General features: G+C 40.8%; 3 protein-coding genes, 2 long non-coding RNA genes and 1 other non-coding gene across 21 annotated transcripts; 1 reads left to right on the forward strand and 5 right to left on the reverse strand.

The window, feature by feature from the left end:
• Positions 1 to 3,791: 3,791 nt before the first annotated feature.
• Positions 3,792 to 70,887, reverse strand: ARNTL2 (aryl hydrocarbon receptor nuclear translocator like 2). Of its 3 annotated transcripts, XM_036299367.1 has the most exons (16): positions 70,605 to 70,887; positions 50,621 to 50,771; positions 47,127 to 47,177; positions 43,250 to 43,407; positions 38,318 to 38,397; positions 36,857 to 36,949; positions 35,948 to 36,062; positions 35,021 to 35,164; positions 21,065 to 21,302; positions 20,521 to 20,627; positions 20,215 to 20,365; positions 18,423 to 18,481; positions 17,615 to 17,711; positions 10,452 to 10,530; positions 8,281 to 8,389; positions 3,792 to 6,812 (listed from the first exon to the last, which is right to left on the reverse strand). In XM_036299367.1, the coding sequence occupies exons 1-16, from the start codon at positions 70,834 to 70,836 to the stop codon at positions 6,676 to 6,678; spliced, it is 2,001 nt and encodes a 666-aa protein (XP_036155260.1). In that variant the 5' UTR covers positions 70,837 to 70,887; the 3' UTR covers positions 3,792 to 6,675. The 3 variants fall into 3 exon arrangements, 2 of the variants coding, with proteins under 2 accessions (XP_036155260.1, XP_036155259.1); XM_036299366.1 differs by lacking the exon at positions 47,127 to 47,177 and having other exon boundaries at positions 70,605 to 70,886; XR_004966058.1 differs by lacking the exons at positions 10,452 to 10,530; positions 47,127 to 47,177 and having other exon boundaries at positions 6,676 to 6,812; positions 70,605 to 70,886.
• Positions 70,888 to 76,559: 5,672 nt separating this feature from the next.
• Positions 76,560 to 144,063, reverse strand: STK38L (serine/threonine kinase 38 like). 12 transcript variants are annotated; one of them, XM_036302078.1, is made up of 17 exons: positions 143,964 to 144,063; positions 138,575 to 138,650; positions 122,249 to 122,357; positions 102,721 to 102,865; positions 100,066 to 100,167; positions 98,382 to 98,433; positions 95,313 to 95,435; positions 95,013 to 95,096; positions 92,455 to 92,578; positions 90,555 to 90,709; positions 90,160 to 90,262; positions 89,915 to 89,976; positions 84,974 to 85,091; positions 84,411 to 84,534; positions 81,280 to 81,375; positions 80,325 to 80,416; positions 76,560 to 80,219 (listed from the first exon to the last, which is right to left on the reverse strand). In XM_036302078.1, exons 4-17 carry the CDS (start codon positions 102,852 to 102,854, stop codon positions 80,092 to 80,094), a joined length of 1,497 nt encoding a protein of 498 aa, XP_036157971.1. In that variant the 5' UTR covers positions 102,855 to 102,865; positions 122,249 to 122,357; positions 138,575 to 138,650; positions 143,964 to 144,063; the 3' UTR covers positions 76,560 to 80,091. The 12 variants fall into 12 exon arrangements, with proteins under 12 accessions (XP_036157971.1, XP_036157974.1, XP_036157977.1 ...); XM_036302081.1 differs by lacking the exon at positions 143,964 to 144,063 and adding an exon at positions 140,997 to 141,069; XM_036302084.1 differs by lacking the exon at positions 122,249 to 122,357 and having other exon boundaries at positions 100,090 to 100,164.
• On the forward strand, positions 143,900 to 172,789 carry LOC118652138. Its single transcript, XR_004966441.1, has 3 exons — positions 143,900 to 144,249; positions 151,257 to 151,370; positions 172,720 to 172,789. It is a non-coding gene; the product is annotated as an uncharacterized LOC118652138 (long non-coding RNA).
• LOC118652137 lies at positions 147,989 to 171,622 on the reverse strand. Its single transcript, XR_004966440.1, has 3 exons — positions 171,154 to 171,622; positions 163,595 to 163,757; positions 147,989 to 148,110 (listed from the first exon to the last, which is right to left on the reverse strand). It is a non-coding gene; the product is annotated as an uncharacterized LOC118652137 (long non-coding RNA).
• A 46,403-nt stretch (positions 172,790 to 219,192) lies between the features above and the next one.
• On the reverse strand, positions 219,193 to 236,410 carry MED21 (mediator complex subunit 21). 3 transcript variants are annotated; one of them, XM_036302090.1, is made up of 4 exons: positions 236,328 to 236,410; positions 233,110 to 233,224; positions 232,205 to 232,305; positions 219,193 to 219,792 (listed from the first exon to the last, which is right to left on the reverse strand). In XM_036302090.1, exons 1-4 carry the CDS (start codon positions 236,367 to 236,369, stop codon positions 219,541 to 219,543), a joined length of 510 nt encoding a protein of 169 aa, XP_036157983.1. In that variant the 5' UTR covers positions 236,370 to 236,410; the 3' UTR covers positions 219,193 to 219,540. The 3 variants fall into 3 exon arrangements, with proteins under 3 accessions (XP_036157983.1, XP_036157984.1, XP_036157985.1); XM_036302091.1 differs by lacking the exon at positions 219,193 to 219,792 and adding an exon at positions 230,483 to 230,949; XM_036302092.1 differs by lacking the exon at positions 219,193 to 219,792 and adding an exon at positions 230,483 to 230,949 and having other exon boundaries at positions 232,205 to 232,318; positions 236,328 to 236,350.
• On the reverse strand, positions 220,962 to 221,068 carry LOC118652190. Its single transcript, XR_004966460.1, has one exon. It is a non-coding gene; the product is annotated as a U6 spliceosomal RNA (small nuclear RNA).
• Positions 236,411 to 247,156: the final 10,746 nt, after the last annotated feature.

Raw genomic sequence — 247,156 nt, forward strand, 5'->3', positions numbered from 1 at the left:
TTTAAGCCACCCACCATGGCCCAGTACCAGCCACCTCTACATACACACAGCCACCTACAGAGGCTGCCTCCGCCTGTATCTGCCTCATGGTGTGGGATGTCTCTTCCCTCCCTAGAGCAAAGATGGCCTCTTGTTTGGCTTTGAGGCAGCCTCTGTTCCTTTAAAATGCCTTCTATTTATGTACGCTTGGATTGTTTTCATAGCTAGGGAATGTCTATATTATCTTCTCCTTAAACGGCCACAAATATTAGTCAACTTCCTAGCTAGCTAAACGCTTATCCTGTTATTTTTTTGCCTTTTATTGGTTATTTATAGACCAATTATGTAAAGCTAGTGACAAGAGACTGGACCTTTTTTAGTTGTTTTGTTTTCCTGAAAATGCTAGCAAATTTTCTTTTTGTTCTAAAAAGACTGAGACCACTTCTGCAGTCTCTCTTGCTAGAGAGGGCAGGTTATTTATGATTGCCCCTTAGATGTTACATTTAGAAAACAAGTCTGTATTCCTCCCAAACATGCGGAAGTCCCATTGTTACCAAGATGACACAGAATGAGAAGACTCACCATGTTTGGGTGAGAGGCCAAATTAACAGCAGACGAAAACCAGAACAATAGTCTCCCACCTTAGCGTGTATCAGAATCACCTGGGGGACTTGGTAAACTTCAGACTGCTGGGCCCACCCCAGTGTCTCTAAATCAGTAGACCCTGGGTGAGGCCCAAGGATTAGCATTTCTGACAAGCTCCTGTAAGTGATGTTATGTTTCCTGGGATCACATATGGAGAACCACTGTGCACTTGAACATTTATTTTTTTTATTGTTTAAAGTATTACACATAGTAGTACATATATCTCCTTTTTTTTCCCCATTGACCTTCCCCCAGCCTTCCCTACCCCCTGTCGCATGCCCTCATCCCACTCCCCAGTGTCTTGTGTCCATTGGTTGTGCTTATATGCATGCATACAAGTCCTTCGGTTGATCTCTTTCCCCCCTTCCCCAACACTCCCCAGCCTTCCCACCGTAATTTGACAGTCTTGTACATTTATTTTGACGAGTTCTGTTTCCAGGTTAGGTTATATTTAAGAAATTGGCTCTGTATGTTTCCACACTATATAGTATGTTACTCTGTTAGAGAAAAGCTGGATTTAGTTCTTCTAACAGGTATTCCTGTGAACACACATCTTAGAAGGAAAAACATCAAGCCAGACGCTGTTTTGCAACCTTGCATGTTCCCAGCAACTGCTGCTTTGATTTTTAATGACTTGATTTATTACCTATGATCTGCTGAAAAGGACCCACTTAATAAATGCTCACCAAAACTGTATCTACATAAACACATTAAAATCTAGAGTTAAAATAACAGTCAAGCTCTATGTGGTGAGCCTGAGTGGCCATGTTCCCCATTTGTATAAGGTACTATTAGATATCCTTTAACAATGGCATCATCCTTTTTGTTTACTCATTCATTCATTTTTAATCATTTTGGTTTACCATAATCACAGAAAATAGGACAGTGTTGTAGAATTTCCTTTCTCCTCACACTCTTGAAATTTTCACTCCTAGTTTGAAGCTGTGGTAATAATAGTCTTAAAACATTCTTGTTTTCTAACTATTAAAATGTAAACAATTCATGGAGACCAAATTCCAAAATAAAGTAACATTTTTCAGAGACCTATAAATCAAATGCCAGAAACACATAGCTAGACAGGATTTAAGACAACTTTTTACTGACTCTCTCTACGCATACTTACCTCAAGCAATGGAGAGTCCTTCAAGGTGACTACTGACTAGTCAGCCATGGACAAAATACGGCCCGCGGGCCGGATCCGGCCCGTTTGAAATGAATAAAACTATTGAAAAAAAAGACCGTACCCTTTTATGTAATGATGTTTACTTTGAATTTATATTAGTTCACACAAACGCTCCATCCATGCTTTTGTTCCGGCCCTCCGGTCCAGTTTAAGAACCCATTGTGGCCCTCGAGTCAAAAAGTTTGCCCACCCCTGGACTAGATATTACACAGAAAAGGTGCCCACAGTTAAAAACGTGTGATATAACTTGCTACTCCTCTCCACCTCCACATGAAACAATCAAAAACAAAAAGACTAGAGACTCACATACCTAAGCCCACAACCTTAGGAAATCATCAACTATGATGCACTGCAAGTTTCCATCACCATGCCTTCCTCTGGCTCTAGGCTGTCAGGGAGTTGGCTATTTTTCACATGATTTCCCTTTCGAGGATGCCTTTAAATCCAGGTGTGGGCATGTGACCAAAGCCTGGCCAATCTGTACTTTCTAGCCTGCTGACCACAAGACGGTCCACGTGACCCAAGTTAACCCAGAGGCCCAATCAGTGCACATCTTTGTGAATTACTAGGAAACAAAAAAGCTCTTTGCACTGAGACTGCCAGGTATAAGAGCAATTATGTGCTGGGAGCTTCTGAATGTCATTATGGGGAAGAAGGTCCACCAAAGGATAAAACCAGTTTAAGGGAAAGCAAAGCTGAGATGGAAAGAGGAAGAGGCAGGGAGGGAGAAGGAGATAGAGAGACAGCACTGGTTACACTGGACTGAGATGTGAGCAGAAAGGAAGTTGACTGGGGAAGCCACTGATATTTTAGAGTTGTTTAGCAGTTAGCATAGCCTGATGAACACACCCACAATTGTATATATAGTGTACCTCTCTGCCCAGTGGTTTGAGAACAATGGAGTCTGTTTCCACTGTATAAAGGCAGTTAAGAAACTTGAATATATCAAATAAAAAACTCCAAACTAGTAATTATTATAAAATATAGTTTAATGTCACTCTTTTCATTATTGACTACAAAATTTTAAAAATACCAATATACAGAGAAGCACGAGTGAACTGGAAAAAAGCTAAAAACGGTATAAAAGACAAACGTAAGCTCAAGAATGTATGAGCAGTAACACACATACCATACACTCTCACATGAGTTCAGAAAGCATATTCTAGGTTGGATGCGTTTTCTTTCTAAGGCCAGCGTTTTACCAGGGCCACATCTGGAAAGCTCCCTGAACCAGAGTCCTTATATTATGTGGGAAGAATCTTCTCTAAACAAGCATTTCTCATGAAATAACTCATACCAGAGAGGCAGACGTATTCTAGACACAAAAGACATAAATGCCTCTCCTAAGCCCCTTGGTACTTGGAAAAATTAACCTAATGAAAACAAAGCACTCTAGAAATGGAAAAGTGACACCTAGTGGCCGCTTAGCAGTTTTTCTTTATGGCTTCTGATTTTCCTAGCTGTCAGCCTTGCTCGGCCCATGAGACAGACCCTGCTTGGCATATCTGAATCTCCAGTTCTAGAGCCCAACAATGACCTGCTTGAGTGGCTCAGACCTCTTTAGAGCGGGATCTGACATGGCACCACCAAAGATGGTCCAGCAACTAGATAGTGGCTCTTTCATTTCCCTGTGCCCCTGACTCTACAGAGATTCCTCAGAGAACACGACTCATAAATACAGCCTTTCCCCAAGGTAACGCTGTAATTAAATACTTTAATCCCATTTACTCACCAAAAGTCTGGTCTGTACTGTTCTGTTTGCCTTCTGATTTCTCAATGGATTTCCAAATTTAGTTACTACCATACAGTGTCAACATATATCTCAAGTTTTTATTTGATTTGATTTCAGGCTATCATCCTGTAATGAAATATCTGATCAAATTTTCAAGTTTACCAGTTTTTAAAAAGTTTTAAATTTGATACATGGATAGAGATTCAGTTATTTATACTAAATCAAGGATATATACGCAATTGTTTTTTTTTAAAACCACAGCATTTAGAGGTAAATAATCATATTCATGGTATAACCTTTGGTCTATTTCAATAATATTCACTTAATAAAATGTTATAGAGCAGAGCCATCCAATAGAAATATAATGTGTGGCACATGTGAAATTTAAAATTTTCTAATAGCCACATTAGAAAAGTCAAAAGTAAAAATTTAATGTTTTATTAAATTCAGTATATCCAAAATATGATTTGAACATGGAATCCATATAAAATTGTTAATATATTTTATATTTCTTTTTATGCTGTTTGAAGTATGCTATGAAATTTACATTTACAGCCCATCTCAATTGAAATCTACATTTAAAGTGCTCAGGAGCCACATGTAGCTGGTGCCTATCACACGGGACCACACAGTTCTAAGTCTGACCCTAATGCTCAAGTCCTAAGGATCAGAATCTCAGAATCAGAACTGGAAGTAAACTCGGAGATCAAATCTCTTGTCACAAACGAGGAAACTGAGGTACAGAGGGTTTAAATGGCTTACTTGCAGTCACATAGCTAAATTTAGGCTGAGTGGGCTCTTCTGACTCTAGGCACTCCCCCCCTCACTACTTCACTGTAGGTAATTCTTAGGAGGGGGACACACACACACACACACACACACACAATACATTGCTTTCATCCAATGTATAGAGATTTTCAACCAAGATTCAAGAAATTGGTAGGAGACAAAGAAATATTGAGTAAGACATATAAACATCTGCCACTCGTAATAGCAATCAAATGCAAACAGAATGGGTTTTGAAAAAAAACCCACTAAACTTGAGAGAGCTATATAGTATCATACATGTGGGTTGGATTCTGGGTCCAGGGCAAGAAGATCTACAGGAAAACATCAGAGTGGGTTATTAAAGGATCAAAGCATCCAACTGGCTATCTGCCAACTGGTCTATGGAATAAGTCCTCTAGAAACTCTGCCTCTCAGATCCTTGCATCATGGTTTGTCCCATCTGCTTTTGAGGCCATCCAGCCACAATGACCTATCCTGCAACCTCTGGCTTAGGCCAACTCTGCAGGCCAAGGCTAACCTGCCTGAGTTCAGATGGCTAAAGTGTTAAGTTTGTAAGGCAAGTCCATCTGCACAACTTAAGAGAACAGATGTAATCGTTCATGCTTCCTCAGACTTAACAAATCGTGCTTGGGCTGCTTCAAACCAATCTCCCCCCATCTCATAGGGTTTCTTGGGCTTATTCTAAACCTGGCTGTCTCAAGTCCAGGAGTGGTGCCAACCCTTTGACACGTCTGGAGCATTGGGTCAGGTCAAGAGGATAACGTACCAATACGCCCTTGTCCACAGAGCCACTGCAGTCATCGCGCTTGAAGGGAACATCTGCTTTTGGTTAATGCCTGTCGGTATGTTTGCCATTGGCACACCTGACAAAAGTTCAATCTAGTACTCACAGCGAAAGAAATGGGCCAGATCAAAATGATGCTTTGTTATGGTGAGAGGCGCAGAGCAGCCAGCTGGAAAGGGTTAGAACCATCTAGAGAAAGAAAACTGGACTTGAACCCCACACCTGAGCCTCAGGGTTTCCCCACCAGGTTCCCAGCCTATCTTACTTTCATGTGTGGGGCACAAGGGACAATATATGGGAACTTACTTGGTAAACTAGAAAGAGCTCTTAAAATGTAAGGTGATAGAGAAATGTGATCTTCAAAATGGTAGATGTACCTATAGTGCTTTAAATATTCTTAATTCTTGCACTCGATTTGAGCCACCTCTGGATTAATGCTCTCCAAATTTTTAATTATAGCTAGAAAATTGGTTTTTAAATTCTTTCTCATTGCCTCATAGTTTTCAGGTAATTACCATGTATATAACTGCCTTCGGTTACATGCAATAGTAACTCTAACTGCTTAATAATCTTTAAGGCCACGACTAGTTCTTGGGATCAGTTAATTAATCATTTAACCAGTGAGCCCACTGCTTTCCCAAGTATGTAAAAAGAAACTGGTTTATACACAGCACACATTAAAAAATACATAAATTTAATTGTGTTTACACAAAACATTTAATCTGCCTGGGCCTGTTCCTTCCTCTAAGATAATCAGTTACTACATACCATTTCAACATAGAAAACCTGTTCTATCTGTATATCTTGAGTGGTTACATTAAGATTAAATATGCAAAAATTAATCACCAACATCTGGGGCCCAGAATCTTTCCTGTTCTGTAAGCAAAGTTGAAAGTGTCTCAACTTTTCTTTTTCTGAGTTTTAAATAAAAATCATCTCATTTAACATCCACCTCAAAGTGCTCAACTGGGCATTAATATCCTGGCTCTGTGCTTGTCCAAGTCTACAAACACTAAACATAGTAGTCACTGTGATCATGACTATCAATTGCATTGTCCCTTTAAATGTTCAAGTACTCAGTTTTCTTAAAAAATACATAAGCCCTGTCCTCAATTAAGGAAATATACAAGAAATGGAAATGTTCCAAATTATACAAATCTACTATTATAAGTCAATTAAATGAATCTAAGACACCCCCCCCATGCCAACATATTAAATTCTCAAACTCAAAAAAACTGCATCAAAAAAATAAAAACAAAACCAAAGCAAGATGTATGTGATACTCTTAGTCAGAAATATTTTAGCAAAAAATAGCAGCTAGTGGGTTTAAAACCAGTTGGCTGAGTAAAGGCGTCTGTAGGAAATTCCGAGCAGTTCTATTTGAAGAAAAACATCACATTTCCCCAGACACCTGTGAAATAGGTGCAAATATATAAAAATTGGTAGAACCTTCATAAGAATAAAGAATAAAAAGAGTATCGATACAGTACAGAAGAACATACAGTTTTTTCGTAAAGGAAATGCTGTAGAACATTTCCCATTTTTGGAGTTAAAAGTCAAATGCTAAAGGGTCCAGGGGATGTCGCTGAAGTCATCGGGTTCTCCCAGGCCCCCCTGTACTTCTAAGTAATTCATAAAGGCAGCTATGGCTGTGTCGTCATTGTCCCACAGGGTATCAAAATCCAGCTGGGCACCACCGCCTATAGAATAAAAATACAGGCCCGTGTAAGTACATTTGAAGGTTAAAAATGATTAGTATCAAAAAGGCAAAGCACAGGTAGAATGCCATACACTGCATTTTTTGAGGGCAGACTATAGGTCTTAAATTGCAGAAGCCAGATAAATTCGTTAATGGGTCACCTATTTTTATAACAATTAGCTGTCAGATAAATTGGACTTAATTCACTTGATACATGTAAGTGAGCTAGTGCATGAGTTTTTTAATAGAAAATAAGAGCCTGAATAGGTACAGACTCCCAGACAACTGGAAGCTAGAGGCTGAGGTTTTCTTGCACAGCGGTGTATGTGTACGTGCTTGTGTGCAAAGAAGAAATTTAATTTTAACCTGCTTTGTGGGGGAAAAAAACTTTACTCGTTTAATCCAAAAAATGAGAAGGCTATAGCAAAGGGGAATATAAAGCCTTAATCCTATATAATAAAAGGGTAATATGCAAACTGACCCTAAAGGCAGAACGACTGGGAACGACCAGCCACTATGACGTGCACTGACCACCAGGGGGCAGATGGTCAACACAGGAGCTGCCCCCTGGTGGTCAGTGTGCTCCCACAGGGGGAACTCTGCTTAGCCACAAGCTGGGCAGTGCTAAGGATGTCCGACTGCCGAGAGTGGGCCTAAACTGTTAGTCGGACATCCCCCAAGGGCACCCGAGCTGCCAGAGGGATGTATGACTGCCAGCCTAGGCCTGATCCCCCCGGGGACAACCCCCCCCCCCCCCAGTACATGGATTTTTGTGCACCAGGCCTCTAGTATTCTTATAAAAGGGGAGTAACCAGATTTTTTATTGAAAAAAAGGACCTAAGGAGTTACCATGGAAATGAGCTTTAAGTTAGACAGAAGGACAAGGTTCTAGAAATTAAGGGTTAAAACACAGCTGCAGGTTAACCAAAGTTTTCTAGATGTCTTTCGAAGTACAACAGAACTTGAGGTGATTAATAAGTGGTTCTGTGCACAGTTGATACCCAGATTCTTTAAGTTCTTTGATTTTCATTAACATAAAATTTCAGTAGATTAATGTCAGTTATGGGGAGTATGAAACAGTGTCACTTGAATTTACTTGATGTGAACTTTGTATAAACATAGAATGAATAATTGCATCTTAAACTTTTTACCACTGGTACCCTTTAAAAATTCTTGAATTCCTGAGAGTGGACACTTTTTCCTGGATAGAAATACCTTAGTTTTATTTACATTGTATGTAGGAACAATACCTTGGATTTTGTTGATAACTAAATATTCAATGACAGGTGCATTAAGTAACATACATTTTAACATCAAGAGTATGGTTACTGCGTTTAGGATTTTGAATGGAAAAATCTTGGTTTTGACCTTGTTTGCTTCTCTAGAAATCTCCTATGCCTGAAAATATAGTGATTAAGGAGGAGTTTTTGGAAAAACAAAATGGTGGGCAGATGTCAAAGAAAACTTACCTAGGAGTGGTTCATGACTGTGGGGAGCAACAGTGCTGTGGTTTTGCCTTGTGGCTTCTAGCTCCCCTATTTCAGACAGATTTAGTGGAATCAACTCTTCATTTGACATCTGGAAAGACAGAGTAGTAAGTAGTAAGGTTCCTACTTGACTGAAGTACTTCTTTGCAGTTATCGGACAGGGGCCTCTAGCAGCGTGGCCCCCGGTGGGCTGCACTGACTGAGTACTCTGTGCCTAAGCACCCCACGTGCATCATCCCATTTCACTTAAAAAATGTTGTGAGGGAACTGTTTTATGGATCAGGAATCTGAGGCCTAAAGAGGCTAATATTCGTGCCCTAGTGTTAGAGGCATAATTCTACCCCGTTTTCCTGACTCCAAAGCCCACATTCTTCATAACCACAACTGAATGAATGTCTGTACTATAAGCTCCAAAGCCCACATTCTTCATAACCACAACTGAATGAATGTCTGTACTATAAGCTCCAAAGCCCACATTCTTCATAACCACAACTGAATGAATGTCTGTACTATAAGCTCCAAAGCCCACATTCTTCATAACCACAACTGAATGAATGTCTGTACTATAAGCTCCAAAGCCCACATTCTTCATAACCACAACTGAATGAATGTCTGTACTATAAGCTCCAAAGCCCACATTCTTCATAACCACAACTGAATGAATGTCTGTACTATAAGCTCCAAAGCCCACATTCTTCATAACCACAACTGAATGAATGTCTGTACTATAAGCTCCAAAGCCCACATTCTTCATAACCACAACTGAATGAATGTCTGTACTATAAGAAAAGCGTGAGATGGGAAAGTTCTTGACCACAGTGCTCCGAGTCAGTTATTTTTTTTAAAAAATGGTGACAAAACCATATCCCATTAGATACCACAAAGGGAAATAGTGCTTTGGAGTGGAGAATGGATTAAGCTAGAGGTTTTGACCAGAAGGTTATCATCCTGTTACAGAGTTACAGGTCAAACAATCTAATGTACAATGTAGTGTATCAAAAAGAAAGTCATCTATAATAATAAAAGGGTAATATGCTAATTAGACCGGACGTCTTCTGGACGTCATTCCGGATGTCCTTCCTGACCAAGCCAGGGCTGGAGGGAAGCCAGCCCAGGTCCCGGTGCCTGTGGGCAGCCTGAGGGAAGCCATCCAGGGTCCCGGGTGCCGGAGGGGAGCTGGTGCAGCAGCAGGGGGAAGGAAGGCCTAATCTTGCATGAATTTTCACGCATTGAGCCTCTAGTTTACCTATACTGTCTTAAGTTGAGGTACTTTATCTATATCTACAGAATGCCTATATAATGTACACTACTTGGCGATTTTTGTTACAATGACTTAACCTGTTTCTAACATATAGCTTGGCACAAAATGGGTACCCAATAAACATTTGCTAAATGTATGAGTAAAATTAAAAAACACTAGCCCAAAAGACTTATAATATTTTATGTTAAAATACATTTGCAAGTTCCCTTTTGCCCTTGGTCAGATTTAATTTTTCTATATATTCGTATACCACTTCATTTATAGACCTCATTTGGGGCCTTTTGTTGTCGGAGCTACATTAGAATTATGCTCTATGTGAGTTTTCCAGATATTAGCACTACGTTTAGTCACTTTTGTATATGCCGCAATGCACTTCAAATAGCTAGTATTTATTGAATTGAATTAATGTTATTCTTATCTTGTAGCTTATATTAAACTTTGTTACAGACCAAAAGGTGTCCACTTAATCCGCTGAATTGGAATAACAGCAGTAATAACAGCTACCCTTTACTGAGCACATGCTGTGTATCAGACACTGTTAAGCTTTTGCTTGTTTTCATACTTAATCACTTAATTCATACACCATCCCAAGAAATTGGTGCCATTATTATTCCAGTTTTACAAAAGAGGAAATCAAGGCACAGAGTTTAAAAAACCGACCTGGGGTTAAGCAGCAGTAAGTGTCTGAGTCACAACTTTGGACCCAGATCATATGGTTCCAGTAACTTCACTCTGAACCACTATTCTACGTGGCCTATTAAACCACGGACTAGCTAGAAAAGGGTTCATTTATTTTTTAAGATGGCTTCCTTTCTCAGGAGAAATCATCCACAAGGAGCAAATTTTATTGTTCATTTATTTCATGAATATTGTCACTTATGTTTGTACTTACATTCCTGCAGTTTATAGTGTGAGTATCTTTCATTAAATCTGTTGGACTTGAATCACCCAAGGATGAAGAAGACTGTAACCTTTAAAAAGTGATACATAAAACATTTTCTGTACTTATATATTTTTAGAAGGAAATTTTCTCCTCTGAATATATCACAATCTGATAAAAAAAAATACAGTGAAGGAACATGAGACTGAGTATCATGACAGTTTTCACAATAGACCAACTTGCTGGGTGCCAGATTGTTTTTGACTATGGAGAGCTGAAAACACTCCATAGTAAACAGAAACATAAAACGCTGAGGTAAAAGCCCATAAGTAAATCATGTTACTTATCTTAATATAGCACGTCACAAAATAATAGAATACTATAACACACTTAGTTTAAAACAGGCATTCACATCAAAACTCAGTTCCTTATCAAGATAACCAAGCAGCAGAATTGAAAGTAAAGAAAGACTTCCTAACATTTTGCAACCTTTAAGTAGAAAATGTGTGATATTTTTACTGTAATAGGTCATCCTCAGCAAACTGTCAGCAAACAACATAGAGAAGAGGCTTCATGACATTGGACTTGGCAGAGATTTCTTGGATATAACAAAAGCACACGAAATAAAAGAAGAGATATAGTCAAAATATACATGACAAAAATATAATCATACATGTTGATAATTAATCCCTTCAGTGAGACTTAAATGTGTAAAACTGACAGTAACATATACTATTAAATGCTCAATTATGTGACACACATAATGGCATAAACATAACTTCATGTGTTTATGTATTCCCAAGATGGCAGTTGACAAGAAATTACATAGGGAGAAATTAATACAGAAATGGAATGAATTTGGTCTAAAATCAGAAGAATAGGCCAGTGGCCTGTCTTGGGGATTTTTCACAGGACAGCCAATGTAAAGAGCGTGGCTGGCTTCTCATTCTGTGGTTCATGGCTTTCAATCACCACCTGCTCACTTGGCTTTGGCGACCCCTCCCCCATACCAGATTAATCTTTTGAAGCATGGCTTCCTTCACATTCGTCCACTGGGTAGAAATCTGCTACTTAAGTCCCTCCCTGCTTGACTTCACCTTAAACGCCCCATTGATCTCAGCAACCCAATTCCTCTCTCAGTGAAGTCTCCTTATTGTTCCCTGAAACCACCACGCTTTCTCCCACCCAACTCTACACAATGGCTGAAGTGCCTCCATACATAAATGCCTTCCCCACTGCATCCTGGCCATTCTAATAGTACCCAACTGTCAATGTTTGGCTTAATTTCCACTCCTCTTAAAATGGCCTTCCAGCCCTAGCTGCTTTGGCTTAGTGGATAGAGCATCAGCCTGCAGAATGAAGGGTCCCGGGTTCGATTCTGGTCAAGGGCACATGCCCGGGTTGCAGGCTCAATCCCCAGTAGGGGGTGTGCAGGAGGCAGCCAATCAATGATTCTCTCTCATCACTGATGTTTCTCTTTCTTTCTCTTTCTCTCTCTCTCTCTCTCTCTCTCTCTCTCTCTCTCTCTCTCTCTCTCTCTCTCCCTCTCTCTCTCCCTCCCTCCCTCCCTCCCTTCCTCCCTCCCTTCTTCTTTCCCTCCCTCCCTCCCTCTCCCTCTCCCTTCCTCTCTGAAAATAAATTTTTTTTAAAAGCCCTTCTAGCATATATGGTCAAATGATTTTCAACAAGGGTTCTAAGACCATTCAATGGGGGAAAGGACAGTCTTTTCAACAAATGGTGCTGGGAAAACTGGGATATCCACATGCTGAAGAAGGAAGTTGGGCTATTACCTTACCCCATATACCAAAATTAACTCCAAATGGATCAAAGACCCAAATATAAGACCTAGAACTATAAAAATGTCAGCAAACAACATAGAGAAGAGGCTTCATGACATTGGATTTGGCAGAGACTTCTTGGATATACCAAAAGCACACGTAATAAAAGAAGAGATTTAGTCAAAATTTACCAAAGTTGAAAACTTCTATGCATCAAAGGACACTATAAACAGAGTGAAAAGGCACCCCAGAGATTTGGGGGAAATATTTACAAATCACTCCTACAACTCAATAATAACAAAAAAATAAATAACACAATTGAAAAATGGGCAAAGGACCTAAATTGACATTTCTCCAAAAAAGATATACAAATGGCAGATAAGCACATGAAAAGATTCTCATCACTAATTATAGGGATGCTGGTAGTATCAGAATAGATATCACAAATGAAGCTCTGGACTAACAAAACCACAATGAGATACCACTTCACACCCGTTTGGATGACTATTATAAAAAAAAAACAAAACAGAAAATAACAAGCATTGGTGAGAAATTTGAACCCTTGTGCAGTTGGTGGAGAATGTAAAATGGTGAAACTGCTATGGAAAACATAATAGCAGTTCCTCAGAAAGCTAAATAGAATTACCAAATGATCTAGCAATTCTGCTTCTAGGTCTATACCCCAAAGAACTGAGAACAAGGACTAGAACTTAATTTGTACACCCACATTCACAGCATCATTACTTACAGTAGCCACAAGGTAGAAGCAACCAAGGGATCCATCAAGACATGGCAAATGTCTTACTAGTAATTTTTTTTTCAATTTAAACTACTTTTAATTTAAAAAAATTAAAACTATAAACTGTACAAAAAGAAAATAAAAAGCAAAAATTACTCTCTTCTACATTTCCCATCCCACAAAACCTAGTCCCATTATGGGAGGTAAGAAATTCTGAATTGTCTGAACAAATTACTTGTATTGTTGTTATACATCATCCAGTTATGAGTTCCTTTTCTATAATTTCAAAATCTAAAACACAGGGAAACCAGACAGATTTTCCATAATTCATTTAGCAGCAAAATCTGAATTGATCTGAACTCAGCAAAACCTGACCTGACTGGTATGAAGCTATTTTCTTTTTTTATCCCACTCTATCTTACTACATGTATTTACAAAACCTCACTCCAAAAATATATTTTTAAGCTTTATTATGGAAAACTTGAAACAGATATAAAAGTAGATAATATAATGAAATCTCATATACCCACCAAACAGCTTCAATCATGATTCTTCCCCAAACTTGTTTAATGTATATACCCCAATCTCTAATCTCCCCTGTCCTCCCTGACCATTTAATTTATAAATACTTCATTGCAGAAATAATAATTTAATTGATTATGGGGTGCTGCCCATGATATTCTCTGGAGGTATTACACATAACTCTTTAAAAACTTAATTCCAAAACACAATCTTTATAAAATCTAAAGAAATTCTGAGTTCAAAACTTATATTGCCTCCAGAGTTTTAGATGGGCAATTATGGGCCTATATACATACCTTTCTTTTGCCTTATATATGTGGGTTATTATACACACTACCCTTTTGTTCTGATCTTGTTCTTTTTTTCTATTAACTATGTACTTTAAACAACTTTCCATATTAGCGTATATACAGCTACCTAATTTTCAACAGTTGTGGAGTACTCCGTTGTATGAATATGCCATAACAAGTTAGCCTATCTAATAATAGACAAACAGGGTAATTAACCGTACCTTCGCTACACCTCCCATTGGCTAATCAGCACGATATGCAAATTAACCACCAACAAAGATGGCAGTTAATTTGCATATGGCACGAAGCGGCGGAGCAAAGACTGAAGGTGGCTGTGGCCAGAGCAGCAAGGGCTTCGAAGGCGGCTCCGGCCGGAGCAGCCAGGGCTTGAAGGTGGCTCCGGCTGGAGCGAAGGCCTGGGTCCTGGGTGCTGGAGGAAAGCCGGTGCTGGCAGCCAGGGGAAGGGAAGGCCTATTGCACGAATCTTTTCATGCAACAGGCCTCTAGTATTTAAATATTTAAAGCACTACTGTGAAAAAACACATCAATGAATAGTCTTGTTCATAGATCTTTGCAAGGCTGTATAAGGCCATTTGCTCCTGGGGCAGAACTGCTGAGTCTAGGGTTACGTACACTTACATTTCGGACAGGTGTAGTCAAGTTGCCTTCCATAGCAGCTGGACTAATATATCCCCACAAACAGTTTACGAGTGACTGTTTTCTCACACTCTCACCAATATCATCAAACATTCAAATCTTTGACAGCCTTCTAAATGAAAATAGGCATTGCTTTTAGTTTGTACATATATGTTTTTAACTGTGAGTGGGGTTGAGCAATTTTTAGTTTCTTAGCCATTTGTATTTGTTTCTACTCACGTCCACTGTCCAACATTTTTTATTATTGACTATTTTTAAAAATTGGCTTATAACTTTATTCTTTATACTATATATAAAGTTTAGTACAGATTAAGGTTAGTATATAGTTATATAAAATATACAGAGAGTTTAATAACTTCATACTATAAACTCTTCATATATTAAAATGATTAGTCCGTTTTGTCATATGAAATACACAATTATGTGCAGTTTATAATTTCTTTTAACTTTGTTAAAATAGTTATAGTTATGCCTAAGTTTTGAGTTTTTATATAATTTATCATATTTTTTCTTCATGAATTCTGGATGTACGATGATCCAAACTAACATTACAAAATTTATACCTCTGTTTAAAATACTTTTATTGGTTTACTTTAAACTCTTTGATTTATTTGGAATTCCTATTAGTATAAAGAATAAAAATGGGGGGAGATCGAAGATGGCGGCATAGGGAGTAGACCTGTGAGGGCTGCCTCCCACAACATCATTGAAACTACCAACTATAAGACAAACAACCACCATTCAGAACCATGGGGAAGTCGGCCCAGTGGAAGTTCTACAACTGGAAGGAGAAAAGGAAGCACAGTGAGACTGAGTAGGAGCTATAGACGCGCCCAAAACAGAGGTACACAGTCGCATGCCAGGCGGGCCGCAACTGGATGCTCGGTTTTTTTTCAATCGGATTGCTCGGGGCGGGTCTCTCAGGCCCGAGACCCCACGGGGAGAGGCGGCACAGCCTTGCATTGGTCGGAAAGCAAGGGAAGCTCTGGCGCGCAGCTGCTCGCTGGCACTGGGGGACATGAAGTCCCAGTGTCCCGGAGAGGCAAGGGGCCGCGGAGACGCTGCCATTGCTATCTGCTCCGCCATGGCAACTCCCTGAGACACCGCCCTACTCAATTTACATCCCCATCCAAGCTGTGCCAGAGGCACAAGAGGAAATGCCTGTGCTTTTATGAACTGTCTAATCCTCTGGGCTTGCTCGGGGCGGGTCTCTGAGGCCCCAGGCCCCACGGGGAGAGGCGGCATGGCCTAGCAGCGGTCGGAAAGCGAGGGAGGCTCTGGCGCACATGCGAAGTCCCAATGTCCCGGAGAGGAGAGGAGCCACGGAGACTCCGCCATTGCTATTTGCCCCGCCCCTGCGACTCCCTGAGACCCCGCCCTACTCAATTTATATTCCCATCCAAGCTGTGCCAGGGGCACACAAAGACCCACCTGTGCTTTTGCAGCCTAACCCAACAAATTTCAGACTTCAACTCCTCGCACCCATGGGAGACACACTCAAGAAGCAGACCCAGGAGAACCAAGATGGCACCGTAAGGTACAGACCTGTGCATGCTGCCTCCCACAACAACATCGAAACTACCAACTATAGGACAAACAGCTATCATACGGAACCATGGGAAAGCTGGCCCAGTGGAAGCTCTACAACTGGAAGGAAAGAAAGAAGAGCATTGAGACTGAGTAGGATGTGCAGAGGCGCCAAGTACAGAGCCCAACCCAGCAGGCTGCAGATTTCGGTTCCTTGCATCCAGGAGGGACGCACTCGGGGGGCAGAGTCGGGTTTGGGGCAGGCCGGGGCCGGGCCCTGCTGGGCCGGCGATGTGGAACCGCTGTACCAGCAGACACACAAGCATGCCCACAGGTTCCAGTCTCGCGTGGGACACTGGGGGACAGCAGACGGGCAGTCTGTGCACTTGGTGGAGGGCGAAGTCCGAGCAGGCGTGCTGGATGTTCAGCCACCAGGGACGCCTGGAGTTTTTGTCTGGTGGGGAGCTGCCCGGCAGGGGACAGAGTGCCAAACTTTGTGTTTCCCCAGTGAGGCTGGGACGGCCCGGTGAGGTCGGGACAGCCCCGGTGAGGTCGGGATGGCCCCGGTGAGGCCGAAACGGCCCCAGTGAGGCCGGGATGGCCCCGGTGAGGTCGAGACTGCCCTGGTGAGGTCGGGACGGCACCAGTGAGGTCAAGACGGCCCCGGTGAGGTCGGGATGGCCCCGGTGAGGTTGGGACGGCTCCAGTAAGGTTGGGACAGATAATGGGGACCAGTATAGACTGATTAACAGGGGTAGATGCAGAGGCAGAGCAGCATTGAACAGACTGTCAAACTACAGTGGGAAGCCTGGGGAGGGCTTGGGGGGCGGGGTTAAGAGATCAACCGAAGGACTTATATGCATGCATATAGGAATAACCGGTGGACACAAGACACTGGGGGGTGGAGGCCGGGGGAGTATCAAGGGGGGGAAAAAAGGAGACATCTGTAATACTCTTTGTAATACTTCAAGAAATAAAAATTATTTTTTTTAAAAAAAGAAAGAATAAAAATGGATCTAGCTTTGTTTTCCCAAATGGTTTCAGAGTTATTATAATGCCCTTAACAGTTTAATCTATTTCCTCTTACTGGAGGAAATGCCACTTTTACCATATAATAAATTTCCATATGTGTTTGAATCTTTTCTGAAATCTATTATTTCATTAATCTATTTTCTGAAATCTATTTTTTTATTAATCAAAATGTTTTCGTGAGTATAGCTTTATAATATAATATCTGATCGTTTTAGTCTCAATTTTTTTTTTTTTTAGAATTTTGCTGGATATTCTAATGTAGTTACTACCATTTGTTGGATTCTAAAAAAAACCATTTTGACTGGATTCACATTGAATTCATAGGTTAGTTCAGGGAACACTGACATCCTTACAATACTGAGTCTTCCTATTAAAAAACAACTTGTATCTGGAAAGTTATTCAAGTCATCTGCATTTTAATTTTTTTCCCCATGAAGTTCTAGATACTTCTTGTAAAATTTATATCTAAATACTTTTTTATCTGTTTTGTTGCTACCGTAAAGGTGATCTTCTCTTCCATTATATTGTTGAACTGGTTACTGTTTGCATAGAGGAAACATTGATTTCGGAATATTGGTGTTATAAGCATAATCACTTTTCTTGTAATATTTGCAAAAGATGAAACATTACCTTTGTAAATCCAGAGCTTCATTTGCAATATCTGTGCCGATACTGCCAGCACCAAGCACTGTGCCGGTGCACAATCCAGGCACACTGACACAGGACTCTAAACAACAAAAGGAAAATTCAATTGAGGACTTTAAAAAAGTATATATCTTTGATTGATATATTTCTTTCAAATATTTCTATCTTTAAAAGGAACAGACTAGCCACATCTTAAATTGTTAGAAACATTCATGCTTGCATTACCAACATAATGCATGATGGTTTAAGATGTTTATTCAGAAGTGTGTATCAATCAAATGTGCAGAGAGTCACTGAACTGTAGCCTTTGAGTACAGACAGTTCCTGCCCACTTCAATACTGATACTAAAGGCAGAGCTAGTTTATTTTTAATATTTCCTAATATTTTTACTTATGCAAGGGCTATATTATGTAATTCCTGTGGTAAAAAAATGGATATAAGCAAAAACTTCCCCTTAATGCTTTTTATTAATGTGCCCAACTGATACTTTGAGTCCCACGAAGTACAAGGAACTGTGCTAGCTGCCAGGGAGAGAGGATGGATAAAACACCATTCCTACTCTCAGAGAACTCGGCCTGTGATCAGCCCGCTGAGTGAACAATGAACTGCAATACAACCGAAGATTGTAACGGAGGTGTGACCAAAGTACTGTGCGAATTCTGCGGAGGACAACTGAACCCATAGAAGTCTTTTCAACTTCACCTTGAGACTTTTACCTCTCCAGGACAGAAAAAGATATAACAATAATAACAGTCTTGGTAATAAGTTTCCATCATCTAAACCTAAGCTTACCTTCCAATGATTGAGAGCTGTAAGGAAGTGACGATGCTCCTCCAGTCTCGCTGTGTCCCCTAGAATTTAGAAACACCAGCAGTGACATCTTTTTTAGGTTGGGACACCCACCCAATTCATTGCCAGTAAAATGGTGCTTTTTCTACCATTTTTAAGGAAAGTGTTAGAGTAACTGTATTTAATTTTTTTATATATGCATTTGTTAATATTACCACCAGAGATCAAGGTACTAATGTGCTAAGTACCAAATGCCCTATTACCCTATAAAGTACATGTTGTCATAGTTACAAACTGTCAGATCATAATAAGAAGGCAAGGGTTATTGGAACAGGTAGCCGGATACTGCTGGAAGAGCTTCCGCAGCTTTTAGATAAAGCTAAATATTATAAATAAGAAAATAGGTTTGATGAAACATTGTAGCAATTTAAAAAAAGTATAGAAAAAGAATAAACTTAGAACAGGGCCATGCTAGCATATTGCGCAAATGAGGAAAAGCTGGCCCTTCCTTCAGGTTGATGGCATAGACCAGGACTTGGCAAGCAGTGCTTTGGGCTGGATTGCTGCTCATCCCTCCACCAAGGGCTCTGCACAGCCACCTGTGGTACCCCAGGCTTAGAAGATGTTCATGCAAAATGATGTGGAGGACAAACAACTTCTTACAGTGATATACAGTTTAAAGTCACATCCATATCACTTAGTGATGGGATAAGACACAGCCATGGAGGGTAGGAAGGAGAGGTTTGAAGAAAGCACTTCACTGTCATATTTTATACTACGCAAAAAGGGATATATTTTATAAGGGCAAACTTTCAGCTTATCCTGAGAACTAATGCCAATAGACAGTGAGTGAAGTACTCAATATACACTGAGTGGCCAGATTATTATGACCACCCCATCAGTACTTCGTTGGGCCACCTTTTGCCTTCAATTCTGCAGCGATTCTTCTTGGGATTGACTCCATGAGATGTTGAAAGGTGATGCAAGGAATCTGACACCATGCCTGATGAATAGCACTGTCCACTTCTCTGAGATTTGATGGTTGTGGAACCAGCTGCCTGATGGCTCTTTTAACTTCGTCCCACAAATGCTCAATTGGATTGAGATCTGGTGATTGTGGGGGCCACCTAAGCAAGGTAAAGTCTCCCTCATGTTCTTGAAACCACTCCTGCACAATATGAGCACCGTGGCATGGGGCATGGTCTTGTTGGAAGAAGCCATCTCCATTGGGATACGCCATTAACATGATAGGATGAAGTTGATCAGCAATGATACTTAGGTATGTTGTGCTATTCAGACGTTGTTCCACACGAATTAAAGGGCCCAAATCATGCCAGGAAAACATGCCCCAAACCATAACACTGCCCCACCAGCTTGAAGGGTTGTACTCATGCATGTGGAGTGCATGTTTTCATGATGTTTCCGCCAAATTCTCATTCTGCCATCTGCATGATGCAACTGGAAACGTGATTCATCGAACCACATGACTTTTTTCCAATGCTCGACTGTCCAATCCTTGTGTTCCTGTGCGATTGGAGACATTTTATCTTGGTAACTGCAGACAGCAAAGGTGTTCGAACAGGCCTTCGGCTTCCATATCCCATACGATGCAGTGTACGGCTAATTTGCCTACAAATGTCAGGTGGTTATAATAATCTGGCCACTCAGTGTATATCCCAGTTGTAATATAAATTCAGAAGGTAAGATAGTTTTAATGAGTTAGCAAGATGAGGGAAGCAAAGATATTCATTTGAAATTAATAAAAGGTCTTACCAACATAAAAACAATTACTTACAAAACTAAAGTGTTGACAGACACAATATATTCCAGTTCTTTGGTCCAAGGATTTGTGAAACTAAACCATTGGCTGTTTAAAGTTACAAACGAGCCATCTTTTGCTCTGAATTTGTATGAATCTGTAAATATTTTCTCTTTACTCTGTAGAACTTAACAAGAAAAGATCATAATTAGTATACGGTCTACCACTATATAAATCAAACTTTTGAGGATTAATTCAAGTTTTGGATTTCACAGGAATGAGAAATTAAGAGTTGAAGCTGCAATTAAAAAGTACCCAAACCTTACCCCACTCAATGCATACCTGCTTTGTGCTTGTTAGTCAATTTACTATGGTCATCTTGATGAAAATATTCATAACAAGAAGTTCCCAAAAGTTCCTGAGGCAGATATCCTAAAATTGCTGTTGCCCTGGTTTTAAAATTAAAAAGAAACTTAGAATTGATGAACAAATTCCTTCCAGAATCCTGAAGGTCCATACATGGTCAGGACAGTAGGGAAGTGGACTCGGGGATGAGTAACTCAGGGGCATCACTAACCCAGACCAGAGCTGCAAAACAGAATGGACACCCAGGCATGAGGCTACTCCAGAGGACGCCCACCCAATCCACTGCCAGTGAAACTGTGGCCAGAGACCCATGCCCAGTTTCTGCGCCACTGGCTAAGAAATATTCCAAGTTTACATTTTGGCTTGAACAAATTTACTGGTAATATCCATATTGTTATTTCATTTAAACTTTATTTCCTGTTTTGAAGCCTTAAAAGAAAAAGTCCAACAGTCCTAAGCCACATTTTAATAGCCTTAAATATCCCAGTGAACTCACGTCATTAAGGCATATAAATGTTACCTTTGGTCCACATAGACAAATTTTCCATTCATTGCAAAACGGGTTATAAATTCAGTTGGTTTCACTTTAACCTCTCCACTGTTCTGTGGGACAGTATTTGGATATAATCTCCCAATGGCAACAAGGCAGGTGAAATTGCTGTCTTCCTTACTGTTCCTTTCTTCTTCCATTCCAATAGTATTTGTAGACCAGCTTCTCAAGTAACCAGTGCAGTGGACAGTGCAGAATTTCCTATGATCTAATTCAAAAGTTTTTTTTAAAAGAGCATTTGTCAATTATATCTCAATAAAACTGGGGGGGGGGGGAGATAAAATAGCATTTGAATCATTATGAATTCTCATATTTCTTACATTGACATGAGTTATAATGTACTTTGAAATATTCAAATAATGTATTTCATTGAAATCGATTGTGTTTAACCACTTTATTCTTAATGGGTTATTTTCCCTCAGGAATTAAACTATAAGTACTATATCAAAAAGTAAGAAGACTGCTTTAATTTAGGTTTAAACAGGTCTATATTTATTTATTTCTAAGTCAATTTTTAAAAATACTGTAATTTATATCTGTTAGAAAAAGTTAAACTTCATGCTCTCTTGCCCTTAACCACAAAGATACTGTTTTCAGCTTATTAAAATTTTGATATAATTTATATTCCTAAGTTCAAAGGATAATTATGTATACATTCTTAAATATCTTATGTTAGTACTTATAATGGTTATACTAGATTATAGACAAAATTTGGAGACCACTTAGAGAAATTTATAATAAAATGTATTATAAAAATAAAATTTGACTCAAATTTCACTTTCAGAAAAAAAAAAAATCCCAAGCTTAACTCACAGGAAAAGGTCCAACAAGAAAAATAAAAAACTGAAGATAATCCATATCTTCCTGATATCTCAAATATCAGGAAATGCTTAAGAAAATACTGAAACGCAACACAGGCATAAAAGGCAGGCAGTCTACAGAGTATGGCAATCCACAAAAAAAGTGACTTGAAGATTAAAAAGAAGAAAAAAAGGGCTGGTAAAAATTACTTCAACTGTTTGTGATAACCTTTAGAAAAGACCAGGACAGTCACTGTTTTAAATCGGCACTATTTGATAAGACTGTTACTACAACAATTCTTTTAAAAGCATGTTTTTAAATAGAAAGTGATATGGGCTGTCTTATAAAATAGCAACTAATAGTAACAGCAAAGATTTATAGCACACTTGATGTGCTATGCTCTGTTTTAAGTGCTTTAAATGTATAATTCATACACTAATGTATTAATAGTCCTGTGCGGTGTTCTAACATTGTCCCCACTGTGTTAGGAAACTGAGAGTTAACACCAAGGTCACAGCAGGGAGGGTGGAGCCAAGGTTTACATCCAGACAAGCTGGCTCCAGAGCTCCCTTTCTGAGCCACCAATGCCCTGCTGTTTGATGACAGTGAGTGCTCTGTCACAGGGGTCCAAACAGGACTTGCCTGGATAACGGGGGAGAAAGGGGCTACAAAAAGGTATTCCAGTCAGAGGGAACAGCCACTGCAAACTGAGAGTCAAGAGACAGCGGTCAGATGTGGCTGAAACATGGTTTGCGATGGGGAAATGGCAACATAGCAGGCAACAGTTTGACTTTTGTAAGCCATGCACAGGACCTTGTGTTCAACACCTAACACACATCACTCCCTCCATGGTCCAAAGGTACCTTAAATTACAAGTCATTCTCCCTTCCAACCCTGAACCAAGTTTATCACTTATCCCTTATCCTGTTTAATGTCACCATCATCAATCCAGGGAAGCATGCTGTCTATGAAGACCAGAGAAAGAGGTCAAACAGAATCACAGGGGTGAGACACTGCAAACCAGATGGGGTGCCCTTGAAGGGGTAGGTGCTGAGAGGCTATGTCACGTGGAACTGACAGCATCTGCCACACTTGCGCAAGAAGCCAATGGATTCTGGGTGCATTACTGTATGACTGATTATCTTACTAAGATAAACTTAAGAAATACCTAAGATGTTTGGAAGTGGTCACCCATCCTTCATCAACCTTTGATTTCACAAGTTGAGATACAAGAGAAATTTTATTCTTATCTTAGAATCCTTTTCAAAGTCTAAATCTATGACATTAGAATCAGGGTAGAAATCATGTTTTTAGTGTTACTCTTGCTAATTTTTTCTAAATTCTTACTATGGAAAATCTCAAACACACACAAAATCAGAGAGAATAGTACAGTTGACCCTTGAACAATGTGGTGTGTGTGTGGGTTGACCAGAAGCCTTACCAATAACAAGTCAATGAACACATTTTGCGCATTATATACTACACTCTTGCAATAAAGCAAAAGAAAATAAAATATTAAGAAAATCATGAGAAAATACATTTACGGTGTTTATTAAAAAAAAATCTGCATGTCCACACAGTTCAAACCTATGTTGCTATGAGTGACTGGTGGCTAATTTTGGAAATAGCTGTTCCATAAATCTTAAATTCAGTTTTAATTATCATTAAAAGGGCTGTTTTCTACTCTCTTTTTTAATATTTAAATGTAACTAAGACAAAACTATGGAGTCAAAAGATTAGTGTTTGCCAGGGGTGGTGGTGGTAAGAGATGAATAGGCAGAGCACAGAGAATTTTTATGAAGATAATTTGTATGATATTATAATGATGGAGATATGTCATTATATATTTGTCTAAACCCACAAAATGTACAACAGCAAGAATGAACTCTAAGGTAAATTATGGACTTTGGGTGATTATGATGTGTCAATGTGGGTTTCATCCTTGGTGAAAAAAATATATATACCATTCTGGTAGAAGATGTTGATAATGGGGGAAGCTATGCATGTGTGGGGGCCAAGAATACAAGGAAAATCTCTCTACCTCTCTCAATTTTGTTGCAAACCTAAAACTGCTCTAAAAAAATAGTCTTATCCTAGCTGGTGTGGTTCAGTGGTTGAGCATCGTCCAATGAACCAAGAGGTTGCTGGTTCAATTCCTGGTCAGGGCACATGCCAGGGTTGGGCTCAAAGGGAGTGTGCAGAAGGCAGTCAATCAATGTTTTAAACTCTTTATCCCTCTCCCTTCCTCTCTCTCTAAAAAAAAAATCAATAAAAACATATTTTTAAAACACAGTCTTAAAAATAACGAAAAAAGTTAATGTAACATGTCATGGTAAAAGGGAAGAAAAATACCTTTATTAACTTTCATCATTAATAGGAAGTGATCTTAAAATAGTCGATGACATTGGCAAATGCCGGAAGCCGGTCCATCCTTGCTGCTTGACACAGTCGCTGCAGGGAAGAAACATCTGCACAGCATATGTTTCAAGGGACCTGGTGTATATGGCATACTGTTCTTAATACGTTTGCTCACCTTCTTGGCGCTATGTGTTTTAACCAAGGTCACCTCTCTGAGAAAGGTTGTTTCCCCAGGTAGGGATTTTTCCCTGAAGTTAGGGAGGGAATAAAACCCCTTAACTAAGTGCCAGGCGGGTAGTTAATCACTTTAACTACGAACAATCATGCTTAAGCTACATAATGTTTACTCCCTGGAATGAAGATAAGAAACACCCTAACCTTTGGAATAGAAATTGATAGGATTAAAATCAACTGGTATAAATACAGATATAATAAGACAATAAAACACAGAACCTGGCTGGAGATGCTGGCTAGAACCTGGCTAGGCTGCTGATCAACTGAACGCTGTCTCCGTGTCATTCCTTCTTCGCCGACTCCATCCACACCTTTGGGAACCCCTGGACCTGCTGGGGTTGGACCCCAACAGGCTAATCATTACTGGAAAGAATGATTTAGTAGTAACTATATGCAAAATGTTTATTTCGCTTGACAGACCTTCTCCTTGGTTAAGCACAATCCAAAATGATCACATGTGTGGGAAGTCATCCATGTGGCGCACCAGGGTTCCATTGTGCCGTTAACCTCATCCTGGTCCAGGCTTCTGTCTACATGTCTGTCTGCAGGCAGTTCTCAAACATCAGGCACTGCGAGGAAGGGCCTTACTGATTGTTAACACATGCCCTTACCATTCCTTAGGCCAGACTGGCCTCATGCCTTTGGCCCACAGCGCTGGAGTGTCAAGTGAATATTTGGTTCAAGTGCTTGAGCAGACTAAAAAGTTCTTCTCTGAGAAGCTATGTGACTCCCAGTGCAGGCATCTGTGTGGCCCAGCTTGATGTGGGACTGAACCTCTGTGTGTGGGCAGAAGTGCATTCCTACAAGGGAAGCCAACCCCTAGATGTGTTTCCACTGCAGAAATCGCCGAGGGTGGCTCTCTTTCATTAATAGCCTTTGGCATCTAGGCAGCTCCTCTCATAGGTGGCGCAGCAGAGTGGAAGGCACACAGATGTTAATGCTAGATTTGACTCTGCCACTTTCTCTGTGACTTTAGACAAATTGCGTAACCTTTTAGGGCTTCAGTTTCCTCATCTGCAAAATGGGGGTGATTTGCACAGTACTGTTATGCCGACTGAATCAGGTACTTAAGCAAAATGCTGGGCATATAGATTTTAAATAATTACTAATTTTCTTCTTGCCCTTTTATTTTCCTTCTTTTTTCTCTGAGTCACAAATAATGGCTTTCATTTACTGAGTGCTTACCAGGAGCCAAGCACAGCACTTAGCCACATGCAATCCTAACCCTGCTCCCATGAGCTATAGTATACCTATCTTATCAGTCTGCGAGGACTGCCGTAACAAAATACCACAGACTGGGTGACTTAACCGATAGAAATTTACTTTTCTCACAGTTCTGGTGGCTAGAAGTTCAGGATCAAGGGGTTGGCTGTTTGGTTTCTCCTGGGGCCTCTGCTTCACTTGCAGACAGGAGACGCTCATTGTGTCCTCACGTGGCCTCCTCTCTGTGGGGGTGCATTCCAGGTGTCTCTCCCTCTTCGTGTGAAACACCAGTCCTACTGGATTAGGGCCACACTCTTATGACCTCATTTACCCTTCATTCCTTCTTTAAAGGCCCTATCTCCAAGTCCCCTCACATGGGGAGCTAGGGCTTCCACTTCAACATGTGAGTTATGGGGAAACAGTGCAGCCCATCACCCCATTTTCCACAGATTGAGAGGAGCCTGCCTAAGGCGGCACAGTTGTTAAGCAGCAGACCCGACGTTAAAACCTTAATAAATTCAGAGCCCAGGCCCTTTCCACTCCGTCCTAAAACCCGGCCACCAGCATGGCTGATGTGAGGCAGAGCTTAGATGAGAACCTGGAACATTAGAGGGACTTAAAAATCTGTCAGTTCCTTCAGCTCATCACAGAATTCAACTATTAATCAGCTTTTATTGACCATTTGCCAAATATTCTTAAAATATCTGTAGTTTTTCCAGTAAGATAATCAATATTTATTTCAAAGGAAAGAATTTTTCCCTGCCTCTCCTATAAATCTCAAACTTCTAATAATAAATTTTTAAAAAAATCCTTTTAGAAACCACATGGAAGAACCAAAGTTTGATTATTACATTCTTCAAGAATGATGTTTAGATTTTTTTTAACCTATGACTATACACATGTGTTTTTGCTTAAGATTCAATATTTACAAGACTGCCTCAAAATACTATGACAGAACCACGCAGCTGTCTAAAGGGTGTGTAACTTTCCTTTTTGTATCTTTGCAAAGGGTTAAAAGACCACACATGGAAAGTTTTATACTTCCAAGATTATCATCAGCAACTGACTTGGGCTCCCATAGCTAAGAAAAATCCACCAAGTTGTATATATTCAGTCATATGCTGTCCTAGAATTTCACACAAAAAAAGAAGTAAAAAAATCTAAGGTGACACAAAGAAGAAAGAAACAGACAAGGTAGAGTCCTACCACCAATTTGTGCTTGTAGTTCCGTATTTCAAGCCAAACTGTAAAGTGCCCATTGAATAAACACATTTATTTCCCATAAGCCCCAGATTCCTTTGGCTCCCACTACAGAGCCTTTTCATTTTACTTCTGGGAGCTATGATACAGAAAATGGTCCAAGCTGTTTGCTGTCTTAGCCCCGGATCCCATGACAAACGATCACAGACTGGGTGGCTTAACCAACAGATATTTATTTCCTCACAATTGTAGAGGCTGGAATTCTGAGATCAGGATGGGCGCATAGCTGAGTTCTGGTGAGGGTTTATAGACCGCTACCATATAGCTTTGTGCTCACAGACTGTAAACTCTCGGGTGTCCCTTCTTATAAGGGCACTAATCACATCATGAGGGCCCCACTCTCATGACTTCACCTAAACCTAATTACCTCCCAAAAGATCCCATCTCCAAATACCATCACATTGAGGGGTGAGAGGTTCAACAAATGAATTTTAGGGGACACAACTCAGTCCATAGCATTTGCTAAAAACTTCTTGGGATAAAAACTTCTAAAATATGTCCCAATTGCTTCTTGGGCAAAACAAAAACATTACAATGTAATTAATTCACTGGATTCTTAACTATTCTTTGGGCTCTGAGTCAATTATGTGGTCCACCAATCAGGAACAAAGGACAGGAGAACGGTCACTTATGCCATCAGTAAATGTGTGAATATCTATATGTGAGGAACTATGGAGAGACGAATCACTCATTCTAGTGTGAGAGGCAAATATAAAAGAATATAATTTCAATACAGTGTGGAAACAGCAGCAAATATAATAGAGACTCAGTTTTATGAATAGACTAGAGGCCTGGTGCATGAAAATTCATGCACTGGATGGGAGGTCCCTCAGCCTGGCCTGCCCCCTCTCACAGTCCTCAGGGGCCAGAGGTGATCCGGAGATCAAGGGAAGGCAATGCCCCCATCACACCTTTGCTGCTGCCACTGCCAGCAGCGCAAGCCTTGGCTGGACCTGGTTACCTGAGCCTCGGGTGGCCCTGGGTGGCTGGGCAGCCACCATATGAGGCTTGCCTGTGCCTCGGGCCAGCCCTGGGTGGCTGGCGGGCTGAGGGGACTGGGGGACTCCGGAGGCAGGTGCGCAACAGCATGAGGGTCAATTAGCATATTCCCTCTTTATTAGATAGGATTACCAAAAGTGGGTACCCAGGACTCAAGCCAATCAGAAAGGGGAGGGTGCCAGGGAAGGTTTCCTGGAAAAGAGATGTTGCCTGTGTTTTCATGGTCCTGACCTGCCCATAGGCTTGCATTCTCCATTCCTTCCAGGAGGGGCGGCCGCTGGTATTCTGTTTTGAAGATTTGAGCCTGGTAAACTTCTGGAAGGTGCCAGAGCCATAGACTTAGCAAGCTCGATCTTCTCTTCCATACTGGGCACTTCTCAACTCAGGATTCAACTTTCACTATGGTGGACAAGCATGTCACCAAGCTGTCCTCTTAAAACTTCAATGTGTCCACTATTCATTCCTTAGGGTCTGCCTTATTGGGGAACAGATCTTTTGAAATGTATCTTGAGGTTCTCCCAGCTGGTCTACATGTCTTCACCCCCTCTAATGTTAATATGAACTCCTAAAGGAGGCATACCTAGGGTGTGTACTTTGGTTCTTTATAATCCACTGCAGTGAGGGCAATGGTCACTCAGCTCCCACTAGACCTAATACCACAAAGCAATCTTCCTCCTTATCAGGCTAGGGGGTCAGCTAAAGTGCAGAGATGTTCCCAGAGAGCACTGCCAAGACTCATCTGTTATTTCTCTAATTTCTAAAGCAATGGACTTCAAATATTTCTTATGTAGCATGCTATAAAAAATGTAGGCACCCTTTACATGTATAAATGATATACATCCACTTGTGTACTAATATGTATATCCTAAAACAAAACTAAAATTAAAAATATGAGAAAAGGATAAAAAAATAAGAATTTGTTAAACTTTTTTCTTTAAAAATCATACATATTTAATAAAGCAATATAACTACTTATGCTTTTTAAATTTTTTGTTAAAGTATAGATGTCATACAATCGTATTAGTTTCAGGTGTGCAACATAGTGATCACCATGATAAGTCTAGTAACTGTCAGAGTATAAAGTTTTTATGGTATTATTGACTATGTTCCCTGTTCTGTACATTACACTCCCGTGGCTTATTTTATAAGTGAAAGTGTGTACCTCTTACTTCCCTTCCCCACCCATCTGACAACAATCGGTTTGTTCTCTGTATCTATGAGTCTGTTTCTGTTTTGTTTGTTTTTATTTTTTAGATTTCACATAAAAGTAAAATAATACTGTATTTGTCTTTGTCTGACTTATTTCACTTAGCATTAATACCCTCTAGGTCCATCCATGTTGTCACAAATGGCAAGACTTCATTCTGTTTAACTGTTGAGTAATATTCCATTGTACATACATACTAGAGGCCTGGTGCATGAAAATTCATGCACTGGAGGGGGGTCCCTCAGTTTGGCCTGCCCCCTCTCACATCCAGGAACCCTCAGGGGTGGGAGGTGACCCGACGATCAGGGGAAAGTGATGCTCCATCACACCTCTGCAAGCCTCGGGCGGCCCTGGGCAGCTGGGCAGCTGCCATCTAAGGCTTGCCTGCGCCTCGGACCGGCCCTGGAAGGCTGGGGGGGCTGAGGGGACTGGGCGCCGCCATCTTGAGGGCGCGGCAGTCAATTAGCACATTCCCTCCTTATTGGCTGTGGGCGCCGCCATCTTTGTGATGGTGTGAGGGCCAATTAGCATATTCCCTCTTTATTAGATAGGATAACATCTTTTGTATCCAATCGTCCAGCAACAGAAATCTAGGTTGCTTCCATACCTTGGCTATTGGAAATAGGGCTGCATATATCTCTTTGATTAGTGTTTTTGTTTTCTCTGGATAAATACCCAGAAGTAGAAATGCTGGATCATATGGCAGTTCTATTTTAAAATTATTGAGGAATCTCCATATTGTTTTTCATACTGGCTGCACCAATTTACAACATGAGAGTTCTCTTTTCTCCACATCCTCACCAACACTTGTTTGTTGATTTACTGATGACTAGAAGCCTGGTGCACGAAATTCGTGCATGGAGGGGGCGTCCCTCAGCCAGGCCTGCACCCTCTCCAATCTTGGACCCCTTGGGGGATGTCCGACTGCCGTTTACCCCTCACAATCCGGTACTGCTGGCTCCTAACTGTTCGACTGCCTGCCTGATTGTCCCTAATAGTTTCTGCCTGCCAGCCTGTTCACCCTCTAACTGCTCCCCTGCCGGCCTGATTGCTCCCAACTGCCCTCCCCTGCCGGCCATCTTGTGGTGGCCATCTTGCAACGACGTGAGGGCGGCCATCTTGTGATGTTGCACGAGGACATGACACCACCTAGGCTTTTATTATATAGGATAGTTATTCTGATAGGTGTCAGATGATATCTCATTGGGGTTTTGATCTGCATTTCCCTGATGATTGTGATTATGAGCATCTTTTATAAGTCTAGTGGACATCTGTATGTCCTCTTAGGAGAAATGTCTATTTAGGTCCTCTACCCATTGTTTAATTGATTCTTTGTGGGAGTTTTTTAGGCTATTGACTTACATGAGTTCCTTGTATACTAACCTCTTATCGGCTATATATCACTTGCGCATATCTTCTTCCATCAGTTGTCTCCCATTCAGGTTGTCTTCATTTTGTTGATGGTATGCTTTATTATTTTTTAAAACCATGTGATTTGAAGGTCTGGTTCTAACTGTACTTCTATTTTCTTTTTTTTCATAGTACTTATCACCATCAGCAAGGATTTTGTTTTGTTCGCTGCTCTGGCCCCAGCATATAGAATAGTGTTTGGGCCATAATATGTTCTTAATAAATACAATTTTTAAAAATTACAATAATTCTTTTTGAACATACCATTCCTTCTCTACCGTGTTCAATGACCTCATATAAGTGTCTTGAAATTAGCCAACATGTGACTATTTACACCATAGAAATTGGCAAAGCTATAAATCAGGACTTGATTTGTTGTTTGTTTTTTTCCTGATTGTCTAGACCAGAGGTGGGCAAACTTTTTGACTTGAGGGTCACAACGGGTTCTTAAACTGGACCGGAGGGCCGGAACAAAAGCATGGATGGAGTGTTTGTGTGAACTAATACATGTTAACACTGCTGCTGGTGAAGGAGCGGAGGGGAGAGCAAGAGAACCCTCCGCTCTTTCGGCTCCGCGGGCTGGATAGAACAGCCGAATGGGCCGGATCCGGCCCACGGGCCGTAGTTTGCCCACGGCTGGTCAAGACCCATGGTCAGCAAACCCCGGCTCACGAGCCACATGCGGCTCTTTGGCCCTTCAGTGTGGCTCTTCCACAAAATACCACATGAGGGCATGCACATACAGTGCGATTGAAACTTTGTGGCCCATGTGCAGAAGTCGGTATTTTGTGGAAGAGCCAGTAGTTTGTGGAAGAGCCACACTGAAGGGGCCAAAGAGCCGCATGTGGCTCGCGGTCTGCCAGGCCGCAGTTTGCCGACCACTGGCCTAGACAGACCTCTACAAGTGATAAAATATCAACAATGGACTAAACTTAAAAGTGTGTGTTGGATAATACCAAAATACTGAATAAATAATATTCCAGTATTTAAAAACCTATTCATTTTCAGCAGAATCACATATCATTGAAAAATGAGTGAAATTCCAACACCGTGTCTTCATGATTTCACTTTCATCTTACTTATCACTGCACAGGAAAATATCAACCAACATTCTTATCGGAACTACACTCAGAAAGCTGGTTGTTCATCACTAACCTGCACAGCACTGCCCCTAGCCCATGTGAGCCTTCAGATCTGGTCCCAGGTGCCTCCCTTCCGAACATTCTTTTTGGCATCTAAAGTCTAGTCACACTGATCTTGTTGATACCCCCAAAATCTGAAGTTTTCCTACCTCAAGGTCTTTACCCTTGTCCTTTGGTCAGGAATTTCTTCCCATAGATTTGTGCATAGCTGACTCATCATGATCATCGAGGTCTCAGATCAAATGTCACGTGAGAGAGATTCTCTGAGTACTCTAAAGTACTGCTTCTTCCTAGTCCCTGTCCTCCTTATCCTATTTTATTGACGTCATTGTACTTTCTGCTACCTGAAATATTTATTAATTTACTTGTCAAATGGCTGCCTCCTGTCCCTCTGAGGTTCGCTAGAGCAATACCTTTGTCTACCTGTTTCCAGTGTAGCTTTTGCACTTGGTATGGTGCCTAAATAGGGACTAAATAATTGCTGACTGACCAGTTAGAGACTACTGTGTCAGGTAACGATCTTGGGCTCATCACTACCACTTTTCCTTAAGTACAGCCAATAGATAGGGAACTTTTTAGAAACTAGATTGCTATAGAAGCTGTGAGAAAATGCAAGTGGGGAAGAAACCTCCACCGCAGTCTTGGACACTGCTGCCCAGAGCATCCCTTCTTCCTCTGTCTTGCCCTTTCCTTCTCCTGTGCTCCCAGAGACTCATACTGGACAGACCGTGTAAAGCAATGGCTCTCAAAACGAAGAGAGAGGTTGAGATCAAACCTGTGAGGTTGTGAGGATTAGGAAGCAAAGAGTAAAATGGGAGGGCACGGGTGGAGAATGAAATCAGGTTTTACAGAAGTAAAATGGTGACAATGAGCACTAGCCATGCACCCAGATGACTTAAATACTAGCACTAAATAAGTCCATGTGGAAACTCCTCTCTTCCAGAAGGAAAGATAAATTAATCTGTGATCTTTAAAACACTTTAAAAACTTGATCATTTTCGCCTCCATTCAATTTATAACCTGCATCAAATACCACAGAGATGTCAATCACATTAAGGTAGCTGCATTGGCCAACAGGTTTCTCTCTCATAGGGATCGCTGTGTAGATGAGGTGATTCAACTGTGGTTGTATTTATTCCACAAGGTATTAGTTCATCTCTAGTTAAATCCTAAGGGTAAAATGTACTACAGTCCAGGGTCTACATGGAATATGACTCCTTGGACCATCCACACAGAAGAAATATTCCTGCTCTTGGAGAGTATTTCCATATTATATGGCCATGCCCCCCCAATAGAAGATTAATATGAGGCAGACGGAGCAGGAACCCTGAAATGATGACAATAATGGTACTGACCATCTCTGCTCTTCACTGTCCTAAGTTTAGGTGCATTACTGCTAACAGTATTCATGACGGCGTACATTAACACGTATTAACCCATTTAATCCTGATAACAACCCTGTGAGGGAGGTTCTGTCATTCTTCTCATTTTACAGTTGAGCAGAGTGAGACCCAGAAGAATTTAATCATTTATCTTAACTCAGTGGTTCTCAACCTGTGGGTCCCGACCCCTTTGGGGGTCAAACAACCCTTTCACAGGGGTCGCCTAAGACCATCGGAAAACACATATATAATTACATATTGTTTTTGTGATTAATCACTATGCTTTAATTATGTTCAATTTGTAACAATGAAAATACATCCTGCATATCAGATATTTACATTACGATTCATAAGAGTAGCAAAATTACAGTTATGAAGTAGCAATGAAAATAATTGTTTGGTTGGGGGTCACCACAACATGAGGAACTGTATGAAAGGGTCACGGCATTAGGAAGGTTGAGAACCACTGTCTTAACTCACATAGTAAATCACAGGTCAGGATTCAAATCTGAACAGCTTGGCTCCAGAATCTATGCATGTAGCCATTCTGCAAAACCAGACAGCCCTGTGAATATCCTTGTTTTACAGATAAGGAAACTGAGCCGCAGATGCGTTAAGAAACTTGTTCATAGTCACACAACTAGCAGCTGGTAGAGCAAAGCTTGGATCCCAGTCAGTTGGATTTCACAGCCTCTTCACCACAGGTCCGCTGCGAGTTCAACCCTGAGACTGTAGACAGCTAGCTCAGAGCCAAGGGCGAGGGGGAACAATTGATGGTTTACAAACAGTCCCACCCTTAGGACTGCTGATTCATGCTGCTCCTGTCTCTTTATAGTACAGCGTGAGAGTAAGGGGTTTAGGTTTGAGCGTGAGTTTGCCTATTTCACTTGACTCTAAAACAGAGGTAAGAACAGAGTTTTCACGGGGATTAAAGCACTTAGCACAGTATCTGGCACAGAGTAAGGGCTTAATATAAATGAGTATTACTGATTATCATCTTAGGCGGTTGCCAAAAGCGACTCTGACCAAAACTTGTAAATAAACTGAATCCTGCAGCTCTATATAAATATCCTTTTAAAAGATGTCAAATCAAATCTCACGTTAAAATTTGTACAGGAAATTCTATATCTGATAGGTTAATATGTTCTTAGGCAACAGTTTGCAGTCCCTGAAATGTAGCAAGTAAGTAAAATACATGAGTGTTAAATCAATTCAAAATGTAAAGATCTGCAAGACAAGTCTATTAAAAAAATCACAAGAAAACAGAACTGGAAATATAAAACCAAAGAACCACATGTCATAAAAATTCAAACTATACCTGGAACATCTTAATTAATCAAATCAGGCTCTTGTAATACTGCAGGGTTTTGGTTTTTTTTTAAAGACCGAAATATATATATATATATATATATATATATATATATATATATATATATATTTTAAATATATTTTATTGATTTTTTACAGAGAGGAAGGGAGAGGGATAGAGAGTTAGAAACATCGATGAGAGAGAAACATCGGTCAGCTGCCTCTTGCACACTCCCTACTGGGTATGTGCCCGCAACCAAGGCATATGCCCTTGACCAGAATTGAACCTGGAACCCTTGAGTCCGCAGGCCAATACTCTATCCACTGAGCCAAACCGGTTAGGGCTCTATTTTAAAAGTAGTAACAGAATTTCATAACAAAAGTTTTATTTCCAGCTCTTCCCATTTGACAGCCCCCAAACTGTAATTTCAACAGCACCATTAACATCGTGGGCCATAAAGAAAATATGTAATTGCTTAATAAATGTGAAAGGTATTTCCTAAGGTGCTTTGGGCCTAAATCACTTGCCTAAGCCACAGACCTTATTTTTCCTGTACGTAAAATAATCAGGACACTGACTTCATACCCACGCCTTAAACCACCTGGCACTTCACAACGATACCTTTCTTCGTTGCATCGGGTGAGCAGTCGTGCTCTTCTTTGACAGAGACTTTACAACTCTTCATCCGACAGAAAAAGGACCGTCTGGAGCCAGAGCACACTCGAGTCCTTCCGCCATGGAAATTACTGGGAACTTGCAAACCCGCTGGCACAGGAGGAGGAGGCAAGAGAATAGGTAGAAAAGAATATTTTTAAGCAATTTTGAAATTTATCTCCTAACACTTTTCTGATCATCTATTACATTTTTTATATATAGAAAAGAGAAATGGTTATTTAAAACAGTATCATTGTAAGCCAGGAAGTGAAACATACCAAAAAATGTACTTGTCAAGCAATCATATTTTTGATCACTTACAAACTTTCAACTTATTTTTATACCCACCCCCAAGGGGCGGAGCATAAAGATCATTTTAAATGAAATAAAAATTAAATTAAAAAGAAAAAAAACCTCAATTATAATAGTAATCAATGGCAAAAAGTATCATTATTTTATATTATAAATGATTACTTGGCACTAAGCATTTTCAGAGAAGGTAAGTATTTTCAGAGAGAAAATAAAGCATACTTACAACTCCCAAGCAATATTATACATGGTGTTTCAGAATGAATAGACCTAACCCATATAAGAGAATAATTCTCTCTCAGCAATAGCTGAATAGTGAAAACTTCAGCAATTTTTTATCCCAAAAGATACTTTCTTGTAAAGATTTTATTAGCATACAAAAAGAGTGAATATGAAGCAATCACATTTTCCTCAAAGCATCTTCATATGAATATAGTATTTATTTTTATATGAATACAGGAATTGTCTATATAATTATATTGTTTTTTTTAAAAAATCTAACTTTTCAACAACATTGTATAGCTGTACTTTTAAGTACTAATTATATTTACATGAAATGGTAAGCACACTGAGATGAGCACTTACTTTTAACATCTATTAACTTCTCTCTTGGTGAAATGTCAGAAGACAGCTGTTCCTTTACTTTGGCAACATCTTTTGGATGTAAGAAGTCAAATAAGCTCTGTCCAGTCAAACTAGCCTATATATAAAGTAGACATTCATTTAAAATCAGTACCATAATTTTCCTACCTATCTTCATACAGACATAATGCTTTCTTTTGTTTAAGTTGTTTTTAGTTAATCTCAAAGATGCATCTGCTACACTGTATGAGAGCAACAGTGTTAAAAGCAAGGTCATACCTGTAGGCAGAAAAAGAAATACATGCACAGCCAGCCATAACTGGGTACACACAAACACCTCACCACTGGTATTCTGTTTACTCTCATTAACTCTTGTTAACATCCCCCCCATTCATATATGTTACTTCTAAGTCATATTAGGATTTATTTTAAACTTTACCCTTGGCGCCCTAGCTGGTTTGGCTCAGTGGATAGAGTGTTGGACTGCGGACTAGAAGGTCCTGGCTTAAATTCCCGTCAAAGGCACATGCTCGGGTTGTGGGCTCAATCCCCAGTAGGGGGCGTGCAGGAGGCAGCCGATCAATGATCCTCTCTCATCATTGGTGTTTCTCTCTCCCTCTCCCTTCCTCTCTGAAATCGATAAAAAATATATTAAAAAAATAAATAAAAAATAAACTTTACCCTTGGTAAAAGTAAAGCGAGTATATTATCATATCATATGGAAGTCACAAAATAACTGTGAATTTATGGTGTAACTTAGATTTACCACTCTGTTAAAAAAGTTACCATACTATCAAAAGACAAAGTCCAACCCAGGACACAGCCCAATAGAAAAAAGGGTTCAGAAAAAGAGCTCTGAAATCTGTTTGTTCAAAAAAACTAAACATAGTGTGGGAAATATCCTTTGCATACCTGATCATAATTAAGTATTTTGGAGACTGACTTAGAAACGAAGAGAATTTTTCCTCTTTCACATCCAACCACAAACAGGAAGCCTTCTGCAGTCTAGGATATAAAAATACAAAAATAAATTTTAAAAATATCATCTGTCTTTCTCACACACATCCATTCCCTTTCTGAGAAAACTGTTGTAGCAATAAAACCAACAGTGGGGTCATAAATGTAGTAAAATTAATTTTAAGAAATTGTCTTAAGATGTATATAAATAGATTTATAAAGAACATCACCTTGGACCTCTGACTAAATTAATATTTTTTTTTCACATGAGAAGTTCGGCCAGGGATTATTTAGTTAAATAGTTCACAATGTAAAAATTACCTAAACCGAATTCCACACGACTGCATACAGAAACTCTGTAGAGATACCCATCAGTAACGACTGCCTGTGGGTGTGTGCAGATGGAAAGATGTGCATACTGGGGATGAGGAAGGCATGAAAGTATTTTACTGTACATCTTTTTATACTTCTTGAATAATGATAAGCTATCAATCAAAACTAAGTTTTAAGAATTCTAATAGATGGCAACTTCCATAAGTATACCCAGTAAATCCCCTGTGCAGCAACCTTGGAAATGGATATGTATGGACAGAGGAAGAGTCTGGCACTCCCACCTGACATTTCTTAAACTAATATTTACCAACTGGAAACAAACATGGCGTGAATTAGGCAGATGTGTTCTGGGGGTTATATTAAGTTATGGCTAAAAAAAATAAAAAATCGGTGAGAAAGCTTCCAAAGCATACTATATATTTCACCGTCTTTAAAAATACTTTTGTTTTCTGCAAAAAATCTGTGCTATTCCTATCAGGAATATGATATTTAAATTCAGCTGTTCAAATAAAAGAGGGACATGAAGAATACTTTTGTTTAATCAAACTATAGGTTAAAACCCAGTAGTCATAGCACAAGATCAAGACACTTAGTCCTGGGGGCAGGATGAGCCAATGACGTGGTCATATTTTCCATGTCAAATAAACCTCTAGACCAGTGAATCCAAAAACCCATGCCAAAGCATGGCCTAACAACTCATTAAGTAAGCAGTGGCTGGCTAATGGGCAGAGAACAGGATCCTGAAGGAATAGGATACAAGACAGACGGCTCTGCAGGAGGTACCGGTGAGGAATAGGTCCTACCGTATGGGAGGTGAGTGCACTCGGCAGTGTGAGGGGCTGGCATTAAAGAGAAGCCTTGCTCCATATTTTAGGAAGTGCCTCACTTCCCTCTCTACTTTCATTAGCCCAAACTAATAAGACATGGTTACTTGTGCAAGTTAAATTTTATATTAAAGGACATTTGGGGTAATGTAGAGTCCTGTATGTTTAGAACAGAAAGCAAACTAAAGAAAATCTGCCTCCCATTCAAATAGAAATGAAAGGGCAAATGCAACTTAGGCAAATACATTTCTTTATTTACCTTAAGGACTAGGTGTCTGAGCTCATTATCCTGAATAAATGAAGGTCGATAAATATCTCCTGCATAAGAATTTCTCATACCTAAAAATAAGCAAGTCAAAAAGTTACTAAAAATATAGTAGGGTTGGGTTGGACATGTGGTAGGTGCTCAGTGAACATTTGCGATGCCGCCACTGGTGAGAACAGTGATGGTACTTGTAGCACATCCTACAACCTCTTCTGTGATTGTTCTCTTTCTTTCTTTTTTTTTTAATCTTTAAATTCTTTATTAGTTAAGGAATTACAAATGTGTCCTCATTCCCCCCCATGAACCCCCATCCCCTCCCCACTCATGCTCTCATCCCCCTGTTGTTACTAGATTAAAAAGTCCTGCGTTTAGAATGTAAATTCTTGGAACCACTATTCCTTTATAGATTGAAATGTGCAGATAGTAAGAGCTGTATGTAAAAAAAAAAAAAAAAATCAACTAATACATCATCTATAGCATTATAATAGGTAACAATATTCAAAAACCTAGTTATTTTTAGATCTTAGCTTAATAAAACTAATCTCATATGAACTACCTTGAATGGGGCGATTCTGGAATTCTAAACAAATTTCATGGGTTCATAGGATTTTGCATATGACCCTTTAAACATCACATGGCGAGTTCTGCTACTTTAAAGTAATATATTTCTGCCAAAACCGGTTTGGCTCAGTGGATAGAGCGTCGACCTGCGGACTGAAGGGTCCCGGGTTCGATTCCGGTGGAGGGCATGTACCTTGGTTGCGGGCACATCCCCAGCGGGGAGTGTGCAGGAGGCGGCTGATCGATGTTTCTCTCTCATCGATGTTTCTAACTCTCTATCTCTCTCCCTTCCTCTCTGTAAAAAATTAATAAAATATATTAAAAAAAATAAATAAAGTAATATATTTCTGCTAATATAAATGAAATAATTATTTTTACATCCTTAGCACAGAGCTTACTGTATTAAAATGAAATTCTCTAAAGCATCTGAAGAGCTAATGAGGAACTATCGGCTCAAAACAGGAATGCTTGAGGGCATCCAACAACCCTGACACAGGAAAACCCTGCATGGCCACAAGGGGGCGCCGGAGACAGTCCACCAACCAAGGTGTGCTGTCCCCAGATAACTCTGAGCGGGGTGACTCCGAGGTAAATCAATGCTCTCTCCTTCATACTTCCCAGCCTCCTCACCCGCAACCCCCTCCTTCTGAGGACTGCAAGGAAAGTTGCTTTTGCAAGAGAAATTTTAACCGCGAATTGACTCTTGAATGGATTTACAGCCCAAACTCACCAATTACCTAAGTGGTGGGAGGAAAACAATGCCAGAAAATAAAAAACATCTCTTACTATGATTTGGTAAAGTGTTTTTCTCAGACTGGTAGCACCCCTGAGAATCTGGCATAAGCAAAAGAAAATCTTCTCTCCTGGAATCTACCTTCTAGGTAGGCCTCAAAGAATTCACTAAGTGATTTCCTGTTACTACTACACAGCAGCCAGATAGGAGAGCACTGAGAAAGGGCTAAAAGATTCAGACTCTGAGTGCTATGCTAGGATTCAGCAATAAATCAACCTGAGCAAGGCAGTGACATTTCCAGGTCTGGCCCGAAGCAGAAGCGTGCCAGGGAAACCCTGATAGTATAAACCAGCAGGAAGGGGCGAGCCCTGGGGAGGTGAGTGAACGAGTAAGTGAGTGAGGACGTGCTAAGGAGAAACAGAGGGAGTGAGAGCAGAGCTGGAATCAGGGTGAGGAGAGTTAATAAAATGCATGCTGTGATATGCTGTACACTTGCCAAAGATGGGGTGGTAACAAATATGACTAATTTCTGATGGCAAAAACAAATGAGGAAACAATCACTTTTGTTACAGTGTTCATCAGGTTAAAAAAAAAGTCAACATGACAATAATAATAATGATCGTTATAATGAGGATAATCATTATAATGATAACTAGAGGCCCAATGCATGAAATTTGTGCAAGGGGCTCGGCCCTCGAAGCCCCGGCTTTGTCCAGACGGTCTCGTTCTGCTGTTCGGTCTAATTAGCATATTAGCTCTTTATTATAAAGGATAGGATAATGGTCAAAATACCAACTATTTCTTCTCCTCCCCTTACCACCACTTCCATTGTTAGTAAACACTGTGCTCACCTTGTATATGCATTATTCTTTACTCTAAACAACAATCCTATGAGACAAATGAATTATCTCTATTTTACAGCTATGGAAGTTGAGGATTAGAAAGTTAAGTCACGCCCTAACCGGTTTGGCTCAGTGGATAGAGCGTCGGCCTGCAGACTGAAGGGTCCCAGGTTCGATTCCAGTCAAGGGCATGTACTTTGGTTGCGGGCACATCCCCAGTAGGGGGCGTGCTGGAGGCAGCTGATGGATGTTTCTCTCTCATCGATGTTTCTAACTCTCTATCCCTCTCCCTTCCTCTCTGTAAAAAAATCAATAAAATATATTTTTTTAAAAAAAGAAAGTTAAGTCACATAGCTATTCAGTTGGGGAGCCAGGATTTGAACCCAGGAGGTTTGCCTCCAGGACCCACAGGCACACACTACCGTCCCAGGTATTAAGACCACACACACAGAATGTCCACAGGTTCTCCAAAAGCACATGCTGCAAGCAGGCTACTCCAGGTGTGGTCTATAGACCAATGTCATCGGTCAACTGTGGTGAGATGAGTACAGAAATTAAGAATAAGCATTGAGACACCATTATAGAAATGTAACCTTGTGGCATCCCAGCCCATGAACATTTTTCCAAGAACCAACTGTGCTATATTTTACAAGGGATGGGGGTGGGGAACACTTGCCCTTCACCCAGAGAGTTTGAGAAGCACTGCTGTAGAGTGCAGTAAAAAAAAAAAAAAAAATTATTTCACCATTCTCTTTCTTTAAGGTAATTAATTATGTACAGACCAAAACAGCATGATCCACACGCAGCCTCTGATGACCCAGTGTCTCTGGTGGGGGTGAGTTGGGGTGCACTCTGGCAGTGCGCTGGAGTGCAGACAACTGCTTTTAGTCCTCTCCCTGTGGCAGCACTCGCGACAGCCTCACTTTGGCTCTGAAGGGCCACTGGTGAAATCTATGCTCTGTTCCAGAAATCCTCTGTTGGTGCAGACAGTGTCTCCTGCCTACTCTCCTCTCACTCATTCCTCCACTGTAACATTTACTGATCTCTTCATGGGTCCATCTCCCTCAACCGGCCATGAACCCTTCAAACACGGAGATCTTACCTCATTCAATTTCATATCCCCAGCACAGAACAGGAGCCTTGTCAATAATCAGCTGGTGTTGGTTGAATTAACTGACTCATGGATTCTCCCTTAGGTCCTCCTCCCTCGGGACATTGCAAATGTGAAAATTATTGGGCAATTTTAGGTTTGCAACCAAATGACCTCAGTTGAGCCTGCAAATGTTCATTGCTAAAAGATTTAAGGGAAATATTGCGTGCAACTTACGCAAGACCTAGTAGTAGGTAAAAGAGAATCTTATTTATGTCATTTCACAACAGACTTAGGAAAATAAGACCGCCAATCATGCTCCCAACAGGAAGACTGCCAGGCAGTATCCCAACACTTGAGCTGCTCTGCGTGGCACTGACAGAATCAAGGGCTGGCTGCACTTCCTCTTCCCCGATGCCTCCTCTCCAGATCCGCACAGAGTCCGCGGGTGGAAGCGCATGTGCCATTTTTCTACCATATGTGGAGATCTAAGGAAGATGATTTAAAGTATCTATTTTTACAACTTGCACAAGTTACTATTAAACAGGCCTTTAATAGCTGTCTGCAATTTTACTTCCTAATTTGTATACGCTCGCCCTCCCCTACCTCTGTCAATCAGAATGGACTGGCCAGGATTTTTTTGTTTATTATGAAATAAGATCCTCTGTGGGCTCCAGTTTTCACTGGAAGTCTAGGTTAACACTGTTCTCCCCTAAGTCACTTGGCCAAGTCCCTCTAAACAGACTTTCCTTTTCCTGGAAGGCAATGTAGGAGGACAAAGACCTAATCAAGAACCTTGGTCATCCTTTGTTTATTCCTTTTCTATAACTTTTCTTTTTTTTGGTGTTTTGTTTTTGGTGGGGTTTTGTTTGGCTCAAAAAGAACCAAATTTTACTATGATCTTTTAGATCTTCACAAATCTGAACTTTCAGAGTCTCCTCTGTGGCCTGTAGCTCACTCCTCTGCTACATCTTCTCAAAATCAATTCGTGTCGTTAACATTCCCGTATCTAAAACTCAGTTCTATTTCCATCATACTGCCCCTCCCCCAAGCTGGCCTGGGGTAACTCCCAAAAACAATGTGATTTTGACCAAACATACGCGCGCACACACACTTCAATTTAAAATTCTAGCTCAAGTTGGGGAGCTGCTTGGGTCAGAAATGGCCATGAAAACCCCAGAAGCAATAGCTGAGGACCTCCTTCATCCAATGTCTAATACAAAGTGAGAACCCCTTAGAAGAGGAAGGTGTGCTGCATTTTAAGGTACTACTGCTCATAAATCTGACGTTTTCGGAGAAATTGGCTGAATTTAAGATTTTCTTTTCGAAGAATGGAAATCTGCCAACAACTAAAACTATAATCATACATTTCAGAACTTCTAAAATACTGAGAGGCACATAATGGCAGGCATTACTATCTTTGTATTACATACATGGGAAAACAAGTAGAAATGTACAGACTTTTCAAATTCACACATAGCTGAAGATAAAGCTTTTAGCAGAACCACATTTCCTGACGTCCAAATTAGCATCTTCTCCACATACAGAATATGGTCAAGCATCGAATTAATGTCTCCAAAGCTGAAAGACACCTTCGCAAAGCATCTCAATAGCCAACGAGAAATAGCCAGACCAATCGGAGACCTCAGTGACAGGGAGGATGTCACAAAGCCAGGTGTGGAGGCCATGCTCAAACTCACCTTTTAGAGACTTCAGGTGCTGCACGGCCATTCTTAAAACGGTCAGTTTGTCCAGCTTCCGTGCCATGGGCTTGCACTGGGGGATCATTGCCGACAGTTCTTCAATCAGGCTGTTCATTTTATCTCTCCTCCGCTTTTCGGTTTGGCTGTGAGCTTCGCTAAGAAGGAAAAGAACCTTTACATTTCACATTCAGCAGCCCCACGGTGACCCAGAGGCATGAGCCGGAGCCTGCGTGGAGGCAGCAAGTACACACTGTTCTTCCCACCCATGGCCCTGCAGGTGCTGCGTGGGGAAGAGGAAGGCGCTGTTGGGAACAGGAAGCACACATGAAATTCACAGTGCTCTCAACTCAGCCACTACCCTTGCTCCTTCCTTACCCTACCTTACATCCTGACACCTTCAAGAACTAAGACATTTGTCTGAGAGCCAGGATGAGTGGTATTCTTGCTTCCCTCCAGTCTTAAAGGAAGATGGGTAGCCTTCTATTCAGAGCTCATGCCTCTGTGATACTCACTTAGACAATTATCAGCATCGTAACCTCGTTCTCTTCCATCGCTCTTTCTCAGGGGTCTATAATGTGCTCCAGTTTCTGCCCTCTGCAAATGCCCTTCCCCTAGTTGCCCTTGAACTTGACACTGTTAACATTCCTCATTCTTCACCTGGCTTCAGTGACCTCTCGGGCACCTCCATCCTCCCTGCTCGGCTCAGTCCCCTTATCTTTAAGTACAGGTTTCTCCAAAGACTTCCTACTTGGCACCACTCTTTTCTCACCCTATAGCTTCACCCTAAGAGATCTCACTCCCTCATAACTACTCATAAGCTACTTACTTTTAAATGCTTATACTTCACCCAGTTCCTGACTTTTTAAGAATTTATCTTAACTGATAAAAGTTACACAGATGAACCTTTTCCCTCATTGACCCCTTCTAGCCTACCCTCTCCCCTCATCCCATGTGTCATGCGTATCTTCAATATATATAAAACCCTAATATGCAAATAGACTGAACGGCAGAACAACCGGTCGCTATGACATGCACTGACCACCAGGGGACGCACATGGAACATGGCGGGGTGCCGGTTGCTGTCATCAGGGCGAGCCTCTGGTGGTTACTGAAAATTCTTTGCTCCCGCACACCACCGTCCCACCTGGTGCTCACATCTGCTGCCGGCACTGGCCCCACTGGAACTCACTGCCAGCGCTGGAGCCACCGCTCCCACCCACAGCCAGCACCCGGCGCTAATCCCAATCACTCGGCACCGTCAGTGTGTGCAAGCAATGGGTGCCAGCCCCGATCGCCCCTCAGGGATTCTCCACTGCCCCCTGCTCCTGAGGGGCGATCAGGGTCGGCAACCACCTCTCGCACCCACAGCTGGCGCCAGAGCCACTGCTCACACCCGCTGCTGGCACGCGGCACCAGTCCCGCTCGGCACTGTCAGCGGGTGCGAGCGGCGGCTGCCGGCCCCAGTCACCCCTGAGGGCTCCTCCACCTCCCCCTGCTTTGGTTAATCTCTTCCCACCTATCCACCCACTCCCTGCCTTCCCTCCGAGATTCACCCTTTTATTTTGTTCTTTAGATTCCACATATGAGTGAGATCATGTGATACTTGACTTTCTCTGACTTACTCTGCTTAGCATAATACTCTCCAGGTCCCTCTGTGCTGCCTCAAATGGTAAAATATCCATTTTTACTGCTGCACAGTATTCCATGGTGTAAATATACCACAGCTTTTTTATCCACTCATCTACTGATGGACACTTATGATAGCTTATTGCACTAACCCAGAAAGCCTTTTAAACTCATGTTCCTTCTTCTGTCTTCCCTTTCTTGTCTATCCTGCCCACTACTTCCAGAATTATTACTTCTAAACAAATCAAACCATCTAATCCCATTGCATAAAACTGCCAAAATGCATTTCTCCACTGCCCAAGAATGCCCAAACTCCCTAATGACACCCCAAATTTCTCCATCCTCTGCCTCATCCTTTCAACTCGTTTCACCTCTCCCTGTCTTTTCCCTGCTGCTCCAAATGTCCTGCAGCAGCAATGCCAAATGACCTGCAGTCCTCAAACATGCCACATTGCCTCATATCATCTCTACGTCCTGCTCTTTACTAGGCTTAGAAAGTCTGTCCCTTCTATATTCTTAGGAAAATGCTACTCCTTTTTCAAAGCCCAGCCCAGGTATTCTGCTGGGAAGCGTTCTTTGCCTGCTGTACAATGAATCACTTCCCTGTCAGCTACCTCAGGACTTTTTATGCCACCACTATATTTCATCAAATCTAAGCCACAATCAATTGTAAGATGCACTAATATTTAATGCATTACAAGAAGAGGAAAAAATGCTGCTAATTTAACAGGAAAATGCCAAAGACGATAAGACATTTTTCACAGATTATAAAAGGTAGGGGGAACTGTACATCTTAGATTTCACAAATTTGGCTATTTTACTCTTCATATTTAACTGTAAACATTTGTCTGTTTCTCCTCCAATCATGGCTTCTATGTTAGAAGAGTTTAGGGGAAAACGACCTAATGGGAAAGAAGATAAGTAAGTAGGAGACCTGCCTTGATCTATTTTTATAGGAACTTTCAAATACATGAAAGGAACTGTAATATTTCTACATGGAAGTGGGGAGCAGCACTGATGGAGACAGATGGAGCCAACCCCCCCACCCCCCGAACCATTCGCTCTTGGGCAACGCCACTCCTGGAACAAAATATGCACTTCTGGGTAAACTGGATGGAATGTGAATTATATGTGTGTTTGCATCAAATTTATTTACTCATACTTTGGCCTATTCATGAGCAATTTTTAGATTAAAATTGTATGATTAAAAGAATGTTACAGTTACCCTCTTGCAGGAATGGTCACCTCTTCTTTCTACCAGTATTACCCATCAGAATAAACAGCAGCAGCAGCGAGAGATGCCTGATTCCAGGAGTGCACAGCAAAGGAAGGATGTTATGCTCTCTCTCAGCTAGGGTTTTGAGGGAGGTGAGAGCAAGGCCACTGAAGAGAGCAATGAATGATAATGGTGGAAGCTAGGAAACTCACAGAAAGGTGAAATCGCCAGTTTTTTAATAAGGTAGGTTACTTGGAGGAGAAATGAAAAGATTTCCAGCGTATTTTATTAAGGAAAGGCATATGTATCCAGAGGCTAGTTTCTGCTTAATAATTTATCAGGGCTCTGGTTCTTAATTCTGTATGCTGTTATTGCCACTTTGAATCATGTCAGTGTTTGGGAGAATTACATCAATAAAACAGAATCAATGGAAAAAAGGCAAAGCTGAGATTTGGCCATGCTGCCAGATGTAGAAAAAAATGTTGTTGATGTTGAAACAACTGACAAAAAATTCATGATGATGGACTCCTAATCAGATATCTGTTGTAAATATCTGTTGTAAATATTTGTTGTAAACCTAATGTGTTTGTATTAATTTAGAAATGTAGTCACCAGACCACTACCAAAGTGAAATACACTAATGGTGATAGAATACTTTCCACATTAACAAATTATTTCCAGATGTATTATTTTTTTGAAGGGGCATTTGAAAATTCAGGAAAAGCACCCATAATCTCACCTGGAAATAACCACAGTTAATATTTGTTTACAGCATGAATCAGCTTCCCTCCAGTGCGGAAAGAAAATAATAGTTCTTAATAAACAGCTACTCTAAGAAAAATTCAAAGACACATAAGCCAAATTGTTATTCAAACAGAAAAGAAAGGTAAGAGGTAGCTGATGATCACTACCTCTTACAGCATAAGATGAGAAAAACCTAATATTCATGAATCCATTCTCTTGACATCACCTTTGGCTTTGGCTAAAGGTGTGCATGTGTGACTTTTTCGATCCACCATGGACCATCTATACAGTTCAACGCCCCCGAAGGACTTCATTTTTACTTGTTCACCATCTTCCATTCTACAAAAAGCAGGATAAAATTTCAAACTACATGAAACAGCTTTTCAGTAATTCTTGAGAGAGAGATAAAGATGAGATTAAGTCCAATCAACCTAATTTCCTATTAAGTCTTTAGTAACAGATACTATCATAGCTCCTAATGACCTGAAATGACTTCTACTGTTACATGAGCTTTTCTATGAAAGCCAAGAAGCACATCTTCTCTGTCAGGGTAACAACTACGTTAACTGACAACAAAAACTGGTGCCCTAGTTAAAAATTATCCCATGCCAATATATTAATAATATAATTTTATAGAAATAAAGTTATTCTTTTTAAAGCAATTGATGACTCAACCAAAAAATTTATAATAGCTGCATTAGAATAGTCTGAAAATGCACTAAAAGTCTCAGACCTTTAATCAAAAGGAATTTATTTTGCCTAAAGATTCATCTGAATAAGAAATATTGAAAACTGAAAACTTTGATCACTTGCCAATAATATTAATTATCACATTACTACATTCTGCTAGGAATATACTATATGTACATATATGTGTGTATAAATATTTATATCTAAATATACATACATGTGTTTGTATTAATTTAGAAATTTAGTCACCAGACCACTACCAAAGTGAAATACACTAATGGTGATAGAATACTTTCCACATTAACAAATTATTTCCAGATGTATTATTTTTTTGAAGGGGCATTTGAAAATTCAGGAAAAGCACCCATAATCACATCTGGAAATAACCACAGTTCATATTAATGGGTCTCCTTCCAACCTCTTTTTAAACATGTATTTAAATACATACCAAAAAAAAGAATGCAAGCTTTCTCTGAAAACTACTTTCATTGCATTTTGAATAAAATGGAGGCCTGCTCCCTGAATCAACCACAGACAAATTAAACTGAAAGCAAATACAATCAAAACATTCTCCAGATTTGCCCCTTTTCCTACCTTCTTCTTCTTGAAACTTTCTTCCTTTGGTTTCTGAGATACTACTCCCACTGTAGGGCCAGGTCTTCTTACATTTTGGGTAGGATTCCCCTTCCTTTACTGTATTTAGGCTCGTGTACCAGAGTATATCCTCAGCCCCCGAGTGGCTGCGCCCATGCCAATCACCACACCTGCTTTCTGTGCATTCTTGGTGTCTGACTCTAGCTCCAGGCCCAACCTCAACCCTCATAGCCACCCGCCTACTTGAAGATCCCATAAACATCACATTACCATTGTGTCCCAAACTGAATTCTTCCTCTTTCCCTCAGCCTCATGGAATGATACCAGCATCCATCCATCCAAGTCAGAAAACTCAAAAGACACTTATTTTCCTGCTCTCCCTAACGAACAGTCATGAAATCTAAAGGGTTTCCATCTTTAAAATGTGTCCTTCCCGTCCAGGGCTATGCTCTCAATACCTAATTCCGAGTAAAAGGCTCTCAGCTGCTTCCTCTACCTGCTGGGTTTTCCTCCTTCGGCCCATCCTCCACGCTGTTTCGAGTGATCCTTTGAAAATGGATCACTTACTAGGATAGCCTTTTGCTTTTTTAATGGAAAATAACAAGTGTCAGCAAGAATGTGGAGAAATGGGATCTTTCGTACATTGCTGGTGGGAATGTAAAATGGTGTCGCCACTGTGGGAAACAATTTGTTGGTTTCTCAAACACTAAATATGGAATTACCATATCTACTCCTAGGTATGTACCCAAAAGAGTCGAAAGCAGGTACTTGTACACCAATGTTCCTGGAAGCATTATTCACAATAGTCAAAAGGTGGAAACAACCCAAATGTCCATCAGCAGATGAATGGATAAACTAAATGTGATATATACTAACAATGGAATATTATTCAACCATTAGAAAGAATGAAATTTGAAAACATTAGGCTAAGTAAAATAAGCAGTCACAAAGGGACAAATATTGTATAATTTCACTTATATGAAATATCTAGAATAGGCAAATTTATAGAGCTAGAAAGTAGGCTAGAGGTTACCAGGAACTGGGGGAAAAGGGGCATGGAGAATTATTATTTAATGGGTACAGAGTTTCAGACTGAGGTGATAAAAAAGTTTTAGAAATAGACAACGGTGACAGCTGAACATTAAGTGGGACTAATGCCACTGAATTGTACACTAAATGGTTAAAATGGAAAATTTTGTTAGATATTTTACTACACTAAAAAAGTTTTTAAGTACAAAGGCAAGAAATTTTAAGAAATGTAATCTGAAGAAAAGTTCTCATGCTTAAAATCCTTCCATTTTTCTTACCACATTCAAGATAATTTTGAGATTCTTTTGTTCAGTGGACCTTCGGGATCTAGTCCACGTTTATCTCTCAAGTCATAGCTCCTCCTCCATGTGCACCCTCTGCTCTATGTGACAACTTGTTTCCAGATCAGCAGTGTGCTTTCCAAGCATCTTCTCTACTCCTGCTCTGAATCGCTCATTTCCATTATTCATTTAAAACGTAGTGTATCTCAACATCTCTAAAAATATTCTTGATCCCAATATTATTTAAATCCCCAACTTTCTTTGTTGCCATAATACCTAGGATCTCTAGTATAGCAGTTCTTATGATGTGTAATAATTATTTGTATCTTTTCCATTTGTATGAGTTTCTGGGGTCTTATCTGTATCTCTCCCTCCTGGTCTACTAGGTGTCACATAGTAGGTACTCAATAAATGCTTAATTACTACATTCCAGGGACTCTTCATCAATAACCCCTTTAGAGAACCAACTCTCCACTCAAAACCAACAGGGAAGAAAGGGTAAACATTCTTAGATATTCTTCTTTGTTTATAAATATCTAATACTTTGAGGCTCCATGAACAAAATCAATTTCATATCTATTGACTGGTTTTCATGCCCTGAGTCTCTAGGAAGGAAGCTATATAAATGATGAGTAAGGTGAGAAGCAAATTAGGAAGACAAGTCTCTTGCTGTGACCATAAACATTAAATAAATTAACCTTAGGTTGTTATACGTCTTCCAGACTCCACTTGACCTTTCTGGATACCTAATAACCTTCAGATCTGGACTGAAAAGTGCCAGGTCAGTCAATGACAGAGGTGGCAGTTGGATGGATAAATAATTGCCCCTATCCAAATGTTACCACATCTAATAAATAAAATTAATGACTTAAAAAGTAATCTTGCCGAAACTGGTTTGGCTCAGTGGATAGAGCGTTGGCCTGTGGACTGAAGGGTCCCAGGTTCGATTCCGGTCAAGGGCATGTACCTGGGTTGCGGGCACATCCCCAGTAGGAGATGTGCAGGAGGCAGCTGATCGATGTTTCTCTCTCATCGATGTTTCTAACTCTCTATCTCTCTCCCTTCCTCTCTGTAAAAAATCAATAAAATATATTTTTTTAAAAAATAAAAAATAAATAAAAAGTAATCTTGTTCTTTTTGTCCCTAGAGTCAAAGATTTAATGAGGTTAAAGGAACAAGTTCACTTACTGGGACAGATCCAAATCATTTTCTTTTCGTTTTCTTGGAAACTCTGTCACGTGTGGGCTGAAGGATCCAACAGCTGTTGATTTTGCCCATATGCTCATATGATTGGAAACCATTGGAGCAATGAACCAGTTGTCTTCTATCAATACTTTACCTATAAGAGGTAAAAAGATAAAGCACAATCCTATATAATAAAAGGCTAATATGCAAATAGACCGAACAGCAGAATGACTGGTCACTATGATGCGCACTGACCACCAGGGGGCAGACGCTCAATGCAGGAGCTGCCCCCTGGTGGTCGGTGTGCTTCCACAGCAGGAGTGCCGCTCAGGAAGACGCCGGACTCACGGCTGGTGAGCGCAGCAGTGGTGGTGGGAGCCTCTCCCACCTCCGTGGCAGTGCTAAGGATGTCCGACTGATGACTTAGGCCCGCTCCCCCCCACCCCCGGACATCCCCCAAGGGCTCCCAGGGTGCAGGCCGGGCTGAGGGACTTCCCCTCCCGCCCCCCTGAGTGCACAAATTTTGTGCACCAGGCCTCTAGTAAGATATAAAAAGATAAAGCACAATAAGATACCTAATTTTAAACATTAACTTTTACTTTATATATATCCATAGCACACATTTTAAATCGTTTTTCTGTCTTAAAAATATCAACTAAACAATATAACATAGAAAGAATAATTGTGTACATTTAAATATTAGAAATGTATTTGTTAGTCCATACTTTTAAATTTATTTTTCTCAATCTAATTGTTAAAAAAGTGAATATTGAAGAAAACATGGAAAACACAAAGAAAGTAGAAAGGAAGGGGGAATACCAAATTTCACAAACCAATGTTACTTTATTTAGAGATTTCCTTTTAGAATATCCCTATAGTTATTAAAGTAATTGAAAGCATCATGTATACTGTTTTATTTATACATCATTGTGATAACTTTACAGTGTGATTACAAATTCTTTATAAAATTATTCTAATGGCTGCATTATACACCATCATGTAGACGTGTCATAGCGTCTGAACTACTCTGCTGCTGTTAAAATGTATGTTTTTTACTTTTCACCATCACAAATGTGTATTGTGGTACATAAAGCTTTTTATCTGCTGGTTATTTCTTTTGAAAAGCATCCCAGAAATGATTTAACAAGGTCAAGGGACAAGAATATTTTAAACCCTGAATTAATAAATATTACAGTAAAACCCTTTTTGTCTAAAGTGTGTTTTTGTCTAAAGTGTGGTTTCTTACGTTTTATGAAATATAAAAATCAGAATCACTAACTAAAAATAATCTATAGCCCAAATGTGAGCCTCCTTCACATATTAAAATGCATATAACAAGTTTAAACTCATTTGTACCCTGAATTATATGGTGAAAAGATATAAGCAATATTTTACAAGGAGAGTGTAATCCATCTATAACAGTGGGCGAGTTTTAATATATCTCTATCTGTAACTGATAGTTTGAGCATTCAGGAATAATGACATAAAAGATCTAATCCACACATGAACAAGCTTGATATAATAAACATAGAGGCCATTCCAAATCCCGTGTTGTTTTAGAGTACCCATGAAGCATTTATAAAAATTGACAATATACTGGACCAAAACAAAGTAAATCTCAACAATTTCAAAAGATTGATATTATACATAAAACATTTTCTGACTACAGTGTAATTATTAGATAGCAGTAATAAAAAGATAAGTAGAAAAAACTTATATCTTAGAGAATTAAGAAATACATAATTAACTCATGGGGCAGGAAAGAATTCAATGTAAAATTATAAAATATTTTAAATTAAATAATAAAAATATCATACATGAAAATGTGTAGAGACCGTGAAAGCACTACTTAGAGGGAAATTTTAACCCTAAATGTTTTTTTTAAAAAAGAAAGGCTGAAATTTAATGAGCTAATAACTTAAGAATTAGAAATAGATGAGTAAATTAAATTCAAAGAACTAGAAGAAAGGAAATCATTAAAATAACACCACAAATAAATAGAAATACAAGCAAGCATAGGTCAAAAAAGCTAAACGTGTTCTTCCAAAGATAGGAAAATCTAATAACCCCATGGCAAGATTTTTCAAGAGAAAATGAGGGTATAAACAAATAAAGACAGAAATAAGCATAGAGTCGTAATTTCAGACGACCTAGAGATTTGAAAGAAAATAAAATCTCATGAACATTATTCTAAAGATTTGAAAATAATGAAAAAATTGCCAGAGAATTTTAGCTAACAAAACAGAAGCAAAGGGAAAAACTTATGCGTGCATATAAGCCTAACCAATGGACACAGACAACAGGGGGGTGTGGGCATGAGGGGGGGGGGAATGGGGGGATGAGGACACATATGTAATACCTTAATCAATAAAGAAATTTTTTAAAAAAAGAAAAACTTGCCCTGGCCTGGTAGCTCAGTTGGTTAGAGCATCATCCCGATAGCCAAGGTTGTGGGTTCGATCCCCAGTCAGGGCACATACAAGACACAACCAATGAATGCATCAATAAATGGAACAACAAATCGATGTGTCTCTCTCTTTCCTCTCTTAATCTCCCCTCCTAACCCCCAACACTCTTTTTTACAAAGCTTATATCATTTTGATATTAAAACCTATCTCATTCATGAAAATACAAAAATCTTAACAAAATATCAGCAAACAAAATTCATAAATGTATCAGAAGAATAACCCATCATGACTAAGATAGCTTTATCCCAGAAATGCAAGTCTGGTTTAATATTAGTAAATAAATGTATATAATTTACCACAATAACAGATTAATGAAAAAATGATTACAGCAACAGAAATATTAATGAAGACTGAAAGCATTCTCTTTACAATCAGAAACAAGAACACCTTCTATCATTACCCCTTTTCAAAATTATTTTAGAAGACCTGCCAGTTGAGTAAGGGACCAAAAAAAAGGTATAAGAATTAGAAAGGAAGAAAACTATTTTGCTACAATTGGGAAATGAGATGATTTGAGTATACAGAAAACCCAAATAACCAACAGATAAACTATTAAAATCAGAGAACAGAGTAAGTTGGCTGTATGTAAGATCAATATATAAAAATCAGTTGTGCCCTGGCTGGTGTGGCTCAGTTGGTTGGGCGCCATCCTGTGCACCAAAAGGTTGCTGATTTAATCCCTGGTCAAGGCACATACCCAGGTTGTGACTCGAGCCCCGATCCCTGGTAGGGGGAGAGCAGGAGGCAGCTGATGGATGTTTTGCTCTCATATCCATGTTTCTTTCGTCTCCCTTCCTCTCTCTCTAAAAATCAATAAACTATTCTTAAAAAAAAAAAAAAATCAATTGCTTTCTATTCACCAGTAACAAACAGTAAGAAAATGACATTTAAAAAGAAACAATTTATGCCATGACCGGTTTGGCTCAGTGGACAGAGTGTCGCCCTGCAGACTGAAGGGTCCCGGGTTCGATTCCAGTCAAGGGCACATGCCCAGTTTGCGGGCTTGATCCCCAGTAGGGGTCATGCAGGAGGCAGCCGATCAATGATTCTCTCTCATAACTGATGTTTCTATCTCTTTCTCCCTCTCCCTTCCTCTCTGAAATCAACAAAAATATATTTTTAAAAAAGGAAACAATTTATAATAACATCAAAAACTATAGAGTACCTAAGGAATAAATCTAATAAAAATGATATGATCTATAAGATTTTTATGGAGAAAGTTATGAAAAGTGTACATAAAATATTTTAAAAGATCCAAATAAGTGGAAAGATACGCTTATGGATTCAAGGCCTGAATATCATAAGAATGTCAATTCTCCTAAAATAGATGAGCAATTACTGTCAAAATGAGTTTTTGGGGTTTTTTTTGGTGGAACTTCACAAGCTGAATATAAATGTATACGAAAGTACAGTGGGTCACGACTAGCCGAGGAAAACATTGGAGGACTTGCCTTATCAGATATCAAGATATTATAAGACAATATACTATTGGCGATACCCAGTAGGGGATAAACAGACCAAAGGAAAAGAAATATAGAGCCCAGATATGTATATATGGACATCTGCTAAATGTCAGAGGTGAAATTTCAGATCAATGTGAAGAAACCAACTTTTTAATAAATGGTCCTGGACTAATTGGTTTTCTCTATGGAAAATAATAAAGCCGACTCCTACCTTATACCAAACATAAAAACCAACTCCAATTAGATATGAGACCTAAATGTAAAGGGCAAAAATATAATAGAGAAGACTGAGAGAGAATGTTTGTTATTGGTATAAGGAGAATTTCCCAAAACATAAAAAGTTAAAGCAATAAAGGAAAAGATTGATTGATTCGACTTCCTTAAAATTAAGTTAATGTTGATCAAAAGGCAACATAAAGAGAATGAAACTACAAATCATATATTTTGCTATACATGTAAACAACAAAGATCTAATATCTAGAGCACATAAACAACGCCTTTACTCTAATATGATGCCAAATTGGGTCACTTCTCAATGACAAATGTAATACATGTTATTTAGCACTCAGTAAAACAATTCAGAATTTAGATTGAACAAAGATACTGTTTTACAAAGGAAGTCTGTGGTTTTATTTTACTAGATGTACCAGTTAATCATGAGGATTTTTTTCAATAGATGGAGTTACACATATGTTGATATATATATATGTGATTTGATATGTATGCTATTTTGGTGTATTGACAACTAGCTTCAAAATTTCATATGTCAAATTTACTGAAGGTGTTAACATCATAGATATTTTTACACTTAAAAATGTCGAATTTCGTACCAAGAAAAGAGCATTTGCGGGAAGTTTTAATTCTTTACTTTATTTTGAAGAAAAGTGCTGCTGAAAGTTATCGTATACTTCGGGAAGCTTATGGTGAACATGCTCCATCTCAAGATACTTGTGGACACTGGTTTAAATGCTTTAAAAGTGATGATTTCAATGTGAAAGACAAAGAACATCCAGGTCAACCGAAAAAGTTTGAAGACCGACAATTACAAGCATTATTGGATGAAGATGCGTGTCAAACTCAAAAACAACTTGCAGAAAGATTAAACGTTGCTCAGCAAACAATTTCCGATCATTTACAAGCAATGGGAAAGATTTTTAAAGGAAGGAAAATGAGTGCCACATCAACTGAACGGAAGACAAATGGAAAACCGAAAAGTCATCAGTAAAATGTTGCTTTAACGGCACGAAAGAAAGTCTTTTTTGCATCAAATTGTGACTGGCGATGAAAAGTGGATTTATTTTGAGAATCCCAAACGCACAAAATCAGGAGTTTATCCAGGTCAACCACCATCAACATCAACTGCAAGGCCAAATCGCGTCGCAAAGAAGACAATGCTCTGCGTTTGGTGGGATCAGGAAGGTGTGGTGTAGTATGAGCTTCTAAAACCAGGTGAAACCATTAATACTGATCGCTACCAACAACAAATAATCAATTTGAACCACGCTTTGATCGTAAAACGACTAGAATGTGCCAGAAGACATGGCAAAGTAATTTTGCTTCATGATGATGCACCATCACTCACTTCAAAACCAGTTAAAGACACATTAAAAGATCTTGCCTGGGAAGTATTAACCCACCCACCATATTCACCAGACCTTGCTCCTTCAGATTACCACTTGTTCAGATTGATGGCACACACACTTTCTGAGCAGCACTTCAAAACGTACGAAGTGGAAAATTGGGTCTCTGAATGCTTTGCCTCAAAACAAGAAAAGTTCTATTGGGATAGTATCCACAAATTACCTGAAAGATGGGGGAAATGTGTAGCTAGCAAGGACATTACTTTGAATAAAGCACTTTTGATGTTTCTCTTGAAATTACCGTGTTTTCTTTGATTACAAAATCTGCCATTATTAACTGGTACACCTAGTAGACCTAGAGTGGGGACTTGACTTACGAGAGTCCCAACTAATGAGTTTTTTGAGATACCATCTATCTCTCGGCCGATTTTTTGCATTGAGTTGATAGAGTAATTTGAGTTAACGAGCTCCTTAACGAGCTCAGTCTCGGAACGAATTAAACTCGTAAGTCAAGGCCCCACTGTATATATAACTACTCGAGCTTTGACAACCATAATATCCCACATTTTTGTCCTAAATTACTCTTTCTCCTAAACCAGCATTTCTCAACCTGTGGGTCGCGACCCCTTTGGGGGTTGAACGACCCTTTCACAGGGGTCGCCTGACCATTGGAAAACATATATCCTATCTAATAATAGACAAACATGGTAATTAACCGTACCTCTGACACACTTCCCGTTGGCTAATCAGGGCGATATGCAAATTAACTGCCAACCAAGATGGCGGCCGACAGCCAGGCAGCTGAAGCGAACAGGAGGCTTGCTTGCTCCAGTGAAGGAGGAAGCCAAGGTTCCCCACCTGCCGCTGCTGGACTCTGAGTTTGTACTCTAAGCAACTATGTTGCAATTATAGACGCTAAACAAACCCCATGGTTTCAGCCAGTCGGCTGAGCTGGAGTTGCAACAGAGTTTCGATTATAGAACCCAAACAAACCAGATACCTGCTTTCGGCAGCTGAGGCCTCAGAGCTGGAGCTGAGCCTCAGAGCTAAAGCCAGCTCTCAGTTCCAGTGACAGCCATAGAAGGTAAATAAATCCCAGAATTAAAAAAAGAAAAAAAAAGAAAAAAAAGAGGGGTTGGGAGCTTCAGTCACCCACCAGCCTGAAAACGTCCCTCAGCCCCTCACCCAGACAGGCCAGGCACCCCAGTGGAGACCCCCACCCTGAAGGGGGTGTGACCAGCTGCAAACAGCCATTATCCCCTCATCCAGGCTGGCCAGGCACCCAAGCGGGACCCCCACCCTGATCCAGGACACCCTTCAGGGCAAACCATCCGGACCCCACCCGTGCACCAGGCCTCTATCCTATATAGCAAAAGGGTAATATGCCTCCCAGCGCCAGGATCAGCGGAGCAGCGAGGCCTCCCAACACCGGGATCAACGGAGCAGCGAGGCCTCCCAGCACTGGGATCAGCGGAGCCGCGAGGCCTCCTGGCCCCTGGAGCAGTGTGATGGGGGGCAGCGCCCAAACCCCCAATCATCCTGCAGCTCTGTGTGTGACAGGTGGCGGGGCCATAACCTCCCTATCCGCCCTGCTCTGTTCGTGACAGGGGAAGGTGCCCCAACCCCATGATCGGCCCTGCTCTGTGCCTGATAGGGGGGAGCTCCCCAAACCCCTGACTGGCCCTGCTGTGTGTGTGACAGGGTGCGGCGCCCGAACCGCCCCATGGCCCCGCTTTGTGTGTGACGGGGTGGAGCTGCAACCTCCCCATCAGCCCTGCCCTGAGTGTGATGGGGGGAGTGCCCCAACCCCCTGATCGGCCCTGCTCTGTGTGTGACAGGGGGCGGTGCCCCAACTCCCCTATCGGCCCTACTCTGTGCATGACAGGGGGCAGCGCCCCAACCCCCTGATCGGCCCTGCTTTGTGTGTGACAGGGGGTGGTGACGCAACCTCCCCATCGACCCTGCCTTGAGTGTGACAGGGGGCGGCGCCCCAACCCCAGAATCGGCCCTACCCTGAGCGTGACTGGGAGTGGCATCGCAACCTTCCGATCTGCCCTGCTCTGTACATGACAGGGGGCGGCGCCCCAACTCCCCAATCAGCCCTGCTCTGATCCTGACCAGGGGCTGCACCTAGGGATTGGGCCTGCCCTCTGCCACCCGGGAGCAGGCCTAAGCCAGCAGGTCATTATCTCCCGAGGGGTCCCAGACTGTGAGAGGGCACAGTGGGGCTGAGGGACACCTCCCCCCCGCCAGTGCACAAATTTTTGTGCACCAGGTCTCTAGTTGAATATATAATTACATATTGTTTTTGTGATTAATCACTATGCTTTAATTATGTTCAATTTGTAACAATGAAAATACATCCTGCATATCAGATATTTACATTACGATTCATAACAGTAGCAAAATTACAGTTATGAAGTAGCAATGAAAATAATTTTATGGTTGAGGGTCACCACAACATGAGGAACTATATTAAAGGGTCGCGGCATCAGGAAGGTTGAGAACCACTGTCCTAAACCAAACCATGTGATTCTTTTGAATTTTACCCATACGGTGCTTTGTTGCTATCTGGTTGCTCTCTTTCGGCTATATGTTGGCTAAAAATCCTTTGCTGTGTGGTGTGATTGGACTATAGCACCCAAGAGTTGTCTAGTCCACAGAGAGGAGAGGAGAACTTTTATTGATAATGTTTTGATTATACGTTATCTGTAAGACTGTTAGACTGCATTAGCTTTTATTTTATACATTGGACCTTTACACTGTTGATTCATTCATTTATATAATTTTAGAACTATAACTGACATTATAGATGGTCTAATATAACTCCCTTGCTTTCCAAGACAGGTGATTGGGGTATTTGCCCTTTATCAGGAAGAGGGACTACTGGGGCAGTCTCCTGACTCCCATACAGTCTCTTCCCGATTAAACCCAAATCTGTCTTTCCTATAGGCTGTTGTTAAGCCCCATCTTTATCATTTCATACATGTGCTTTTTTTTTGTACATAGGTGCTTGCCCTTTTTTTTTTTAAGTTTAATCTCCTTCCGTGTCACCCTCTCCGCATCTTTTTGCATTCGCATTATATCTAACAGACTGACTAAGCCTCCTCAAAATATGCCATTGCAAAAGAGACCAGCATGACATATACGTTTTCAAACCAAATGTCTCGCTGGCATGTTGAACAAAAAAAGCCAAGGAAACAGCAGGGAAGTTATTCACTATGACCAAATAATATGGAGGCGAAGTGAGAGCCCAAGTAAGTGTTACAGAGGAAAGCAAAAGGTTGACACCAGGGATGAGACAAGAATGGTGAGAATGGACTCGAACACTCAGCACATAGGAACACTGAGCTGCTTTGGGCTGGAGAAAGTGGCAAGACTGTGGACAATGCAAGGGTGTCAGAGAGCCTCAGGGATTAAGCTGTGCTCCCTGCAGCATGGCCACTGGGCCTCATGGCTTAAAATGAGCCAGAAGGGATCTAGTTACCTATATGACCTTTCTTCCCACTAAGTAAGGAGGGGCCCGGTATTCTCCAGGCTTGCTCAGTGCAAAACCACATATATCTCAGAGCATGTATGAGGTAAGATGAGGATTTGCTTATATCACTCCCACCAGACTATGTACCAGCAATGGTCTTACAATGAGCAGGTGCCCCGGCTTTCCTGCACAGTAGGTATAAGTCTCTCCATATCTGCTCTTGAGGGGATGGTGTTCGGGATGGAACACAAACCAATTGTACGGGTGTCAATGGGAGAAGCTGAACATGGCAAATAGGAAGTTTATGACTTCGAAACTTTAGAATGAACTCAAAAAACAGTTCTCCAGTTTGTAGCACAACTAGGTAGAAAGGAGATGGTAGGAAAAGGGCCAGTCTATTCCAATATTTAGATAGTCACCCGGTGAGTGAAACTTGTCAACTGTGGTCCCATAATGCCCTGCACATCACCAGTACATGCTCTTCAAGTTACTAGGAAGCAGACACTGCCACAGGGGCTGGGAATACCACAGCGACCACAGAGACGGCTCCTTCATGAGACTTAAAATCTAACAGATCCTCCTGTGGATCCTGGAGTTCCAGGCTTTCCCAAAGGCTTGAGCACTGCTGGCGGTGAAATGGAGTGGACGGGAAGAACACAATTATTGGGAAATGGTGTCAATTACGAATATCAGTGAATAAAATCTAGTACAAAATGTTGAAGTGTTGCGATTATGTGGTCCATTCACGTGCCTGTGTAACAGTCAATGCCAAAGAGGATTTTCCTATAGATTAGAACAGTTCCTAAATTCATTCATGTATGCACACATTGTTTCTCATCTGATGGAGTGGGAAAGGGAAAGATTTTCTTGGCTGTTTTCTAATTTATTATTTGATTCAATTACAACTAGGTATTGCTTTTAAATATCTGTTTGGATTTGGGAAAAAAAACCAAAAACTAGTTTTGCTCTTGAAGATAAAAATCCCTGTTTGGAGAAAACCCTAAAAAGATAGCTGGGGTTTTTTTGTTGTTTTTTTTTTTATAAATGCCACTGGAGAAGGCAGCCCTCCCACTAGCATTTAGCAAGCGAGGGGGCGTGGGCACTTTTTGGAGAGAGAGTTGTAGTACTGCTCTGATATAATGAGGAAAGCTATAAACACTGTGTGTCTCAATTTAAGTAAGACATTTTTTCAAAGTCGGAGAGTTGTGAGATATTTTAAGCCTCCATTACAGTCTTGAGGAAGAAAATGAAGATGGATGAGAAGAGATTTTAGGCAGGAATACCAGTTAAGAAGCCAACCGCCTCAGCAAACCATAATGACCAGGAAGGAGAGTGGCAACAACGGGGGTGAAGTCACTACTGGGGGTGAAGTCACTACTGCAGATGAGACCACGGCCACTGCTGCTGTGCTACCCCTCCAGCCCCGACTCCCCACCACCAATTAAATAATCTTTTACTGAATCCTCCCAGGCCAGGCACTGTACCCTTTACACACCTTATTTTATACAATCCTCACAACAACCCTACAGTGGTGGTTTGCACATGAGGAAACAGGCTCGGAGAATAAAAAAAAATTGTGATGGTCTTTTTGCTGTGGCTCAGCTACAGTCCTCAGCTATCCAGTCAAACACTAATCTAAGTGTTGCTGTGAAGGTATTTGGTAGATGTGATTAAAGTCCATAATCAGTTGACCTTAACAAGGGAGACTCTAGATCAGCGGTCGCCAACCTTTCAGACCTCACAGACCACTGGTTGGCGACCGTTGGTAGATAATATCCTGGATATGGGTGGGCCTGAGTTAGTCAGATGAAAGGCCTTATAAACAGAGCAGACGCTTCCCTGAAGAAGAAACTCCGCCAGTGGACAGCCACTGCAGCCTGTGCCGGAGTGCCCGTCTGTGTTTCCAGACGGCCTGCCCTGAGATTCCAGTACTGCTCAGCTTATCTCCACACCTGCATAAGCCAATTCCTAGCAATGAATCTCTTAACAATCGTACCTGAGCCTGTTTGCTCATGTGCTAACCCACCAGCAGAGGGTTGTTGTGAAGACTGTATAAAATAAGGTATGTAAAGGGTATAGTGCCTGGCATGTGAGGTTCTGCTCCCCTAGTTGAACTCTGACAGACATGCCAAGATCACACAATCATTAAGTGAGAGAGCTCAGAGTCTCACAAAGCCAAAAGCAGGCCTATATTCCAGACTCCCTCCCTACAGAAGTTCAAGTGTGGACATCAGCACTTCACAGAAATGGCACCACATCCAAACATCTAGCAGGCATTAACGAAAGATAAAAAGCTCTGGAGGCCAGTCTCCCTGGGTTCAAACCCTAGTTCTGCTACTTACTCTGCAATCTTGGGCAATGTACTTAAATTATCCATGTCTCAATTTCCGCACCTGAAATGTGAAATAATAGTAATATCTGCCAGATAGAGTTGCTGGGGATTCGATGAGTTATACCATGTAAAGTATTTGGACACCTAACTCACTGTAAATACTCAGTAAAGGTGAAGGATTACTAGCTATTTAGCAGAACCAATGGGTGAGAATGATTCTAGCTAAGCTTTTGAAGTGGGGAAAGGGGAAGTAGAAACACCCAGGATGACTGTAAGGAAGTCAGAGTCATGAGAAAGCAGTGATGATGCAGAATGTAATCACAGTGATAGCAGAACTAAAGAATGCTCCCTTGACGAGGACTATTCTGCAGAAGGCCAAGGTTTCATAGGCATTACAACCTAATCCAGGGATGGGCGGAAGCAAGAAGCAAGGGTTCATCAGAGTTTCAGTTCCACATTGAAACAGAAAAGTCTCTAACTTGTTCCGGGCCTGATTGATCCTCGTGCATAAAAAGAACACAGGGTTTAGTGTTTTCAACATCAGGTTTTCCAAAAAGCACAAAAATGCATTTAGCTTTGGATGGTCTATACCAGTGATGGCGAACCTATGACTTTTTTTTGGTTGATTTTTTCTTTGTTAAGTGGCATTTAAATATATAAAATAAATATCAAAAATATAAATCTTCGTTTTACTATGGTTGCAAAGATCAAAAAATTTCTATATGTGACACGGCACCAGAGTTAAGTTAGGGTTTTTCAAAATGCTGACACGCCGAGCTCAAAAGGTTCACCATCACTGGTCTATACCCACATTACACATGGGACAATGCAATTCTTGCCAGTTATGAGTAAACAGAAGACATGACGTGGGCAAATATTAGGATTAACATTCATCAGGCAAGAGTGGATATGCTAGTCGATACAGAACCTATAAAAGATACAATGGTTCCTAACATCCAAGGTGTCAACAAAATGAGACACCTTCTGTTTAACTTTGAGAAAAAAAAATTCATCAGTGTTCATAACAAATATGTATCTTTTCCCTGAATAGCAATTATTCTCAATAGAAGAAAGATCCTTTAAAAGGGGGTGGAGGGCGACTGATACTGCAAGGCAAATGTTAAAGTTCTACAAACTGTAACACAACATAAGTGTTTAAGGTAATAAAACCCAAAGTGACATTTAAGACTTTAATACCATCCAGGCATAACATGCCATCATTACACTAATGACCAGAATCTAAAAGTTATTTTCAGGCTCTTCCCAAGTAGCTAATAAAAATGTGTTTTTAAACGAATGAATAATGTGTCCTAGAGGACTTCTAAAATGTGAGGTGTAAATCTGGCCATCCCTCTAAAGTCAGGCTGCTTTGCTTATGACCACATGCCCTAGACTAGGTAGCTACATTTATTATTACGAAAAAAATTGATAAGCCAAAAGTTCTAGTTGAAAACTAAAGAAAAGGAGAATTGTCCTCAAGAAACCACTATCAGCAGGATACATGGAAAGCTGGGTTTGGTCTCTGTTTTCTAGGTCAGTGTTGTTGCCTGGGTGACTCATTGTAGACCAGATAGCCTAACTAGAATGCAATAGTGTTTGTCACCATGGCAGTGTAAGCACAGGACCTCTGGGTACCAGGTAACTAAGAAAGGAAATCCAATTCTCCAACCAGGCCGCTGATAAGAGAAATAAACGTGGGGCTGGAGACTGTGCTCAATATTTCAATCACACTTTTCTCTAGATCTATGACAAAACAATTCTTAATCTTCACAATCTTTTATTCATTTAAACGCCTATTGATACCTACTCCAAAAAGTGTTCCATTTCAAGTTTATTGTACACTGATCTATCCTTTAAAATCTCTATTTCGGTAAAATATGCATGGCTTTGGTACTATCTAGACTAGACTCAACTATAATCTAAGCTTCTTATATTCTCCTCTCCCAAGGGAAAAAAAATGAAGAGGTACTTCTCAGTAACTTCTAAGCCAGAGATCCTCTGTATCGGAGTCAAAATAAGAGGGGCATCTTCTGATGCTATCACACACAGGTGTTTCCCTGAGTGCTGCTTTCACATTAGGACGCTGGGTTCCTTTTGGTCCGTGCACCTTCACTAGGGTTTGTATTGGAAGTCAAGGCTGAGAGTATCTTCCTGCCTTGTCCCACGGAGCTGCACGGAAGGGTCTGAGAGCAAGCACACCTGGAGCAGGTGTCCACAGAGAGTACATCAGTGACAGGGACAGAGGAACCACACAGGTCACTATGTTGATGAGATGTTGGAAGTCTAGATACCTGCTTCCCAACAGACTGTAATGGGAATAAATGAAATAGTACTTGTATCACTCGCCTGAAGAAAGAGCGTAAAATGAATTTAAAGATATAAGCAGCTACTTTGTCAGGGAAGAAAAGAGGATGAAAGAGAGAAAGAATTGGTCCAGACTGACTTGGAGTGAAGGCTACGGTTTAAGAGCCAATCAACCTGGCAGGAACCAGGACCTCTGGGGTGTGTGTGTGTGTTTCTGATTAGAAATATCCCACAATTAGCCTTTCAAGGTGATGCAAAAGCTCTGCTGCTGACCAAGGATCAGAAAGAAAATGCATGTGTCAGTCTTTTTGGAGAGCAAACAAAACCCAGGCTTCCGTGTCAACTGTGCCACATCACCGAGTTAGGAGGGGAGGCCTCCCAGCACGAAGGATGCAACTTCAATGTTCAATTCTTCTTTTCCACTTTTCCTAGCTGGAGCCAAAACAACGCATCAGTTCTTCCAAGTACATCACTGACAGTTTTCCATTTCCATGCCTAATCTCGGCCCTGAAAGACTCCCTCACTCTTCACTGCCAGCCCCAAGAGTTATCTATCCATCCGTGCTAAAGCCAGCACCTTCTCTGAAAGCCTGCCGTGAGTCCCTCCCCCATGAACAGGATATAATCTCTCCCAACTCTGGCTGCAAAGGCTCCTAGCAGTTAACTCCCAGAAGTTAAACTATAGATTTTAATAGGTTCTATCTTTTTTTTTTTTTTTAATTTTTTATTGAATTTTTACAGAGAGGAAAGGAGAGAGATAGAGAGTCAGAAACATCGATGAGAGAGAAACATCGATCAGCTGCCTCCTGCACATCCCCCACTGGGGATGTGCCCGCAACCCAGGTATATGCCCTTGACCGGAATCGAACCTGGGACCTTTCAGTCCGCAGGCCGACGCTCTATCCACTGAGCCAAACCGGTTTCGGCAGGTTCTATCTTGTAATACAAATATTTTGGCTCCTTTTCACCCAGCCTAGTACATTTTATAAACTCTTGAACCCTTTTCTTGCTTTATCCATTTCTCCATTTCTGTTTGTCTAGTACAGTAGTAAGTATGCTTTTAATGCATACTTTTTGAATGAACCAGCCCTGCTCACACTTCAAACCAGCCACCATTCATTTAACATCAACAAACCTTCGTTAGTCATTCAAAGTAAGTGCAAGGAGTTGGAGGTTGTAAAGTTAGTAGGAACCAACCGTGCTCATCTAAGAACCTGCAACCCAAGGGTGGAGTGAAGAAACCCACCTAATAACTGTGGCAAGCAGGCTCAAGTGTGATCACAATAGGCAGGCACACCCTCGAGTACACACACACACACACACGTTTGAAAATAGGAGAGGAGAATCATTTCCATGGCGGGAGAAGTTCTGGAAAGGTTTCATAGAAGGAAAAAAAATCATTTGTTGAAAGTCAGGTTTCACTAAATAGTTTATAATCATCTCATTTAATTCCACTGAACCCTCTAAATTAAGTGTGGGATTTTTTTGTTTGTTTGTTAATCCTTGCCTGAGGATATTTTTCCATTGATTTTTAGAGAGTGGGAGGGGGAGAGAGAGAAACATCACGGTATGTGAGAGAGACTGTGGATTGAGCCTGCAACACCGGTACACACCCTTGTCTGGAATCAAAGCCAGGACCCTTCAGTCTGAAGGCTGACACTCTATCCACTGAGCCAAACCAGCTAGGGCAGGTATTTTTTTTTTAATATATTTGTTATTGATTTCAGAGATGAAGGGAGAGGGAGAGAGAGCTAACAACATCAGTGATGAGAGAGAATCACTGGTTGGTTTGCTCCTGTACTCCCGCTGCTGGGGATCAAGCCTGAAACCCAGACATGTGCCCTGACTGGAACCGTGACCTCCTGGTTCATAGGTCGATGCTCAACCACTGAGCCACACCAGCCGGGCTAAATTAGGACTTATTTTTTACCCCCATTTTATAGATAAGGAAATTGAGGCTCAGGGAAGATAAATAATTTGGCCAAGGTCATATAGCTAGTAAATAATCAAACTGGCAATCACACTCCCAGTGGTCTGGTTCCAAAGTTCAGGCTGGTTGATGTTCCTACACCCGATTTCCTCCTCCTCCTCCCCTTCCTCCTCCTCCCCTTCCCCCCTCCCTCCTTCTTTCTCCCGCTCCTCCATAGGCAGATAAAAACAGTGACACCTGAGCCCCGCCCTGAGGACTACATCAGACTTCTACAGGCCTGTCCGGAGGAAGGGCAGGGGCATTCCAGGTATAACCAACAGCCTGAAGACGGCAAAGTTTAAACCATCGGGGAGAGGAGATTCCCTTACATAACTAAGTGTAGGCCAGATAAAGTGGAGAGGTTTGGGAGGAGAAAGTCAGTGGGTGATTCTCCACTTCCCCTGTGATATGCTCGGAACGTATGGTAAAGTACATACATTTCTTACCTGCTTAAGGAAATAAATATTGTAAGTAAAACATTTTGAATGTATTTGAAATTACTGTTTTATGACAATAATCTTGACCCTCAATTACAAACATCTAATAATGCAAACTATGTTGAGAGCAAGACTGACTCTCTCTACATTTCCTATTCCTCCAGCTTTCTCTGTCTTTATCTCTCTGTGAAGATGCTATCTAGAGACTTAAATGGTAAGATTAAAGATTAGAGACACTAACTGCCAATAATTTTCTTAGGTAAATGACAAATGTCCTATCATGCCAACCAACACTTAAGCATGTTCAAATGAGAATTTTAAAGTTATATTACTGGACTGATTTAAATATTTTAAGAAGTGTAAAAATATTTTAAATATGGTGCCAGGTGGGTAATGGAAATATCAAGGGGGAACACTTTATAAAGTATACTAGAGGCCCGGTGCATGAATTCGTGCACAGGTGGGGTCCCTAGGCCTGGTTGGCGATCAGGGCCCATCAGGCCACCTCACCCAGTCCTGATCAGGGCCTGCTGGGGAGGGGCGGGGGGGGGTGGTGGCAGGGAGGGACCATGGGAGGTTGGGAGGTTGACGGGGGAGGGGGGAGGTTGGCCATGGGCTGTGGGGGTGCACTGAGAGTTTAAATTGTAGAGTCTTCAAAGTTCTCAAAGCCTCCAGCCACGGGGAATGAGGGAGGCTCTGGGCAAGGTGAGGGGTACAAGAAGGGCTGCCATACCAGTTAGCAGATTTGCAAAAACCAGGACAGGAAATCACTGACTCCCTGATGTCTCGGGTGCTCTCGTCTCTTGCAGGGCACCTGGCTCACAGAGTCCTTGATGACAGTGCAGGTATTGACTAATGGCCCCGATCCCAGGCACTGAGTCAGTTCTCACAATGGAAAGCTGGAGGGCTTCAAGTAAATGGCACAGTTGAAATGAGGGCTACCAGAATGAAATGTCATGACCTGACTTATAATTTCCTGAACATTACATCGTAAAGGGAGAGATTTCGAAAGGCTGTTATAGTCACTGTTCACAGCACAGAAAGAGATCTTGCTTTTTAGAACCAGGGAGTCTTTCCACAAGGAAAACAGTAAAGTAAAGTGCTTACTGTACTAATATTTCAGCTTTCCCTATATATTTTAAACATTCAGTTTGATTTCTCTTCCTGGAGTCAAACTTGGATGGCGTGGCAGTCCCTCCCTTCTCTCACCTCCACCCCTCCTCATCCCTCTTCCCCTCACCCCTTTTCCCAGTGCTCCTTTCTTACACTCTCACTTGCCTCCCCCTTCTCTCCTCCTTCATCTCTTCCCCCTCCACTCTCCTCTGGCTCTGTACTCCTTTCTCCCCATCCCCTACCCTCACTCTCTCCTCCTCTCTCTTTTCTCCCCCCCTCTCCTCCCCCTTCTATCTTTTCCTCTCTTTCCTCCCCCTGAAACATGTGAAAAGCTCTTTTAGTCCATCCTAGTTTATCTTGAGTACTACCGTCCTGGCTCACATTTTGCCCAAGATCCAGCCCAGGAACAGTGGCTGATGCAAAGCTGACTGGAACCTGACTTTTAATTTCTGAGTCGCATACATTAAAGCCACTAGAATGGCAGACTGACACCTCAAAAGAGCTGGGTCTGATAACATCACAGGCGAGACCAGGGGATGGGAAGGGAAGGAAGAAAACTGCCCTACAGTGACCACCTCAGTCTGGAAAAATGTGCCGTTCCTCCAAGACTGCCTTCTCCAGAATCACTGACCAGGAGGACACCCAATCACTTGGCAGCTTGCTTAATCTTGGTGTTTACCATGAGCCTGTCAGAAAAAGTGAGCAGGCAATTATGTTGGCACCAACTGATTTTTGGTGGCCAATCTTAAACGGGCTTCCTCCCAATGCCAGTTTCAGATTATTTTAATGAGGGCCTTCATTGAAACTGCCTAGGAAAAAGGAGTCGGCAGGGATTTTGCGTAAGGAAAACATGGCCCTGTATTCTGATATAGAGACCTGTTTCGTTTTTTCCCTCCTGGGCTGGGGGAACTTGCAACACTTTTTTCACCCTCTTTAGCTAAAGGGTGTCTGGAAGTGAGCACATGGCTCGTCAGCACCACCCAGTGAGACAGGAAAGAAAGGAGAGTAGCATGGGCAGTAGCCACAGACTTGAACTCCAGTTTTGACACTTTCTGGCTCTGTAACCCTGGGCCATACTCAGTTGTGAGAGGGGCCAGCCTCATCTCATCTGTGAAATGGAGATAATGCCACCTACATGGCAGGGCTGCTAGGAGACTAAGGAAGGTATTCCTTATGAAATGCCTGGTACATAATAGGACCCCAATAAAAATGCTGGCCCTCCCCCCTTGTAATTTTGCTACTTTTACCTAAGAAGAATTAATTTTGTTCACTCCCCGAGTTCATTTTTGGTATTCAGATAAATAGCAACCAACTTCTTGTCCATAAAACGTATCTGGTGAAAGCTGCTTTTTGAATTAGTGGGTACATTTTCACGTTTCTTTTTTTAGTAAAGCCTAAATATTCTTTGAATTCGGCTAATTTTAACTTGTAAGGGACAACACTTTCTTAACAGACTAGATAAGATCCATTCATTTCACAAAGCAAATTGGAGCTTTAACTATATATTAATCTAACTGTATTAAGCTAACATTTATGACGCACTTACTATTTTCCAGGCATTGGGCTAAGCACTTATATGTATTTAAATGCATTTATATCTCATGTAAACCTAACAACCCCATAAGACATCCTATAATTATCCCCATTTTACAGATGAAGAAACTAAGGCAAAGGGTAAATAACCCGGGTGACACAGTAAAGGACAGCACTCAGTCACAGCCGAGAGCAGAGAGGGAGCCCCAACTTAACAGGCTGCATTCCCTTTTCAAAACGGTGCTTCCTCCCATCTTTATATCACCCGGGAAGCCTTCAAATATCCAAATGAATGAATTTTGGCAATCTCCCCATGATCCAAATGCCCACCACTGAATCAGATTCTCAAAAAGCCCTCCTTGCTGTATTTCGGAGAAGAGTCTAAACGCATCACCATATTCCAAAAGGAAAGTGAAGATTTAATCCACTGCTTCCCTGAACTTCTCTCTGCCGGTCTTCCTTTAGTTATTTCTGTGGGTGTTTTCTGCCTCCCGGGTGTCTTAAATCACAGATATTTTATAATCATCCGATAACTGAGAAAAGCCCCTCGGAAGAGACCAGCCAATGTCCCTAGCGAATACTACGGCAGGAAGGAGAAAGACACCACGACGCTTCCCACTCAGCTCACAAAAACTCCACGGAAGAATAAAACTAACCCCGCCGATAGCTCTCCGAAAGCTGCAAAGTGAGGCCGGGCTGGCTGCGTGGGAAACGCGGTGAACCTGCTTCCGCGCGCTCCCCTGCCCGCCCCGAGGAGGAGGAGGAGCAGTTTTGGAAGCGGGGAATGGAAGCGAATAGTTCCAGTTCCGCGTGGACGGGCTCGCAACACCCGAGCTCCTTCAATGCCGACTGACAACTGGTTTATACGAAAGGAAGATGAAATCTAACAAATCCAGGCAGCAGCCCCTGCAGACGGCGAGGTGGGCGCCCAGGGGTCGGCGGGGCGCGGCCGCTCGCCAGCACACGGTGGATGGTCCCTTGCCAACTCACCGTCGCCAACACGTCCAGCCCGGGACGCAGAGACCCGGCTGCGGGCAGACCGAGAGCCGGCGACGACGGCGGGCGCCACTCCCCACCTCCCGCTCCCTGGGGAGCACCCGGGGCGCCGTCCCACACTTGGGCCCCAAGGGAGACCCTGGCTCCGAGGCCAGCAGGAGGCAATGCCTGGCCGAAGCGAGCTGCCAGCCAAGTGTGCCCACCTGGTGGTACCCCGCCGGCTGCTCGCCCCTCGCCCCGCACCCCCGCCCCCCACCCCGAGCCCGCGCGACCGGCGCCGCGCCCCCACCTGGGGCCGCCGGTCCGCACCCTCACCTCTCGCCGCAGCCTCCTCCGCCGCCGCCATCGCGGGAGCCGTGGGGCGGGCTCCGCAGCCCCAAGGCCGGCAGCATGGAGAGCCCGGAGCCCGCTCGGCGCCGGCCCAGGTGGCGACCTGGAGCGGGGACTCGGGCGCCCGCGCTCCGCCAGGTGCCGCGGCCGCCGCCACTGCAGCCCCGGGGCGCGCCGCCAGCGCCGAGGGTCCGCCGCGCGCCGGGCTGCGGAGCATGCGGACTGGCCCGCTCGCGGGTCCGGGCGCCGCGGGGCTCGGCCGGAGCGGGACCGGCGCGGGGCGGAGTCACAGCGGCACCGCCCCGCCAACCCCGCGGCTGGAGGCAAAGTGCGGCGAGGCTGGCCGGGTCGCACCTCGCGCCTCTCCGGAAAGCCTCCTGTCGGAAACAGGTTCTCACGGTCGCTTTAAGATTCGTGGTCTGCGTGCTCCGAAGGTTGGAGTTGTTTCCCTTGGGGAAAAGGCAAAGGGTGAATGGAGATCGTTGCTCGAGGAGGAGGGGGTAGCGGGGCAGGGGCTTGCGGGGGGCGAGGCGGGGAGGAGGTTCCCCTGCACTTTATGCCTCGGGAAGAAGAAAGGTTTAGCTGCAGAAACGAGGGTGTAATGACTGAGGACGCCGTTTCAGATCCCGAACCGGCTGGGTAAATTCAGAAGCCACATCCTTCCAGGATCCCCTTCATCCTACGCCGCAGACGCCGGCTCGCTCCCCCCTCACTGGCCCCTCCACCAGTTTCTTGGTTACAGTTTGTCTAGTGGAGATAGTGGAGGAAAGGAACCGCAGAGGGAACACTTAAAGCTTTGCTTCAACCAGCCTAAATCTATCCATCACCTTACCGGACTCTTTATTATCGTCTTAACTAGCTGCTGATGTGTCCCCAGGGCTACTTGGGGCTGAGCTCGGGTAAGGGGCTGGGAGCGTGCTCCCCGGCAGAAGTAGGCAGGGCGGGAGAAAACTGTCCGTCTTAAGTGGGGACTGGGGTTATCTGCTGCCGGAGGGGGAAGTGCTAAAAACGGTGCTGCCTTTAATAAAACGCGCCGACATCCTAAGCAAAACCGCTCTTGAAACATCTCCATCCTAGCTTTGACTTGGAACTTTACCTGAAATCCACCAATACCAACCTCTGCTGGCAGCTCAAAAGGAAAAATTCCAGAGAGCCTGGCAGATAGTCTTAAAATCTGGTCTAGGGTTCCCCGCACGTATTCAACCCTAGCTTTCCAGACAAGTACGCTGTTTTGAGATACTTTTTCCAACCGGGGGTGGGGGCGGGAGGACACTTTTAGACCTGGGCAGGCGTCACATGGTACCTTCATGGTGAAGCGGGATTGCTAGGACTCTGGTTAAAATACACAGCACAGACTATGTAAACATTGTTTGCTTACAAATCACCTTTGTGAGTGTTTGAACACTTGTAATTCTTGTCTGATTAGTAGGCAAACAAGGTTCAGAGGTGATGAGTATTTTGGCCAGGATCAGTCAGTAGCTGGTAGAAGCCAGGCGGTAAAAGTCGGATCTCCTTCTTAGGAGTTCGTACTATGGTGTCCAATAGGCTTGCGGTGAATCATTGCAGTTCTTATTTCTAAGAAAGGATTCACTTGCACCAAAAAGCCTAAAAGCCAGAGAGAAGGAATCCAGAACTTAAATATGATAATAGGAAGTGTGCACAAGAAGAGACCAACCGGGCTCAGCAGGGCAATCACTCTCACAGGGTTCCCCTTACCGTTCAAGTCTGCATGATTTTTTTATTTTAAAAGAGTAGTACTATTGTACCACATAGGATGAAACAGAGAGCCACACAATATGTTTACAGGTGGGCCTCTCATTTGCAACCAGTGCTTTCCTCATGTTTTCTCCTTGGGCAAGATGTGACAAATGGACCGTGTGGCTCAGTTGATTGGAGTGTCATCCCATATCTAGTATACTAAAAGGTTGTTGGTTGGGTCTAGAAGGCAACCAATGGATGTTTTTCCTCTCTCTCTCCCTCTCTCCCTCTCCCTCTTTATCACCCTCTGCCCCCCCCCCCCTCTGCCTTCCTCCCTCTCAAATCAGTAAGCATATCCTTGGGCATTAGAAAAAAAGTGTTTTGAAACATAAGCAGAATGCATGTATGTATACATATACATATACATATACATATACATATACATATACATATACATATACATATACTGCTTCTGGTCAATGTGCTTTCCTTGCTGAAAGCCCAGGGACAGCTTTGCTCTTCAGGAATCATCGCCAAACCTAGAGTGAACTTAGTTTGTTCATTAATTTTGCTTCACTGCCAAGTAAATGCTCAGATAAGAACAGTACTGGAATTAGAAATCACTGTCTTGCAAACTATCCATTCCTGCACTCCTCAATCTCCTGCTGGGATTGTTATTTAGTTTGGGGATTCCTTTAAGACCACTTAGATATTTTAGTTGATCCAGGGCAAAAAAAAATCCACCTGCTTCAGAGTGTAGTTAAATTGAAGGAAAACACTATGTATTTCCAATGATGCATACAAATAAAAATCAATAACAACTATCCATTAATGAGCTCCTAAGTGACTGAGAAAGTAACTAAATTATTAATATTTACCCTTTTTTCCACTGCCCCCAACCCACCCCAAGCATTCGATGAAGGGTGAATACTGGGGAGGATTCTTGGATTTGCTGAGCGGGTTGACGCGTCGGAGTGCAATTGGGAGAAATAGGGAGGCCAAATGTGTTCAGAAGGATCTGCTTGAGCTTGGCCTATGAAGGGGAGGAGCAGAGAAGGTAATTGTTAGAAGGGTATACTCATAAGAAAGAGGAAAGGTTGTCGTGGCAGCTGCCAGAGGGAGTGGGAATTGAGAGTTTTTTTTTTAAAAGGGTATTTAAGGAACTTCATTGTGTAATGCAACCCCTCTTACATTATTTTTATAGAAAATAACAGCTTTAGCAAAAGCTACATTCCTTTTCAATGCCTTTAGAATTTATTTATGTTTTTATTAAAAGTGAAAACATTTTGAGACTGACCTTAGATGGAAAGTAGGGCCACCCACAAAATGCGATGATTTCATTCATTTGTTCACAAATATTTATGGTGCGTCTACAATGTGCCAGGCACTGCCGTAAACACTGACTTTTGTACTTCTCCCACTGTGCACATCATAGCAACCGGTTGTTCTGCTGTCTGGTCGATTTGCATATTAGCCTTTTATTATAGAGGATAAGCACCCTAGTTGATTTTGAAACAGTTGCTCTGAGTGCTCTACTTTAGGAAATATTGCTTCAACTTGTTAAAAATGAGTTTTCTTAAGCCTGGGTTATTGCAGGAAATAAGTCATGTATGTGTGTGTAAGATTTTTTTTTTTTTTTACTAGCTAGAGGACAGGAGTAGCAATAAACTAAAAATCCGAGAAAAATACAGGAGGAACAAGATGCATTAGGACAAGAATGAGGGAATGGTTGTGCTTACATCTCTTATATATGGAATTATTGCTTAAGGTTATTTTTCCCTTAGAGATTATGTGTTTGTGTGTGTGTTTATATGTCAAAAGCTGAACTAATCTTTACTTTTACAGGTTTGGACACTCGTAAAGCAAGTATGGTGTTTCAGGTCCTCTTTAGCCCTTCCTGACTTGTATAGCATTGTACAGGAGAGTTCTTCAAGTTTTATATATATACTAGAGGCCCGTTGCACGAAGAGATTCGTGCAATAGGCCTTCCCTTCCCCTGGCTGCCAGCCGGTTTTCCGGTTTTCCTCCGGCACCCGGGACTCAGACCTTCGCTCCAGTCGGAGCCTTCAGTCTTCGCTCTGCCTTCAGTCTTCGTTCTGCCGCTTGGTGCCTACGTATGCAAATTAACCGCCATCTTTGTTGGGTTAACTTGCATAATCTCCTGATTGGCTGGTGAGCATATTGGAGGGACAGTCAATTTACATGTTTGTCTATTATTAGGTAAGATTTTTATTGTTGACAGTATTACAGATGTCTCCCTTCCTCCACCCCCCTTAACCCTCCTCTGCCCAGCCCCTACCCACAGGAGTTCGAGTTTTCTTTGTGATTATGTTACCCAAGAGGACAACAAAGCCAAAAGATAGTTTTCCTTTCCTTTTATGGGTTTCTCCCTGTGGAAGAGACTTACAAGTCATCCTGTTTAGATTTTGATAACTAATTCTTTAATATGAACAGTAATGAAATTCAGAGATAACTTTGTGGTATAGCACAAACTGACCTGAGAAATGTTTTGAGTTCTATTAGTTAGAGCCCATCTAGTCCAGTTAGACAAAGCAGGTCAGTCAGTAGTAATTAGGCCACCCCACCCTGTCTGGGTCTTGGTGGGAAGTCAGTTGATGAGGGTCCCTTTCAGCGATATAACAGCTTTGGAGGGAGATGGACTAATGAAGAGATAAATAAGAGCTGGGAGGGATGACAAAACACCAATTTCCATCTTGTATGTCGTTGTCCACAGACACACGCCTACTCCTGGTTCTCCGAAGCACCAGCCACCCAGGATCCCAGTAGCTGAGCCATGGTCTAGCACAGTGGCATGCATTACTCCTGTTTTACATAGGTCAGGGAAAGACCTCAGTAGACCAGCTCTTCAGTTCTACATAGACAGTGGCAGAACCAGCAATAAAATCCAGGTGCAGTGGCTTCAGATAAAGCCATCACTACAAGGCAGTTTTATTCTGGTATCAGGTGGCCATGTGATTTGGGTCAGCCTCACTCAAGTACCAGGGATGTGAATCCTGATTAGTTTTAAGTTGATATCCAGGCCAGGTACTGTTGTAGGAATGGACGGATGACATAATCATGGCCAATAAAACCTGGGGGTTAATTTCCTTAGAATGCTTCTGGGAAAGGGTTTATTTGCTCTTTAAAAGGGGGGTGCACAAGAAAGAGTTCTCTTTTTAAGGACCTACATGTTGCATGAGGGTTTGGTGCTTAGTCCCTGTAGCCATCTAGCATCTGCGAAAACAAAACCAAGGATTACAAAGTAGAAAAATAGACAGAATAATAGAAACATGGAAAGAACTTGCATCCTTGGTTTTTGCTACACTAAATTGACTACCCTGGACCGTCTCTATCTTGTGTCTTAATATTACACCAGACATTCATTTTCCTTATTGTTGAATCTATTTTTACTTCTGTCTTCTGACATTTGTCTTTAAAAGTACCCAGTGACAACTGTCACTAGCTCCCCATGTATTTTTCTTAGGTTTAGAAGCATGTGAGGTAATTTGTCAATAAAGCATGATATATGATTTGGGGAAATAGGAGCCCTGGACTTGGGTCCAAGAGCAATTCATTACCTGTGTCTGGATAAGTCATACTCAGCCTCATGTTCATCATCTGTAAAATGATGGCAATTATGTTTATTTCACAAAGTAGTAAATACTAAAATGAATAATGTAAGTGAAAGCATTTTGTATACAACGTAAGTTTATCACAAGATGCTTTCAAAAGAAGATGAATTTACAGTCTCCAAGTTTGCGCCAATGTCCAAATTTTGACATCGTGTTATCACAGTTTTGCTTTCACCATGGCATTATTGAGATGATATAAGACAGGGAACAAGTAGGTTTTCTGATTTGCTCCTTTTGAACTCTGCAGAAAGAGTATCATGATTATCGGTGTCTTTCATGGGACAAAATGTAGTGGTGCTTGGGTACTTGGGCCACTTAATAGTTTCCATGCTATTTTGAGGCATTTTCAATTTAATTTTGAAATATTTTCGATTTCAATTCTACTTGCTAATTTATTTTGGCCTAGTGGGATCATTGTATATAAAGCTGTACAACTATCTTGAATGTTTTAACATAACACAAATGAAACATCAAAATTTTATTTTGTTCTTGATGTGATCTTTAACTGTAAAAATTGAATACATTAACAGATTAGTCTTTCTTGATTTTTGGGTAACACCTATCTCAAAACTCAAAAATGAAACAAACAAAAAAACCCCACCAACATAAGTATTATAAACATAGTTTTTATTCTTTTCTTACCTTCATTGAAAAAGGCCTCATGCCACCAAAACATTTTTTGAAACTCAGTAACTGAATGAATACAGAACTCAAGGGCCTGATGATTATTTTTCTAAACAACTGCTGAATAATTTATATTGCTTTTTAAAAAATAACTAAGATCTATTTTTACTTCATTTCTTTTTAAAGTAGCAATATCCCCTCACATTTTTTCGTAAAAATCTAAAGTATCTCTAGTAGTCCCAAGTGTCTTATATTTACATTTGTTCTAAGTGTTTGTTTCATTAAAATTTCTCAGAAATAAGTGCACTTCTAAAGAGAAAATAAAATTTAAAGACAAGAGGAAATCATCACAGTTGTAGCAAAAGTTATTTTGAATGTTCTGAATCTTAGCAATTCAAAGAGAAAATGTGTTCAGTAGCCAGGGACCTCTCTACTGATTAAAATTTCAATTCATTCATTTGTAGATCATCACAAGAGGAACAGCTGTATCTCCTACCAGTACAGACTGATTGACTGGTTGTTTAAGGGTTTTCTACAATGAAACACCAAAAATAAATGTACTTAAAATATTTAAAAATTTACAAATTTACACAGAGATATACAGGTGTTTACAAAACAGAAAAAGTATGCTTTTATAGATAAAAATGAAACACAATCTTAAGCCTTAGCAAAGAAAGTTTTAAATATTCCACATTTGTTATTTTCCATTCAACTAATAGCTTATTAAATCAGCTATATGTTTAATTCAGAAAAGGTTGATTTATAAGAAATTCCTTATATTCAGATAGGACTATGCTTCAATACACTTAAAGATTTAAAGCTATAATAGTTAGAAAAGCATAAAAGAAAATAACATAACTTGCTTTAATACAAAGGTTTTTTTTTTAATAAAAAAGTTGGTCTACATTAAATCAGGAAATCAATAAATCTGAATTATACAAGCTTTCTATATACTTAGAAAAACGAAAAACACAATTTATAATAAAACTCTTTAATTCAAAATAGAGTCTAATTTAAAGAAAATATCATTATGCCCAGTTGAGTAGATAGGGTTTTGTCATTTAAATTAAATCGTTCACCTGAAATATGGGAAATGTACAATAGAGAAAATTCAGTCTCAAAGGTACTTCACAAATTATCTAGCTAACTTGCATCATGAATCAAATTGTTTCCAAAGGGCAGACACAGTCTTTAATTGCTTGTAGATAGGCACTTAAGAAATGCTTTTGACGAGGAGGAAACCCCAAAGATTGTGAATCACTCTGTTGACTCCAGGGAAAAATGAGAAACTAAACAAAGTGAACTCCCAGAATTGCCTTTCACTGCTAGGAAATCACAACTGTTTCCAAGTTCTGCCTGTTAACAAGAATGAAGAAGAAGGAAACTAAAATGCTGTATTCTTAGTCAATTAAGAAGTAAACTTAGCTAATTCAGCTCCTTTATCTCACTCTCTGTCAACTTGAATTAGGGTATTTTTCTGTACTAGAATAGTTACCATATTAGAACTAGAGAATGTTGCAATTTCCTCATATACTACCCATTCACTACTACACCAGCTAAACAGTCGTTTAACAAGAAGGAGCGGGTGAGTGGGAGTGAGGAAAATTTCATAAATGTGAGCAGAAGTTAAAGGTGGTTATAATAAGAAAAACTGAGTTGGTACAACTGAGATAACCCCAGAATTTTAATAGTTCTCTCTCCTACTCAGCCACATGACTCAAATAAGAAAATAGATATGAACTATTAGAGGAACCCATAACAAGTATCAAACAAATACTAGAATGAAACAATTTAAGGGAGGAAGGGAAGGAGGAAGGAGGGAAGAAAAAGGGAGACAATTTTGGGGGGGGGGGAGCGCGGTGGGGGACAATTCCAAGTATGGCCTTTTTGAAACATCGTGGAACTACCTAGCAGCAATATTTATAAAAACATTTGTAGATTTGCATAATAATCCTATGCAATTCTTCCCAATTAAGAAGAATATTCCTAAAAATAAATCATTTTATATTTTGATCACATATCATTTGTAATGGTTATAATTGTTATATCTTTAAAAAATCATATCAATAGTTAAGAGGAACATTAGGCCATTCTTTAATAAAGACTTATTCTTAAGTACTTAAAAAATCAAAACCACAGAGGGTCGTTTTAGAATTAAAATGTTGAGCTAGAAAGATAACTTAATTTTTAGGGAAATACCCAAAGAATGTGATGCTGACACAGTCTCCCTTATCCTCTAATCACAACTCCTCTGGCCTGCATTTACCTCCTTAATTCCATTTATAGTATCCACAGTGATGTAGCTAAACATGAACACTATTGCCCTTCAGTAAGCTGATTTCTATCATGTCTGAATATAGCATTCACACAGGAAAGTAAAATTCTACTTAGTTGTGAACGTGCACTCTGTTCAGGATCTTTGGTACATCTGGAGTATAAGAAAATAATGGCACAATAATACAAGTACTATCAAAGGAAATTTTTTCATTAAAAAAAATAAAGTTAACCAGCCATGATATGTAACAACTTCCTGAAAACCAACGTAAATAACTCTTTGTACTCTACAAGTCCATTTACATGATCAGAAGTTTGACATTTAAAAAAATAGTTTAATAAAAATACACTAGTTCTACAAACAGCCTTCTTGGTCATTTCTTATATTCAACTCACTATAATCAAATTAAAATAATGCCATGTCCTCTTGTTAAAAAAGAAGTCCTCTTGTCACAGTAAAAGCAACTTTATATTTTATAGAATATAGTACATCTCCCCTGTGAGTACACAGACTATGTATATAAAGGTCATCAGTATTTCTGAATGCAAAGCAAATATATTAGTGGAGCGCTTGAGTGAAGGTGTTAAACTTCCTCCTTGTTATAAACTTGCCACTCCTTACTATGGAGTTTGTGTCATAATATGATGATAAATTCTATTTTTTAAATAACCAGTGTATTTCCTTTTTAAAATTTCTTAAAAGCATTATAGAAATTGTCTTCATATGTATTCTATAGATATCCAAACCAATATGGCAAGTGTTCTAACATCAACTACTAGTATGCAGGATGGCTTTTATTGATTATCTAGACCCATAAGATTTGCAGTAAAACAGCAATACTGCAGTGTTACCTACAGGTAAGCCTATGTTGCTTTAAATGATATGTGTTTCTCCTGAATCGATTAAAGGTGTTACAGTATGAAGCCACAGTACACACAGGCAGAATGGACCTTAATACACATGTAGGCAATGCAGTTAGAAAGGGATGTACGTTTCTTTTATTCCAGTACCTTCGTATAATAAAGTTAACAAAAATAATAAAATATTTCTAAAAACCCAAAAATGCCAGCTGGCACTGCCAACCAATTCCTATAGCAGTCTCAGAAATCCTAATCCTGTAGAATTTCCTCTTGTCATAAGCACCACCGTCTTCAGGAGAATTTCCATGTATTGTTACCTACACCGAGCAAGCCTGTGATGCAGCTACCTGAGTTCTTTTGGTTGGGGCGAGTGTGATCTTCATTCATAATTTCCCAGCTTTCATGTAGGTGGGGATAGAGCCACGCTGAGTCAACCCTTCAAACCTTTTATATGTATAATTGAGGAAAACCCAGTCTTTGGATTTGTAGTCTGGTTCTGTGGTGTTTGGCACTAGAAAGATAGAAAGATTAACCAAGATCAAAATAACTTCATTAGGGAAAATGTCATCATTTCATAGATTTTTAATAGTGTTAGTTGTGTTGTAGATTGTCTTACCTGGTTGTAAAATATCAGATTCGGGAAAGTCATCAAAATTTGAAGTATCATCAATGCTTTTGATTCCTATAGGGATTGCTGCTGGCCTTTCCCTACAAAAAGGTATTGAGTAACCATGATAAATTTTCTTGAACTCTTAATTTTCCAAAAAATAATTCTACTTGAGAATTCTTCATGCTGTTCTATAGATATTAGAGGAGCCCAGGAAAGTTACACAGAAAGCTGTCTTAAAAGATGAAAAGGAGCTGGCTTGGCAGGAAAGAGAGCAGGGAGGAGGAGAGCATTTCCGTCAGAATGAATAGCAAATGACAGAGCTGTGAGGTAGGAAGAGTGGGAAAGATCACACAAGATGCAACCTGTAGCGATGAGATAAGAGCCATACCCCACAGTCCTGAAATGCAGTTTAAAATCCTTAATTTTATTCTAAGTGCAAAGGGAAGGAAGAAAATGTCATGATCAGATTTGTTTCTAAACTATTGCTATATGGAGAACTATTGAAGGTAGTTTGGCCATAAACTGAGTAAAAGCTAATGCTCACAATTAACAACTATAAGCAAATTCTTATCGGTCACATTATTTAACTTCTCCCATAATGTTTTAAAAGGGACTGTATCTTATACATTAATAAAGGGGACAAAATATGTATATTAACAAGAGGATAAAAGTGAAAGATTATAGAGTGAAATGTAAATACATCTTGGTTGTGCTAAAAGCCTTCATCATATAACTCTGGATACAAAATCCAAACAGGTGTACAAAATATGATTTTTCCTCTACAACGTATATCAGTTAAAACCAGCCATTTAGCTATAGTCACTATAGTCTTACTCACTTATATAATCCGGAAAACATTATAACAGTGTTACTTCTTGTACTTAATCTAGCAAAATCAGACAAATTAATCACCAAATCATTTTTTACTCTGACCTTTCCCATTCAAAGACTATGAACATACCTGATGTGCCCCCAGTCTACACCTTCAAAAAAAGGATGACCTTTTATTTCTTCTACTCCACTATTTCCAATTCTATTTTCAGAATCAATACAAAATCTAGAAAGTAAACAGAGAAATTACCATATGCAAATTACATCTAAAGTACTCTATTTGCATTATTTCAAACATTTCACTTTATTGCTTATTGATGTTATCTCTTTATTGTGGGAAATGTGGAAGAAAATATAAATCATCTGTAATTGCATCATTCAGAGATAACTACTATAAACAGGTTAAAGCCATTTCTGTCTAGTCTTTTACTGTAATTTAAAAAACATTATGTTGATCCAACTATTTTACTACAGTTACTATTTTAGGACTTTTTCCGCTTAACATATTGAGAAAATTTCCCAAAATCATTAAAAAATTTTCTATAATTTCATTTTCATTTGTATATGCAAATATAATTTATTTAGCCAGTCCACCACTGTTGAACATTTAGATGTTTTTCAATTTTTCATTACTAACAGTATCAAAATAAACATATTATACCTAAATCTTTACACACATCTGATTATCTGCATAAGCAAAATTCCTAGAATAAAATTGCTGGGTCAAAGGTCATATACAGTATAAAGACTTTTCATAATATGCTGCCAATGGCTGTTCCCATAGGTTGTCCCAATTTATATTCCTTCCAGCCATTCACAACAGAATCAAAACACTTCATTTTAATTGTGAAACAGAATGGAATCCTTTGTTTAGAAAAGATTTCATATAAAGACTTTTGTGATAGGAACTGCTCCTAACAATTTATTTTTCCTTTCCTCTTTAATGGGATAGGGTCATTGCATATTGCTTAAAAAAAAAACCACACACACACAACAGAGGAGAACCAAGATGGCAGCATAAGGTATAAACCTGTACATGCTGCCCTCCACAACAACATTAAAACTACAACTAAAAGACAAAACAGCTATCCAGAACCACGGGAAAGCTGGCTGAGTGGAAGTTCTACAACTAGAAGGAAAGAAAAAAGCGCAGAGACTGTGTAGGAGGTGCAGAGGCACCAAGAGCAGAGGTACGGAGATGCGCGTGAGGCGGGCTGCAACTGGGTGTGTGGTTTTTTTCAATTGGAAGGGGATACAAGCTCCCAAATGTAGTGAATTTGTTTACGGAGAGACTCTGGGGTCCCAGACTCCTACAGGGAGAAATTGGACTGTCTTGCAGCGGGCTGGAAAGCGAGGGTGGCTTTCTTGCAGAGCTGCGCACAGGGATCATTGTTACTGTGGGGGCGCGGGACTCGGGGATGCAGAGACGCGGAGACACGAGGAGTCGCAGAGATGGCTGACGACAGCCATTGCTGTTTGCTCCACCCTGGTGATTCTCTGAGACCCCCGCCCCAATCAATTTACATCCCCACCCAAGCTGTGCACAGCAGGGCAAAGGAACCACCTGCCCTTTTGCAGCCTAACCTAACAAACTGTAGCTGGGTCAGAGAGCTCCAAAACTTCCAAACCCCAAACAAAGGGGAGAAATCTGCTGATATCGCTGTAGCTCCTGCTGGGTGGACTCACACAGTGGTTGACTTGAAGATCCAGGAGCCAGGGTACCCAGTGGTCAGATACCAGATTTCAACTCCTCACATCCATAAGGGACACACTCAAGAGGCAGACTCAGTGAGCACCAAAGCCCCACTGAAGCAAGTCCTACCCCATAAGGGTGTCTCCAGCACAGCAGTTCTTCCACTATAGACACAGCAGGTCCTCGCAGTCAGGCAAAATGCAGAGGCAAAGAAACATGTCACAAATGAAAGAAATGGAGGAAAGCAAACTACTGGATATAGAGTTCAAAACCACAGTTATAAGGCTACTCAAGAATCTTCTACAAACCTCTGAGGAACTTAGTGAGACCTTCAAAAATCTTAATGAGAATGCCAAAAAAAATGGAAAAGGACCAGTCAGAAATTAAGCATACACTGACTAAAATTAAGAATAATATACAGAGATCCAACAGCAGACAAGAGGATCCCAAGAATCAAGTCAAAGATTTGAAATACAAGAAAGCAAAAAACACCCATCCTGAAAAGCAAAAAGAAAAAAGAATCCAAAAATATGAAGATAGTGTAAGGAGCCTCTGGGACAATTTCCAATGTACCAACATCTGAATTATGGGGGTGCCAGAAGAAGAGAGACAGCAAGATACTGAAAGCCTATTAGAAGAAATCATGACAGAAAACTTCCCCTACCTGATGAAATAGACTTACAAGTCCAGGAAGCGAAGAGAACCCCAAATAAGAGGAATCCAAAGAGGACCACACCAAGACACATCATAATTAAAATGCCAAAGGCTAAAGACAAAAAGAGAATCTTAAAAGCAGCAAGAGAAAAACAGTTAGTTACCTACAAGGGAGTACCCATATGACTGTCAGCTGATTTCTCAACAGAAACCATGCAGGCCAGAAGGGAGTGACAAGAAATATTCAAAGTGATGAATAGCAAGAACCTACAACCAAGATTACTCTACCCAGCAAAGCTATCATGTAGAATTGAAGGTCAGATAAAGAGCTTCACAGACAAGAAAAAGCTAAAGGAGTTCATCACCACCAGACCAGGATTATATGAAATGCTGAAGGATATTCTTTAAGAAGAGTTTGAAGAAGAAAAAGGTAAAGATAAAAATTATGAACAACAAAGTGACAACAAATAAATATCTATCAACAAGTGAATCTAAAAAGTAAGTCAAAGTAAACTGGTGAATATAATAGAAGCAGGGGCATAGAAAGGGAGTGGACTGACAATTCTCGGGGGGAAGGGGATGTGAGGGGTGCAGGAAGAAATTGGACAAAAATCTTACACCTATGGATGAGGACAGTGGCGGGGGGTAAGGGCATGGGGTGGGGTGGGAACCAGGTGGAGGGGAACTACGGGGGGGAAAAAGAGGAACAACTGTAATAATCTGAACAATAAAGATGTATTTAAAAAAAATACAAAAAAACAAACACACAACAACACCTTTTTATTGATCTCCTTGATTATATATATCAGTGGTAGTCCTTTCCCTACCATAAAAGTGAAATGGCCAATTTAGTCTTTTGGGTACCTGTGAAGTTTTAAGATACGACAACCTCCTCTAGGAATTTAACCACTAACCTAAGAATTAAATCCTTGGCTTTCTCAGATATAGGCACCTCTGGAGGAAATACCAGAGTTTCTTTCCAGTTCATCACTTTTCTATATGTTTCTTGAGGTGTTTCAGAGCAGAAAGGTGGATATCCTATGTATCAGAGAAAAAAAGTTTTATCAGCTCTTATGATCAAATATGCTAAACCTATTACATAAGTGTCACAAGAACCAAAGTAGCTCTGAGTGCTCTACTTAACAATAAAAAAAATGCCACCAGTCATTAATTTATAATTAAATTCCTAATGAAGTCAATAAAATAAAGGATTTAAAGCATCCTTCTCCCCCTTTTTCCTGAAAAACCATGCAGATACAATTTTGATAAATGGAAGTTCCATTAAATACCCACTTCCTGAAACCAGATCCCTAGAGAGCTCATTGCTATCTATCACTGTGTATTTAACAATGGGGGGCGGGTGTCAGAAATTGGTTTAAGAGTTTCGATATGTTAGCCCATGGTATCTGCACATGTTCAATCAGTAGCACTCATGGAAATTTATATGGTATGTATATAAATAAATGATAAGACATACCTATTAGCATTTCATACATAATCACTCCCAAAGACCACCAGTCACACAATTTGTTGTAACCAGTCTGCATGAATACCTCTGGAGCAATGTAATCTGGCGTCCCAACTGTGGAATATGCCTGCAAAGGAACAGCTTGTCATACTACCATTCTTAATATATTTTTTGAAACATATGAATATCGCTCACTACTGTAAAAAGCAATGTATACAGAAGTTACTTTTTCATTTTTAATACTTGTTTTGCATGTTTATCATGCATAAGGCTTAAGTGATAGGTACTGAGTCAAATAATATGTTATTTAAGACATGATTTCTGCCCTGTAAGAAGTGTAATTGAGTTATATATATATTTAGCCCTAAATCCATTTCAAAAAAAAAAAAAAACGGTTGAGCCAGTAGTCCTGGCTCTCCCACTCACAAGTAATGTGTCTTAGGCAGGTTCATTACCTTCTCTGAGCCTCAGCCTCTGCTTACATAAAACTGAAGTAATAATATCTGCCTGTACCATTGATATGAGGATGAAAACAAGAGAAGGAATGTGCTTTGTAAACTACTACAGCCTACTATCCTATCTAATAAAAGACAAAAAGGGTAATTGACCATACCTTTGCTACGCTTCCCATTGGCTAATCAGGGTGATATGCAAATTAACCGCCAACAAAGATGGCGGCTAATTTGCATACTGCAGGCAGGGCGGGACAGCGCCAACCGCCAGCGCACCGCCATCCAGGGCAGGCCGGCCGCTGGGAAGGCACGCCCGCCCCAGAAGCCCCAGCAGCCGGTCTTGCCTTGCCACCGCAGGACGTGAGATCAGCGGGTCTCGCGGCGGCAGGGCACGCCCACCCCAGAAGCCCCCAGCAGCCGGCTGCCCTGCCACCATGGGACACGAGATCAGCAGGTCCCGTGGCAGCAGGGCACGCAGGGTGGCAGGGGTGCACCTGTTCCCGGGGTCTGCGAGCCCTTCTGCCTCTGGGACCTGCTGCTTCCAGCTTCCTCTCTCCAGAGTTCACGGCCAAAACCTGGGGGCGCAGTGGCAATTGGGGACTGTTAAGGACCTCGAATGACTCCAATCCGCCCAGAAAGCCACAGCCTCAGGACGGGAGAGCTGGGATGGGGGCATATTCAGCACATTGATTCACGTCCCACCCCAAGCCCTGGTGCAGAGAGGACACCGAGGCCCAGCAGGCAAGACCTGCCCAGGTCACACTGTCAGCCAGGTGAGACGAGCCCCGCGCTCTGGGCTCTCGGGTCAGGCTCGGCCCAAGGAGGTGGGGCCGGCATCCCGGATCCCGGATCCCGAATCCCAGATCCCCGGGCAGAAGATGCGGGAGGGCCAGACAGAGGAGCGAGCTCACTGACTCCCCAGGTGGAGCTGCCCCACTGTGGGCTCCGAGCCCTGAAGCTGGCCAATGAGAAGCCAGGGCAGGAGGGGCGGGCACTTCTGGTTGGGGAAAGGGACGGGGACTGCACATGCTCTGATAGGGACTGGGGATCAAGCCAGCAACTGAGGTACATGCCCTTGACTGGAATCGAACCAGGGACCCTTCAGTCCACGGGCTAATGCTCTATCCACTGAGCAAAACAGGCTGCAGCTTAATTCATTTACTTTTAATCTATATGTGTCTTTATATTTAAAGTGGGTTTTGTTTTTGATTCACCCTGAAGGCTGATGGGGGTTTCTGGGGCGGGATTAAGTAAATGGATTAACATTAAAGAGATTATAAGAAAAATATATTCCAAATTTTGTTAGTTGTATAATGGTTAGGTTTAAATTATTAACACCTAAGAAATTGGGTGAAGGGTACATATAATATGCTGTAGTATTTTATAGTTTTTTTTACATGTATGAGATTATTTCAAATTAAAATATTAAAAATTAAAAATTAATAAAATATTAATTGAAATGTATATGCATTACATGAAAAATCTCCTAATTGCTTCTAGCATAATTTATTAAATTGTGCTAAAATTTACAAGGGTTCAATTAAAAAATACCTTAATTCTAAATGATATAATAGAAAATATATAATAGTGCAGTTATAAGCACTTATCTGAAAATAAAAATTTAAAGAAGTGAATTTAAAGAAGGGATTAGCCAAAGAAAATATATGCACACCCCATGGACACAGACAACAGTATGGTGATGGCCAGAGAGAAGTGGGGGGCAAGAGCTGGGTAGAGGGGGCAAAAGGGGGGAAATAGGTACATCCTATATCTATATAATAAAAGCTTAAGCGACCGTTACAGCAGACAACCAGAACGACCGGTCGCTATGATGCACACTAACCACTGGAGGCAGACGTTTAATGCAGGAGCTGCCCCCTGGTGGTCAGTGCGCTCCTACATGGGGAGCACCACTAAGCCAGAAGCCAGACTCATGGCTGACGAGCACAGTGGTGGTGGCGGGAGCCTCTCCTGCCTCTGTGGCAGCACTAAGGAGCAGCGAGCAGGCACACAGTAAGGAGTGATGGGTCCTGGACTGCGAGAGGGTGCAGGCCAGGCTGAGGGACCCCCCGCCCCAACCAGTGCATGAATTTTGTGCACTGGGCCTCTCGTAATAATAATAAAAGGCTAATATGCACATTGACTGAATGGCAGAATGACCGGTTGCTATGATGCGCACTGGTCACCAGGGGGCAGACACTCAATGCAGGAGCTGTCCCCTGGTGGTCAGTGCACTTCCACATGGGGAGTGCCACTCAGCCAGAAGCTGGCTCATGGCTGGCCAGCGCAGTGGTGGTGGCAGGAGCCTCTCCCACCTCCGTGGCAGCACTAAGAATGTCCAACTAACAGTTTAGAACCGATCCCTTGGGGGCCTAAGCCTTTGGTCGGACATCCCCCGAGGGCTCCCTGGCTGCCAGAAGGATGTCTAACTGCAAGCTTAGGCCTGATCCCCGGGGAGTGGGCCTAAGTCGACAGGTGGACATCCCCCAAGGAGTCCTGGACTGTGAATGGGTGCAGGCCGGGCTGAGGGACCGCCCCCCTACCGCCCCAGTGCACAAATTTTTGTGCACCAGGCCTCTAGTATATATATATAATCATCAGGTATTTTCTTCTTTTTTTAAAAAATATATTTTATTGATTTTTTACAGAGAGGAAGGGAGAGAGATAGAGAGCCAGAAACATCGATGAGAGAGAAACATTGATCAGCTGCCTCCTGCACACCTCCTACTGGGGATGTGCCCGCAAACCAGGTACATGCCCTTGACCGGAATTGAACCTGGGACCTTTCTGTCCGCAGGCTGACGCTCTATCCACTGAGACAAACTGGTTTCGGCATCATCAGGTATTTTCATTATAAACCTAATTCCAGGCCACTGCTCATCCATTAGGAAGCAATGCAATTTTTCATTCTTAATTCATATAAAGTCTTACCAAAACTATATTTAAAGAGCTAGTTCTCAACTAAGGGTAGTACTCTAGGGACCATTTGAAAATGTGTGACAGCAGATTTTGTCATCTCAGTGACCTGGGGGAGGACATGAATGGCATTTAGTGGGCAGGGGATACAGGTTCTGAAGGATTTCCTGTCGAGAATACATAGAGTCCCCTCTATTTCTCCCTTGAGAAACACTACAAGTTATAATGATGGCCAGAAGAATAGTAAAACATGCACATAAGTAATCTTCTGTAAATATTCTGTAAATAGGGGGTTATAGAATCCCCACCATATTTTTAAGCAATGTTCATTTTTCCCTTTTAAAGTAGGAGATACTGCAAAACTTTTCTCCATTATAAAATCTGATCTAAAAGTGACACACTTAAAAGTAGAAGAAAGTTTTTCTTGTTAATGCATAGCTCAATAAATTTTTTAAACTTTTAAAAACAATGAAATGTTTTTACAAGCTCAGGAAGCTTGCAATTACTTGGGGGTAATGAGGGAATGAGCTCAATACTGCCAAGGTCATTTTATTTGGTTCGAGAGGGTATCAGACTATTATCTTTCAGTCTATTTACCTTCTTGAGAAAATTAATTTCATTTTCATCACTTTATTGAATTTAACATATTTACAGAGTGTCCACATGTGCTAGGCATTATACAAGAAGTTAGGAAAACAAAGTCAAAAGGCACATTTTTAACCTGGAGAATGTTCAAAGACCTAGTTTACAGGATAAAGAAAAAGAAGAAAAGGGGCAAAAGATTCTTATATTTGCTAAGTAATAGAGGAGAAATAGTGTAGGGTTAAAAACAGATAGTGTTGCCCAGCCAGTGAGCCTCAGGGGTTGAGCATCGACCCATACACCAAAAGGTTGCTGGTTTGATTTCCAGTCAAGGCACATACCCAAAGTTTCGAACTCAATTCCCAGTAGGGGGCATGCAGGAGGCAGCCAATCAATGATTCTCATCACTAATATTTCTATCTCTCTGCCTCTCCCTTTTTCTCTCTAAAAATCGATAAAAAATATATTTAAAAATAGTGTTATTTTATTGTACATTAAAGGAGTAATTTATCTGTGGTAAAGTCTGCTTTCTAACTTTATTCATTGTAAGACTGTTAACACCCTAAGTTTCCTGTTTATTTTGTCAATAAAAAAAGTTCCTAGAAATACACAACCATCTTACATGTGCTGATTGATATTTGTTTTATCAGGACAGGTATGGAAAATGGAAAAATGGAAATCACGAGGCAGTTACTAAATTACACTTACTACAGTGAGTTTTATATAAAGTGCTAATCACTAGTAAACAGACAATTATTTAATTATAGGTATGCTTTATAAGCTACTCAAAAGTTAAATCATAAAGTAAAAATCAGCAGTTCACTTTACAGGCAAGAAAACACTATAGAGAAACTAAGAAAATTGTGTGATCCCAGAACAAGCATTATCATTGCTATAAAGTAAGTACTAATCATTGTGAAAGATACAAAATAAGCAAAAAAATCAAAGGAGATTTTAGAACCAGAGCAACAAACTGTTCCTAAAAACATGGCTAACTCACCAGTTGTCTCCTATTCTTCTTCCATGTTTCTGCTTTCCTCTTTGAGTTCATGTTTTGAAATGCTATTTTCAACAAGACAGAATTGTTATCATGAGAAAAACTCTCACCACAGAACAAATACACACATACACATTTGAAATGCACTGGTTTAAGGAGTAAGGAGAGGGAGAGAGAGACCCTTTAGTTCTCAACAGTACTGAATTAAATCAGCTATATCACTTTAACTGAGAACACATCAAACTTACAGAAGTCACTTGGTGGGTTGTGTGTAAGGTTTCTGTAGAATTCAGTTCTGTGAGCTTTCTTTAATCCTGTGCATAAGCCAAAATCAGATAATTTTACATGACCCTAAAAAAGGAAAAAAAAAAAAAAACTAGTAAAATCAGTGGATTATAACTTTGAAACAAAAGCTTTATTGTAAACTTTTTAAAATTCAACTATTATAAAAATTCTTAGCTTAGAATCCATACTAATGAAATGTAATAGTATAAATGTTTGATGATAATGACTGCATCATTCTATAAAATAATGTAGGTTAGCAATAATATAAATTGCAGTTGTCCATTTCCAATCACAAAATTAGCTCTATTACTCCATAAAATAACTAGCGACCTAATAATTCGCCAGTTTATTCACATACCTTGGCATCTAACAAAAGGTTGTCTGGCTTAATATCCCGATGGATAAAACCCAACTGGTGGATCGCATCTATTGCCAGAACAGTCTCTGAAATATAGAACTGTGTTTCCTCTTCTGTCAAGGTATCTTTCTTCATTAGCAATGTCATCATGTCCCCTATAAAGGAAAGTATCATGTTTTGAAATGCCTCAAAAGGGAAATACCTTGTAAATGCTTTCTTTGTATCTACACAATGTATGCCTGATTTTTGAATTTTATGATCCACCCAGTATACCTCCAACCATCTCCAGGGCCAAATAAAGTGTCATTGAATAGGCAAAAGTTTTATGACATTTAATGGGTTTAAGATAGAAAGTACATGAAATCAAATCAAAGCAGAGCTAATAATGAAGTAATATTCACCACTCAACATCCAGAATAAGTTGCTGAGAAAAACATACCAAACTGGAAAATGAATCAATAAGCACACCTGGAAATGGGATATACTAGTATTCTTTCAAATTCAAGTTTCAAAAACACTCAGAGCTCTTTGGGATAGCAAAAATAGGACATCATTCCACTAAAAGACTTACCTTCAGACATTCTTTTTTTGTTTGTTTGTTAATCCTCATCCGAGGATATTTTTCCATTGATTTTTAGGGAGAGTAGGAGAGGGAAAAACAGAAAGAAACATCGATGTGAGAGAAACACATCGATTGGTTGCCTCCTGCATGTGCCCCAACCAGGGCCCGGGCCAGGGAGGAGCCTGCAACCAAGGTACGTGCCCTTGAGCAGAATCAAACCTGGGACCCTTTGGTCCTCAGGCCGATGCTCTATCCACTGAGCCAAACCAACTAGGGCCAGACATTATTTTATTTTCAAGGGATTTTTTTTGTTAAAGGGAGGCAAAGAACAAACACTGGTGAACTTACCATTCAAAATTGACAAAGTGTATTTTCATGATGCTTCAGATTAAAAAAATAATAAAGTAGTATTCTTTGTTCTCCATTCCCATTCTATTCCTCTTTCCCATTTTGCTGAGTAACCATTATCATGCATTTAGTTTGATGTGTATCCTTCTAGCTTCTTTTTAAAATGTTTTCATATACTTATATATTAATCTATAGACTTACAGTCTTTTGTAGGTTTTTTAAAAAATTACACAAATAGTATCAATTGTACATATAATTGCACAGCTTGCTTTATTATGCCACTGTTTCCGAGATATTACTATTGAAAAAGATATAGCTCCTGACTTTTAATTACTGTAAAATATTTCATCTCATAATTATGCCACATTTTATTTGTCCAGCCTTCTATGGCTGGACATTTATCTTGCATTCAGGTTTTCACTATTATGACAATGCTGCAATGAGCATCCTTTTACAGGTCTCTTGTACATGGGCATGGGGAGAATCTCCAGGGAAGATAACTGGTTGTAGAATTGTGGAGTTGTAGGACACCTGCATTTTCCACTTTACTGCTATGTATGAATTGCTCTCCCATTAGGATTTACTGATTAATTTACATATATGAGGCCAGTTCCCCACAGCCTCATCTGTCTTAATGTTTTTACTAATCAGATGAGTGTGAAATGGTATCTCATTCTTGTTTTAATTTGCATTTCCCTGAATACTGGTGAAGTTGAACATTTTCCTATATTTTTATAGACAGCCAGAGTTCTTCAGTGCACTATCATTTGCCCATTGGGTTGTTTTTCTTTAGTGATTTGTTTTTCTTTCTTCAAAAGAATCTAATTTGTCAAAATTAGCATTATTATGGGAGGAGCTATTGGAAAACCATGACTGACTATATAAACCTCAGAGCTAGGAATACCAAAGTAAACCTAATCAATAAAATTCTAATTACATATAGTGATTTGCTTGTGTTCAGCCTGTCATTGCTGTTACGTTTGCTTTTACCTCCAGGGAGAAATTCCATGATTAGATAAAGGTTCCTCTTATCTTGAAAACTGTAAAACATCTTCACCACCCAGGCACCATCTGCTTCTACCAAAATATCTCTTTCTGCTCGAATATGAGCCACCTAGATGAATGTATTTTGAAAAAATAATTGTAACATATTACACATTTTCAAGCTTACCTCTTACAATTATCCATCCAGTTCCTAAGAAGTCATGAAGGAAAGCTGGAGTTTCAGAAAAAATTTAAAACATATATGCATGTTCATATTCTCGTTAAACACGGAGAACCTCAGGAAATAGTTTATTTTAGCTTATATCTTTAGGCCTAAAAAGGTGGGATCCACAGGTATATTAGGGGAAGCTGAGGCCTTTAAGGTAGAAAAATGACTAGTCTCAAACCTTCCTGACCATATTCTCCACCTAGGCAAAGATCCTGGCTTTGTCTTATAAATTTAGAGCCCTAGTCTGACTTTTAAATGTTAAAAGAAGTAAGCGATGCTCTATAAATCAGTTTGACAAAGTCAGGGTCCTTAGCAAACTATTTTTTAACTTTTAGTAGTCAAAGGACTTGACTTGGTTTTTAACCATTTGGTTTGCTTTTTTAAGCAGAAACGTTTATAATAACTTTATATTCTTTTGTTATAACATACAACCTCTATAACATCTATAAACATAATCTATAACAAATTAATGTAATTTTGTGGAGTTTTGCTACTGATTTTTGTCAGATACACAATTACTAGGGATCCATTTTATAAGTTGGAATATTTTATAAACTGAGTAATTTGTGGAGTTCATATAATCAATTTTCAGATATTTTTGCATTATTTCTTGAAAGACTACCAATAAGGTTTGATTTTATAATTTTGCTATTTTCATTGTGCACCACTATGAATTCTGGCCCAAAGCACAAGAGAACAAATATTTTTTAAACCTTTTCATGATAATAAAATATGACCTGCTTAAAATATCATATTTCAGATTACTGTATTATTATCTAGTATGCTAAATGCACTGAGAGCAAAGCACAAGAATAAAAATTGAAAATTAAGAAATTTTTTTTTTTTTTTTTTGCATTAGAAAACTTTATAATCTCTCTGGATCTGTTTCAAAATTCTTACCTATTGTCTTTTACAAAGCATTCTAAGATGGTAAAGAAAAAGCCTTGCCTGGCTGGTGTGGCTCATTGGTTGAGCATTGACCTATGAACCAGGAGGTCACGGTTCAATTCCCAGTCAGGGCACATGCCCGGGTTGTGGGCTCAATCCCCAGTATGGGGTGTGCAGAAGGCAGCCTAACAGTGATTCTCTCATCATTGATGTTCTAGGTCTCTCTCCCTCTCCCTTCTTCTCTTAAATCAATAAACATATATTTTATAAAACTAATTTCTTCATAGGACTTATCAATCATGACTGTTTGGAATAGCGGTCTGCCTATTTTCCCCACTACTATAAAAGAACAAGGATCAGGTGTGTCTTGTTAACCACTGTATTCCCAGAACCTAGAACATGCGAATGCTTGTTGGATGAATGAAATAGAAATAAAGTGGAAGAATGCAGTAAAAATTCAAGTGGGCCATATTTAAATAAAAATTAATATTATATTGATATAATAACAAAGTAAGCTTCAGGTGGGCACTAAAAGACTGAAGTAAAGCATTAGGTACAGAGAGGTGCCATCTCCCCTTGTACCGCCATTGTAGAGGCCTTCACTAGCATATGTAGCATATGAGTGTCCACCCAGACTGGGAACACGGGTGAATAGATAAAATAATACTAGTAATGTTTTCAGATTTATGGCTACCACTGAAACCACATTAAGTCATAAAAAACAGGAAGACAGCCCAGAAGTATGAAATTGGAGTGGTTATAGATTTTGTAAATACATAAAATAAGCAAATTCTCAGTAGACTGTTCTTGCTTTTGTGATATGTGACAGGGATTGATGGTACTGAGAACTATCCTTTATTTTCACTGAAGTCAGAAAAGAGGGTATTTTGTTATGGACTGAATGTTTGCCTTCAAATTCCCATGATAATGCCCAAACCCCTAGGATAACTGGATTTGAAGAAAGGGCATCTAAGGAGGTAATTAAGGTTAAGTGAGGTCATTGGGGGTGGAGGGGTGATGGGAGGGGATTGGTATCTGTATTAAGAAGAGACACCAGATAGCTCACACTGTGTGTGCACACACCGAGGACAGGCTATGTGGAGCCTTAATGGGATGGCAGCTGCCTGCAAGCCAGGAAGAGAGCCCTCACCAGAAACCAAAGCCTGCCAGAAACTTGATTTTAGACTTCCACCCTCCAGAACTGTAAGAAAATAAATTTCTTTTGTTTAAGTCACCAAGTCTAAGGTATTTTGGTATGGCAGCCTGAACAGACTAATACATATTTAGATTATAAATTCAGAAGAAATTTTAACTATAAGAATTGAGAAGCTATGGCATAGGCTATCAAAAATTACTAGATTATATAGTAAGATACATAGATTTATTTTAAAAAATTCCAACATCAGCCAGTGGATGTTTCTTTAGTTGCATGTATTAAAGAACATACCTGCTCTTTTTCAAGCATATCAGCTTTTCTCAATATCTTCATTGCATAGATATGGCCTGTATCTTTCTTCTGGACCAGCCGCACCTAGCATGTGAAAATTGACCACATTGTAGATGTTAAACAGTCACTACTCTGTATTTAGGAGTAAATAGTAGATTCCTTTAAAGAAAACAGTGTTGCAATTTGCCATTCATGGTATTTTAGGAATTCTATTCAAATTAAATTATTTTAATACATATCTATTTTAAATCTATTTTAAGATATATATTCAATAACAGTGTATTTTAAAAAGAACCACACCTCTCCAAATGCTCCTCTTCCTATAACTTTCAAAGACTCAAAGTCATCTAAGCCAAGTCTGGTCCTCTTGAGCCGTAAAAACTCTGTTTCCTTGCGAGCATGCTGTGATCGGCGTAACTTTTTCTATTAAAAAAAAAAAAAAAAAAAAAAAAAAAAAAAAAAAAGACAGTTTAAAAGAAGGCTTTAAAATCAGATTGTTTCAAAGGAAGCCTACAGTATTAAAAGACAAGATATATAAAAATGGGGGTGAAACCCTGGCCAGTGTGGCTAAGTGATTAGAGTGTTGGCCTATACATTGAAGGGTCTTGGGTTCGATTACAGTCAAGGGCACATATCTGGGTTACAGGTTCGATCCCAAGCCCCAATCAGGGAACGTACGGGAGGCAACCAATTGATATGTCTTTCTCACATCGATGTTTCTCTCTTTCGGTTCCACTCTCTAAAAAAAAACCCAAAAAACAACTCAATGGAAAAAATAACCTTGGGTGAGGATTACCAACAACAACAAAAAGTGAGGTGAAGTATCTAAATATATAAAAGCCTAAGCGACCAGTCAACTGTTCAACCAGTCGACCGATAGATGGATCACTATGACATGCACTGACCACCAGGGGGCAGATGCTCAATGCAGGAGTTGCCCCCTGGTGGTTAGTGTGCTCCCACAGCAGGAGCACCGCACAGCTGACCAATGGATGCTAGACGCCGGGCTCACGCCTGGCAAGCACAGCTGCGGTGGCGCGACTGCAGTAGAGCAGCAGCGAGCCTACCAAGCTTCGGCGAGATGAGCAGGAGCAGCGCAGTGCCCAGCCCAGGCTCCGGCTCCTCCCCAGCCGCCTGCCGCTTCACACACTACTACATCCCTCCCGACTGTTGGACTGCTGGTTTTGGCTGATCCCTGCAGGCCACACAGAGGGACCCCACAGGTGCACGAATAAAAATAAATCTAAAGAAAACTTTAAAAAACTTTTTTAACAACTGAAAAATCTTTATTCTTGAAGTATACCCCATTAAATATTTCATCTTAACTATATCATGATAGTCTTTCATCTATATGCTAACTTAATTAAAAAATAAAAGTTAAACTTTAGGCAATGCTAATAGTATTCTGATATTGATTTTGACTCTGTAAAGAAATCGACTTTGCTTCAATTCCTTAAATCCCAACGTTGCTCTGTCACAACTACTGAGACTTATGACACCAAAACAACGAAGCAAGAGTGTTTCCATAGAGATGTGCTTATGGCAGAATTTATTCTTGGAAAGATTTTAATAAACTGCTTGAGACTTGGCACACAAATTCCTGAAAAAATGAAACTGCAACAAAGATAATTACATGAAGAATTCATTAAAATATTCAAGTCAGGAATTTCACAATTCATTCTCCAGCAGTCACAAAAATAATGAGCATTAATATGAAACATTATGAAATATCTGAAGGTACATTTGGAATGGGCATTTGTTTCATTGTTCTATATTTCATTTTTCCCCTCACCAAACAAAATTTTGTTTTTGACAAAGCTCCTATGGGAAATGAAAATAATCAATGAAGAAAATTAAACTCCTGTTCTTCAACTGAACCCTATCAAGCATTCAGTGGTTCAGTTCTGAGGCGGAGACAAGTCAAAATGACCATAACAGCTCAGAAACATCGCTCTGACATGCAGCTCAAGGTATAACTACTAAATAGTCCTTCCCTATCCCTCCGTTTATGCTTTCAAGAGGGTTAGGTAAACTATATATATTAATTAGAAATATGTAAATGTGTATCATCAATGCAATAGAATTCTGATAATTCTAAGAAAGTTAATCTAAGAGGATCAAATTAAGAATTATGTACTCAACATGGCTGGTGTGGCTCTGTGGTTGTGTGTCAATCCATGAACCAAGATGTCACGGGTTTAATTCCCAGGAGTGTGGTGGAGGCAGCCAATCAATGTTCTCTCATCGATGTTTCTATCTCTCTATCCCTCTCCTTTCCTCTCTCTTTAAAGAATTATGTCTTCAATGTAAATATCTTTAGACAGTTAAGTGAAGTTATACACTCAGGCACATCAGTAGTGAAAACAGTGAAGACTATTTTTTGGATCAAAAATGCCATTTGAATAACAGTTTAAAAAACTGAATTACTAGTAAAACAAGATCAAAAAGCAGTTTTAGATTTGAAGACTAAATAAAAAATGCCACATGGTGGCACTGTAGTACAGTCTTTCAAAGCAGTAAAGACATTCCTCCCCACCCCTTTTAATTACATAAATGAGTAAATATAAGAATTCTGAAAGACATTCTAGATTTCTAACATTATGGGTTATAGAATAAACAGAGTGCAGTTGGATTTAGCTTTAGAAACTTGTGTAATCTGAATGAAAAAAATAACCTTATTACACAGTTTCATAAATTACACTCAAAATTGATAAACAAGAGAGAAGCACCTAAAGAAAATAATGTTTATTAATATTTTATAGGTTGTGTAGTATAGCAAGTTAACAATGTTTATGTGTTGGAGATAGCTATTAGCAGAAAAGGAGAATCCCAAGTATATGGAATATATAATCTAACAGAAATGGGACATCACCTATAATGTTGTTACATTACTTTAAAAAAAATCTATTCCATGATATTAGTTTTAATTCTTAGAGTCCAGTGTGGCTCAGTGGTTGAACATCGACCTATGAACTAGGAGGTCAGAGTTCGAGTCCCAGTCAGGGCACATGCCTGGATTGCAGGCTCCATCCCCAGTGGGGGGACTTGCAGGAGGCAACCGATCAATGATTCTCATCATTGATGTTTCTTTCTCTCTTTCTCCCCCTGTTCTTTCCTCTCTGAAACCAATAAAAATAAAAATTAAAAAAAAAGAAATAGTATATAACGTTGTGTAAGTTTTAGGTATATAATGTGATGATTTGATCCATATATATTGCAAAATGATTACAATAAGGTTAATGTATCCATCACCTCACATAACTACTCTTTTTCTGTAGTGAGAACATTTAAGATCCACTCTCTTAGTAACTGTCAAGCACATAATACAGTATTGTTAACTATAGTCACAGTAATCACAGCTAACATTACCTCTTCATCTGCTAATCCTTCTTCTTCCATAGCCACTTCTAATTTCTTCTGCCTTAACAACAAAAAAATAATTTACATTTTAAATACATTCCTAACTACTCCCATTTTTAAATGTACATTTATTTATTCAATTTTACCACTTCAATTTGGTATGCTAAAAAAATCTTTCAAGTTGAATTAAAATAATCACTAAGCATAGTTTTCTTTCTCAAAATATAAACCCAATTCAGATTTAGCTTTCTCATACTGGTCAAATAAAATTTACTTCTAAAGTTGTCTAAATGAATTGTTAGCAAAGGTGACTAATGTTCTAAGAAGGAAAACTCTGTTATCTAATGTTCAAACCACCAAAATCATTAACATATATCAATATTTATATTTGATGTATATAAAGGTAACTATAATGACTAAAAGTACAAATTTTCAAGGTGGCTATCCATTCAAATCCTGATTCTAACGCTATTAGTTAAATGAGCTTGTCCACATCCTTCACTTAAACTCTAAACTTGATTTCCTACATAATCAAGGAAAGATGTTCAGTGCAACTAAGTATATTTTATTCTAATTCTTTATAAATTAGAAAACCATCTATGTATATAAGAAGTAACCCAAAGAACTACAAGAACTTTTCAAGGTACAGTATAGCCAAGTTCAGTTATTATTTTAAAATGGCATCCTTGAAGTTAGTTAAAGCGAACAAGAAGAGGGTGTGGAGAGGATAGAGGAGGAACAGGATAATGAGAGAAACGGTTGTGGCACAAATTTTGTAACTCATCTCCAAGTGAATATTAAGTATTTTATTTCTATTGTATTGGCTTTTCTTAAAGATAAACCTGAGAGAGAGCTCTTTCTAGTTAGTTTTGGAGTATGCTAGAAGACAAACTTCCCAGGCTTTATCCACATGGGTATAGGGGTTGAGGACTGAAACTACCATCCACATTGTTTAGTATTTGTTATTTATAACAGTACTAGAGGCCCAGTGCATGAAAATTCGTGCACTCGGGGGGGGGTTGGGGGGGGTGTCCCTCAGCCCAGTCTGCGCCCTCTTGCAGTCCAGGACCTCTCGGGGGATGTCCACCTGCCGGCTTAGGCCCACTCCCCAGGGAATCGGACCTAACCTGGCAGTCAAACATCCCTCTGGCAGCCCGGGAGCTCTCAGGGGATGTCTGACTGATGGCTTAGGCCTGCTCTGCACAGGGAGCAGGCCTAAGCCACAGTTGGACATCCTTAGCGCTGCCGAGGAGGCGGAGAGGCTCCCGCCACCACTGCTGCACTTGCAGCCATTAGCCTGGCCTGTTCTTGAGCAGAGCTCGCCCTGTGGGAGCTCACTGACCACCAGGGGGCAGCTTCTGTGTTGAGCGTCTGCCTCCTGGTGGTCAGTGCGCGTCATAGCAACCAGTTGTTCCCGGTTGTTCCACAGTTAGGGTCAATTTGCATACTATCCTTTTATTATATAGGAGTCCAAAAGTAAGCTCTTTCCTAATCCATCAAAATCATTTCTTTTTCTTTCTTAAGGAAAATTCCTAGCAAAAATATCTAGAGCCTGTTCATAAATGAGCACCCAAATGGAGATGAAACCTAATAACATATTCTTCACCTACTTCCTCAGCAGTTATAATAGGTACCTTGGTGCTTACCATACTGATTTTTATCTTTTCTTACATATTATTCCCCTAAGCCCAACCTTAGAATGGAACAAGCTCCTAACATCGGATTCTGTGCCTGCCATCGTGTACCTCTGGGCCTGCAGAGCTGCTTGCTGAATGATTTTGAGTTTTCTCCTCTGCTGAAAGAATCCAAAGAGTGAGAGGACCATTAATCTGGGAGGGATAGCCACATACAAGCAACTCTATTCTTCTCAGACCTCTACTGCACCTTTTCCTTGCCAAGACTAACACTTCATGGAATCATATCTCATTCAGGAGCAAGAGGCACTAATTTTCATTCATTTGCACCATGCCTACCCGGAACACCTATGACTTCTCTTGTACCTTTAAAAAAATAGCTTTTCTCCTCAAATGCTCTGGCATTTTGTTCTTTGCTTGGTACTTTATTTAGCTTATGTATTATCCAATTAGTCAAACCTTAAAAATTCATCGCATGTTTTCTTAAAGCATAAACTATTTTTACTATGTATTTTTATTATTTTAACAATGCAATAATTTTTATTTTTCAATTACAGTTTACATTCAATATTAGTGTGTATTAGTGTCAGATGTTCAGCACAATGGATAGATAATCATATACTTTACAAAGTGTAGTATACACTGTTTAATATGACTTCCATGGCACCACCAAGCTGAGACTGTTGTGGTTTGTGTTATTTTAATAACAGCAGATGCTTTTATTCTTACTCTCCTTTGTTTAGAAATAGAGGGGAAAATTGAATTACTTTAAGGTTTCAGCAAGAAACGACAATGAACCTTTAAACTTCTGACAAATAACTCATGCCTGCCTCCTGAGAAAATATAGGTCTTTCTTTCCTTGGTTTTCTTCCACTTTGTTCACTCTCCCTTGATGATGTGAACACTCCCAGAGGCTTCCATTACATTTACAATTAGTGTAATTACTATATTTGGATTTATTTCTAACTTATTCTGTGGTTTCTATTTATGCTTACTATTTGGTATTCCAGGTTTTTGTTTTCTCTGGGCCTTCTTTTGAACTGATTTTCCCCCTCATTCCATTATTTTCCTTCTACAGGTTTGGAAGTTACAAACTTCATTTTTGGTCTTTCAGTGGCTACCCTAGAAATTACATGTACAGTTAATTTGTCAAAGTCTGAAATTAATCTTTATCCTGTCTCCATTGTATTCCTATTCTTAAAGATACAAAGATATCTAAGAACAATTTCATTCCACTTCCCTCCTGATGGAGAGTCGACCGTTAGAAGATATTTTAATTCTTTTTTTTAAAAATGCCCAAGACAATGTCATTATTATTGTTTTTATACAGTCAGCTTTTTGGGGGATTTATCCACCTATTCACATTTAAACCTTCTGTTTGTGATCACTTTCCTTCTGCCTAAATTCAATCTTTTGGAATTTTTCCTGATGATGAACCCCTGGTTTAACTTGCCTCAGCTCCATTCTCTTTCCTCTCTTCCTTTGAGAACTTTAATTAAAGGTACGTTAGCTTTTCTCACTAGTCTCTATATTTCTTACCTCTCATATTTTCTTACTCTGTCTCTGAATAATTGTTTTATCTTCTAGTCCCAGTCCCAATTCTCGCCTCAGCTATGTCTCATCTGCAGTGAGACTTGTCCAAAATTAAGTTCAAACCCTGATTCTTCCTCTTGAGTCCTGTTTCACTGAGTTGCACCAACACTTTTGCCCAGGCATGATATTTCAGAGCCAGTATTGACTTGTTTCTCTCACATTTCATATTTGGCTAGTTTCCATGTTTTTTCATCTTTCTCACCCGTCAACTCTCTTTGTTGCTGTCACAATCCTAATTCGAGCCTCCTTTCTATTTGCCTGGATTATATCACTAGCCTTTCCTGTTCCTAATCCCTCCTCCCACAGTCCATTCTATATATCACAATTAAAGCACTCTTCCAGAGAAACACCTGCAATCATTTGATTCTTCTGTTCAAAACTCAGGGAGGCCCTCTACCACCATAGGAAGAGCTACACTAACAAAGCATTCAAGACTCCCAGGAAATCTTTACCCTCTAGCTTGAGCTTAACTGAACGGTGCTTGAGTTAGCACTTAAGGTGATTTCTTCTGTCTCTGATGCCCTTCCTCTCGCTCTTTTATTTCTTTCTTCTCCCTTTTATGTGTGTATAAATAGGACTCTTTCTTTAGAGTCCTGTTTAAACACTATCACCATTTATAATGTCATCCCAGCTGCCTTAGGAAAAAGCAATCTCTCTCTTCTAGGCCCTTCTCTTAGTGATACTTTTCACTCTTTCACGTAGTATCTATGTGCATTAGCTCCCTTACTCTAAGTTTCCTGAAAGCAAAACAACATATCTTTCATTTTTTATTCTTCTAGACCCACTTATATGTACTCAACATTATAGATGTTTTTGGATTAAAGTCAATTACTCATAATGCATCCCTCTAAAAGAAAGTAAAAAGCTGTATCATAATTTCATGGTTGAAAATGTTTTGTTTAAAACATCTCATTTGAAATAAGTATATGGGGTCACAGGACAAGGAACTATTCTGCAAAAATAAAACAAATAATTAGGTCCACTGTCAGTTTAAGAAAGTTAAAAACAACACACAGGGATGGATCTCCAAAATTTATATTATTAATGGGCAACATATTTACATTCCACTTGCAGCATAACAGCTTATTTAAATAGAAAATTTTGACTAGTTGTTACTATACCTGGTTTCTCTCTCTTCATGCTGTAATATTAGGTTGCTGTAAAAATTCTCCAACGTGAGCTTGGCCACAGTCACTCTTTCCCGGGTATGGTTGCTCATAGGAAAGGTGGCTGTACTCCCTGCCGTCATTGCCATAGTAACAGAAACTGAAATAACATATAAATACAAATTATTCAGTAGAAAAAAGTTTTTATCCCTTATAACAGACTCTAGAAATAGTTTTATTTCTACTAAGCAAAATTTGACCCGAACAATTAAGATATCCAAATCTTTCACATTATAAACAATACAATGCTAGAAAAGAAAGATGCACCATTCCTAAAGCAATAGAAATTAATTTTGTACTGGCAAGACCAGGGCTGAATAACAGTAAAGAAGCACTAGTGGGAGTCTAGGTACAATATAAATACATGCACACACAAAAGGTTGTACTCAACAAGCATTCAAAACAAGAAGCGGTCAATCTATTTTGTTGCTGTTTTATTGATTACTAAATAAAATCTAAAGATTTTGATAATACTTATGTCCTCAATAAATGTAAGTGTCCGAAGGTTAATGTAGTTTAATTAAATAGTAATAAATAGCTTCTTCCATATAAATGTTATGAAACACGAAGTGTCGCATCAATAAGCACACAAACATCAATCTAAAGCAATTCTTATCAGGGGAAAATACTTTCAGAAAGAAGCTCCTTTGACGGAGGCCAGGGTTGCCCTATTTCATTCTGAATTCTGTCATTTCAGATAGTATTATAACAAGGCATAGTATACTTCTCCAAACTAGGATGTCTGTCTCATTTTCAAAAGACACTCGAATGCCTGTAGGAACCAGACAGGAAACACAAATGTGTGAATTAAGCCAGGTGACAATGCGGAAGTTTTGTGTATGTCCAATTAGTACCATTCAAGTGCCAACTTTGAAAAACCACTGGGACAGCCAAAGTACTGGTTTGAAGAAGAAAATCTGTACAATTGGACAAGATACGGAATGTAATAAAAAGGCTGCTTCATAGGGGGGCTATTGAACTCTGGTGGCTGTTTGCTGGACACTGATCCTACCACAGTCTACATCTGGACAAAAAAAACCTAGAATATTCCATATGTTAAACGGATTTTTGCTTATTTGCATGGGGATCATAACAGAACCTAGACATGATCCAGATTGCATAGAGTGAGCATCCGACATTGCATTCCTAGTGAAAACATACTCCCCCAAACTTACTACCTATTCCCCAACACTCACCTCTTCTTAACTACACAAAGATACCAACTCTGTATATGGGCCTGAACTGCACTAGAATCCAGGGATGATGGAATGAACCAAAAGCCTTTCCTGTGCTTCAATGTCAAATACAGATTAAAAGTAAACAATCTCCAGATCCACTGTCATCTTATTGAGTTTATATCTCAAAGTATTGCAGGACCCACAAATCCATACACAATCCATCTATTATTTTACCATCATAAACTTGTCCCTCTGCTAACTACTCTAAATTTTTTATAACAAGAAGCTGATCACATTATTTGTTTAAAACGCTCCAGTTTCCTCACTGCCTATAGCAAATCAAATTAACTTAGCATGATAAAGACAACTAACATACACTGAATGCTGGTAGATATCAGGGATTTTATGATATTTTATTACTGAATTTCCCTTTTTTCTCCTAAGGATTTAAGATAGTGGCACCTTCTTATGCATGACTGCATTTCATCCTCACAGCAGCCCTGTAAAGTAAGGAACTAAAGCTTAAGAAAAGTCTCATAGCTAGTGAACTGTGGAGTTAGAACTCCAACTCCAAATGCTATCTCCAACTTGCCATTCCAGCCTTAGCTGCTCCCCTTGCTCATTGCTTACTCTTCTCCCAATATGCTTGGCTCTTTCATGCCTCCAAGGCCTCACATGACCCACCCCTGAATCAGTTATGTCCTGAAGTCTCTCCCTTCCTCCCTTCCTTCCTTTCTGAGAGAGAGAAAGGGGGAGAGAGAATGAGAGAGAATATCAATTTGTTGTTTCACTTATTTATGAATTCATTGACTGATTCTTGTATGTGCCTTAACTGGGGATTGAACCCGCAACCTTGGCGTATGGGGGACAACCCTCTAATCAACTGAGCTACCTGGCCAGGGCCTGTCCTGAACTCTCTTCACAGGAACCTTGATTCTTTAAGGCACAGTCTTACTGTGAAGACTTCTCTAACATGCCCTAACAGAAGAGACCTAACATTTGCATTAGGTCTCTTCTTTCATAGATGTTCTCTAATATTTGTACCAATATAGCTCAGGTACTGGTGCTTATCACTCCACTTCTCCATCCCACGAAACTAGAAGCATCTCTGGGCAAAAACTTTTCCTGATTCATTTTTTGAGTATTTACCACAACAGCACTGTATCTGACACATAGCAGGCATTAATGAATGAATGACTCGACCTATCAAATAGAGGAGGGGAAAGAGCTGAAAGAACTGGCTAAAAGTAATAAAGACTGATTAATAAGCAACTGTGGAAAAAGAAATTACTGAACTTAGAAGTCAGAAATTTAGAGATTTAATCCAGGCCCTGCTGCTAAGTGATCATATATTCTTGTTCAAATCACCAGAATGCTCTGAACTGGTCACTTTTCCCCAGACAGGTATTATGTATTTGTTCTGCCTAGTTCACAGGCCATCTGAGATAATACACAACAAAACCATAATGGCTTATACAAATGCAAGACATTATTTTAGGCACTTAGTTTAATATTTTAAATGTGCAAAATGCTTTAAAAATAATAGTATTGTTTTTAAAAACAATTAAGAATAAAAATAAATGAAACCCAAGAATTATCACAGCCAAATGCTTTTTAAGTGCTAAGCTGTTCTTCTTGGAATGCTATCAAAGGCAATGTTATCAAACCATTTTTGGAAATATCAGAATCACTGGGTTCATATTCTATGTTTCAGGATCGGTAGAAGTGGAGTTCTTCGGGTGCCGTGAGGAAAATAATTTCCTGAGGCCCTCACAGGAGGATGGAGTTTCATGGAAAGCTTTATTGATGATGTAAAATTAAGGGGGCTCCCTCCAAGATCCCATCTCTGTCTGTCTTGCCATGGAAGAAGTCTAATCTTGTCTTCAGCAGGGCCAGAATGAAGGCCACTGCCCAGAATTTCTGCTCCATATCAAAGTATAGTATAACCCAGCATCTGGCTAGCTTAGCTTGTGTTCCCAGCTGTAGTCCATTGCCTGTGGTGTTCACACAGCAATGGGCCATGCGGTTGCTTAAAGACACATGGCTTTGGAGAGAGAATAGGTGAGCCCACGGGCGAGTGCAGGTCACAGAAAAGAGAGAACAACAGACCAAGCTTGAGCAAGAAGGAGGGAATTCTTTGTCTAGGGATTTAAACTATTCAAGATTTTGAGCGTTTCTGATGTGGTCCACCCCCTAGCCAATCCATTGTTCCCCAGGCTAGACTGACAAGCAAGCACCTTCCCTATGTTACTCCGACTTCACTATGCATGTGCCCACCTTCCCTTTTGTTCGATCCCTTCCCCCAGTGATCTGCAGGAAATGGACCTGTAGTTCCCTGGGGAACGTGAAGCTGTAGCTTTCTGGTGAAGCTGCCCAGGTGACTATGTTTACAATGTCTGACTCTCCCTTAGCTCTTTTTCCCTTATTAATATTGATAAACTAGTTAATTATGGTGATAACACCATCAACCCATTTTGGAAATATCAGAATCACTGGGTTCATGTTCTATGTTTCGGGATGAAATGCAGAAAAGTCAAAGAAGGAAAATAGAACAGGAATGTGGTTTAGCAGACATCCTAAACCCTGTTTGTTAACTGGGATTTGGGGGTTGGGGTGCAGGGAAGGAAGCTAAGGAGGATAGATTAGAAGTTGAGAAATTCAAATAATTTGAGAAAATCCAGATTATACAAAATTAAACAAGTTTCTTGTTGCACAACTTCCCAGCATCTTTAATATGTAACTATTCACCCTAAAACCTCAAAAAGGTGGTAAGGGATACAATTTGCAATAGTATTCTAGGGAGCCTTCTTTAGGCATATAAAATTTGAGTTCATACATAATTATCTTCAAACACTAGTTAAAAAGTGCCTGTTACTTTATTTTTTAACAAACATTGGGTGGGGGTGGGGAGGAAGCACTGAAGTTCTAATACAGAGCAATGCCTAGGAATTTTATTTTTTATTAAAATATATATTTTATTGATTTTTCACAGAGAGGAAGGAAGAGGGATAGAGAGTTAGAAACATCGATGAGAGAGAAACATCGATCAGCTGCCTCCTGCACACCCCCGCACTAGGGATGTGCCTGCAACCAAGGTACATGCCCTTGACCAGAATCAAACCCGGGACCCTCGAATCTGCAGGCTGACACTCTATCCACTGAGCCAAGCCAGTCAGGACAATGCCTAGGAATTTTAGAGTGCTTTCTAATTTGTCCAGATATGTAGCTGATAGAGAATTTTCAAATTGGTTTGCCAGTTATGAGGAGGGAAAAAGGTCAAGACCCAACTCTAATTGTCCAAGGACTATATTTTCCTTTCAACAAGTTTATGATGAAAAAGCAAACAAAACATTTTATATTGCCTCTTGAGAAAAACACACAAAGAAATAGCCCATAAGTAAATATTTCGGAAGTCAAAAAGAAAGCTATATAATGAACTCAGGGTGCGGTCTTGGAAGGCAGTTGACTGGCTGCCAAGGGGCCTCTTAGAACAGGCTGCTCTGCTCAGTCTGCCAAGGGGCAAGGTCTGGCCTTCAGCTGCCAATGTCCCAGGGCAATCAAATTCTGGAAGCTACTTTATCCTAAGAGAGTTCGGGAGAGACTAATATACAAGACATAATGTCAATTGACTTATTTACACAATAAGAAATTGAGTAACAAGGAACAGATCCTTGCATCTTCTCGCAAATGCATTCTGTCCTTGTAGACAAGCTGGATGCAAAGCCATAATGAGGATCAGAAGATTGCTCAGTGAGCATGCATCAGAAAAAAGAGAACTGTTATTCAATTTAAATGTTTCATGGCATCAGGATAAGGCAAAATCTTTAAAATAAATTTTAAAAAGACTACTTGCTATCTAGCCCAGGCAATTTTGCCCACTTTAAAGTAGCTGGAGATGGCCAATATTTACCTCTGCTGCTGACTGGGATGAAACAATATTGGGGGACTAGAGGTGGGCAGAAATATTACTGAGCAAAAATTTAGGGAAAATTTTATGAAACATAAAAAAATGTTAGGGAATTCCAAATAATTCCAAACAACTAGGAATTGTTTGCATTAATAATACAGAAATAAATATGAATTATTTTAGATAAAAATTTATGAACCTGAGGTCTTTATAAAAGAGGGAGAAACAGAAGATCAGGTTCCTCCCATCATAGGAAAATGTAATGAGTTCAACTCCAAAATCCAGCAGTGGATATCAAGTAATAGACAGTCTATAATTTAATCATGATCAGTATGTTTTTTCCGTTCTGTTACACATACATGCAAGTGTGTATGCCTTGTTTAAAAACCAAATCACAACAAATCCTATGTGTATTTATCTCTGTAATGAAAGTATTACAGCATCTGGCAAAGTACTGAACACACAGTAGGCATTTTATAAATAAGTGATGGATTTTCAATAATGTTTCACATATTATAATTTCCTTTGAATTATAAACTAAAGAATCATTTAGTATTATGTTAAACTTCAGAAACAAACCCTACATGAGTGATACAATTGCAGAAAAGACCAAAAATTCTACCCATATTCTTGAATAAATAGCATCTTTTAGAGATCAGCTTTAAAATTAAGGAAAAATATTTTCTTGTTACCAGACACAAATAGGCTTCACAAAAATTCTAATTTAACAAAACTAAGAACAAAAGTGACCAAATTATTACAAAGAATGATCTAGATGACTGGCACTTATTATATTGCAAATTTATTCCTCTAGTGGATTTAATACTGTTCTTTGTCTTTTATTAAAGCCCTTTCTTTAGCCAGAAAAAGAACAGGATACAATTTGCAAGTCTAGAATTCCTGGACTGATAAAAACAACACCAGGTGCCCTTGAATTTCCTGTTCACGTGTTTTCTCCAGACTCCCCTATTCATTAATGGAGACACTACCAATAATAGTTAAGTCCAACATTCTTTCATTTACCAAGCCTGGGGAAAGGCGATAAAAAATCTGGCACTCAGGCCATCTATAAATAGAGGTGGTGTCTCTAACCATTTACCATCAAACTTCTAAAGTGGGAAAACAGAACTGCTTTACCTGACTGGTAAAACACATTATTAAACTGGTGGTTTCACCTTAGTTTTCACATATTAGATTTCAGATGAAAGAGTATCTTTAATGCTACTGTATTACCTTGGCTTATAAAAAAAAAATGTCCTAAATTCATCATTAGTTGTAACCATTATGTTGTAGGCTACAACAGGTCTTTAGGTTAAACACTGTATATGCTGGTCCCTAATGCTAGAGTAGCCACAACTTCTTTCCTCTCTGAGGTGCAATCCAAAGAGGAAGAAGCTCTGGTAAGGGAGCTGGGGTTGGTTAGAGCATCATCCTGATTCACTAAGGTTGTGGGTTGCGTCCCTGGTCAGGGCATATGTAAGAGTCAACCAATGAATGTATAAATCAGTGGAACAAATTGATCTCTCTCTCTCTCGCCTTCCTCTTTCTCAGAAATCAATAAATAAATCAAATTAAAAAGCAAAGAGGAAGAAATTCACAGCCAAGTGAGCATTCCAGTCCCAGTCCTAACTTTTACTAGGTGCATGACTCCCATCCAACATTTATTGTACACTATGTGCTAGCACTGCACAAAGTACTGAGAATAGGAAGACTGATAAATATATATATATATATATAGTCTCTTCTCTTAAGGAGGTTCATAATCTTATGGGAACACAAAGAAGGGAGAAATCAGCTCTCCAGAGGAGGAGAGGTGTAAGGACATGAAGTAGACTGGCACACTTGTGTAGAGAATGGCTTAAGTACATTTAGTGAAACAGCAGAAGATGAAAGTGAGACAGGAATCATGATAAAATACCTTCCTCCTTTTTTGCCATATTAAAAAATTATCTTGAGCATAAATGGGAGTCAGATAAGGCTTTTCATTAAGTGAAGAACCAGCAGCCAATAAAAAAAAACAAAAAACAAAACAACATTTATTGAGTGCTTACCCAAGTACCAAGATCTCTTTTACATGTTTTAATGTATTGAATCCTCCTAACCAACCCTAAAATCTTATCTGATTATCGCTTGGATAGATTCTGCTAGTATAGGGTAGGTGCCAAAAAAACTAGGAGTAGATTAGGCTAGAGCAGGGGTGGGCAACCCCTGGCACACGTGCCAAACATGACACGCCAGTAACTTTTGCTGGCACGCGAAACCCTCCCTTATAATCTTCCATTTACAATTTTTTTCTTAATATCGACTTTTTTATTTTTCAGATAAATTCAGTGTAGGTGCATCTTAGATAAATAAATAATTTTACATAACAAGTTATCTTAAAGACCATAGACATGAATTGATGAGACAGGTGAAGAGCAATTTCTGTGCCTCTGTCTTAACTCTCCCTGCCTTCCTACATCCGACCAGTGTTTTGGTTTCATCCACATACGCTTGTAAATCTTTGTTCTCAGTGATGAGTTTTGTTAAGTCTCGTAATAAGAGTGGTCTGACGGATGAAAGTAGTAGCTCGTGCATGTCTCTGAAGGTCACGAAATATAAACCTGATGTAAAATCTGTCATCAGTGATGCAGCAGCAAAAGTCCCACTGATAATATCAAACGGAGTCATAAAGTTTTCTGTTGGACTATCAGTGTACATGTCTACATTAAAAAATAAATGTATTTTTCATCATCATATACTGTGTTTTTGTCGCTTGAATGAATTTTATTATTTCTTCAAGGTTCTTCACATACGTACACCTTAAAGAGATATCAAGTAGGCGTAACATGTTCTCAAAAAATTAGGGTTGGCACGCAGAAGAATTATGAGTCAGAGATTTTGCTGGTTTTGGCATGCACTCACAAAAAGGTTGCCCATCCCTGGGCTAAAGGAATATAAATCAGGTTAGGGGGACTCAATAATTAATAGTCATGGGTTACAAACTGACAGCCTGAAGCCATATTTTGTTTGACTTGCACTGAGATTTAAAAATGGAAAGATTTCATATAAAAATCCAGATTTCTGGTTCCTCTTAAACAATCACATCTATCAAATATGAGCCCACAGTCTTGACTGGAAATAGCTGGAACAGAGAAGCATCAGCTTCCTAGCAATACCACTTCCAGCCACAGTCCACCAACTTTCTATCCCCTCATGCCCACCTTCCTTCACTCATATTACCTGTAAGCTTTATTATCTGTTTCCTGTAAACACTGAGACTATAATTCTTTTAAGATAGTAGCAGAAGAGACTAAAAGAAGGTCTCAGCTGGAAAGAGTGAAATCTAAAATTATCTCTGGGTTTCAGATTTGGATGACTGGGTAAATGGTCCTATCATTTATTGATATGGATAGGTAGTATCAGAACAGCTAAATTGGTGGGGAAGAGAGTAAGTTTAAGGCTGATCTTGTCTGAGTTATTTCACCAGACAGGATTCTCATCTCTAAAACGGAGATAATGGCCCTAGATCAGGGGTGGGCAAATTTTTTGACTCGAGGGCCACAATGAGTTCTTAAACTGGACCGGAGGGCCGGAACAAAAGCATGGATGGAGTGTTTGTGTGAACTAATACATGTTAACACTGCTGCTGGTGAAGGAGCGGAGGGGAGAGCAAGAGAACCCTCCGCTCTTTCGGCTCCGCGGGCCAGATAGAACAGCCAAAGGGGCCGGATCTGGCCCGCGGGCCATGGTTTGCCCACAGCTGCCCTAGATGGTTTGGCTCAGTGGATAGAGTGTTGACCTGCAGACTGAAGGGTCCCGGGTTTGATTCCAGTCAAGAGCACATGCCCAGGTTGTGGACTCGACCCCTGGTGGGGAGCATGCAGGAGGCAGCTGATCAATGATTCTCTCTCATCATTGATGTTTCCATCTCTCTCTCCCTCTCCTTTCCCCTCTGAAATTAATAAAAGTATATTTTAAAAACAATAACAATTTCTAAAAAAATAATAAAATAAAATGGAGATAATGTATGCCAACTGTACAGCCTTGATGTGATGCTTCGATGGTGGCAGAGCACAATAATGAAGGGCCAGATTGCCTGGACCTGAATTTTGGCCCAGACACTCACTAGCTGTCTGACTTTAAGCAAATTACTTAAAAGTTCTATGCTTCACTTCTCTGTAGACTACAATAAAGATAACAATGGTCAACTGTGTACATGCTGATTATGCTAATACAAGACTTTTAAGAATTAGGAAAGTTAGTACTTGTAAAGGACTTAGTGCCTGGCACAGAGAAATGTGAGGTGTTTGATAAATCAATAAATTATGTGAGAAAGTATTTTAAAACATCTCTTGACTCATATTAAATGGCAAAAATGATTAATTTTCTTCCCTTGCCTGCCCAATCTTCCTGGATCACTCCTCCTGCCTTGCGCTATCCTAAGGTAGTTTGTAAATGTTGTCTCTAGGCAGATTCCCTATTTCTCCTACTCTTATACCTATTTGATTAGACAAATTAGATTGCTTTTTTAAAAAATATATTTTATTTTTACATAGAGGAAGGGAGAGGGATAGAGAGTTAGAAATATCGATGAGAGAGAAACATCGATCAGCTGCCTCCTGCACACTCCCCACTGGGCATGTGTCTGCAACCAAGATACATGTCCTTGACCGAATCGAACCCAGGACCTTTCAGTTTGCAGGCCGATGCTCTATCCACTGAGCCAAACTGGTCAGGGCTAGATTGCTTTTAATGGAGAGAGGAGAGAAATATATCAAAAAGTACATAGCAGTTTCTTAAACTGAAAAACCTGAAGTAATAAAAGAGGTATTTGTAGAAGTTGTATTAGAAGTTAATATTGATTTGGGGGTATAGATAGGCTAGAAAAAAGTGTTCTGGGAAGAACTAATCACTTCTCTCACAAGATGCTGCAATTCTTATGCGGGAACAGACATCCAATTTATAATCTAGTGACTGCATTTAGTATCAAGAGCTTTTGCTTTGTTTTCAATTAGTTAATGTGACTCTCTATATTTGGTGTGTGCCCTATTCAATAGTCCAGAAGAGTGAATTCATAGATACTTTTTTTCTTTCTTTTTTTGTGAGTCATAAGCCTGGTGGTGATGGTACAATGGTACAGAAGTTAACATTATCATTTTTTTTTCAGTATTGTTTTAGAAAGAGATATATTTTTCCTGCAGACAAAATATACTTTAATGGTTGAGTTTCCAAAAGCTTATTTGGCCATATGCTGTTAATGGCAGACGACTTGGGTATGTTGATCCAAATGATTACTAAAAATTCCTCTGAACTTTAAAGTTTGTTTGTTTTTAAGATTCCACACATAAATATTACCCTTTTTTGCTTCAACCAATTTGAAGTCGGTTGGGACTCTTGAATCTGGATATCCATTTCTCTCCCTAAGTTTGGGGAGTTTTCAGTCACTATTGCTTTATTTTATTTATTTAGTTGAATTTATTGGGGTGACATTGGTTAAGAAGATTTATAGGTTTCAAGTGTACATTTCTATGATACATGATCTGCAGATTGCATTGTATATTCACCACCCATACATTATTGCTTTCTCTTTCTTTTCTCTGGGATTCCCATAATGCATACTTGTATTTCTTTCTTTCTTTTTTTTTTTTTTAAATATATTTTATTGATTTTTTACAGAGAGGAAGGCAGAGGGATAGAGAGCCAGAAACATCGATGGGAGAGAAACATCGATCAGCTGCCTCCTGCACGCCCCCTACTGGGGATGTGCCCGCAACCAAGGTACATGCCCTTGACCGGAATCGAACCCGGGACCCTTGAGTCCGCAGGCCGATGCTCTATCCACTGAGCCAAACCGGTCCTGGCCATACTTGTATTTCTTAATCCTATCTCATAAGTCCATAGGCTTTCTCTACTTTTTTTTTTTTTCATTCCTTTTCTTTTTGCTCCTCTGACTGGATAATTTAAAATGACATATCACCTAGTTCACTGATTCTTTTTTCTGCTTGGTCAAGTCTGCTGTTGAAGCTCTTAACTGAATTCAGTTTCATGGTATTCTTCAGGTGTCAGATTTGTTTGATTTTTTTATAGTTTCTATCACTTTGTTGAACTTTTCATTTTGTTTACACATTGCTTTCCTTATTTTATTTAGTTCTCTGTATCTTCTTGAAGTTCACTGGACTTCTTTAAGAGGATTATTCTGAATTCTTCGTCAGATAGTTTATAGATCTCCCTTTCTTTAGGGTCAGTTACTGGAGTTTTATTAATTTCCTTTAATGGTGTCATGTTTACCTGATTCTTTGTGTTTTTTGATTCCCTATGTTGGTATCTATACATTTAGGTAAGTGGTCTCCTCCTCTACACTTTACAGGTTTGCTTTGGCAGAGAAAGACCTTCACCAGACAGCTCAGCCTGGGGTACTGGTAGTGCCTGTGGGCAAACAGAACTTTCTATTGGGGTCTCTACTTGGGTGAGGCCACTGTCATGCTCTAAAGTCAGGAGGGTTGTTGTGACTGGACTGTACAATTAGGTGAACTGGCTAGCTGAGCTCCCCATTCAAACAAGGCCACTGGGGAGGTTCCCTGATGGGGTGAGGAAGCTGGCAGTGTTCCTGGGTAGGATGATGCCACTAGTTGGACTCCATGATTGGACATGGCTATGACCTGATCTACGTAATCATACCTGGCTGGGTGGGATCCCTGGCAGTGCTTCCTGACCAGGTGGTGCTGCTAGCTGGACTCCATGCTGATGCAGGGTCGCAGGCAGGGCTCTGAGGTCAGATGGTGCCTCTGGCTATGTTATGCAATCAAACAGGGTCACAGGCTGTGTTCTGAAGTTGGGCAGGGCCTCAGGCTGAGTTTTGTGATCAGGTAGGCCACTGGCTATGCTCCACTATTAGACTAGCCAGATTCTTTGGTTGGGAGGGGCCTCTAGCTGTATCCTGCATTTAATGGTCTAGAGCAGTGGTTCTCAACATTCTGGCCCTTTAAATACAGTTCCTCATGTTGTGACCCAACCATAAAATTATTTTCGTTGCTACTTCATAACTGTAATGTTGCTATTGTTATGAATCGTAATGTAAATATCTGATATGCAGGATGGTCTTAGGCGACTCCTGTGAAAGGGTCGTTCAACCGCCAAAGGGGTTGCGACCCACAGGTTGAGAACCGCTGGTCTAGAGGCTGTGCTCCATGGATGGGTTAGGGTTGCTGTCCAAGCCCCCACATCAGGTGATGTTACAGGACATATTCTGCAAATGGGTGGAGTCATTGGCTGGCTTTCTGCCTGAATGAGGCAGCAGGCTGCATTCAACAATTGGGTGGGGCCATAGGTTGGGTTCTGCTGCACAGCAGGGCTATAGGGTAGGCTCCATAGCTTGGTGCTAACTAACATAGACTAGACTCTAAGGCTGCTCAGAGTCATTGGGGGGGGGGGGGGGAGATGCGGGGGGCAGGGACAGTACTTTAAAAGGCTGCTTATCAGTATTCAAGCAAGGCTGTAGGAGGTCTGGGGTGGAAGGTCCGTCAGCCTCAGCCCTGGATTGTGGTGTCTTGCACAGATAGTTGCTAGTTCATCTTCTGTAAGGGGGATTAAAATTGGTAATGACCTATGTCACCATCTTGATAATATCACTACCTGTGCTTATGTGAACTGGCAGAGATATAATCCTTTCTAGTAGGGATTATGGCAATTTGTATCAAGAAACTTAAAGATTCTTTATCTTTTGGCATAATTCCACCTTTAGCAATCTATCCTAACATATAATCAAAATTGCAGCAAAGATTTATAGTTTTTTTAAATCAATGCATTGTTTGAAATAACAAGCAAAACAAATGTTTAAAATTAGGTAAAATGATTGATGGAATGATGATGATAGCAAGAAATTACATAGAAATAATAGTGAAAAAATGTCCCTCAAAAAATTTAACAGCTTGAGAAATAATGCTGTATAAGCAAGATACAAGGTTCTATCTTTTTTAAAAAATATATATTTTATTGATTTTTTTACAGAGAGGAAGGGAGAGGGATAGAGAGTTAGAAACATCGATGAGAGAAACACATCAATCAGCTGCCTCCTGCACAACTCCTACTGGGGATGTGCCCACAACCAAGGTACATACCCTTGACCAGAATCGAACCTGGGACCTTTCAGTCTGCAGGCCGACACTCTATCCACTGAGCCAAACCGGTTAGGGTCAAAGTTTTATCTTTATGTAAAATATGAACTCTACTATATGAAAAACGGGGGTAAATTATAGACGATTTCAATTTTGTCCTTTATAATTTTTTTTAATTTTCCAATTTTTCCATAAGGGAAACAATCATTTTTATAATAAGAAAAAAGTATTTAATAGTAGTTGTGTGTGAGTAGACATAGGAACAGTAAAAGAGAATCAATTTGTACTTTTCAGCAGAGTGTCGTTTTTTAAATTCTTACTCTAAGATATGTTTTTATTGATTTCAGAGAGACAGGAAGGGAGAGGGAGAAAGTGAGGAAAAGGGACAGGGAGAGGAAGACAGAAGGAGAAAGGGAGAGAAGGAGAGAGGGAGGGAGAGAGAAAGGAAAGGAGGAGGGAAAGGAAAGGAGAGAGGAACATCGGCTGCCTTCCATATGCACCCCAACCAGGGACCGAATCTGCAAGCCAAGTATGTGTCCTAACCAGGAATCGTGGGACCGTTTGGTGCACAGGACCATGCTCAACCAACTGAGCCACCCAGCCAGGGTGACAGGTGTGTGTTTGTTTTTCTAGGTACCATTGAACTTGGATTCTTTTCCTATGAGCCAAATTCTTAGTTCTGGTTTTGTAGAGGGTTATAAAGAACAGCAAAAAGGGTCTGCAGTCATGGATTAAAACTAAAAACAAACCATGAGACAAATGGGAATCATGAAATTTTTTCAGTCATCTCTTACACCTCTTTCTAGGGAGAGTTTTTTGGTGTTCACAAACTGTCACTCTCTTCTCAAATTAGTTTTTCTACTGGTGACTCAAAGGCCCTTATCAAAACAAAAAATCAGGCAGCATAAATCTTACTTAAGTTAACTTCAAGTCCTATTCAAGGTAAGAAAACTACTCCTCCAAAATCATAAGAGACAAAATAAATGCTCAAGCTTTAAAGAAGATCCCCACTTTCCTTTACTCCTACTTAGTCTGTTCTAAAGGAGATAGTGCCTGATTCAAAACACCAGTACAGCCAAAAATGCCTGTTTTGTGCTAAAAGGTGAAAGCCTGGTGTGACCAGGAGACAACCAATAAATGGACAAGGCAGGAAAATGATGAGTGGTGAGAGGTGGTGTGACATGCTGGTTAAGGAAAGGGGAGGAGCAAGCTTTGGGGAGCAGCCTGAACACATAAATCACTCAGCAGTCCAACTATAACAAATGTGCTCATCTTAAAAGTGTGCTTCTAATAGAAATGAGAGAGAGAGAGAAAGAAACAGACTGACATTCACACAAAATTAAACTTGAAAATAGATGAGTTTAAATGAGAATGTAAAATGCAAATTTCTAAAACATGACTTTAATTGAAAATATAAACTATTTTAATTTTCCATTCATTCGAAATATTCAAAGCTTCTTCATCACTGCATAGCTTCAGGAGAAATCTATATGGAGCCCACCACTGTACAAATTTCTTTCATATTTCTTAATTTTAATTTGAAAATTACTGTGTTATTTTGTTTATGGTTCCCCTAAAAACCACTTGCTGAAAGAGATCACACTAATTTAACAACTTAAAAGCCAGAAGCAGCAGTCCTTTTTGAGGGCAAAAATTAGATTAGACTAAAATTAAAACATGGTATCATCAAGTTTATAATTTTAAGATATGAGTAGCTATGAGTTACTTTTAGTTATTTTGAGTCAACTCTCCCAAGAGACTTTTTGACCATCCCAAGTGACCAAAGAACTCTGTTCCCAGCTAAAAGCAGACATACCATGTGACTCATCAAACTCAGATATTGTGTTAAACACACACACTACTTGACTTCTGTAACTGTGATAAAGTCCAGGAGGCATCCACCTCATTAAAACACCATAGTACAAAAAGGCAGAAAAAACGTTTCTTTAAATATATTTTATTGATTTTTTACAGAGAGGAAGGGAGAGGGACAGAGAGTTAGAAACATCAATGAGAGAGAAACATTGATCAGCTGCCTCCTGCACACCCCCTACTGGGGATGTGCCCTTGACTGGAATCGAACCTGGGACCTTTCAGTACACGGGCCGATGCTCTATCTATCCACTGAGCCAAACCGGTTAGGGCAGAAAAAACATTTTTTAGTGCTAGTGATCGTTGTAATACATACCTGCACAGCTTATTATCTAAGATCAAACAGGGCCATACCATTTTATTGTCTTACAATCTCTAGAACACAATTCTGGTTTATTTGTAAAAAAAAAAGTATAGGAGAGAAAAAAATACCTAAAATGGAACAAAAAGTACATTGTATAGTTTGTTGTTATCAAGGATATCCTGTAATTCAAGTGAGTATACTGGCAAACCCTTCCATAAATCAGCTTGTAAGCTTAATTATGTTCAGCTTTTTTTTTTCTTCTTGATTTTTAGAGAAAGGGTAAGGGGGAGAGGGTAAGGGGGAGAGGGAGAAGGAGAGGGAGAGGGAGAGGAAGAGAGAAATACTGATTTGCTGTTCCATTTATTTATTTATTTATTTATTTTGCATTCATTGGTTGATTCTTGTATGTGCCCTGACCAGGGATCGAACCCATAACCTTGACATATCAGTGTCAGCTCTAACTAACTGATCTACCCAGCCAGGTCTGTTCAGCATTTTTCTAGAATCCACAATAAGTCTAAGATTGTAAATTTAGTTCACAAACTGGTAAGGCTATTAGAATCACAGAACTTGAAAACAGCAACTCTGTTATCTAGTCCATGTCCCTCCTTTTACAGAAGTGAGGCCACAGTCAATTGGCTATCTGGTGGAAATGCTTGGACTAGAATACTCAACCCTCATGAGCAGCTCCCAATCTAGCTGGAAAGAGCACAGTGCAGTGGCAGCTGTAGGACATGGTACAGACCCTGCAAAGAAACTGGCTATCAGAACACTGACAGCCAACGGCTGAGTTCTGGATGACATGGTATCTATTAGTTCTAACACCGACGTCTATGTCTGACACTAAATCGTTGCTTCCTCTTATGATTGTGGATGTATGGATCAAATAACTGGCTTCTACCTGCTTTTCTCAGAAGGCTGAAGAATGACATTTTACTCTATACTTTCTAGAAACCTTTCCCTTTCCCTTTTCCCTTCCCCTTCCTTCCTTCCTTCCTTCCTTCCTTCCTTCCTTCCTTCCTTCCTTCCTTCCTTCCTTCCTTCCTTCCTTCCTTCCTTCCTCCCTCCCTCCCTCCCTCCCTCCCTCCCTCCCTCCTCCCTCCCTTCCTCTGGAATCAATGAAAAAAAAAATACCCTGGGTGCGTCTTTCTTTCATAAGCAGGGCTTCAGAACAGGGAAAGATCCGTGTGGACTGCAGTGCAGTGCTCAATGAAAACTAATAAATTGGGTAGGTCAGCTTTAATTTAACTGAGTGCCTGACAGGCATCAAAATTTAATGACAGCTATTGAGAAGCCCTTAAGAAGAAAAACAGTGATGATTTCAACTTGGTTTATAAATCAAGACTGAGTCACACTTACAGCACCTTAATCAAAGGTCAGCGATCCTATAAGCAAGCATCTCTCATTGTTCTTGCAGCAGCTACTACAGATGATATACTAGTACATCAACTGTGATCAGCACTGGATTACCCCAATGAGAAATCTCTAAATGCTTTGTGGCTTGAGGGGCTATTCAATACCAGAACTTGATCCTACTCCCCCTATACTTGGCCTAAAAAAATCCCTATTCTATTGGCCTTGCATCCACAAAAACTCCACCCAGCTTCCTGACGTCATGGAAATGTACCAGTTCACTCAGAAGACCTAGTATGTGGGCTCATCTATTTGTGGAAAGAGATAGTTCTCTCCAAAATAACTGAGTCAGAAATTTTTAACAGCACTAGATTTGTTTTTTTATTAAAAAAAAAAAGGGGGGGGGACTTTTTTTGGTCATCATTGAATAAACAGGATGAGTACTGTTTCTCCTTCCAAGGAGCAAAAACTAATGCTAAACATAGCTGGGAACACTGGCTGGTAGGAAACAGGGTAAAAACTTTTTTAAAAATTTAAATCATATGAAAACTCTACAGTTGTTTAATTTTTAAAACTTTATTAGAGAATGCAAAGCAAGACATTTCAGTGACTTCTTTACCAATCTGTCATGCCAGGAAGCATTACTCAGGGAGGGTATCTTCTCTGGAAATGAGCAGGAAACTTACCTGTGAGTTGGATTTAAGGCATTTTCACTAAAATCGGGAAGTTAAGACTATTTAACCTTCTGAGGATCCTGCCAGTTTTATTATACTGTTTGTACTTTTACAGGTAACTAACTATTAGTACTTTAAATTAAGCAGAGATCACAGCAGGGTTGAATAGTTTTCACACACAAACCTCAGAACTCTATCTGTAATGAGAGACACTGTAAATCATAAACAGTACTCCACACCCGATAGCTTTTACTAAGTGAAAGTGGGATAATTTGGTGGGCTGTACATTTTTAGAAGCGAAATAAAAACTCTATGTAGTTCCCCACATACTTCAAGAGCTGTGAAGGTCAAATGAAAGAGGTGAAATGGCTTTATAAAAGGCAACACACTGCTCAACATAAGGGTTGGTTATACATGCACTGAAACAATAAAAATTCTAAATCTAGGATAATAGTTATTTCTGGGGAGGGCAGGGAAGGAAGAACCAGAAAGGCTTCTCCAACTCTATCTGTAATGTTTTGTTACTTAAATAAAATCTGAGACAAATACTATAAAATATTAACATTTGTGCAGCAGACACATAAATGTTCATTATACTTTTCTCTATAACTCTCTGTGTTTGTAATAATTCATAATAAAACCTGCAACAGTAAGTTTTATAATGTAATCTTAAGAAAATAAAATGACAAAGATCCAAGGAATCTTTGTCTTTTAAAGGTTTCTTATAATATTTTAAAGCTACTTAACTTTATACATAGAGTATCTTGCTTTCTACTAACAACTATCTATTTTCCTTATTAATATAATCACCATCACTTTTTTTCCCTTTACACTTCCATCTAACAGAGTTGAAATAAAAAAACACAACTCTCTCTGGAGCATACGGACAAAGGAAGCTCAGTGAGATGGGCTCAGTGAAGTGGGGTTCTGGGAGCAGCTGGCAGAGGGAGGGGAGAGCACTGGACAGAAGACCAGTGCCCAGTGGGAGAGGCAGCCAGGTCTTCTATCAGACTTCATTATTTTGTTTGAAGTATCATGACTATCCAAAATACCAGAGAGACCCCTTTTAAAAGATCAAAATTATATCCCACACATACTAAAATATTTCTGGATGACATAATATAACACCAAGGAATACTACAAAATAATATAGCTGAAATAAGACTGGTCATGGTTTGATAGCTATTTAAGCTGGTGATGATATATTGGGACACTTTGTACTATCCTATTTACTTCTGTGTATATTTAAATTTTTCTATAATAAAATTATTTTTAATCCCAACTACAATAAATGATTAACCATCATCATGTTAAAAGTCTTGCTTCATTTCAATCTGCTAAGTCCTATTTATGACAAGAGGATCAGGTAGCCAGGCCAGGGTTAGTCATGCTGCTACCACTAATCAACTATGTGCCTTGGTCTTACTCAGTCTCTGGTTTTGAGCTTATGCAACTGAAAAAATGAAATGGTTGCATGAGATGATATCTAAGTCCCTATTTAACAACAAGATTATTATTAGAATTATAAAACACAGTTATTGTATAATACAGTTAAGAACTGCAAATGTTACTGATATCAGACTAAGGCCACATACAAATATATTTAACCCCTCATTTATTTATTTATTTGACAAACATTTAGGGAATATTTACTATGTACCAAGCAGTGTTACATGTAGCTAGAATACAAAGTTAAATGATAGAATTCTGCCTTCGAGATCCAATCTAATCATGGAAGATACATGTTTATATTAAACACATGAAAACAATACAATGTAAGGGATGATGACAGAAATAAGGGAGTTGAAAATACCAAAAGGCTTCCATTTTCATATGCAGACAGTGGAAAAAAGTATCAGGAGATGAGACTGGATAGGAAAGTAGGGATCAGACTGAGAAGGACTATGAATGTGATGCCAAGGAATTTGGATGGTATCTTGAAAAGTAATAAGGAAGGTATTTTAAAGATTCTAAGCGTGGAAATGATGAGATCCAATTTACATTTTAGATGAACTGCTGCAATAAGAATTTGGATTTGGTGGTGGCTGGCAATGTTTGAAGGACAGAGGAGAGAAACAAAGGAGGAAAGGGAGGTTTACCTAGTACTTAGGAGATACCAAAAATGATCCAGCAGGATATGATGAGGGCTGGAATCAAGGCAATATTAGTGGAGGTTCTTGAGATACTTTTAAAGCAGCACCTTCGGTTCTGGAGTAGGAAGAGGAAAGTACACTGAGATACATGAATAAATGGTTGTTAATGTACAATAACCAGTTCCTTCTTCAAAGATAAATAAAGCAAAGATTTTAGAAATGCAGATTTTAGGTACTCTGCTGTATTTCTTCCCTCATTTTTCAAGATAATATAGAAACGATAGCATGGAATGATAGCATCTATTCATCATCATTACAGCTTCAAACAGAGTGCCTAGCATAGAGTGGGTGCTTAATAAATGTGGGTTAGCCCTGGTCAGTGTGGCTCAGTTGACTGATTGTCATCCCATGCACCAAAAGGTGGCATGTCTGGTTCCCGGTAAGGGCACATGCCTGGGTTGTGGGCTCGATCCAAAGTAGCGGGAGTGCAGGAGGCAGCTGATCCATGTTTCTCTCTCACATAGATGTTTCTCTCTCTCCCTCTCTCTAAGATCAATAAAAACCTACTGAGAACAATAAATGTGGGTTATGTGTTTAATGTGATAAGTTAATAAACAAATGAAACAAACAGTACCACATGGTGCAGGAGGTTAACTCCCTGCTCACTGGCCATATTAGCAATGACTTGATAAAAAGCACAAGTAAAAGTAAGAAAAGATGAAAATTCTTTATCAGGTGATTTTATGTCCTTCTGCAACTTTTCCCTTAAACCTTCCAGGTTTTTAAACTATTATGTCTTAAGACAATGAAGAAGGTGGGTGAATTCTTGTTATTAAGAGTTAGACTGCTCATATGTAGCCTATAAGGTATTTTTTCTTATAAATTATATAGTATATTTTATCTGAGCCCCAAAAAGGGCACTTCTAAGAGAAGTATTAGAAATGCTCAGTTTCAGGTGCCACAAACCATAAGGACTTTTATCCCAATTTTCACAAAACAACAGCAATATTTTTCCCTTGAAACTATTATCTTCATTTAAATAAAGAGGAAAAGTAGGAAGAAAAAAAAAAACCAAGATGGCGGCATAGGTAAACACCGGAGATTGCTGCCTCACACAACCACTTCAAAAATACAACTAAAAGATGGAACGGACATCATCCAGAACCACAGGAAGGCTGGCTGAGTGGAAATTCTACAACTAGAAGGAAAGAGAAAAGCACACTGAGCCTCAGAGGAGATGCGGTGCGGAGGTAAAATACAGAGGTACAGAGGCGCATGCGGAGAGGGCTGGCGGCTGAGGACACGGTTGTCTTTTTCAATCGGGAGGGAGTCTCAAGCTCTGAGCTCCAGTTCCGGGCGAGTCTCTGGGGACCCAGACTCATACGGGAGAAACTGGACTGTCTGGCATCGGTCGGAACTCGAGGGCAGCTTTCTCTCGGAGGTGCTTGGAGCGATTGCCAGGACACTGAGAAGCAGGGCCTCTGAGGGCAGGACTGAGAGCAGCCATAACTGCTTGCTCTGCCCTGTTGATCCCCTGGGACCCCGCCCCGCCCAAGCCTTTTGCATATGAAAGGCCTGGACCTTTGCAATCTGATAATTACCTAACAAACTGCAGCTGGCCCAAGGCCCCAGGGCAACTTGCATTGCATCACAGCTGGCTCCTGCTGGGTAGCCTCAGGCAGAGGCTAGATCAGCACCTCCTTAGAGATCCAGAAGCCAGTGTGCCCGGTGGTCAGAGTGGGACCATCCAGATTGCAGCTCCTCGGATCCATAAAGGACACACTCAGGGGGCAGACTCAGTGACCACCAAAGCCCCATTGAAGCAAGTCTTGCCCCGGCAGGGTGTCTCCAGCACAGAAGTTCTCCCACTGCAAACACAGCTGATTCTCACAGCCAATTGGTCAATCCCTCCCAGTGTTACCTACAACAATCAAGGCTTAACTACAAGACTGTGCACAAAGCCCACAAGGGGGTGCACCAAGAGTGTCTACCTCAGGTAATTGGGGAGGCTGAGCCACTGGGCCCTATAGGACACATAGCACAGAAAGCCACTCTATCGACACAGCGAAGCATAAAAAAATGCCAAGACAAAGAAACAGGACACAAATGACAGAAATGGAGGAAGGCAAACTACTGGATATAGAGTTCAAAACCACACTTTTAAGGTTTTTCAAGAATTTTCTAGAAACCACCGATAAACTTAATGAGACCCTCAAGAAATCTAATGAGACCCTCGATGTTGTGATAAAGGACCAACTAGAAATTAAGCATACACTGACTGAAATAAAGAACATTATACAGACTCCCAACAGCAGACTAGAGGATCGCAAGAAACAAGTCAAAGATTTGAAATATGAAGAAGCAAAAAACACCCAACCAGAAAAGCAAAATGAAAAAAGAATCCGAAAATACGAAGATAGTGTAAGGAGCCTCTGGGACAGCTTCAAGCGTACCAACATCCAAATTATAGGGGTGCCAGAAGAAGTGAGAGAGCAAGATATTGAAAACCTATTTGAAGAAATAATGACAGAAAACTTCCCCTACCTGGTGAAAGAAATAGACTTACAAGTCCAGGAAGCGCAGAGAACCCCAAACAAAAGGAACCCAAAGAGGACCACACCAAGACACATCATAATTAAAATGCCAAGAGCAAAAGACAAAGAGAGAATCTTAAAAGCAGCAAGAGAAAGAAACTCAGTTACCTACAAGGGAGTACCCATACGACTGTCAGCTGATTTCTCAACAGAAACTTTGCAGGCCAGAAGAGAGTGGCCAGAAATATTCAAAGTGATGAATACCAAGAACCTACAACCAAGATTACTTTATCCAGCAAAGCTATCATTCAGAATTGAAGGTCAGATAAAGAGCTTCACAGATAAGAAAAAGCTAAAGGAGTTCATCACCACCAAACCTGGATTATATGAAATGCTGAAAGGTATCCTTTAAGAAGAGGAAGAAGAAGAAAAAGGTAAAGATACAAGCTATGAACTACAAATACACATCTATCAACAAGTGAATCTAAAAATCAAGTGAATAAATAATCTGATGAACAGAATAAACTGGTGATTATAATAGAATCAGGGGCATAGAAAGGGAGTGGACTGACTAGTGGGGGAAACGGGTGTGGGGGATGGGGGAAGAGACTGAACAAAAATCGTGCACCTATGGATGAGGACAGTGGTGGGGGTGAAGGCGGAGGGTGTGGTGGGAACCGGGTGGAGGGGAGCTATGGGGGGGAAAAGAGGAACAACTGTAATAATCTAAACAATAAAGATTTAATTTAAAAAAAAAGAGGAAAAGTAAAGCACATAAAGTTAGATAATCTAGACAATATCCTGTTATTAATGACTACTAGTCTGAAATTACAAAATTCTGCCTATCTTGTAATTAGTACCTCCTTATACTATCAGGTTTTCTCAGCAGTGAGCCTGTTGTACTAAACATCAAAACCTTGAAATCTGATCATTTGATTTTATACCCATATATAATAATAAAAGTGTAATATGCTAATTAGATCAGATGTCCTTCTGGACATTCCCTCCTTCCCGACAAAGCCGCAGCGGGCAGGGGCCCCAGCAGAGGCCCCCGGCTGCAGCAGCTGGCAGGCAGGGGCCAGGGCCAAGGCCCTTGCATGAATTTCATCCATCAGGCCTATAGGTCATAATAATTAAAACATTGATCATGTCCCAGGTAATACGCTTAACAGTTTATACATATATTACCTCATTTGATTTTGATCTTTGCATTAACCCCAAGAAGTGGTACATAAAGTATTGCCATTCTACAGTACAAAAAGATGGGGGGGCTTAGAGAAAATGTGTATCTTGTCCAATGACATACAACCAAAACAAGCCTGTCAGACTCAGTAGCCCATGACTCTTCACACCTATGTAGCATTGCCTCTCCTAAACCATATGAGATATGTGGGCAAGTGTTATTGTCTCTACTTTAAAAATCCCAGGCTCAGAAAATTGACAACACTTGCATAAGGTCACACACTTAGAAATGGAGCCAGCATCAGGCTCCTAGTTCAGGGCCTCTACCACTCTACCTCCGATACTGGACCTCTTCCATGAAACAAATCATAGCCACTCCACAGGAATTAGCAAAGTATAAAGTCCCACCCTTGTTTTAAAAAATCAAACACCTAATGGCTTTGTCAACATAGCATAAAGGTCATGAGGTTCTAAAAAAAGAACTAATAAAGTTTCTTTTCTGACACATCAAGGCCACCTTTGACTCAAGTCATAAAAGGAGCTAATTTAGAAAATAATGCTTTTCAGATTTCTGATATGTGCATTTGTTTTCCCAATATTTATGTGTTTCTTTTAGAGTCCACATTCACTGCCAAAGTTTTCAGTACTTATCTGAGAATTGGGTAAAGGTTAAAGAGCAATTTTGTGTCCCCAACCCACAGAGAAAACAATATCTACAATTAATCCTCACAGACTCTACTGCCAAATAGCAAGCAGATGTATTATTTCTCAGATGCATTGTGTATGTGCCCAGGCAGTGGAAAGGGGTGAAAGAGGGTAGAGAGAAACATTAAAAACAAACCACATTTGGGGGACTCATTTCTTCTAAGGGCTTACATCTTCTAAGGCGTTTGGCGGCTGACAAGATGATCCTGCCCTTGAATACAAGGAAGTTGCACCCAGTCTCACAAAGCCCAGCTTCAATCACTCCAAACAGAAGTCTGGACTTCCCTCCAAGACAAATATGGAATTCAATCTGTGTGATGCCTTGAATGCAGCGAATTAGTTTGCAATCCTTTATTATGACCATACAAGGGAGGGAAAAGAGCTACTTCATTAGTCCCTACTTGAGGGGGAAACAACAGGGGGAAAAACATATCATTTAAATCCCATAGCAAAGTTTTCAAACTTTTCCAGTAAGATACACACCCTAATTGAGTCATCAGCATAATACTCTACAAGTGTATCACCTCAATACTAACTACTTTTCCTATACATGATTGTTTTAAGAAGCTATAACTTGTTTCATTCTTTTCCTTTAGTCATTTAACACTATAATTTTTAGAGTAAGTGCACTGCCCTTAATTCACTTAAGTACTTAATCTATAGCTAAATTTTCACACAGCTGAGCAAAAATTATACCTGAAAATAGCTAATAGCCAAAGTACTGAGGCAACATAAAGAAAACTGTTTCATGGCCGAAACCGGTTTGGCTCAGTGGATAGAGCGTCGGCCTGCGGACTCAAGGGTCCCAGGTTCGATTCCGGTCAAGGGCATGTAACTTGGTTGCGGGCACATCCCCGGTGGAAGATGTGCAGGAGGCAGCAGATCGATGTTTCTCTCTCATCGATGTTTCTAACTCTCTATCTCTCTCCCTTCCTCTCTGTGAAAAATCAATAAAATATATTTTAAAAAATTAAAAAAAAAAAAGAAAACTGTTTCATGAATCAATGAGAATGTGCTAAATCCAAAATTAAGATTATTAGGAGGAAAATTCTTTGAAACTAAAATTAATATGTGGACATTTTTCAAATATGTTTGGCTATTTATTAGCTAGTTGTGTTAAGAGTTATATAACACAGTCTTTTAGGAATGGTCAATCTCAACTGAATATTAACTATCAGCTTGAAGATCAGTTGGAACCCTCCTCTGTGGTATTTTAAAAACCATCTCCACTGACTACTCTCCAAATATTTGCATATGGCATATGGGATACTGAATGAAAGGCGATGAATTTCCTGAAATCTCTCATAGGCCATGATCCACTCCCAAAGATCCAAAGTTGTTCATGTTAGTTTGACAGACCAGGCAACTCCAGCTCTAAGCTTTTCCCACTTACAAGTACTTGATCCCACCTACTACATTGAAAATGTGTTTCCTATTCTTTCCCCATCACATTAAAAACAAAACAAAACAAAAACGGAGTTTTAGGTGAACTCTTCTCCTGAAGCTAAAAATGAATGGATACTTCTTTGGATACCAAGTTGATAATGAATCTATTTCTAAAACTCTTGAACTAGACTGCCTGAGTTTGAATTCTTGATTCCACTCTTGCTAACTGTGTGATCTTAGAGAAGTTAATTAATCTGTCTGAGCCTTAATATTCTCATCAATCAAAGGGATTCTTATGAGTTAATAAAAATTTAGAACAGTACCTGACACACATAAGTGGCCAATTTAAAGAAACAATTATTATTATTATTATTATCATTATCATTGCTATCACTGTTGTTAATTTGAAAATTATACTGTTAACGTGTCCCTCTGCCATTCCTCCAGAATGTGGAAAAATCAATCAAAAGTTAATTAGATCTCTGAACTACTCCTAAGTTAAAGAAAATGATACTTTGATAGTTTGGTCACCAAATTACACATTTTAATGAACTTAAGTCTGTGATTTAACATCATAAGGACTCAACTAAAATAGCAGTTTAGGATTCATTTGAATCTCTTATGGGCAACTCTTACAGATTTCAGTCTCTAAGTTATGAGTATTAAACTTTGGAAATCATGAAGCTAAAAATAATCACAATACATTTGGAGAGACAGATGCATCTGCAACTAAGCTACAACATAGAAAAGGAAACTAATTTGAACAGGGGATTAAATGGGTTCATTTTTCCTGGGATTAAAAAAACACACACATCAGCAGCCACAACAACAAGAAATAATAAAGATTGAAAAGTTATAGGTTATGAAATATATGCAAAGTGAATATGCCATAGTTATTATTATGTTTTCAAGCTTTTATATAAAACCTAATCTACACATTAAAATACTAAGGTAAAAAACACATTACTATCATAGAAGAAAAAATAACCACAAAATAGCACATTTGCAACACCTAAAAACAAAGAGTTAAATACCAGTACAACAATATTAGCAGCTGTTTATTTGGATCTTACTATGTATCAGGCACTGTTCTAAACAACATTAAGTGTCCTATCTTCATAAAGAATTTCTATGAATCAATACAAAAAACCCCCACACAAACAAAATTTTAAATGAGCAAAAATCCCAAATAGAAATTTCAAAGAAAGCACAAACGACCCATAAACAAAATTAAAGATGCTCAACTATAATTCTAATCAGAGAAATGAAAATTAAAACCCTAATGAGACATGAGTTCACACACCTAGATAGGTTAAAACGTAAAAAGCTGTCAATATCTAGTTTTGTTAAGGAACAATGGTAACTCTTAGTCACTGGTGGTGAAGGTATAAATTGGTACAATTGCTTTGGACAACAGTTTGATATTACTTAGTAAATCTGAACATGCACATCCACATCCTCAATGCCCAAGCAATTCTGCTCCTAGGTATCTACCATAAGAATACTCTTGCACATGTGGAATAGGGGGCAATGGCTAACAAAGTCACTGAAGCACTGTTCCTACAGACAAAACAAACAAACAAACAGGAAACAACACAAATGACCACCAACAAAAGTGGAATAATATATATACTGTGGTATATTCATATAACTGAAAACTACACAGCAGTGAAAAAGAACAAAATACCACTACATGGATAAACTCAGAAACAAAGTTGAAAAAAAAGCAAGTCACAGTATATAATACATACTGTATGATTCCCTTTAACCAATGTAACCCCAATAAATTCAACACAAATAAATAAAAATTTTAAAAATAAAGTTCAAAACAAGCAAACCTAGAAAATAACATCGAGTTAATAAGATATATACCAAGGTGATAAAACTAGTATAAGTAAAACAAGAGAATGCTTACTATAAAAGTAAAGACAGCCGAAACCGGTTTGGTTCAGTGGATAGAGCATCAGCCTGCGGACTGAAAGGTCCCAGGTTCGATTCCGGTCAAGGGCATGTACCTGGGTTGCGGGCACATCTCCAATAGGAGATGTGCAGGAGGCAGCTGATCGATGTTTCTCTCTCATCGATGTTTCTGACTCTCTCTGTCTCTCTCCCTTCCTCTCTGTAAAAAATCAATAAAAAATATATTTTTAAAAAAAAAAGTAAAGACAGTCATTACCACTGGGAGGAGGGAGGGCACACAGGGAGCTGCTGGGACATTGGTAGAATTCTATTTCTTTATCATTATTATTATTAATCTTCACCCGAGGACATGCTTAGAGAGAGGAAGGGAGAGATATAGGTAGGTAGGTAGGTAGGTAGGTAGGTAGGCAGACAGATATCAACTGGTTGTCCTCCATATGTGCCCCAACCAGGGATCAAACCTGCAACCCAGGTATGTGCCCTGACTAGGGATCGAACTGGTAACTTCTCAGTACCTGGAATGACACTCAACCAACTGAGCCATACCAGCCAGGGCTGGGAAACATTTTATAACACAGAGGCCATATTCAACCAAACACTGCGCCCAAGACTGATGTGAGAGCAGGAGAGAGACAGTCCAGTAAAAGGTACTCAGATACCTAAGTCTTCAGTAGCTGACCTATCCAAGACAAACCCTGGACAGTTGAGATCAAGACCCACAATCAAAAAGAATCCTTTATGAAATAAGTGAATGATCATTCTATGTGTTGTATGAAGACAGACACAGCTTTATTGTGATTCCCTTGGGGGCAAAACATGGTGTAGGCATAAAGTGGAACAGAAAAGATCTAGATGGAATATAAAGAAATATTTCTACAGTTTGCAGAGTCATGGTAGACTAGTAGACAGAGGTTCTTATTTGATTTAGGCAGAGTAATAGAAGCCTCCAGCAAAAAAATCTGTTTCAAATCAGATCTTTCAGTTAAAAGGTTTTTCTGCTAGTCTTCCCCTAATAAAATTAGAAATTCTCTAATTTTCTACTGGCATTTTCTCCAGATACAACAAATCTGTGAACCTGATATAAAAATTCATAATATGCTTTTATTTCCATAGGAAAGGGGGATAATAATGCTCTCTGAAAGAAAATATAAACACTGCACATTTATTTTTAAAACTGCTTATGATTAGACCACTATCACTCATCCAAGTGAGCCACACCAGCCAAGGACCATAATTTTGTTTGTTTGTTTGTTTGTGTGTGTGTATATATATATATATATATATATATATATATATATATATATATTTCTTTATTGATTTCAGAGAGGAAGGGAGAGGGAGAGAGAGACAGAAACACTAATGATGAGAGAGAATCATTGATCGGCTGCCTCCTGCACACTCCCCACTGGGGATCAAGCCCGCAACCCAGGCATGTGCCCTTGGCCAGAATTGAACCCAGGACCCTTCAGTCCGCAGGCCGACACTCTATCCATTGAGCCAAGCCAGCTAGGGCTGTTTTTTTTTTTTTTTTTAATTAAGCAACTACTATGTCCAGGCACTCTTCTAGGTGCTAGGGATATAGAGATCACTCATTACAGAGAGCTCATATCTAAGCAACAGCTAAAGAGTATATATTTCACAGAAGTTTACTGTAATGTTATTAAAAGCAAAAAATTCTGGAAGTAATCTAAATGTTCAAAATAGAGCTGTGATTAAATAATGATAAATCCAAATGATTTAAAAATGTAGTTCTTTAAAAACAGTATTTTTAAGCAGTAATTCATGATGGGAAATTGTCATGATGCAATGTTAAATGAAAAAAGCAGGCTATAAAAGTGTACAGAGTACATACATATATACATGCATTTCCTATCCCTTTATATGCATCCAAAAAGTCATCCAAGTATTGTAAATGATCACTTTTTCTTTGTATCTTTTGGAATTTCTTAATTCCTAAAATAGTATTAATTGTCTTTTATCACTAAGGGGGAAAAATTGTCAAAGTAATTTCAATCAACACAACACCAGGAACTCTATAGATTTATGTATTAGAAACTAGTCAGCAATACCAGTCCTTGAACCTCTGCCTCTGAACTCTGAGAGAGAGCTTATCTTTTCCTAGGCCTTTAAGGCAGCGGTAGCCAACCTTTCGGACCTCACGGACCACCAGTAGTCCGTGGACCACGGCTGGCGACCGCTGCTTTAAGGAATACTCAAGAATGAGCAATATAACCAAGTAACACACCCTATGTTTTCTTCCAACCTAGTCTCTTATTTCTAGCTGTCCGCTGAATATTCCAACTGAATGCCTTACTCACATAACTCCTATTTAATTATGTCCAAAAATAAATGCGTAACTTTTCCCTATTGCAAACCTTCTAGCAATCACATTACTGTCCATGGTAATAACCTTTCTCCCATTCAGAATGCTTGGAAAACAGCCTAAATTCATCTCTCCTTTTCCCATTTCAAGATCATTAATAAATGCTGTCAAAATCTCTCTCCCAGTGCACCTTACTCTTCCTTCTTACTTCCACCATCCTGTCAGTCCAGGCCCTGATCGCACTGTCAGTGACATTACTGGACCAGCATTCGCGTGGGTCTTCCTGATGCCATGCTCTTCCATCTCTAAGTCACAGCTCCTTATGCAGAACTTGGAAGATGTCACCCACTGGCTCAGAAACTACTAAAGCCTTCCCCTTTCTACCACTCCAATCTATGCCTGGCTTTTATTAAACCCCATAATTTGGATCCACCCTAACTACTTAACTTGATTTTCCGTTATACACCAGGCTCCTCCCTCATCAACAAACAGACATGCCATAATCAATCTTACCACCAAGCCTTGGAATATCTGAATTTAAAAAGAACAAGTCCTTCCTTTCCCCTATATTCATATTTAAAGAACTTAATGAATTTTCCTCTTCTACATAGCTTTTCTTGATTAGCCTAACCTCATTTGTTTCACTTTTCAGAATTTGTCTATCACTTAATTACGAATCTCACAATTAGGCATTTACTTCCACACTCGTGTAAGTGGATTTACTGTTATATATGTTAGTCATCTATTAAATTCCATACTTCTTGAGGACAAGAGCCATTCCTTATTCTGTCCCCCACAATATTTAGCATGAGGCAGAACTCATAGAAAGTACTCAATATTGGATGACTGATCCAGCAAGAAATGATCAACTTCAGTTCCTGCCTCATTTAACATGCATGTAGTGGTTTAGGCAGGTCAAGCACCATTCTAAAGGATATCATAGGAGACTCTTAAGCACATTCTCATGAAGTCCTTTTAGGTATAATTCAGTGATGACAGGGGGGTATGCCCTGTATTATTCCCAAAGTTCTAGGGAATAATAATTGGTGTTCTCTAAGTTTAAACACCTTCCAACTTCCAGGAGAACAGGAACTAGGTCTTTTGAAAGAGTGCTTTGATTGGAATGAATGTCAAAGAGAACTGCATAATAAAACAAACGACCTGAATAGAGAGTCCTGCTTATTCATAAGTCGCCAAATCTCACTGACCCTCAGTTTAACTCAAGAGATGCCATGCTGTTATTGTTTAAATGATAGTAACTGCCAACTGATGAGAAATATTTTCATATGTGCAGTTGTAGTGCCCATACAGTGAGGCCTTGACTTACGAGTGTCCCGACTAACGAGTTTTTTGAGATACCAGCTGTCTCTCGGTGGATTTTTTGCATTGAGTTGATAGAGTAATTTGAGTTAACGAGCTCCTTAATGAGCTCGGCCTCCAAACGAATTAAACTCCTAAGTCAAGGCCCCACTGTATTTATGAAGTTCTTTGGAGTCTTCAAAGGGCTTTCTACATACCTGATCTTTCATTATCTGACCTTTCCTAAATACTAGGTGAAATGGACACAAAGTATTATTTAAAACAGAGTTTATATATAACACATATTTTGTTATATGGTTGGTATGAGAATGCAATTTTATCCCAACACATGTTCCCGCTTATTCTTCCCTTCCCTTTCTGCCACCTTCTGCCTAATTAGGACTATCCATAATTTATGGTTTAAGTCTTAAAGGTTTTATAGCATTTCAGAAATGTGCCTATAATTTTCACTAATATTTACAGTGTATCAGTTTCTGTTTCTCTTTCTGCTCAAGTCTAAAAACAGGGAAACACAGGTACATACACATCTTTTTATTAAACCCAAAAATATTTTATTAAAACAATCTGTCCATTTTTGCATAACAATACACCCAGTGTATTTTTAGAAAGGATTACTGGCAGTTTGACTTAATCTTAAAATATGACACTGGTCCCACCAGTGGCACCTGGAACAGGTGTTAGAGGAATTTGACATCTTTTAACCATCTGCATTTCTCCTGCCCCCACCTTATGCCTCTCCTGCCAGTCTGCAAGCCTTCTTTTTCTTTTCCTGTTCTTGTCTTTCACTTCCCTTCCTGTAGTGCCCATAAACTTTTATTATTACCACTAAGGGCACTAAAGCAAACACAGCTGCCAACAAGCCTAGAAATAATACAATGGATATAATTCTAATGGGAGTCTACAATTAACTTTTTGGTTGTCCTTAGAAAACAGCTTAACTATACTCTGTTTCAGTGGCCCAATCCACAAGACAGAAAAAAAATAAATGGCTGTATGAAGTAAACCTATGTGAAGAAAAAACCTAGAATGCTTTTCAGCTCCAGCAGTCTAATGCAGATTATACACACAAAGTTCAGAATCATGATTTGCAGGTGCAAGTTTCTGAAGGATGAAAAATGGTGGGACGGGGGCAAACTAGAGATAACGTCTGACACCATTTGACGCTGAAGTCATGCTAAACTGTTAAAATATAGGAAGGGTTAAGTAGAGAAGACAGAAATAAATCAAGGCTAGACTCAAAATTAAAGAACTTTAGCACGAGATATTACAGTCCTGGGAAATTTTTAAGGGTTCCATAAAACTTTATGGGAAAGGCACATAATTACGTTCCTACCACAATCCCCTCCCTCAGTCAAGTGCTCTTGGCGCTATGCTTTGATGCTGCATTCTCCTTACACAACCCTAGTTGCTCTACACATTCATCAGAAAAAAAGGTCTTTTGTGGATTTCTTTCTCTCTTTATCTCTCTGGCTAATGGTATCCTTACTTTATCCACTTAATTTCACAGAAAGGAAGCAAGAGACAGTTTATCACTGGCAGTATACTTGCAGGCTGGGGCGGGGGGTGAAGTGTAGAGGGTGGGAAACACAGCACAGGTGCTTATACTAGGATGCAAGAAACAACAGAAACACAAAAGCTCAGAGCGCTAAAGCTGGATAAAATAAGCATTTTAAAAATGGCAAATAAAAAGTTATTTTATAAAGCAAGTTCATCTATCCTATCCAGCCACATGTCCCAATCCTAAAATAATCCAGGTTCTTGTGGCTGCCTAAACAGTCTTTAAATCTCTATGCTATAATGTCCTCCTGCTGCTTGTTGGCCTGAAAAAACTCCAACTCAGCCTTCAAGTCTAAGCTCTAACACTACCACCTCTAGGCAAAGCTTCTTTGATTCTCCCAAACCCGTGCTCCATTCCCTTAAGTGCTCCTCACACTGCTCCTTCACTACAGCAGCGGTGTGATATTACAATTACTGTGAGTGTAGCTCTGTGGGAGCACCGTGTCTTTCCATCACCGCATCTCCTGGTACACTGGACGTACCTCATAGGTCAGTGATGGCGAACCTATGACACGCGTGTCAGAGGTGACACGCGAACTCATTTTTCTGGTTGATTTTTCTTTGTTAAATGGCATTTAAATATATAAAATAAATATCAAAAATATAAGACTTTGTTTTACTATGGTTGCAAATATCAAAAAGTGTCTATATGTGACACGGCACCAGAGTTAAGTTAGGGTTTTTCAAAATGCTGAAATGCCGAGCTCAAAAGGTTCGCCATCACTGTCACAGGTCATCCCATAGGTTTCAACACACATCCATTGAGTCTCTTTCTTCCAATCCAACCTAATTTAGAACTTCATTATCTATCTCCTAGATTATTATTATTATTATTTTAATATATTTTATTGATTTTTTTACAGAGCGGAAGGGAGAGGGACAGAGAGTTAGAAACATCGATGACGGAGAAACATTGATCAACTGCCTCCTGCACACTCCCTACTGGGGATTTGCCCGCAACCAAGGCACATGCCCTCGACCGGAATTGAACCCAGGACCCTTCAGTCCGCAGGCCAACACTCCATCCACTGAGCCAAACTGGTCAGGGCTAGATTATTATTTTTTTAATAATTTCTTTTTTTTCAAGGATATGCTATTATTGATTTTAGAAGAAGGAAGAGAGAAACATCAATGTGAGAAACATTGATCGGTTCACCCAGTATGTGCCTGACTGGGGATGGAACCTGCAACCCTCTGGTGTACAGGACAATGCTCCAACCAACTGAGCCACTGGCCGGACTCTCCTAGATTATTTAAACCAGTCTCTTCATTGGTCTTCCAATTTATGGGCCCTCTTCCCTGAAATCCACTCCACATTCATTCTTGCCACTGTAATCTTACCAAATTACAACTTTAATTAAATGTACCAGGTTGAGCAGTTGATGATGCAGAGAATGAAAAGCTGAAAAACACCTGTTCTCTAAGCTCAATGGGCTCAAATCCAATAGGACACAGAGAGAAGTAAATAATTAAGTAAATAAGTAAATAATTTATCAGGTGTTATAGAAAATATCCAACTCATGCTAATTCTTGGCCTGGTATGTCCTTTACTTTAAATGGTCAATCCTTCCTAATCTCTCCAGTCAGAAGCAATCTCTCCTTCCTCTGCTCCCACAGTGCCCTTATCATTTTCTATTTGAGTTTATGCCCATGTATTATGTCTCTTACTAGATGAAATCTTTCTAAATGGAAGGGCAATATATTTTACATGTCTCTATTTTGCCATGGCACCTAATACAGTGCCATGCAAATAGCTGATAAATGTTGAATTACAATAGCTAACCTCACTAAAATATTAAGAGTTTGTGATTCCTTTAGGATTTGCTAGTATTAAGAATATCAATGGGCCAAATATATGCAATTCAAGATTAAAATTTTTCCACTCTAGCCACTAAAATATAAAAAGTCTATTCTGTTTGGCTAGATAATAGTGGACATATGGGGAATATCCTCAACCAGATTTGAAAGATGTGTCCAAACGAAATGGACCTCTATTATAAAAACACAACTCTCTAGTTCTACAAGCCAGGCATCCAGCCTCTGTGACAAATACAGAAAAACTCTGAAGGGCAAACATGGTGTGGTGTTTCCATAATGGGGGCAAGTCAATGAGCAAATGCTTAACTAAGTAAAAATGCCCACTTCTTAGTAAAAATCAAATTCACTGAGACAAGAAAATACTTTAAAAGCAGATCATTAAATAAGCTCTTTGATCGCTCAAATAACACAACTTTCCAGAGGGGAATACGTATAGCTTTTATCCATTCTTTAAAGTCTACACCCAATTTCCTGCAACAGTGCTACCATAAGATGCCTCTCCTTATTAGGATCCCCAATTCTTTAATTTCACTTTTGAAATTATGTCTGTCCTACCTCCACCCCATTCTTTCACCATAATTGTTTTAGTTAAATGCAACAGTTGTGTGCAGAATGAGGTAGATAGCAACTCAACTATCATTGACTGAATCACAAGAATTAAAGACTTCTAACATTTCATGATTTAAAATGCAGCACTAAAATTTCAACTTCTCAATTTTGGCCAAAAACAAAGCTCAAAGCTCAAAACTATAAACACCTTTTAAGAAAACGCTGTGTCATAATGACATTTATCTGCTCCTAATTGGCTTGAATGAAATCAGACCATCTGATTATATCATTTATTCCAGCATTAAAATTGATGAAGGCAAAAACTGTGTCTCATACACTAATTTTATGGAGTCCTTAGCAAGCTGCCTCTAGCAACTTTTAATCTACAGACCTGAGTTTAAGTTTGCTATAAGAATTAAGTAAGATATATAAAAAATGCTTTGTAAAACTATATAGCATAATACAAACGTAAGGTGTTACTAGTATTATTATTATTACAATAAGCTCTCTCTAAGAGCAAGTCTCCCCTATAGGAAATCTGAATAGAGCTGAATTATTTATGTATATTTTTTCTCAGAGAACTAATGTTTGAAATGCAATACTGTAAATAACTCCTAAAAAAGGGAGGAAGGAGCGGGGAAGTGGGGAGTAAGAGAGAAAGCAAACCTGGGTCTTAGGGATCGATTTCTAACTCTTCCACTTACTATCTACCTATGTGGCCCTGGTCACTTCACCTCACTAAACTCCAGTTTCCTCATTTGTAAGTGGGGATTAAATGAGAGAATACTTATATAAAGTACTTAGCACTATGTCTGCTACATCGTAAGTGATAAGTAAATGGTTACTATTACTGATTAAATTAATGTTACATCCATATCCTAACTGATGACATTCAAGAAGAAAACGGAGCCAAGAACATGTCAGAATGGAAGCTGATATACAGAGATCTAAGTTTATATATTACTGTAGGGAGACAAAGTTTGAGAAACATAGATTATACAATGCATTTTCATATAAATAAGCAAATAAATTACTTACTGTGTCTCCAGGATTGCTGAAGAATCTAGAGAACCGAAGCCAATATCTCCAAGTCATAAAAGCAGAATAGCAATGTCTGTATGGAAGGAGAACAGGACCAAAAAATCAAAATAAAAATTTTAAAATGTGCTTATTAATGTATACAGAAGCTTCTTTGTTTCCAGACTTTCAATTTTCTAAATTTTCATGAAATGAAAGCTAGACCCCACAGCAAAGGCACAACTTGCTTGCAAAAAATTAGATGGTATTAACAATCATGCACAGCCACTTAAGTTTCTGCCATCTTGTCCTTTTTTCTGGGCACATTGTTGTATTTGTGGTTGATTTTGAGGTATTAAACATTATTAACTCCACCATATTAAGTAACAGCAAAAGCAGTAAAAGTGTTCCAAAATTAGAAAGAATAGAATCCTCTCCTGAATCAGAGGTAGAGAGAGCAAATAAATGTAAAAGGTAAGAAAACAGTGAATACTGCCTGTGCATATGAGATCAGAGTCTTATATACTGTAACATGAAAAATCCATACCGGTGGAATCAATAAGATTCAGCAGAAGACAAGGAAAACAGGAAACCTTCTGCATGTGTGACCAGAGAATCAATATCATTTCGGGTTGTCAACTGGTCTAATGTTAATTCAGGGGATAGCAAGAAGCTTATTTAAGAATTTAAAAGCTGAGCATAATACAGGTGCTACTATCACCAATATTTACACACCACCAATGTGAATGGTCAGTTCACTACATGACATGTAACTGCTAAGGTCTTCCCTAAGACTTGTGCAGAGACTATCTATGAGGGGGGCTACCTGTCTCAGTGGATTTTCAATGTAGACAAAACTAGTCTATTATGGGAAAGGATGCCCCCAAATTTTCTATCAGTGAAAAGGTGAGAGTATGTCTGGTGTGGTTTTTTGTTTTTTGTTTTATTTTACTAAGAATAACGTTCAAAACCAAACCTGTACTTACAGGAACACATAACTTTGTTATAACAAACTACAGTTGACTTGTAAACTTGAAATTACCAGCTTAGATCCTGAAAATTTTGTCAACAGGGGGTTGGTCAACGAAAATAATATACTATCACCTATTAACTTAAACTTTTATTAAAAAAATCTTTTTAAAAATTTTGTTTTGCCACTTTTACCTTATAATAGTAACATAAATATATGAGCTTTATATCCTGACTTTAGTTCTGCTACTTTTCCCAGTAGGTTTTGAGCTCATCAACCATAAATTATCCTGCTGTGGGAGTTTACTAGAACTACCCCATTCAGACAAGGAGAGAGCAGTTTTTATATTCATTCACAGAGACTGTGCCTCTGGAGTTCTTAAAACTGAGTCACTCAGGGCACTGACAAAGGAGTTGAAGGGTCTGCATCTTGCTGGATAGGGAAGGACAGGCAGTACCCCTACCACTGCCTAGATATATTTTTTTTCCTAATCTTTAAATCCACTTTGAGTTTATTGTGATGCCAATACTTAGATAACCAATAACAAATGTGAACTATTCCTGAAATTTCATAAATAAAATCAATTGGACTATTCATTCAACAAAGCAGTATTTACTGAGCAGGCCTATGCTAGGCACAGTGTATTTCTAAAGCACCTTTTGTTTCACAATCCCAAAAAAGCTTTCAAAGTTGCCTTAAAATAAAGTATCAGTGACTGAATGTCTCTCATTTTATACATGTATAACACTCTGTTCAAAATCCTGATTCAGGCATTATAAATTTAGCTGTTTGTGGAAATAAAAACTAAAAGGGTTAGACTGGCATTCGATCGTTAAATAAATTCCAACTTCACAATTCAATCCAAAAAATACCCAGAGCCAAGTGATTTTTTAAAGTTACAAGACAAATTATATGATTCAGAAATTCCATTAGGCAATGGAGTTAATACAATTATAACTTCTTGTTTCTAAATCCTTATATGTATGCTACTAAGTACGAAGTCAAATGTATCATAAGTCCCACTCAATGGTTACCTTTAAATTGCACAAAGAGCAACTTCCAAAAAATTGAATAAATATCTAACATGCCAAAAACAATTTATTTTCTGGGTTTACATTATTTTGGAGCTCTGTCTAGAAAACTAATTCCTAAATTTAGGTGCCAGAAAAATATATTTTCCCAAATCAATTATTTGAAACTGCTTAAGAAAGATCATCAAGAATGGGAGAGAAAATAAGGAGAGTGATTAAGCACAGGGATCTTATATAATTAAAGGTTAATATGCAAATTGTCCCCTGGAGAGTTTGACCCACTGGGAATTCGACTGCTCGCTATGACGTGTGCTGGCCACCAGGGGGTGGTGCGGAACAAAGGAAGGCCCCAGCTGGCAGCTGGCAGCTGGCAGCCAGCAGCCAGGGAGGGGAAGGAAGGCCCTGATCAGCCCTGATCGCTGGCCAGGCCAAGGGACCCTACCTGTGTGTGAATTTCATGCACTGGGCCTCTAGTACAGGTATAAGTTGGAATGTCTGGGTTGCAATGCTTGTTCTACCATTTTCTAGTTATCTGACTTCAGTCACCCCATCTGCAAAATGGGAATAATAAAAATATCTACTTCATATTGTTGTTGTATGGCTTAAACCCAGGTAAATTACTGCATGCAAGGGTTTATCAGCAAGTAGAATTACCTAAAGTGTTTGCTTATTATGATTATCATATGACTCGATCATCCAAATCATCTACACAAATGCCTTGCCCTACTCAGAGCCTTCCTTAATTGGCCTAGTGGAATTTTAATTCCTCCCTCCTTGACTTCTCCACAATATGCATTGTGTTTCATAGTTTTTTGGGTAAAATTCCCTCCAATTAGATTATATCTCCTTGAAGACAGAGACCACATCTGAGTACAATGGGCAGCAAATATTGTTCATTGTTGCCCTTCATTTCTCTCTCTAAAGGTTCTGAATAATAATATCCTGCTAGTCAGCAAACCTTTACCTGGAGACAGGAGCTTTATATAACCAGTGCACTTAAATACTAATCATACTTTGATAAATATTCTCTTAAGACTTAAAAACTTGGGAGGAGGTGGAAAGGAGGAAAGAAGGATTCACTTAATATTTTTAAACTACTGGTCAATAATATCTTTTAAAATTAATTTATTTTTAAAAATTTCTTATGCTTTAAAAGCTTACTTTCATTATCTCATTCAAAAAGCCCATGATGCTTTTAATATAAAAATACAGTAGCATAATTTCTGCATATGTCATGTCTAATCTAATCATAACTTGCCCATCTGCTGATTTGAATGTAATCATGGGATGCTGGGTGACAATATGCTTGCTTGATTCACCCTACACTGTTTATGTAAAATAAAATAATTTAAACTTGACTTCAAGATGCACATCTTTCTAGCTTTGATTTCTGCTCCCTTTTCCCTCTTAACAATGTGCCATTTACACACACACACACACACACGACACACACGCCTTCAATTTATCTAGGATTACCTGAGAAAGCACCTTCTAAAGTATCCAACTTTGGTAACACAATGAGGTGTTGCTCTTACTTAGAGAGAAGAGAACTTTTCTGAAAACAAATGGCAGAACCGAACCCAGTGCTTTGTTACCAATTTCAACAAAGTAGAATTTTTCCTTTTGAAATTAATTTTTCAGCATAAAAACTGCTGAGGACACCTGTTTACCTGCACAAATATCCCTCGTCTTGATTCTTTTAATTTGACTCTCAACTTTAAAACAAATGCAAAACCAAAAGGCTAAAGAATCACAGCACTCATTTAACATGGTTTTTCTAATTTTTTCATTCCCCAGTGGCAGCGCTTTTCAAAGGAATACCAAAAGTACACCCTATTTGTTTCTCATTCTAAACACATCCCAACCAAGGGGAAACATTATCAGCCATCTTAATAAGAGGAATGGAAAGTGCAAAGCTAAGACAGATCAAACCAAACATTTTCTATTCATTGTACTTCTTTTCAGATCAGAATTTTTCACATGAAAGTACTTTGAACCTCCGCAATGACAAATGTCATCATAATTTAATAACATTTTAAACTAACTTCCCTCCCCTCAAATAGTCACAGGACTGGCTAATTCACATACAATACCTCCAGGCTACTGGGTAGAGAGTAAAATAAACTTGATTGTTTTATGTATCCTGAGGTACATAAAGAAAAGCAAATCAAACACAAAGAGGTTCCCAGTGTCTCACATATCCATACATATACGATGGAGACAAGGAACCTTCAAAGACCTTCACTGGATACATACAATGGCTTTAAATCATAGACCCTGCCTTCAGGTAGGGAGACCTGGCAAGTGTAAGCCTCCGAAAGACAGGTCTCCCTGGCCAATCCCCATCTTACAACCAGGAGTCATCCATTAAAAAAAAACCACATTGTTTCCTCGGATGTTAGCCGTAAAAAAGCTAAAACTCAGGACTTTCCTGAGCAACTGCCTCCTCCCAAAACTTATCAAAAGTTCATGTGAAATAGACAAGAGCGTTGGTTCTGCATTTTATCTCGTGAAGAACAGATAAGCCACTTTTGGACAAGCCACCACGACTTCCAGCAGCACCACCAGCTCCACGCCCCCCGCCCCATTTCTTTTTATCTCTCTCCCCTAAACTATACCCCGAAAAACGACCCACAAAAGTAGCAGCAGTAAACGGGAGGCTCCTGGTTTTGGGGAAAATAAACTTTGCTCTTTGGCTGTCAACCTGACAACTTTCTAAAGGTGAAACGTCTCCTCCTCCACGGGGGACAGCCTTTTGGATGCGCATAACCAAACAACCCCTCGTCCGTCCGGGTCCGCGACGGCAAAGGTGCCAAAAGGGAGAAAATGACGTGGGAAGGAGTGTCCGCGGGGCCGGCGGTGGGGACGGCTCCTGAGCCCGGCCGCGCGCCCCGTGCCCCTGGGAGCGGGCGACTTTGCCGGGTGCGAGGCGTGTTGAGCCATCTGACGCATCAGTTTTTAGGAATGGTACCCAAATGCCCCCACGAGCTAGGAGCCGCGCCTAGAACCCCTCCCCTCGGGGACACCGGCCGGGGGGCACCAGTCGGGCGAGCGGGGGGCAGCCCGAGAGGAGCCACCACGATTGTTATTGTTTACGAAGCCCAGGCAGCACCGGGAGCCGGGCGCTCGCGGGCCGAGGAGCGGGAGGGTGAGAGGAGCCGGGAAGGACAAAGATGCCTTCCCACGCTCGAGGCTGCCTCTCCGGACACGCGGGGCCGGGATCACCCCGGGGATCAAGAGGGCCAAGGCCGTCGCTAGAGCTTCACCGGAGACACTGCCAGCCCCGACATTCACCCGGCTTTCCCTGGATCCCCTAAGACACCCCCCAAGATCCCTCCCTGCTGCGCGCGGAGGAAGGGCAGGTGCGGCGGCCCGGCCCCCCTCGCAGCCCCGGCAGCCGCACACTCACCTGCGTCCGGTCGCGCCAGCGGCCGGCTCAGCCTCCGCGCGGACCTCGGCCGGCCCCGCGCCCGTCCGCTCCCCCCCGCCAGCTCCGCCCTCGCCCCGCCCCCGGGAGGTGGGCCTGGCGGCCGCGCCGAAATCGCGAAGCGGCCTCCCTGAACTCTCGCGAGCCCTCCCTCCTCGGCGTCTGGGTGGCCAGGCTGTTCCGACTCGGCCCTGACGTCACACGCACCACAGCCGGAAGTAGCCTTGTGTCGTCAGCGCGGGCCTCCAGCCCCACCCATCCGCGCCGGGTGAGTTTCTGATTGGCCCTGAGGGGTTGACTGGAGAGTCAGCACTGGCCTCCCTTGTTAACCTCGCTCTTTTCCCTCTTGTCTACCCAGAGCTGGTTCAGGTCTCTCTTGAGAGTGGCCCAGTGTGTGGTCACGTTAGTCACCTGTCCTGAATGTGGTCCGAGTTTTTTCCTAGACTTCACAATGCATTTGCACAATGCAATGCAAAGAGCGTTAGAAAGAGGGGCTGGGAAAAAGAAAGAAACGGGCTGAGGGATACATCTCCACAAATCCACGCATTTTTCAGATTAGGAAGATATGCTCAACCAAGATGGATTGGCTGGCCACTGAAAGGCGCGCAGCCCGCCTGTGAGGGCGGTGCGGGAGGAGGAGTCTGGCCGCTGGGCTCTGAAATCCCTCCGTGCCCGCCGTAGGGCCTTGCCTCCCCGGAGCGGGTCCGAGTGTCCGGACCGGCTGCGTGGTGGCCGGCGGCGGGCCGAGGGGTGGGGCCGGGAGGCGACCGACCGCGGGGGAGGTCATGGGAGCGGAAGGCCTCACCGCCTGGCTCTTTCCTCCCTTCCCCCCGTGGTCGGCTCCCCGCTTGCCCGCGCTGGGGCCGGGGGTCCATGCTGCCCTCGGGCCCGGTGGGGGGGACCGGGGCCTGCATGGGCCGACCGCCGGGCCCCATGGGGGTGCATTGGCTCCCCGGCCCACGGCGGGAGCCCGGCGGGCTACCACCCGCCCGCTGCCCCCCGGACCGGGCCCAGTGCAGCAGCGGCGGCAGCGGAGTGGGGCGCGTGCCCTAGCTCGGGGAGGCCGCCATGCTGCAGTGCACCGGCCCCATGGCCGGGCCTGCTCCGAGCGGATGGCCACTCCACCGACCGCACCCCGTTTTCTGGGCCTGTGCCGCCCAGACGGGCTGGAGTCCCAGTCTGCCCGCAGGCCACCTGCGGGTGCTGTGTGTGGGGGGGCCATCCTGCCTTGTGGCGAGTTGGAGCGGCAGCGGCAGGAGCCGGACAAGGACTGTGCCCTCCATCTTGCCTTGGGTTCTCCATCTTGGGACAGAGCCATGTGCGCCCTCCATCTTGCCTTGGGTCCTCCATCTTGGGACAGAGCCACGTGCGCCCTCCATCTTGCCTTGGGTCCTCCATTTTGGGACGGTGCCATGTGCTTCCTCACGGGAAGAAGCCGCTGCTAGCCACACCCAGGATTTCTCTGGACTAACCAATAATAATCAAGGGAAGTGCACGCCATCACTGTGACCACATCCTGTACCCACTCGCGCCTGGCCAATCGGCGGGGGCCCACAGTCCCCTCTCCTGCCCTCACTCCACCCCCCTTTAAAACCCCCTGTCCCATCAGGTCTCTCTCTCTCTCTCTCTCTCTCTCTCTCTCTCTCTCTCTCTCTCTCTTAATACTCATACATAGCTAGGTAGCTATACATTATGCTTTTTGTATTGTATTAGGGAAATCAGTTCCATCTATATCATCTGATCATTTGGAGGCTCAAATGGCAATTGCCTTATACAAGCATAAGGAGGCTTAATAGTGATCAAACATGCTTGACAGAGACTTGTACACCTCCCTCCGTGTGTGTGTGTGTGTGTGTGTGTGTGTGTGTGTGTGTGTACTAATACGGTGGGTAGGACTGAGAACAGTTTGTGGAATGTTCTACAGAAAATTTGTTTTCAAATGTGTCATACTTAGCTAGAGTAATATGGACTACTCCAGGGTATCAAATTAGGATACTATGAGATAGGCTAAGACTTTGAGGCCATTCTAAACATTCCCACAGGAGGTTGTTGAAGGTGCCTGAATTGAAACAAATTTAGAGCCATGTGTCCTTTTGGAAATTTTTAAAGCTTAAAAAATTATGATTAAAATTAGAGAGACTTGCCTAGCTGGCATGGCTCAGTGATTGAGTGACCAGAGGTCACAGTTCAATCCCTGGTCAGGGCACATGCCTGGGTTGCAGGCTCAGTTCCCAGTAGGGGTCATGCTGGAGGCAGCTGATCAATGGTCCTGTCTCATCATTGATGTTTCTATCTTTCTCTCTGAAACAGATAAAAATATATTTTTTAAAAAGTTGGAACTAATAGAGATGTATAAACATAGGGATTAATATAATAAATCATGAATCCATACAATGTAATGTGTTGAAAATCATCTGTAGATATGTATGTGTTAAAAATCATATGTAAATAAATGGTTAATGACATGGGCAGATGTTCAGAATATACTGTTAATTTTGGGAGTTCTTTTAAAGCAGGTTACCAATAATGTAATATCCTTTGTATAAAAATTATTTGAAAATAATATGTGTGTATTCATAATATGGCATACATATTTGTATGTATATTTGAAGAATGAAAAGTAAAACACTAAAATAAAAGTTTTCTCTAATGTGATTATGAAAACAAAAAGATTATGATGTACATTGTTATGCCAATAGATTTTTGAAGAAGAAGAAGAAGAAAGAGAGAGAGAGAGAGAGAGAGAGAGAGAGAGAGAGAGAGAATAGGTGCTTTTCAGTTTTCCTTGGAGATTCTCCTAATAGAAATCCACCCATTTTTTCACTATGGAAAAAAAAGAAAGTTGATGGACTCAAAAAAACAATTGAATGGGCCTTTTCAGATTGACACTAAGGGTGCTTGACTCCTGGCTCCTTTCTTCATAGCCATGATTTTCAAAGGGGATCTAGTCCAACCAGGCTAAATGCAACTGAGTTTGTTTGTTTGAAAATAAAGCTCTGTTCTGCAAGCTTCCGAGGCCTTTCATTAGACCACTTAATCGAACACATGACAGTCCATTCAGAACTCTCACCAGACTGCCTTTGCAAAGCAATTTATAAACCTGGAAACAATGACTTCTAATTGATCCCTGCTTTAATTTTTAACTGGCTTGACCAAACTGCTAACTATTAATCACCTAGAGTTAAAACATTCCAAGATTTAGGCGATTTCTCTCCAAAAGTGAAAAATCACCTATGTAAATCAGAATCCTGAAGAAAAGCATTAAGGAAAGGTGAAAAATATGTCTATCTCTTTGCATTATGTTTATTACTCTGCCAAGTGTAACACAGAACCACATGAGATTTGTTTTCCAAGGACCTGGTTCGGTTACCACCTATATAACCTTACACAGATTTTAAAAACTTCTCTGAAGACCTATTTTCTCTTCTGTAAAATGAAAGACTATCAGCCGAATAGTTGCTGCTGCAAAGATGAATATGATTTTGTACTTTGCAAACCATAAAACACCATTGTAGTAATGGGAAGAAAGCTGGTTTGAGGATAGATCTGTTTAAATAATAGCTACCTCTTAGGATCACCGTGAGGATTAAGTGAAATAAAATGAGGTTATATAAATTAAGCACCTAATACAGGACTCAGGATATATTCACACTGAATTCAGGGTAGCTATTATTATTACCACTAATACTAGTAATTAGTAATATAATAAAAATAGGTTTCTGAATGCAACCCTTTTTTTTTTGTCAACTACAAATTGAATGAATTCTCTGCATTTAAGGAACATTTTTTGTGAAATTCACATTCATGAAGAGAGAAAAAGTCCCTGTCAGACTTTTCTTGCTTTGATTCTTATCTACTCTCTATTCATTTTTACAAATTTCTGATACTAACGTAGATATAGACAGAGTGTAATTTCCATCTGTGAAATAGGAAATATAGTGCATAGTGCATAAGTAAGATGAGACTAAGTGATGCTGGAGTAACAGATAATCACAGAATTTTAGTGGTTTGAGTTAGTGAGGATTTATTTACTTGTGCTTTATGTCCTTTGCAGGTCAGCAAAGGCTTTGCTCTTAGAATCACTCAGGGTTCCAGGCAGCCCTCGTCTTGAACATTGCCAATCTTCATGCTGGAAGGAAAAGATAGATTTGAGGGTCTGAAGTAGAAACTTTTGCTCACAAACCATTGGCCAGAACTGTTTGCATGGCCTCATACAAATAAAAGGGAACCAGGGGATACCATTTTCTGACATCCCAGGAAGGAGAGCAAACCCAAACTATTTGGCAATAGTACTAATGATGACTTCATATTATACATGTGGAAAACACTGTCCAAATGCTAGATATTACGATTCACTTTCTCCACCTTTTAAAGAAAAAATGATAGTTAAACTCTTTATAAAAGGAAAATGCAAAACACTGCATTACTTTGTGCTAATATATGCTATATTTGATATTGATTTAAATTTTTAAATATCAAATTTTTTTAAAATGTCTTTTTGGTATCTTCAGTCTCCCCAAAATGATGTTCCTTGACATTAAAAATTCACTAACATTACAGTCAAGTTTTAAAAAAGACTTTTCCTTTTTAAAGCTAAAAAGTGCTTTTTCCTTAAATCTCACTGCCTTTCTCTCATTCCTATGATCCAAAGATTTCATTTTCTCAAGTAAGCAAAAGCAGACCCCAAAATACTATTTTTCATCACAATAGTGGAATTCAACTACAAAAATACCTCTGATATTTAGTGTAGGCAGCCCAAGAAAAACTAAAATAATTTGAATACATTCTGGGATATTATTATAGTTGTTTTGCAGTAGAGTATCTGTTTATATCTTGTGATTATAACACTTAAAATTATTATACCTTTAAAAAGCAATTACTTTCCATTTTTAAAAGGAATTTTAATGATACGCTCCTATTTTTTTTGTGTTTTTTTAATTAAATATTTATTGTTCAGATTATTACATTTGTTCCTCTTTTTTCCCCCCATAACTCCTCTCCTCCCAGTTCCCACCCCACCCTCCACCCTCACTTCCCACCCACTGTCCTCATCCATAGGTGCACAATTTTCGTCCAGTCTCTTCCCCCATCCCCCACTCCGCTTCCCCCCCCAAGAATAGTCAGTCCATTCCCTTTCTATGTCCCTGATTCTATTATAATCACCACTTCATTCTGTTCATCAGATTATTTATTCACTTGATTCTTAGATTCACTTGTTGATAGATGCGTATTTGTTGTTCATAATTTGTATCTTTACCTTTTTCTTCTTCTTCCTCTTCTTAAAGGATACCTTTCAGCATTTCATATAATACTGGTTTGGTGGTGATGAACTCCTTTAGCTTTTCCTTATCTGTGAAGCTCTTTATCTGACCTTCAATTCTACATGATAGCTTTGCTGGCTAAAGTAATCTTGGTTGTAGGTTCTTGGTATTCATCACTTTGAATATTTCTTGCCACTCCCTTCTGGCTTGCAAAGTTTCTGTTGAGAAATCAGCTGACAGTCATATGGGTATTCCCTTGTAGGTAACTGAGTTTCTTTCTCTTGCTGCTTTTAAGATTCTCTCTTTGTCTTTTGCTCTTGGCATTTTAATTATGATGTGTCTTGGTGTGGTCCTCTTTGTATTCCTTTTGTTTGGGGTTCTCTGTGCTTCCTGGACTTGTAAGTCTATTTCTTTCACCAGGTAGGGGAAGTTTTCTGTCATTATTTCTTCAAATAGGTTTTCAATATCTTGCTCTCTCACTTCTTCTGGCACCCCTATAATTTGGATGTTGGTACGCTTGAAGCTGTCCCAGAGGCTCCTTACACTATCTTCGTATTTTCGGATTCTTTTTTCATTTTGCTTTTCCGGTTGGGTGTTTTTTGCTTCTTCGTATTTCAAATCTTTGACTTGAATCTTGCGATCCTCTGGTCTGCTGTTGGGAGTCTGTATAATGTTCTTTATTTCAGTCAGTGTATGCTTAATTTCTAGTTGGTCCTTTATCACAACATCGCGGGTCTCATTAGATTTCTTGTACATCTCATTAAGTTTATCGGCAGTCTCTAGAAGACTCTTGAAAGACCTCAAAAGTGTGGTTTTGAATTCTATATCCAGCAGCCTGCTTTCCTCCATTTCTGTCATTTGTGTCCTGTTTCTTTGTCTCGGCATTTTTTATGCTTCGCTGTGTCGATAGAGTGGCTTTCTGTGCTAAGTGTCCCAATTACCTGAGGTAGACACTCTTGGTGCACCCCCTAGTGGTCTTTGTGCGCAGTCTTGTTGTAGCTAAGCCTTGATTGTTGTAGATAACACTGGGAGGGATTTGACCTCCAGGCCAATTGGCTGTGAGAATCAGCTGTGTCTGCAGTGGGAGAACTTCTGTGCTGGATCTCTAGGGTGACACTAATCTAGCCTCTGCCTGAGGCTAACCAGCAAATGCCTCCCTGCAAGGCTTGGGTGGGGCGGGTCCCAGGGGATCAACAGGGCAGGCCTAGCTAGCAGTTATGGCTGCTCTCAGTCCCGTCCCCAGAGGCTCTGCCTCTCAGTGTCCCAGCAACCGCTGCAAGTACCTCGGAGAGAAAGCTGCCCTCGAGTTCCGACCGATGCCAGACAGTCCCGTTTCTCCCGTTTGAGTCAGGGTCCCCAGAGACTCGCCCGGAACTGGAGCCCAGAGCCTGAGACTCCCTCCCGATTGAAAACGACAACCGCGCCCTCAGCTGCCAGCCCGCTCCGCACGCACCTCCCCGCACCTTTGTATTTTACTTCAGCACCGCGCCTCCTCTGAGTCTCAGTATGCTTTTCTCTTTCCTTCTTGTTGTGGAATTTCCCCTCAGCCAGCCTTCCTGTGGTTCTGGGTGATGTCCGTTCCATCTTTTAGTTGTATTTTTGAAGAGGTTGTGCGAGGCAGCAATCTCCAGTGTTTACCTATGTCGCCATCTTGGTTTCTCCTATTTTTAACTATTTTTAACTGAACGAGAGTTCCTATACTTTATTTGGTTCTCCCTCTACAATTTATTAGTTAATTTAATATAGAATATGTAAAAAAAAGGTTTATTTCTTTATATGATTATGACTTTACTTCAGAGTCTATTTGAATTGTTAGAATTAGCTCTTTACAGATGGTTGCAGGTTTCAGAAAATCTATAAACTAAAAAAGTTTAGAGGGGATTTATTTTTACCCCTTCCAACTTGGTGGGTGGGAATTTCTTTCCTCCTCTTATAGCCACCCTATTCAGTGATTCTATGTGCAGGTTCTACTCCTTCAATTATGTACTTTCTTTATTTTCATTTTATTTTTCAGTGTTGAAATTCCTGGGACTGGAGGAATAGGCCAGGGGAAGAATGTCTCTAACTCATACCTACAAAGCAGCCCTACGTACTATTAGATGGTCTTACTGTGCTCCTTAAAGGGAAGGTAAGATGTAGGGGAAATAGCAGATCTGCATTTGGACTAAGGACTGAATCCTTTATCTTGTGGTCTTGGCCACATTTCTTAAACTCTCTAAACCTCAATTTACTCATCCACATGGGGAAATTTCAGCAAGTCCTCATTATCAGAGGATAATTGTTACCAGAAAAAAATGAAATATCTGAAGGAGGGTCAGTATTTTATATTGAGTGTAGAAAAAAAATGATACCTGTATTTTACCAAAATTTTTAAAAACTGAAAATATATTTAGGTTACAATTGCTGCCATGCAGTACTTAGAATGGGCAAAGGCTTAATCACATTAGAGTTGTTTTTTTTAGACTAATTTTTCTGACACATTTAGATGATATGGATTGGCATCCCTCCGCTTACATATGACATCACATCACAATCATATAGAGTGTTGCTCTTGAAAAAAATGTTTCCTTTAAAATATTTTAATGTTTATATTTTTCTATGTTAAACCATTGTTTACAAGTTTCCACGATGTTAACATAGTTAAAACAATTGAACTTCCTTCTCAGTTATTGCTTCCTACTAGACAATGTCAACTTTAGGGCAAATTCCTAGAAGTGGGTCAAAGGGAATGCATAGTTTACATTTCCAAACCTATTGCCAAACTGCCATCCAGAAATTCACTCATCTCCACAGTTACAAGCAAGCCATACAAGAAAATTCCCGTTTCCCTACATGCTCGTTTACACGAGACTTTGTGTTTTTAATCTTGCCAAATAGAGACTGCGACCTTGGCATGATATTACAGATAAACCCTAGTGTTAAGCAGAAAGGAAGTTTGTATAGGGACTCATTTTGTAATAGATGAATTGGCTAGTAATCATATTCATGCTTTGATGACTTTTGCATCCTTGAATAATCTTATAACAATGGGGACTCAGGGAATGAATACCGGATAAGGAGGACCCCCTCCCTGCATCTGATAGAGTTGTAAAAACTAAGTTGGAGAAGGTCTGTAAAGTGGCAGCTGCTTCATAGGCACACAATCTAAGTTCCTCTTCTGCCTTTGAGCTTTGGGGCAAGACTCTAGGGAAGTAAGTCACAAAAACCTGTGGCTTATTTGAACATAGAGAATTTAAGGAGCCTCCGGGACAAGCAAGACAATTTTCTTTTTGCTGGATTGTTTTATAAATCTAGAGATAGGGACTGTGGGGATGAAATGACTGGATCTGCCTCTCATCTGCTACACTTTCCAACCTCCCTGTGAGTCAGGTTGCTGTTTTTACAGGGTTGGCCTAATGCATTTTATGCTGACTCGCTTTCCTGGAGGAAGTAACCCACATAGGGCTTTCAAAGAATTGATTTTTTTTTCTGATTAGCCCACATGTGGCCTTGTGGACAAGGTTAAGGAGATTTATGTTCACTTACTGGCAATAAGAAGCTATTGAAGGGTTTTAGGCAGAGGAGTGACATCAAATTTGCATTCAAAAAATAATCTACCTCTAATGTGGAGAACTGGTGTGTGGGAATCAGAATAGATATCAGTGGACCATTAGGAGGCTGTGTTGTATTTTTAAGTATTAACTTGTATACTGTAAACTGTCTAGGGCTAGAGTACCTTGGTAAGCAGAAATGAATATCGGATCTACTTGTAGGTATGTCTCAGTAGGGCTAAATATTGCAAAGATGGTCAGATCATGATAAATCAGAGAAATTAAAATTGTATAAATTATCTTATGCACCAAGTAAATTTCTGATTTGGCTTCCCATGTAGATTTTCTTATGGAATAAGAGCATGCCATTTAGTCAATAAACATTTTTGTTTTGTTTGACAATTACATTCCTCACTTTAATGTCTACATCTTCCTTTCTGAGTTAGATCACCCTTACTCTGTATCAGTTTCTCTGAGTCTGATCACCCCTGACAAAGTTAAATTTCTGGACATGCAAAGCTAAGATCAAGCTCTGACTATCCTAAGCAATCTAGACAGTCTCTTATTGACATCTTTGTATTGTTGGTCTCTGTCTACACAGTTCTCATGGTCAAATTGTGCTGGAATAAAATTCGTGTAAGAGGATTAATTTGCATCTACTTTAATAATGTCAATATGTTTTAAGTTGACCTATTACAATACTTGAAATAATTATTAAAAGACTCACTCACATACGTAAAATGGCCCAGTTGTAGGTCTGATTTCCTGGGGAAAAGATTTCGAAGTCTCAGATTAATAAGCAGGAGATTTATTGTGGAGTGATCTCTGGAACAACTCAGGTGAGGGAGAGAAGGCAGCAGGATTAGGCGGAGGAAGACGTTGAACTCAAATGCAGGTGTAACAGAGGCCTCAGCCTATCCCGCAGGGAGCTCTGGAGTTGGGATGACCCTTCAGAGTTGTCTCAATTGAGGCAAGAAACCAGGCCTTTGCACCCCAACTTCAACAAACTGCTGAAGGGGGAGAGACAGCTCATTAGGCTGAGGGAATAACTGGAGAGGGACTCAGCTGTGGGTTGTCAGAATCCAGTGCTCCCAGCAGCTGTGGACTTGGGTGGTGCCCCATAGCATCTGCTACCAGCCCACTGAAGGCTTTGTCCTCAGCCTAGGCTTGTTCTATTCATGTACCACTAAACACTGCTCTTTTTTTAAAAAATATATTTTATTGATTTTTTTTTTTTTTTTTTACAGAGAGGAAGGGGAGAGGGATAGAGAGTTAGAAACATCAATGAGAGAGAAACATCAATCAGCTGCCTCCTGCACACCCCCTACTGGGGCTGTGCCCGCAACCAAAGTACATGCCCTTGACTGGAATCGAACCTGGGACCCTCCAGTCCACAGGTTGACACTCTATCCACTGAGCCAAACCAGTTAGGACTAAACACTGCTCTTTAAAAATGTTCTGTACTGACTCTTGATATGATATACTTAGATCAGATCACTTCTACATTACCCTGCTTGCCCTCAATCTAATCATGAAGAAACATCAGACAAACAAAAAGTGAGGGATATTATACAAAATAACTGGCCTATAAGGGGAGGGGAGGCAGGGATTGGATGAAGGGAGGTGAAGGGATTACCTAAAGAACATATATGCCCCTGGCCAGCTTGGCTTAGTGGTTGAGCTTTGACCTATGAATCAGGAGGTGGAGGTTCCATTCCCGTCGGGGCACATGCCCGGGTTGTGGGCTTGATAACCAGTGTGGGGCATGCAGGAGGCAGCTGATCAATGATTCTCTCTTATCATTAATTAGAGACCTGGTGCATGACATCTGTGCACTCGGGAGGGGGCTCCCACAGCCCAGCCTGCGCCCTTTCACAGTCCGGGAGCCCTTGGGGGATGTCCGACTGCCAAGGGGGTGGGAGAGGCTCCTGCCACCACTGCTGTGCTTGCCAGCCATCAGCTGGGTTTTTGGCTGAGTGGTGCTCCCCCTGTGGGAGCGCACTGACCATCAGGGGGCAGCTCCTGCATTGAGCGTCTACACCAGCCGTGGGCAAACTACGGCCTGAGGGCCGGATCCGGCCCATTTGAAATGAATAAAACTAAAAAAAAAAAAAAAAAAAGACCGTACCCTTTTATGTAATGATGTTTACTTTGAATTTATATTAGTTCACACAAACACTCCATCCATGCTTTTGTTCCGGCCCTCCGGTCCAGTTTAAGAACCCATTGTGGCCCTCGAGTCAAAAAGTTTGCCCACCCCTGGTCTACACCCTGGTGGTCAATGTGTATCATAGCAACCTGTCATTTGGCCATTTGGTCTATTTGCATATTACGCTTTTTATTATATAGGATATTTCTATATATCTCTCTCCCTCTCCCTTCCTCTCTGAAATCAATAAAAATATATTTTTTTTAAAAAAAAACATATATGCATAACCCATGGACACAAACAACAGTGCAGAGATGGCCAGAGGGGAAGGGGGACAGAACTGAGTAGGGAGGGGAATGTGGGGGGGAGGGGACATATGTAATAGCAGCAACAACAAAAATAAAGAAAAAAAATAACTGGTCTATACTCTTTAAAATGTAAATGTCATGAAAAACAGACTGAGAAATTATTTCAGCTTTTATAAGATTAAAGAGATAAGCAGCTAAATGCAACATTTAGTCCCCAATTAGATCTTTAACCACAATTTTTAAATTACAATTTGCCATAAAGGGCATTACTAAAATAATTGGCAAAAATATGATTAAGACCTGTAAATTAGAAAATATTAATGTAAATTTTCCAATTTTGATCATTATCCTGTGGTTATGTAATAGAATATCCTTGTTCCTAAGAAATACCCACAGGAATATGTAAGCATAAAAGGATAAAATGTTCCATTTGAATAGTACCACTTATTTTTATCTCAAATATTCCCAAATTAGCCCCAGGAAAACTACAGTATCTGTCAATGGAGAACATGACATTTTCAGTAACTAGGACTAATTACATCTCACAGAAATATGTATACCTAGAATGCATACCCAGAAAATAGAGCCTTTTTTTCTTTATAGGAGCCCCTTCATATAATTTTTTACTAAAGCCATTACAAAATGGCTTCATTTATTTCAGACTTGTGCAACCACCTCCTTGCTGACTGTGTATTTTGTTCTTTAGATCCAAAGGCCCTGTATCATTTATCTTTCTTTTGATAGTTTATAGAGAACAATTTATTGAGAACTAGTTCCATATTATGTAAATACAGTTAGTGAGCCTCCATGGGAATTATAGTATCTAAATAATGGTAAAGTAATCCCTTTATGCTCAAGCAGTATTTGAATCCTGCTGAGTCCCTCTGAATAAAATAAGAATAATATTATTATAAACTTTTACAGTTACTTAGTGCTTTCATCAAAGGATCCCAAAACAATTTACAGGCATTAATTAAGCAATTGAACACTACTGTCAGCACACTGCATACTATTCTTCTCGTTTTAAAGATGACTCAACTAAAGAAAAAGTAAAAGGAGATAGATAAATGAGGGGTAGATATATGCATACACACACACACATATGTATACTTATACTTAAGTTATACACATATACACACATATATACATACACTTAAGTTAAAATTAAAAGGAGAAAAATAAATAGATGGATAGATATGTGCATATATACTACATCTATTTAAGTTGTTATATGGGATATAAAATGTAATAGAGAACAATGTCTACCACACAGACCTAAGCCCCTATACACACACACACACACACATACACACACACACACACTCAAGGCATAAAACTCATCACAGTTTGACCAGGACTTTCTTAGTTTGGGCACTGAAAATCCTGTGTCCTGGAAACTCCCTCAATAGTAGGCAACCCAGAACAATTGGTCATTTTCAGTATACCTCCCAACTTTTCTTTCAAGGTAAATGAATGAAAACTGAATATTAAAGTCAGAGATCCCACTAGGTAAGCAATAAACTGTAGACCGGCCTGTGGGCCTGTGCACTTAAGTTCTCACTTTGCTCTGTAATAAGAGTGACATTTGAGTCAAACATGGACTTTTGCATTCTCCACCAAATATTTTAACTTGACTTTGTTTTTGAAGACGTGAATATGTAAATAGTGGAAAACAAAACAAAACAGAATTACATGTGGTTCCTAACCTTTTGTGAGACCAATCTTAAAATGTATAACATTGAGAAGCAGAAGTCATTAAAATTCTAGGGGCTTGAAGCTTCATAATAGGAAGGTTCACTAGGAAAAATATAAAATGTCAAGAAACATGTCCATAGACCTCTCAGAGATGTTGTGAGAAAAAACAGATTTTGGCAAAAATAGAAGCAAGAAGTAAACGAATGGCTTCCTACAGTTATATCAATCATCATCCCACCATAAATTAGTACTGTAGAGATTTTCAAAATATTCATATTTTATATGTAAAGATGAGGTTAAAGGTCACCAAAATGAATGAAACAACCATTGTGAATAGCTATGATTATATATATACACACACAGGTCATGAACAAAGGAATGAAAGGCAGGCATGCTCCAGACTTCTCACAGTGGTAGTGCTGTAAAAATCCTCAGAGAAAATGAGTTTCAACCTAGAATTCTAAGTCCAGTCTAACTATCAATTTGGTTGAAGGCAAAATACAGACATTTTCAGATATGTAAGAGTTTGGAAATTTTACTCCCAGTGCATTCTTTCTCAGGAAGTTACTTGAGTATAGTTTCCAGCAAAATAGATATGGAAATCAATAAGCCCATTGAAGGAGAGTGAGGAAGGCAGCATGAGGTGGCATCTACTTAGCAGGTTTACGAGAGAAACTCCTTCATTTATTCTGCAAACATTTATTGTGCACCTATTGTGTATATGTTGTGTATGTGAATTTTCTTTCTAGAAGCTTTTAGGATTTTATCTTTGTACATTCCCAGTGATGTACCTGGATTTCCCCCGCCCTCAACCCTCCCCCCCTCCCCCCACATACACACACTCATCCTGTTTTGCAATCAGTGGTTTTTACACTATGGAGATAAAATGTTTCTCCATTTAGTTTTTTTCAATCATGTCGCTGTTCTTTCTTTCTCAAATGCTTTTTAGCCAGTTTGGACTTTATGGAATAATTCCTTATTTCTTACGTTTCCCTCCTAGTTTGTTTTTTTAAAAATATATTTTATTGATATTTTACAGAGAGGAAGGGAGAGGGATAGAGAGTTAGAAACATCGATGAGAGAGAAACATCTATCAGCTGCCTCCTGCACACTCCCTACTGGGGATGTGCCTGCAACCATGGTACATACACTTGACTGGAATCGAGCCTGGGACCTTTCAGTCTGCAGGCCGATGCTCTATCCCCTGAGCCAAACCAGTCGGGGCTTCCCTCCTAGTTTTTAAAAAAAATGTTTTTATTGCTTTCAGAGAGAGAAAGGGAAAGGATGATAGAGGTAGAAATATCAATAAGATAGAAACATCAATTGGCTGCCTTCTGCACACCCCCTACTAGGGATCAAGCCCACAACCCTGTGGGCCTGTGCTCTGACTGGAAATCAAACCGACAATCTCCTAGTGCATGGGATGATGCTCATCTAACTGGGGCACACCAGCAGGGCCCTCCTAGTTTTTTTTGTTTGTTTGTTTTTTACCTTAATGTCTTTTTATTCTGTTTTGCCAAATTTCCTTGTTTGATCTTCCAAGATTTATAGTGTGTGTGTGTGTGTGTGTGTGTGTGTGTGTGTGCGTGCTAGGTACTCTTCTAGGTGCTAGGGATTCAGCCATAAATAAGAAAGTCATAATAATGGTTACATTCCAATGAGGGAGATAGAAAAGAAGTAATAAATATGTGCACAAACTAATTGTAGGAGCTGGTAAATACTATGAAGGAAAATATAGCAGGGAAAGGAGAGGTGTGTAGTTCAGGCAGCGTCGACAGGGAGACTCTCCAAGGGGAGACACGGGGTGAAGCCTGAATGGAAAGAGGAACTGGGTCTTATGAAACTTTTGGGGAAGAGTATTTCAGGAAGAAGAAGGAGCAGTACAAGGGCCCAGAGGTAGACATGAGCTTTGTGTGTTTGAAGAGTGGGAGTGAAACAAGAATAGTAGGAGATGATGTCAGAAAAGCAGGCAGGAGCCAGATCATGAGGGCTTTAGTGTCCACTGAAAAGATAAGTCATCGGAGGGTTTTGACAGAGAGAATGAAGTGAGTAGGGCGATGGAGTAATAGGAAGATTTTGTGTGCTAGAAGATGGGGTTGAAAGGATGGAAAATATTAAGGGTTGAGGCAAAGAATGAAAGAAAAAATTGAAAGGCAATCTGTAACCACAGGGAAAATGGGTGGTACAAGAAAATAAATGTAATCCTAGCACATCCTGGGGCTCCCCATTGAAAAATTTTAACTCAACGTAAAAATGTAAGTAATTTTATTGGCTTAAAACTTTTAGAATGGGATTGGAGGAAGTGTTAAACAGAGTAAGCAGAATAGCATAGTCGTTATGAGCATGGCTTCTAGAAGCAGACTGAATGAATTTGAATCCCAAATTTGTCCTTTATCAATTACACAACCTTTGGGAGAGTTATTTAACCTCTCTGTTCTTCAGTTTCCTTACCTATAAAGTGGGGATAAGAAGAGCACCTACCTTGCTCAGCCAGTGTGGCTCAGTGACTGAGCATCAACCTAGGAACCAGGAGGTCACCAGTTCGATTCCTGGTCAGGGCACATGCCTGGGTTGTGGGCTCGATCCCCAGTAGGGGGCATGCAAGAGGCAGTCGATCCATGATTCTCTCTCATCATGGAGGTTTCTTTCTCTCTCTCCTTCTCCCTTCCTCTCTGAAATCAATAAAAATACATTAAAAAAGATTCCTTCTAAAAAAAATATAAAGAGCACCTACCTCATATAGTTGTAAGGAGTGACTGAGTTAGCATTGGTAATGTAGATAAAACAGTGTTTGCCCCCTGGCTGGCATTAAATGAATGCTTCCTTGTATTATCAAACATGGTATGATAAGAAGGCATTGAAAAGTGCTTCATCCAAATCTCTCTCCCCTGTAGATATGAAATTCCATTAGTAGAGATTTTATAGAAGACTACAATCAGAGTCCCCTATGAAGTAAAAATTCATTTGAGAAGAATGACATCTTAGATTCTCATTTGCTCCAAATTTGTTTGAATTAATCAAATCCTTTCGACCTTGATCCTTGTCTAAGGCAGCTGAGATGAGGAGAGGTGCCAATTTGCTAGGAGAGTGTGAAGCTTCAAAAAAGGAGGTGAGGGGATATTAAAAAGGGAACTAAGTAAGAGAACTCCAAGACAAACAGCCTCCCAATTTGGTCAAGAACCAAACTTCCACCCATAGAGTCTTGGCTCCTGTTTCCCCATGGCCAGTCCTGTCTGTCACATTGACATAAGCCAGGATAGACCCAGGAATGAGTTCCAAGTTTGGCACAGGCTCATCTTATTTATTACCAGACTAAGAACCCATGTTGTTTCTGGGGCTGCCATAGTGTCAAATCCCAGGGACCACTTTCTTCACACTTCATTTTGTCCAAGGCCCCTGGCCGCTAGAGTGGACCTGATCCCAAAGGGTGGTCTCTGAACCAGTTCAGCATCAAAGGCTTGGGAGGGACTGTTTGTTCAGGCAGGAAACAGCTCATAGAAACTGGACCCGCCTTTGGGAGTGGTTGCACTGGGAGACCTTTCAGTCTCCTCAGTCAGGGGCCTCTGGCTGGCTCAACTCTTCTACTATTTCCACAAAAACAGTGTCTGCATTTGAGTGGAAAGAACATCTGTATGAGTCGGACTTGCCCCTTTTCAAGATGAGCATTTTCTGACCCATAGACAGTCTCTTTGGGGAGTTGATGAAATCTGAAATGTGGCCTAAATGTAAGTTTATTTAGGCTTTTAGGTTTCACTTTGAGAGAAACATGATACAGGAGGAAATGGTATTGGCTTAGTCATCATCTGCTTTTATTTATTTATTTTTAATCATTGATTTTAGAGAGGAAGGGAAAGGGAGGGAAAGATAGAAATATCAATGATGAGAATCATTGATTAGCTGCCTCCTACACGCCCCCTATTGGGGATTGAGCTTGCAACTTGGGCATGTGCCCTAGATCAGAATCAAACCCGGGACCCTTTAGTCCACAGGCTGACACTCTGTCCACTGAGCCAAACAGGGTCAGGTTGCATTTGTATTTAAATTATAAAAATCATAACATTTTAAACCTGGAAGAGCCATGATATCATCTAGTCTCCCTCCATTCTTTGTATATATGAGAAAGCAAAGATATGAAGAAGTTAAGTATTTGAGAGCGACTGAGATTAAATTCAGGTGTATTGACTTCAGGATAGTATTTCAATTCATTAGATACCATTTGCAACTTGGAGTCTTGGTGAAAACACTGTATTTTCTTTGTCTGATAAAATTATCTAAAAAATGCAAAAATAATTTAAATGCTGTAAAATCTTTAGTAGTTCTTAAATGGTTTAATTTTATTTTTTATTTATTTTTTTAAAATATATTTTATTGATTTTTTTACAGAGAGGAAAGGAGAGAGATAGAGAGTTAGAAACATCGATGAGAGAGAAACATCGATCAGCTGCCTCCTGCACATCTCCTACTGGGGATGTGCCCGCAACCCAGGTACATGCCCTTGACCTGAATCGAACCTGGGACCTTTCAGTCCGCAGGCTGACGCTCTATCCACTGAGCCAAACCGGTTTCGGCAAATGGTTTAATTTTAAAAAACGGTGAAGCCTTAAAGCCATCTATATCTCATAGACCCCTGTGATATGCACACGGAGAAATTCTACAAATCAACTCACCTTAAGAGTTGGTAAAGCCTTCTGAAATGTAATGTAATTAATGGGGGCAGGGGAAGATGCATTAGGTATCTCCCTTACAGGTCCACTACCACTCAAATGGCCAGGCTTAGACATCTGGGTGTTTGTGAGGGCAAAAGAAACTCAGAATTGTGGGGCTGGCAATGACCAGGCCAGTCTCGCCCAACATGTCCAGTTTTACCACCAGCCAGGCAGGGGTTCTGGATCCAGACCACCCAGGAACTGGAGACAGAAAGGAAGAATGTGAGGGGACAGGAAAGTTTGGGAGCAAACAGGTAGGAATCAGACACGTATATAGAACTGTGTTCATTTAGGGATGAGCCCATCACTCTAGAACTATCTCAGCATGGTCCATCCATGGCCTGGGGTATAAAGTGTACCCATCCTGAAATATGGAAATATATATATTTATATGAAAAGCAGTAATATGCAAATGAGGTCAAGACTCCATAATGGTCACAACCAGCTCAGGAGGAGGGGCCCAGCACGGCCCTGAGCCTGAGAGAACAACACAGAGGGGTGCCTGCTCTGAGCCTCAGACGTGGATGGGGGCAGGCCCCCAGTGGAGACACACACACACACACACACACACACACACACACACACACGGCACCTGCTCTGAGCCTCCGCGGCCAGACTGCTGTTTAGGACATCAGTAGGACATCCCCTGAGGGCTCCCAGACTATGAGAGGGGGCAGGCTGGGCTGAGGGACCCCCCCCCTCCCCAGTGCATGAATTTTGTGCACTGGGCCTCTAGTATGAATATAAGATAAGACTAATAGAACAAACACATGGAGAAAAACAAAGAGATTGAATGCTAAAAATAATGGAAGTTGGGATGGAGTGAGGAATGCAGGATGTCAGAGAAAAAAGCAAACTTTCCTTCAGGTAGTATTGGTGAAAACTAGCATCTCAGCACTTTTACCTCTCTCTCACTCAGTCATCACTAGTACTCTTTTTTTATAACAAAGTTAATTTTTTTAGAGCAGTTTTAGGTTTATAGCAAAATTGAGTGGAAAATACAGAGTTCCCATATACTATCTGACACAAGCACAGCCTCCCCTACTACCAACATCCAAAACCAGAATGATACATTTTTTACAATCCATGAACTTACATGTACACATCATTATTACTCATATCACTATGTATGTCTATAGTTTATATTAGGGTTCACTCTTGGTGTTGTATATTCTATTGGTTTTGAAAAATGTATGATGAATACAATCTATCATTATAATATTACACAACTTAGTTTCACTGCCCTCAAAATCCTCTCTGCTCTACCTATTCATCCTCCCCTCTAACTCCTAGCAACCACTGATCTCTTTACATTTCTAAAATGTCATGTAGTAGGAATCATATAGTATGTAGACTTTTCATGCAGACTTCTTTACTTAGTAATACACATTACAGCTTCTCTATATCTTTTTTTGGCTCGGTAGATCATTTCTCCTTAGCGACAAATAATATTCCATTGTCTGGATATGTCACAGATTATTTATCTATTCATCTACTGAACGATACCTTAATTCCTTCCAAATTCTGGTAATTAAGAATAAAGCTGCTATAAATAGCCATGTGCAGGTTTTTGTGTGGACATAAGTTTTTGACTCCTTTGAGGAAATATCTAGGAGCATGATTGCTGGATCATATGGTAAGAATACTTTTAGTGTTATAAGAAACAGCCAAAATGTCTTTCAAATGGGCTGTAACATTTTGCATTCCCATCAGCAATGAATGAGAATTTCTGTTATATGGATAAAATTATTTTTTAAATCAATAAAATGTGTATTAAGAAACAGATTTACTTACTACTTCGCTTCCACTAGCAAAGGACAGGAAATCTTCTTTTTTAAAAATTTAATGACTGGTTCCCATTTCCTAAAACTCTTTTCCCTATTCAGCTTTGTTTGTTTGTAATTTTAGGAACTAGAAAACATTTTGGGAGGTATATGAAAGGATGAGTAAAACAAACCACTTACTCTCAAGAAACCAGCGAAGGCCACACATTAATTGCTTCAGGAGTTTCAGCTGATCACTAGTGCACACAGTAGGTGGGCTGCTGCTAATAATGAGTATTGTTTGTCTTTCCTTTTGAGGGCGGTGTCTACCTCATGCGACTGGAACCCGTTTTCATTTCCTTAGCTACAAAGTCGACAGAAAAACCACAGTTAAGGGACACTGCGTTCCAATTCATCCCAGTGAAATGTTAGCATTGACTTATTTCTGCCAGTGTTCTTTTAGCATCCTTTTAAAATCACCCCACCCCGTCCTCCTCCTCCTACAGCTGCCCACTGGCCTGCCTCCTTTCATCTGACTCCAACACTTTGGTTCCACCTAGTCCAGTCACAGAGTTTCTTTCCAAAATACTCTTCCTTGGTTCGCTGACTTGAAGTTGACAAGTTACTCCTGAATAATTTACTAGTAAGTCCTTTCTTGGAACTGCCTTCTCTTAAGATTTCTCTTAACTTTCACTTTTGAGAGTGGAAAGGAAGTATTATAATATAAGGGCAGTGATGGCGAACCTTTTGAGCTCGGCGTGTCAGCATTTTGAAAAACCCTAACATAACTCTGGTGCCGTCTCACATATAGAAATTTTTTGATATTTGCAACCATAGTAAAACAAAGACTTATATTTTTGATATTTATTTTATATATTTAAATTCCATTTAACAAAGAAAAATCAACCAACAAAATGAGTTCGCGTGTCACCTCTAACACGCGTGTCATAGGTCCGCCATCACTGGCTAAGGAGTACATTGACCTATTTTCCCTTCCTTGATAGCAAAAGCTTTTACTCACCCTGACAAATAGGCATACTATAACCCTAGCTTGATCTATATTCACCACAACCACAACCTTCACCCTTACACACACTTGGAGTGTGATGACTTGCCTGGGATGCTCTCCTTTAGTCAGGAGGGGAAGGGCGTATGGAAAGAAGAGGTAAGATTGATTCATACTGTTAATTCTAACTGACCAAGTACAACAATATCAACTATAATTAAATTTAAAATTTCACAAATAAATTTGACAATATATTGTCTTGGGAGGTAATCTGGAAATATGCATCAAAATCTTAAAAATATCAATGTGGCCCTAGCTGGTTTGGCTCAGTGAATAGAGCGATGGCCTGCGGACTGAAGAGTCCCAAGTTCCATTCTGATCAAGGGCACATGCCTGGGTTGTGGGTTCAATCCCCAGTAGGGGGTATGCAGGAGGCAGCCAATTAATGATTCTTTCTCATCATTGATGTTTCTGACTCTCTCTCCCTCTCCCTTCCTCTCTGAAATCAATAAAAATATTTTTTTAATATATATCAATGTTAGTTAAGAGTTTCAGTTGCCTAAAGACAAAAAACTAGCTGAAATTATTTTAAGCAAAAAGGGGAGTTTATTAGGTCGAGTAATTGGAAAAGTCTAGGGGAACATCTTGCTTCTGGCATGGCTAAAACCAGAAACTCAAATGGTGTCATCAGAAATCCCCCTTCTCTCTCCATCTCTCAGCTCTGCTTTCTTCTGTGTTGGCACCACTGTGGCAAAGATGGCCCTGTCAGTTTCAATTTTAAATGGTCCTTGGCACCCTGCATTTCAGAGGCAAAGAAATGTTTTATTCCAAGTACTATTTCAGACTTAGAAAATTCCCTCTTATTGGCCCTGAGTGGATCACATGCCCCCTCCTGGACTAGTCACTGTGTTAATCCTGATTAGTCCCAACCATGTGACAAAAAATTCCACCAGGTGGGGGAGAAGTGATTCCTGAAAGGAAATGGATATGTGACATCGGAGGGCAGTTCTGTCATCTGAAAAGGGAAAGGAATTCTGGGCAGGCAGAAATAAAGGATATCTATGTTCAGTGTTTACCCTTTTCTGTGTATTTACCCTTAGGAAATAATCAGGGGTATCAAGAGTTACAAGGTTCTTCACCACAGAATTATTTATGATAATGCAAAACCATAAGAAATTGAAATGTTTAATAAGAGGATTAATTAAATAAATTATGGTGCACACATTTCAATGGAATACTATGCAGTCCTTGAGTGTGTTGTAGAAGAAAACTTCATGATTTGAAAAAATGTTTATGGTATGTTGTTGAGCACAACAACAGTGTGCAAAGCATGGTTCCAATTTATATGCATTTTTACACATAGACACACTTCATCTATATAAAATAATGTGTCAGTATTGTGAAAGATTGAAAAATATATAATGTTGATTACTTTAGTTGGCAAAATTAGGAGTAATTTTAATCATTCTAGTACTTTTCCCTATTTTCTACAGTAAATATATATTGTTAAATTTAAAAACATTATTGAATAGCTTTTAATTCCTCACTACCAACTTAAACTCATCATGCTGTTTCTCTCTCTCTGAAAGAAGGAGCTGAAATGGAGATCCTAATTACTGGTAAATAGCAATCTTTGGTTAGACTTTAAGAAAACTAATTAAGAGAATAAATTATTCACCAGTTCCCTAAGATTAGCTAAGACCCAAAAGTATTCTCCATTATGTCACATTTCCATATTTTGAGGCCTTATTTGTATGCATACCAGGAAGATTTTTTTGTTTGTTTTTTAGAATTAATCAACCAGCCAGATCAATGCTCAAAGCACAGGCCCAGATATCTGCACAGGGAGAGATTCAGGGTACCTTTTCTAAACTTCATAATTACCTTTGAACATATCTGGAGAAAGCAAAATATATATCCTGCTGCCAGAGAGCAGGGAATTTTTCTTGATAGCATTAGAAATATTCAGATTAGAGGAAACAACTTCAGCAAAACAGAGAGCTAATAAACATTCTAAATGAACAAGCCTATGCCTCTTGAATTGCTTACTCCACTTGTTTTAGATTTCCCTGGAGAACTTTCTTTTTTAATGAGACTTTGCATCATCTAAGAGCCTCTGCATTACCTGACCTCAGGAAAAAGACTGAATCATTGGTATTTCCCCAGTTTACCAACCCAAAATATCAATAAGCCAAATATTTATAAGTCCAATGGGAAAACCATAATTATGTCAGGGACTTTTAGAAAAGTACAAAATTAGAAGGGAGGACAAAAAGTAACACTCAATGTTCACTTATTTCCATCATTACCTGGGTCCATCATTTTACCTTCAAGCTAACCTCATTTCTTTATTTTTCCCCCCATTTCTTTATTTTTAAATATATTTTTGTTGATTTCAGAGAGGAAGGGAGAAGGAGAAAGAGATAGAAACATCAATGATGAGAGAATTATCGATCAGCTGCCTCCTGCACACCCCTATTAGGGATTGAGTCCGAAACCTGGGCATGGCCCTGACAGAATCAAACCATGACCTCCTGGTTCCTGGGTCCACTCTCAACCACTGAGTCATACTTGGCATGGTTGATTTCCCCAATTTCTTTTTGAATTACCCAACAGAACAGGCAGCTTGATGCCATGGGAAGATGTACTACAGGGTGCTCTCTACTTAAGGTGACAGTTCTGTTTCTTGAGACCCTTCCACTATAGGACACAGGTTATAAACTAAAAATCAGAAAATCTCCTGGGGAAGATTCCTCGGATGGATTGAGTGTCAGCAGAACCTTGTACATACTGATAACTTGAATCTATGGGATCCACCCAAATTCCCAACACGTCCTGTGGGAGGGTGGCCTTTATTGGATCAGAGTTGTGTCAGACAGGCACCACCCTGATGTGCAGCCTTGGCTAGTGCCTCAGGTGCCACCGGTTCCCATTGAGGACTTTGCTGAGGAGCTCTACTGCTGCTTCCTCGGTTGGACACAGTCTCAAGATACTCCTTTCTCCCAAATCATCGGTAAACTCATTGGATTCTTCTCCAAAAACTTTTTCCAAGCCTGGAAACGTGTTCTCCATATTCGGTTTTATAACCATTTAGACCAGTGGTTCTCAACCTTCCTAATGCCGTGACCCTTTAATACGGTTCCTCATGTTGTGGTGACCCCCAACCGTAAAATTATTTTCGTTGCTACTTCATAACTGTAATTTTGCTACTGTTATGAATCGTAATGTAAATATCTGATACGCAGGATGTATTTTCATTGTTACAAATTGAACATAATTAAAGCATAGTGATTAATCACACACACACAAAAAAAGAAAATCTGAATTGTAGACCTAATATACTAAACTAGAGGCCCAGTGCATGGATTCGTGCACCAGTTGGGGTCCCTCAGCCTCAACTGCACCCTCTCACAATCCGGACCCCTAGAGGGATGTCAGACTGTCAGTTGTGCATGGGTTTTATACTAATATAAACTTTTATTTCTCTGGGGTAAATGCACAGAAGTGCTGAGTGATATGATAATTGCATATTTCATTTTTCAAGGAACTGACAGTTTTCCAGACTGGTTATACCATTGTTGCCAACAACAGTGTATGCATGGCCCAGTTTTGATACATAGGCTTTAAAACATCCTATGTAATAAAAGGGTAATATGCAAATAGACCAAAGGGCAGAACAACTGAACAACCAATCAAAGCGTAATATGCTAATGATGTGCTAAGGCTGTTCAATGGCTTGCTATGATGTGCACTGACCACCAGGGGGTAGATGCTCCAACTGGTAGGTTAGCTTGCTACTGGGGTCCGACTGATCAGGACTGAGCGAGATGGGCCGGACATGCCTTGGAGCCCTCCCGCAGTTCCTCCCCAGCCCAATCATGCACTGGTGGGGTCCCTCAGCCTGGCCTGCACCCTCTCGCAATTCAGGACCCCTCAGGGGATGTCGGAGAGCTGGTTTCAGCCTGATCCCATAGGCCACTCCCCTTGGGAGGGCGTCAGACGCAGGGCTCATGGCTGGTGAGCACTGCTGCAGCAGCACAAGCCTCTCCTGATTGGGACTGATTGGGTGTGAGCCCGCAGCAGGCACAGTGGGGCTGGGATGAGCAGGAGCAGCAGGTAGGAGCAGCAGGCGGCATTGGACTGTGGGTTTCGGCCTGGTCCCTGCAGGCCACCCAGAGGGACCCCACCTGTGCACAAATTCATGCACCAGGCCTCTAGTAGAACATATAATTAAAACAAAAAAGCTTAGTGACCAACTTAGGGTTGTATAGTATCAATATCATTGCTTTGCTCTTCTATAAGGGAGAGGAGAAACCAAGATTTACATTTCCCAGAATGCTCTTCCCCAGATAGTTCCAGGTTAGTGTCTGTCAATAAAAGGCTTTTGAATGAGATGTGGATGGTGCAAGAGAAAGTAAAGCAATCACTCTCTGGAGGCCACTTTAGGCAACTATGTGAAGCAGGAGGCAGCTGAACGATGTTTCTCTCTAATAGATGTTTCTATCTCTCTCGTTCCCTTCCTATCTCTCTAAAAAAAATCAATTAAATTTTTTTAAAAACCAGGGACATTTAAGAAGCAACCTACAGACTCAGAGTATCAGATGTGATTTTAGAAAGAAAAAAAAATGCTTGGCAGAGGACCTGAATAGACACTTCTCCAAAGAGGACATACAAATGGCCAAGAGACATATGAAAAAATGTTCAACATCATTAATTATCAGAGACATGCAAATTGAAACCACAATGAGGTACCACCTCACACTTTCCAGAACGGCTATCACTAATAAATCAACAAACTACAAACGCTGGTGAAAATGTGGAAAAAAGGGAACCCTGCTGGTGGGAATTCAGACTGGTAAAACCACTAAGACTGGTTTCCTCAAAAAATTTAAACTGAAACTACCCTTTGACCCAGTGATCCCACATCTAGGAATATATTCTAAAAAGCCTGAAATACCAATCAGAAAGAATATATGCACCCCTATGTTCATGGCAGCACAATTTTCAATAGCTAAGATCTGGAAACAGCCCAAGTGCCCATCAGTAGATGAGTGGATAAAAAAGTTGTGGTACATGTACATAATGTAATACTATGCAGCTGTAAAAAAAAAAAAAAAGGATCTCTTACCCCTTAAGACAGCATGGAGGGACCTAGAGTGTATTATGCTAAGTGAAATAAGCCAGTCAGAGAAAGACAAGTATCACATGATCTCACTTATATGGAATCTAATGAAAAAAATAGATCCAGAGACACAGAAGCATGCAACAGACTGACGTATTTCAGAGAGAAGGGTTAGGGGTGAGGTGGGGGGCGCAGGGGGGGCCGGGGGGGAAGAGATTAACCAAAGAACTTATATGTATATTTGCATAACCCAAGGACACAGACAATAGTATGGCGAAGGCCTGGGGAGGGGGTGGGCATAGGGTGAAGGGGTTATTGGGGGCAGGATGAAGAGGAACATCTAAAATACTTTTAACAATAATGATAAATTTTTTTTAAATGCTGAACTAAAAGGCATGAACATTAAACATTTTATACAAACTATAAAACACACCTGAAAAAGTTATTCCAATTAATGCTCCCAACAACAGGAAATAAGAATGTACATTTTCCTATAACTTTAATATAAAATTTTTTAATCTTTATTCATCTCAGTGGTTGAAATTATTTCACATTTGTTTTAATATGCATTTCTTTGATTATTTTTCACTAGAGTCCTGGTGCACTAAATTTGTGCGGGGGGTGGGGGGGGGTCCCTTAGCCTGGCCTGCACCCTCTCGCAACCGGGACCACTGGCTCCTAACCGCTCACCTGCCTGCCTGCCTGATCACCCCTAACCACTCTGCCTGCCTGCCTGCCTCATCGCCCCTAATCCCTCTGCCTACCTGCCTCATCACCCCACCGCCTCTGCCTCTGTCCCCACCACGGAGGCTTCATCCAGAAGGACATCCAGAATGACATCAGAAGGATGTTTGGCTGTCTGGTCTAATTAGCATATTATGTTTTTATTATTATAGATTATAAGATAAAGCCAGCCTCTTTGGTAATACTGTCCTCTGAGAAGAGTACTGGAGTAAACACTCAGCACAGCAAGGAATCCTGCCTAGAGAATTCAGAGCTCTCCTGCCTCCTATGGACTATGGCCTCACCCAGTGATGAGGATTTTCTCACATTGCACTCCTTTGCTTTAATGTTTGAGATTTCAGGTTATTTGGGGCAAGAATACTTACGAGATGTAGGTGATATTGAGAGAATATCAATACAGAGTCTTTTCATTCTGGTTATGCGAGGCTACAAAATGCATTTAGGCCCATTTGGAATAAAACTGCTAAGAGGGGAAGATCAATCTTTGTTATTTGAATCGATCTTGCTAAACTATATTTCAAAATGTTCTCAGCTGACAACCCCAGTGACCTTCTGCAGCAGTGGTTCTCAACCTTGGCTGCACATTAGAATCACCTGGGAATCTTTTTAAAATCCTGATTTCTGGGCCTCATCCTCTGGAAATTCTGTTTCTTTGTTATGGGGTGGGGCTACAACACTAGTAACAAAGAAGCAGAATTTACAGAGGATGAGGCCCAGAAATCAGGATTTTAAAAAGATTCCCAAGTGATTCTAATGTGCTAATTAATTGTGTTACTTCTCATCAAGCCCAGACATAGCCCCACAACCCTTCTCCAAACACCTCCAAATGCCCTTTACCAATAATGATAGAGCAAAGCTGATTGCATTCCATCAGTGGAGGATTTTTACCTTTTTCAACTTGGAAATGGGAATATTGACTGTAGATTGGCAACAAGGGAGTCAAAGGTGGGCTTGGAAGTTGCCTTTATCTCCTTCTGGCCCATTTCAAGTTGGTGGTCACAAGGAGTATGACACTGCACTAAGTCAGGTGGGCTCAGGCACAGCGTATGTGAAGTTTCTGAAACAGAGGACCAGTGGGGAAAGAGAGTAAGCCAGGACGGATGGAGACTGGCTTCCTTGGTTGAACAGTGGCCAGGGAAGACGCAGCTAAAGAAAAAGGCAGTCAAGTGGTCCAAAGTACAATGTCCAAAGGGCGTTCCCAGCTTAAATATGACAAGCTCATGAGTGAGACGGGGCCAGTTTAGTTTGGTAGTCAGATGGGACATTAGTCAATTATCTGAATAGTTCTCCTGCTGCAGTAGACTTACATCTGTCAGCAGAGAGTTTTGAGAGTGGGATCCAGCTCCAGGCAGGAAAGGCTGGGAGGTGGCTACTTTGTTTTTTTGTTTGTTTGTTTGGTTTGATTTGGTTTGTTTGTTTTTTAATCCTCACCCGAGGATATTTTTCCATTGAATTTTAGAGAGCGTGGAAGAGAGGGAAAGACAGAGAGAAATATTGATGTGAGAGAAACACGTCGATTGGTTGCCTCCTGCACAAGCCCCTAGTGGGCCAGGGAGGAGCCTGCAACCGAGGTACCCACTTGCCCTTGACCAGAATCCAACCTAGGACCTTTCATTCCGCAGGCTGATGCTCTATCAGAACCAAAGGTCTATCAAAGAAAAAGCAAGCACCAGGCATGGACCATTCTATAGTGAAGGAATCTCAGGGGGCACAGCTCAAGGGACCAGCGCTGTTGCCATTAGATTCTGGGCCCCAGGAGTGTGACTCTATTCCAAGCTACCTTGGTGAAGCTACAGCACTGAGATAGGCCCTGAGCGTGAGACTAATCCTGGAGTGACACCCAGCTGTGAGCTTCTGGGAAAGGCAAAGACAGAAAACAATGAGGGGCCTCAAAACTATGTACATGTTAGACTTTCCTTCTAAAGGTCCTTTGTTCCCTCCTAATGCTCTCTTATCCCTGTTCATTTTCTCAGTGGCTCCTCATGCTCACAATCCATTTCCCTCTCTCCAGGGGAGCAGACCCTATACCTTCTGACTCTTAGAAGCCAGAAGTATTTGGTCCTCACTTACACCCCATTTTACATCACAGATAGCCTCCACTGTACTGGACTTTGGACTGTGTATTTTTTAAAAAATATATTTTATTGATTTTTTACAGAGAGGAAGGGAGAGAGATAGAGAGTTAGAAACATCCATGAGTGAGAGAGAAACATCATTCAGCTGCCCCCTGCACATCTCCTACTGGGGATGTGCCCGCAACCCAGGTACATGCCCTTGACCGAAATCGAACCTGGGACCTTTCAGTCCGCAAGCCGACGCTCTATCCACTGAGCCAAACCGGCTTTGGCTGGACTGTGTATTTTACATTTTATAAATTCTCCACTATATTCAACACTATGTGAGTACATTCTTCTTATTAAATGCTCATAACTTTTCTCCTTCCTTTTATTTCAGGTGTCGGCAAACTACGGCTTGTGAACTAAATCCAGCCTTCTACCTGTTTTTGAAAATAAAGTTTTATTGGGACTCAGCCAGGTTCATCGGTTATGTATTGCCTATAGCTGCTCTCTCTCTCTTTCTCTAAAATGGTAGTGTTGAGTAGTTGCAACAAAGTTCTTACAGCCTGCAAAGCAGAAAATATTTATTATCTGGCCCTTTACAAAAAAGGCTGGCCAACCCTTGTTCATTTTTAGTAGGAAAAGAGATTTGCTCCTTGGACTTAATCCATTAAACCACTCACTGCTTTGCCTCTCGCCTTATAAAATTTGCAAATATTAGAATTGTGAAGTATTTTGAGAAATAGTCATCATAAAATAGAATCTCAGTTTGGGAAGTATCAGGTGTCAGTTAAGGGCCCTGTGGTAAGCTCATGTACAACCCAAGAAATGTCTGGAAACTTGAGATCAATAGTTATCATTGAAAAATAGTAAGCTGACATTTTAGACTTATAATTTTCTGTGAGCTTGGAGAATATACATCTGCCATTTGTATTCATCACAGCTGGAGTTCGTGTCTCCTCCCTCAATGCTTCCAGAATACTTCGTTGTCTCTGTTCATGCATCTATGTCATTGGCCTTGCATTAATTCCCTTTCATGAGTGTATTTCCAGATTAAGGTTATGAACACCCTGTAGTAAGAAACCCTTTTGTCCAACCCTGTAGCCTCCACAGAGTTTTCCCAAAGCAGGTATGAATGAATGAATGTCATTAATGCAAACGTGAGAAATAATTTTACAATAACATTGATCTTATGAAACCCTGGCAGAGATTCTTCAAATTGTGTTTCATGCATACACATTTTAAATCCTGTTTATTCTGATTATATCCCTGTTTAATTTGCTCATATATGTTACAGAAAATAAGTCATCTCAGGAATGTCTACTATACAATAGAGCTCTGACGTTTAAAACAAAGCAATTCTCGTAAATGCCTCATCTGGGGTCAAGCAATTTTCTCAGGAAATTAGCATTATTGTGAACTGGAAACCCCTTCTAGACTTTGTTTCCTTAACCATACACTTCACTGTTACCCTTCAGTGGGAAATGAATCCTATTTAGCAATCCAAGAAACAGATGATTCAATAGAACTCTGGTTTTCATCTATGTAAAATAATATTTAGAGTCCAGGCCCAGTGAAGTTTAACTGGAAAAGCAAAGCATTCCTAAGATACTTTATTTGCCTTTGCATACATAAAGCTCTTGGTTGCAAGGTAATAGAAACAGCTTGAATTAGCCCAAAGAAGGGGATAGGGGCAGGGATTTCTGGGTCACAGAATCCAAGAAGGACGTGTATAACCATATGAAGGGGAAAGTTGGAATGCAGCTGAGCCTCTGGAACAGTGGGAACCAGGGGCTGAAAAGCTGCCAGCACTTTCTCCTTCTGCATTTGGAATCTCTGTTTCTCTACATGCCACCCTTCTTGGGGGTGTGGCTCAACCTTCTCTATCAGGAGGATACCTAACCATGTACAAGTCCTTCATTTTACTTTTTAAAATCTTACAGCTTTATTCCTAGAGAGAAGCAGTCCCTCTCAATTTTAATTTAAAAAATTCCAGGGACAACCTTTTGGCCCAGGTTGGATCAAGCCTAACAGGAGATGTGTCACATAAGAAAATGGCACTCCTGATATAGCCATGGTGATAAAGAGGGAGGGTAAGAGAGAGGGAGGGTGGAGGAGAGACAGTTCCTAGGATAAGGGAGTTGGAAGGGTATTGGGTTGACAGTTCCACAGATGTTCTTTGCTCTTTTTGAGACCATGGGCTGTCCTACTTACCAACAAATGTCTAAGCTTCTAAAAAGGGGAGGGGGCGAGGGAGGGGGAAGAAAGGCTAGTGAAGAGCCACACCCTGGATACTTCACCTCAGAGAACAGACTTTCCTCACAGCAGCAAAGGTACCCCTCAGCTAAAAAGGAAGAAGAAGTGAAATGTTCACATTCATTTGAAGTCTAGTCAGTGACAAAAGGCTTCCCATTGGAGGACATTGAGAGAAACTGACAAGAAGCACCTGTAATGGACCCTTCCGGTAAATACTGTGAGGAGTCTCTCTATTTTACTAATGCAAAAGGCCATAACTCTGGACTAACTCATGGTTTCTCCAAGTCCTGTCACAGCCAAGACTTCTGCCAGCCCCTACAGTGCCTTTGTGCAACTTAGAAAGGCAAGCCTTCCTCAAGGCAGACCAGCACCCGCCCACTTCCCTAGCACCATGCCAGGACTCCTGTGGTGAGCTTTGAATTTTAGCCTGAATTTACCTCTCAGCCAGACAGGGTCCAAATTGCACAGGTATCTTTAAGTAGGCAGGGTATCCCTTCTCCAAAAGCAAGGACTTCCAACATCAGTAAAAGTGAGACTTGGATAATAGAATGGGCTTAGTGATAGAAGACAATAGCAGGAATGGAAACAACAATGGGTGAATTCAAAAGACTCAACCCATCCTGCAGGGATTGAAACCATAGGCGCATCTCTGGGAGTAGAAAGACTAAAGGCAAACCCCAGGCACTGAGCAAGAGCAGAAGCAGCTCCAGCTTCTGAGGCTCCTGGAACGATTCAAGGAGCAAGAGTGATGAGGATCTATGCTTGTCTCCCCCAATTAAAAGCAGGGCTGTTCCACCCTAACTGGTGTGGCTCAGTGGAAATAGCGTCGGCCTGCAGACAAAAGGGTCCTGGGTTCTATTCTGGTCAATGGCACGTACCTGGTCTGGGCATGTGCAGAAATCATTATTTCTCTCTCTCTCTTTCCCTCTCTCTTCCTCGTTCTCTAAAAGTCAATGGAAAAATATCCTTGGGTGAGGATTTAAAAAAAGAAGAAGAAGAAAGTAACATGAGGACATAGGAATGCCATTTTTATAAGATTGTATTCAAACTCATAGGGTAGCCACTCTCAGAAAAGAAGCCATATTCACATTAGCTCAAAAGAGGGGGGAATTGGTACATTTGGGGTGAGTGCCCAAAAGAAAAGCAATGGAACCCTGAAGCAGGACTGGAGGGAGGGAAACTGGTGGGGGTCAGCATCTGGGGAAGGGACACCAGGATCTGGGTGTGCCTTCTCATCCCCGTTGGAGATCAGCATTTATCCTGGAGGTGCTGATCACCCTGAACCCTGTATTAGGTACAGTTCTCCTATGAGTGGGCATCATACCAGCGCCTAAAGCAGTGGCCAGAATAAAGCAGAGAAACCATCATCCCAGGGCTGCAGTCCAGGGAATAAATGCCCAGGCAGCCTGCCACTGTGCTGTCAGATCCCCGTTTATTTTTGTGCTTCGAAGGAGCCGCCCATGATGTTCCAGTCACTGCATGAGTCAGAGTTTTGTTCCCCAAGAGCTGCTGAAACGCTCTCCCCCTACTTCCTGGACTCCATCTGAGACACTGCTCACCAATTCCCCTGGCTGAGTATGAATTAGGGGCTGGGTGAGGTCTCACACTCTGATGCCACAATGGAGCTCCAGGTTTGCAGATGGCGGGAAAATGGAAAAGAACCCAGTACTAGTTATGTATGCGACAAAAAGTGACATTCAAATCACTAGAGAAAAGAACAGATTGATCAAAAAATGTTGTTAAAATTGACTAGCAACTAAAGGGAAAATATTAGATCTTTGACTCACTTCATCTAAGTAAATGTAAGCAGGCCAAAGATTTAAATGTAAATACTTTAACACATAAAAATAAAAGAAAACAGGAAAAAATAATGATAAAGAAATAATGATGAGTAAAAACAATTGAAAACTTCTGTGTGGCAAAAAATAATCACATATAAGGCTGAAAGACAAAGACAAACTGAAGAAAATATTGACAACAGTAATATAATATCAATAGAGTTGGTACAAATAAAGAAAAATTAAAGCTCCAATAGAAAATAATGGGCAAAAGTGACAAACAGGTAATGAAGATGTAAATGGTCAATAAATACATGAAAAAAATGTTCAACTACACTAATATTGAAAGGGGCAACTTAAAACAATTAGATTGGCAAAGATTTTTAAAAATTGCTCAAACTCACACATTGACAAGTTTGGGAGAACTATCTACTTGGTGTTCTTTCTGAGGGCACTGTAAAATAGTACAACTTTTCCAGAAGGTAATCTGACAAGAACAGTTAAGACATAAGATGTACATACTTTTTGTGGCAAAAATTCTACTTGTAGGACTTTACTTCAAGGAGATACTACACAAATGTGAAAAGATGTATTCACACTTATCTATAATTTTGAAAAATAGGAGACAGTGTCCCCAGGTAGGGAGTGGTTAAGTACATGTGGGACAGCGTCCGTGAAATACTATACAGCCCTTAAAAAGAACAATGTAAATCTATAAAGATGCAGAAGGATGGCTTCAACTATTGATTCTTTGAAGTCCATGCCATTCAATTGGATCTTGCCTTCCCAGCAACATTTGATTCTGCAGATAAATTTCACCCTTGAGCTTCCATGATATCTAATTCTTTTAGGTTTTCTCTTTCTCTCTGGCTACATCCCCTCAGTGTCTGTATTTATCTCTTAAACACTGCTGTGCTCAGCTCTCCAATATTCTCCCTCAGTTGTCTCATCCACTTCCACACTTTCTAATTACCACGCCAAGGTGGAGGACTCCTAGATCTACAGAAAAAGCCCAGATTTCTCTGCTGAACTCCAGACCTAAATATGCATTTGCTTAATGCAGACACTCATTTCTGTCAGTTTGGCCAAGTCATTAAACTTCCCTTAACCTTTGTTGAGGAGATGAGATGTTGGCAGATGGAGGAAGCGTCAGAGTGGTGAGACTTATCTCACAGTAATGCCAATAAAAACAACCCCTGTCTGTAGCAAAGAGGAAGGGCTTTCTCAATCCAGCACCTTTTTTGGGAATCTCTCACATCGCTCCACATGGCCAGTTACCCACTCCACCCAGCTGATGTCTGCTGGGCTCTGCCTCATATCACTGGCACATCCTGTGCTTGCTGGAAGAGCCAGGGAGCCCATTCTGACTTTAGCTTGTCTGCTACTCAGCTAGAGTGTGTGGTGAAATTTGTCTCAAGAAAGCGATCAGTCCTAGGGCATGATTTCAAAATTCTGCTTAATTGTAATTGCCCATAATTATGATAGTCAATAGGAGAACTCTGAAACTGAAAAGAAAGGCAAAACACAGAAGAAATCAGTGAAACTGCATAACAATTATACATATGTTCATGGCTATAGCCACCCCACATAAAATGTGGGATGTGTGTGTGTGTGTGTGTGTTTACCACCAAGCTTTTATTCCTATTAGAAGGAAACATAAGGGACTATTCATCCAACAGAGATTCATGTTATTATTACAATAGGTTTTAATCAGAGCAAAAGTCAAATTTGTGTTGCCTTAAATAGTATGGTTAAAGTCTCTGAAATGAGAAACCTTAGCTTGGAATCTTTGTGTCGACAATGAGCAACTTGTGTTGTCTAGCCTCAAAGAGCAATTATTTGATTTCCAAGCCTCAAACTCATTTATCAGTTGTAGTTTATAAACTTGGTGACGCAATTTGTGAAACTGATGTCATGATTCCAGCAGGGTGGTTTGGAAACAATCCATCCATATGGGGTTTCATTTTCAGTGGAGAAAGTGAGAGGCATGGAATTAAAGCAATACCTGGGCTCCTTTGTCTGGGGAGATCTGGGTGTTTGGAATTCAGTGTGTCTTGAGTGGAGGACCCAATTGATCTCAAATCAGAGTGAGTTTGATTTTAAAGATCCATATTCGCAGAGAGCACACACAGAATGGACACATTTACGACGGGGATCTTGCTTTGTTCCCTGGTACCTCGGTGCTCAGAATAATGGCTGGCACATGGCGAGCTCTCAGAAAATTTTTGTTGACTAAATTGTCAGCACTTAAACTGTGCACAAAGAAGAAAGAAGAAATCAATAGGTATTCAATTGTCAACAATTCCAGGGCACTCTGGGTAACAATGTCACAACTCGGACTTAGTCGCACAACCTACTTGGTCACAGCAAAATGAAATAGAGCAGGGAAGAAACCAGGAATCAGGAGAATAAGGACAGAGAGGACAACCTACTTAGCTCTGGAAACTATCCATGGTCCAGAACCAGCGTGCGTTGGTCTAATATGAAGGGTGGGGCATAAGGGTGGAGTCCCAGGAACAGGCTAGAATCCAAGTCAGGTGGATGGAGAGCAGTCCAGTCCTAGCAGAACTCAGTCAGTGACTGAAGATAACAAGAGAAAGGATTTGGTCTTATAGGGGAGGGACTGGGAAAAACCGCAGTGTTTAAGAGATAAGTAGGGTGAAAAGGTCCAAATACCAGCAAAGAACTAGAATCCAGGACAATGCAACTAAGATTAAAGCTCAAACTTACTGGACTAACATGGTAGATGACTGGGGAAGGCTGTAATCTGGTGGATCTGCATGAGTACTCCAGGCATCCAGCTCTCTATGCATTCTTAGCAAGTCTAATTCTAAGGATTCATAACTGATGGGAAAGGGCTTATATCCTAGGCAGGGCTAAGCCTTTAGGTAAAGGGAATCAGATAGGCTCCCTCATTGTGTGTTCCCATGGTGTCCTTAATATGCTTTGGGGTTAACACTTATCACACTTGCAATTACTTCAATGACATTTTTTCCTTGCTGGTACAAAGGACTGTTTTTATATTGACTACCACTATATCCCCAGCACTCATACTTGGCACATAGTAGACACATAGTATGAAGAAAGAAAGAAGCAGGGCCTCCCCATGGCTTGAGAAAGCAGAGATGGGTCCTGTGACTAACCTTGCTTGTATCCCAACAGTATTTCTCACCCTCTACTTCTTATTTCCTTCCAATGGTCAGAACTCGCATAGAGGAGAAGCGAGGCAGAGCAGGGTCATGACCTTCCTTGGAGAGCAGAGCTCAAGGGGACAGCTCTGCCATGCTGCCACTTTTACCCTTGACCAACACCAGATATTCTGCTGCCATTATTAACTTTACTCTTTGAGTAGTGTATTTTCATGCTAGCATTGTCCGCTACACTCAAGAAGAAAGCTACTGAAGCAGTGTGAGTTTCAAGTAGAGGAAAAGTGAGGAATAGAGAAAGGAAAAGAAAAGTAAAACATCCAATTACCATTTGTGTCAGAACTGGATTTGGGTTGCTAATTGCCCCTCTTCCAAGTCACTGCCTCCCCCTCCCCTCCTGACTTCCACTCTCCCAGCTGTGATAAACCAGAACCCCGGGAGAGCCAGCCGTCCTAGAGACAGGGAACCTGCCCACCACAGGCCAGCACAGCAGCCAACTTGTCCTGACCCCCTGAATTCCGTGCTCCCTACATTAAAGTTCGGTTGGGGCTGCTGACCTTTTAGGGCTTTTTTTCTCTGTTGCCTGAGCATCCTAACCAAGTTCAGAGGTCTTACACTCTAGAAGAATGTCTCTGGAACCAAAGCTAATATACAACCACAAGAGGGTGGGTGTTAGAGAGAAAGAAAGACTCTCTGTGTATATGTGTATTTTTAAACTAATGGGAAAAAGACTATAAATAGAATTCCAACAGGACAAAGTCCCACCCAACAGGAAATGGTAAATGGCTCTAAGAAACACCAAAGAACGTAAACTGTCTACAGAAAAACCAAGGAATGACATCATCATCACCTCTAAAAAGACTTGGTATCTAAAAAAACAGAATACACTGGCCCATGAAGCAAACAGATGATGGAAGCATATCTGGAATGTGGAATTCTTTGCCCCATATTTTTACATCAAATAAAAATAAAGGGTTTCAAGCAAAATTCTAAGACAGTGGGAGGAAAAAACCAACAAAAATGGCATGGAACTAGCAGAAGAAATTTCCAGAAAGGGAGACTAGCATATGTGGAAAGGACAAAGAATATCAGCATCTCATCAGATGTATTGAACTCTTAGAAAGGACGGGGTTTTGACTTTTCCTCATAGCACCTTCTTCTGGTAAAGTGAGTGTTCCCTCGTCCCCAGATGGGAAGCAAAGTATTAGAACTTCCAGCGAGGTCCGCTCAGTGAGACAGGCGCTCTTAAGTCACGCCCCGGGCTCTGTTACCAGTTACTCTTCCAGGAAGAATAATGCTGGTTAGAGGCTCTGGCATGGAGAAGAGAGACAAAGTACCAGTGGGTTGAAATACATTTTGAGAACTTCATCGATACAGTAATTACCCTCATGACACTCTATTGGTTTGAGGTCATGTTTTCTCTTTGAATGACAAAGCTAACTCAATACAGAAATATCTAATTGTTGTACAAAGGAGGTATGAACACATGCCCCGGAGGGCTACATGGCACAAATGCAAAATACAGTTTATTGGGAGAACCTTACAGGCATAGAAGTAGCAGAGTTCACAATCCCCCAAATCTCTCCCCGCAGGAAAGCATACTTAGGCTGAGACCAGACAGATCTATTCACAAAGACCTGCTGTACATTGTTCTGCATACTTACAGAGAAGGTGATTGTGTAATGGTGGAAACTTCCAGATCATGCTGTTAGGAAGGGTAGCTGTCCCTCATCTCTAAGAAAAGATAATAATAGTACTTATCTCATAAGACTATTAGGAAGATTAAGATAATTAATACTTATAAACCATGTAGAACACTACCTAACCAGAACCCCAGGAGAGCCATCTTAGAGACAGGGAGCCTGCCTACCACATGCCCACCAATGCCAGCACAGCAGCCGCCTTGTTCTGACCTCCTAACTTCTGTGCTCCCTACATTAAAGTTCTGTTGTGGTTGCTGACCTTTTAGGGCCTCTTTCTTTGTTGCCAGGGCATCCTAGCCAAGCTGAGAGGTCTTACACTCTACAATGTCTCTGGAGCCAAAGCCAATACACAATCGAAATAGGGAGGATGTTAGGGAGAAAGACTTTCTGTGTGTATGTGCATTTCTAAACTAATGGGAAAAACATAAGCAGCTTTTTATTTTTAAATTAAAAAACATGTATCAAGTGCCAACTATGAACCAAATGCTGTTTTAGGTGTTTAAAGTACAATGGTGAACATGGAACTTCTATCCCCGTGGAATGAGAGATAATAAGCCAATAAACAACACAGCATATAATACAAAGGCATGCAGTAATAAGCACTCCAAAGGAAATAAAGGGATGAGAATGCTTTTTTATGTGGGGTGCGAAGGAAAGGCCTCTATGAGGAACTGATACTTGACAAGATCTGCAAGGAGTGAGGACACAAATCATAAGGTTATCTAGTGGGAAGAGTGTTCTAGGCAAAGGAAATAGCATATATGCTGGGGTCCAGCCCCAGCAGGTCCAGGGGTCCCCAAAGGTGTGGACGGAGTCGGCGAAGAAGGAAGGACATGGAGACAGCGTTCAGTTGATCAGCAGCCTAGCCAGGATCTCCAGCCAGGATCTCCAGCCAAGTTCTGGTCTGGATCTCCAGAGAGGTTCTGGTTAGGATCTCCAGCCAGGTTCTGTGTCCATGTTCTCTTGCTAGGTTCTCCAGGGTCTCCAGCCAGGTTCTGTAGCCATGTTCCCTCGCTAGGTTCTCCAGCCAGGTTCTGTGTCCATGTTCTCTTGCTAGGTTCTCCAGGCAGGTTCTGTGCAGGTTCTCCAGCCAGGTTCAGTCACCAGGTTCTAGTCAGGTTCTCTTGCCAATTTCTGTAATCAGGTTCAGTCCAGGATCTTTTGCCATGTTCTCTCGCTAGGCTCTGTCTCTAGGTTCTGAGGCCAGTTTCTGTCCAGGATCTTTTGTCATGTTCTCTCCAGCAAAGTTCTTCTGTCTCTAGAGAACGTTCTGTGTAGGTTCTGTGCCTAGGTTCTGTCTCTCTTGGTTCCGTATTCTAAGTTCTGTCTCTTGCTGTCTTTTTACATCTGTATTTATACCAGTTGATTCAATCCTATCAATCTCTATTACAAAGGTTAGGGTGTTTCTTATCTCCATTCCAGGGAGTAAAGATTATGTAGCTTAAGCATGATTGTTCGTAGTTAAAGTGATTAATTACCCACCTGGCACTAGTTAAGAGGTTTTATTCCCTCCCTAACTTCAGGGGAAAATCCCTACCTGTGGAAACAACCTTTCTCAGAGACCTTGGTTAAAACCCATAGTGCCAAGAAGGTGAGCAAACATATTAAGAACAGTATGCCATATATGCCAGGTCCCTTGAAACAGCAAGCATGGACCGGCTCCCGGCAAATTCCCCCTTTTTTATTTTTTAAAAGCGGGCATTAAAAAGAAAAACCCCAAATGCTCTCTTGTATCCATTTTAAGAGTAGGATTGGCACTTTCCGCTATTACCTGAGTCCTGATCTATCATCCCAGGGAGAGCTTGCCAATCCTGTACTTTCCCAGGGTAGAAAGGCTGCAGTGGGGTTAAGGATAAGGCTCCTTGGGCCTACCTTCTCCCATGCCATTACATTTACCTTTCCTTCCTCAGAAAAGCATGGATATATTTCTTGTATAAAACGTTCTGTCTGACTGGGAGTAACCTTAATTCCTCTGCTAGTAAGCATATGTGTTAAAAGATCAATACAGAGTCTTATTTCTTTAGACTCAGTATGGCACATCTTCTTAATCTAAAGATCAATACAGAGTCTTCTTTCTTTGGACTCAGTATGGCACATCTTCTCAATCTAAGTTCTGTACTATCCACCTTCTTACCCTACTTATTCTCTATAGGGGGGTCTGCAGTACCCTGGTGGAGTCCTATCCGTCCCGAGTGTGGGGGTTTTCAATGGGGGGGGGGGGGCTTACCTAGGGGAATCCTGTTCCAGGGCTTCCCAAAGGTGTGGACGGAGTCGGCGAAGACTATCCACCCTCTTCCTACGGTGGAGTCCTATCCATCCCAAGAGTGGGGCGCTTACCTAGGGGTCCCTGTTCGGGCGCCATTTGCTGGGGTCCAGCCCCAGCAGGTCCAGGGGTCCCCAAAGGTGTGGACGGAGTCGGCGAAGAAGGAAGGACATGGAGACAGCGTTCAGTTGATCAGCAGCCTAGCCAGGATCTCCAGCCAGGATCTCCAGCCAAGTTCTGGTCTGGATCTCCAGAGAGGTTCTGGTTAGGATCTCCAGCCAGGTTCTGTGTCCATGTTCTCTTGCTAGGTTCTCCAGGGTCTCCAGCCAGGTTCTGTAGCCATGTTCCCTCGCTAGGTTCTCCAGCCAGGTTCTGTGTCCATGTTCTCTTGCTAGGTTCTCCAGGCAGGTTCTGTGCAGGTTCTCCAGCCAGGTTCAGTCACCAGGTTCTAGTCAGGTTCTCTTGCCAATTTCTGTAATCAGGTTCAGTCCAGGATCTTTTGCCATGTTCTCTCGCTAGGCTCTGTCTCTAGGTTCTGAGGCCAGTTTCTGTCCAGGATCTTTTGTCATGTTCTCTCCAGCAAAGTTCTTCTGTCTCTAGAGAACGTTCTGTGTAGGTTCTGTGCCTAGGTTCTGTCTCTCTTGGTTCCGTATTCTAAGTTCTGTCTCTTGCTGTCTTTTTACATCTGTATTTATACCAGTTGATTCAATCCTATCAATCTCTATTACAAAGGTTAGGGTGTTTCTTATCTCCATTCCAGGGAGTAAAGATTATGTAGCTTAAGCATGATTGTTCGTAGTTAAAGTGATTAATTACCCACCTGGCACTAGTTAAGAGGTTTTATTCCCTCCCTAACTTCAGGGGAAAATCCCTACCTGTGGAAACAACCTTTCTCAGAGACCTTGGTTAAAACCCATAGTGCCAAGAAGGTGAGCAAACATATTAAGAACAGTATGCCATATATGCCAGGTCCCTTGAAACAGCAAGCATGGACCGGCTCCCGGCACATATACAAAGTTATAGAGGCAGAATCATGCTTGGCTGTTCCCAAGAAAGCAAGAAGGCAAGTGTGGCTCGAGAGGTGTAAGGGAACATGGTAGGAAATGAGATCACAGAAGTAGGCAGGGGCCAGATCACAGAGTCTTGCAGGCGACGGTTTTGTTTAGATTGGTTGTAAGTCATTGGGGAGGAAAATGACATTATCAAATCATCTGTAGAAGGATCATGAGGGTAAGAAGGAAATCTAGAAGAGGTTCTAGGAGGCAATACTCCAGATGTGAGATGCTGGAGCCTTAGACAGTGTCAGTAGAGACCGTGAGAAGAAGTTGGATTTGAAGGAAGAAGTTGTAAGTCTGGTTGTCAGGTTGAACACAAGGTGTTAGAGAAAGAGGAATCACTAAAGTGTCTGAACAACTTGGGAGAATAGTGTCACCATTCACTGAGGTAAGCATCATTCAGCAAGGAGCTGTCGGGGTGGGAGTGGGTATATGCAAAAGTTTGGTCTTAGACATGTTGATTTTGAAATACAAATTAGACATCCAAATCCACTGGGCAGGAACAATGAGAATTTGTAGTGGGACATTAATTGTGAGTGCAGCAAGCATTTCCCAAGACACATTTGAGTAGCAGGATAGAAGAGAGGAGCCACTTTGCCAAAGAAGAGGACTGAAGGCTCAGAGGCCCTTCTGGACTGGTGTGGAGGACTGTATTAGCAAAGTGACAGTGGCAGCATTTGGGCAGGGAGGGGAAGGGGGTTTCTTAACAAGACTTACATAGCTCCAGTGTCTCACTTGTTCTCCCGTCTATAGATTCTGAGGTCAAGGGTGTGAGGCAAAGATAACTTATTTAACAGTTCTAAGCCTCTTGTTTTTATCTGTACAGTAAGGAAGTAGACTAATCCTATCTAATAAAAGAGTAATGTGCAAAGTGACCATCACTCCAACACACAAGATGGCCGCCAAAAGATGGCTGGCAGGGGAGGGCAATTGTGGACGATCAGGCCAGCAGGGGAAGGGATTGGGGGGAACCAGGCCCGAAAGGGAGGGCAGTTGTGGATGATCAGGTCTGCAGGGGAGGTCAGTTGGGGGGAACCAGGCCTGCAGGGGAGGGCAGTTGGGGGCAATCAGGCCTGCAGGGGAGGACAGTTGTGGGGAACCCAGGCCTGCAGGGGAAGGCAGTTGGGAGGAACCAGGCCTGCAGGAGAGGGCAGTTGGGGGGAACCAGGCCTGCAGGGGAGGGCAGTTGGGGGCAATCAGGCCTGCAGGGGAGGACAGTTGTGGGGAACCCAGGCCTGCAGGGGAAGGCAGTTGGGGGCAACCAGGCCTGCAGGGGAGGGCAGTTGGGGGGAACCAGGCCTGCAGGGAAGGGCAGTTGGGGGCAATCAGGCCTGCAGGGGAGGACAGTTGGGGGGAACCCAGGCCTGCAGGGGAGGGCAGTTGGGGGTAACCAGGCCTGCAGGGGAGGGCAGTTAGGGGTGATCAGGCCGGTGGGGGGTGGTGGGGTGGGGTGGGGGGAACAGTTAGGGGCAAATGGGCCGGCAGGGGAGCAGTTAGGCATCAATCAGGCTGGCAGGGGAGTGATTAGGGCCAATCAGGCAGGCGAGCGGTTGGGAGCCAGCAGTCCTGGATTGTGAGAGGGATGTCGGACATCCCTCGAGAGGTCCCAGATTGGAGAGGGTGCAGGCTGGACTGAGGGACACACACACACACACACACATACACACCACACACACACACACACACACACACACACACACACACACACACCCTGTGCACGAATTTCATGCACTGGGCCTCTAGTAATACTAATATCAGCTAGTACTTATTCTTTTTCTATATGCCAGGCCCTGTACTCATCACTTCATAAGCATTGTCTCATTTAGCTGTCACAAGAACTCTGGGTGACAGATGTCATTTTGTAGAGGAATCTAGACTTAGAAAGATCAAGTAACTTCCCAGGGTCATATGATTTGTTAAAGGACAGAGACCAGGATTGAAATCAAGATAGTCTGACTCTAGAGCCTGCTAAGTGGTCTGCTTCCAGCTCTCATGCTCTATTACTGTAGGATAAAAATTCCACCTCAAATATGTATTCTATTACAAAGCAGGCTTGAGAAGCACTGGCATGTTGATTTAGGGAGCTTTATGGCAGTAGCAACTGCCGAACATAGAGTGGTATGGTAGGCTACATGGTGTCCCTCTGCCCCACTCCCACGGACATTAGGATGTCCATATCCTCATCTCTGGAACCTGTGACTGTTACATTAGACGCCAAAAGGGATTTTGCAGATGTGACTCCATTGGGGATCTTAAGATTGGAAGATGGTCCTGGATTAGCCCACTGGGCCCGATGTAGTCACAAGGATTCTTATAACAGAGATGATAATGTAAAGATGGAAGTAGAGATTGAAGTTTGAAGAAAGGTCCATGAGCTAAGAAATGTATCTCTAGAAGCTCCAGGCAAGATTCTCCCCTACAGTTTCCAGAAAAAAAAGCAGTCCTGCTAACACCTTGCTTTAGCCCAATAAAATTTTGCACGTCTGGCCTCCAGAATGATAAGTGAATAAATCTGGGTTGTTTTGAAACTGTCAAGTTTATGGCAGTTTGTTACAGTCACAATAGGAAACTAATACAAATAGGGTAGAGTGGCAGACATAGCAGCTAATGGACAAAGACCTGAGAGAGATCTAGAATTGGGGCGGTGTTGAAAGTTCCTGGGCATCTTCAAGAGTAGGATGGTCTGTGAGAAAATGCTACAAAGTGGCCTCAAGCTGGGGATGACTGTAATTTCCAACACAACCCATGGAGGGCCGGGCTTGCAGAAGATCAGGACCTGATTCCAGGGTATTAAACGGTGTGCTGAATCAAAGCAACTTCTGTTGGTCTGACCAGGCTTCTTTCCAGGTTGAAGACTGACACTTCCACCAGGTGAGATGGTATCCCAGGCCTTAGGGGCCAAGGAATGGCACCTTGGCTCAGCACCTGGCACAGTGCCTTGTAAGTTCAGGGCTCCAGTAAAGTTGTTCCCTTGCTTTGTCCTGGATAATGTGGCTCAGAAACAAGAAACACACACACACACACACACACACACACACACACACACACACACACACACCACACATATATATATAATCTCAGAACTGAGACACATGCTTTCTCACTTTAGATTTCTAAATGAAATAAAATTCTAGGGAAAAAATGTCTACCCGCATTTAAAGGATTAAGGAAAATAATCAGACACAGGGGGTGGCTGTGATTCTAAGTAAATTCACACCATTTTTCACAGATATCCAGACTCATGAGCACTCCACCCACAGAAGTAAAAATTGTCAACATCCTATATAATAAAAGGATAATATGCAAATTGTCCCCTCAAGAGTTCAACCGACCAGGAGTTTGACTGCTTGCTATGATGTGCATGGACCACTAGGGGGATGCGCGGAATGAAGGAAGGCCCTGGCCAGCAGCCGGAAGGCCCCAATCGGCCCAGATCGCCATCCAGGCCTAGGGACCCTACCATGCATGAATTTCATGCGCCGGGCCTCTAGTTTATAATAATAATTTACCACCACACCTGATTTGTCTCTGGTTTTGAGGTAACTGCAAATATATGTCACAATGATTTCATTTTAATTGACCATGGTATACATAACTAATTGAAATACTAGCAGGCAGCTGCCATAGCAAATTCTCACAAACTGGGTGGCTTGCAACAGAAACTTATTCTCTCATAGTTCTAGAGGCTAAATGTTCAAAATTAAGGTGTTGGCAAGGTCACGTTCCCTCTATACTAGGGAAGCATCCTTCTTTGCCACTTCATAGCTCTGGTGGTTGCCAGCGATTATGGGTGTGCCTGGACTTGTGGCAACATAACTTAAATCCCTGTCTCAGTCTTCCTACGTGTTCTTCCCTGTATTTCCTCTGTGTCTCTATGTCCAAATTTCCCTCTTTTTATGAAGACACCTGTTATTGGATTTAGGACTCACCCTAATCAAATACGACCTCATCTTAACTTGATTACATCTGTAGAAACCCTATTCCAAATAATGACTGGGTAGACGTGAATTTTTGAGGGGGTACCAGTCAACCCACAAAAGACAGAGTCAACTGGAACTCTCATCAGTGGGAGGAAATATACCTCAGCAACTTGCTGCCATCGAGGAGCTAAAGAGGAGATCACAGGAGCCAAGAGAAGCAATGGCTATACAGCAAAGATTGATCACCAGTCTTGATCTGAGATGACATTGAAAGCCAGGACTACCTGTGTGTCCTCAGAAATGCCTGGAGACAGAATCTTTAATGATGCAGGGTTCATTCACTCACCTGACAGCATTCATTGAAAACCTGTCATATGCAGAGTACCATAAAATGCTGAACAAAAGGAGACTGGCCTCTGCTCTTGAGAATTTCATTGTCATCAAGGAGGATGAGAATTTGAAGGGTATCATTTGGATATAAAGTAAAATGCAATCCCAGAAAGCTGAGTTGAAGACACATGTCTTACACTGATTATAGAGTGATCAATAGTGTGAGAAATGTTTGTGGATTGCCTCCCACAGGCCACTGTGCTAGGTACTGGCATCAACCAACATTCCCCTTGCTCCCTCTCCTTCAGTTTTCCCTTCCCTGTTCCATGGAATCTTTAGACACAACAAATCTACAAGGTACTGATATCCCTATGACCTTCCCAAAATAGTTTCTTTGATTGGTGTGCTTCATTTGGAAATAGCCCCATAATAATATCAAATATCAGACACTTGATTATTCAGCATTCCAGCATGAAAAAACCAAATCAATGTCTCCCTGTCCCTCTCCTTAACTTCTGTTTAAATCCTATACCACGACACAAAAACACACAGCAAAGCAGACGTTCACTCGCTCACAGTTACTGAGCATCTACCTTTTCTGTCCTAAATAAGTATTGCATATTTGCTTGCTGATCAAATGAATTTCATGTACAAGAAAGAGAATTCTGATGAGTGCTCTCATAATTTAGCCAAAGAAGCAATCATTACAGTTCAAAATTTCAGAAAAGTTATGCTTTCTCAAGATCTTATAAGAACCAATCTCAAGCTCTTCTTTAAGTTTCAATTTCCCTTCAGACATAGTTCCTGTTGTGTAATGCTCCTTTCTCACCTTTTCCTCTGATCACCCATCAAAGATAGAGAATCACTTACTATTAAGTTTAGTCAACCACATGCAATTTTTAATACTTACCTCTACATATAGGTTAGATGAGTAATTTACATCTATTTTATAAGAGCTTCTAGAAATGAAAGTCCAGGCTATGTCTTGTGAACATACCTGATATGACTTGGTTCACGTTTCTATTATAATTATGACCCCATAATATTTTGGAGATGACAGCATAATGTGGTTAAAGACCACAGGCTTTGGGGGCAAGTCTGGTTTTGAGTCCCTACTCTTCCATTTGCTGCCTGAGTGAACATAGGCAAATTACTTAAATTTTTTTCATGTAGACACCATAGCTACATTTTTGGGCTACAGTGAGAAGTATAAATAATATTTGAAAATTGGCAAACACTAAGCACTTGATTCATGGAAGTTATTACCATTAACCTAGTCATGCCCAGGAATCTACATAATCTCTTGGGTCTATTTATGGTCTATTTTTGACATTTACACTTTGGGCTTTTTTATATCTTCTATGCATGTCCTTATAAATATATAAACCTAGTGTTTTCCAAATGCGAAAGGGAAAATCCAATTAAGATTACATTGCATTAAAGTGAGTGTGCTGAAATTCAAGCTGTGAGATATTAAACAGATTAACTACCATGGGCTGTGGGTGAGGTCATAAGCCTAGAATAATTTGGCAGAGCTAAACCAGACTAGCACAGACAGACTTGTGAATTGGCACATAGCACAAAAGGTAATTCTCCTTAACCCCAAATATAGATGTTGACTCATGCAGCCTGGGTAAAACATCTGAGGAACAAAGTGATATCATCCAAGAAGTCAGGATGACATCATTCTGCAAATGTTTCTCATCTGTCTGGTTTTTGGCATTACATTTTTTAAATCTCCTAATTCTCATAGTTTCCATCAGCTGCTCTTACAAACTACCCTCTTTGAGGGAGGCAACATCAACTCCTGCCTATCTTTAAATTTCCTATACATTATAAATATTTTTCCATGTCTGACACAGTCTCCAGCTCCCACTCTGCTTATTCTGTTGAAACTGGTCTCAAAGAGTCACTAAAAATAGTCTAGTTGCCCAATCCAATGGGTTCTTTCTCATTTCCTTCCCACTGGAACTGTGTGCAGTGGTTGACACTGCTGAGGAATGCCTCATCCTTGCCCCACTCTTTCTGTGCTTCCTTATACTTGTCTCATGATTCTCTTAATTCTGAAGATCACTTCTTACAAGCCTCCTCCGCTTATTTCTCTTCCACACCTAACCCTTAGATGTGCTCCAGAGCTACCATTCAATCTTCCTCCCGGCCCCAACCGTCCTTGGCAAGCTGATCTCCTAAGTCCTCACTCAATCACTGCTTCTGCAATGGCCGTCTCAGAACCAAATGTGTTCAGGTCACAGCCCCAACTAAGAATCATTTTCACTGCTCCTTTCAGGATAAGCTCACACATTCTAGGAAGACTGTGAACCCTTCATACCCTGGACCTCCCACATCTTTTTAGCTTCATCTACCCATACTGAGCTTCTCTTCCTCTATGCATGCTGTTTCTTTATTTCTCTACTCTCTGCCTCTAGAAATCTTGGAGATCCTCTAAAATCCAATTCAAATGTCACTTCTGCGGGGGGGAAAAAAGTCACTTCTGCAAAGTCTTTCTTAGCACCTTCCTCCCTGCCACCCTGGGGGAATTAGTGGCTTCCTCAGAATTTGTATAACATAGTTTGTATACTACTATAGCACTTACCACATTTTTTTACTGATTGTCTGTTCCTTGAGTTCCAAAGAGCAGTGACAGTACATTCTTTGCCTTATTATTCACACCACTCAGCACAGTGCCTTGCAGATAATTACGTTCTCAATAAATAGTTCTCCATTTAAACTAAATCTATTTTTCAAAGATGGTCTGATAATCAGGTTCAGTTGTGTTGAGAGAGAGAGAGAGAGAGAGAGAGAGAGAGAGAGAGAGAGAGAGAGAATATCTCTGCCATGAATTTAATGTATTTTAGGCCATAGTAGGCTTTCATGGCAAAACTCTTTCCCACTCTTCCATATAATTAAACTGTGGTCAAAAGAAAAGTGTCCCGTGTTTTATATGCACAGTCAACTCCCAAGTCAGCTAGATTCCAATGCAGAATCACCAGAAAGAACCAGAATGCCAATTCTACTCTCTGCAAGTAAAGAACCTACTGAATTAAGTTGAGTAAGCTCTTCGAGGACACCAGTGTATCATTTAGTAAATTTCTTCTCCTAGGAGATTAAATAGGGCCTGGTTATATGTTATAATAAATGCCCATGAGCTCTAATTTTGTTCAGGGGGAAAAAAAGTTGCTTAAAACTAAGCCTGGATCAACTCAAATGTATCATGTGGCTGACCGAGACAGAAATAAAGCTCATTATAATGGCTGTGAAGAGCACTATTTTTTTTTCCTTCACCTGCTCTATTCAGTCAAGATCTACTTCACCAACGCTCTCTCTTTTGGAATATATAGTGGTGTTCCTTGGCTCAGATTCCATAAAGGCAACAGAAAATATGTTGTAAATAACTGAATGGGCACTGCTCAATAAAGGTGCATACAATTTACAATATGTATTTCTATAAAAAATAATGGACAAGGAAAAAAACAACTAAGATGGCGGCATAGGTAAACACCGGGAAATTATTGCCTCACACAACAATTGAAAATTACCCCAAAGGACTGAGCAAACATCATCCAGAACAACAGAAAGGCTGGCTGAGTGTAAAGTCCACAACTAGAAGGAAAGAAAAGCACGCTGAGAGCCAGAGGCGCTGCGGAGGTGAAGTGCAGAGGTACGGCGGCGCGCGCGCGAGGAAAGGGGGTGGCGCCTGAGGACGCGGCTGCCTTTTTGAATCACAAACTCCCGACGGCTCTGAACTCCGGTTCCGGGAAGTCTCTGGGGACCCAGGTCTCACACGGGGAGAAGCTGGTCTGTCCGGCAGCGAGCGAACTTGAGGGCGGCTTTCCCTCAGAGGTGCTTGCAGCCGTTACCGGAACACTGAGACGCGAGACTCCGGGCGGAGAATCGGCCATGGCCGCTTTCTCCGCCCTCTGACTCCCTGAGACCCCGCCCCACCCAGGCTGCCGCAGAGGCTTTTGCATGTGAATGTACCTAACTGCAGCCGAACCAGGCAGACCCTGAACTTCCAAGAGAAGGCCCAAGGCCCCGCAGCGGCTTGCATTGCTTCACAGCTGAGCCTCTTCGTGGCTCCTGCTGTGTGGCCTCAGGCAGAGGCTGAATTAGCACCTCCTTAGATCCAGGAGCCACTGTACCCAGTGGTCAGAGGGGGACCACCCAGATTGCAACTCCTCAGATCCATAAGGGACACACTCAGGGAGCAGACTCAGTGAGCACCAAAGCCCCACTGAAGCAAGTCTTGCCCCAGAAGGGTGTCTTCAGCACAGAAGTTCTCCCACTTTAGACACAGCTGATTCTCACAGCCAATTGGCCTGGAGGTCAATTCCTCCCAGTGATTCTACAACAACCAAGGCACCAAGAGTGCACCAAGAGTGTCCACCCCAGGTAACTGGGGAGGCTGAGCCACTGGGCCCTACAGGACACCTGGAGCGCAGGGCCACTCTATCAACACAGGGAAGCAGCCAAAATGCGGAGACAAAGAAACAGGTCACAAATGGCAGAAATGGAGGAAAGCAAACGACTGGATATAGAGTTTAAGGCCACGGTTATAAGGTTTTTCAAGAATTTTATGGAAACCGCCGATAAATTTAATGAATCCCTCAATAAGTATAGGGAGACCATGGAGGACATGAAAAAGGACCAACTAGAAATTAAGCATACACTGACTGAAATAAAGAATAATTTACAGAGATCCAGCAGCAGAAAAGAGGATCCCAAGAATCAAGTCAAAGATTTGAAATACAAAGAAACAAAAAATACCCAACCGAAAAAGAAAAAAGAAAAGAGATTCCAAAAATATGAAGATAGTGTAAGGAACCTCTGGGACAACTTCAAGCGTACCAACATCAGAATTATAGGGGTACCAGAAGAAGAGAGAGGGCAAGATATTGAAAACCTTTTTGAAGAAATAATGACAGAAAACTTCCCCTACCTGGTGAAAGAAATGGACTTACAAGTCCAGGAAGCGCAGAGAACCCCAAACAAAAGGAATCCAAGGAGGACCACACCAAGACACATCATAATTAAAATGCCAAGAGCAAAAGATAAAGAGAGAATCTTAAAAGCAGCAAGAGAAAGACAGTCAGTTACCTACAAGGGAGTACCCATACGACTGTCAGCTGATTTCTCAACAGAAACCATGCAGGCCAGAAGAGACTGGCAAGAAATATTCAAAGTGATGAATAGCAAGAACCTGCAACCAAGATTACTTTATCCAGCAAAGCTATCATTCAGAATAGAAGGTCAGATAAAGAGCTTCACGGATAAGAAAAAGCTAAAGGAGTTCATCACCACCAAACCAGCATTATATGAAATGCTGAAAGGTATTCTTTAAGAAGAGGAAGAAGAAAAAGGAACTCTTACCATTTGCCACAGCATGGATGGAACTTGAGAGCAGATAAATACCACAGGATCTCACTCATTTGTGGAATATAATGAACAACATAAGCTGATGAACAAGGACTGATCCAGAGACGGAGAGGCATTGATTGGACTGTCGGGACTTGGAGGGAAGGTAGGGGAGGGTGGGGGTAAGGGGGAAAGATCAACCAAAGGACTTATATGCAAGCATATAGGCCTAACCAATGGACATGGACAACGGGGGGGTGAGGGCATGAGCGGGGGTGGGGGGGTGGGGGGTAGAGGGTAACGTGGGGACAAGGACACATATGTAATATCTTAATCAATAAAAAATATATTAAAAAAAAATAATGGACAACATATCTTAAGCAATAGCATGTATATGTGAAACACTGGCTATATAACTTATATGGGTTATGTGATTTCCCTAAAATCGCCCTATGAGGTTAGAACTATTATTATCTCCATTTTATAGATGAGGAAACTGAAGGTCAAAAGGCAAGTAATTTCCTAATGTCAAAGAGCTACTGAGCAGTGATCTAGGAGTCAAAGACCAAGTCTGACGCTTGTGAATTTAGAGCATGTAGATATTTTTTATGTCAGTTACTGGTACCTGTTCATGAAGGGAATGATGACAACCCGTAAGCAATGTGGATAAGGAAATGTGAGCAGTCAGATCTTAATCTTTTGCACGTTCTTCTAGCCTAGTCTTAAGGACTGAGGAATGGAGAAGAGAGAAATGCCAAGGAAGTTAGATTATAAGAATACTCAGTTTCCTGCTCAAACTTCAGCTTATATGCATGTATGGATAAGTGGAGGTTGTGTTCAAAATCCCTTAAGTCCTTCACAGCATGTCTGACTGCACCTTAGCAGACAATTCTACCATTGCCTGGGTCTCTCTTCCATCTTCCCAGGGAGTCTGTAGCATGGAGCCCAGGGGACTTTAGTACACGATTGTCAAGCACTGTGACACAATCACTGAATTTATAAGGACGAAGCTTTTGTAAACCAACATTTCTCTTTCACTTTTTCCAGTATCTACTGGAAAAAATACTCCCATATTGCTTTGGAAGTGGAAGAGCCAAAATTACTTATCTAACTAATTCCATTCTCAGCAGAAATCTTAAAAACAGTTCTGTGACCTCCTACTTCCAAGATAAGCTATCCGCAAATTTATTTTCAGTTGCTAGTTTTTATGCTCCTGGCATGATCAGTCTACTCCTGAGAAACATGGTTTCCTACGCCATATTGCCAAGAATAAATGTAACTGTTGCTCACAACAGTCACTTAGAGGCTATCATTTAAAACAAATGATAATTATTATTATTAAATGTAATAATACATTCTATTGCCTAAAATTTCATTTCAAGATCTTAGATGGATTATTAACAGTCATTAACAATGATGGTATGTCAAAACAAAGCATTTGATAACACTATACTGCTGAGGGTGTGAGAAAACAGACATTCTTACATATTGCTAGTAGGAGTATCAATTGATGGAACTTTTCTTAGGCAGTAATTTGGCAATAGCTATTGAAATTACAAATACATTTACACATGATTCATAGGTGATTCATTGTAGCATTGTTCTGTAGCAGCAAAAGACTGTTGTCTAAACATCCATCAGTAAAGTACATACAAGGCAAACCTAAAAAATATTGAGAAAGCTCTACTGGTGATATTGATATCTGAAGTGTGTGTGTGTGTGTGTGTGTGTGTGTGTGTGTGTGTGTGTGTTTGTGTGTGTGTGTGTGTACTGTGGTTATGCTGGTCAACGTTTAACCATCAGCTCCCCAAAGTGTAATTCCAAGACTGTTTTTTGACAAGGAAGATGAAAATAAAACATTGAAGATGTATTGGGGAGCTTCACTGGTTCATCAACGATGTAAGTGACTTCTATGTGGAACTGGATAATGATTTTAGATACTGGAAGAGCATTTCCTCATTTTTTTGTTATATTCTCAATGATAAACTTTTAAGCTTAACAAATATTAACATTTTTACCATTATTTTGTTTTCAAAATATATCTTTATTGATTTCAGAAAGGAAGGGAGAGGGAGAGAGCGATAGAAACATCAATGATTAGAGAGAATCATAGATTGGCTGCCTCCTGCACGCCCCTTACCCGCCCCCCCCCCCCTCACTGGAGATTGAGCCTGCAATCCAGGACAGGAATTGAACCATGACCTCCTGGTTCATAGGTCAATGCTCAACCATGGAGCCACGCTGGTCAGGCACATTATTTTCTTAATTAATAAGTGTATATAATTAATGAAACAAAAAATTAAATCCTGATTTGTATCATTGCTGATTTCTGTGGTGGAAATACTCTTATAGCAGCCAGTTTCAAGATACCAATGTGACACCACTGAATACAGAGTTGGGAAGAAATGCACTCTCCTATATGCACATTGTTATATAATATTTTCACCATATAGATATAGCAGACACACATAATCTCAAGATACATAGATAACAGCAAAATATAGTGAAATAATTTTAAAATAATCATTTTTTAGTATATATTACCTTTTTCATAATTCATTGAGTTGTAGCAGCATCTTTCAGTAAAAGCAACCTTGCTGCTCGGGTCCTACAACCCAGCAGATTCCATGGTAGCAGGGGTACCTGCGGAAGGAAAGATGCCACGTGAGTTCTTTGGCAAGTCCCAAAGGGAGGATTCCAAGGCAGACCTCTAGGGCTCTCAAAGCAAGGCTGTGCCATCTGCTGCAGAAAACTATACTTCATTGCAAATGCAGCTCCTGGCAGCCCCTGATATAGGCTAAGGACTTCATCATGGACATCAAGTGATCCTGTGGTCAGAACTGCTCAGCGTGAGCTGGACGCTCTCAAATCCCCAAGTCATAAGGTTAGGTGGGCCCAACAGCAATCTATGGTAAGAGAGAATCAGTGCACTGGAGCGTGTGCTTGAGCAGGTGTGGAAGGCAAAAGGAGCTGCAGGAAAGATGACTCAAGACCCTGGGATCCCCCTGCTATTACACTGACTGGCATATCTTCCTCAGTTCACACCTATGACCTCATGGTGGTTTCCTGTGACCAGCTAACAGGAAGAAAAACCCCGCTTGGTTCACAGATAGATCAGCCTGGCAAAGTTGGTCACAAAAGGATGGGTATGTCTCTGATAGCATCTGCTTCCCCCAAAAGCCACAAGGACTGGGACCTGTCTCACCTCTGGCTGTTGCTGGTGCCTAGTACCACTTAATAAATGTTTGCTGAATAATTCAATGAATGAATGAGTGGAAGGATCAATTTACTTTTTTACAAAGTAACAGCAATGAAAGCATCTTGGAAAATATCTGTGTGGAGCCCTTCTTGACTATCTTCCCATACGTGGGTTCCAGTTTGCCAGTTCTCACAATGGGTTTTCTGCCCGTTTTTGAGGCTATTTGTGGAATAAATCTAGGTCAATGGTCAGAATATGCTGCTTCAACAGTCTTAGTGTTAAAGAGACAATCCCCAAATAATGACATGAAGCAATGACATCTTCCCAGGTTCTCCACGCTTGTCTCATAGTCATATTTACCATGTAATCAAACTATGCCTTTGGGCAGGCAGAAGTGAAACCACGCTACCCATTTATGTTACATTGATCATTAAATCTGATTATTTAGAAGTTTTTCAGCTGAGACTGTTATCACTTGGTTCTTGACATAAAGCTTGCTGAACTGTATGTTCAGTGAGACGGCTACTAGAATAGAGAGAAATTGGCAGTGGAATAAGTTTCTGTGGGAGAGGAACCCTTTTCTGGCCCCTTCTCAAGTGTGCAATGGAGAGTCAAACCCCCCTTGGCATGCTCAGCAGCAAAGTGAAGTTCCAGAACAGTCCTCTTGAGTGATCAAAAGGGAATGTGGTGGGGTGTTATGGAAGCCAAGTGTTCCCTCTAAACAAAGCGTTCAATGAAATCTAGCAAAATAATGTTTTCAGTGCGGCAAATGTAATGTTCCCGTAGTTGCCTCTGATTTAGTATAAGTGGTCTGAACAAGCTCTAAAATATGATACAATATGATATAATTTGAAATACGATATGATATGATAAAATGAGATGCTTTACTCCTGTTGGTCATTTATTTTGTTTGTGCTCCCTCACCTATTCCATTGCCTGGTTAAATTCCTCTCTTTCTCTTCATTCACCATGGTCTGGGTTTATTAACTTAACAGAATTATATTTCACACGTTGTGCTGATGGTTTTAAACAGCATTGAGAACTCTAGGCCCTATAAATATAAAAGGTAAAAAAGAGCTATAGCAAACTTCCCATAGAAGGGCAGCCTCCGTGAGGATCAGAAGGGGCCTGTGTTCTTTCTCAGAACTAATCTTTTTTACTAACTTTGCCTTCCATGCAATCCCAGAGACTTCCAAAGAGTTCTGTTCTTGGAGCTCTTTAGTTGTTCCTAAACTTGTTTCACTGTCACAGGGAGCCAGGTCTTTTGCTGATTTTAGTTGCCTGCTTTAAGGCTGCTTTTAAGGTAGACTGGTCCCTCTTCCCCTTACCCCCAATTGCAGTTTACATTCAATATTGTTTTGTATTAGTTTCAGGTGTTCAGATAGTGGTTACACAATCATATACTTTACAAAGTGTTCCTCCTGATATTACCAGTACCCACCTGGCACCATACCTAGTTATTACAATACCAGAGGCTTGGTGCACGGATTCATGCATGGATAGGATCCCTAGGCCTGGCCAGCGATCAGGGCCAACTGGGACCTTCTGGCTGCGGGCTGGGGCCTCCCTTTGTTCTGCGCCACCCCCTGGTGGTCAGCGCATGTCATAGCGAGCAATTGAACTCCCAGTCTCCTGGCCAAACTCCCGAAGGGACACTTTGCATATTAGCCTTTTATATATATACTAGGGGCCCGGTGCACGAAATTCGTGCACTGGGTGGGGGGAGGGGGGGAGTGTCCCTCAGCCCAACCTGCCCCCTCTCACATACTGGGAGCCCTCAGGCGTTGACCCCCATCACCCTCCAATTGCAGGATCGGCCCCTTGCCCAGGCCTGAAGCCTCTGCCAGAGGCTTCAGGCCTGGGCAGGGGACCCTCATTTCCCCCCATCACTGGCTCTGCCCCCAGCCCAGGCCTGATTCCTCTGGCCCAGGATTCAGGCCTGGGCAGGGGACCACCCTCTCCCCCCCATCACCGGCTCCAACCTTGCCCAGGCCTGACGCCTCCGCCAGAGGTGTCAGGCTTGAACAGGGGACCCCCATCTCCCCCCATCACTGGCTCTGACCCCCGCCCAGGCCTGATGCCTCTGGCCCAGGAATCATGCCTGGGCAGGAAACCCCCATCTCCCTCTGATCACTTGCTCCACCCCCCCCCCGCCCAAGCCTGACGCCTCTGACCCAGGCTTCAGGCCTGGGCAAGGGGACCATCATATCCCCCCAATCCCCAGCTCTGCCCCCCACCCAGGCCTGATGCCTCTGGCCCAGGCATCAGGCCTGGGCAGGGGACCCCCAGCCCCCTCCGATTGCTGGCTCCACCCCCCACCTAGGCCTGATGCCTCGGCCAGAGGAGTTGACCCTCATCACTCTCTGATCGCTGATCACCGGATCGGCCCCTTGCCCAGGCCTGAGGCCTCTGGCAGAGGTATCAGGCCTGGGCAGGGGACCCCCAGCTCCCCGCGGTTGCAGGCTCTGCCCCTGCCCAGGCCTAACACCTCTGGCCGAGGCGTCCGGCCCGGGCAGCGGGGACCCGCAGCTGTAGCGGCCCGTGATCGCTGGCTCCGCTTTAGGCCCAGGCAAGGGACCCCTAGCTCCCGGGACTGCCAGCTTCGACCATGCCCAGCTCCCATCGCTGGCTCCACCCCTACTTCCTGCTATCACTGGCCAGGGCAGCAAAGGCACCTGATTCTCCAATCATGGCTGGGGGGCAGGGCAAAGGCGGCCCTGGGGGCCGCCTTTGCCCTGCCCCCCGACTCTTAGCTCCCCCCTGGGTTTCCGATCACTGTCAGTGGCAGGGGGCTTCTTCCTGCTTTCCCTTTCGCCTCCCTGCATTGTGCCTACATATGCAGATTAACCGCCATCTTTGTTGGCGGTTAACCACCATCTTAGTTGGCAGTTAATTTGCATATCACCCTGATTAGCCAATGAAAAGGGTAGCAGTCGTACGCCAATTACCATGTTTCTCTTTTATTAGTGTAGATAGATTATATTAACTGGATTTACTTCACAGTAAAATGGTGAAAGAAAGCAGAAAAAAATCACATTCTGCATAATATTTATGTTTTGGAACACCTCATTATAAATTCACAGGAGATTTCTTCAGATAAAGCTTTTCATTGTTGCTCCTAACAAAATAATGGATGCCTGGCATTCTGTTCCTGACCTAAAAACTTCAAGGTTTCTTTAATTTCAAAAATAGTGAGTAAGACTTACCCCATTCCCAGATCCTTCCCAGTGCCCGCGAAATCCTCTTTCTGGAATACCACCATGCTGTCCAGTTAATAGCTCAAACCCTGTTTCTCTGATGACCCACAAAATAGCAGAGCCCTTATAAAGGAATGGTCAAGAGGGTCTGGACCCTGATGCCAGACTAGCTCTGCCACTTACTACCTGTGCAACACTGGGCACATTGCCTACACTCTCTGTGCCTCATTTTTCCATTTGTAAAGTAGGGATCATAGTGGCAGGTACCTCACAGACTTATGAGGAGGAGTAAGTGAATTCACCTTTGTGAAGTATTAAGATGGTGCCTGGTAGGTAGTAAGTACTATATGAGTGTTGTTAAATAAAATTTTATCTAACAAAATCTATTACTGACTTACTTTTTCTCTCCAAAGTCAGAAGTATTTTTATCCCATAAATTCAGTATAAGTATTTGTAAGTTTAATGCCTTTTTATATAAATATCTAATCAGAACCTTTATCATAGCTTATAAACAAAGTAGATGTCCAACAATAAATAAATCATTAAAATATTGACATAATTAATGTTTAAATGAAACATAAACATATTTTCAATGTGTTTAAGTAAAAAAAAAAACACACAACAGGATGCATAAAAAGTATGATTATTCCCTTTTTTTATTGAAACAATGTGTTATACGGTAATGTCTGTTCAGATAGACATAAAAATGTCCATAGTGGTTATTTTGAGTGATGAAATAATGGATGGTTTTTATTTTCTTCTTTTCCAAAGTCTGGGTCTCCTAAATTAACTCCAAAAATATCCATTACTTATGAATAAAAGGAAACTAAACATAATAATAATATAATTTTATGGTTGTGAAATTTTATTTTCTCTCCACAGGAATCTCTATGGAAAATGGAGAAATATACAGGAGTGGGCAAAAGTAGGCTTATAGTTATGATATAAGTAAATAATACAAGAATAAATTCTGTTTCACATACAACTGTAAACCTACATTTAATAATGTAATAAGGAGACTTAATGAGATTTTTTAATAAGGTGATTTTTTTCATCCCATTGCCTTAGATATATCCTAAGGCACTGAACATTATTTTGAACACTCTTGTCTTTACTAGCTTGGGTATTTTGATCATTTGTTCTCACTTTTACTTTATATTAGTTGTGGATATAACCAGTTTGATGTTGGCTTATTTTGTAGAACCAAACTTTGAAAACTCAACACTAAATTTGAGAACTGAAGTAGATATTCTGTGAATAAAATAAAGTTTCTTCAATCTATTAAACAACAGAAATGAAATGTATTAAGGCATTATTTATGAGGTAAGATAGATGGCTACTTAATTGGAAACATTTTCCAAGAACCAGAGAGAAAACTTACATATACCACCTTACCAATACTACAATTAGGAAGATTTTACTAGATCACTTCTGATTTTGCCCTTCTTCAAGTGTGACTTTGTTTCTCCTCAAGCTCAGTTGTTTTTTCCCCAAACTCATCTGTGAGCCTTATGTTACTTTCTTCAATCTCCTTTTAAAATGTTCAATAGACGCCTAGCTGGCGTGGCTCAGTGGTTGAGCATTGACCGATGAACCAGAAGGTCACGGTTCGATTCCCAGTCAGGGCACATGCTTGGGTTGCGGGGTCCAGCCCCAATCAATGTGTGGGGTGTGCAGGAGGCAACCAATCAGTGATACTTTCTCATCTTTGATGTTTCTATCTCCCTCTCTCTCCTTTCCTCTCTAATAGATATAGATATAGATAGAGAGAGAGATATAGATATATAGTTCAATAGATTCCTAAGTAAAGTCCTGTGAAAATGCCAACGACTACCATTCTCTCCTTTTTTCAAACCATGAAGGGAATTATCTTCCTCTCTCATACTAAGAACCATAAACTTAAAAGCCACAATGAATCAGTACATGGAGGAACTGATAGATTAATACATTTAAATTTGAGAAAAGTCAAATTTGAGGGAAATCAGTACATTTTTGTTCTCCCACAAAACTGAGAACCTAACTTGTCTCTCATTGAATCAACTGTTAACCCAGTAATTTACACACTTTTAAAAAATTGATTTGAGAGAGAGAGAGAGAATATGGATCAGTCCATATTCACCCCAACTGGCGATCAAACCCAAAACCTATTGTATGTGCCCTGATGGGAATCGAACCTGCCATGCTTTGGTGTATGGGATGATGCTCCAACCAACTGAACCACACACTTTTTTTAACCACTAGAAATGTTTGTTTCAACCTTCCTAACTCTGTGTGACCATTCTCCCTTGCTTTTATTCCTAAGAGGAATTCCCCAATGAACTGTTGAAAACTTTCCACCTTGCTTCCCTTGAAGAAGTTCTCAGGTTTAGGGGAAAGAAAAAAGTTCTGAAAAGAAGATGACCCAGTTTTCCACAGTGAAAAAATTTCCTCACCCACAGTGGCAACCTTACAGCATTTCCCCCAAAAGCTATAAGATGGTGGGGGAAAGGAGTATATATTTTTTCTCATTTAGTGTTGAATAAAAAATGTCAAAAATCTTACTTAGAAAATCTACCAACCCAGAATCAGTAGAGAAAACCCAGAAAACTACAAAGAGGTTTTTTAAAAAGAAAAAAAAAAATTAAGGCAAGGCCTCTTTTTCCTATAATCAAATTTCTCTATTTACTGAAAGGTTCAATGAGGCTTTCTTGTTGCAAATCATAAGTACAAAGACAGTTTCTTAACCAGTGATACTAAGTTAGGAAAATATTTACTTAAGAAAACAGATAGCCCTTTAATGCTATATAAAAAGACAATGATATTTTAGAAAAACACTCAAATTGAGCTCAGAACAGAAAGTATTAAACTCTTTTTATCTATACAAGGAAATTATGAGATATTTCTGGAAAGCTGGATTTTCTATTCTTTCTCATATGCTGTTTTCCTTTAACTTATTGGTGTTTTATCTCCTGCTGCTAACTCTACAAGAAAGATTTAAAAGCTATTCTTTTGTAGTGCCTAAAAAGTTAACTCCAAATTTTTTTTACTGCCCCCTCCCTCTCACCACTCCCATGAATCTATTCTAATTACTTCCGTGTAAAATTTTTAATTCACTATTTATTTATTTAACAAATACTTTGAGTGCTCACTATATTTCAGTCAGTGGGTTAGGCCAGTGGTCGGCAAACTGCGGCTCGCGAGCCACATGCAGCTCTTTGGCCCCTTGAGTGTGGCTCTTCCACAAAATACCACATGCAGGCACGCACATACAGTGCGATTGAAACTTCGTGACCCATGTGCAGAAGTCGTTTTTTGGCCTGGGCGAGTCTATTTTGAAGAAGTGGCGTTAGAAGAGGGGGGGGGGGGGAGGTGTCCGTCAATCGGGCGACGGGAGACGCGGCGCGGGGTGGTGGGGGGGAGTGGGGGGGAGGCGCGCATGATCCATGCACAAGTTGGGTGAGCCAGTCAGTCAGCAGTCTCATGTGTAGTGGTTAATGTTAGTCGCCTCCGCAAATCGCGTAGGTGACAAAAGTACCTACTCGAAGCATGAAGTTACCTGTGTTTTTCCAACCAGCTGTAAATCCTACAGGTATTTTTGTCATCAATTTAAGAATTGTAATTATTTTGTGTTGGTGGCTTTATTATTATAAAATGAGGACGTTTTTAGCAAAGGCCAGCTTAGTAGTACCTTAATTAAGTTAATAACAATGTACCTACCTATATAGTTTAAGTTTAAAAAATCTGGCTCTCAAAAGAAATTTCAATCGTTGTACTGTTGATATTTGGCTCTGTTGACTGAGTTTGCCGACCACTGGGTTAGGCTCTGGGGATGCTATGGAGAACATAAACAGACATAACCCTGACTTTATGGAGCCGATCATGAAAGGGGCATGCAGATATTAATCAAATAATCACACTAGTAGAGGTAGAATTATGAACTGCGGTTCACATTCTGAAAAAGCACACAGTCCAAGAGAGTGCAAACAACAGGATCCTTCCCTAGACAGAGGGACAGGTAGTGCTTCTCTGAGGACATTAAGGACCAAAATTGGCTGGATCTATACACAAGATTTAATCTCCTTCTATAATAACATTGCAGATAAGTTGACAAACAACCTATTTATTAATTCTAAAGGTGAGCAGAACAAAACTGCAACTTGATCCTTTCTCCACCAAAAGTGGAGAAAGTTCCTTTTCATCTGATTGGCAATAGTTATTATTGCTCATTAAACATTATACATTAGAGAGGTGTTTTGTTTTCTTGCTATTTCCATAAATTATCTGAGTGGGGGCTTGGGGGAGGGTTGTCAGCATTTTTTTTCACCATTTTGCTTCTCTGTCAAATGAATTATCCTTTGGAAATATTTTCTATATATAAAAGATGTTTCATGGATTCTTATTGACAAATGCATTTCATATATATTGCTAAGTATAGATTCATAACTTATTCTTTTTCTCTCCTTTGGAAATCTGTAACTCTAGATAAAATTAATCCTCACTTATGTTTCATTGACTGCAGCACATTAAATTTTATTTCCAATTGATCTTTATTATTCATTTGAATCATTGTAAAGAAGGTAGTTTTATATCAAAACTTTTCTAAAACTCCAAATATATTTGGTCACTTTTCATTTGCTTTTATCTGATGTTTTTATTTTATTTTATTGATAATTTTTAATTAAAAAATTTAATGTTGAGATTATTGCAAGTGTCCCACTTGCCCCTCTTTGCCCATTTCCACCCTCGACACCCCCTCCCTTGACCTTCTCCAAACTATTGTTTATATTATTTTTATTTTTTGTTTATTTTTACTAAAAAGTAAATACATGTATAATAGAGAAAATAGGATTTTCCATATAAAATAAAGTGAAAATTTAGCAACCCTGAGCCAGAGATAATCACCATTAATACTTGGTTGTATATTTACATTATCTATATATATATAAGCCTAATATGCAAAGTGTCCCCTCAGAAGTTCAACCAACCAGGAGTTCAATCGCTCGCTTTGACATGCACTAACTACCAGGGGATGGTGCCAAACAAAGGAAGGCCCTGGACGGCAGCCAGCAACTGGAGAAGGGAGGCCCTGGCTGGCAGCCAGCAGCTGCTAGGGTCCCTACCTGTGCATGAATTTCATGCACTGGGCCTCTAGTTTATAAATAATTTGCTATATTTCCTCAGAATTTTCATAAGGTGGTTGAGTAAACAAAAATGGCAGCACTGTTCCCCTCAACTATAGTGATCCATTTCCATGATTTTTTTCAAGTATTAACTTATGTAAACACTAGAGGCCTGGTGCATGAGATTTGTGCACTTGGGTGGGGGGAGGGGGGGGTTCCCCTCAGCCTAGCCTGCACTCTTTTGCAGCCCAGGAGCCCTCAGGGGACATCCAACTGACCCACGGGGAGCAGGCTTAAGGCGGCAGTCAGACATCCTTAGCACTGCCCCAGAGGCAGGAGAGGCTCCTGCCACCACCACTGCACTCGCCAGCCATGAGCCTGGCTTCTGGGCTTCTGGCTGAGTGGAGCTCCCCCTGTGGGGGCGCACTGACCACCCAGGGGCAGCTCCTGCATTGAGCATCTGCCCCCTGGTGGTCAGTGCACATTATAGCAACTGGTTGTTCCTCCATTCGGTCTATTTGCATATTACCCTTTTATTATATAGGATTTATTAAGTCACTACTGTGTGCCTACTGCAAAAATAGCATGTTTTAAAGCTGACACATAAGTAATAGTGCCACCGAGTTTTTTTAAAAAATAGAGATTTGTCTTCATTTCAGTTACTTTATTCTAATTTTCTCTCACCCTACCTTAAATTTGACCAGGCTTTCTCTTTATCTCATTCATTTCATCATTTTGCTATCGACACAGCATTTCGGTCTACAGAAATCACTAAGAATTTTAATTTTATAATCTGTCATTTTAGCTAACCCTCCTATTTTTGTGTTATCAACATATGTGTCATAATTTCTTCTAAGCCTTCATTTAAATCCCTAATAAAAATGTCAAACCATTTGTAGGACACAGTAAAGCTGGCTAAAGAGAAAGAACAAAAGCAAGGTAGCTTACCTTCACAACTCCAGTGAAAGGACAATGGGAGACAAAATAAGAAAGAGGCCTCTGGATGCAGCAAAGACCTGTTCTGGATGCACAGCAGGAAGTCCAGCATAAAAGAAAGGAGGTTACTGAGCCTACATTGCATACCTAAAGCAGTGCCCATGGTGAGAAAAGGTGGGAGAACGGGGAATCAATTCAAACAAGGCGGCACAAATCTTTGATAGTTTACAAGGGAGAGCTATGTATAACTCAAAAAGTTGCATGCTGATGCCATGTACGTTTGCCTGGAACATTACAATAAAAATACGTGCTTTTCACTGCTAATTAGAAGACAAAAGGAAGATTTGATTGCGGGTGTTTGAGTTAGTGTCTACTGGTATCTTTGTGCAAATTAGAAAGAGATGACTCTCCCGCAGGCTGATGTAGCCCTGGCAAGAACAGCACAGGTTGGGCTTCAGCTCTCACTCACACTTTAGCCAGGTGCTCCTGCTCACTGATCCCATGTGGTTTGCTGGGACTTTACAAGCTATATTTCAGCTTGCCCGCAGACTTCTTGTTAGGCTCTGACAATAGGGGGCGCTAGAGGGGGTCTGGAGGGCTGGAGGAGGAAGAAGGGACTGGCTACTTCTTTTTTTATTTATTTTTTTATTGTTTACTAGAGGCCTGATGCAGAGAAATCTGTGCATGGCTAGGGGTCCCTAGGCCCAGCCGGCGATCAGGGCCTATCAGGGACGTCTGGACCGGGCTGGCCAGGGCCTGCCAGCTGCCAGCCATGGCCTCCTGCTGGCTGCCAGCTGGGGCCTGCGGGACAGGGCAGGAGGGACAGGGGAGGAACCGCAGGAGGTTTGCCGGTTGGGGGGAGGGACCGGGGGAGATTGGCTGGCCGTGGGAGGTTGGCTGACCACCAGGGGGCAGCTTTTGCATTGAGCTCCCCCTGGTGGTCAGTGTAGATCATAGGGACTGGTCAACTGGTCGTTCTGGTCATTTGGTCACAATGGTAGCTTAGGCTTTTGTACATATAGATTGTCTAAAGTATTACATGAGTCTCCTTTTTCCCCCATTGTCTTCTCCCCAGCCGCCCCCAACCCCAGCACATGCCCTCACACCTCTACTGTCTGTGTCCATTGGTTATGCTCATATGCATGCAAACAGTGACAGGCTACTTCTTGTGAGCTTTGGTTCCACTATAGTTCTTGCCAATGACAGCCCATTAACACTTCTACACCGTAACAGCAGTTAGGTCCCGTTTGCAGTTTGCAGTTTCCCTCAACAGCACCAGTTCCCAGACCCTTCCTCAGAGGTGGGCCCCAGCTCAACGAGGCACCTCCTCCAAACTAGGAGACGCCAACACTAGCTGAACAACACGTGGCTCCTCAGACCGCTGAGTGTCAGCTCCCCAGGGCACCTCTTCTAAGTCTCCACGTTTTCATTATTCCAACCTTTTGACTTTGTACCCTCAACCCTGGAGGTCATTAACAGATTCCCACAGCTGCTATTGCTGTGATAGGTTAGATTTCCCTTTTTGCCTTCATGGGGTAAAGTAGAAATTGAGTAAACTGATAATAATAAAAAAATTCTACATGTAGTAAGAACCATGGGTCCTTTGTTGTGAGGCTTTATCTCTTTCTCACGGGAGGGTTTCAGCAGAATAGTCATCAGTTTTCTAAGTGTGCTCCTGCAGGGTCATAGTCAGTGTCAGGGCAGGAGGTCGTTAGTCATTGCAGCTGGTCCTGGTGTTCCCCACCTGGTTTTGCTGCTTTTCTGCGTCTGGAGCTGAAGTCTAACTGAGGGCAAGATGTTATCTTGAGGGGGGGGGGTGACCTATATCTACTGTAAATTGCTCTGGCAGCTTGTCAGCTATCTGTCTCAGTTTCCCTATTCCACTTGTCCTGGCTTGCTGGCCTGTGTCAGTAGTGGCGCAGTTGTAGCAACAGCAGCACAGGACAATTACCAGCTCCAACAACAGCAATCGTAGCAAATCTATCAGTAAAAATGGGATGTGGCTTCGAGAATCTGGAACCATCACTGGGACTCTGTGCAGCTTCCTGCCAAGTAGCAGCTGTGGTGGTTCCAATAGCAGCAGGGACAACCGTGGAGTTCGGAAGTCTCAGCAGCACCGTGGCTGGGCAACACCCTTTTCCCTTTTGCTCCTCCAGGCTTAGGGGTTGGCAGCTTCCTATAATTACTGATATCTGGGAAGCGTCCTTTCACATCTTTGCCTGTTTAGGCCTTCTAACCCTTTTGCAAACTATTCTCTGTATTGAAGGCTAAAGATTAGAAATACTTAGAGTTGTTGCTATTGTTCTGACAAGCCACCAGAAGATACAAACATGGCATTACCCTCCTCCCACAGAAAACATAAAATCTTTCAAGGCTGCAGTATTCTGCATGACATAGTTTAGGAAATGCAAACAGCCCCAAACCTATCTACCTTTCTTCTATCTTCTAATTGTTGTTTGTTCTTCAAATGGGTACTTGACTAATTACAGTACTTATTAATTAAAATGTAATTATTCCTTGTATTTTATTATATATTTTGACCTAAGTATTACTTAAATTCCATATCCCATTGACATGATTCACCTAAGTATTCTTATTGAAACCTATCAGATCAAATACAAAGCTAATTTTGTTTACCATCATTCTGTGTACTAATATAGAAATATAACTATCAACCAACTTATTTATTTATTTTTGAGATAACTTACATGCAGTAAAGTGCACAAATCTTAAGCATACAGCTTAATGAACTTTTCATATAAATGTAATATAGTTTACATATGCATGCATTATACCAATTATATAAGCATCTGCTAAAGATATACAATACTAGAGGCCCGGTGCACGAAATTTATGCATGGGTAGGATCCCTAGTCCTGGCCCGAGATCAGGGCTGATCTGTGGGGCAACTGGAGGGGTGATCAGGGGCCCCCACTGGCACATGCTTTGGCCAGCCTGGCGCTGCCTGCTCACCAGCCCCACCCCCCAGCTGCCACCACTGGTCACCTCCCTCTGCGGGGCAACCAGTGGGGTGACCAGTGGAGCGATTAGGGGGCCCCCCACTGGCACCCGCCTTGGCTGGCTTGGGGCCTGCGGGCTGGGGACAGCTCCTGTGTTGAGCATCTTCCCCCTGGTGGTCAGTGCATGTCATAGCGACTGATCATTCTGCTGGTTTTTCTGCTGCTCACTTGATTTGCATATAAGGCTTTTATTTTATAGGATTTCCAGCATCCCAGAAAGTTTCCTCATGCCACTCTGCCAATACTCCATTAAAGTTAATGACTATTTTTCTATGTTTTCTTGAGTAATATTATTTGATCAAATATTCAGGTCTTTGATCATCTCAAATTAATTAATTAGCTAAGGATGAGGGTTAATTTTTTTCATATGGGAACTCATTGGACTTGACACCATTTATTGAAACAAGCATCCTTTTTCCTGCTGAACTGCAGTGATCTCTTGTTTGTAAATCATGTGACTATATATACATAGATTTGTTCTAAGCTCAGCATCCTATTTGTCTATTCTTGCACTAATATTTACACTGTCTTAGTTATTGTAGCTTTCAAGTTTAGTTCTGACATATGACAATTTAAATTAGTGTCCAGTTTTTTTCCTCTCCATGATTCCCTTCTTTATTCTTGGCCCTTTGCCTTTCCATATATACATTTTCAAAGAGAGTCTTTAGCCTAATTTAATGTAATTATTGAAATGCTTGGATTTCTATGAACAACTATATGCCAACAAGCTGAACAACCTGGATGAAATGGATATTTTCCTAGAAAAATATAATCTTCCAAAACTGAATCAGGAAGAATCAGAAAATCTGAATAGGCCAATAACAACTGATGAAATTGAAGCAGTAATCAAAACACCCCCAGCAAACAAAAGCCCTGGTCAGATGGCTTCACAGGGAAGTTTAACCAAACATTCAAAGAAAAACTAGCACCTATCCTCCTCAAACTATTTCAAAAAATCCAAGAGGAAGGAACACTTCTAAGATCTTTTTACAAGGCCATCATTATCCTAATTCCAAAACCAGATAAAGACACTACAAAGAAAATTATAGGTTGATATCACTAATCATCAGAGAGATGCAAATTAAAATGACAATGAAGTACCACCTCACACCTGCCAGAATGGCTACCATCAATAAATCAACAAACAACAAGTGCTGGTGAGGATGCGAAGAAAAAGGAACCCCAGTACAGTGCTGCTGGGAATGCAGACCGGTGCAGTCACTGTGGAGACAGTGTAGAGTCATTGCCTGAAAAAGAAAACCATTCCCTTTAGCCATCACCCTCTAATCCCTCATAGCCTCAGCCCTGGGCAACCACTAATCTACTTTCTGTTTCTATAGATTTGCCTATTTTGGACACTTCATAGAAATGTTTGAAAAAATGCACTTGGTATGAGTGTGGTATTATCAGTGTGTGTGTGTGTTGTGTGTCTGTGTGTGTGTGTGTGTGTGTGTGTGTGTGTGTGTGTAAGAAAGCAAGAAGGAAAAGAGCAAGCTGTGAATAATACATTGAGTCAGAGAAAATGGGAAGAAATTAAAAGTAGAGATAGGATGGGGTTTTATATTTTCTTGGGCATGGACAATCGTGTGTGCTTAAAGATCAGATTGACAAAGAAGGACACTGAATTCTAGGTCCTCGGTGAAGTTTACCAAGAGAAACTAACATTTCACAGATGAACTAATGCTCCTAAGTATACAAATTTTGGTTCTCAAATATCTGCTGCAGAAAGATTATGCATATCTTAGCACTGCAAAAAGAGTCAACAAGTTCAAACCAGTTTTTTCCTTCAAAGTACTTCAAAGGAAAGGTATACCTCTGCCACTCCTATCCTTATTTCTAAAAGGTAAATAAAGGTGACTAAGACAATTGGTGATCCAAATTAAAACGACATTTTTTTTAAATAGACAAGAAAAAAAAGACCTTATGAGAATTTTGAGTTTCATTACTTATAATGAGTCCTTTTTATTCCTATAACATGCCAAGCTTGTTCCCTCCTTGAATTTTTTGAACTTGCTGTTTCCACTGCCTGAGCCCTGGCTCTTGGCTCAGCTGGTTCTCTCAAATGATCAGTCTCAGCTCAGCCCTAACCGGTTTGGCTCAGTGGGTAGAGCGTAGGCCTGCGGACTCAAGGGTCCCAAGGGTATGTACCTTGGTTGTGGGCACATCCCTAGTAGGGGGCGTGCAGGAGGCAGCTGATCAATGTTTCTCTCTCATCGATGTTTCTAACTCTCTATCCCTCTCCCTTACTCTTTGTAAAAAATCAATAAAATATATATATTTTTAAAAGTCTCAGCTCAAACACCACAGATAGGTCTTCCCAGACAACTTACCTGAGATTTCCCACCTCTCTTCACTGTCCCTCCCCATCAGTCTGTATCCCACCACTCTTTTATATTGTCTTCTCAGCTGCAGAAATGGTCCCTGTGCTACTTTCCCTGCCTGGTGATGCAGCTGCTTGGGGCCGTTGCTCCAAGGCCCTGGGCCCTGCAGAGCACACACACTGGGCCCAGCAGTGTTGAGGGCCCGAGGGGAGGCCCTGGTGGCCCTGTTTCTAGCCTTCATAGTTGTCAGGAAACTGACACCTGTGCCCTTTCAGGGGGAACATGCAGCGATCTAGTGTCATCTGCTTGGGCGTTCCCTGCCCCAAGGAACCCCAACTCATTCCTCACTCCAGCCCTGAAAGAAACAGGGTGGGTTTTCCTCTCTCCTCCCCCAACCCCAGCCCCAGACTTTTATGCTACAGTTTCATTCATGATTGTGATTTCTCCATGGGATTTTTTTGTGTGTGTGTGTGACATTTCTATCATGGAAATGGGAAGATTTCAGAGTGCTCTGTAAAGATCTCAATTGTCTCTGACGTGTGTGAAGGAGATTGTACATTGCCTGGTATCTCTTTATCAATGAGAAATGTCACTAGCATTTAAGCATTTTTTGCTTATCCGCCTGAGTTTAGTTTTTACTTTGTTTTACATTTTGTTTGGGGACTTGGGGCAAGCTATTTAATAGAGTTTTGCAACAGAATATCTGAGACATGGAGTGGTGATGTGACTTAAGTCACATGGCTTGTAAGGGGGATAGCCAGGGTTCAAACCCAGAGTCTATGCTCTGAACCATTTTGTCATGTCTTCCAAATAGAAGAGAGTTGTTCAAAGTTAATGCATCAATAGTCTTTTTTTTTTTTTTGAAGATTTATTTTTTATTTTTATTTTTTTTATATATATTTTTACTGATTTCAGAGAGGAAGGAAGGAAGAGGGAGAGAGAGATAGAAACATCCATGATGAGAGAGAATCATGGATCGGCTGCCTCCCGCACGCCCCCCACTGGGGATCAAGCCTGCAACCTGGGCATATGCCCTGACCGGGGATCGAACCGGTGACCTCCTGGTTCCTAGGTTGACGCTCAACCGCTGAGCCACACCCGGCTGGGCAATGCATCAATCGTCTTTCAACCAAGAAGTTCTTACGGCAATATTCAGGAGACTACATCGTGAGTTCTGCGGCTATAATCAGGAGGCTCTATACTAAGAGCCTGCCTTCCCTAAACTCAGCTTATGCCTCCTGAGCCTAAAGCCAATGCTTCTGGTATCCTCAGTGGCTGCATCTGATTTACAGAAAAATCATGAGAGTCCCATTCAATGCTGAGTCACCATAGAAGGCCTGGGTTCTGGGTACTGTGCTTTAGTTGGCAACTATTCCTTTGTTTTCATTTAACCAAACTGAAAGAAGAAAATAAAAAAACGCTGACGTTGAATTTGCATCTCAAAAATGAAAAAGCTTTCCTGAATTTCTATGTATCAACCATTGTTGGAAAGAATAAGTACGGATGAAGGGAATTAAGTTTAATCCCTCTGGTAAATAAAGAGAACCTCAGCCAGGGTGAGGGAGCAATCTCTTCCGGCACCTCTCTGTGCTTAGGCAGGATGGGGATTTACTGTTCTGTTTTGTGTTCTTTGTTGAAGCATTTAGAATAAGCCACTGTCCGAGAGAGCACAGTATGCCAGGATGGAACTTAACCCTTTTAATATTTCAGTCCATATTCAATCTTTGTTGGATGTTTCCCTTTGGAAAAGACTTGTTTTTAATAAGCTATTTCTTTACTGTGAGTTGAGAACAATAATATCAAGATCATAGATATAACCAGGATGTCTAAGGATTTTCTGAAATTTTAAACTCTGGCAGAAAAATATTTGTAACTTAAGAAAAAAACTTCCAATATTAGCTAATCCTGGGTCTGAAAAATAAATATGATCATTGTAAATAGTCTGGATAACTACAAGAAAGTGCTTCACTTTAACTGTCAGCAGGGTTATGTGACTTATACGGGTCGTCTATATCGTCAAAATGTTTCTCTTTTAAAATATATTTTTATTGATTTTTTTATGGAGAGGAAGGGAGAGGGATAGAGTTAGCAACATCGATCAGCCGCCTCCTATACACACCCTACTGGGGATGTGCCCAAAACCAAGGTACATGCACTTGACTGGAATCGAACCTGGGACCCTTCAGTCCGCAGGCCGACACTCTATCCACTGAGCCAAACTGGTCAGGACTCAAAATGATTCTTGCTAAAATAAAACAAGATAAAATATGAGCCCTGGGCCACATGTTTGCTCAGTGGTCAGAGCGTCAGCCTGTGCACCAGAGGATCATGTGCTCAATTTCAGTCAAGGACATGTACCTGGGTTGTAGGTTCGATCCCTGTCCTGGGTCAAGGTGCATGTGGAAGGCAACCAATCGATGTTTCTCTCTCTTCCTCTCTGTCTCTCCCTCTCTCCCCCTCCCCCCTCCCTTTTACTCTCTCTAAAAAATTCAATGGAAAAAATAGCCTCATTTCTCAGACGAGGATTGGAAAAAAAAAAAAAAAAGATAAACGAAACCATAGCCCTGGCCCAGTGGTTTAATTGGTTGGAGTGTCATCCCATACACCAAAAAGTTGCAGTTTTGATTTACAGTCAGGGCACATACCTGTAGTACACTCAGTTAGGGTTCCATCCTTGGTCAGGGCGATTATGGGAGGCAACCAGCAGCCAGCCAATAGATGTTTCTCTCTCTCTTTCTCTCTCTCTCTCAAAATCAATAAACATATGTCCTCAGGTGAGGACAGGAAACCATAACAGACCTTAACCACAAGAGGAAAGAATAAAGAGAAAAAATGGAACCACTAATTGTTGTATCTGCCCTATCACTGTTTGACATCAGCATCTTCTCCTTGTACCTATCCCCTTAAACAATCTTAGTAGGGTAAAGGTACCATGTTGTCTTATCTTTCTTTTTGAAATAGTAGTTATCAAACATTTTGGTCTCAAGACCCCTTATACTCTTAAAAATTATCAAAGAATTTTGGTCATGTGGATTATACCTATTAAAATTAAGATATTTTTAAGGTATTAATTAATTTAAAAATAATAATAAAACCATTATATATAAGTATAAATAATATAGACTTTATGAAAATTTTGTTTTTCAAAACAAAAAAACAGTGAGGACAGAAAGATTTTACAAATGCTGAATTGTCATATCTGCTTCTGTGTGCAATCTTTAGATGTTGTTTTGGTTGAAGTATGTGAAAAAACTCTGGATATGCAGTTTAAACAGGGAGGAGTATTTTACTAGCCTTTCAGATAATTGTGGATATTCTTCTTTGATATTGCATTAAGATTCGACATGTGGCAGTATATAAAAGATTAGTTGCAATGCAAAATCAAAAATCATTACGAGTAAACTTTCTTACTGTATTATATTAACATCAATTGCATTTGAATGGATAATTTACCTGTGAATTATTTTGTAACATTAAGCATTGATCATTTTGGGGGTGGGGGGGATGGTTTGCTGAGCTATTCAGATCTTCCATATGTTGATCTGTTTTATTAAACAATATTTTTAAAATCACAATTATTAATATCATTACTGAACTCATCACAAAGTTATCAAAAGAGTCTTTAAATATTGGGAAGATATCAAGCTCATATGAAAGGTACAAGTTTTCCAAAATTATAATTTTTACTTGAAACCAAATTTTATGTCATTGGCAACAAATATTATCATTTGTATTCCTTGAAGTGACAGGATTTCTTGGTTCACTTTGGGACAATATCTCTTAATATACCTAAGTATGAATAACTAGTCTATCTCTCAGTTTTAGTAAATGATATTCCTGAAAAAAGCTGCTAGTTCAACTCTCAACTCAAAAAATTATCTAAGTTCTTTTTCCTTGACAGAGCCATTGTACATGGATATCTAGCAGATGTCATATCTACTTATATAAAAACCCTGGGTGTAACATCATGGCCGGAACCGAGACCAACCGGAAGGAAGTCAGTCCTGCATGGGTCGTCTTGGAAACAGCTGCGCCCTCCCCCAGCTGTTTCCTGGAGGGTGGGGTTTCAGGCAGGAACTTGCCCTCAGGGAGAGGTTTAAGGCAGGAACCCGCCCTCAGAGCAGAGCATGGAAGTGAAATGATTTATAATGGATCTATTATTGAAGCTACCTTTGGAAATATTATATCTATAGATCAGTGGTTCTCAACCTTGGCTGCACATTAGAATCACCTGGGAATCTTTTTAAAATCCTGATTTATGGGCCTCATCCTCCGCAAATTCTGTTTCTTTGTTACTAATGTTGTGGCCCCACCCCATAACAAAGAAACAATTTCTGGAGGATGAGGCCCAGGAATCAGTATTTTACAAAGATTCCCAGGTGATTCTAATGTGCAGCCAATCTTGAGAACCACTGCTATAGATAATATTAAAAATATACTTAAACGTGCAGTTCTTTGTCCAAAAAATGAGCATGTTCAAAAATTAAATGAAGAAAATTTGGATATACTCGATGGAGATTTTCACACATATTTGAGTGATGATTCCATTGACTCCACAGATGATGCTGAAAAGGAAAATTTTCCCATCGAATTTCTTAATATTATTACTCCTTCAGGAATGCCGTGTCATAAATTAAAATTGAAAGTGGGTGCAATCATCATGCTATTGAGAAATCTCAATAGTAAATGGGGTCTTTGTAATGGTACCAGATTTATTATCAAAAGATTATGACCTAACATTATCGAAGCTGAAGTATTAACAGGATCTGCAGAGGGAGGGGTTGTTCTGATTCCAAGAATTAATTTGTCTCCATGTGACACTGGCCTCCCATTTAAATTGATTCGTCGACGGTTTCCCGTGATGCCAGCATTTGTGATGATTATTAATAAATCACAAGGACAAACTCTAGACAAAGTAGGCATATTCCTACCTGAACCTGTTTTTGCACGTGGTCAGTTATATGTTGCTTTCTCTCAAGTTTGAAGAGCATGTGATGTTACAGTTAAAGTTCTAAATACTTCATTACAAGGGAAATTAGTCAAGCACTCTGAAAGTGTTTTCACTCTTAATGTGGTGTACAGGGAGATATTAGAATTAGTTTAATCACTTTATCAGTCATTGTTTGCACCACTGTTGTTTTTATATCATGTTTTTGTTGTTTTCATATCATGTTTTTGTTGTTTTCATATCATGTTTTTGTTGTTTTCATATCATGTTTTTGTTGTTTTCATATAATGTTTTTGTCATTTTTATATCATGCCTCTGTTGTTGTTATATCCTTTTGTTACTGTTTATTTATTAATAAATTTATATATTATTTTCATATACATTTTACTAATTTCCTTTCATTTCTCACACTTCTATTATAGAGAAAGGGCAAATAGCAATATTAAAATATCTCTGCTAATTAATTACCTTTTTAAAAAAAATATATTTTTTATTGATTTTTTTACAGAGAGGAAGGGAGAGAGATAGAGAGTTAGAAACATTGATGAGAAAGAAACATCGATCAGCTGCCTCCTACACACTCCCCACTGGGGATGTGCCCGCAACCAAGGTACATGCCTGCTGGAAACCATTTACTGTCTTCATTAGCTGAGTATAGACAGAGACCCCAAAAGTTAGTAACCTTGAAGCCCTAGCAAAGGTCAGGACTGTGTACCACCAAGTTAATCTAGATACCACCCAGTTAATCTAGATAATGATAGCTGAAGCAACCTCCCTACCTTTAATCATGTAAATTGCCTAAGGGTCATGTTATGACCTAATCTGTGTGTCATTGAAACCTCCTTACCCTAGGGCTACCCCAGACAAACCTCCTTACCCTAGGGCTACCCCAGACCAAATAAAAGGTTGGAGAGGCCAGAGCATTGGAGGAAGTCTCTCCCTTTGAGTTGGACTTGCCCGCCTGGCTCCCCAACATTTCCAAATTATCTCGTGTCTTTTTCTCTCATTTGCTGTGCGGCTCCTCTTTCAGATACCGAACCCTACTCCACACTGGATGTGGAAGGAAACTAACTCAGCACATGCCCTTGACCGGAATCGAACCTGGGACCCTTGAGTCCACAGGCCAATGCTCTATCCACTGAGCCAAACCGGTTAGGGCAATTAATTCCTTTTTAATGTGCACAAATTTCGTGCACCGGGCTACTAGTCTATATATATATAAAAGCCTTAGCGACCGTTCAATCAGTAGCTATGACACGCAATGACCACCAGGGGGCAGATGCTCAACAACACACAGGCATGGAAACATGGAACAGACTGAAGAATCTCAGAAGGTAGAGGGGAGGGGGGAGGGCGGGAAGAAATTAACCAAGGTTCTTATATGCATACTAGAGGCCCAGTGCACGGATTCGTGCACTGGTGGGGTCCCTCGGCCTTGCCTGCGGAGATCAAGCTGAAACCAGCAGTCCGATATCCCCCAAGGGGTCCCAGATTGTGAGAGGGCGCAGGCCAGGCTGAGAGACCCTGCCGGTGCACGAATCCATGTACCTGGCCTCTAGTAGAATAATAAAAAGATGTATACAAGGGTCAGAATTTAATAAAATTAACTTTTACTGCTTCATCAAGGGAATCCTTAAATGAAATTGTTTGTTTTTATTTATTCTTGTACATGTATGACAGTAAAGTCTGTGATGACTAGCTTGAATGCAGTGCCTTGATTTATGCTAAGGATCCAGCAGTTTCCCCAACATTGCTTTTGCCTCATCAGTACAAATGCCAACACAGTGAAAAGGGTAAGTAATGTCTTAGCTGTATTAGAAAAAGGGTTTTGATGGCACAGGCGCAGGGTTCCACTAAGAATTGATTTCTATAGTACATTAATTCCTGGATTAACATGTACCACTTTCTAGTTGTTTTTTTTACTTTGATAGTAGGTAAATAATATTTTGAGTAAATGTTGCCATTGAGATAACCTGGTATTTAATTAAATACAGTATATGGGTTGCTTTGTCATCATGTAGGCCCATGATCCTCAAATTTTTTCATTAGATACTCCATCCAAACAAATGTTGAGGTGATATCCCTGGTATGTATATATTTATTTCTTTATAAACTACATGCGTAGTGCTATATATTTGGCACACTATAAGTCATGCCTACAAAGATAGGCATTTTGAAAAGATGAGATCGAAATTAAACAATATTCTTAAATATAATATTTTATTTTACTATCAATAAAACATTTCTTTGCCTTCACAGAAAAAAGAATGTTAGTGACAGAAATATAATTGAGTATGTTTGTTTTTATAAAATTTGGTTTGGTACCATGGAGTAAAGTGATATGAAGTTCTGGTTACAAGTTTAAGTTATTTCAATATTTGGTATTAATGGTTCTCACATCTAAAGAAGAAAATCCTGCAAAAAATTAGCTCTTTTGTCTTGGCCGCCAATGTGCCATCCAGACTGAGGAAGACCCGGAAACTTTGGGGCCCAGGAGCCACAGCCATGGCTGCATCAGCAGCACAATGAGCATTGGGAGGCGGAGGCAATGCTGCTGGCACACACACATCATCACAGAATCAACTTTGACCAATCTCACCCAGGTTCCTTTGGGAATGCTGGTATGAGGATTATGTCTTCAAGAGGAACCAGAGCTTCTGCCCAACTGTCAACCTTGATAAACTGTGGACCTTGGTCAGGGAGCAGACACAGGTAAATGCTGCCAAAACCAAAACCAAACAACAGGACTGGTGCTGCTCCTATCATTGACATGGTGCAATGGGGCTACTACAAAGTTCTGGGGAAGGGAGAACTCCCAAAGCAGTCTGCATCGTGAAGGCCAATTCTTCAGCAGGAGCACTGAGGAGAAGATTAAGGCTGTTGGGGAGGCCTGTGTCCTGGTAGCTTGAAGCCACACAGAGGGAAGTTCATCAAATGCCCACAAGTGCTTTTCAAAAAAAGAAAGGATTATGGAGTTAATTGAAGAGTTAGCATCATACAAAATCAGAGTACTAATTTTTCAGTACACCCACCAATTATTTTAAAAAAAATTTAAGTAGCAAATATCCATTTTCCCAAATGTCAACAATTGTTCTTGCAAAGTTTTTGCATTTTCATATTTTAAACAAATGGGTTCAAAAGATTTAAAAATAGGACAGATAGTTTTTAGAAGATTTAATAATCTTTTCAGAAGATTTAAAAATAGGACAGATAGTTTTTAGAAATATAATAAGTGTTTTGATGGAAGATTTTTAAAGCTGACATATATAATTTTTGGCAACAAAATCCCATAAGGATGGAAATATGTCCAAACATCTATTGTCAAAATGCCTTACATTAGAGGTGTTTCTTTCAAAATACATATTTTCTCAGTCATTGTTAAGTGTTCCCTTCCCCTTAAAATGACAAATGTGTTTGTTTTATTTTGTGTATTATTTCCATACAATCTCTTAGAGAACAGTTTTGCAGATTCTTTAAAAAGTTAAATATACACCTATCATATGACCCAGCCATTCTACTCCTAGTTACTCACTCAAGAGAAATAAAAGTATATGTTCATATAAACTCTTGTACATAAAAGTAGTTTCATTTGTGTTGGACAAATATTTAAAACAATCTAAATATCCATACAAATTAATTAAGGGTAGTCCTCAGGCAGGGTAGCATATGCCTACACTATTCATCACTAACTACATTGCCTGTCCATACAGGCTGCCCTCCAGCTAGGAAGTAGCAGAGTTCTGTTGTGTGGCCTATCCAGCACACACACACAGACATGTACGAATGTGCACATAAAAGATAACTTACCATCCAGAGAAAGTACTCACTTCCTTGTGGCTCACCCAGCACTTAACTTCTCTATGATGAACCTAAACGTCTTAAACCAATGGAGTTGTGTCACTGTGCTTTTGTTTTCAGACGAAAATAAACATTTGATCATCAGACTCAAGTTATTGGCCCCAGGACGACACTAGTTCAAATCAGAATCATAATACTAGCTGTAAGTGGACTCCAGGGGAATCTTAACTCCTGGCTGCTGTTACCAAGCTAGCTAATCCCCAGGTACCCTGGGAGTCACAAAATATCCTATCCAACCACTTCTTTTTTTTTTATTTTAAAAATATGGAACGCTTCACAAATTTGCATGTTATCCTTGTGCAGGGGCCATGCTAATCTTCTCTGTATCATTCCAATTTTAGTATATGTGCTGCCAAAGCGAGCACCCAACCACTTCTTTTTAAAAAAAAAAAATATATATATATATATATATATATATATATATATATATATATATATATACATATTGATTTTTTACAGAGAGGAGGGGAGAGGAATAGAGAGTTAGAAACATCGATGAGAGAGAAACATCAATCAGCTGCCTCCTGCACACCTCCTACTGGGGATGTGCCCAAAACCAAGGTACATGCCCTTGGCCTGAATCAAACCTGGGGCCCTTCAGTCCGCAGGCCAATGCTCTATCCACTGAGACAAACCGGTTAAGGCCAACCACTTCCTAAATAGAACTAAAGTTCAGGGTCAAACTGCCCTCTTGTGGTAAAACACTGATATCTGTTTGGTCTCAGAAGCCACAACCAGCGGCATCAGTGCCTTAAGGGAGTTTTCCCACCACTATCTGAGGCCTTCCTTGGGCAACCAGGGGGGAAAAGATAACCTTAAAGAAGCAGGGGCGAGGATGAGGAGCAGGGGCACAGCAGCGAGCAGATCATCTTTGAAGTTCTAGTTACTGTTGAACTGTTCAGAAGGAATACAAGGGAGAGTGCGGGTTAGTCCTGTGGAGGAAGATCTCCCAGCAATATCTACAATGGGTACTAGCCAGCCAGTTCTGCTAAATTCAAAAGGATAAAACAATATCTGATGCTGCTTACAAATGTGCTGCCTTATGCCTTATAGAAACTGTGATTTTAAACATAGTTTGCATTGAATATTAAGTTTTATTAAACGCATACCTCCCAGTTCAAGAAAAAGAATAATATTATACTACCTCAAAAGGCCCTCGGTGCTCTTCCCTGATGGCATTCCTTTCTCCCCACCAGAGGAAATCACTACCCTGAAATTTGTCTGTGGAATCTCCCTGCTTTTCTTTAAGTTATATAAACATGTATGTATAGGCCTGCCCCATATGCAGCCCTGGTGGAGAATATATGGAAGCCCAGGGACCACATAGCCAAATGTATAAAATGTATCAAGCTAGCATGTTAATGGGTTTTTTTTAAGTATGCTTTGTCCTCCTGTCTTGAAAAGTGAGCCTTCCTAAAGATGTGGAAGGCCAGTCAAATATTCCTGATTACCAAAGAGGTTGAGCATTTTTGCATCTTTATTGACAATTCCTCTACTGTGGAATGATTAAGTATTTTGTGATTTTTCTTTTATTTTTTAAATTGCATTATTGTTTTTCTTTTTTATTGAATTTATTAGGGTACCACTGGTTAAATAGTTAGTTTTCAGGTGCACAATCCCACAACACTGTACACTGTATTGTGTGTTCACCACTCCAAAGTCAAGTCCCCATCCATTACCATTTATCCCCACTATACCCTTCACCTCCACCCACCTGCCCCCCTCTCCACCACAATCACCTCACTGTTGTCCATGAGTGGTTTTTTTTCTTTTTTGTTCAATCCCTCTGCCCTCCCCCAGCCACCCAACACCCCCACTCATGTGATTTTTCTAATGGATTGTCTTTTCCTTATTGATTCATCGGAGAGTTTTACATGTCCAGATAGTAACCCTTTGTCCAATTGCAAGCATTGCAAATGCCTGCTCCCAGGTTGAGCTTGCATTTCCACTCTTTTGGAGTACTTTAAAATTTTACTGATTTCAGAGAGGAAGGGAGAGGGAGAAACATCAATGATGAGAGAGAATCATAGATTGGTGGCCTTCTGCACGCCCCCTACTGGGGATCAAGCCTGCAACCGGAGCATGTGCCCTTCACCAGAATCAAACCCTGGACCCTTCAGTCTGCAGGTTGCTGCTCTATCCACTGAGCAAACCAGCCAGGGCTAAATTTTAATTCAGTTGAGTCTATTAACTTTTTTAAAATTAGTATGTGTAAAAGTTTGAAACCATGTCTAACACATATTGTTTATTGTAACTTATTTTCCTTTATGATGTGAACTTTTTGCATCTATTTAATGGACAGAGACTTGACTTGGAATAGTGAACACTCAATACAGCATACATATGATATGTTGTGGAATTGTGCACCTGCAACCTGTATAATTTTAACACGTGTCACCACAATAGATTTAAAAAATACATAAAATTAAAAAATATTTTCCTACCCCAAAGTCATATTTTCCTGTCTTCAAAAACATTTTTTACATTTGCCCTTTACATATAAGTTTTTAATCTACCCGGCATGGATTTTGTGTGTGTGTGTGTGTGTGTGTAATGGCTTTATTGAGATAAAATTCATCCTTTTAAAGTACACAATTCAGTGTTTTAGTATATTCACAGTTGTTCACCCCCATCTTATTCCAGAACATTTTTATTCCCCCCCCAAAAGAAACTCCACAGGCGTTGACTTTAATAATGGCATGTATATAACCAATAACCAATGTCCCAGCACCAATTTTATTCTAGTCCAAGCTCAATGATTTGCAACAGCATCTGTCACAAATCAAGTTTTTCTATCTCTACAATTTCTGTTAGATCTCTATTCTCTTCCATTGGTCTATTTGTTTATTCCTGTACTGATATGTGCTATCTTAATTACTATTAAAGGCGAGCTCTATCATTCTATCTTTCCTCAGAAGTATCTTGGTTTCTATCAAAACTTAGTACTTCTGTATAAATTTTAGAAATAACTTGCCAATTTCCATAGAAATCCCATTTGGGCCCTAACTGGTTTGGCTCAGTGGATGGAGTGTCGGCCTGCAGACTGAAGGGTCCCAGGTTCGATTCTGGTCAAGGGCATGTACCTTGGTTGTGGGCACATGCCCAGTAGGGAGTGTGCAGGAGGCAGCTGATGGATGTTTCTCTCTCATCGATGTTTCTAACTCTCTATCCCTCTCCCTTCCTCTCTGTAAAAAATCAATAAAATATATATATTTTCCAAAAGAAATCCTATTTGGAAACTTAGTTAAAATTATGTTAAATCTATGCACCTATTGAGGAAAATTGACACATTTTAAAATATTGACTCTTCTTTCCATAAAATGGCTATAACTTGCTAATAATTTTTGCATGTTCATGAGTGAAATTGTCATCTTTATTTTTGTACTGTCAGATTTTGATAATGAGTTTTATCTGTTTTGTGTAAAATTGGAATTTTTTCTGAAAGTTTAGTAAAACTACTAAACTGATCTAGGTTTGGCACTTTATTTGGGGAGAAGAATTTTCACTATTGGTTGAATTTCCTTAAAGGTGAAAGAAGGATCATGATTTACATATATTCTTGATCCTATTTGCTCTTTCTAGAAATACCTATATCCTTTTGACCAAAATTTTCAAATATTGGGAAGAAGTTTATTTTAAAATCAATGCATATGACATTTTAATTCTTCATATTGTTTATTTATGCCATCTTTCTTTTATGCTTGATCAAGCTTGTCTAAGTGGTCAATTTTATTACTCATTTTGAATCCCCAACTTCAGGCTTTCCTAATTCTCTCACAGTAAGGTTTTCTTCTTAATTTCTTCTGTTAGCTTTATTATTTCCTTCCTTCCTTCTTTCTTTCAGTTGAAATTTTAAATTTTCAGCTTCATTTTTTCTAATGTAAACAAGAAAATACTTGCATTGTCTGCTATGCTGTGTTAGCGCAATGCCAGAAGTTTCTATATAGTTTGTTTTCATTAAGTTCCAAATTATACCCATTATGATTTCCCTTTGATCTCTGAATTGTTCTAAAGTGTTGCGTTTGTAATATTCACCTTTATTAATTTTATCCTGGATGTGCACACAAGATGTTCTGAATCAGAGATCGATTTCCTATTACTTCCCAGTAAATTCCTCTGCCCTTTTGGTCCAGCCTTAGCCCTGTGGCTATGTGATGTGTCATGGGATTTTTTTCCTATACAGGTGAGGAAAGTATCAAGTGAAAACAAATCCAGATGTAGGTATGAGAAGACTATTAGAGAAATTACTGCAATCGGGAGAAAGGAACTATTGAAATAGGGGCAGGAAGACTATAGCAATAGAAAGAGTGCTCTGATCATAAGATTTGCAAGCATCTCAGATCTCAAAGATGAAGTGGAAAGAGACTTTTCTTAAATCCTTACCCAAGGATATGTTTTTCATTAATTCCAGAGAGAGAGGGAGGGAGAGGGAGAATATTACCAAGAGAGAGAAACATCAGTTGGTTGTATCCCATAAGCTCCCCAACTGGGAACCAACCTGTGACCCTTTGGTGCACAAGACAACACTCTCACCAGCAGAACCATACCAGCCAGGGTGGGCTATTTTTAAATAGGAAGAAGTAAACAAGGCTAGAAAAATCTGGGTGTGAAGATGAGCAGATGACCTAATGGGACAACTGATCAGGGAATGTCTTTTTATTTGTGGTCAATTTTCAGGAGGGGTCATGAAGGGGGAACTATTCCACATTCCAGTACAAGGGTCTATGGGGAAGAAGCCTAAAGTTTGGCCAAGTTAGAGGACATTTTATCTAAACTGGTCTATGGGACAGATAAATTATTTATGAGACCAAGAGTGGGAATTGGAGGGTCTGGGTCTGTAAACAAAGGGGTAATGCACAGATATTTCAGTCACAGAGGGAAAAGTAGTTGTTTGCCATACAGTAGGTTGGAAGGTTTAACTGTCTTAGTTTTGCAGGAACACAGGGTTCAAGTGAGTTGTCAGTGGCCAGGCACCCCATAGGCAATGGACAGGGAGATGGGTAGGGGATTGTTTTACATCACACTACTACCTCTCAACATTACATCCTGAGTGGGAATGTCCTCGCTGCCATTTGTGTGGGGGAGAATTACAATTGTACAGGATGTCTATCCCAATAATATAGTCACAGTAGAAGCCATGGCCACAGTGCATCAGAAAAGCCTCAAGGGCCTGGCCAAAATGTTATATTTATCTCCCTCCCTCCCTCATCACTTTGCCCAGATCTCGAGTTCAACTCAGGTGCCCCTTCTCCCCATTGGACCAAGTATAATAGCAACTTAGGTACCTACATCCAACAAAGCCATAAAGGTTTGCACCCCTGGTTTCCCTGAGGGCTCCACGAAGTTCCAACAGGGTCTGTGGTCCTTTGGGAAGACAGAGACGATGGCCCCAACTCTAAGATTTCCCTCCTTCAAACCCTTGCAGAACATTTGGTCCTGTCCAAAGGTCCACAGACATCTGGTCTACGCCAAAAGTTCTTTGACATATGGTCGTGTCCAAACTGTCCATGGCGATATTTGGTCCTCGCCAATCCATCTACCTAATGGCATGTGCCATTACTAGCTTCTGAAGCAAGAAAAGCTATTCTTGGCAAAGCAGACACCACACAATTATTGGATCAATAAAACAATGGTTATTTTTAATATATTAATCCTGTAAACCAAAAGTACAAATAACTGTTATGGTCTATTTAAACCCAGGGAACTTTTCTAAGCATGGATGTTTTGGACAGGCCCAAATATCAAGGATCATTCAGCACAGACCAAATATGCTCATGGATGTTCTGAATGATACCAAACATCAAGGGACTGTTGGCCTGGGCCAAATGTCTCTGTGGATCTTTTGGGCAGGACCAAATGTCTATTCACTCTTTTTTTTTAATCCTCACCCAAGGATATTTTCTACTGATTTTATTTATTTTTAAATGGATTTTTGCCGGAAGCCGGTCCATCCTTGCTGCTTGACACAGTCGCTGCAGGGAAGAAACATCTGCACAGCATATGTTCCAAGGGACCTGGCGTATACGGCATACTGTTCTTAATATGTTTGCTCCCTTTCTTGGCGCTATGTGTTTTAACCAAGGTCACCTCTCCGAGAAAGGGTGTTTCCCCAGGCAGGGATTTTTCCCTGAAGTTAGCTAGGGAATAAAACCCCTTAACTAAGTGCCAGGCGGGTAGTTAATCACTTTAACTACAAACAATCATGCTTAAGCTACATAATCTTTACTCCCTGGAATGGAGATAAGAAACACCCTAACCTTTGGAATAGAAATTGATAGGATTAAAATCAACTGGTATAAATACAGATGTAACAAGACAATAAAACACAGAACCTGGCTGGAGATCCTGGCTAGAACCAGGCAAGAGAATCCAACCATGCTGATCAACTGAACACTGCCTCGAGTCCTTCCTTCTTCGCCGACTCCATCCACACCTTTGGGAACCCCTGGACCTGCTGGGGCTGGACCCCAACATATTTTTTTTTAAATATATTTTTATTGATTTCAGAGAGGAAGGGAGAGGGAAAGGGAAACCCCACTGGGAATCGAGCCCACAACCTGGACACTTGCCCCTGACCAGAATCAAACCTGGGACTCTTCAGTCCACAAGCCAACGCTCTATCCACTGAGTCAGACCAGCCGGGGCTAAATATGTTTTTATTGATATAGATACAGTGATGAGGAAGGAACATCAACATTGATTGGCTACCTCTGCATATCCCCCACTGGGGATCAAGCCACCACCCCAGGCACACACCCTGATTGGGAATCAAACCTGTGACCTCCTGGTGTATAGGTCAACACTCAACCACTGAGCCACACTGTCCAGGCTTTTCTACTGATTTTAGAGAAAAGGAGAGGGAGAAAAAACATTGATATGAGAGAGAAACATCAATCAGTTGCCTCCCATACACATCCCAACTGGGGATCGAACCCACAACTGACGTATGTGCCCTGACTGGGAATCAAACCCCCAAACTTTTGGTGTATGGGACCATGCTCTAACCAACTGAGCTACCCAGCCTGTCTACTAATTCTTAAAACAATTTAGATCTGGGTTAAAGGGAAGGGAGAGATAGATGAGGGGATGAAAGATAAGAACATTCAGTTTTTGGTCTTCCCAAAGCTGTTTTCTAGGCAGCGAGATCATCATTGCCTATACATCTATTTTAGCTTTGAGAATCTCCTGATCCAATAAACATGTCTACAAAACTATGGATACAAGAAGCTATCTACACTAATAAAAGAGAAACATGGTAATTGGCGTACCATGGTAATTGACCGCTACCCTTTTCATTGGCTAATCAGCGAGATATGCAAATTAACTGTCAGCCAAGATGGCGGCCGGCAGCCAGGCAGCGTGAAACTAACATGAGGCTTGCTTGCCTCAGTGACAGAGGATCGTTGGAGGAAACCAACGTTCCCCGCCTGCGGCTGCAGGCCTCTGAGTGGGCAGTTTAAGAAACATTGTAACAAATACCGCCGGACTTCAGCCAGCAGATTCGCAACATTGTAAGCAAAGGCCAGAAACCTACTTTCAGCTGTGGAGGCCTAACAGCTGGAGCCAAGCCTCAAGGTAAAGCTGGCCCAGAATTAAAAAGAAAAAAAAGAAAAAAAGGAGCGGTTGGGAACTTCAGTCACTCCCAGCCTGAAAACAGCCCTCAGCCCCTCACCCAGACTGGTCAGGCACCCCAGTGGGGACCCCCACCCTGATCCAGGACACCCTTCAGGGCAAACCAGCGGGCCCCACCCATGCACCAGGCCTCTACCCTATATAGTAAAAGGGTAATATGCCTCCCGGCACCGGGATCAGCGTGACAGGGGGCAGCGCCCAAACCCCCTGATCGCCCTGCGGCTCTGTGTGTGACAGGGGGCGGGGCCCCAACCCCCTGAGCAGCCCTGCTCTGTGCCTGATAGGGGGGAGCTCCCAAACCCCCTCCCCACGGGCCCTGCTCTGTGTGTGACAGGGGGCGGGGCCCCAACCCCCTGAGCAGCCCTGCTCTGTGCCTGATAGGGGGGAGCTCCCCAACCCCCCCTCCACGGGCCCTGCTCTGTGTGTGATGGGGTAGAGCCATAACCTCCCCATCGGCCCTACCCTGAGTGTGAGAGTGGCGGCGCCCCAACCCCCTGATGGGCCCTGCTCTGTGGGTGACGGGGGCAGCGCCCCAACCCCCCGATTAGCCCTGCTCTGTGCGTGACAGGGGGTGGCGCCACAACCTCCCCATCGACCCTGCCTTGAGTGTGACAGGGGACGGTGCCCCAACCCCCCAATTGGCCCTACCCTGAGTGTGACTGAGGGTGGCATCACAACCTCCCAATCTGCCCTGCTCTGTGCATGACGGGGCAGCGCCCCAACTCCCCAATCGGCCCTGCTCTGAGCCCGACCAGGGGCTGCACCTAAGGATTGGGCCTGCGCTCTGCCACCCGGAAGCATGCCTAAGCCAGCAAGTCGTTATCTCCCGAGGGGTCCCAGACTGCGAGAGGGCACAGGCCGGGCTGAGGGACCCCCCTCCCCCCCGAGTGCACAAATTTTTGTGCACCGGGCCTCTAGTTGTATATAACCTTTATGGATTTTGTTCTGTAATACCTGAAACTGGGGGGACAATATCAAATATAAAGCTTCTTTCAGGTAGGGGTAATATTTTAACAGTAGTCAACCTACAGCTTTAGGCTACAAATTTTCCTACTGTCTCTTGGGGCTAATTGTATTGATAGGGTTCGGTATTTTGAAGATTACTTTCTTTTGTGGTTCTTTATCATCTAGAAATCTCATGCCAATGTTTAAAAATAAAGTGCATTTTAAGTGATGTCAGAGAAAAGCCATACATTTTAAATATCTATTAGTATAGACAACATTTAACATAATTTTAAAAGTTAATGATTCTATAAATTACATTAAAGACATTAAAAGTTCCTCTCAGCAGCATTTTTCAAGAACTGTGGCAGAGCTTGATTATGATGGGAATAACAGAGAGACTCTCTGACTATTGTTCTTGCTCTTTCTTAAACTCTGGATAAGTAACGGATTACAGGAAATGTAGCTCAGGATATCCTAAAAAATGCAGCCTCGGGAGACAGAAACAGTTAAATTTTACCTTCAGCTTTCTATGGAGAGAATCAGTAGATTCAAGGATATCCAAGAGCTGGATGAGTAATCATACTTAATAATGCTGACACAAATGTTAGCAATAACAAACTAAAGTGCAATAGAGAAAGTCATATTGAAGTAACTGATGGAGTGGAAGTATGTTCTGGTTAGATTACAATGCAGCAATAAAGGTTGAGAATTTACCAAGATCAGAAGACAGAACCTTCAGATAAATACAAAGAATAAGAATTAATCAATGACTCAGGAAACATACTTCACTGCTGAAATTAAGGGGAAGAATGAAAAGAAGCAGGTGAAAAGTTATAGGAAAAAAGTAGTTCAGAATGAAGAAAAATTTTCACAATAGCATGGGAATTCCATAGAGAAACAAGTACAATCTACTAGAGTGGGCATGAGGTTCTGGAAAAAGAGGAAAGTTTCCATAAAAGTGACCTAATCTCTTGTTCAGCCACACTAATTCTGTTTCTTAAAAGCTACAGAGTTTCAAACGTTCCTTGCTCAAGCTCCAAATTTCTACAATGTGACCTCTAAAGGGGCAGAAGGAAACCAGCCTCAATTGAAATATCCCGTATTCTGCCCTTACCACCTCTCCTCTGGCTTGAGGGATGTTTTTATTTGTAAAAAGACTGTAGAATGATAAAAATAAAGATAGACATTATGTCACAACAGAATTTTATAGCACAGTTGTTTAATTAAATTATAATCATTAGTGCAATAGCTGCCTCAATTTCATTCAGATAATAAAAAATGATATAATGACGGTTTAAAGCTGATTCAATCACAATTTTACAAGCTAATTTATCAAGAGTGAAAATAGAAGACTATTAAAAGTAGCGAAAAAGATAACATTATAGTGCTTAATGTTTCTGTAACTGTTGGCAAGGCCTACATCTAAATCTGATACAGAATTCTTAATGGCATTGAAACAGTTCTTTTCTCAGCCACATGCTATGTATGGGCACTATGAGTCTGGAAGAGACTGGCTGTGGGTACCACTTCTTGTCTTCAGCTGTGACTGCGCAATGTCAGCAAGTGCACTTTGTATCTTTTCTAGAAGCATGTCCCCTCGGTAAACAACATCCTCCAGACATGTAGCAGCCTCGTGGTTTTCTTCTTCTAGCTTATACAAGCTTGCAGCCTTTATAAGACACAAATTTAAAAATCTTTTGAGAAATGAAAAACTTGGAGATTGAGCTGAGAAAGAAAGAAACTGCGGAAGTATCTACTTTTAAATCTGAATGACTATACAGGCATAGTGAGGGAGCTTTCAGTGGCAAAAATTCTAAAATCAGGGAACTATTAAAAGTTTCCCAGCCTAGCCGGTTTGGCTCAGTGGATAGAGCGTTGGCCAGCAGACTAAGAGGTCCCAGGTTCGATTCTGGTCAAAGGCACATGCCTGGGTTGCAGGCTCGATTCCCAGTGGAGGGGGAGGGAGGAGCGGGAAGCAGCCAATCAATGATTCTCTCTCATCATTGATGTTTCTATCTCTCTCTCCCACTCTGAAATCAATAAATATGTATTTTTTTTTTTTAAAAAAAAGTTGCCCTTGTGTGAATTATTTAAAACAATAAATTTTAATTAGAGATCTCTGGATGTCTATATATGACTCCTTCCACACTGCTTTTGGACACTACTATTCTACTCCACATCCAGAATGCCCTCTTCCTCTCATTCTTTGCTAGGTAAAGAGCCAAACTGAGAAAAATAGGAAGAGTCCTTAGAACTCAAAATTGGAAAACTATATATACACCAGAGGCCCAGTGCATAAAATTCGTGCACGGGTAGGGTCCCTAGGCCAGGCCAGTAATCACGGCTGATCTGTGGGGCGATAGTGGGGGCCCCCGCTGGCACCACCTTAGCCAGCCTGGCGCCACCTGCCACTGGTTGCCTCCCTCTGCGGGGCGACCAGGGGGCCCCTGTTGGCACCCACCTTGACTGGCCTGGGGCCTGAGGGCTGGGGGCTGCTCCTGCGTTGACATCTTCCCCCTGGTGGTCAGTGTACATCATGGCGACCGGTTGTTCTCCCATTCGGTCGATTTGCATATTGGGCTTTTATTATATAGGCTATTCAGTGCAGTCTTTAACAGATTACACTAACCCACAATGAATGAAACTCCCACTTTAAAATTCAATCTTAAACTTTAAATATTACAACAAACAGTATTAACACTTTGCGGTCCAATGTTATTTTTGGAACTCAAACAGTCTGGTCCAAATTAATCGATGGGATTGAATGTTGAACTTTTTAATGTTCTTATTGCTCGACGTTGGGCCTGCTCCTACTGCCTGGTCTGTCAAGTCAGCCTCGAGGTTGGACCGAAAAGGGTTAAATCTATCTCCTTTAATTCAAAATTCCCTATTAGCAAAGTACTCAAAGGAAAAGAGATTTTTACCTGTAAAGCAGCTGTAGATTCTTCACTTGGCAAGGAATCTATCAAAACATCAATGTCTTTTGCTGTTCGTGCAATCAGTGCAGCAAAAAGCTGGGCATATTCTAGAAAAAGACACTATTACTTTAGGGTATTAGAGAAACTTAAGTTTTCAGGAACAGAAACTAAACATTAAGTTAATGAAACCAGAAAACTTAATATATAACTTTTCTATACTAGGCTTCTAATGATTAATGTGTAATTTTAACACATCAAACCTAATACATGTTTAAGAATTACCCTTTAATATTAACTCAAATTGGGAATTAACCATAACATAGATCCCTTCTTAGGGCAACTTGATGGTCATTTGAATAAAAAAATCTGTAAGTGGGATGCCTTCTTTATTAAGATCCCAGAAGTGCCCTTGCCAGTTTGGCTCAATGGTTGGAGCACTGGCCCCCCTAGACTGAAGGGTTCAGGGTTCAATTCCAGTCCGAGGGCATGTACCTTGGTTGCAAATATGATCCCGTCTCTGGTTAGGGTGCGTGCAGGAGCAAACCAATTGATGTGTCTCTTGCCCTCCCTTCTACTCTCTCTAAATTCTTCAGGTGAGGATTAACAAAAATACAAACAAACAAAAATAAAGTTGATTTCTAAAAAAAAAAAATCCCAGAAGTAAAATTCAGTTCAATTCCTACAATTTTTCCTCTAAAGGAATAACAATCTGTTATTTGACATAAACAGAACTATGACATGTTATGTCAAATTGATTATAACAAACTAATTTCCTTTATGACATAGCTAACAATATTCTCACACAATATTTTTGAAAGCTACAAATAAGCCACATTTCTCAATAAATCTAATTTTAAAAGATTACAAGTAATATGAGAATCAAACTAAGAGAAGCCAAGAAAACAACTTACCTTCTGTAGGATTCGCTGGCTGATCTTTGTTAATTGCTGTCTGAATATTACTAAAAGAGGCAGGAGGACCACACTGCTGCAACACTCCAATGGCATTACAAAACTGATCTGCAAGCTTGAAGCCAAAGGAAACATGTCAAAGTTAGAAAGGACTTTATTGGTAATGCAACAACAATAAGTTTCTATAATAATGACCTCCGAGCAAGGGAATAAAACAGAAAAAAGTAATTTTGGATAAAATTAGCCAGTTATTAACAGCGATTAAATGTTCTGACCATTCCAAGAAATTATGTTTGGTAGCAATCCACTTGAAAGAGTTAAAAAGAAATACAAAATAATTTTTCTTTTCTTCCCAAGGTAATAAAATGATAAGAGAAATACATGCCAATACTTGTTGCAAGCACAAGTAACAACTTTTTTGGGGTAGGAGTGGAAAAAAGCAAATTTGACTGGCTAATATCTAAGTATAGCTCCAAGGTAAATAAAATAGTATGTGCAACTCATATACAAGTATTGATCCTTTTTTTGAGATCAGCGTAGTTACAAGTCTAAAGAAATAGTGGGAGAAAGATAGTACCTAAATATTTAGAAATGTTTTTCTTCATGACTCGAGTTTTCAAACTCCTGGTGCTCTAAAACTATTCCATAAGCAGTTTTGAAGATCTAGAATACTAATTCTTTACCAGCTCCAAACTTCCTGCCTCCCCACCAACTTCTGTTAATAGTCCTGACCTCTCAAATCTCAATTCCTTATTTCCAATCTGTGAATAAGCATTTCCACTAAATTTTTCTGCCATTATTTGAATGACAGAGCTCAATGTCAATTGTTTCCTTTAACATCTAATATGTATTGAGATTCTCGTAGTCAACCAGTACAACTTCAGGCTCTTACTTTCCTTTCATCTTCAACTCCTGCTAATACTACAAATTTTGCCCTTTTCTCCTATCATCACTGCTGCTATGCAAGTTCAACCAGTTACCTCACATCAGAATTGTTATAATAGCCTCCTTACTGTTTTCTAGTTCACTATTTTATTCTACCCTGCTTAAGCATTTTGAGCTCACCCAGCATGGCCTTCAAGATGAATCTCCAATTCTTCAGGCTGTTTCACAGCTTTCAATAATCCAAATCAACTCTACATCATTTTCTACTGCTTCTTCATCTATACCTAACTAGTGATAAGCTGATTCCTGACTACACTGCTTTTGCTCACATCTTACAAATGTAATGGAGCAGTTGTAAGTGCTCAGAAACTGTACAAACATGGATTCTAATTCTGGTTCTAGTAACTTGGATAGGGTTTTTTTTTATAATTTTAAAATCAGGAACATTCTCACATTACAGCATTGGTATGAGGAATAGAGAAAACACAAAAAAATATTCAACACAGTGGCTATCTGCTCTGTGCTTCAGAAGCTCTCAAGATCTATTTACTCAACAAATATTATCAAAAATCAATTTTATGACATGCACTGCATATGTATAAACATTACAGAGATACAGAGAACTAGACAGTTTCTACCCTTACAGAGTTCTTAGAGTGTAAAACAAATGCTATCCTTGTGGGATTATGAATGAATTTCTGAAATAATGTTAACATTTTTATAAAATTATATAGACATAAAACTCATTAAAAAACAAAAATATTTTAATAATTTTACAAGTAATTACAATTCAGATAAACGCTAAGAAGATTCCCTCTATTTTAGGGAATTTACTCTATATTCCAATTCACTTTGGCACTTACAGCTAAAACACCTGATTCATTGTACCTCCCTAACCACATACTGCTTTTGCATTGTTTAAAATGTCTCTTGAGTATATGACATCTTTCTAATCAGACTGTAAACTCCTTAAGGAGCATCTCTCTGTAAACATGACATGTGCTTATATATACTGTAGGCACTCAATACTAGTAAACCTAGAGGTTTCCCCCCAAAATCCAATAACCAGCATGCCAACCCTGGCCTTAAGGCCATATTAACTTCGTTTTCACTCTCCTTCTGGCTACAAGACAGGTATGAATATGGAACATTTCCCTAAATATCATTTCTATCCAATAGCATCACTCCGACTGGATTTTGTAAAACCTCAAAGGAGTATCTTCCTGAGGGAGGTTGTCTGGCAACCCAGGAAAGTCACCACTAGGTAGAATTTATCTTGGTGAATTCATCAACATTTAGGGGCTGGTCCTCCCGGCCTTGAAAGGTCGTCTTTTATACACACACGGGGTAGATCAGTTTCTCACAAGCAGATGCACTCCTCAAGTGTACAAAAACGGATGCAACAAAACTTTGTAGCAACCTGTGTGAAAACATTGGCAAGGGGCCGGGTACTCAGGTTTTCCAATCAACATATTCTCTCTCTTTTCAAAGGCACCTTACCCGGGACATCAAAGTATAAACAGAATGACAATGAGAAATATAACTATCAATAGAAAACAATTAACTATTAATGGTAATAAGTACACGAATCCTATGGTTTGCAGATATGTTCCACGTGGGCATGTCAGGAGCAACAATCAGAAGGAGGAAAGTAGGGGGGACGGGGGCTACTTACAAGATACGCCCTTCAATAGGAGGTAGGCTTTTGGGGAGAAACTAAACAAGACTTAAATGAATGGAAATATACGAGGATTAGAAAACTCACTACCACTGAAACGTCACTTTCCCCCAAAACTGTTTTATGCTGGGGAGTGGCCAAGACATGGGGCGAGATCCTTGGTCTTTATAGGTGCCAACTGAGAGGAAACAAAACTTCCCACCTCGCCATCACTCCCGCGCCAACACGAAAGCTTTGGCAAAGGATACGCTCGGCCAACGGCCATTGATCCAATCGCCAAAGCACAGGTTCGCCCCCGCGGGTTAAAACTGATTAGAGAGGAAGCGCGGCCGCCACTTCTCCCCGCCTCCCAAACGGGAAGAGATCCTATCCGCATCCCTGACAAAACAGCTGTTCCCGGAGGACAGGACAGGACCGGGAGGTCTGAGAGGCCGGCCACAGAGACGCTCCCTTCCCCGCGGAAAGAGGCCGCGCCGCGCCCTCCGCCGCCCTCCGCCCCGCGGGCAGCCGGCCCCAGCCCCCCCGCCCGGCCGCCTTTTGCAGAAGCCGTTTCGGACCGCCCTCCACTCCCGGGTGTCGCGTCTCGAGCCCCTTTTCCTCCCTCGCTTTACCGAGAAAAGGGGAAGACGGAGACTAATCGAGTGGAATTGCTCACCGAGTTCACGGCGTCCTGCAGCTGCGTGAGCCGGTCCGCCATGTTTCTCTCCTGAGTGAAAAGACGCTGCGGCTGCTGGTACGCGATTGGGCAGCGCTAGGGTGCGTCCTGGCCAATCACAGGGCCGCGTTCTCGGGAGGGGTGGAGTCGAGCACAACTTGACAGGTAGGACTTGGCTAAGGCTTATTACTCACATCACTTAGACCCGTTCCATCAGGGAAAGGCCTCCGCTGCATCTATTTTCAATAACTTGGGGGCTGTCTGGGGCCCTCTGGCTTTGGGAGCTAACATACTCTACTGTTTTCCAGGCTTCTAGGTAGTAAACACTTTACGGAGATTAGGTCCTGCAGTTTTTAGACGTTAATTTTCCCTACCCTCCCACGTATTCCTTTTATCTATCTATCTATCTATCTATCTATCTATATATTTATGTATATATATATATACATATATATACGTATATATATATATATACATGTATATGTATAGATAGATAGATAGATAGATAGATATTCATTTCAGAGAGGAAAGAAGATGGGGAGAGAGACAGAAACATCAATGATGAGAGCGAATCATTGACCCGCTGCCTCCCACTGGGGAACGAGCCCACAACCCCTGGTTCATAGGTCAAGGCTCAACCACTGAGCTATGCCAGCCCGACCCATGTATTCCTTTTTAAACATCTACTGGAGTATTTATTTTACGTTGCTTTTGCTTTCTAAATGAACCACAAAACATACACAGCAAGCAACTCAAGAATACTTGGGAGTCACAATACCGACTTAGACCTCAACAAATACAAATTAAAAATCACCCGAATATCCGGAATGGCTGGATTAGGTGCCTCCTCTATTGTTTTTGAGAAAGGCCTTTATCCGAGTGGAGACTGGGTGTGTGCTTTAATTCTGAGTGTGTGCTGGGGAAACTGACTGAAACAATTAAGTACAAAGTGAGCTGTATTGCCTGTGTTGGAATACAGTACAGAGTACAGAGAAGGAAGGTCTCCATTCACAGAAGTGAGAAGAGAATTTGGAGTTAGGGGGTAAGATGTGAGTGTAGCAACTAATACCCATCTCTTGTTTGTGTGATTGAGGGAAGTGGAGAAGAGAGTGGAGGTTTATAGGGTGTAGTCGGAAGAGAGAGGTTCCTGGAAAATAAGCGACAGGCACAGGAAGGGCAGGTTCAATTTCTTAAAAGATGAACTGTGCAATTTAGACTTAGAGTTGGGATCTATTGGGAGTTTAAGGGGAACGAGTGATAGTATAAACTTGATATTAAGGGAAGTTAGTCTGGGGGTAGTGGGAAAGAAAATTGCCTGGAATCAGCCAAGGACTGGTTTGTGGACTTGAAACAGACTCACTCTTTCTCAGGCTATCTCCGATTATCCTCCTGGGGTAGGGGGAAAATGAGGGAAACTGTCCATGGAGAATTTAGCTTTTTGGATCTACTAGGACCCCAAACTAGGAAGCTAACTGGGAAGCTCCACTTCTGCTTCACCTCCTCTCCCATTCCCAAATAATCCTATATAATAAAAGGCTAATATGCAAATAGACCGATCAGTGGAACAACCAGAACAACCAAACAACCGGTCACTATGACATGCACTGACCACCAGGGAGCGTGTGTGGGATATGGTGGGCGTCAGCCATGGCGGGATGGTGGAGCAGGTGGCCTTTTGCTGTCATCAGGGTAAGCCTCTGGTGGTTACTGAAGATTCTTTGGGGAGAAACCAAGATGGCGGCATAGGTAAACACCGGAGATTGCTGCCTCGCACAACCACTTCAAAAATACAACTAAAAGATGGAACAGACATCATCCAGAACCACAGGAAGGCTGGCTGAGTGGAAATTCTACAACTAGAAGGAAAGAGAAAAGCATACCGAGACTCAGAGGAGGTGCGGTGCAGAAGTAAAATACAAAGGTGCGGAGGTGCATGCGGAGAGGGCTGGCAGCTGAGGACATGGTTGTCTTGTTCAATCGGGAGGGAGTCTCAAGCTCTGAGCTCCAGTTCCGGGCGAGTCTCTGGGGACCAGAATCATATGGGAGAAACTGGACTGTCTGGCATGGGTTGGAACTCGAGGGCAGTTTTCTCTCGGAGGCGCTCGCAGCAATTGCCGATTGCCAGGGCCTCTGAGGGCCAGACTGAGAGCAGCTGTACTGCTCGCTCCGCCCACCATGTTGATCCTCTGGGACCCCGCCCTGCCCAAACCATGCACAGAGGCTTTTGCATATGAAAGGCCTGGCCCTTTGTAATCTGAAAATTACTTTACAAACTGCAGCTGCCCCAAGGCCCCAGGGCAACTTGCATTGCTTTACAGCTGGCTTTTTCTGGGTAGCCTCAGGCAGAGGCTAGATTAGCACCTCCTTAGATCCAAGAGCCAGTGTACCCAGTGGTCAGAGTGGGGCCATCCAATCACAATTCCTCAGATCCATAAGGGACACACTCAGGGGGCAGACTCAGTGAGCACCAAAGCCCCACTGAAGCAAGTCTTGCCCCAGAAGGGTGTCTTCAGCACAGAAGTTCTCCCACTGCAGACACAGCTGACTCTCACAGCCAATTGGCCTGGAGGTCAAATCCTCACAGTGTTACCTACAACAATCAAGGCTTAACTACAACAAGACTGTGCACAAAGCCCACAAGGGGGTGCACCAAAAGTGTCTACCTCAGGTAATTGGGGAGGCTGAGCCACTGGGCCCTATAGGACACCTAGCACACAAAGCCACTCTATCGACACAGCGAAGCATAAAAAATGCCAAGACAAAGAAACAGGACACAAATGACAGAAATGGAGGAAAGCAAACTACTGGATATAAAGTTCAAAACCACACTTTTAAGGTTTTTCAAGAATTTTCTAGAAACCACCGATAAACTTAATGAGACCCTCAAGAAATCTAGTGAGACCCTCGATGTTGTGATAAAGGACCAACTAGAAATTAAGTATACACTGACTGAAATAAAGAATATTATACAGAGGAAGGAAACTAAGATGGCGGCATAGATAAACACCGGGAAATTGCTGCTTCCCACAATTGAAAAACACATCAAAAACACAAAACGGACATCATCCAGAACTACAGGAAGGATGGCTGAGTGTAAATTCTACAACTAGAAGGAAAGAAAAGCACACTGAGAGCCAGAGGAGCTGCGGAAGTAAAGTGCAGAGGTAGGGGGCTCGCGCGCGCGGAAAGGGCTGGCACCTGAGGACGCGGTGGTCTTTTTGAATCGGGAGGGAGTCACAAGCTCCCGACGGCTCTGAACTCCAGTTCCGGGAAGTCTCTGGGGACCCAGGACTCATACGGGGAGAAACTGGACTGTTTGGCAGCGGGCGAACTTGAGGGCGGCTTTCCCTCAGAGTTGCTTGCAGCCGTTACCGGGACACTGAGACTCTCGACTCCTTAGGGCAGGGCTGAGGCTCCGCCATAGCTGCTTGCTCCACCCTTTGATTCCTTGAGCCCCCGCCCCACCCAGGCTGCAGCAGAGGCTTTTGCATATGAATGCCCCGGCCCTTTGTAACCTGTAAATACCTAACTGCAGCCTGGCCAGACAGACCCAGAACTTCCAAGAGAAGGCCCAAGGCCCCACAGCGGCTTACATTGCTTCACAGCTGAGCCTCATCAGGGCCAAAAAAAGGAAGGGGAATCTGCAGTTCTCTTCATAGTTCCTGCTGTGTAACCTCAGGCAGAGGCTAAATTAGCACCTCCTTAGATCCAAGAGCCACTGTACCCAGTGGTCAGAGGGGGACCATCCAGATCACAACTCCTCAGATCCATAAGGGACACACTCAGGGTGCAGTCTCAGTGAGCACCAAAGCCCCACTGAAGCAAGTCTTGCCCCAGAAGGGTGTCTTCAGCACAGAAGTTCTCCCACTGCAGACACAGCTGATTCTCACTGCCAATTGGCCTGGAGGTCAATTCCTCCCAGTGATCCTACAACAACCAAGGCATAGCTACCTCAGGTAACTGGGGAGGCTGAGCCACTGGGCCCTACAGGACACCTAGCACACAAAGCCACTCTATCAACACAGGGAAGCAGCCAAAATGCAGACACAAAGAAACAAGTCACAAATGGCAGAAATGGAGGAAAGCAAATGACTGGATATAGAGTTCAAGGCCGTGTTTATAAGGTTTTTCAAGAATTTTATGGAAACCGCTGATAAATTTAATGAGTCCCTCAATAAGTATAGTGAGACCCTGGAGGACATGAAAAAGGACCAACTAGAAATTAAGCATACACTGACTGAAATAAAGAATAATTTACAGAGATCCAACAGCAGACAAGAGGATCCCAAGAATCAAGTCAAAGATTTGAAATACAAAGAAACAAAAAATACCCAACCGAAAAAGAAAAAAGAAAAGAGATTCCAAAAATATGAAGATAGTGTAAGGAGCCTCTGGGACAACTTCAAGCGTACCAACATCAGAATTATAGGGGTACCAGAAGAAGAGAGAGGGTAAGATATTGAAAACCTATTTGAAAAAATAATGACAGAAAACTTCCCCTACCTGGTGAAAGAAATAGACTTACAAGTCCAGGAAGCGCAGAGAACCCCAAACAAAAGGAATCCAAAGAGGACCACACCAAGACACATCATAATTAAAATGCCAAGAGCAAAAGACAAAGAGAGAATCTTAAAGGCAGCAAGAGAAAGACAGTCAGTTACCTACAAGGGAGTACCCATACGACTGTCAGCTGATTTCTCAACAGAAACCATGCAGGCCAGAAGAGAGTGGCAAGAAATATTCAAAGTGATGAATAGCAAGAACCTGCAACCAAGATTACTTTATCCAGCAAAGCTATCATTCAGAATAGAAGGTCAGAGAAAGAGCTTCACGGATAAGAAAAAGCTAAAGGAGTTCATCACCACCAAACCAGCATTATATGAAATGCTGAAAGGTATTCTTTAAGTAGAGGAAGAAGAAAAAGGAACTCTTACCATTTGCCACAGCATGGATGGAACTGGAGAGCGGATAAATACCACATGATCTCACTCATTTGTGGAATATAATGAACAACATAAACTGATGAACAAGGACTGATCCAGAGAAGGAGAGGCATTGATTGGACTGTCGGGCTTTGGAGGGAGGGTAGGGGAGGGTGGGGGTAAGGGGGAAAGATCAACCAAAGGACTTACATGCAGGCATATAGGCCTAACCAATGGACACGGACAACGGGGGGGGGGGGGGGGAGGCATGAGCGGGGGTGGGGGGGTAGAGGGTAACGTGGGGACAAGGACACAAATGTAATATCTTAATCAATAAAAAATATATTAAAAAAAAAAGAATATTATACAGACTCCCAACAGCACACCAGAGGAGCGCAAGAATCAAGTCAAAGATTTGAAATACGAAGAAGCAAAAAACACCCAACCGGAAAAGCAAAATGAAAAAAGAATCCAAAAATACGAAGATAGGGTAAGGAGCCTCTGGGACAGCTTCATGCATACCAACATCCGAATTATGGGGTGCCAGAAGAAGAGAGAGGCAAGATATTGAAAACCTATTTGAAGAAATAATGACAGAAAACTTCCCCTACCTACCTGGTGAAAGAAATAGACTTATAGGTCCAGGAAGCGCAGAGAACCCCAAACAAAAGGAATCCAAAGAGGACCACACCAAGACACATCATAATTAAAATGCCAAGAGCAAAAGACAAAGAGAGAATCTTAAAAGCAGCAAGAGAAAGAAACTCAGTTACCTACAAGGGAATACCCATACGACTGTCAGCTGATTTCTGAACAGAAACTTTGCAGGCCAGAAGGGAGTGGCCAGAAATATTCAAAGTGATGAATACCAAGAACCTACAACCAAGATTACTTTATCCAGCAAAGCTATCATTCAGAATTGAAGGTCAGATAAAGAGCTTCACAGATAAGGAAAAGCTAAAGGGTTTCATCACCACTAAACCAGTATTATATGAAATGCTGAAAGGTATCTTTTAAGAAGAGGAAGAAGATGAAAAAGGTAAAGATACAAATTATGAACAACAAATACACATCCATCAACAAGTGAATCTAAGAATTAAGTGAATCAATAATCTGATGAACAGAATGAACTGGTGATTATAATAGAATCAGGGGCATAGAAAGGGAGTGGACTGACTATTCTTGTGGGGGAAAGGGGTGTGGGAGATGCGGGAAGAGACTGGACAAAAATCGTGTACCTATGAATGAGGACAGTGGCGAGGGGGGGTGAGGGTGGAGGGGAGCTTTGGGGGGAATAAAGAGGAACAACTGTAATAATCTGAACAATAAAGATTTAATTTAAAGAAAAAAAAAGATTCTTTGCTCCTGTGCACCTTGGTCCCGCCTGGCACTCGCACCTGCTGCCAGCACTGGCCCCTCTGGCACCTGCTGCCGGGGCCCAGGCCAGTCCCAATCGCTTGGCACCATCAGCAGGTATGAGTAGTGGCTGCCAGCCCTGATTGCCCTTGGGGGCTTCTCCACCTCCTCCTGCTCCTAAGGGGCAATCAGGACAGCAGCCATAGCTTATACCTGCTAATGGTGCCGGCCCCACTCGACCCGCTGCTGGTGCCAACCCCAATAGCTCCGCAGCAGCAGTGCATGGGAGCAGCGGTGGGAGAGGGGCTGCTGGCAGACAGGGGACTGGAGGCTGCAGAGGGTGGAGCCGGGTGGGGGCATGGAGGATGATCCGAGACCTGCCCCTGTGCCTACCACAGCCTCACGGCCCACAGTTCCTTTCAAGGTGCACAAATTTGTGCCCTGGGCCCCTAATATTAATAATATTAGGTCCCTGTTGGGACCTTATTCAGAACCTTTGGTGAGGCACCTGCCCCCATACTGGAATTAATGAGAGATAACTCCAATTTGTTTTACCTGTAATTTGGGGTAATTGCTAATGTTTTTCTCCCATCCCCAGTTGAGCATGTACCTTATTTATTGATTGCCTGCCATGTGCCAGGAAGTATGTTGGGTGCTAGGTTTACAAACACAAGTAAGCTAGACTCACCAGGAGGGTTTTGCAGTTATCCAAGAATGTGTAGGTGTTGACCCTGATAAGAGAAGAAAGGCTATTTAAAAAAATCTGTCTTTATTGATTTCAGAGAGGAAGGGAGAGGGAGAGAGATACAGAAACATCAATGATGAGAGAGAACCATCGATCAGCTGCCTCCTGCATGTCCCCTACTGGGATTGAGCCTGCAACCCAGGCATGTGCCCTGACTGGGAACCGAACTGTGACCTCCAGGTTCATAGGTTGATGCTCAACCACTGAGCCACACCGGCTGGGCAAGAAAGGCTATTTTTGAAGGAAAAATTAACATGGATTGATGACTGCTTGGATATAGAGGGATGAATGAGAAAACCCACTAAAGGAGCATACTAAGTTTTGTAACCTGATTGAAAAGGACTGAGGTGCCTGGGGTAGAGAAGCCATTTCAAGACCACTCATGTTATGACACAGCTTTTGTTCTGCCATTCAGTATCTTCCTAGCAGGCTTTCAGTAGCTCCACAGAGACCTCAGGTTCATGTCCAGCCACCTCTGACTGCTTTTCCAGGTTCACTGTCTTTTGGCTGAAATACAAAAATAAGCATATGCTTGGTGTTTGCGTATTTCCTTAGACTCCTGCAATCCCTAACTATGCTCTACCGTTTCACACTTCTGAGCACACTGTATAAGACACATATAATTCCCTCTTCCTTGTATGAAACGCCCACACTTCCATCCTTACCTCCATTTTGTCCCTTTGTTGACTGGTCACTCAACTTTCAAACTGTATTTTATTTATTTTTTTAAATATATTTTATTGATTTTACAGAGAGGAAGGGAGAGAGATAGAGTTAGAAACATCGATAAGAGAGAAACATCGATCAGCTGCCTCCTGCACACCCCCCACTGGGGATGTGCCCACAACCAAGGTACATGCCCTTGACCGGAATCGAACCTGGGACCTTTCAGTCCGCAGGCCAACGCGCTATCCACTGAGCCAAACCGGTTACGGCTCAAACTGTATTTTAAATTTCTCCTTCTTTGTAAGACTTTCCCTCAAACTCTAGTTAATTGCTCCCAATCTTTATCACAATTGTTCCTTCTAGTACATCTATTATTGCACTTAGCATCCTGAGGTGTAAGTCATACATTACTCTGATTCACTCAGCACCATGAAATACTTGGGGGCAGGTAACATATTTTAATTGTTTCCATATTTCCAATAACTAGCACCAAGCTTGTAGCCTGGCACATAGAAACCATTGAATAGTATATTTACGGGCTGAATGAATGAACTGCCCAGCATAATGATTTCCATATAACAGTTAGGAAATAAACATTTATTGAATTTAATAAAAACAAAGTAATGTAAATTGCTACCCACAAGAACATGAGTTTAAAAATACAGCCTGAATAGAGTGGAATAGGCTAAATGGGCAAGTTTCATAGCGGTCTTTCCCTGCCTTACCCCTGGATCCCTGCTGTCATCTCTGTCCAAGATGTCTTGAGTTCTCCCTCCTCCCTCCCTCCCTCCCTCCCTCCCTCCCTCCCTCCCTCCCTCCCTCCCTCCCTTTCTTCTTTCCTTCCTTTCTTCCTTCCTTCCTTCCTCTCTTTTCTAGCCCTTAAGCAGATTTTAAGACTCTAGTTATCTACTAGTATATCTTGGATTAGGGAATCTTCTCAGTTTTCAAGTTTCCATTAAATTCATAGAAATAACAAACTCATCCGCAAAGCGCTGAACCCATTTGCTCAGGTCTCCGCTGGAACTGAGTAAGGGGCCCCAGCAATCATCCTCCCAAGCTGTCACAGTATTTCAGAACCAAGATAATGAGACCCTCTTATTATTGTTGATATGTATCTGTCATCAGCTATCCTCTGCAGGCATGGGGCACTGCATTGCAGAGGAATAGAGGAGAGAGAGTAGGGTTAGTTCAGGGAACTGCAATTACTGCAGTGTGGCCAGCATAGAAGAGTTTGAGTTTAGTTGCAGCAGAACCCGAACAGATAGAGCTATATGATGAAATACTATATGGAGAGCTATATGATGTAATACTCAGAAAAATGGGCTGTTATCCTGAATGCTTTTACAAGAAAACTTTTAAAACTATACATAGCTTCTCAAAAATAATACTTTCTTATTCAAAAGCAATACATGTTCAAAGTAAATTTTTTACAAAGAACAGACATGTGCAAAGAAAATAATTCTTAATCCAATCACCTTTACAATTTTTAACATTTTGACATATTTTTCAACCTCTCTTTAATGAATGTAAGCATGAATGCACACTTAAATGAAAACAAATAAGGCTTATAACTATATATATCTATTACTTTGTAACTTGTCTTTTCATAAACACTTCCCAATCAGTTGCCTTTAAAACATGATTTTTGAAGGGCTACACAGTATTTTATTATATGCATGTATCAGAGGTTATTTATTTAATTCCTTATTGTTGGGCATTTAGGTGGTTTTGGGGTTTTTTTCTGCTGTAAATAACATCTTAATGAACAGTTTTGTACACTAATTTTAAACATCTAAGTTTTGGTACATATTTATAGGCTTAAATCTAAAAGTGGAATTATCATACCAAAGCTATGAATATTTTAAAGATTTTTGATGCAGATTATGCTATAAAAAGTTGTTTCAAGTTACACTCCTTCTAGTCCTATGGTAGAAGGTCTGCTTCTCAGCTCTTTCATCCACACTGAATGTTCTCATTCTTTTAAAATATTTACAGCTTATTTCCTTAATTTGATTTTTTTTTTACTAGTGAACTTGAACTTTTTTTCATGTTTTTATTAGCCACTTATATTTCTTTCTTTGTGTGTGAAATTTGCTATTCATGTCCTTTGCTAATTTTTATCTTTTTTTGTCAGCTTGACTTTACATATTGTTTAGGGTGTTGTTTTTTTTAACTTTCATGAAATTTAAATTTTTAAATAGCCAGACCTACCAATCTTTCTCTTCTGGTTTCCTTCTTCGCTTTTTTGTTTACAAAGTTCCTCCCCTGAACCCTCCCAGATTCCAAATGATTTTGCTTAAATAAATTCTTAAAATTAAAAAAAGAGAGAAACCATTCTGAGATCAGTTTTCTTAAAACAAACAAACAAACAAACAAACAAACAAACAAACAAACGTATTTCTTGTAGCTGTTATGATTTTATTTATTACTTTGGGATTGAATTTTGACAGTGTGGGAGTTTTAAGCCTCTCTCCCCACTGTCAGAACACAATTTATTGTGTAATCCATCGCTGGTTCAAATGCTACCCTTATCATCATAGCTCCTGTCATCTTCCTGGGATTCCATCTCCTGACAGTTACAGGAATGGGGGGCATGTGGGAGAGTGAACAAATATCCTAGGGAATAGACAGCGCTCTCAAGGTGTGAAAATTTAGATCAGGCAGATAGAGAACATACGGTGTTTGCTATAGAGTTTTAGCTTAGTGGTGGATTAAGTACATACATATGTAATTTTCAAGATAGTTGCTCATTAAAATATATAAATGAAACTTTTTAGCGGCAGGAAAAGGAAAGCAGGGCAATCGTCCCCAAATAATTTTGTCTGTAAATCCAGTTCCACACGCGAGCCACCTGTCACATGGACTCCTGCCCTTTAAACAGCACCACTCAGGTATGAGATTCGCGAGAGGAAGTTCAGATGAAGGTCTTGAGTCTTCGAGGATATTTTGCTTAGAGAAAATGGAACTTTATTTTAAAATACGGTGCTCATTACCAGCGCAGTAACCGCTACAGAAGCAGCATGACCCCCTCAGTTTTATACTGACATCGGCCTGCGCCGCTAAGGCGATTGCAAGGGGGGAGGGGCTGGGGAAGGAGGAATTATTTTTGCGTTTGAGCACCCGATTCCTCCTTTTTATTT

Source organism: Myotis myotis, unplaced genomic scaffold, assembly GCF_014108235.1.
Source record: "Myotis myotis isolate mMyoMyo1 unplaced genomic scaffold, mMyoMyo1.p scaffold_m19_p_3, whole genome shotgun sequence".
NCBI classification, from domain to species: domain Eukaryota; kingdom Metazoa; phylum Chordata; class Mammalia; order Chiroptera; family Vespertilionidae; genus Myotis; species Myotis myotis.

What these genes read in the sequence shown, in the direction of transcription:
- ARNTL2 (XM_036299367.1), bottom strand. Translation starts at nt 70,836, where the DNA reads ATGCTCCGCAGCCCGGCGCGCGGCGGACCCTCGGCGCTGGCGGCGCGC. An exon ending in GACTAACAAGCACAAAGCAG is followed by an intron (nt 20,366 to 20,520) that starts GTATGCATTGAG and finishes TTTCTTGTTAAG; the next exon opens with TTCTACAGAGTAAAGAGAAA. An exon ending in TCTGTCAACACTTTAGTTTT is followed by an intron (nt 18,482 to 20,214) that starts GTAAGTAATTGT and finishes TCTAAATTCTAG; the next exon opens with GGGACACAGCGAGACTGGAG.
- STK38L (XM_036302077.1), bottom strand. Translation starts at nt 102,854, where the DNA reads ATGGCAATGACGGCAGGGAGTACAGCCACCTTTCCTATGAGCAACCAT. An exon ending in CATGGAATTTCTCCCTGGAG is followed by an intron (nt 90,710 to 92,454) that starts GTAAAAGCAAAC and finishes TTTCCTTTATAG; the next exon opens with GGGACATGATGACATTGCTA. An exon ending in ATCTGATATTTTACAACCAG is followed by an intron (nt 80,220 to 80,324) that starts GTAAGACAATCT and finishes CTATCTTTCTAG; the next exon opens with TGCCAAACACCACAGAACCA.
- MED21 (XM_036302090.1), bottom strand. Translation starts at nt 236,369, where the DNA reads ATGGCGGACCGGCTCACGCAGCTGCAGGACGCCGTGAACTCG. An exon ending in GCCAGCGAATCCTACAGAAG is followed by an intron (nt 232,306 to 233,109) that starts GTAAGTTGTTTT and finishes GTCTTTTTCTAG; the next exon opens with AATATGCCCAGCTTTTTGCT. An exon ending in AATCTACAGCTGCTTTACAG is followed by an intron (nt 219,793 to 232,204) that starts GTAAAAATCTCT and finishes TTTTTTGAAAAG; the next exon opens with CACTTGTGGGCATTTGATGA.